The 253,977-nt window shown below is 41.2% G+C and overlaps 7 protein-coding genes and 1 long non-coding RNA gene across 10 annotated transcripts; 5 read left to right on the forward strand and 3 right to left on the reverse strand.

Moving 5' to 3' along the window:
• Positions 1–28,362: 28,362 nt before the first annotated feature.
• On the reverse strand, positions 28,363–92,919 carry LOC306968965 (rho-related GTP-binding protein RhoN-like). Its single transcript, XM_079564566.1, is given in 6 exon segments — positions 28,363–29,275; positions 37,363–37,497; positions 46,912–47,021; positions 91,582–91,669; positions 92,487–92,623; positions 92,626–92,919. Coding segments are annotated over 6 exon segments (996 nt in total). The 5' UTR covers positions 92,882–92,919; the 3' UTR covers positions 28,363–29,005.
• A 7,078-nt stretch (positions 92,920–99,997) lies between these two features.
• vat1 (vesicle amine transport 1) lies at positions 99,998–164,593 on the forward strand. The gene is made up of 6 exons (XM_079564500.1): positions 99,998–100,637; positions 111,067–111,274; positions 142,509–142,679; positions 145,216–145,305; positions 149,667–149,908; positions 160,894–164,593. The coding sequence occupies exons 1-6, from the start codon at positions 100,224–100,226 to the stop codon at positions 161,173–161,175; spliced, it is 1,407 nt and encodes a 468-aa protein (XP_079420626.1). The 5' UTR covers positions 99,998–100,223; the 3' UTR covers positions 161,176–164,593.
• Positions 164,594–165,598: 1,005 nt separating this feature from the next.
• LOC306969055 lies at positions 165,599–166,958 on the reverse strand. The gene is made up of 2 exons (XR_013793296.1): positions 166,910–166,958; positions 165,599–166,878 (listed from the first exon to the last, which is right to left on the reverse strand). It is a non-coding gene; the product is annotated as an uncharacterized lncRNA (long non-coding RNA).
• Positions 166,959–169,925: 2,967 nt separating this feature from the next.
• On the reverse strand, positions 169,926–171,775 carry LOC306969470 (putative E3 ubiquitin-protein ligase DTX3). Of its 2 annotated transcripts, none has more exons than XM_079565094.1 (3): positions 171,657–171,775; positions 171,239–171,438; positions 169,926–170,171 (listed from the first exon to the last, which is right to left on the reverse strand). In XM_079565094.1, the coding sequence occupies exons 1-3, from the start codon at positions 171,747–171,749 to the stop codon at positions 170,069–170,071; spliced, it is 396 nt and encodes a 131-aa protein (XP_079421220.1). In that variant the 5' UTR covers positions 171,750–171,775; the 3' UTR covers positions 169,926–170,068. The 2 variants fall into 2 exon arrangements, with proteins under 2 accessions (XP_079421220.1, XP_079421219.1); XM_079565093.1 differs by having other exon boundaries at positions 169,928–170,174.
• Positions 171,776–178,902: 7,127 nt separating this feature from the next.
• phb (prohibitin) lies at positions 178,903–184,411 on the forward strand. The gene is made up of 7 exons (XM_079564975.1): positions 178,903–179,002; positions 179,478–179,571; positions 180,391–180,552; positions 182,182–182,324; positions 182,422–182,538; positions 183,524–183,619; positions 183,694–184,411. Exons 1-7 carry the CDS (start codon positions 178,955–178,957, stop codon positions 183,904–183,906), a joined length of 873 nt encoding a protein of 290 aa, XP_079421101.1. The 5' UTR covers positions 178,903–178,954; the 3' UTR covers positions 183,907–184,411.
• Positions 184,412–184,778: 367 nt separating this feature from the next.
• On the forward strand, positions 184,779–205,402 carry znf652 (zinc finger protein 652). Its single transcript, XM_079564435.1, has 6 exons — positions 184,779–185,014; positions 190,434–191,875; positions 193,740–193,887; positions 195,657–195,772; positions 200,129–200,273; positions 203,958–205,402. Exons 2-6 carry the CDS (start codon positions 190,898–190,900, stop codon positions 204,539–204,541), a joined length of 1,971 nt encoding a protein of 656 aa, XP_079420561.1. The 5' UTR covers positions 184,779–185,014; positions 190,434–190,897; the 3' UTR covers positions 204,542–205,402.
• Positions 205,403–216,041: 10,639 nt separating this feature from the next.
• phospho1 (phosphoethanolamine/phosphocholine phosphatase 1) lies at positions 216,042–217,990 on the forward strand. Of its 2 annotated transcripts, none has more exons than XM_079565285.1 (2): positions 216,042–216,223; positions 216,761–217,990. In XM_079565285.1, the coding sequence occupies exon 2, from the start codon at positions 216,781–216,783 to the stop codon at positions 217,546–217,548; it is 768 nt and encodes a 255-aa protein (XP_079421411.1). In that variant the 5' UTR covers positions 216,042–216,223; positions 216,761–216,780; the 3' UTR covers positions 217,549–217,990. The 2 variants fall into 2 exon arrangements, with proteins under 2 accessions (XP_079421411.1, XP_079421410.1); XM_079565284.1 differs by having other exon boundaries at positions 216,043–216,229; positions 216,761–217,989.
• A 1,129-nt stretch (positions 217,991–219,119) lies between these two features.
• On the forward strand, positions 219,120–242,840 carry eftud2 (elongation factor Tu GTP binding domain containing 2). Its single transcript, XM_079564393.1, has 27 exons — positions 219,120–219,172; positions 219,537–219,652; positions 220,134–220,296; positions 220,546–220,624; positions 220,729–220,804; positions 220,892–220,957; positions 221,040–221,075; positions 221,159–221,332; positions 222,351–222,517; positions 223,262–223,386; positions 223,475–223,538; positions 223,610–223,700; positions 223,862–223,997; positions 224,122–224,249; positions 224,458–224,651; positions 225,300–225,411; positions 225,499–225,639; positions 227,026–227,127; positions 227,206–227,288; positions 227,517–227,603; positions 232,880–233,006; positions 234,366–234,453; positions 234,608–234,726; positions 234,996–235,090; positions 237,414–237,567; positions 241,263–241,370; positions 242,475–242,840. Exons 2-27 carry the CDS (start codon positions 219,548–219,550, stop codon positions 242,568–242,570), a joined length of 2,916 nt encoding a protein of 971 aa, XP_079420519.1. The 5' UTR covers positions 219,120–219,172; positions 219,537–219,547; the 3' UTR covers positions 242,571–242,840.
• Positions 242,841–253,977: the final 11,137 nt, after the last annotated feature.

The following is a 253,977-nucleotide window of genomic DNA, read 5'->3' on the forward strand; positions in this document are numbered from 1 at the left end:
TGCCCAGGGAGAAATGTATGCACCAGCACACAGCGCGAATAAACAAGAGGCCTGCGCAAAACACACAGGCAGGGAAAGACTCATTCACCGACTGAAAGAAAGTCAGTATAAGATTTTAGAGGTAATCTGAATCTACAAGTTTAAAAAAAGTGGACTTATGCATAATTGTGGCCCTTTGGAGCACTGCCAATGTGTTATTTTATACATATATATATACAGTATAACTTGAAACCAAATCTGTGCTGGATGGAAACTGTTTCACCAAGGGCAGCGTTGGTTTATATTTTAAAGTTTGGCTGGAGCGCCCAGAACTGGTACCATAGAGTTGCTTTTTCTTCCAAAACTTGTAGCCTAGTTAAGGGCGTCAGAGAACTTTTTGTTTATGGGTTAGGATGTGCAGTACATTTCTGTTTTTGCACATAAATCCCTGCTTCAAACAAGGCCTTTCTGAAACTTTTTGCTATTTTCCACAAAAAAAAAACACAAAATTGCTGCAGATCCACAAGTGTCTCCAACTCACAGATTAGATTGTCTCTCACAGGCTGATCTAATTACAGCATCATCCAATTACACTGTCACAGCCTTCCACAATCGGTGCCACCATTTTCATGCTCTTTTTGTTTTCGTAATGGCTGTGTGTCGCAATCAGAAAATAATATTCACAGCGTTTGGTCGAAACAAAACGAGCCAGTAGGGATTTGTACGGTTTTAAACTGATTGCCATTGTGAACTGTTGAATGCTGCTCTGGTTGAAACCACCCCAGGGATAAAAATGAGTCTGACAGTGTATTTTGGCTCACTAACCATGGCGACATTAATCTGGCAAGTGGAAAATGGGTATGAGCAATCGACAAAGTGATAAAAAGCCAAATTAGATTAAAAACTTTTATAGAACCGTGATATGGTGACTGATGCATCCCCACCAGGTATATACGTAAGTGCAATTCATTCACGTAATTCGTTCTCTGACGTCATCCACTTCCTGGTCCAGCCGGTCTGTCAGTGTGTTCCTCGCTCCTTTGAAGTACAAGAAGGTTTTAGATGTTAAACTTTGTCACTAGAACTGCAGGCTTTGTCATTTAGCTCCACGATTTAGACCCAGATGCTCCTTGCGCAGGGATGGTGTGCGTCTTGCTGTCATGGCCCCACACTTGTGTGTTGTGCCCAATGGCCGCTGGCTGCTCTGCTTTTTGGCCACAACACTAGGGGCCGCCATTGCTGTAGTACCTCCATATCGCCACTAGTGTCTCATTGAAAAGCATGTCACATTAAAAGCAACTTTAAAGCCTGGTCCCATTTTTTTTTTAACTATCTAGAGCTAGATATTCCTCCTGTGCTCGGTTGGTTACAATTAAGGGGACCAGGCTGGATTTCTTAAGAAGAATTTTAGAAATCTCGTACTTAAAGGAGCTATATCATGCTATTTTATTCCATTCCAAAGTTAAGTATAGGCATTTATATGATATATTGTACCTCTACCACTATGGAGCACTCATTTTTGTGATAAATATAAGTGTTTTCTGGAGGTATTTTTCGAACCCGGAAGACACAACGCTTCGATTCAGTTAACTCCGCCCCCTCTCTCCGCACATACAACTTTACCGTAATATAAATAAACAACAATAAGTGAAGTTACTTCACGATGCAGTTATACGGAGTTGACATCTGCAACACAGCTTCATAAATGGCTAACACACATGCTAATATGCTAACACACAAGCTAACCCGCGTTCGGACTGACTCACCGCTCTGGTCCATCGCTGTTTACAATGTGGGACTCGCGTTGATTACAAAAGTGAATCCACTTTGATTCTGGCGAAGGTTCCCCAAACATCCATCAGTGACAGTCACAGAAAAACAATATTTTGGTGATAGTCGCTGAATCCCGGAGAAAAAAACAGCTTCTGAGGAGTGGTCTCTTCTTGAAAAAGGTTGAATAAACTCCTCGTCCTCGTAGCCAAACGCGCTTCTTTTTCTCCGTGACATTATCGTTAGGTAAGAATAAGAACAGATGTGTCCAGAGTAGGTAACGAGCTCCATCTTCAGCGCAAACATGACTGATCTGTTCCGACGCAATGTGTTTGTTTTGGCCACAGCTGACCTGGAAGCACCTCGGGCACATCCTTTTTTATTTTTTTTATTTTTAATTTTTATTTTATTTTTTACTCTTTGTTTCTTTCTTACGACAGAAATAATGAAAACGCTGTTTTACAAATAAAAATCAGGCCTTAAGCATAGAATTAAGACATTACATTACAGACGTCGAGCACTTCCGTTCCGCTGTTACGACACAACTGAACACTCGTTCACCAGGAGAGGGAGGAGCAGCTGCTCAGAGCGTGAATGAAGCCACAAACCACTCTGGGGGTGTTTTTGATAAGGAAATAGCATAACAACATGGCTAAAAGCACCAAAAAGTCGATTTTGCATGATATAGGACCTTTAATGAGGGTTGGACTGTTAGCATTGGAGCAGCGCGAGCTACACGTCACGCAAGGGCCGAGTCTACAGTGAAGATCCCGCCCTTATGCCCTTTTTAGGAACATGCTTCGTGCTGGGGAGGGGGAGTCTGTAAATCCGCCATGATTTCCCCCTCGAGTGTGGTCATTATGGTAAACGGGGAGGAGTGAGGAGAAGCTGTCCATTATATATACAGTTTATGGTTGTGCCCTGCCTAGGTGGTATCTGGCCAAAGCCGATGCAATGACAGTGCTGACTGAAGATGTTGTTGCCTTGTCTTTTGGTTCACTACGTTGGGGCAGTCAGTCCAAAAGTCTCACCTCTTAATATGGCACGGTGGCTGAGTGGTTATCTCCCCCAACAAGACGGTCCCAGGCTCGATTCCCGGACCATGTGGGCCTTTCTATGGGGAGTTTTTTGCATGTTTCTCTACTCACTTCTGGATGGGTTTCCTTCGGGTGCTCCAGTTTCCCCCATCAACCAAAAACCTGCACAATAGGTGAATCCTCAAGTCAAGTGATACTATTGGCCTGGCTCCTCATCTGGAGATGGGTCTCCGGGTGCTGCAGTCGCCCACTGTTCCTGACAGGTTGTCCCAGCGGCATCGAAGGATGGATTAAATACAAAGGACAAATTTCTCTGTGGGGACAATAAAGTAATCTTAATAACCTTAAAGCGCTTATGGCCTCTTCCCCCTAGAGGCCATAAGCGCAACTGCAGGTGTCGTAGCTTATTAACTTATTAATTGTCTTGGAGAGTAAATACTACGCTGACAGGAAAGGCAAAGGGAGAGAGGGTTACTGTGGGTTATCCAATTATACAATGGAATTTTTTTTTCATTCAAACTTGGCTTAGCCCGCAGTTAGCTTTGCCCGTTAGCATGTTAGCTTCTTCTTCGTGATTCCATTAGTGTGTATTGCTTTCTCCGGACCGGTGGCAGTCAAGTTGCAAACATGGTTTTCTGTCCAGAGACACCAGGGGGAGATGAAAGACCCTCCAATCATCCCATAAACACTTGTGTTACCCCCACAGGGACTACAAAACGGATTTATTAAGGTAAACATGTTACTTAGTACTGCTTTAATGTGTAAGTATGAAAACGATGGCTACCAACTGATGATTTGTCGGATTTAGTACATTTCTCCATTGTCAGATCAATAAAGGCTATCTTATCTTAAAAATAATTAAAATATTAAAATTTGAACCAACGTCTTTTAACAACAAATGAAAGATTTAATACACCTTTGGTAATTATGGACTGGTTGCCTGTGAATCAAAGTGAACATATGTGCCTTCAAGGTCTGGAGCCTTCTCTCCGGTGGCGTTGTCCATTTGAGTTTAATCTTAGCCTTAATATTATTTTTGAAATATGCCATAAATACCACTCCAGCCTCCCACAGAAGCATTTCATTTGCTGTTTACCCCAAAACACACTCAAGGATTGCAGTAAATTACAAAACCACCCAGAAGGTTAGCAATAATCATAATGGCTTACTGTCACACAGTGCTTTACGGGTTCCTCAAACTGCTTCACTGCAGTCATTGTTCATTCACTTCAGTGGTGGTGAGCAGCCATTGTAGCCACCACTGCCCTGGTTAGAATGACGGAAGTAAGGGCTGCCAAACTGCATCATCAGCCCCTCGGGTCACCACCAAAGGGCAAATTTACAATCTCATCTTGTGTGTAGCCCGGGCTCCTCTGCACAAGGTGAACAAAAACATGCGTAAATAACTTGTGGTCATGAGCCATTACATTGTCCCCTTATTCCATGGGATGAAATTTCCAGCCAGCTTTTTTACTACTACCATTTAACTGCAACAGGCAACATAAAACAACCCCTCAACAGCAGCAGTGGAGCACATTACAGTGTTGCCATTCATTTTGTTGTTGCGGCTCCCGTCGGCGGCTGCCAACTTGGTGAAACGCCACGGAGAGAGCTGGCGAGAGGCGGTGCTAGTTTTGAAACGCGGCCAAGCGCTCCCCCCATGCTATAGAGCGGCTCGCGATGCTACACAGCTGTGCCCCCCGGTTCAACGTACACAGAGGGCAAGGCTCGAAGCGCCAGGACAAACAGCGATAAATCCACTCGCACAAAGCAAGTCTGAAGGCAAGAAGTTTGACGAGATTTTATGGATTCAATTCAGTCCTCGGCATTGTAAAGACAGACCACCAAGACCTCAACACTTGTCCTTGGCCTGAATAGATGAGTGAAACCAATTGGTTCTGGTGTGGATTTGATAAAGGAGACTGCAGGTGATTTAAGACGAGAGTGGATATGTCTTGATTTGTTTTTCTTTACAATTTTGTGGAGCAACAGTGGCTCAAATCCATCTCCAAACCCTTGTGTCCCACCTTGCCTTCAATATGGTGTGTGAGTGCTGGTGGTCTGATGAATGGCAACTTGTGCAAGCATTTTGAGAAAGCACAATTGATGGGAGAGTGTGACCACTGTGCAAAGCCTTGACCAGCACATCCCAAAGATTCACAATGGGGTTAAGATCTGGACTCTATGGCGGCCAATCCATGTGTGAAAATGATCTCCCTGAATCACTCTTTTACAGTGTGAGCCCGATGAATCCTGGCATTGTCATCTTCATGCTTCAGGGAAGAAGAAATCTATTGATGGAATAACCCGGTCATTCAGGATGTTCAGACAGTCGGCTCATCTCATTATTTGGACTCATTGTGTTGCTGAACCTAATCCTGACCAACTGCAGCAACCCCAGATCATAACAGTTGGTTAAATCCAGGTGGTGGCCTTTCTTTTGTTCGAGCCGAGTAATTTCTTCTCCCTTTGCCTCCTACGTTACAATATTCGCTTCACCTGCTGATTATTCATTTGGACATTTCATTTAAGAAATCATATTTGTGCCGTGTGAGGTAACCGCTGTTGCGACATTGATCTTTTTCATTTTAATTTAATGCGGTGCGTTGTGATGTTTACTGTTGAGGTCAATCGATGTGGTTTTTTCTAAGGTCGATGCTAATTTGGGGGGATTTTTATTGGCCGATGCCGTTATGCTTGGCTGATATTTTTGACCGATATTTTTGGCCGATATTTCCAAATGTCTGGCCTATAATCCTGCAGAAACACAAGTACTTTGCCGTTCCAGCAGTGGCTGATTTTATTTTATTACTTTAGGTGATTTGATTAGCTAATTAGCTGCCGTTAGCATTAGCATACTGTTGCTAGCCGCTGCATTTTGCGCAGCGATCAGAAATTCATGCAGCATGTCCATATTCACTTAGGTTTATTGAAACTATTAGTCATCAAACTTGTACCTAACCAATTCATAGAGTTCGGAAAATTCCACAGCTACCATGGAGATCCGCCATCTTTGCAGCTGTTCATCACCATTCATTTCCATTGACTAACATTAGCTAAAAACAGTATAAAAAGTGGAGAAATAAGCCGTGGAACAACCCCGTTAGCAGCTGAGTTACTGCTGGTAAATACACCTAACTCACTGTGGTGTCCAAGTGTTTTAATGTGAACAATAACTCCAGTATTTTAACTTTTGAAACCTCCATTAGTTTATTATTGCTGCTAATCCCATAATGCTTAGCGATATGACATCACATTCCCAAACTCTATTGTGATGTGTCTCTTTTCCCTTGAGACCTAGGAAGTTGTGGGAAGACTCATTTTAAAGCCCTGACTTCAGAAAGTCTCAATCACTTTCGGTGCTGGAGATGTCGTTTTTTTATCGGCACTAGATCCGTAGCCGATATTGTAAAATCCCCAAATATCAGCCTGATTTATCGGTCGACCTCTAGTTTAGTGTTTAATAATTTGTGAGAAAATGGGAAGACACATTACAAAATTAGAGTTGTGAGAGCTGCAGCACACGGCGCAGCTCATCCACACACTTTACTACAGTATTTGCTGTCAAATAAAGCCTAATTTCTGACGTTCCTCTGTCATTGGAGCCAATATTGTTTTCTTCTGCTCCACCTGCATGAACATTGAATACTATGGTGAGCATAACCAAGGTCCTCTGTAAACAACACCAGTGACCTTTTCTAATGCATGTCCAGAGCCGAGCGATGAAGTAGCAGGAGGTGGGCAGCGTTTGCGTCATGTTGGAGAGTGTGCTCAGGGCTACTGCAGGTCTGATTAGGCCGGTCTCGCTGGTTATTTCTGTGCCAATAAACCCCCCATCTTTGTTCACTTTACCCATGGCCTCTACCTTGTTTTCCTCCATCTGTGGCTCTTGCGTTTTTTTTCCTGTGGACATGTTGTACCAATTTTGTTTGTGCTTTTGCAGATGATTTGTTTTTTGGGGCAGGTAACTAATGCCGAGTCCAGGATGGCAAGCATAGCTGTTGTTAGTTCGTACGTGTTTTCAATTTGTAATGAAGGGACATCTATCACCTGTGGGGGACTGCATGTCAACAATTTATGGAGAATGAGCAGAGAAGACGAGATTTGGCTTGTTAAATTCAAGCCATTATTCATATTTTTTACATTGTCAGAACAGCATTCATTTAACCATATAACTGAATGCTGTGCAGACTCCTCCAATGACCCAAGTAAAAAAAACAAAAAACTAATGGCTTAAATTTGTATTCCGCTTTACAAGATGGACAAGTTTTCCAAAGAAGTGGGAACACTTTATCCATTCACTCTGACAGAAGCAAGGCAGCAATATTTTTTGAAGGGTCAATTTGAAACATCAACCTTTGGATCTGCTCGATACTCAGTCGGCTTAATTAATGAAAGTTCTGAACGAAAGGGGTCAGAATACTGTGTATTATATACAGTACTTACTATACAGTGCGTACTATTTATACACAGTATATATATTAAAGTGAAATTTGTAGCATGCGAGGATTTCAATTATAACATACTTGACCACATTGACACATTTATACAGTTTGTTGTAGCTCAGACTCATTCCTAACTTCCCACATTTCTCACCAAATTCTTCACACAACTCACAACATTTTCTGCTTGCTAGTTCATGATTATTAAAAAAGGCTTTGTAATTTCATGCACAGCACACATGTCTTTTTTCTCCACATCTGCTTTTAAAATGCACTGAATGACTAAACAAATTTTACTCCATGCTCAAAATAAATCAGGGCCTTTATTAAAGAGACTTGATGCAAGTTGGTCATTTTATGCTCACTACTGCCATCTCAGGTCATACGTGTAACTGCAGTCTCTGTATTAAGCTCGTGCATGACGGCACTTCGGACCTGAAGTAACAACTTTTCGAGTGACAGTGCAGGATTTTTAGAGGCAGTTGCGGACTTGCGAACATGTAGGGGGATGACAATACTTTGTTTTAACATTTTAAAACTCTGTGTAGTCCCTTTAAGCATATGATTGGTGCACAGTTCACTCTCATAAATAGCGAGTTTTAGTAAAGTTTTGCTAGTAAACTCAATGCTCCCGCCATCTACAACATCGCCTTTGGAATGTAACTTTTGTGTTGGAAACAAGAGATTTCAAGCTTTCAAACAAGTGCTCCCTGGTCCTTCTCCATCTCTGGGGAGCTGTGTAACATTGTGGGGAAGATTTGTAGATTTACATCAGAAGAGGAGGCTCCTCTAGTGAAACTGTGGTGCGCTTGATTCATGATCGCACAAAAAACAAAAACAACAAAGAATAGATCGATAATAATGATCATGATCATAATTGACTCTGTGCATAACTTCAAATCATAACAACGCCGCCCATGAAGTGACTTCCTGTTTCGATCCAGTACGTCAAAATAAAAGCACACAGCTCGTCTCATTGATAGGTTCAGCAGGTACTTGCAACATTACAAGAATACAATTAAAAACGCACATTTTAAGTGTTTTGTCTGTTAATAGTTATGCAGAAAGAAAGTTGAACTAATGAACTGCTGAAGTAATGAATAAGATGGTGCTTTTAGTTTGGTGTGCTGGCACGAAACAGGAAGTCACTTCTTGGGCGGCGTTGTTATGATTTGAAGTTATGCATAGTCTTAATTAAATAAGAGTAGGCTTTTCCCATATCCAAAGTGTCTATAAAGGGACTGGTGTAGCAAGAAATTAAATCCATGAAAAATAAGGAATGCCATTTGGTTGTGCCAACATGCCAAACAGGTTGTAGCCTAATAGTTATATCATAACAGGTTTTAAACAATTACAATTATGTTTCTTTTGTCATCTTCCCTGACCTGTTCTGCCCATGTCTGACTCTAGAATTTGCCCGTGTGGACATCAAGTACTTTTCGTGCCTCACTTTTCCACCCGACTGACGGACAACCTGTTCTCCAGCTGATTAACATGCACAATCGCCACTGCTGCCCCCGGTTGCCATGACGTCAGCATCTTTCTCTCTGGAAACTCATCCGGCTAATATAGGGTCACCTCCTCTGTCTGCCAGCATCATATTGTCATTCACACCATATCGCCACGCTACAGACTCATTTGTCGCACGTTTCTGTCTCTGTTTTTACATAGTTGCAGTAATTCACTGGAGGAAAAACATGTCTTTCCGTGATAAATCGCATCGCCTGGAGGAGCGCCTTATGGCTTCGAAAACGGCGCTGAAAGATGGATAAACACCTGAATGGCTTTCTAATGTGTGCCTAATTGTCCACACCGAAGCTCATTTTGTTCGCCGCCAGCCCGTGTGCCGAGAAGAAAGCGGGGATTTCGGGGCTGACAAAGCTGCTCGGTGCAAGCGGACATGGATTTTATTACGGTATAATCACCTCTCGTCAGTGAAGAGCCAGACACCTTCCTTTTGGGACAGCTGACGAGGGATGAGGGGCATCCAGCGTGTGGGTTTGTGGATTTGTGGCAGCTCGACCAAAATTGTCCACCAAGACAACATATACAAACATATAGACACAATCTTCAAAAGGTGTCAACTAAAACATGAACAGGAGCCAAATCCTCCACATAAATAATCCTGAAACACCTGGCTCAAGATGGATAAAGATCTCCATGCGTCACTGTAGTCCCACACTGCTTCTTACTGATAAAAGAGCTTAGATTACTTTTACACGTTTCATGCACTTTAAAGAAGGCCATTCCCTTTTTGTTCCTTCTTCAATGTAGCAATTTCAGTCCTGGACACAGCTGTTATTTTGAGCCAATAGCCTCTAAGACCCGGCACCACTCATACACCAATAACACCCGAGCTCATCTGATCATGGAGGCTATGTGGTTAGTCCCAAAATGGGAGACTGTGGGAATAGCTGGTGCTGCAAGCTTGTTTAAGTGGTGTGGGAGTGGTTGGAAGATTGGCAGCCTTGCTTTATTTATTTATTTAATATGGACATAGCAATAGCATTGGGGAACCAGTTTTGAAACGTTATAGCACAAAAGATAAAACACATCATTGAACAAGACAAGTACTTCCAGTATACCTGTCAGGGTTCATTTTGTCAGACACTAGGGTTAGAGATGTGGAATCTTTACCATCTCTAACCCTTGTGTCAGACAAAATGAACCCTGAAAGGTATACTGTAACACAAGTAGAGTCTACTTCCGTCAATCCACCCCAGAGCAGGGCAAATGAGGCTGCCTACATACAGTGCCTCTCGAAAGTATTCATACACCTTGAACTTTTGCACATTTTGTCATGTTTACAACCCTAAACATAAAGATTTTATTTAGATTTTTTAACTGAACGTTCACAGACAAGTAACAGACAACTGTGAAGTGAAAGCAAAATTATACATGATTCTGTTATTTTTCAAAAAATAGAAAAGTGAAAAGTGGGGCGTGCATAAGTATTCATACAGCATTTTCTAAGTGCATTAAATTGCCTTTATAACATTCCTAATGACTCCAGAATGTTCACTCCTTGGCCTAACCATTAAATAGAGGCCTGTGTGTAATCTACTCTCAGTATAATTTCAGCTGTTAGGCCCTCAGAGCTGTGGTCGGAGTGTATTGGTCACTAAACAACATCATGAAGGCCAAGGAGCACCAGAAAGGTCAGGGATAAAGCTGTGGAGAAGTTTAAAGGAGCGTTAAGTTACACAAAGATTTCCCAAGATTTAAACATCTCCCGGAGCACTGTTCAATCCATCATTCAGAAATGGAAAGAGTGTAGCACCACTGCCAACTTACCAAGACACGGTCGCCCATCTAAAATATTAGATCAAACAAGGAGGACACTGGTAAGATGTACAACCAAGTGCCCCAAGATAACTCTGGAGGAGCTGTGAAGTCCTGCCGCTGAGCTGGGGGAATCTGTACATGGGACAACTATAGTTGTGCTCTAAACAAATCTGGCCTTCATGGACGAGTGGAAGAAGAAAGCCGTTATTGAAAGGAGGCCATAAGAAATCCTGTTTGAAGTTTGCTAGAAGTCATATGGAGGACACAGCTCCATGTGGAAGAAGGAGCTTTGGTCAGATGAGACAAAAAAACTTTTTGGACCAAATGCAAAACGTTATGTATGGAGCAAACCTAACACTACTCATCGTCCTGAGTGCACCATCCCCAGTGTCAAATATACGGGGAGGACCCCAAGACTTGCTGCTGTTATTGAAGCAAAAGGGGGCTCCACAAAGTATTCATTCATGCTGTATGAATACTTATGCACGCCCCTCTTTTCAGTTTTCTATTTTTTGAAAAATAACAGAATCATGTACTATCATTTCACTTTCACTTCACAGTTGTCTGTTACTTGTGTGTGAACGTTCAGTAAAAAAATCAAAATAAAATCTTCATGTTTAGGGTTGTAAACATGAAAAATTGTGGAAAAGTTCAAGGTGTATAAATGCTTACGAGAGGCACTGTACAAACCAACACTGACTGTAGGGAGTGGATGAATAATGAATGAATTTGTAAAGCCACTTGGAAAAGCGCTAAGACTATTGCTGTTGCACAACACTAGCAAGGCGATGAACCACTAGCTTTTGTTACTTGAGCCGTATTTTGGATGGGTCCGTTTTGTTGTCCCGTAGGGAAATTTGTCGTCTGCATTTGACCTATCCTTCGATGCCGCTGGGGCAACCTGTTAGAAGCAGTGAGCAACGGCAGTGTCGCGCCCGCGGACCCATCTCCAGATGTGGACCCAGGCTGATGGTCAGAATCACCTGGCTGGAGGATTCACCGATTGCACATGTTTATAGTGGTAGGGTAAACCGTAGTAGGCGGTGGAAACCATCGCAGACACAGGGAGAACATGCAAACTCCACACAGAAAGGTGGGAATCGAATCCGGGACCTTCTGGCTTTGAAGCGGAGGTTCTAAATGCTGCGCTACCGTGCCGCCCCGTTGCAGTTCCTATCTTCCTTTTGTTCACTCCAGACTGACTGACTCCTATTAGTAAGGTCATATTTTGAAAATGAGTGTCGGTGTGTAAACATCTGTCTAAGCTAACACTCATAGTCATAGGCATCACAAGAATATTATTTTACAGCATCTGTCAACTATAAGAAGAAGAATCCATTACAGCACAGTGTTTGTGGCTTGTAGAACTCAAAGCAAATTATATGTTAGCGTTATGATTTCCTTTCTATAACTTGTCACAGGATCCAAAGTTCAGGTAAAGGTGGCACAAACTTTTTTTTCCCCTTATTACACAATTCGCTTCCATTACCCAGACAAGCCCCACTGTGTGCCGTGACATTAGGACCCAAACAAGCATCACACCTCGGAAATATATAGCAAGCCCTGCAGGCGCACGACGTGACAACATGTACAGAAAGCAACTTTACAATAGGAAAATAAACATATGCAGCTCATTACTCATTCTGGCATTTGTCATAATATCTTCTTCCTTTGTGTCTAGTTTGCAATTACTTTCAAATGCAACTTAATGTTATGCAAAATCCATCTTTAACCAACAACAAAGGGTTCCGCCAGATCCAAGCCTGCAGGAAAAGAAATGGAAAAAAGCATCATGCATAGAAATGAAATGTGTGTGAATGACTTAATTGAAAGATTTGTAGAAAAATAATGCCTTATGGATACAGTGGACTACTTTCCATTTATATGGAAACTTAGTGCTTTTGATCAACCCATCAGGAGAAGTGAGTAACCGTTTAAGGGAATAAAAGGAAGAAGGGAAACTAATCCAGTGCTTTTTAAAAACCTTTGAAACACATAAGAAAGAGATCTTGCACAGATTGACTTTGAGATATTGTCATCCAAATCCATACTGTTAATAATATGGTCAACTTTACTTCAACTGTACTTGTACTTACCTATCCATTTCCCCTGAAATATGAATGTTTAATATTGGGAAAGCATAATATAAGTGTCCCACTCCTCACGCTGTTTCAGCAGATGGACTTATCGACACTTGTAAATATTGAATGCAGTCCCTGTCCAGCAGCAGCTGGTGATGTGGCCTTTATGACAACCTCAAACTCATGTGCACTGGTCAAACAGTGAGCAGCTCACATTACAGAGGTGTCAGTGAGGAAATGGAGCATATCTTTTAAAAGTTTAGTACTTGTGTGTGTAAGTGTAGACTTTATTGTGACAAAAGTTTGTTTGATGTTTAATGTGGTGTCGGGATTGTGATCAGGACTATACCAAGCAGGAGGCTTTAGATTTAAGTCCATGGGAGTAACTAGAGCACCCAAAGGAAACCCATCCAGATGTGGAGAACACACAAAATCCTTACAGAAAGGACTATATTGCTTTAAATATCTTTACATCCATATCTAGGACTAACATCAGGGGCTGGTGGAGAAGGGTTAACAATGGCTTTACCTCCTGCGGTCCCTTAGGAAGGCTGCTTTGACAAAGAGTATACTCACCAACTTCTACTGTAGTGCTGTGTACTGTGGGAAATTGATGCTTTTAGCTAATGTTATATTCTATAATGCTATTGAATGTTTTTGATTTGAGTTTAATCTATGCGTTTTAAGTTTCAGTTGAAACCAATCTTTTCACACGCACATCGCCGTAACAATACCCCATTTCTTGCTCTTGCATTCTTTTGCCTAAACCTGTGGAGACGTTCGGTGCCCTCACCAGAGCTGTGAAAAATAACTCCAAATAAGGCAACAGGAAGACACTTCTAGTGTAAAACAGCTGAGAGAAAGGCTTGATGACCTTGGCCCGAGCTCCACTCATCTCCTCGTGAGCTCCACTCATCTCCTATTAGTGATGCGCGGGTTGCGGGTTCCACCGCGGGCCCCGCGGTCTGCCCGCGGTTCGGGTCGGGTCGGGTCGTGAAATTCTCCTTCGATCGCGGGGCGGGTTGGGGCGGGTCAAAAAATGCCGGTCGCGGGCACTCTATGCCTCCGTACGCGCATTCATTGAATTCATTCACAACTTATTCCGTCGTCTTTACAGCAGGTTTTTAGCGTAAATATACGTCGGATTTTCATAAAACAAGCAGCGTTTTGCAGCTTGTGATCCAGAGAACGCTTTTGTGGAGCTCATGTTTCCTATTTTCCACCGTATGTGCGACTGTGTGTGACTTCGCGTTAGGCCGACCTCTGCTCTCTTCCTCTCTCCCTCTTGCCCAGCGCTCTTCGGAGGGGGAGAGAGAGAGAGAGAGAGAGAGAGCGCGCGCGCGCGCGAGGGGCTGACACGCCGTTGCTGTTCATACGGATCATAGTTGTAACGCGTAATTTTTAATGGTTGCGGGTGCGGGTGCGGGTGCGGTGCGGGGCGGGGCGGGGCGGGCTGTAAAAATAGAACAACGTTGCGGGGCGGGCCGGGTCGGGTTAGAACCTGCTCCAAATGCGGGACCCGCGGGTTGAAAAAAACCCTGACCCGCGCATCACTATCTCCTATCTCCTCGTGAGCTCCACTCATCTCTTATCTCCTCGTGAACGTCACATTTTTTCTGAAATATATTTGTAAGAGCGCAGTTAGACGGTGCCGTTTTCTTGGGACTGCCCCATTCGAGCACCGTGCATATTGTTAGGGACTTAGCATTCAGATAAATCTGTGTTTAGAAATTGTAATTGTTATAGGGAATAAAATCTCCTTGACTAAAGCTACTGAATTATGGTGGTTTCTACTCGGACCTTGGGATCAACGAATATGCTGGCAAGACCTTTTTGATACTTTAATATTTTAAACTTAACTGTTTAAATGTGTTTAAATTGATCTGATGGAGTCAGACCTTATGTAAATTTAGTTTTAATATTTCCTGTGAAACTCGCCCACAGTAAGAAAGACCTGCCACGAGTAGTCAAGTCTGCATAGATGATTACCTTCTCCTACCTTCTCTTGAACAGATTTATTCCACCCGCCTCAAGAACAGGGCACGAAATATCTGCGCTGACAGCACTCACACTCCTTTATTGAAGCACTTCCCTCTGGCCATCTCAGGGTTCTCAAGGCCAGGAAGGAGAGACTGAGAAGGAGCTTCTTCCCCAGGCGGTGTTGGAAGTTCAATGGACACGTCATGAGGCCAGTTGTAAGTTGCAGGTGAGCACTGGAAATTACTTTTATGATATTTATACACATTTTTTCTTTATGTATTTCATGCTGCTGTGCAAGTGCTCCCCTCCTGGAACCGCCACCATAACATGGTGGAGGGGTTTGAGAACCCGAATGATCCTGGGAGCTCTGTTGTCGGGGGCTTCGTGCCCCTGGTAGGGTCTCCCATGGAGACTGTCCTCCAATAGAAAACGAGACAAGTGGTCGTTTGTCTTATTCCTGAATTACGACCATATAAGACGTCTACTAAAACAGCGCCCCCAAGCTCCCATTGAGGGTATGTACATTACATTCAACCCAATTCAGAAACGACTTTATTTTACGTAGTGTATCTGAACAACATTGACGACGATTCCAAAAGTCAAAGCAAAGAAATGAATCACAAACTTGCAAAATTAGCCCCAATTGCAATATATGTTATGGCAAATCGCAGTCCCAGGTCTTCAGCCCTGCCACACCTGTGGAAGAACTGAACGTCCAGCTGTGCCAAAGGCTCTCCAAGCGTGCACTGCGCCATAACGCATCACACCTCCCCAACCGCAGCAGCAGCCACAATTTACCGCTCTTATATATTATATTATATTATATGGGTAAACCCGGCGCGGATCCGAGGCTCGCTGCGGTCACCGGACAACCGGACGTACGGGTGACACGGATTCTGACAACACGAGGACGTTTGAGGACAGCGATGGAAGTGGACAGGAGAGCTATGGAGTTGGCAGTGACGCATATGGAGGAGAAGGACTCACGAAGACATCAATAGTAAGTAATGCTTTGGTGTCGCTGTTGTTGTGAGTAACCTAGCTTACCCATATAATATAATATAATATAATATAATATATAAGAGCGGTAAATTGTGGCTGCTGCTGCGGTTGGGGAGGTGTGATGCGTAATGGCGCAGTGCACGCTTGGAGAGCCTTTGGCACAGCTGGACGTTCAGTTCTTCCACAGGTGTGGCAGGGCTGAAGACCTGGGACTGCTATTTGCCCTCACATATATTGCAATTGGGGCTAATTTTTGCAAGTTTGTGATTCATTTCCTTGCATTTGACTTTTGGAATCGTCGTCAAAGTTGTTCAGATACACTACGTAAAATAAAGTTGTTTCTGAATTGGGTTGAATGTAATGTACATACCCTCAATGGGAGCTTGGGGGCGCTGTTTTAGTAGACGTCTTATATGGTCGTAATTCAGGGATAAGACAAACGACCACTTGTGTCGTATGGATTTGGAGGACTGGCAAACAGGTCCGAGGTGACGGGTCAGACGAAGAGCGGTTCAGAAGCCCCTTATGAGAGACCAACAGGCCCGGTTAGACCCATGAGGCCGTCCTTCTGTGGACCCACCACCTGCAGGAGGAGCCACAAGGGGCTGGTGCAATGTGATTTGGGCAGCTCCAACAGCAGTCCCCACGACCCGGAAACGGACAAGTGGAAGAAAATGGATGGATGGATGGATGGATGGATGGATGGATGTGCAAGTGCTCTCAAAGATAATTTCATTGTGATTAATTTTGCAAAGACAATAGAGACCTTTTCTACCTTTCTTTTTCTACATAGTCCAGAAATCAAACCCATGACCTTTATTTGTGGCGAGGCGAGCGCGCTAGCGGCTCAACCACAATGTCTTTATATTGCACTCTTTCTTCACACCAGCTGAAGCATGCACAACACTTCTGACAGAGGTCCTGGTTCAAGCTTTGGAAAAGGGGTCCCCACTGTGCCTGACAACCTGCTCACAATTTCTCCCCGGGGAGAGAAGTGCTCGCCTAACCTTCCAAAAAGTATGACTCATCTTTACTTTCAGGACGATCCGGCTGTAATCACTCACTCACTTGTCGTCTTTGTGAGAGCGTTTCTTGACTCATGTTGGGAAGCCATTCACTTGTGTTCACTGTAGTACATGTGGTCAACATTGCTCCAACAGTTTGCGCCAATTTGGGCAACACACGACTTTGGTGTGAGGAAATTTCAAACTTCTTAATAAACTTGAGCATCTGTTTCTGAAGGTGACAAAATTCCTCACCTGTTCTCGTCAGCTACAGCAGGTTTATTAATGAAACGCAGTCTTGCGCGTCCCGCTGCGTCTCTACAGGTTGTATTATTAGAGGTGTTACCGTTTCTACAGGAATGAGCTGACAGCTGTTTGGTCTGCCTGGCTAACCAAGAACACCCAAACCAGCATTAACATCTGCCTTGCGAGGTAAGGGAAGTTTTAATAAGATGATTTTGTCAGAATATTCTGCTCACTGTATAAATGGTGAGGAGCTTTACAGTCTTATCGTTGACAACAGGGAGCTTTTAAAATGTTGCCGATTATAGTCTGTCAACTATTAGAATGGTTCATAAAATTTACTTTGACCAGACATTGCCTTATTCCAATTGGTGTTCTCAACATCTGTACCAAATTCAAAGTCCATTGCTGGACTTTTAGGGGTGGTAACCTTTATCGCAATTTTGACACTGTTAACAAGAAGCCTGTTGTGATAATTACTTTATCGACTTATCGCTCGATTATTAAAGAGGATAACATTTTCAGACTTGATGAATACACAACATGTGAATACAGAAGAATGAACGCTATGAAAGAGTAAGCGCAGCATCCATCTGCCAGTCTATTTAGTCTCCCTGTGCGTAAAACCAGACTCCACAAAAAGAAGCTCAAAGGACTTGATGCCAAGTCTTTGTTCCGCAGTCTTTGAGCAGCACAACTATCTCTAGCCTCGTCACTTGCCGATCAGCCCACTTCTTAAAGGTTTTAGTGAAGGCCAGATTAATTTGCCTGGCCTACTGAACTTACTTATATTACTTATAGTACTTATATTATTTTAAAGAGACGAAAGAGCAGAGAAAAACATCTTTAGTATTTTGGAAGAGTGCGGTGACGGCTTGCGTCTCTTGATGCGATGAACTCCCATCTCTCGGAACGATATGGGTAAAATCGGGAAATTATTGGCTGCCAGCAGCTGCCCAGACGGTTCTTCTTTGAACAGAAAGGAGGAGCATCTGGCTGGCCAGGAGCAAAAATATTTTCCTAGGAAAGTTGGTAAACAGTGGACATTAATTATCCAATCCGAGACGTGTTTAGATTAGGCACCAGCACACTATCCTTAAGGCTAGGGCAGGGTGAGGGTTAAGCTGATTGGTTGATATATGTGTCACGTTTCACTTGTGACTGGTTGAAATACCAACTATCCTGGGAAAAATATTCTCGTAAATACCTGATGATGAGAGGTCCATTCTCACAGATGGGTATCTGAGAAAAAAAGGTTAATTCCTTGAAGGTCATCAACGAAAGCACTGAGAGGCATTGCTCTAATTAAAGCAGTACTAAGCTCCTGCCTCGAGAGGCCATAAGCGCAACTGCAGGTGTCGTAGCAAGTTGCGACTTTTTAACTTATTAATTGTCCGTGAGAGTAAATTCTACGCTGACAGAAAAGGCGAAGGGAGAGCAGGGTAAGGTACATCCAATTACACAATGTAAATATTTTTTTTCACTCAAACTTGGCTATAAATACTGTTTAAGTGGCGCTAGCCCACAGTTAGCTTTGCCTGCTAGCCTGTTAGCCTCTTCTTTGTGATTTGATTAGTGTGTATTGGTGGCTCCGGTCCGGTGGCAATCAAGTTGCAATTGTAGTTTTCTGGCCCGAGACACCAGGGGGAGATAAAAGACCCTCCGATCATCCCATTGTATTGTATTACCCCCAGAGGGACAACGAAAAGGATTTATTAAGGCAAACAGTTACGTAGGATTGCTTTAAATGCTTGCAGCAACTTTTGTTCTGCATTGTAGACTACACAGAGACAAAGTATGACCTGCATTGAAAATTGTGGAAAAAGTGTCATTGGCTACATTTTTCAGAAAGACGTTCAAAATCTCACTTTGGCCAAGGCAAATGCGATCTGGCTAAAGTTGAAAAACGTTTACTTATACCATCATATTGTGAACCACCATAAGTGGACATATTATTAGGGATAATTGAAGCATTGATAGTTTACGTTTTACACAATTTGTGATAATGTCTAAGTAAAGAAAAGACTTCTGTTCTTAGTATCATTATCATTGTATCATTTCATATAATTTCTGCTCGTCAATAGGATTCACTTGGCTTTTAGGTCTCCATTCATAGCAGCCCAAGGAGTCCACATTCCAATTTAAAAGACCTGCCAATTGATGGTGAAAAATTGCTGCCAAACCACTCAATCTATCCCTCTTATCAGATCGGGTGCACACAACTCGCTCGCTCTCTTTAATGCCTTTGGGAAATATGTGTCCATCCACCAGAGCCGCAGAGATAGAGTAAACATCACGGCAGAATATCATCCTGCGGCACCTATTAAATGCCGCGCAGTAGTTGTTGACAGGCGAGATCTCTTATCAGGGGTGTTTATGTGATTTCGTGAGAGAAAAATACAAACATGAATGGGGGGCGACGTTTATTGGCTCGGATTCTGGATTGAGAGACAGTCAGAGAGTCAGTCTTTACACACATGATGAGGTTTGTGTTGATATTAATTAATTGGCAGCACAAAGCATTAAAGCGTGTGGACTAATTATCCTCCACAGTCTGTGATACCACCTCCGGGACGGGCCCAGGGTGATCCCGTGTGCAGCCTGTCTCTGGATACGACGACAACAAAATACTCACGGCAGACTAAAATAAAACACGACATGTTTACGGGAAGAGTCGCTCATTTAAGGCGTGGATAGGGAAACTATTTTAAATTTGAGATATTAATTAGTAGCTTTTGCTGTAGATGACTGACGTGAATATGAGAAAAAAACACCTGGCTGGAGGATTAACCTATTGCTAAACTTTTACAAAAAATTCCACAAATGTCCCATATTTTCAGTGATGAAATCTGAATATTTTGGTTATCTCGTTTAGTTTCAACATAAGCTGTTTATTAGTAGAAAAATCTGTAAAAAAAAAAAAAAGATAATAATAATAATAATCTGGCCTTGTTTTTTGACATTCAAAAATCATATAGATGTTAAAAAAAATCCCTCGGAAAAAAACGTTTTATATTGTTCTTCTACCCTCAATGCTAGAGACAATGGAAATCCCCACATATTTTCTTTATATCTATTCTGTTTTGTTTTTACTGATATTATTGAAAATTAGTTTTAGTGAAAGGGGGACACATGGTGAAAAGTGTCACCATGTGAAAAAGTGGAGAAAAAATTATGAATAAGTAGAGGTAGATAAACAGTATAGGTTGATTATAGCTAGGGATTAGCTAGGACTTATTAAAATAGGGTACTCACAAACTAAATAATATAAAATGAAATGCATAAGGAAACATGAGAGAAAATTTTGTTTTTGAGAAATATGATGAAGAAAAAAATGTTTGTGTTTTTTTGTGTGAAATATACTGTATACATAAGCTATTGGCAGTTGATGGTTGATTTCAACAACTCAAATTTCCAATACAGCTGGTGGAGGATTGCCGGAGGAATGGATGGAGGGCAAACTGCCAGCCTGTAGAAGTTGGATGCAGGGGCTTTGCTGGGTGTTCCCTCGACAGAGCCTATACGGCTGGGCATGAGTGGGTCATTGAAGAAAAAAGCCATCAGAGCTGCAGCAGAAGCATCAGAAAGAGCTTCAAGATGGCTTTGGATAAAGAGGGGAGATCCGTGGACAACTGCTATACTGGGACGCAAGTCGGATACATCACTGGTGCACATGCCTCTTACAGGTAATGATTTAAATAACAATTGTTATCACTGTAAACTCTGATCAGAATGTGCACAGCTCGAACTCGAAGGAGAATTTACTCTGATGATCATTTTAAGATCACTAAAAACTCACTCCTCTCACTTGCTGCTGCTGTGTTCTACTCATCAGTCTCAGAACGGCCTCAGCAGAAGCTCAGGCTTAAGCTGTCTGTCCACACTTTAAACACTCTGGCCCCCACAGTTTAGGATTTTAGCGGAGTTTTCAACATGCATCACTCTAGAGGAGGAATTGATGAGGCAAATTGCGAGATATTCAATCTTGTTAAGTTTTGGCAATGAATCGCGCTTGAAGGAAACTTTCAGACATTTCAAAGTCATATGTTTAAATTATGCCCTGGTACGCCGACATGATAATACTTACTCGTACCGGTGCAGCCAAGCAAAAATGCTAGTCTGGAGCCCTGCTTGTTATTTTGAAGATGAGGTATTTGCTTTGTTTCCAGGTGAATGTTTATTTGTTAGAGGTTGTGTTCATGGGACCTCACAACATTCTAAAAATCCTATTATTTCAAACTGAGGTGGTGGGCTGCTGGTGACTGTCACAATGCATTTCTCCGTAATTGACTCTGTGCCTGACTTAAAATCATAACAACACCAACAAATAAAAGCACCATTTTATTCATCAGTTCAGCAGTTAGTTAGTTCAACTTTCTTTCTGCCTAACTATGAACAGACATAACACTTAAAATGTGTATATTTAGTTATATTCTTGTAATGTTGCAAGTACCGGTTGAACTAATAAATGAGGCGAGCTGTGTGCTTTTATTTTGGCGTGCTGGATCGAAACAGGAAGTCTTCTTCTTGGGCGGCATTGTTATGATTTAAAGTTATGCACCGAGTCAATTTACATGAAACTGAAAACTGTCACAAAGTTCAAAGTCCTCTCTTCCAGCTCATATGAACTATGCTCTAATTATATCCTCAAAAAGGCGTCCAAAAGTGGAGACAGTATTCCAAAACATGTGCGCGATTTTGACCAGTAGCCAAAATAATGTGGCAGGTTTGTGAATCCAATCACTAACATACAATGATCAGGAAAAAGATTTGGACATTTCTTTCAAAAGCTGTTTCTCTCCCATAGAGTTGTATCGGCACCTGCCCTCCAACTGAAATAGAAATCTTTAGGCTGTGTACTACAAAGGGACTTGTAGTTTATCCCGCACTTCTGGCATTCTTGGTCTGTATCACATCAGCGAGGCGTCATCCCACTTCCTCTCACATTTCTGAGGACACAACCCGGACTAAAGTGACCCAATTAGTCCGTCATCCGCTGATAGTTTTCCTCCTGTGTGACTCTGCTTCACGCTGGAACTGATAATAGTGGATCTAATTTCAGAAACTGCCACAGAGAAGCATTCACACTGACTCTCTTAACCTTGACCTTACTTAGCGGTCTTTGTGTCTTTAATTGAACAACTGGGAATAATTGGAAACGATGTCCCTCAATGACCACGGTAAAAAAAAAAATGGATAACCTCGACTAGATTTATCTGGATAAAACAAATGAATGAATTAGGTTGGAGTAAAGTTCATTGTCCCTGAAGGGAAATGTGTCCTCTGCAATTGACCCATCGTTCCCTGACCACTCAACCAATGTGCCATTTGAATACAGTACCATTCAATACAATCATAAAAGGTTCTTATAGCATTGTCAAGGCTGTTGTCGCTTAACTTCCCTGAATAATCTTGAAACACTAATTCATTGGTATGCACTTGACATTTTCCCTTACCTAACCTGACCTGCTCTTTCGCAATACCTTTCTCCTTACCTCCTCTTTACACTCCATGATATATTGGGATGGTTTTATTGTATCTGATAGTATTAATCCGCCCCAAACGAGAAAATCAATGACTTGCCAGCTACTTGAAATAGGATTAACTTTGAACAATGTCTGCTGTTTTCACACGCAAGCAATTTTCCACTCTCAAGAAGATAACAATGAACACACATCAGTTTCACATAGCAGAAAAAGGCCTATATTTCAGCTTTAAAGTTTCTTACGTCTGAGTGGCCTGTTACATATGTGCTTTAAATGTTTCGACATCAACAACACCTGCCGGGACACTCATAAAAATAACAATCCCTCCCGTTGCTGTTTTACTCGGGTTGTGAAGAAAGAAGCAGCTTTTCTTGTAAAGGCCTTTGGTTTCAGGTCTGAACGGACGGTTAAATTGTTCTGTGCGGATGAAAGCTCTCACGTCTCACGTCACCTGTCATCTTCAGAACACTTTAAACCAGTGTAAAGCCAGTCATTTAAAACACTACGGCAGTACTCCGCGCTGCAGTTCATTTTGGATCCAGGCAAGAGGCCCGTTCAGTGAGCGCTTGCCGTGATGGACTGACTTCTTCACAGATAGAACCAGCAGAAAGGATCACAAGAAACAGAACGGGCAAGTAATATGCGATACATCAGCCATGGTATCATAAAGCATAAAGGTCTCCAAATTCCTTACGACTCAGAATGTCCCCTGACACGTTATCGGTGTAATTTGGAAATGTTATGCTCACTCACTGTATAAAATGTAGCGATGTTCTCAATCTCAAATACAGTGGCGCAGCATTTTTGTCAACTCTGGAACTAAAGTATTGATTGATTTAATGTAGGACTTTCCAAGTACCACCCCAAATATGTTTAACATTTGTAGATATGTTATAGTGAACAATAAAAGGAAACTCGCGATGTATTATCATCTTGGCTTCTAACTGACCAGGCTGAGCTCCATTTTAGTTGCAAAGTTACACAAGTGTCATCATACAGTGAGTAGTTCTCTCCCATTTGTTTTAAGTGAATGTGCCTCGTGAACTAAAAAGGGTTGGCGACCCCCGATTTAGGCGTAGCACTTTAGAAATGAAACAGGGTTTCATTAAACAGGGTTTAATGCAAATACTTACATTGTATATATATTTTTTGTATTAGTATCCATTCCCTATCCATGCTGTTCTCTATTTCAATTCACCATCTATAACAGAAAACATATATTTTGACAATGAACTAATATAAGGATATGTGTGGGGTTTGCAGGTTCTCCCCTTGTCTGTGTAGGTTTCCTCCAGTTTCTCTAACCACAGAAAACACTTAATAGGATCCGCTCTGGGGCCAGGATTCCCCTAGAAATAACTGTATAAGTAAAGGTCAAATAAATAAAAATAATCCATCCAACCATCCATTTCTCTCGGCGGGTCGCGGGGGCAGCAGTCTCAGCAGAGATGCCCAGACTTCCCGATCCACACACACCCCCTCCAGCTGTTCTGGGGGGACACCAAGGCGACACCAGGCCATAGTCCCACCAGCGTGTCCTGGGCCTTCCACGAGGCCTCGTCCCAATAGGACATGCCTGGAACACCTCCCGCGGGAGGCGACCAGGAGGCTCCGAAAAACAGATGCCCTAGCCACCTCAGCTGGCTCCTTTCAAAGTGAAGGAGCAGCGACTCTACTCCGAGCTCCTCCCGGGTAACTGAGCTCCTCACCCGATCTCGAAGGGTGCGCCCAGCCACCCTGCGAAGGAAGCTCATTTTGGCCTTAGCTTATTTGACCTTTATTTAACCACTGAGATTAAGAATCTCTTTTTCGGGGGAGTCCTGGCCCCAGAGAATAGAATATTATAATAACTTCACTTATACTGCTCTACTATACTGCTGCTCTATGCCACTTTACAGGTTAACCAATATTGTGTGTTAGAGGATAATATTAAATCGCTATTTATCATACTGAGTCAAGCTGTAAAGTCGTACTATCTCTGTCATAGCCTTGACTGTGGTGCTCAGGTGCCACTAAATGTTTGCTTGCATATCAGTATGATGCTCGAGAGGGTATTCATCCCTTTCCTGTGGAAGCATAGACAAACTTGAATGGTAGGACTAGCGCAATGTCTCGAGTTCATGTCTCCGGGTCCCGCACCGATGGTAAATAAACTTCTCCTGTATAAGACATCCAGAGTCCAGACTGCTGCCTGTTCTTCATCTATCCTCTCGAACACCATTGTTAATTCTCTAACATTGTGGCTTAAGATCTTGAGAAAAATCGAATGCGTGTTGCAATCAAAGCTAAAGGTGGTCCAAACAAATAGAGCGAAATGTTAGAAAAAGAAGGAGAGAAAAAAACACCACCATTTCACCATTTTCAAGCCGGGTCTTTTATTTCAGACTTTTAGTGAAAATACAACAAAATAGTGCTAACATCTTACCATTTTATTCTTCACAAAGAAACATTTTGAACAGGAGCAGTCAGTGGGTCGAACTGACACATTTGCAAAGAATGGTGATAAACTAAACGCAAACTACTTTTGTTGTTGTTTCTTTGCTTCAAATGCACTTGCGGTAGCGCGCGCACACACACACACACACACACACACCTTTACAACATTCCCGTCACTGAATCTCAATCCCGGCTGTTTGGCCTGAGCCGTCGAACATCGGTCTCCCTTAGAATCCCTCACAGAAACTTTTACTGCAAAAACCCCAAAAAGTTACGTTCATGTGACGTGATAAAAAAATTCTCATAATATTGAAGTGGACGGGACAGAATTTAATGGCATCATTTGCTTTTTCACGGTTAAAATGTACATGCGTTGACACAGTTTTTAGTTTCTCTGTAATTACTGGGTCTCTTCACGTGAAACAAAGACCGGCAGAAAGTTTAATGTCTTCTACGTCAACACAAAAGAACTAAAGCGATCGCATTAACGTCTGTAATTGTTGCTGTCGGTTGAAAAGACTTTAAAGTGGACATTTCATGCATAATTGAGGCTTTGGAAACATTATTTTGGACTCCTCTTGATATTTTACATTTCATAATCTTGAATAATGTCGATGGGAAGAGGAGGCAGTAAGAAGTGAGTATGGACAGGACTTCAAAACACTCTGGAGCACCTTCTCCAGGTACTCGTGGGACTGACACGTTATAAACAGTGAAAACAACACTTTCAGCTAAGGGCACGCAAGCTAATCAGTGGTGCCATGAAGAACACACTTTGACTTCATGGGTTATCGCCTCTAAATGTGGAGGAACATTTTTGTTTCCATGCAACAAATCCAGAAGTTGTGACTTAAGTGAGTGGGTTTACACAAAACTGCGTGAATGAAGCAAAAATGATTCTCAAGTTGTGTTTTAGTTGAGGGAACAACGTGATATAAGTTGCATGATATGTCTACTTTAAGTCATACTAATGATTTCATGGTGGTGTTCTGCAATTTTCGATTTGCTGTTCTATGTATTTCAAAAACCTGCCCTCCATCTCACATTATGACATCAAACTCTACAATGTCGTGAACGCAACCAATACCCCACAAGAGGCGACCTCTGCCCTCGTCGCTGGGTGTTTCTCAGTTGCCAGGATCCTCAATGGCTGAACCACCTTTACCCAAATCGCTCACACCCTCCAGCGCGATCCCTTTGTTATGCTGCGTTTACACATAGGCACGATGCGTTACGAATGGCATTTTTTCGTCATTCGTGACGTTCGTAACATGACTTAACGCGTCTTAATGGGATTCTTAACAGAACGCATCAGTTCGTGACATTCGTGATGTTCGTGGAGAAAGTTTTTGTCTGTCAAAAAATCTTCCACGAATGTCACGAATCACCCTCTGTTCGTGGAGTTCGCAACGGAGCGCGTCCTTTCGTGATGCGTCGTGGCGCTTCGTAATTCAGCGTGAGGGCATTCGTAGAGCATTCGTAGAGCAGAATCACTGTTTTCACTCACAAAATTGATGTAAACACACGCTACGCCGAAAAGTACATTTTCGGACCTGCAGCAGCAAAAGGAAAGTCACACACACTCGGCCAGTCCGCGCTCCAGGCCCGGGACAGCACCTGCCGCCGCCGCTCCTCAGGTGCTTTTCCTCCTCCTGCGGTCGTTCCTCCTGATGTTTGGGAGCCAGTCCCTGCCACCCCTATTGCCCCCCCGCTGGAGAACCCCACTGTTATATATTTGTCCCGATTTTCCCCGCGTTTGTGGGGAAAAAAGGACAGTAAGAAGTGCCTTTCCCGCGGTCCCTGAATGCATCTCCCACGCTGCCTCCACTGACCAAAACAACAGCGCATGGTTCCAGCAGCTACACTACAGATAAGTTAAGGCTTATTTACAACCTTAGACGCGTAAAACAAGCGGCGGTGGGCGCGGGGCACGTGAAGACAGGCCTGTGTTGTGGATTATAAAGTTTTTCCAACTGGAGCTGAGGACTGACCAGACGAGTGAGAATCATTGGATAAAGAGGTTTAAGGGCAGCAAGTTCTACGACGGATCCTCAGAAGATCGAGTGCACAGTGAGTGTAGTGTTTTTATGCTTATTCTGTGGAGCAAAGTCAGCCCAAATTGTGCGGCTGTTGCACGGACTTATCTGACATGAAGCGCGTGCGTTTGTTGATGCGTTTGCCCGTGTTACGCATTGACAGGAGCGGGGTTGAACTGGTGTGACTGTCCCATAGACTGAAAAACTATTGCTATTCTTCAGTATATGGACAGGCCCGACGCTGGTGTATTTGCTTTTTGTTTAACCCGATTTGGCGCGAGCCCAACGAGTCAGGGGCGCACGCCGGAGCGAGACGTCCCTGCTCCGCCTCAAACCCGGTGTGCGCGGCAGCGATCTTGTCCACATTCGCCCAATTCTTGACAGATTTTTGACAGAACGCGACAATTCCCAATAACTCGCAGCAGCTCGCAGCAGAACGCAACAGAACGCAACAGAACGCAACAGAACGCAACAGCACGCAACAGCGCGCAGCAGTGCGGGACGCATATTCGTGACCGTGCGTAATAATTCGTGCCATTAATCGTAACACGCAGTAACAGGTCGCAACAGTTCGTGGCGGCGCGTGAAACCTCTGCCCCGAATCACCCACATTCGTGATCCTCGGCCACGAATGTGGATTCGTGGCATTCGTGACTTGTCGTCGTTATGTGTAAACGCAGCATTAGGCTAATTCACAGAAGACACACCTTTTTTTTTAACACAACTTTATTTAGCAACGAAACCACACCTAAATGATGTACAGTAGAGATGCGCAGGTCGGCTTTTTTTCTGACCCGCACCAACCCGACCCGCTGTAAATCAAACCCGACCCACACGACCCAAAGAAAAGTGTCTCAGTTTCCCGACCCGACCTGACCCGACCCTGCATACATTAAAAAACAGTGGCATGAGTCTCGCCTCAGCTGGCTATCACTCAAACGGGAGTTTACAGTGGAGAATTAGCAGTTGATGCTTTGTTTTGCTACTACGCCACTGAGGAACCTCTGAAATCGCTTATGGACTTATCAGGAAATGAGGAGCAGAAACTATCATGAGGCTTTACTTCTATCACGTCATGGACAACTCTTTCTTTCGGAGTTTGGACTAAAGTGGAGCAGCTTACCTGACGCTACAAGAAGTTGCTCTCCTATGGTTAGTAAGATGCTGTGTCTTTGTTATTTTAGTTTTACCTTGCTTCTTGTTGATGCATTATTTTCATCACATGTGCGTGTCATTATGTGCTTGGGCACTACTATTGTGCCACATTTGTAGCGGTGATCAAGTCATACAGAAGTGATAGGCCAGGTGACATCTAAACAAAACATGCTAAGGATATGTTTACTGCATAAAACTAAACATTCAACAATTCACAGCATTGTTGTAAGCCAACAATGTGAGAACAAAAAACCTGAACCTGACAGAATCCGACCCGCGCATCACTAACGTACAGTATGTCCTTACTGCATAAAATAATGTCTCACGTGTGAAAACAAAAAAATCAACAACAGAAGCGTTGCAAGTCAAGTAAATTGCCATTTTGAAAAAAAAGAAAAGAAAATGTAAGCCTGTAGCGTATTGTCAAGTTAAGGCTGCGTTATCATTAGCAATAAACAGGACCTACATTACATTTAAATCCTTGCCATTTTAGTTTTTTTATTCAAACCAAATTGCTCAAGCAAGAGGACACACAACCAAAACCAGTTTATAAACTTTCTATAAGCTTTCTGGACACATTTTACTCAGAAAAGTTGTTTTTGTTATATCGATATTTTATGATTTGACTGCGTGACAAGCGGCAGCCGCTCACTCGCTTGCTTTGCCTGTTTCAGAGAAGCCGACTCCCAAGGAAGGCAACAACGCTGGTCAAATGAGAAAGGATCCTGACAAATGAGAAACACCCAATAACTGTTCTTCAAAAGCAGAAGGCGGGTCCAAAATGGCACCTGGCTTTGTCTCTTAGTGAAGCAGCGCAGTGTCATCCTCTTTGTTTGACCAGTTTGGGAGAATAAATTCATCTTTTCTCATTTCCAAGAGGGCTCATCCATATCACCAAACAGCTTCAAAACGGCACAAACAGTACGTAAACGCCAACAAATCCAAAGCGTTCCTTACAGCAGTGCAAAAAACATAAAATATGAGGAGAAAACAAATTAAACAATAAATAGACCTCTTCCTCTGTTATATTCTGTGTTGTATATACAGTCCATTGAAATGAAAGCAGTCTCTACATCAGCACGCAGCTCTTAGCCCTGTCTTTCCTAATGGCAGGCGCTTGGTCCATTTGCTCAGTCCGTCCCGGCAGCGGGGCCAGGGGCAGCTGGGACACCCTTTTCAGGCCCCGACGTGAACTGCTGCGCTTCATCTGCGTTTTGTGGGGCCGCCGCACGGACGCCAGGGTGGTGATGTGAAACACGTCCCGTACGCTGTTCTCCGAAACCTTGGAGGTGCATTCCACGTAGGCCACGGCTCCCATCTGACGCGCTATTGTGCTGCCCTGCGACAAAGAGAGAAAAACACAGTGTGAGATTGACAATGTTGCTTTTGGTGGCCTGTTCGGTCTCTTTCAAGTCGAGTTGCACATCTGTATTTTGTTCCCCCCTTGTTTGTGTCTTATTGTTTTGTTGAAGCGCATCTAAAAATATCTCCAAGATGTCAGACAGACAAGCAGTGGTGAAACAGTATCTCCAACCTTTTTCACCCTGTCAGCCACGATGACACCGGGTCTTACTTGGAGTTCTGCAGTTTGTCGCTAAGATGATATTTCAGCACGGAGAGAAAGTTACTTGAGATTTCTACTTTTCATTTCACTGTTTTTTTCCTAAATGTTTGTGGATTAGGAACAAAGATGAATGCATTACATGTGAGTCATGTGTACAAATGTTTAAAGGAACAGGCCACCATGTTTACATACTGAGATATGTTCTTGCCTGAGCTTAGACGAGTGTGTACCTGTCTAGTCTTTGTGCGTGCCCTCGGTCATGCAAAATGACCAAAGATGTTGTTTGCATTTGGCCTCTCCCAGTGTATTCATATAGCTCCAATCGGAGGTGAAGTTGGAAGCTACTACGCTCTTCCACGGGCCCACACAAAGACCAGACAGGTACGTATGAACTCGTCTAAGCTCAGGTAAGAACATATCTCAGTATGGTAAAACGGTGGCCTGTTCATTCAAAAAGCCTTTGGTGGTACAGTTAGTTAAGCCTAGGCACCCACACCAGATCCAATCATCTCCCAGGATTCTGCATTTAACCCTTCTCCTTCACGGCCTCGTCCGCTTGCCAGAGAACCTACCTCCGCCCCATCACCGCCTCTGCCCATCCAGATGTTTCTGTCACTCATCCTTCTCCATCCTCACAATCCTCCACCAGTGTCCAGGCTCCCTACTGCTCATCGAACACCTATATCTTCTGCCATGGTCAGCGCCAAAACTTATATTCATGCCAATAACCTTCCCAATTGCTGCGTTTGTTTCTGTCTTTCAGTTTAGTCTAGAGATGAGTTTGCCAGACAATGTCCATGTTTTGGGACAGGACTGAGTTGGGGCAGTACCAGGCTGGGAGATTTGGATTGACGGCGAATCAGCTGGATATTGGAAGGGCAGATTTTCTACTGTGTTTTTGAGTGACTGAACGGACCAAATTTGCCTACTTCCCGCTTAAGGTTTACTTTATTGTCCCCGTAGGGAAGTTTCTCCTTTGCATTTGACCGCCATCTTTTGAAGCCACTGGGGAGACCCATAAGGAGCAGTAGGCGACCGCAGAGCAGCCCCTGGGGACCCATCTCCAACTGTAGAGCAAATGGTCAGAATCACCTGGCTGGAGGATTCACCCATTGTACGTGTTTTTACTGGTGGGGTAGCCTGCACAGACACAGGGAGAACATGTAAACTCCACACAGAAAGGCTCCGTCCAGGTGATTGAACCCAGGACCTTCTAGCTGTGAAGCACGAGCGCTAACTGCTTCGCAACAGTGTCAGGCACGCAACATATTGTCTTATCAACTAGCTGGATAAATGTCACTTAACACAAATAAAAAGATGCCGGGATTCTTTGAGAAAACAATCCACATGGCAGAGACGATACCACCACACGGCGACATTTTGCTTACAACTTACTGCTAGACGTACGGTACAAACATTTCACAGAGAGCCACAACATCATGCATGTGCGCTTTGGGGCTGTCGGGCTTGGTCTGCGGTTAAGGTCGCTTCAGTGTAGATGTTGCTCTGAGTGGGTGAGACGGGGGCAGACGAGAGGAAACCTGAGCTGAGCAGACAAATAGTCGCTCTGCCCCCCAAACAGCGACAGTGCGTCAGGTTGGTGTGAATCCAGCTCTAGTTTACCCCAGGGCACCTGTGGCTACACATGTCACTCAACACCACAGAGTACAGAGAACTATTGAAAAAAAATTGAAGGGGCTTTCAGTGTTGAATGTATTATTTTTTTTAATTAATAGTCTAATAAGTCGGCACGAGCCCTGTTAGGCAGTTTTACATCCACTGAATCTCAATCACCTGTCTAGAAACAAATGTTATGCATGATTAATGTAGCCTTCACCGTCTGCGGTCAGCCTTTGTCTACGCAGCTATTTACAGGCTTCAGACTTGCCAGCAGCACTCGCGCTCAGTGGGAGTAATGTTACAATATTCCTGCTAATTGAGCTTTAAATTGCTTTACTGACATTGAATCTAATACACCTAATACAATTTCAGATTCCCTTCCGCTTCCCTCTTTGCAAAGGCGCTTCTCTGGTTTCATGATTGAGACGCGCCAACACACATAAAGGTCACATCAGAAGAGACGAGACTGTGTTTCTTATGATCCCTTGCATATAATTGCTTTTTCATTTGGCCTCATTTGACAATTAACTCTTGTTCATACAGTATTAATAGTGGTAGAGACCTTATTATTGTAGTATATTAGTCTGTGCCGAGATGTCCAAAAGACTTTTACAAAGCGTAATATGGTATTTAAACAATCTGTGGTTACGGTTTGCGTAGTTCAATGGACAGAGCGTTTAATCTAATAATAAAGATTCACTAAACCTCGGTCAGATCAGATGAGACAAGGAGGCCGTATTTCCCATGAATCCCTTGCATGAAAGAACTTTTCATTCAAGCTGATTTTATCATAATTTTTTGGAGTCCTCATTAGTGTATTATTAGTCTGCAAGCAAAATAACATGTGTCTGGGATAATTGGTCTAGGAATTGGTGAAATAGAGTTAAATGCGTCAAAACTAGTGCTGTGTATGAAGCATCAATATCTGGGGTTTTGTTTTGTTGCAATGGTCATAGACTTTTTTTTAGCTGAAATGTATGAATAACAAAAGCAACTTTGCTTGTACTCTTGTTGTGGCATCTTAAAGGTGCACTATGCAATTTTTATGTGAAAAAAAAACAAATAAAAACCTTTGTGTAGAGTATTTTCCGGACAATAAGTTGCTCCGGAGCATAAGACGCACTGGGCAAAAAATGTGTAATGAATAAAATAACAACAGGCTGAACAGACGCACGGTATGCTAACGTAGCACATTGATGGCTAGCTACACGAAGCATAAACAACGAACTGAATAGGTGTCTGGTATGTTAAAGGAACAGGCCACCGCTTTTACATACTGAGATATGTTCTTACCTAACCTTAGATGAGTTAATATATACCCGTACCCCTAAAGACTTCCCCGCTCACTTCCGTCAATAACCTTTAGGAGTTACTGCGTGGACGTTGTGCTCCTCGTATCATTACGCCTCACAATATAGTACCCCTTTTTATCTGCTTATAAAATCGACATGTTACATTTCTGTGTAAATATACTTCACATGAAAACACGTGGAAGAGCTTGGTAGCTTCTATCGTGAGCTTTTTTGGAGCTATATGACATGTGGGAGAGGCTGCTTATGTGCTTCGTTTGCGTGACAGAGCGCACGGACAAAGACCAGACGGGTATATATTAACTCGTCTAAGGTTAGGTAAGAACATATCTCAGTATGTAAAAACGGTGGCCTATTCCTTTAATGTCACATAAACAGTTCAGATAACTATAGCATAAAGAACTTCCCATCTCACCCCAAATCACTAAATCCATTGAAATCGTCATCCTCGGTGTCACTTCTAGAAGAATCGCCATGGCAACTTCCTGGGCACGGAGGCATAACTACACCGTTGACCAGCCTCTCCCGTCAGCATGTTTTTCAAGCTCTCATTTGCAAACTCACTTCCTCTAGCTGTGGCCATCTAGCTTTTAGCCCACGATTAGCTTTGTTTTGTAACCTCCGCTTCTCCCTCACTCCAAACTTTCGTTCTGCTGCTCGATTAGCCTGCAGTGCCCTTTAGTGGCATGTGAAATTATATATTTGAATTTAAAAAAGGGGGGAAAAAACACATATTAGTTGCTCCGGAGTATAAGACCCCCTGCCAAATTATGAAAAAAAGTGTGACTTATAGCCCGGAAAATACAGTATATTTGACCTCTTAGTGACTCAGTGGGTGCAGCCTGGCATCTTTGCTTTCCCTCACAGTGGACTCTATGATGCTCCAGGATCAATTGTTTTTAGGGGTTCGTAACAGAAACTGTCCAGAAACCCCAAAACAATTGATTCTGGAGCATCATAAAGGCCATCATTGAGAGTTTTTTCCACATTAACAGTTACATAGTGCACCTTTAAAACGATGAGTGTGTGCACGTTACATACCCTGACAACATATTCAAATTATGTCTAAACCTATTTATATTTGTTTACCTGTCATTGTCAAGTCTGGTCAGCAGAAAACAAGGTCAAGGCTTGATTTAATCTTCCAGGACCACAAAGAACCTCTCATTCCCAGTAAGTTTTATCCCAAGCTCGTGTACGACAAGCCAAAAAAAATAAGTCCTTTTCAGATGGACTTGTGACGGTTGAGGTTTTGAGGACGAACGGAAAATCCTGATCAGATCTCAGACAGATTAGAGCGGAAACGTCTCAGGGTTCACAGAGTGGTCAGAGCTGAGGAGCTGGTATTCGATAAGGGATCAGAAACTTGATAACAGCACACGTGACACGGCTTAGCAAGGAATGACCTTTTTTTCTATTTCACCTTTACTGAACTAAAGAATGCATGCATGTTGGTTTTGTTTGAGACAGACACACTTCTTAACAATGTGATCAATCCATTTGTGCTTTAGTAATGCATTTAAGTCAGGGGTTTTCTAGTTTGTTTGCTTTGTTTACACCCAGTTTAGAAATGATAGTATTTCAATTAAGGCATTTTTTAAGACTCTTTAGATCAGGGCTGCCCAAATATTTTGTCTCCGAGGGCCAAAATGAAAAAGTGCCAGTGGTGTGCGGGCCAAACACGGCGATGTCAAGCATGAAACACATTTAACTGCAAATAATATTTTATTTTGGTGTACATTTGCATTTGATTCTATCTATGCAAATAACATGCTACATTAAAACAAATGTTAACTATGGCAAAATCCTACTTTCAGTTGAACAAAATCAGAAACATAGTGCAAAATGTAATCAACAACAGTTTTACAGTAGCCTACAAACAGTGACTTTGCCTCATCCTTTGCCAAAGTAAATGATACATTTGATCATTTTGAAAGTGTCAGTTCAGCATAAATTCTTTTATAGTCCATTTTTAACATGTACCTTTGTTGATGTCAACAACCTTTGCAATAAAAGTTGGAAAACTGAGAAAGTTGATGCTACAACGCTCTGTGACTGCTAAATACCAAGACACCACAACAGTGTTTCCTTAACTTTGCGAAAGGAGTGAAACAGCGCCCCCAATTTGACCCTGGTGGCCAAAAAGTGTACTGTATCCATATTTACCATTGAGGATGAATGGGAGAATTAATTATATGCAGCGCAAAAGTAGGTCACTCTCTGGCGGGCCAATGAACTCGTTCCAGCGAACCCCACTTTGGGCACCCCTGCTTTGCCCTCGTGGGACATAGGACGTCAAATATTAATCATACTGTTCTTGGAGAGAAAGATTTAAGAACTACTGATGTAATGTATTCATATTAAGCCATTTGATACCAGCAATTTCCCATAAAACAAAGGAGCAAATATGGGCTCATGCATCAATAATAACTTATAACAACTATCACATTGCAGTACATTATAGAAATAAGTTCCAAAGGTCAAACTTCGTGAGGAATAGAAACTTTTAGCTTCGTTTCTCAGCAACCTTGGCTCGACGGTGGAAGTATTCTCTGTAGATTACACTGAATGTAAATTTATTCAGCCTTCCAACCTTCACCCAAGTATAGTTTAGCCTCTGTTACCACCGCTCTTTGTCTCATTTTCTGAACTGCAGACGGGGAAAAGTATGAATTTAAGACCCTTAGCGGCACATGTTTTGTTGTGCCTTGAATGTTAATATGAAGAATCAATAAGATAACATAAGATAAACCTTTATTGATCTCACAAAGGAGAAATTCACTTGTTACAGTCGGCGTTACTTCACAGTCTTATTGTACAGTCTGACAGCCTGCAGTTTTATGTTCCTATACGACACTTTACATTTGTACAACAACCACTTCACCACAGCTACACTAATCATCTGCTTATATGTAGTGCATTGTTGCCTCCTCTATACCGTATTCAGACATTGCTCGGTGTACAGCCTCTCCTGTTCTATGGGCTTTTGTTGTGGAGTTCAAAACACACTTCACCTTTCAATGCCGTACATGGAGGAGCCCTGTATGAACACTTTCAGCGCTGATTAAAATTCACACGTTTTCACAACAGCTTTTCACGCCTTTCCTCGTCGACTCTCCTCGCTCCACTTGGCTGCGAGGCCAACGCACCACATGACGAAACGGCTCGGTCATTAATCAATGTCCAGTTTCCCCTTCATGCATTCTGTAACTATCTAAATCTACAGTAGCAACGGATTTGGCAAAAGTGAAATGCTTAGTCATGCGGGTCAAACTGCGGTGCTCAGGCTTTTACTATTAGCTGTTAAAGCATTTAGTTTAATCGGAAGTCAGTTTTAGTGGTTTATTCATAGTTTTTGCCTGGTTTTGACCGACTAGACAAAGGAAAAAAATGCCATTCAAAAATGAGCAGAAGCTTGTTGCTTTACTCATTGTGTGGCACTGTTTTCAAAGGCCAAATCAAATCTATTTTAGTGCAGCAAAAGTATTGATCTGTCCTTTGCCACAGAGACTGGTTTTACTGATAAAGCCTTGTATCTATAATAACTAAACAAATTCACTAACAATAAATAAACAACAACAGGTAAAGCTAAGGTAAAATTAACGATACCGTATTTTCCAGACTCTAAGTCTCACTTTTTTCATAGTTTGGCTCGGGGTGCGACTTATACTCAGGTGTGACTTATATATCAAAATATATTATTATTTAATTTCACAGGTTATTTTCGAACAGCAGAAAGAAAGTTTGGAGTGAGCGAGAAACTTGTGGTGAAAGGCGGAGGAACAGGTTCGCAAATGGGTGCTTGGGCAACGTGCTGCCGGGAGAGGCTTGTCAACGGTGCACCAGGGTGGCTGGTGCGACTTATACTCCGGAGCAACAAATTATAGTCTGGAGAATACATGTTACGAAGTCTCCTTGGGTTTAGTCTTAGCCTGGCCTTAGCCATCCATAAACTCCGGTCAATTATAATTTCCCTACATGTACGTCTGGGTCTGATCTCAGTGGCCGCGTTACATCGGTTGAATTTCAACCTACCATACAGTGAGCAGGCGAGGTGGGTGCTGTAGGTGACGTCAAGCATTTGCACCGCATTTGCTGGTTGTAGTTTGACGATGGCAGCGGACACGAAAGTAAAGGAAGCTCTTCAATCCGTTCTGGCTTGGCTCCCAAATATCCAGAAATTGAAATTGAAGCCTTGGAATGCGCAAGGAATGCTCCCAAGAGTTATAATAGCTTGGTTCACTCACTCGGGCGCATTACATACAATGCTATCAAACGCTAGGGAAAATCAGATCCAATCATTTCAAAGGAGTTCACCCCTCCCACCTGATAACGGAGCTCAATTGTTCCAGACCCTTGTACGAAATGAGTACGAGGGTCTGGTATGGACCAGGCTAGTTTAGTCCTAGATTAGTCTTGGTTTATGCTTATTTTAGCCACAGTTTTAGCTAAAATAATACAAGGATGTCATGCATGTTTGTAAAGGTCTAAGCAGCAGAATTAGCAGGTTTTACACAGAGAACGACACAATGGAGGAAAGATATCTTCTTGCTTGGACTGACTAAATTGTATTTCCGATTTGCTAATAGTTGCTCAGCCCTAAATCCAAGCATCTTTCTCAAAGTGAAAATTTTCCCCTTGCTGTTCCGCTTCCCCCCAGTTCTCATCATAAGCAAACTTACACAGCCTGTCAGCACATTCTGGTCAGAACGCCGACCCCAGCACGGCGCCCCAAAGGAATAACACTAGTGCTTGTTCTGGAGGTGCTTGATTGCTCCTCCTCTCGCGCCTCCTCCTCCGGGATCTCACTGTAACGGCACCGCTGACACGTGATGGGGAAAAGCGCACCGGACAGCTTTCTAATTTCCTTACAGTATGTGGGTTTTTTGGCTGCCCTGGGACGCGTGGACATATTGGCCCGGCTGTTCTCACCTGCTCGTGGGTGACGGGGATGAGGCGTTGCTTGGACAGTTCGCGGAGAGTGTTGACGTCCGTCCTCATATCCAGCTTGCAGCCGACCAGCACCACTTTGGCATTGGGGCAGAACTCCTGCGTCTCGCCCTGCCACTGCGGAAACAAAAACACCAGAAATAACAGTTTACTAACATTACTAACATGGCCTCCTATAACTACAATGAAATGCAATATTGAAGGCTTTACATCATTGTTCTTCAATCAATCAATCAAAGTTTATTTATATAGCACTTTACAGCAACACCAGGAGGACCAAAGTGCTTCACAGAAAGATAAAACACATTTAAAAACACCAAATAATTACAACCTAGACACAATTCAGTGCTCTAAGTAAGTTGTTAAAGTAGCACTCGCACTTGTCCTTCTGAACCAAGAACTGGACAGTGGCCTTAATATTATGTTCATTTGTCTATGGTGTCCCGGGTCAGGTTGACCTGGTACATGTTTAATTATCCAAAAGTGTCTGAAACCAAAAAAATCCTAACAAGCAATGTGAATATTTCATTATTTCATTACTAACTCCATTACTAATTATTATTTTAGGGGGTGTGCCTGTGTGTGTGATTGGGGGTGAAATCTGTCTCACAGTTACAAAGAAGGAAGTACACAGACATTTTTGACACCCTCTTACCTTCAGTTTGACTGCTGGGTCAAATTGACCCGAACAGTATCTGTGTGATATAAACATGCAGGGGGTGGTTGCAAATATGTGAGACGGACCATTTTCATATTATATGTAGATTACACTAAATAAGGCAAGAAGTTTCTTATTGAAAAAATACTTAAATATTTTTCCTAGATCTTCAAACTTTAAAATGGGTCAATTTGACCCGTAACACAACAGGATAAGTGTCTATATACCAGAGTAACACCTCATTTGAAAGCTAAGACCTACAGTACACAACAGACCGTAACTTTTTGTTGCGTTGTCACTGCCTTTTTGTCGCAGTTTGTAAGTGTTTCTGTCTGGTTTTCGTAGTTTATTTGTCATGCTTTTCGTGACTTTCTTGTTGATTTTTTGCTACTTTTTCATCACTCTTTAGTCGTGTCTTTGTTGCTTTTTTTCGGTTGTGTTATTGTTGCTTTTCTAGCACGTTTTTGTCACTCTTTTGCTGTGTTTTTGTCACATGGTGAAGTGTTTTTGTTGTGTTCTCGTCTTTTTAATCATTTTTTTGGACATGTTTTTGTCATTTTGTTGCTTTTTCATCACTCTTTAGTCGTGTTTTTGTTGCATTTTTCATTGTCTTATTGTTGCTTTTCCTTTTTTCGTCACTGTTTTGCTGTGTTATTGTCACATGTTGAAGAATTGCTTTTTTGTCATTTTTTGTGTGCTTTTTAAATTGCTTTTCCATTGCTTTTTTTTTTTTTTTTTGTCACTCTCGCTTTTTCATCACTCTTTATTCGTGTGTTATTGTCGCTTTTGTATCGTCTTATTGTTGCTTTTCCATCACATGTTTGTGCTCGGTTCATGTCAGGGTTAACTCACACAGATCTTACACATATTTTTTAAAAACTAGAAGGACTCAGCTTTCAAATGAGGCACCACACTAGCATATAAGCTGTACGCTCTGTTGTCATTACACTTTGAGATTTGAGCGTTTCCACAGTAACCGATGCCATAGAAACAAAGGTGCTTCGTTAATCCTCAGAACCTAATAAAACTGGAGAAATACATTTGATTTCATTTCATTTGAGCTCTTTTGTGCCTGTTTTGTGAAATCGTATTATGCTTTTGCCCATGGCCTTTTTATTACCACTTAGAATTGTGCTGCCAAAATGACCAATCAAGCAACCAAATTTATGAAGATATAAACCCTAAAGCAGCTGCGCTAAATTGAATAAAATGATAAAAATCTAAATCACATTTTTTAATATGCCGTTTATTAATTTGACATCACAATTATAGGCTATTGAATATAAATAAACCCTTATTCACTTGCTAATATTATCCTATTGACAAAACAGACATTAATCATTTGCTACTCTTTACGGAAAATACTTGTAATTTATTATATCTTATTACATGGCACCGACCTTTTTTTTTTTTTTTACCAACACTGCGGTAATATCAATGAACAGAATATATCAAGTGTTGTCAAATTATTCCGATATCTAACGTAAAATCACAGCATTACAGGATAATATCTGATCGTTTCTTGCCGTATCGTGAATCTGTCGAAATCATGATGGCGCATCTGTCAACAAATCTATTCTGGGGTGATGCTCAGGAAAAGGGCTGCGGCTCCTTCGTTCACATAAACCTCCCTCGGATTAAATGTCACTCCAGAAACTCAGCTGAACCAACAGAGAAGCGCCGCACTGAGAATGCTCCTCATACCGAACACACGGGAGGAGCATTCTTCGGGTTTAAGACCGATGACCTGTAACACTTGAGGCTCCGAGTTTATATAGGCTACTGTCTGAGTGTAAACATTATGACTGCCTTCAAGGAGAGGTGGCCTGGAGGTTTCTTATGTCTCTCCCTTCCAGAGTGGACGAGGGTGGTACACATCCACCTGGTTTTGTTGACAACTGTTCAGGTCTAGGTTAAACAATGTGCCCAAAGAATGAGATCAGCTCATCTCCCTGGACATCCTGAATGCCCAGGTTATTCCATCAATGGATTTCTTCTTCCCTGATGGCACGGATTCATTGCGCTCACATGATGAAAGAGTCGAGATCTAAACCCCATTGAGAATATTTGGGATGTGCTGGAGAAGGTTTTGTGCAGCGGTCACACTCTCCCATCATCAATACGTTTGTTAAAGACCCTACACCTGATTTTTTGATTGCCAACAATGAAACGGAGAGCCACTAAATTACAATAGTAGTTGTGGTCCAAACTCATTCGGAACTTTCCTAATGTATTTGTAGCATCCAAGTTCTTTACAGGGACAGGTTTATAGGCAAATTTCACAACTTGTAGGGTCACTTTTCAGGCTCACGTTCACAAAAATGCTACAAAAATAGCCTGAAAGTTCATGAAATTTATACAAATAATTTATCATTTGATACCCCTTTTTTTTTATAATCCCTACAAGGATTTGAGTTTGCAATATGCTTAAGGAGGATAAAATAATGTTCATTCCATTTCTAGAAGTAAAATCATGTATAGCGCCTTTAAGTGTGACATCACGACTTCCGATTTCGGGTACTAGCAGACCGGCAAATACGAGAAAAAAACATAAAAAACTCATCCACGATATTTCTGAAACGAGAGTTACTGAACCTACTCATTTCTCAGACTCATTAGCCAAAAATTCCGCACCTACTGCTTAAAAAAGTCATATTTACTTAAGTCACTACTTCCGGAGTTAGCGTAGCTGCTGCGCCATTAGCATCTATCGCCGCTAACCCGGATGTAGCGATTTTGGTAAATATTACTTTTTTAGCAGTAGGTACCGCATTTTTGGTTAATGGGCCTGATAAATAAGTATGTTCAGTAACTCTCCGCTGAAGTTCAGAAATATTGATTGTGGTATTAAAGAGTTTTTTGTAGTTTCTCGCACATCTCGAAACCCGGAAGTAGAGCTGTGACGTCACCACTTAACAAATGTATACAAGGTCTTGGTGAAATGAATGCTACACTGGATCTTTTGATTCCATTGGACCTTATTGAAACAATGCTACAGTGAATGCATGCTGTAATCAAAGCTAAATGCGGTCCAACGAAATATTACAGCGTGTGACCTTTTGTCTGATTAGGCAGTGTATTTGTTTTATGACTTTGTAAGGAGACGTCTCATTATAATTCACAAATAAACTATAGACATTGCAGGATGAATATCGGTGGCTGTTCAGAAGCCCTTACACATTTAGAGAGGGAAATTGTTTGCCCCTTTTGGCAGAAAGCAGTCTGTTTACAGTCGCATAAGTACACGATAAAATAATTCATGATTTAAGGTATTTTATCTGTTTTCACAATAGATTGAAAGACAAGGGGTGGACTGAGGCTGGAGTCAGTGCATCATGAGCCGCTACACACGAATCCTGGACATGGGCTTCAAATATCATATTCCTCTGGTTGAAGCATCCTGGTCTTCCATAACACCTCAGTAGTGCCACAGGCTGACAGCATCCATGCCAAGCAACCGCATGAAGGCAGTAATTAAAGTACAAGGGGCCCAAACCAAGTACAACTACTCTCTTTAAAATCTTCTTTTTTTATTGATTTCATATAATATTCTTATCTGCTTAACAGCTTTTACTCCCATGCAATCAAAGCACTGAATTCTGATTAGTGAATGAATGATGAATTAGTGTTTTTTCTCTAGCGGAGAATCTCATCCAATGAATTCCTCCATCTGTGAGATCAATAAAGTATCTATCTATCTTTTATCATTATGATTATTCATTTATGATTACTTTTATTTTTTTTTCTCTTGACTTGAGATCACTCTGGAGCTGCTTTTTTTTACATTTGTTGTGCATTTTTACAATGACAATAAAGGGATTCTGATTCTGAGATTGTGAATTTGGGTTTTTTATAAGCCGAAATCATCCAAATTAAAACAAACAAAGGCTTGACATACAGTGGGGAAAAAGTATTTGGTCAGTTTCCCATAGACTTTCTATTGGATTTTGGCCAAATACTTTTTCCCCACTGTATGTCATTTTGCATGTCATGAGTCTATATCACATATTAATTTCACATTTTAAGTTGAATTACAGAAATGAATGAACTAATTTTCGGAGTTTCACCTGTGTATGTTCAGCTTGTTGCTCGTTAGTTGCTGACGAAGCCCCTGATGGTGAAAGGCAAAACGTCTACAACAAGCGTCACTAAAACAAGCACACACGACGCCACAAGTATTTTTTTAATCTATTTGTTGTCTTCTATTGACCTCTGACCAAAAGTGTATTTAGCTTAACTGTTTAACCCACCTCTCCCCTCTGCAGTTGTCATGATCTGACCCCAGTCCGCAGCCCATCCGTGAGGTCAGCCCTCCGATTTGGTTTGGTGATTGTGCAACAGGTTTTCCATGTGGCCTCTCAAACCGAGCGACAGCCTGGTTCAAAGGTCACAACGGACCCCCGCCGAGGGAATCATGGGGGGGAAAACAAAAGCCTCGAGGCAGCTTTGGTTCCCCCTGTTGACCGAGCGCACTGAAGCTTGTGAGATTTCCGCATGGCTAAATAGAAAAGGTGTCTTAAAGGTTAGGTCTACAAAGTAAACGCAAGGGGCATTTTAGCGGCTAGCGTCAGAACCGCTAACACGTCAACAGGCTAGCCGTGGGAACTGTCCATTTGCCGGGAAATGAGTTCAGTTCAAAGGCCGACGCATCACACACGTGGCTTCAAGATGAGAGAGCGGTGAAAAGAAAAGCTGGTTTTACATGGCACATATGGCCCTATACAAGCCTGTAAAAGAAGGGCGGCTTCACAAAAGGTAATTCCCAGCATCTGCGGCGCACTCCCCGCAGAAGTGTTCACCACCAAAGCGGAGTCAAAGGCAATGTCACGGTATGAGAACAACAACAGGCCTGAGAAATGGAGCAATCACGGCAAACTGAAGTGCTGAATTTGACTTGTTTTAAATGACAAATTAATATTTCAGAATATGTTGTTTCTTTAGGGATACGGAAGGCAGCACACACTTTCTGCCTTAAAATGCCTTCTTGCTGAATCGGTAAACATCATAAGAGATAGTCCTTTTTACTTGAAATGTAATAATTCTACACAATTCTAACTAACTAATTGTGAGACTGAGCTGAATATGAAGATTTTAAGCATAAATAAAATGTATAGGGCACAATTAAAACCTCTGCCATTCAAAGGTTTCGCGGCACTGATCACCGATCTATGGCCCTTCACCCGGTGTACTCTTCAACATGCGGCCCCCCATGAAAAAAGTTTGGACACCCCTGCTTTAAGGGGTGAAGGAAGTGGCCTCAGTGCTGCAGAGTGAAGGCATAGTTTTTGACCGTGATTGTTTAAGTGTCAAAATAAGGGAATAAAGGATTCTTCATTTAACACAAGAGTAGTGGGCTCTTTCCACGCTTGCTCAACACCTTTTTACTTTGTCAGCCTTGTAGCCAGTGGTACAGGCCTGCTGGCCACTACAAAAGCACTAAATAAAAAACACAAATATTTTGTTGTATTGCCTTTAGCATTCGCTATGGCATCGTTGCAATAAGCTTCTGCAATGTCAAAAACATTAATTTTTCACAAAGCTCTTGTATTGATGATGTTGTGAGAGAGGGACCACTGCGCAAAGCCTTTTCCAGCACATCCCAAAGATTCTCAATGGGGTTAACATCTGGACTCTGTGGTGGCCAATCCATGTGTGAAAATGACGTCTCGTACTCCCTGAACCAGCCTTCCACAATGTGAGCCTGATGAATCCTGGCATTGCCATCTTGGAATATGTCCATGCCATCAGAAAAGAAGGAATCCATTGATGGAACAACCTGGTCATTCAGGATGTTCAGGTTCAGCTGATCCTATTCATTGACCTGACCAACTGCAGCAACCCCAGATCATAACAGTAAGTTGCGAAAACACATCTTAATATCTCATTGCTCACACTGATACAAAATAGTGTTTCAATATTCTGCCCCTCAGCATGGAGTAATTAGAAGAGTTTCTTGAAGCTTAAGGAATCACTAGCACTATCGACAAACTACAACTTGTCCAGTCTGTGAACACACTTAATTTGATTGATCGAGTTTATCGGAGTCAAAGCTGTAGGTGTTTCGTAGGTCAGTGCATTCCAATAAGCAGTGAAACAAGCAGAGGCTAATAAAACGCACCGGGACAGGGGGGGAGCATATGAGGATCGGGATGAGTTCATCTTGATAGTCCTGGCCAGATGGTGCACGGCTCAAAACTCTCATAACATCACAAGTTTCTCAAGAGGTCGGCAGAGTTTAAGAGTCTCTTTGGTTCAAGGGGTAAATCCGCAGAGAGTGACCCGGCATTAAAGCCAGTCGTTTCAAACTTAGAGGTTGAAAAACTGCCGGCTGAAGTTATTCACCCCATTGTTTTTGTAGAATCCGAGTCTAAGAAAGGGTTCGGCAAATACATGAAAACAGGACACACATGTAATTGTTTTCACGATAACTCAACCCAGTAAGAAGACTCTGAAAGCGTGTTTTATTTTTTGTTAAAAATATAGAAGCGGCGCCGCGAAATGCATTATCCCTTGTTGCCCCGAGTAACCATTTTATTTCCGTCTTATTACCAGGCTTCTATGTGCTGCAAGTAAAGTGCAACCAATTTCCTTACTCTCTGTTGGAAATGCCAACCTTTCAACATATGACCGAAAACCCAATCCATTTCCTTTTTCTACAGTTGATCTGTTGAAGATTATAACAGAGGCGGACAACATATGTAATTGTGAAAATACGGTTGAGAGATGACTGTAGTATGAACTGCTAAACTAACACACAAACCAGATGCATTTCACAGAGTTAGCAGGTTTCAAACATAAAAAGACCCCATGGAGACAGGGTATTTTGTTATTCGCCTATTGTACGGCCTCAAAACAGCAGCTTTCGCAATATGGTAATAGCAGCTGTTTGATCCAATTGCAGGGACTCGCCCCTCATAATCGCACAAATGCAATTTTTCAATTACTGTATAACCGCTTAAAGAAATACCTTCCTTTAACCTTCGAAATGTTAAGTACCCATTCTATTAATTCTCTCTCTCAGCCCCGACAGTCTCCAAACTGCTCTTTGATACAGCTGTGTGGCCTCTTAGCATTTCTGATAACCCACAGTGCACCAGAGCGTCTCCTCCATTCCCCGCTCTGACCCCGTATTCTTCCGGGGGCTCAGGGTCAAGTGTCTATGGACTTTGCAAAGCCATAAAAGGACCTGAGGGCGTGACCTTTACGCTGATATGAACTTTTGTTAAGCTAATTTAAAAACACAACCTCGCCTTCTGCTTCTGGGCATTAGCGATGCTGTGAGTGGGGCGGGTTCTTGCAGCCGAGGCAGAGGCTGTGCAAATAAAAATATTTCAGTTTGCAAAACAAGACTCATTTCAAACATGTCCAGGAGAGTTAAGAAGACTGAGATATGAACTGCGACACTATAATACAAGAATCACATACAGTGGATGTTTGTAGAGCTCCAAACTACAGGGTTTAAACATGATAAGATCCATGGAACCAGGACATTGTGTTATTTGCAAAGAATATTGTGCCGCAGTCTTTGCTCTAATTCAGGGGTGTCCACACTTTTTTCATGGGGGTCCGCATATTGAAGCGTACACGGGGTGTAAAGGCCATAGATCGGTGGTTAGTGCCGCGAAATCTTCGACTAGCAGAGGTTTAAATTGTGCCCCACACCTTTATTTATGCTCTAATTTAAACTAAGGATGCACGATATATTGCTAACTGATCATTATCCAATTATTTAGGTGATACAATGGTGACTTAAAAATCTAACAAACATCTGCAAAGTAAATTCTAACTGTAATTTCATTGGGGGGAAGTGCATCAATTTCAAGCTTGTTTTAGTCTGGATTTTGTATTTTTCAGGGGCGGAGCTAGAGGGGGCCTGAGGTGGCACAGGCCTCCGCTGGAAATTGAATGAATTTGAATTTGAATAGGCCACCCTAAGTGCCATCAAACCCATGGCTAAAAAACATACTGCTCATTATTGCTTGTAATTAAAGCTAGGGTACCTGATTTGTTGTTGTTGTTGTTGTTGTTGTTGTTGTTTTTGTTGTTGTAGAGTACATTTATTTTTGCCACCTCAGAGTATGTTGTAAACACAGCAAAATTCAGAACCTTGTTGCATTGCACCACTCAAAGCTCTATGCGGGTGTGAAACGTGAATATCATTAAATTATTTGAACAATTGGGATACATAGAAGAGCTTGTGAGAACTAGAAACAAGTTTGGGCCAAAACAAAAAATGCCACAGTTGAATCAGGAAAAATCTGGTACTCCAGAGGCTCAAGTGGCCACCCCATCTGAGGTAGCGCCTCCTGTTGGCCACCCCAGTGAAGAGATGTATGGCTCTGCCCCTGTTGCCTAACTTTTTCTTTTTTTTTTCTAATCATAATGGAATGCATTGTGCTGAAATGGTTTAACACAATTATATAGTTATGTTGTTATATTGCAAGACGGTGGTTGAATATATTATTTTTTTTTACCCCTCAGCACCCCTGTTTTTACAACCCAGTTCGATTGCGATTTAATGTGCAACCTTAAAGGAAGAGGCCACCGTTTTTCCATACTGAGATATGTTCTTACCTGAGCTTAGACTGTCTGGTCTTTGTGCGTGCCCTCAGTCACACAAAACGACCACAGCTGTTGTTAACATTTGTCCTCTCCCAATGTATTCCTATAGCACCAAACGGGTGAAGTTGGAAGCTGCCACGCTCTTCCATGGGCACAAAGACCAGAGAGGTGCGTATGAACTCATCCAAGCTCAGGTAAGAACATATCTCTGTATGGAAAACGGTGGCCTGTTCCTTTAAGATGAAGTATTACACAAGAACAGTTGCGTTTGCTTTGACTTTGAGAAAGAAAATGAAAAATAAAACGCTCACCTTTTTAATGACACTGTCCAGCGTCTCGGGACGACTGACATCGAAGCAGATGAGCACTGCGTCCGAGTCGGGGTAAGCGAGAGGTCGCACGTTGTCGTAATAGGACGAGCCTGTGGACAAAGAAATACTTGAAATAAGTTTGCAATAATTAACGCAGTTGTTTTAAACTCTTTTGTGAGATATAACTCAGCAGAGAACTCAAGACAGTCATACATAATAAAGGCCAAAGTAGTGAAAGTCCATCCCTTTCATTTTCTGTTCTACCTCTCAGACCTTGTTAAACATCGAATATTTTATTCCTGGACTTGCACTCGTTCGCTCTCGCACCTTGATCACATCTGACTGAAGGCAAAGTGACGCCCGGGTGATTTCACAGGCCTCTCGGTTACACGGCTCTGCTCTCATTAAGAGACTTGTAAAAACGACTGGGCTTTTCGAAGAAATGCTGTGGCTTTGGGCTCGCTGTCTAAGCACAATCCCACAGGACGAGGGACTGGCAGGAACTTGATACAATTTCACTTATTCCTTGTTTTTTAGAGTCTGCATAGAGATCCACATTTTAAAACAGTCATGCCCAGCCATACAAGTGTCAATTTGTAGACCCATATTAAGGGAAAAGTATCACATATCAACTTTATACTTTTATCTGACTGAAAATGTACTCATATTTCTACTTGCACTCAAAAAGGATAAATATTTTACATTGGAGTTACTTCAATATGAATACAAAATGTGAGTACTTCCATGCCGTCTTTCGTAATCTGTGAGTGACTATATCCCCCATTTCTCATGTCGCCTGCTCCGCGCCTGACGCCAGTCTCCGTACAATGGGCCAATCAGGCTGTTCAAGCACCACATGCCTCCGTATACTGCGCTCAATGAAGTCAGCACAAAAGCACCACAGCCTTTTTTCCAGCATCTGTACGTCCCTTTGTCAATGCAGCAATGGGCGAGTGACAATAGACCCACGCGGCCCCAAGCTCCGATCGCTCAGCTGCTGTTTTATCAATGACACTTCCCTCATTGACAAGTCACGAGCTGCCGGCAAGATGAATGTCTTTTCATACTCAAGGTTGTTTCTTGCACTTAAGCGACACATTAAGTTCAAGCATTATTCCTACTAAAGTGCACAGATAACTGCACCGTTAAAGGGAATAGCTATATCAGTTATTAAATTAAGTTTTAATAAAAAACAAGTCAAAAGTGCATAAAACAGGTCAGTAATGAATATGCATTACACAAAGCATCCCAGATACAAGCACTGAAAATGTATTTACTTTACAGCAGAGTGAGGAATCTTTTTCACATCAAGGGCCAAATCAATTTTTATAAAGTGCTCCAAGGGTCTTACAATATCAAATATACCTTCTAGAGCACATACCACACTGAGGTAGGACTGATAGAATGGCTGATCATTTCTATGCATGTCAGACTCACATAATGCGATGTCTGGAACTGTTGATCTTTGGCGAGGCGTCTGATGTCAGCTGGCAGTGATGATGAAGCTTCTCAAAGCTGGTTTTCCAAGCTCGGATCAGCCTTGAGCGGAGCTCAACAAGAGTGTTGCATGTTTCGAGGTGTAAAGGCGCTCGAGATTTGCCTTCTTCATCACTGCCAGCCCCTCGCCAGCCCATACTAGCCACACTGGCTTGGCTTTCACCTCAACAAAGTATAGGGCCCTCAGAGGCCGGACGTTCCCCACACCTGCTCTACAGGGTGGCTGGGCGCACCCATAGACTGTAAGAATGGACTGAGGGAGTGAAGCTTCCCCCATAGCGTTCAGTGCGGGCGAGCTGAAGCTCGTTCAAGCTAGCAATTTGGCTGGGTTTTTGGAGCCAGCTCCATTAGAACTGGGGTTCCCAAAGTGGGGGTCAGGGCCCCCTGGGGGATTGCGGGACACTGAAGTGGGGGTCGCAAAATAACTTTTGAGACAATATTTTTACATTTCTTTGATTCATTCAATTCATTGAATTTGATGTATTTTTGATTGAAAACAGTATATTTTAGTGAAATTAAAGCCAAATATTGAAATACAGTTTCCAAACTAACATCATTAGATTTTCAATCTTTTGCATCTTAAATGACTGAAAATGCTAATTAAATTCTATCGAAGGGTTAGTTGGAACCCAAGTTATTTTTTTATGTGACTTTGGGGGTCGAAGCCTGAAAGATTTGGGAACCCTTGAGCGATAATAAAAATAGTAAAAGGATAAAAGGAGGATAATGTTGTGCATGTTAAGACAAACACGTGGAGAATGACAAGCCAGCGTTCAAAAATGACTTAAAGAGGGGCATAAAAAGGTCATAGGAGTAAGCCACCATTTCCATAAGGTTACAGGATAAAGTCAACCACAATAAGTCACAAATTCTTAATTTACAGTAAAGTTCTTCTATGTTGAGAGGAGTTGTGGAGGTGTTCCAGATCCGTTGAGTTTAGACCCAGAGGAAGAGGGACCGTCTATGTCTCTATCTCTCTTGGCTGATCAGGGAACACCTTGAGATTCCCCTGGAGTTGGAGGAAGTGTGTGGGCAAAGGGAAGTCTGGGCATCTCTGCTGAGACTGCTGCCCCCACGACCCGGCCTCGGATAAAGTAGATAGTAGACGGTATAGTGTTTTGGTTTAGGCAGTGTTGCTCAGAAGAGGGACTGACTTTAGATTAAAACACAAAAGTTCAGAAATATAGTATCACCTTGTACCTTCTACTCATAAAGTACTGTAAATCACTGCCCACATCTAAAGGGTAGTAAACAAATATATGACAGTATCTCTCTATAATCAATATTACAGCGACAGCTTTACCTTTCCACCCAATGAACAGCAAACAACAAGCTGCACCATGATTGATGCCTTACGATACTCTTCAGTTCTCCCCCGCTTTTCCGACAGCTCCAACCTTGTAATTTAAGCTTAAAAACCATGTTTAGACGACTGCGCAGTTGTCCAACCCCTGCACAACTTAAGCGTTCTTCAAACATGATGCGCCGAGGACACTTACAAGTACTTGGGTTCAAGAACATGTTAAATATTAGGAATGAATTACGTGAGCCGAAGAAACAATTTTGCTAATGTAGAAGAAGGCCAAGGGAGGGCACAAAGATAATTTGTGGATTTAAGATAATAAAAAGGGGCAAAGCGTAGGGCAGACAAATGAGAACGAGTATGTTATTAAAAGAAAACGATAAGTGTAGTGTTACAGCTACATAATCAAAATATATTACACTTTCAGACAATTAATTTTCACTTAAAGCAACGCTGCAGAACATAATTGTAAAAAAAAAATATTATGGATGATCAGTATCTATGGTTTATGTCAGACAAATTGCAATGACATGTTTTCTTCCGAGGAAAGAGAAGCCCATGAAGACGAGAGAAGAGCTTCTACGGGCGTGTTTACGAGGACAGAGACTTGAGAGCAGATGAAAGTATTTACTTTGCTTATTTTTCGTTTCGTCTGGCTGATAAAGCAAAATCGCTTTTTAAGCACAAGTTCCTAAAACTGCTCCGTCACATTGAGCAAGTCCGGGAGTCAGCAGAGTAGTGAAAAGGCAGGTCGTGATTGGCCGGTCACACATGAGGGCCCGCCGCTGCTGGAGAAGTTAAAGTCTTTAGTATGTATCGCAGAGTAGCAGACCTGCCTGGAGAAGAAAGAGGAGAGGGCAGAGGGGGAGGAGAGGGAGGGCGAGGGGGGGGAGGAGAGGCTATCACGACTTTGCAAAAGGGTACATCTTACCAGCGGACGGTCAGAACAACCTGGGAATTATTGCGGAATTTAAATGAAGACAACAGTGGAGCTGAGGAATGAATCGAAACGTAATCGAAACCAAATCTCAATTATTGCCTTGGGGCTTCACAATCATTAGGTCTAACAGTACGTGGTTCGGAGTTTGGAGGAGCACTATGGAAGATTTTTGTGTGATGCACCAATCCCGCTTATATTTTTACCTTAGTCATACTTGGAGTTTGCATTCAGTTCCCAATGCCAACCGATAGACTTCCTTTAAAGCAGCACTAAGTAACTTGTTTACCTTAATAAATCCTTTTCGTAGTCCCTCTGGGGGTAATACAAGTGTTAATGATTGGGGGGTCTTTCATCTCTCCCTGGTGTTTCTGGCCAGAACACCACAATTGCATCTCTACCTCCTCCGGGTCAGGGGCCCCAATTCACAGTAATGCAGGGGTGCCCAAAGTAGGGCCCACAGGCCAAATTTGGCCGGCCGGAACAAGTATGTTGGCCTGCCCTACTTTTGCGTCGCGTATGGTTAATAAATGACTCTCCCATTCATTCTCAATTGTATATAAGGATGCAGTACATTTTTTGGCCACCAGCGTAAAATTGGGGGCGCTGTTTCACTCCTTTCACAAAGTTAAGGAAACACTGTTCTAATGTCTTGGTAATTATCAATCACACAGCATTGCAGCACATCAACTTTCCCATTTTTCCAACTTTTATTGCAAAGGTTGTTGAGATCAACAAAGGTTCATGTTAAAAATTGGCTTATAAAAGATTGTATGCTTTCAAAATGATCTAATGTGGCATTTTCTTTGAGTTAACAAATGAATGAGGTAAAGTCACTGTAGGAACTATACAGGTGTTGTTGTTAACATTTTGCACTATATTGCTACAATAGTTGATTTTGTTCTACTAAAACTAGGCTTTTGCCATAGTTAACATTTATTTTAATGTACGATGTTATTTCCATAGATAGAATCAAATGCAAACGTATAGGCCTACCGAAAAATAAAATCAAGTAACCATTATTATTTGAAGTTATACGTGTTTCACGTTTAACATCGGCGTGTTCGGCCCGCGAAACACAAAGGCACATTTTCATCTTGGCCCTCGGAGATGAAATGTTGGGGCACCCCTGCACTAATGGAATGAAGGAGAAGCTAACAGGCTAACGGGCAAAGCTAACTGTGCACTAGCGCCACTTAAAGTAGCCTAAAAAATAAACATTTGTTGATGCACATGGGTTCCATCAGTGTTTCCCAATTAGGGGTATTTATCTATCGGTTTATTTGGTATGGGACAGTGCATGTTAATAAACACATCACACAAGGATTGTAGACATGGGCTAATTTGCCTCCGTTGTCCCACAAGCGACAAAAAAGGTTGGGAACCACTGGGTTACATAAACAACTTTCAACATAATGTCATCTGATCATTAAACAATTTGTGCACAACAGATGTGCCGCGTCGGAAATTATGTAACAGCCTTTCATAAACTCTAATGCTAATGGAAGCGAGAAAGAGCAAAGTCAGAGAGGAGAGAAAAGGCTATCAAGAATTAGCAAAGGGTACGGCACACAAGCGGACCGTCAGAACCAGGGGGGAATTAGCACCGGATTCAAATGAAAGTAACACGAGCATAACGCGGAGCTTCCTCTGTGTGTGCCCGCAGTGTCAGTCATCCAAGTCCAATCTATATAAAAGATAATGAGGGAGCAGAGAGGTGGTCCCATTACGCCATTTTAGAGGGAGAAAATATGCCAAACCAAGGTCCGTGGTTTCACTCCAACGCATCATTAGAAAACCATTTAAAAGCCACAAAACAGACCTGAGGCGGAGACACTGCCACACACATACGGTTTATTCAGCTCAAACAAGCCAGGGTTACAAAAATACTGTATGTTGTAGGTGTAAACGTATACTCACGCTCTTACTTTTACTGTTCCGTGCATGAACAAAGAGATTGGACGACAAGTATTTTAGTTTTTATGGCCCCTTTTAGTTTACTTCTATCCATTTGATCTTTAACATTACTTGGTTTGTTTAGATCCTTGTTATTTTCACACCTCCTTGCTTATGCTGCTTATACTCCTTGCTTATATCTTTAAAGGGGCTAGATGCAAGTTAGCCATTTTATACTCACTACTGCCACCTCAGGTCATACGTGTAACTGCATCTTCTATATTAAGCTCGTGCATGACGGCACTTCGGACCCGAATTAACACCTTTTTTAGTGACAGTGCAGGATTTTAGAAGCAGTTGCAGGTCTGAGCTCATTCTACACATTAGGACATGGCTGGAGCATGTAGGGAGAGGAAAATACATAATTTTAACATTTTTAAACTCCGTATAGTCCCATTAAGTTTGCCTCATTATTCATTTTTGTTTCCATATGGCTATGTTTCTTGGGCGGCAAGGTTGCAAAGCGGTTTGCGCTTCACAGCTAGAAGGATCCGAGTTCGATTCCCACCTGGACGGGGCATTTCTGTGTGGAGTTTGCATGTTCTACCCGTGTCTGCATAGGTTTCCTCCAGGTACTCCGGTTTCCTCTACCACTAAAAATATGTATAATAGGCCAGGATGTTTGAGAGTGTGCATGGGTCCCTGGATTAGCCCATGGCTACAATCCGGTGTGGTTTGTTCATTAAAATGCACTGTCCCATCAAACAAAACTGCTTTAACTTTGCTACACTCTATGAATGGGATGTACTCTCCGCATTTGGTCACGTTCATTTCTCGTAGTGTTTTAATTTGTTGCCCCGCGGGATCTAACAAAGTATTGAATTAACTATGTTTGGAAGGAGTGGATCAGGGGAGTCTGTCTTGTTTGTAAGATTGTCTAGATTTGTGTTTTGTCCTATGTATGTACAGTATTGTAACCTGTTTATTGCAATCTCTGTTTAGTGTTTACGGCAATCTCAAGGGGCACTTTATTAATGAACTAAATAAATAAGTATGAAGTCAGGCTAAGTTACTGAAATCCCTAAAATCTGGTAACTACATTGAAAAAAGGCAGCACAAAATGCAATATTATCCATAACCAATTTGCTTTAACCGAATAATTAAAATGTTAATTCCACAGTTTCATCGAACCATCAACATGAAAGAGCTTGTCCTTATGCTTCGACCTCGACTTCTCCAGGGCGCCCCTTTAACTCAAAATCTAATCAAAGGCAAGTATACGGCTATTACAATCAATTTGTTAGTCCCCAAACGGTAACTCAAGATGACTGACAGCTCACGGCCACACGGGGCAGCATTCCGAACTCCAGACGTCGTGAGTGACGGCCGGCTAACGCTGCAGTTTGGAGAAAGTTGAGAGAAATAGAGCGAGAGGTCCTGAGAGGCGAGAGAGAGAGAGAGAAAAGAGGGGAAATGATGTGTTTAAAACAAGCAGAGAGCAAGTGCAGATAAAAGCCAATCCCCAAAATAATCGAGGAGCAATAGGAGCTGGTAATATTGCAAGATGAAATGCAATTGAATGAAGATAATGACTTAGATGGTCAAAATTACAAACACGCAAATACTGCTGTTATTTAGGACAGTACTGCTCTCAAGGTCATCTGCATTTCTCGACTTCAATCATTTCAATTAGAGCTCATTCATTATGTTTTAGTATTGCAATCAAAATAGTGGGAAGAAAAAGTATATGCACCGTTTGGAATTTCTCACATTTCTGCCTAAGTTAAGACTAATCCCACCCAAACATTTACATTTTATCATGTTTTTATTGTCCATAACATGCAAACATGCACAGGACAGTGTAGAATAAGTAAGTACACCGCCTGAATCTCGCTGACTGCAGTAGTTTTGTAAAGAGGAATGGTCCCAAATTCATCCTGATCGTTGGGAGCACAATTCATACAAGGCAATTCAAAGTGCTTCACAGTTGCATAAAATTACAAGAAAACAGATCAAATCAATAAAACATCAACATAAAATTCATCAATTACAGTAAAAGGCAAGAGTGCAGGTAAAACACTTTCACTCATATGCATGGGCAAAAAGAACTGTTTTCAGCCTGGATTTGAACATTGTCAGAGTTGAGACCTGTCTGACATCCTCATGAAACTGAAACGCAGCCTCACCGTGTTTATTATTGACTCTGGGAACCACCAGGAGGCCCCTCCCTGAAGTTCTCAGGGCCCGAGATGGTTCATATGGCTGTAACATGTCAGAGATGTGGTCCTAACCCTTACCCAAGCAGAGCTGTTTTAAATTCTATTCTCTGAGTGACCGGAAGCTAGTGCAGGGACCGGAGCACTGGACTAATATGGTCGTATTTCCTGGTTCTTGTCAGGAATCGAGCAGCAGCGTTCTGGATGTACTGCAGTTCTAACGGTGGAGACAAATGCATGGATAAGTCTCTCTAAGTCTGGTTTTGACACTTCCTCTGATCTTAGCAATGTTTTTCAGATGGTAAAAAGCTGCTGATGTTATTGCTTTGATGTGGCTGTTTAAATTCAGGTCTGAGTCCATGATTACTCCTCGATTTCGAACCAGATTTTTTTGGCAAAGCAGTCATTGCTACAAAAGAAGGGTCTTTCCGCAAAATATCTTGATAAACTTGTGAATTCATTTTTCCATTGATGGTAGCACGTTGTCCAGGCCCTCCACACCATGATTCTCCCTGCACCATGCTTAACATTGGGGAGAGAGAGTCATTTCACACCCAGTCCATACACAGTTTTGTACAATGTATGTCTAGTTTTGATACAGTTTAGTTCTGATTTAATCTAGACCTACACCTGGTGGTACTTGGAAGGTGAAATATTTTATGGGGTGGTACTTGGTGTGAAAAGTACAAGAAGCGCTGACTTGGGCAATATGATATTCTCTGCTGACCGACTAAGCCTATGGGGTTTAAACATGTCCTGAATGCCAAAAAGTGTGAACTTTCAGAAGCGGCAGATATATTTAGATGTCTCTTAAATTCAATATAAAGAGGAAAAGGGCACACGGAATGCAATGTTTTTTTTTTTCGATTATTTTTGTTTGCCGTATCACCTACTTATATATATATTATATTTCATTTTCGTAAATCTCTCAAAGGTTCCTGTTGAGCTTAAGGTTTATATAAAAAGACTATGTTTATGTTCAGGAATAAAAACAGCTTAATGTGGAAAAACTGTATTTGAAAATTGAAATCAACAAGATCAGCCCAGCTTTCACATTACACAAAATTGTTAACCCCAAAACCGCAGACGTTGTAAAATACTTCACCCTCCTCCACTACCCCGAATGCACTTCCCGCCAGCGCAGAGACAAGCCACGAGATGAAAAGAGGATGTAGCCGCGGAGCATAGGTAATGAAAGCAGCCAACTCAGCACGACAGATCAAATAAAAAGCAATAAGGAACAGAGGAATGAGCTGGATTTTGGCCCATTCACAACGAGCCGTGGAACAAAAGGTCAACAGATTACCAGACGCAGTCACACGCTGACGGATGGGGCAGGACAGGGACGGTGGGACAGGCTGGAACCACTAAAAAAAGTATACAGGGGTTAGACGAGCCCGAGGCAAGCACAACACGCACCAGCATGAAAGTAAAGGCAAAGTAGAGGTAGTGGAAAAAAGACACTCGCAGGCAACTCTGAAACATTTTTAAAAGATAATGATTATAAGCAGAGATAGATGATACGGCATGTTTTATTCATTTAGACTTTGAATACATTATATTAAGGTAGAGCAAAAGAAGATTATTGTTTAATCAATTCGTATCAAGTGAACAAAGTAAAGTTGATTTTTCAAATAACAATTGCAATATCGATTTAAGCAGCTAAATTATGCAAGCTGTTCATTTTTTCTGTGTGTTTTGGTACTTGAGCTTATCATTCAACCAGGAACACTTTGGGCTTCCAGATGCAATGGCTAAAACCAGTTTGCAAAAAGCCTAAAAGGAGCCTCTCTTACTCTTAAAATCCCAGCCCCAGTCCACAGTTAAATCCTACTCGATGGTCAGAGAGGGTCAGTGATATTAATAGAGCTAATGTGACTGAAAAAGGAGTAAAAAGTGCACATATAATACATTTGTGGGGCCATGGTCTTGACATATAGTCCACAAACTTGTGTCCATGTTGTGTCTATGATACGTAAGGGAAGGGCTGCTATATAAACATAAGCAATAGATACAGAGGGCATCTTTGGAATTACCCAAATATGGTCATTTCGAAGCTGCCAGAGGGAAAACAACGAAGAGGAAAAAAAAGTTTTTGTCAATTTCCCAATTACTTTAAAGGTGCATTATGCTTTTTATGTGCATTTATTTATTTATTTTTTATTATTTGTGTGTATTTGACCTTGTAGTACCTTGCTCCTGTATGAGTGGTCGGCATGGCATCCTGGAGCGTTGTAGAGACCACCCTTATTGAAGGTAAAGGTGCCATGCTGACCACTCATGCAGCCGCTAGGTACTACAAGATCAAATACACACAGATATAAAAAATAAAAGGATAAAAAGTTAAGTTTAATAAATGCTGAATTATGAATATATTTTTCTACTGAATAAAGATACAGAGACATGCCCATAAATACTTAAAAAGCGGACATTGCAAACCAGTAATCAAACGTTAGCTTCACGCATGACAAATTAAACAAAAAGGCCCTCAGTAACTTGTTGCACTGGTAACTTTGCAAAGGTGTAATGAGTCTAAGCCGGTTTCATCAGCCGCCGCTCCAGTGATGTGCAGAGGTGAGGGAGGAGAGGACTCAGTCTGCTCGGCGCGGCGGTCCAGCCCCATCAAAATGACAGAAATATCCCCTTCGGACGTCAGCGCGCACGGCAACTTAGTCAAGCTCTGATGTACAATATAATAAGGCTGCTGTTCCCCAGGGCGGGTCAATCAAAGGCACTGCGGCTCCGCTTCTCTGCTCGACAACTGACACCTTTTACAACAACTCACTCGCATCAAACTATTGAAATAAATACTGCCACGTAAGTGCTGAAGGAAGGAAAAAGATCAGATTACTTTTTCAGTTCAAGACTTTTTGATATTGTCTACTGACATTTTGGATAGTTCAAGATAGAAAACAATACGGCGGGAAGAGGTTTATTGAGGTATAAACTACAGCAGCATTTGGCAAACTAGTCAGAGATCAGGAAAACTAGGTTTACTGCATTATATTTGATCATATAACTGCCTTTTAGTATCAATGACAGAGCTTTGTACAAGTCCAGAAATATCATGAAATGGGGACTGAGAGAATATTCTTATAAGTTTGTGCCACTTTACTATTTACTAATATTATAATGTTTAGTGCTGAAAGAGCTTTTATCAGGGACCCTACACCCACAGAGTCTCCCCTTTGATTCACCCCTGGCCTGAAGCACTGTTCAGTGTCTGCAGTCTGACCTGACGGTTCAAAGGGATGTCACAATAATTACTATATCGACTTACTGTTCAATAAATGACAGATAAACAATACATGTTTGGGCTCAATAGTTATCGTCTGTACATTTATTTGCAATTTCCTTTTTTACTAATGTAATACTGTTTCATTGCATTTCATGTTTATTGTGAGATAGTTTAAGGTTAGGCACTTTTCGAACAGAGCCTACCTCATTTTTAAGCTTAAGAGTTAGTTTCTGTTGCATTATAAGGTCTTCAATAATATAATTTATCGTTTCCTATCTCAATATATCGAACTTTAGATTTTGTTATCATGACAAACCAAGTCACAATAACTATACAGTGGGGAAAAAAAGTATTTGGCCAAAATCCAATACAATGTCTATATGAAACTGACCAAATACTTTTTTTCCCCACTGTATATCAACTTATCACATCTTTGGGCTGAATATTTATTGTCTCTACATTTATTTACATATTATACCCAATTTTTCTAATGTAATACTTTATTTTTTAGCATCCGTAAATGATATATCTCTCTGCTGAGACTGCTGCCTCCGTGACCAGGCCCCTGGACAAAGCGGAAGAACCTGGAAGACGGATGGATGGATGGATGGATGGAGATGGTATATCATTGAATTTCACATTTTAATGGGACATTAAGTACTTTTCAAACAATGCTTTACGGTCATTTTTAAGCTTTAGGGTTAGTTTCTGTGCACTTAAAAGGTCGTTTATCGCAACATTTTCATGACTCAACATTTCGAGACAGGCCTAACTGTGCAGAGAAAGCACTAGTCTCCAGGCTGCGAAAAGTTTGCATACTATAATCAGACGGCAGGACGTCTGAGCCTCTGATTTATGTTGCATCTATACAACTGTGAAAGAAAAGGCATAGACTTTGCCATCTCAGAGCTACTACATTAGCAGGTTATAAGTAACGGAGACAGATTTTTTGATTTAGAACTAGAAGTACGATCCAGTCACCAGAAAATGTGTCCATATAGACAGACCCTCATAGTGCAGGTAAAATAAAATAAACATTATTGGTTAAACATTTCTTTCTTCTCAGTTGTTTATGATGCGGCTTCTTTTCTCCCAGCAGAAAATCCCCTTTTCTCTTTTTGTTTGTGGCACAATCAGCTTATTGCAAACGCAGCTAAAAAAGCAACCCATTATGAGTGAAAAGAAAGCAATGCCTTAAGCTTTTCTGATGCCTTTGCAAATATGGCAGCAGAAGTCAACAGCAACTACTGCCTCATTAGGCCCGAGACACTACGGGAAACGCCTGTGCACACAAATAACGGAAAACAAAACCTGCTTAAATGCCATCCAAAGGAATAAAACCAGGTTTAGCGCTACATGTGGACGTCTTTTTTCCCCTTCAAATCCACTTTCAAAGCGAAAAGGGCGAAAACATTTTGGATTGGGGTGGCCCAGTATCGTAGCAACCTGGATGGATGCAAATGGCTTCTTTGTGAGGGGCCTTGAAAGAAGCAAGAGAGAGAGAGAGAGAGCGAGGGAGAGTGTTCCTGAGGGAGTAGACAGGCTAATGACTCCATTGCATTGATGATTAGAGGTGACTGAAAGGAGACAAGAAGTGCTTCGTTCCTCAAGAGGTTGGGCGAGACATCTCGTTTCTGGAGGTCGGCTCATAGCGTTCAATCAGAGCTGCAGGCAAACACAGGGAAGTGCTGGCTCCATTAATACCGGGGTCTATTATGAGACTTAGCACACACATAGACGGTTCTTTGTGGCTTGCAAGAATGTAGATAAGAGTTTTGTGTGCAAACGTTGTGGCTCAGATGGTGGAGCATTTGTCCTTTCAACAAACCTTTCACTGTTCAATCTCTTTCATTGTGTCTTTATGTAGAGTAGGCGACAATATGCATAAAAGCACTATAAATGAAAATCAGTTCAGGGTGCTGGAAAAAGTAAATATCATGTGGGTTTGGTTTATAATAAAGTCCCCCAGCATTATTTTGTATCATCTTTGCATCAATGCCCCAAATCCCTTATTAATTATGTTGCCGTTTTCCACTTGTTCAGGAAAAACAAGTGTTTCTTAATAGACAACACATCCGCACTTTGAAGAACACTTCTGAGCCGCTTTGGTTTCTGTATCATTTATTAATGCAGGAGCCGGGAAGGTGATGTTACAAGTTTCATTTAAAGATTACATCATCGGAGCGTGAACGTGAGGCCAGACTCAGGGCATCCTGACGGAGAACAAGAAAACAGCAGCCATTAAAGCGTTCAATATGCTGATCACTGTATTAGGGAATTAATATATTCTTTTGTTGTTGCTATTTATATGGTTGAAGAAGCTGAGTATATATTAGCTAAACAGAACAAATTCAAAGATGGTAGGATTGTGCATCGTTCAGCTGAGGAGTGTTGCCAAAGAAATAAAAAATTCAGGACACCGGGTCGCTGAAACTCACCATGGTCCAAAAACAGCTCCAAGAATATTTTAAATCTCCATATTTCATGTGTCATCTCTTCTGGTAGCCCTGCGGTAATCGCTCTAACCACCAGAGGTCAGTAAATCATCAAACAAGCACTTTGGATGTAAAGCACAATGCTTAAAGTGAATGAAAAGGTCCACTCAACACAAATCTGTCCATTTTAATAGCCTTAATATCAGCTTTGAGATGGCTAAGCGATAGACTCTTTCACTTCACTTTCACTGCCACCTTCAGAAAATGTTATGTTCTGCTTAAATTCCTGATTTAGTATAGTGACTATAGACTTTCTAGGCTTACTGTATATGGCAGTCAAAAATGGGAAGTTATTGTGACATGGACAAGCCTACGCATTTCAACCCACAGAGCCACCCTACTAGCCTATGCCTTTCAGTCATGTGGCTTTTGTTGTTTTGGTGGCCATTTTGAATACCGGAGTGACAGCATCTCTACTCAGGATATAAATGAAAGACAACTCACTTTGATTGGCATTTTTATGTTCTCCTAATCATTGCTCAAGAAGATAACAGTTAAACACGCCCCCAGAGAGCACACATGTGAAGAAACCAGTGAGTCAGTGTTTAAGCTGCTCAAGACGTTAGCATGTTACCGGTTAGCATTTAGCTTCAACAGCTCAAGAGAAAGCCCTGAACCACAAACATCTAGCCTTGGATACAACACGGGACAGAGGTCAGAGCTGAGCTTTTTACCGTGTTGTAGGCATTGGCAGTTTGGTTGACAGTTGCTATCCAGTAGCATGCTAACGTCTTGAGCAGCTTAAACACTGACTCTGACTGAGACTGTTGACATGACAAGCTGTAAAAATCACAGATCCTCTTTAAAGGGTTAATTTAGTCTTAGGAGTGAAGCAGATCTTTCGTAAATCCTGCTGTAGCTCGACAGACAGCGCAACATCTGCCACATTTGCTGGTTATATCACATAAACGTTTAACTGTTACCTTCTTGAGCGATGATTACAAGTACATAAAAATGGCACTAACAATCAGTTATCATCCTGAGTAGAGATATTGTTGCATGTTGTAGTACTGCATAATTCTACTTCGGTTTTAAAAATGGCGGCCGGAACTATGCGTGATGTCACTGGAAGCGTATGTATATGGTTATTGTTATCTCCACATTGTTATGCCCTGTCCTGTCTTTGTGGCTTTATTAGACTCTTAATGTGCTCACCCTCACCTGTTTTTCCTTTTTAGTATGTTAAGTCTCTAGCCGAAGTAGAGATTTGTGTCAACGGGCCCCCATATTAAAGGCGCACCATGTCCTGCCACGATCTGCCCGTCAGAGATCAAACAACATGAGATGAAATGCCGGCTTGTTCACCAGCGGGATGTTGATTTTAAAAGCGGGCCACGGGTTGAAAAGCTGGATGTAAAGCTCATAACACGCGGCAGATAGACAGCAGTGGCTCAAAAGGTTGCTGTCATCTCGTAGCCTGTCCCACGTCTTCCAGAGCTTTGATCGGCCAGAGGTATTAAACTCCGGCGATGGCCCTCTCTTCCTCCTCAAGGCTAAGCAGAGACTGGCGTTTTTGATCGATGTCTCGGGTGTGAAGACTGCACACGGCAAGGTTAATGGCCTGTTAACCCCGTGTCACCTCCACCGTCCCGTCTGTGGCGTGACACAAAGCCAGAGACTAATGCAGCTCCACTGGGAATCAACAGCATCATCTTTGACAGTGTAGTGTATACACAATGCATCAAAAGCTCAATAACAGGCGTATCCAGTGATAGTGACTCAATGGGCAGTCCATTCATGCTTATACTATGTCTTTACGGCCTCTGGACTAGCAGTAATAGTAGATTGTCCAGCAGGTCACTTCCTTAGTACATTATGTTTGAGCTAAACAACGCTCTTTACTGTCAGATTAATTATGGTGCACCATAATTTGGTTTAAAAATGGGCCTTCATACTGTATTTTAAAGAGAAATGTGTTAGGAAGTTTTGTTGCACATGGATCATGATTGGGGCTCAGATCCCGGCGGAAGATTGCATTGACGATATGGAATATAGTGATTATGGATGATCCAGGGAAGAGATCTGGGCTGGGCAGACGGAGGAGGGACCGAGGAGGGTCGCAGCATGGAAAACGGTGATTGACCAGGGAGCTATAGAAAGGGGATCCTGGGAGAAGAATGGCTGAAGCAGGATGCGCAGGATTGGCTGACTTGGAGATGCGGCTCGAGATGGTGCCGTGATTGGATGATTGGATAATGAAGGCTGCAGGTAGGTCTTCCGGGTTGAATTTGCGCTCAAGCTTCATTTTACAAAACATGAACTGAATATAAACTGACGAGAACGCAGAGGCAAAATCCTCGACTACTTCATCCATGATTAGTTTTGGCTAATAACTAGAACATAGTGGCACAGCAAGTAACTTGGTCAATAGCTTTCGTTCACGTGACATCACAACATTCTTAAGAGCCCATAGTTTAAAACTGAGGTGGAGCAACTGACGCTAACTATGGTAACTGCAGTAACTGACAAAATGCATATTTTTATGTCTTTGTTTTTTGGCTCATATCTCAGTCATTACTGGAGGAATCCACATGAAACAAAAACTGTCCCAGTTCATTGTCTCCTCTGTCAGAACATCTGAACTAATGTCCAATTATTTTCTCAGAAAAACGTCAAAAAGTGGTGACAATATGAGAAAACATGACTGTGATGTTGTCCAATAGAAAGGACTTTCAGACATAAAAATAACATCACAGGTTTGTGAATCCAATCACTGTCAAATACTGATGAGGAAAAACATTTGTCAATTTTCGTTTTGGAGATTTCTTCCAAAAACTGCATTTCTCCCATAGAGTTGTATTGGCCCTGCCCTCCATCTGACATTATGACATCATCACGTTCTAAATCGTGAACGCCACCTATTCTTATTGAAGGTCGTGATTGGTTCCAATCAGTCACTTGTTTATTGTGTATGTCCAGACCCACCTTCTTTCGTACAGAAAAGAAGTGGGTGTGGTTTGCCAGGCTATGATGATTATGAGCTCAAATTGCATTAAATCTGATCTGATACGTACAAATCCTGTACGTATTTACCCAAATCAGATTTAATTTTTTGGTTAATTTTTTATTTTTTATTTTTTTGAGCGATGAAGCAATGTAAATGAAAATGCAAAAACAATGCTTCATCATCGTTATTGAGTAGGACCACACTTTGAGAACCATTGATTTAAAATTCTTACAGTGTACAGCGTTTTTTAAATCATTGAGAAAGGTTTGATGTGGGCTTTGTTTGTGTAAATTTTCAAACGTGTGTTTCCTTTAAAACAAAAAAAATAAATCATCATTTGGGTGATGTGGGCTAATGTATAACTCTGCCAATTATTCCATGAAAATTGATTTTTGTAAACGGGCCGAGCAGTGACTTGAATGTTATGAAGAGGCCACTGAACAAACTGCGGTGACTGTGCACATTTTCAAACGCTCTTTGAAGACACTTTGAGCTTTTTTGCCAATTTCAAAAACCACCCACTTCATTCCTCCAGCAATGAATGCCACATGACAATGAAGTCAAGAAAACACCCCAAATCGTATTTCCAAATTCCAGTCGCCTCATATTGATTTTTTTTTATTCATTCGTATTTTATTCATTTGGACCATAATACAGCTGAGATTATATTTTTTATTATTTCCATCCTCGTCTTCTTTGCTCCTTTAGAAACTTGAGGATTTTTCATTAAAACTTGTAATAGCATTGACTGCAGCTGCTCTGTCCACTGCTCCAGGATTTGAAAGGAAAACTAGAGAGAGAGAAAGAGACGACCACTGATATTAAACTTTAGGCTGGGATCAAAAAGTGAATGGAGCAACTTCCAAGTTTAATACGTGGCTCGTCTGAATCCTAAAAAACGAACGAAAAGGGGGTTTAACAATACACATACACCGGTTATAGTCTTTTGTACGCTGTGTATTTTCAAAACCTCCGTAGCAACAATAAGACAATGATTTAGCTTTTCTGTGATGTTCTTGAATGTGTTTTAGACCGACATTTTTGTATTTTTGAAGAACTTAAGCAGAAAAATATTTGAGATATGTCATTATTCTCCAATAAATTGAGATTTAATGCCAGTTTGAATCCATTTTAATGCATTTTCATGACTCTCCCCTGCATTCATCAAGTGCATTTTCTCTCTGATCCTTGTATCAGATTTACCCAAATCTAAAAGGTCACAGCCTATACATACAGACGGCATCTCGTCATAGAAGGGGATGTGGCTTCGCCGAGGGGAAAATAGAATCATTTAGGAAACACATTTTTTCACTCTTTTTAGCCTTTTTCTGGTGGAATATGAACTAATTTATCACATATAAATAAAGTCCAGTGTAAATCGGGCCCATTTGGATATTTTCTCTCAGCAGATTGTTCTGTAGAAGCGGGAAAAAAAGGAAGTTGTAGCAAGCGCTAGCTAACGGTTTGCATTAGCCCGATGCAAACATGACGCATTCTGTTAGCATTCTCCGTTATTTATGTATTTATGGGCTGCTGAACCACTTTGCTCCTCTCCATGTCTTTGTATCTTTATTTAATAGAAAACTATATTCATAATTCAGCATTTGTTAAAGTAGTTTTTGAATAATTAGGGAAAGTTTACATTTTTTCAAAATTGTTTACCCCATTAACTGTTTTCAAATATGACCATATATGGGCCAATGTAAATGAAAATGCAAAAACAATGCTTCAACATCATTATCGAGTAGGACCACACTTATCAGATACAGACGGCATCTCTGGAATCGCCCATATATGGTCATTTTTCATATAACATCTAATTATTCAAAAACTACTTTAACAAATGCTGAAATATGAACATAGTTTTCTACTAAATAATGATACAAAGACATGGGGAGGAGCAAAGTGGTTCAACAGCCCATAAATACATAAATAACGGAGAATGCTAACTTGATGCTACATGTTAGCATCGGGCTAATGCTAACGGTTAGCTAGCGCTTGCTACAACTGCCGTTTTTTCACTTCTACTGAACAATCTGCTGTGAGAAAATATCCATATGGGCCCGATTTACACTTGACTTTATTTGGGTGATAAATAAGTTAATATTCCACCAGAAAATGGCAAAAAAGAGTGGGAAATTGTGTTTCTCTAAAGATTCTATTTTCCCCGTCGGCGAAGCCACGCCCCCTTCTATGACGAGATGCCGTCTGTATCTATAGACCCTTTAACTGCTAACATCATCAGTGACATCATCTGGAGACAGGAAGTGATCAAGAGAAATAAGATTAAACTAAAACTAGTGATAATAAGTGTAAAACTACAACTAAATAATGTGGTCCTGTTGTGGCTGAAGGTGCAAGACCAAGAGAAATGACATTTGAGATGATAAAATAAGGTTTATTTGATATTTCCAAAAACAGTTAAACATTTGTTTATCGTTACCATGACAGCTCCAATGGAAATAGATAGGAATTTAACTTCCATCTAACGCCACATTTGAAAGCTAAGACTGACAAAACTAAACTAAATGGATCTTTTTGCACGCATTACTTTTTTGACTTTTCTGTCTCTCTGCGTGACTTTTTTTTGCTGTCTTTTCTTCACACATTTTGTCACTTTTTCATCACTTTTTTTTTGCCATTTTTCTGTTGTTCTTTTGTAGTTTTTTGTCACATTTTGTTTTAGTTTTGAGTAAAGCCAAACTGGAGAAAATGTGCTCGGTTCCGGTTGGGGTTAAGAGGTTAAGGCCGCACACAATCTATTGAATGACTTTCCAGACACTTTTAAGCCATAATTGTCAACATAGCACTTGTTTTGTCCTGATCTCTCCACTGTCTGGAGAACAGACAACAGACAAGACTATCAGATTTTTAACAACTGAGCCAGTACAAAAGGCAACAATGCATTCTTTGCCTCTACACCTTTAAAAGTCGAACCATTGAGACATATTGCTTTCACGGTGCCATGAATCCTCCGGTCCGCGCTCTTACCGCGCCCCAGGGGAGACCACCTCGAGAGCAGACCCACTTCCACAAAGGCAGCGGTGCGCTTTGTGTCTTGTTTATAAATAAAGTCATGTATAAATGATAGGACGGTGTCGAGGTGAGAGACGGACACTTCAGCTCGCATCCACTTACGCCTGAATACGTGATGCTCGGAAAGGGCTTTTGCTCAGTGTAGAGGTGGCGATGGCGGTGGGGGGGCCATGCTGTGTAAAACTATAAGCTATGGGGAAGGCGCAGCGTGATGTCATAGATGTGAAAAGGGTCTAAATCAGAACTTAGTAAGCAATGTGCAAACCTGGCTAAAAAAGACAAGCGCTGCACATTATATTTGACCACTCTCTTCAATATTTCAATAGTAATGGTATCGAGAGTGTTCACATGCACTTGAGTTTCCCTGTTATTATCTAGAGTTTTTAATATTCCGGGTCTGTCTTTACATATAAACACACAAACCTCCAAAAAGTTTCCCAGCTAATGAGAAACCTGGATCCTTGGAGTAACCGGGGTATAACGGGTTATACGCAACTTCCTATTTCCGTCCGGTTCACTATGTTTAGATTTCCACTGTTGTGGGATTTTCGTGGAGAGTAAGAAAACTATATATTTTTGGAAACCTTTTGGTAAAAGCAATGAGAAAAACAATGTTTCCATTTGCCCTTGTTTTTCCTCGGTGTTTTCTATGTGAAGCACTTGCCAACGCCAATGTGTTGTTGTAAAGTGCTATAGAAATAAACTTTGATTGATTGATTGTCATTTGGTAAAATTTTGCAATTATACCATTTTTCCATTAGGCTAAATGGGGAGTTCTGGTCATCGCTATGGCAACTCCATCAACTCCATGAAAAATATGAGAAGGGTTTCATTTACTTTTTTGATTGGAACGACCAGATGGAATTTTCTACCAAACTTTGTGAATTTACCCCAAACGACGTTTTTTACTCCCCATATAAATGTTATTATCACTATTATCACACCTTTCTTTTTCTTATCAGAGCAAATGGAAACATTGTTTTTTTCTGTTTTCTTACTTAATAAAGCATTAAAAAATGTATAGGTTTGATAGTCTCTACAAAAATCCGTCGAAATTACAGAGTGAACCGGACTATTTCTTGCATATCCCCCATTAATCGTAAACTCACATGATGTCGGCGAGTCCGAAGAGCTCCTATTTCTGGAGTCAAAAGGAGATTGAGTTCTGTTTTGTTTTGTAACCATGAAAGAACTAAAAGTAGTGAATATTTTAGATGGAAAGAGAAGTATGCTAATGCATATTTCTGTAAAACTGCTGCCGATCGTTTGAAGGCTGCTGGTTTTCCTACCGGCACTGTCGGACAGATGTGTTTGCGATGGAAAACCTTGAATAAACAATACAAGGCTATCGGTGAACTCCATCAGCACTACTCTCTCAGACCAGTCCTGACTTTGAACCTTCAGATCTGGAGATGGGTCAAAAGCAGAGAAGAAATGGCCCTATAATGGACGATAAAGGCAACAAACAAACAAAACACGGTGAGGTTTGGTTTCTGGCACATGTTGCTGCAGGGCTATGAGATGTGACAATAGGAATAACTCAAGAATATTGCCAAAAAAGAAAAGACAATGCTTTGAGAGGGATGCAAAGACCAGCTTGTTCAGCATGTTTGTTTCCTTACACAACAATAAACCTTCCTACGAAAGTACAAACAGAATGGAGAACAGAACAGAAAGCACCCAGTGGGGTCTAATCCTGTACGTATTTACCCAATTACACATTAACACACCGAACCTAACGCCTTTGTCCCTCTTTGTCTAAGCTGGACTAAAGGGCCTTTACTGTGCCTTTGCCTGCTTGTGTACATGTGTGTCGGCATGCGTGTGATTCCCCCCGTTAGTGTATGGGAATTCAAACAGCTTCGCCCTTTTGACCCGGGCTATTGTTGCTCAGCTGACCAGAGGCGCACCAGGGGCAGCGGGAGGGGGTCCTGGTGGTGTGTGTGGGTGTGGGGGGGTGATAATAGGACGGGATGGCTCACCAGCTGCTACGACGACCAATGGTACAAATAGACGAAGGGCACTGAGGGGGATCATGGATACTCTTACTTTAGTTTGGGTTGGAGTCCTGATTGTCATTGAAAGTATTAACGTATTAACAGAATGTTTACTTCTTCTTTTCTCACATCCTGTTGCCATTTTCAATAAGAATGTAAAAATAAACATGACCAAAAAAGTCAAATCTTTGTTATAGTTAGTGTAGTTTGTTATAGTCTTCAGTTTTTACTGATGTGGGATTTTTGTGGAGAGTATGAAAACTACATATTTTTGGAAACTTTACGGTACAAGCAATGAGAAAAACAATGTTTCTATTTGTCATTTGGTGAAATCGTGCAATCATACCATTTTTCCATTAGAGTAAATGGGGAGTTCTGGCCATCGCTATGGCATCTCCATGAAAAATATGACAAGGGTTTCATTGACTTTTTCGATTGGAACGTCCAAATGGAATTGTCTGCCCAATGTTGTCAATTTTCGCAACGTTTTTTATTCCCAATATAAAAATGTTTCTTAAAGGGGCTACATGCAAGCCATTGTCTACTCATTACTGCCACCTCAGGTCATATGTGTAACTGCACCTTCTATATGAAGCTCGTGCATGACGGCACTTGGGACCCGAATTAACACCTTTTTGAGTGACAGTGCAGGATTTTAGAGGCAGTTGTGGTGAGCAGGTCTGGGCTCATTCTACACATTAGGACATTGTTGGAACATGTAGGGGGAGGAAAATACTTAATTTTAACATTTTATGTATATTTTATTGTATAGTCCCTTTTAAATGTATTAATCCCTACCATGGCACCTTTTCTTTGGTTCTTTTTTGTTACATATCAGAGCAAATGGAAACATTGTTTTTCTGATGAAAAATAAAAATCCGGCAAATTTACATAGTGAACCTGTATGTTCACTATTCACTTTAAAGCCTGCTTTAGTGACCAAGTCCTAATTTTCACCTGATCCATGCTACTTTTGCCATGATTAAGTCCTGATTCAGAACTGGTTTAGTCCTGTTTATAAACCAACAAGTGCTTTTATTGTCTTTAGGGATGAGATATACGGCTCTTTACTGTGAGCCGAGTCTTTGGGATCCATTCATTTTAAAGAGCCTGGCTCATTTTAATGTACAATTTTAATAACGCCAGCCAGACAACTCACAATATCTAAGATGTAATCAATAAAAGGCACACATTAACATTTAAATCATCTAAAATTACAAAGGAACTGATTTTTCGCTCTGAAAAAACGTGTTAGTGAATATAATCTTGCGCCACAACTAATAAAAAGAGGCTGTAACTGTCTACAAAAAAAAGAAAATTATTTTTCGTGGATTAAGCTTTGACATTTAGTATGAGAAAGCTTTCACTTGCTCCACTGGGCTTATTCTTGTGTTCACATTCAGGGTAAAATTGACTGGGAAAAAAAACAACAAAAAAAAATTAAGAACCAGTTCAAACAGTTGACCACAAAGAGCCGTTCAAAAGAGCCGGTCGATTTAAAGCTTTATTATAAGGCCATACTTTTGTGTAAATCATATTAAATCATATTTGTCCTTATTTAACCTTGATTGAGACTTGGTTAAGTCCAGGTTTAGTTTATCCCTTGTTTATCCCTGCGAGACCTCATATAAATAACCCCGCTTAGTGCTACAAGTTGTAAACAGTTTGCAAAATCACTGACCTATGGCTTGTTATAAAGCAGCAAGTGTTCACCAAACCGGGACAGACGCGTACATCTGTGCTTTCTCACCCCCCTCCTCTCCTCCTCACCCCACCCGGCTGCCCCGCCAGGCTTTGTGCTGTCCCGGGAGCACCCTCGGGACCTGACCCAGTCCACTCCTCTGGGACCCCCGGCTCACACAAAGTCCCTACTGTGTCTGGGCGGGTTTCTATGCAAAAGCGGCTGCTCCCTGTGGCACATATGGACCGTGCGAGACAGTTGTCAGGCCTGTTTTAATGCAGTGGTGTGAACACAAAGAGGAAGTGTGGTCAATTGTGTCGAACCTGACCTCTGTCCATGAGCTGACCCACAGGAACATGATTTATGACTCCCAAAGACGATGGTGCGAACAGGCATTGACACAGCAGGAAGTCGTATTTCTTTTATTGAGTTTAGTTAAAGGTGCATAATGCAACTTTTAATGTGAAGAAAAAAAAACTTGATATGTGTGCATGTTTGACCTTTTAGTGATTCAGTGGCGTTACGGGTGCAGCGAGGCACCTTTGCTTTCCCTCACAGTGGACTTTATGACGCTCTAGGATCAATTGTTTTGAGGGGTTCGTACCAGAAACGGTCCCGGAACCCAAAAACAATTGATCCTGGAGCATCATAGAGGTTACTGTGAGGGAAAGCAAAGATGCCACGCTGCACCCATAATGCCACTGAGTCACTAAAAGGTAAAATATGCACGAATATCAAGGTTTTATTTTCACATTAAAAGTTAAAGTGCATCTTTAAAGAAACACGGGTGTAACAAAGGAGAAGGCATACAACGTTCAATTTGTAGGGATGAGCAATTGTTTAAAGGGATTTTGTGATTTAATTTGCAGTATGTGCTTTATTCAGATCATAAAATGCATTTTTAAACCTATAGATCAGACGGCATCTCTGGAATCGCCCATATATGGTCATGTTTGAAAACAGTTAAGGGGGAAAACAATTTGGAGAAAAAATCTAAACTTTCTTTAATTATTCAAAAACTACTTTAACAAATGCTGAATTATGAATATAGTTTTCTACCCAATAAAGATACAAAGACATGGAGAGGAGCAAAGTGGTTCAACAGCCCATAAATACATAAATAACGGAGAATTCTAACCTGATGCTACATGTTAGCATTGGGCTAATGCTAACGGTTAGCTAGCGCTAGCTACAACTTCCGTTTTTTCACTTCTACTGAACAATCTGCTGTGAGAAAATATCCATATGGGCCCGATTTACACTTGACTTTATTTATGTGTGATAAATAAGTTCATATTCCACTAGAAAATGGCTAAAAAGAGTGGAAAATTGTGTTTCTCTAAAGATTCTATTTTGCCCCTCGGTGAAGCCACGCCCCCTTCTATGACAAGATGCCGTCTGCATCTATACTAAAGACATAAAAAGAGAATTTTAACACTAATCAAAATACACCCATTGCAGAACTTGTTCAGAACTTGGGTCAACAGGTTTTATCCATAATCAGACACCAAGGAGACACTGCTTATGTTGTAAACAAAGGACAACCCAAAATAACAGCAGATATGCAAATTGCAACCATTAAAACCATGATTTAAATGTGTCTCTGATTGATATTGCAACCCACAGTTTGCAATAGTGAAAATATATTGACTCTTTTAATTAAATTTAATAAAAGAAGAAAACTTTGCTCCTCCTGTCTGTAGAAAAATCCAGTCAGTAATACTACTGGTTGCAGTAAATGGCACAGAGTAGTTTTAGTAGAATGATAATGGTCATAAAAGCAAAACATTACAGTAAACCAGATCGAACAGCATTTTGTGTTTTTGATTAGCAGTGATAAGCCAAAGGTTACAACACAAACAAACTAATTAATTTTGACGTTTAAAAAACATCTATTTAGAGCTTTGTCAACCCAATGTCACAATTACACTCTGATCCTTCTCTTCAGACGCTGCGGCGCTCAACTTTTATAGTTATAAAAAGGACTTAAAACGAGCGCATAAATGTTACTTTCAATCTGCCTGGTTAATGACTATACTTAAACCAAACAATCGAATGCACTTTCACAGATGTATAAAGTTGATATAGAAATAGCAGTGGACCGGCCATTTATTGCTTTTGCTTGAATCTAGCAGCTAAAGTGACAGAGCAGGAGCAGTGGAGAAGTGGAGATATATCTGTGGTCAAAGGCATTTAGTCAAAGGCGTTGAGTAAAAAAAAAAAAAGAACAGGGTTATGGTGCTGAATAGGGCTTATTATAAAGTAACTTGTGGATGGTTGTGTGGGGTCTGTGCTAGCGATGAATTAATTTGACTCATTCTTACAACAGTGAATTGGGTAATTCGTGATGCGTTTTCCGATACAGAGTTCACGATACAACACATATCGTGGTTCAAGGGCATCGCGGTAGAATGTTTATAACACAAGATATATTTCGAATTCTAAGAAAAAATATCTTATAGGTGCACAAAATGGAGGTTATTGGAGTAGTCAGAGTGCATGTTGTGATACTTTCTGAATAGAGAGTATCTGAAATGATACAGGTGGCTTAATGGGATACGCGTATTATCATGTACTCCGTATTGATACGATAAAGTGGGAGGAAAAAGTGAGTACACCCTTTGGAATTTCGTACATTTCTGCATAAATAGCTCATAGAATGTGGTCTGCTTAAACTATTACCACCCAAACATTTACATTTATCATATTTTTATTGGCCATAACATGTAAACATTCACGGGACAGCCTGGAATAAGTAAGTACACCGCCTGAAGCTCGCTGAACTGCAGCAGTTTGGAAGAGGTTGTGTCCCTTCCAAACTTGACCAAGAGCACTTGGATGCTCCACAAACCTACTGGCAAAATATGCTATGGACTGATTAAACCAAAGTTGAACAGTTTGGGAGGAACACACGTCGTCATTTGTGGAGGGAACAGCATCAACAACTACATCAACATCAAAACCCTATCCCCACTGTGAAGTCTGGGGCTGGGAGAATCATGGTGTGGGGCTGTTTTGTTGCCTCAGGGCCTGGACAACTTGCTATCATCAATATAAAAATGTATTCACAGGTTCATCCAGATATTTTGGTGAGATGAGAGACATTCACAACAGCGTGGAACAAGTGAGTGAACCCCTGTATTAAATAGCTGGGTTTTGACAGCAATAACTTCATGCAAACGTTTCCTATAGTTCAGGATGTATCTTGGACCATTCCTCTTTACAAAACTGCTGCAGTTCAGCCAGATTCAGGGGGTGTACTCACTTATGCCTCCCTGTCCTTGCCTGGCCTGCCAAACTACATGCTTTTTCATAGATATTTCAAAGACATATAGTCTGGGAGTAAGCATGATCTCAACGATTTCCCGGTGGGCGTGACTGACAGACGACATCAACCCATTAGAGCAACACTGGATACGTCGCATTAACAAGCGGCAGGAAAACTTCCAAAAACTTCCTTTTTTACGAGGAACGCTTCCAGTGCTGTTTCTTGCTCCTGTTTTATGACCAATTCAGGCAGAAATGTAAGAAATTCCAAACAATGTACTCACTTTTTGTTTAATGACTTAAAATAATGTTTATGTATGGAATAGATCATTTCCAAGTGAGGACTGTGCTGCCCAATTGGCCTGGAGCGCTCTCTGCAGGCAGCGGTGAAACCATAAATCAGCCAAACAGAAAATACAAGGATTCATTTTTAGTCAAAGGCACACAGCAGTGGACGAATGCGCTCAGCAGAAACGCTCAGAAGGGGTCCACTCCAGTCATGTTTTGCCAGCTTTGAAAATGTAGAGGACAGTTCTGGGCTCTATCTATTATGCAATACAGTGAAGGGCGTCGAAAACACATCGATTTCTGTCACTCGATGAATCAAAACTAAAACAGTTCCAGTATATCGTAATTAGTGATGCACGATAATGCCAATTTGAACCGATAACCGATAACCGATAATTCCGCATGTCCCGATACCGATAACCGATAATGACACCGATAATTATGTATATATATTTGCACTTTATTTTGTGACAAGAACTCGCTGTAACAGTTCACAGTTCTCCCCAAAATGTATTAACTCTACCAAGCAATATACAAGTGTATAAATATAAATCAAATAATGAGTTTTACTTTGGGTTTGGGTCTCCACCTTTTTCTAAAGCTCTGTTTTTTTTACAGTTCCATCATGAGCAGGTCTTACTCTGCTCATCTGTGTCACATCTTATTTAAAAAAAAAAAAATAATAATAATATTACTACTACTGCTTAATTCCTAGTATTTTTCTTTTTGTTGACATCATACTAATGAATTCTTATTTACAATGCTGGAATATAATCCTGCATTGGGCTCATTTATGCATTTGTGCCTCGTGTGGTAAAAAAAAAAAAAAAAACCCATAGCTGCGTGGCTCATTTCATCAATGTAAAACTCCTCTCGTTCATAGCGCTTTAATCGCGGGGCTGTCGTGTTTATTTCATCAGAAATGCTAAGATAATACATGGGTGTTCAGGCCCCGCTGTGTTCCAGTAATGCTCACTTACGTGAGCGGGTCCGCGGTTCGCATTTCCTCGTCTTTTTCTCATTTTGTTGCGGTGCTAATGTTGAAGTTACTTCGATGTAAAAAGTCGAAAAACTCTTCCTTCCCGGAGAGCGCCTGCACAGCGCTGTTTCGCTGGAATACTCGTCGCATTTTTCTGCTAAAACCGTGCACAAGTCGGCCGTGGAGAGCGTGTATCTGCTGCTGTAAATGTGCTGTCCTGAGTCTGCAGCAGCTCCGGGCTGCAGGACGGGCGGGGCGGCGCCGCCGAGAGAAAGGCAGCGAGCTGGAGCCGCAGATTCAATGTAATTTGAGCTTATAATTATCGGGCCTAATTATCGGCCGAATTTTTTTTTATCGGCTTTATCGGGGATGGCGCCAAAATGCCGATAAATGCCGATAATTATCGGCGGCCGATATTATCGTGCATCCCTAATCGTAATATGCACTTTTGCTTCATGTTTACTTTACTAAAAACATCATTAATATTTCACAAGAATCGTCTCCTTTACATCATCCCTTAAGGGCCTCCCAGAAGTGCATGTATTATCATTCATGGGTGACTGGACATGTAGGCTACTCGGAACACTATATGCATTATCTGCAACATAACAACGAAAGTAGTCAGAGGTAGTGCAGGTGCTCGGATAGTTTTCATGCCCATATATTCATCCCTAAGTGCAAGTAATCATTGAAGATGTTTAGAAACAGAAATGAAATCTGGATGAGTTTATTAGTTTATTAGCTAAAATAGAGGTTATGTGGTTATGTGAGGTTATGTGAACACTTTCTGAAGCCACTATGCATGCACGTATATGAGCAGAGTCTGTCTCATAGGAGAGCATGGGACTGAGATAATTACAGGCTGTGTGCTCCTGTCAGATCCACTGCCTCTCACTGCGCTGATGCCCACTCCCTGAGCCTGTGTCTGGGTGACCTCAACACAGCCACCCAGCTTGGACTAATGGGCCATCAGAAAAACGAAGCACAGAAGGAGAAGAGTGACAACGAGACGAGGAAAAAACTGAGCGATGGATTCAATCAGGACGAGGTTGGCCAGTGTGTTTTTATAATGGCTGTTGTGAAAGTTTTGAGATGGACCAAGAGGGTGTAGAACAACGAAAAGGCTGGAAACAGTAGTGGATCAGTGGATCTCTTACTGCAAAATGTAATCAGCAATGGTTTATAGAAGTTTCTTTGGCTCCAATTTTTGATATTTGGCTTAATTTCACACAAAAAAACGACGCTATGTTGTCTTGAAATGATCTCCCGACCCCCACCTCTGTGTCCTTCACTTCGAGAACCTCTGGTCAAGCTCCAGGGCCCAATTTTTTTCTCCCACTTTCAAACTGTGTCAGAGGGAGAAAGTTACATTTCGAACAGTCCAAACTCATTTCTAACTTTTTTAATGTATTTCAAACATCCCGATTCTTCACAGGGATGAGTTTATCAACCCATTTGACAACTTTGAGGGAGCAAAGTGGAGCAGTACCGTCATGTAATGCTAACAACAGTTATCTGGTGCACCAACAGTTCGCAATAATATTATACAAGTACAAAATGGCTGCTTTACCAGCAGAACAGAACCCAAAGACATAAACAGGATGAATCACCATTGAAAGCTTCTATTTTAGGTGTTCTTATAACCTTAGAGGTGACGCATTCTACAGACAAAATCATCCACCGGGGACGACTGGCCATGGTCTTGAGAAGCAGAAATAGGTAATTCTTTGTCAATAATGTAGCATTTTAATTTTATTTTCATGACAATTGTAAAACATACCGTATTTACCCAGGCGAGCTAAAGACCTCAGAATCATGAACAATACAAGGTTTCGAACAGGACTAAACCAGTTTGTGATCAGGACCGGAATAAAACACACACAAATGTTTCTAAGCCAACGCTAAAACTTGTTAAAAACCAAACTGAGTAACATATCATCTAATAATTGGACTAAAAGTAAAGGGGTGTTTTTTAAAAATGCACCTTAACTGTGAGCAGGCTGGCCTCTTCTCACATGTGAGCCATACAGATGTTTGGAGTTGGAGCATCACCATCTGGTCTCCATGGTGATACTGTGCTCTGCATTATGGTAAATGGTCTCAACTTATATAGCGCTTTTCCACCTACATTAGGCAGACTCTCATTCATACACCAATGCACGCAGACACTGGGTAAACATGTGGCTTAAACACATTAGCTCCTCTTCTAAACAGCATTGTACTTGATCATTCTGCAGTGTGGTTTTACACTTGAATAAAATAAAGTAAAATAAAAATGTGTACACACTTGACAAGAGGTTTAATTCTATTCTTGGAAAAGTACTCCATGCCCAAAACCAGTAAACCTCAGGTGGAGCATTCCTTACTTTTCAATGGGTTTTTTATGAGGATATAAACTGACCCTGACAGATGCGCCGCCATTAGATCTCCGTCTTGTTGACCTGGTCTGAAAATTATGCTTCGTAAAGTGCAGAGCTCCAGGGACGGAGGCACAGCTGCTCGCATCCTCACAAAACAGGCACGACTTGGTCCCAAAATGTCACCGCATGCTGCCCACTCAGAGGTCAGCCTGAGACGGACAGCACTGTGAACCATGGCACTGAGTTTTAAAAGACTTATTAGAAGTTTGGTCTCGGAGGGAAACTCTGGAAATGTCTTGGGTAATGTCTGCAATGTTAACACAAAAAAGCTCTTGCAGACGAGGTAGGCACTGAACGCTTTTTTAAGTAACTTTGGCCACTTTTAGACCTTAGATTTCACTATGTTTTAAAGTTACTTTGGCAGCCGAATGTCCAACAATAACCCACCGAGCAGATGTGGTAAAAGACGTAGGTCATCATCGCCAAGAGGAATGAATGAATAAATAGACAACAAACGCCCAACAGCTCTTATGCTAAATATTGTTTGATTCATGCATAAAGTTATGGAAACAGAAACTATATTGGGCTTGATAAACGCAGGTTGTAGACTACCTTGCCGCTGACGGGGGAGGGCGCTCTGAAATCTTCAGCTCCAGACTTAAAGCAGAACTAAGTAACTCATGCCCCTAGAGGCCATCAGCGCCACTGCACGTGTCATAGCACGTTGCGTTATTTTACTCATTAATTGTCCGTGAATACTTGTCAGTAATTGTCAGTAAATACTCCGCTGACAGAAAAGACAAAGGGAGAGAGGGATATTGTACATCCAATTACACTATGGAGTTCATTTTTTTCAGTCAAATTTGGCGCTAGCCCACAGTTAGCTTTGCCCGTTAGCCTGTTAGCTTCTTCTTCGTGATTCTATTAGTGCGTATTGCGCCTCCGACCCGGTGCAGGGAAAGTTGCAAGGGTGGTTTTCTGGCCAGAGACACCAGGGGGAGATGAAAGACCCACCAATAATCCCATTAACACTTGTATTACTCCAAGGGGGACTACGAAAAGGATTTATTAAGGTAAACAAGTTACTTAGTTCTTCTTTGGGGGGGGGTTGAACGGGGGCCGTACATGGGCTGGACAGACACTCACGGAAAATTACAATATGTGGTGTGGTGTTAGTGGTCCATCCCGAGCTTTTTCCTCCTACAGACTGTCCCAGACTTTAACGTTTTCTGTGGAGCGGAGGTGGCGGGGTAGACATACTGGAGTTTTGATCACGTTTCTGTCATGTGGAGATTTGCCCCGCACTCTTCAATACCAGCACCAGAGGCAAGCCAATTTTCTAAGCCACGCCCCCATTACTCTGGACATGCAAGCAGTGGCGCAGCATTTGTTTACATGCAAGATGTGACCCTCGTCTGCACTAATGCTGTTGTTGCGCCACGTGGAGATCGGGCCCATTATGTTCTAGCTTTCAATTAATGAAATGGGACAAAAGGTCAAACAAGAACGCTTTTCGAATGGAGCTTACAGAGTATCGGCCAGAGTAACTCCTTATTTGAAAGCGAAGACCGAGAAACACTTATGTTAGCAGATCTTTTTCCTCACGTTGTTGCCATGTCACTTTTTTCATCTCATTTTTGTCACTTTTTGGTTGCTTTTTTTGTGGGGGGTTTTTGTCATGTTTTTGCCTCATTTTCATCACTTTTTTGTCACATTTTTGTTGCTCCTTTGTGGCTTTTTTGTTGCATTTTCATCCTCTTTTTTCTTTTCATTTTTGTCGCTATTTTGACACTTTTTTTAAAGAAGCTTTTAGATTCGGCTAAAGTCAAACTGGAGACGTGCTTGGTTCAGGTGGGAGTTTAGAGGTTAAGCTGTATTTACTTTACAAGTCACCAAAAAGTGGGCACAAAACTACTTTTAAGAGCATATTTTCTTTAAACAGAGAAAATAGCAACCTACAGATGCATCAATATAAACTACTTAACCAAAATAAAGCATAAATAGACACAAAAAGATAATCAAGTGGTGCTTAAATAAATATTGACTGCAATTACACAGTGAATCGATGCCTTTGCTTTTGTTTGGCCCAAGCAGCCAATAATTGTGCTGTATTTTAATCTTCTGTTTTTTGTTTTTTTTTGTACCCAGAGTGAAGTGAACAGCCGTCCCTTCAGCCCGCGGTGTGTCAACAAACACAAGGCGGTTATGGCCCTGGGCTGCGTCGTACAAAGACAGTTTTTAAGTTTGGAGTTCGGAGCGCAGTGCATACATCGAGGCTTGTAAACAAGAGTAAAAGGGATGTCTTCACCTCCCTTAAGGACGGCGACAGAAATAAACAGAGAGGTGTATTTACAGAGTGTGGGCCGGAGTTTGCTTTTCCAACAGATTCCCACAAAATGAGAGCGAGAGGATAATGTCAATACCGGTGTTAAATAATTAAACTGACTGTGTTTTTAACATGTGGCCTAATCTGGCACAAGCAGTGTAACACTAACAGGTTTGTGGCTTTAAATTAGGAAGCAAAACTTAGAGACAAAACCGTTCGGGATTGTCATGTCGCAAAGCATTATAGGATTCACAGCAGACGTTTCCCATACTATTATTGTTCACATTAGCCTCTTAACCCTCGCCTTTACCTAAATCTAAAAGCTTCTTGAAAAGAGTGTTAGAATAGTGACAAAAACAAGACAAAAACAATGATGAAAATGCAACAAATGTGACAACAAAGTGACAAAAGGAGACAAAAACGTGATGAAAAAGCAATGAAAATGAGTGACAAAAATGCGATGAAAAAGTGACGCGAGGAAAAATACCCATTTAGATGAGTTTTGTTGGTCTTAACTTTGAAATAAGGCCTATAAACTTTTAGATTTGAGTAAAACTTAAGTGGAGAAAATGGACTTGTACATGTTCCAGCCATGTCCTAATGTGTAAAATGAGCCCTGACCTGTTCACCACAACTGCCTCTAAAATGAATAGATTTATATAGAACCTGCAGTAACATGTAAGACCTGAGGTGGCAGTAGTGAGTCAAAAAATGACCAAGGTGCATCTAGTCTCATTAAGAGGTTAAAACATTTGGATATTTGGCTATTGGAGTTGTTCTAAAGCTCTTCTCTTTAATACTGTTTTTAAACAATGTTAGTCTGTGGACAACGTTTGCTCGTACCCACAAACATGACCGATCTCCACGGTAACAGTGAATTTATAACATCCATCCTCTCTTACAGCAGTTGCAACATGTACAAGGGGAAACGTGCATGGACAGTTAGTTAATAGTAGAAATAGCGGTCGCAATGTGTTACATTTTTTTACCATATTTATTTTTACAATGTGTCCTCCCTCAGTAGATCGACTATGCAGTGGTTTGTGGAAAAAAAGCATTTTTATCTTTTTATCTTTATTTTATATGGGAGCGTGCAGGCATTACCTTGACCATGACTCTGAAAAGTGACCATGAAAGTTGTGAAACATGTTTATAAACTTATCTCAGTGAAGATTTGGGATATTTGGAGTTTAAGTCTCCAAAAGGTATTAGGTATTTATAGCAGTTTAAAGCTGGAGAATCATTTAACAAAGTAACACCACTAATGAGCTCAGTGACAGCCGTAACACGAGAAAATGAGTTGTAGCAGTAGCAACAGTCATAGTAGCCAGTGTTAATTTCGTCGACTAAAATATTTAGTCTTAATTTTAGTCAAAGTGTTATTTTTGACGACTAAAATTGGACTAAAACTAAATTAAAAGTTTCTCATGAGACTAAAACTATGACTAAAATGTCCAGATATTTTAGTCGACTAAAATAAGACTAAATAAAAATGAAAGGGCGAGACTAAAATCATCCAAACTTCTATTGACAGTCTGAAAGAGCCTCATATCATGTAAATCCTCTGCCAAAGGATCAGCTCTGAGCTTTGTTCATGTGGAGCAGCTCCATGAAGCAGAGAAACAAGATTAAATATGATTATAATGAATATTATCAATGCAAAGTCGACTAAATTTGTCTTAAATTTAGTCGACTAAAACTAGACTAAAATTGAAGATATTTTTTTGACTAAAACTAGACTAAAATCGAACTACATTTTCGTCAAAAGACCAAGACTAAAACTAAATTAAAATATGTTGTCAAAATTAACACTGATAGTAGCAATGATGTGGGTAGAAGTATTATTAGCGGTGATATTCAAAGTAGTTGTATCTGGACTGCAGTTGCCTGTTCCCCATCCTCAGAGTGCAGAGTGCAGTGGGGCTCTATTGACTTAACTCTTGCTCTGCTCACTCACTTCTCCATTAAAGATTAATCAAGCGTTACGTGTGAAATATCCCAGAGCCCGGCGGACAGTGAAGGCAGCGTGTTTCTACAGGCTTTGGGATGCTCCACTCGCTCCGCTGTGAACTCAGTGTAAAGAATTACACGCACGGAGCACCAGGAATGTAAAGACAGGGGGTATTCCTGGGAGCACTGGAGTGACTAAGCTGGGTTAGCTTCAGACCAGGGTTAAAACCCCAGAGCCAGATGTGGAAGAGCTAACTGTGTTCTCAATGTGTAGAATGGCTTTCACCGCAGGATGAAGATACGCTTCTTCCACGGTTTTGCAAAAATATCCAAAAAATATATTAAATTTACAATGAAATATGTATTCAGGCCCTACACACCCAACTCCTGACGTTGACAGCATATCTCTTCCATTTCAGTCTGGACCTTCACTAGAGCCCACACAGCTCATCTTTGCCAAATTACACAGATTGGAACAAAGCTGAAACACCTAACACAGCTAATATCCAACCAAAATGAGGCAACAGCGAAGGAGGCCCCTGGAAAGTGGTGCAAGTGTCTAATGGTGAGTATGTTTATACCCCATGCGTAGATGGAACAAAGTTACAGAAGGATACACATCACTGCACCATTTTACTGCGGCTCCTCTGTAGTTCTTACCTTTATTTAAAGACAATTTCATCAGTGTTTCTGTCCTCATTTAGGTTAGCCTTTGTTCAGATCTACTCTAATCCAATTTTACATCTGGTTTAGCTCTTTAGTCTTTGGTCCTGGTATAATTGCATTGGTTTAGTCCTGGTGGTACTTGGAGAGACACTTTTCTTTTTAGGCGGCGTGACAAGTTTGAGAATCAGTAGTTAAAGCAGTACTAAGTAACTTGCGCCCCTAGAGGCCATAAGCGCCACTGCAGGTGCTGTAGCATGTTGCGTTTTTTTACTCATAATTGTCCGTGAGAGTAAATACTACGCTGACAGAACAGACAAAGTGAGAGAGGGATATTGTACATCCAATTACACAATGGAGATATTTTTTTTCACCAAACTTGGCTGTAAATAATGTTTAAAGTGGCGCTAGCCCGCAGTTAGCTAAGCTCGTCTTCTTCGTGATTCCATTAGTGTCTATTGGTGATTCCGACCTGGTGGCGGTCAAGTTGCAAGCGTGGTTTTCTGGCCAGAGACACCGGGGGATGAAAGACCCCCCAATCATCCCATGAACACTTGTATTACCCCCAGAGGGACTACGAAAGGATTTATTATAAATAAACAAGTTACTTAGTATTGCTTTAAGTAGGTCAGTAGGAAGATACTTTATTGTCCAATACAAGGATCTGAAATTGTTTTGCAAAGTTCAGCAGCTCCGATATCTACACATACAAGACATTTTTGGAGTAAACTTAAAGTGAATGTTTGTTGGAGGCTCTTGGCGCTACTTCTGCTTCTGACTGGATGAGACACAGGCAGATATTTATGAAATTTTCAATGGACAAAACACTACAGACCCTTAACCCAGAACTTTAGAAACAAAGTAGGTTTATATAAAAAACTACTCAATTTTCATGTAATTTTTGCTCCATTTGAATCTGTGTTTACTAGGAAACGATTAATCGATTACTAAAATAGTTGTCGACTATTTCAATAATCGATTAGTTGTTTCAGCCCTTTGCTTACTTAAAGGGGCTAGATGCAAGTTAGCCATTTTATACTCACTACTGCCACCTCAGGTCATACGTGTAACTGCACCTTCAATATTAAGCTCGTGCATGACGGCAATTCGGACCCAAATTAACACCTTTCTGAGTGACAGTGCAGGATTTTAGAGGCAGTTGTGGTGAATCGGTCTGGGCTCATTCTACACATTAGGACATGGCTGGAACATGTAGGGGGAGGAAAATACATAATCTTTTATTTTTAATTTAATTTTTAAACTCTGTACAGTCCCTTTAACTGTATCCATAAAAAGGTTGACCACACATTCATGTAAAAAGCACAACTTCAAGCGTTTCTAACGACAACACAAGTGTTTTTTTAGCCTCAAAATCAATCTCCCCTCTCGCGGTGAAAACATGCGACAGCTTTGACGAGAGGAATGGTCCACAAAAGCCTTGAAGCAAAGCAGCAGAAAAACGCTTTCCAAATCCCATGTGGGCTCCAGTCACACGTCTGGGCCCCTTTACAAAAAAAATGCAATGTTTTCAAAGATTTTTTTTTTTTTTTCAAGCTGAGTTTGCCGTGCAGCCGCAGCCAGTCCGTAAACCTGTGTGTATTTGTTGTGGTGCACATGCAGAGCCAGGGAGGGTCCGCTCAAGCAAAAACAGCCCAAAACACAGCAAGCCAATGTGCTTCATGTTCTCAGCGGACAGCGGCTTTGTGTTTGAAGAAATATCAAATATACAGAGAGGAGGAACAGAAAAATACTCAACTAGATTTCACAGCCATGGGTTGATCAGAGAGAATGAAACACAGAAGTAAAATGCACCAAGCTACTGTTTAGCTCGTAAAAGGAAAAGTATAAGGGCACAATGCTGTTGTATCTTCAAGCAAGACAAAGTAAAAACCATAACTACTATTACTGTGTAACATTTACTGCCACAAACATTCACACAAAATGCACCCGCAAAAGGACATCCTCCGGGTAATATCAGGATTTTGGACCTTAACAACAGAGAGAAAAGTGAAGAACGGTCGAGTGGTGAAGCACACAGGGGTTTACAAAGAGCTCCCTCCTCTCACCAGCTGTTCCACAGATCATCGCTTTTTCTGGACAAACAACCGTCCGGCCCAAGCCGCGCTCAGCAGTAGGACCAACAGGGTATCTCCTCCGGGAGGGGACTGTGTACAAACAAGGAGCTCTTCATGCAAAAGCCGCCTGGGATCCGTCTGAACATGCATGTTTGTAAAGAGCTTATGCCTCTTGTGCGTTTAATGATCTGCAGGTTCTGAGTAATGACTTATATATTCATAGTTTGGCTGTGGGTGCGACTTGTACTCAAGTGCGATATATATGAAAATATATAATTTCACATGTTTGGTATTTTCACAGTCACACTGACCGCTGCTAGAGGGCGCTCTCAGCTCATGTACCTGTATCTGCTACACCTGTACCATTGAAGATTTAAAAAACGGGCGAGCAGAAAGAAAGTTTGGTGTTAGCGAGAAACTGCGAAACGCGAAGGTTACTCTTACTGCTATGAAGAAAACAAAATAAGCTAATCACAGGCTAAATAGATATTTCACAGACAAGTAGCCAGACTTCATGTCTTTGAAATATCTATTAAAAAGCAAGCATGATCTCAACGATAGATCCCGGTGGGTGTGATTGACAGACAGCATCAACCAATTAGAGCAACGCTGGATACATCACAGTAGCAAGCAGCAGGAAGCTTTTTCAAAAATATCCCTCCAAACCCTCCAAACGCTGTTTCTTGCTCCGGTTATAGGGATTTTATATTTATTTTCCAGCCGCCCAGACGGTTCTTCTTTTGAACAGAAAGGAGGAGTTTCTGTCAGGCCAGGCAAAAAAGCTAGATGGCCACAGCCAGAGGAACGAGTTTTCAAGTGGGTGCTTGAACAAAGTGCTGCCGGGAGAGGCTTGTCAACGCTACAGTTACGCGTCCATGCTGCCCAGGTAGTTTCCAAGGCTGGTGCGACTTATAGTCCAGAAAATACGATGCTCCAAATATATTGATCAGTTTTCTACAATGGCAAATGGCTGAGGGGCTAGCACTCGCCCTGTGCCTGGGTAGGTTTCCTTCACTGGACAAAAAATCAATAATTAGATTAGTATAAATGTGTCTTTGAATTTGAGTTGTTTCGACTTGTTATGATGGGGCGACAGTGGTGCAGATGGTAGAGGGGGTCGTCTCATGATCGGAAGGTCGGGGGTTCGAATCCCACCTCCTGAAAGTGCACACTGTCGTTGTGTCCTTGGGCAAGACACTTCACCCACATTGCCCCAGTGTCTGTGTACAGTGTCTGTGAGTGCCTAATGTTGGTGGAAAAGCGCTATATAAGTTGAGACCATTTAGCATGTAACTGGACATTTGACCCAGATTATTTCACTTGTTCTGAGATGTGTCTGACTCGTTTCAATACATCTTGTATTTCAGAATAATTTCTTTGCCAATGGGGTAAGAAAATTGCTCTTGTCCAATTACAGTTATACTTTCTTAGTTCAAGCAAGAAGACCTTAAAACTGGTCTGAAAAACAAGCAGTATTCTTGGTCCGATCAGGAAAAACGTCTAAATAAAAGAAACTTCTCCAAATAAAACAAAGTCGTTTAAACCCATGCTTGATAATCACTTTTTGTAGTCCTTGTGCTCTATAGTTTACCTCATCAACCCAGCCAACACTGGTAACAACAGGTAATCTTGCACAATAGCAAGATATGGATCCCCACTTTGGCAGCCCACCGACACTTCGCCCTGAGGCTCTGGTTAAAGGATGTGTCAAATACAGAGACAGTGACAAACGATATCGCATTTATCTCCATTATTGCTAACCCTATGCTTCTTCAACTGAGATGATAAAAAGATATAAAGTCCTCGAACCGCATAAAAAATACAACAAGTCTAAATCTTGAATGGACACCCCAGCGTGTCGAAGACTTCTCATGTGAATCAGTTTAAAAGTAACTGCGGACTAACAGCAAACGTGACCCAAATAAACTTTGTAGGGAAAACTTTGGGGAAGCCCAGCGCTGCAATCACTTTGACACTCGCATATTTCCACGCGGTGATGGTCTGGGGGCGAGGCTGAAGGCAGTCGTTCCCATGCGCTGCTTCTATATCAGGAGAACAGGAGGGGGGCCCAGCGCAAACCCAGACTGACTGACGACCGATCGGCCCTAAGAGCTTCAGCAGATAATCAGTATTGACCCTCATTGACTTCTGACTATTTAACAGCACAGAGTGGTCTTTAAAGCCAATTAGGGCGAGTATTTACATGAAACAACCGGACGCTGCAATCAGCCTCCTATAGTCTATTCTGCATAGGTTTTGGGGTCAACTTGAAAGGGAAAGCGCTCGACTCTAGCTCCAGTAATCTATGTTGTCTTTTCAATCAACACAACATTCAATAGCCACACAGTTAATCACAACAAAATAGAAATCGCATATTCATTTTAGGCGGGACAAATTACATATGCATGAGGCGCTGCAATAACTTCGAAAAACAGGTACAAACACCGTAATGAACATAAACTACTACTACAGCTAGTGCCAGGCAGGAGATTGAAGATCAGACCTGCCAAATATCGCTTTGAGCACGAACCGAAGCTCGACCACTTTCCCACAACCTTCACAGAGATAAGGAGGCAGCAGTGGCCCCTCAGGCTGAAGCGGCGGACCCCTGACTGACAGACTCAAGATGATTGACTTTTAAGCTCGAAAAAGAAACAACATGCTCGGGTTTCTCTGACTGTGCAGCCCTGAAATAACAAAAGAGCAGAAAGATGGGCTGATTAAAGCCAATTAATACAGTATATTTTAGGGAGTATTGTCTCTAAATGAATTCCAGACTGTTCTTTAGATGATTTCACATTCCTATTTATTTTCCACTGTTTGTTTATTTTGTTTATTCGCATTCTTAATATTGGAATCCCCAGTGTATTATGCCTTATTGCAGGGGCAGGCAACGTCAGGCCCGGGTGCCAAATCTGGCCCTCTAGCAAAAAACCTCTGGACCCCAGATGATTTTTAGAAATCTTATTATTATGCCAAATGGAGATTAAATACCTGTAAATAACTTTTTGCACTTGTACTTTAACAGGATTAGTTTTAGTTTGAGTTGTTTAGGCGAGATAAGATGTAGTTGGGCTTTTGACCCAGATCACTGAGGTTATTGATTAACTGTTCACTTGTTCTGGCATGTTTCTGACTTGTTTCAATACATTTAGTCTTTATTTCATGGGGTAAGAACATTGGTCATGTCCCATTGGCAGTTCTACTTTCTTATTTCAAGTGAGATTTACTTTAGAACTACAGTCTGAAATGTCCTAAAACTTGGTCAGAGCAGATAAAAAGTGAGTAAAAAAAAAGGCTCAAAACAAAACTTCCTCAATTGTCAAGTCATTTAAGCCAATGCTTGAAGACAATTACTTGTTGTAGTGTATTTCTTCTATCTCCTGTCAGAACATACCACAAGCTCTTATTTAATGTAATGTATTGGCATTTCAGAAAATGGTTCTTTACTTTGGGCTATAATGGTGAGGTTTGGCCCTTGGTGTTTTGGCCCTAAAAATCGGCCTCCACAACGCAAACTTGCCTACCCCTGCCTTATTGGTCGCGAGTCTTCCAGTTACAACATGGCAAAACATACTGTATATTGATACAATGCCAGCAGTACACATTACATAACATGTATAAATAGTGGTATAAATATGAAGTATATAGATTGTATATGGCACAAAATCAATAACATCCACAGTATAAATCCATCTGAGATCATAATACAGGCTCCTGCAACTCTTCACGTACGTTGTTCCAGAGATGAGTTCATTTAAACAAAACAAACTTGATATTGATGATATGAATGTGCTTCATCTACATTCATTCTTTGGTTTACCAGTTCAAGGCCAGTGTAGGCCTGTCACGATAACAATATTTGAAGTTCGATATATAGAGGCAGGGAAATATCGTGATAAATGATATTATGGAGGACAGCTTGATGCCACCAACTTTAAAAAATATTATTCTAAAATGTCCATTATAAAGTCTAAGAAAAACAGGTGTGTAATTCATTTAGCAGAAAATAGAGTAAAAACACCTCAACATTCGGTGGGCAGCCTTATGTTTTGGCCTACCTGAAGGAAGCCTGGCTGTGTTACGAGTAGCTGACGGAATTCCAAATGAGGCAAATTTAATTCAATCTTAGCCTTGTTTTGGTACTGGCATTGGTCTTGTTTTGACACAATTTGATTAAAAAGTGTAATTGCTTGTGATTTTCTTTGGATTTAATGGGATGCGCTTTATTGAAATAGCTTTAGCCATATTATTGTTGCCAGATAATTCAAGACTTTTATCCAGTTTTGCTCTTTTCCTTCTCATGCAGCCCTATTTCAGCCGATGTACACCCTGTTTCACATAAGGTGGAGGTAATCCAGCTCTCAGTCTTACAAAAGGAGGCCAGCGGTCGCCCCCTGGTCCTAACATGACGACATGCACAGTTTCAGCTCATGGCTCTGAATCCATCCAACCACACTGACCAGAGATGAAAGCGGAGAATGTCACCAATGCTATACTGCCGCATACCTGGCAGCCAAATCCATCCCGGAAAAAGGACAAGAATGTGCACTCAGGCTGATGTGGGCAAACCTATTATTGTCCAAACAAATACAGCCAGTCTTTTTGATGTGTGGCCAATGGGCTTTTGTGCATCTGCGACCCAGGATACAATCGCTGCCTTTGTGACATTGTAAGTAGAATATTTCCCAAAATGAAACATTCAAAAGCAACAAACCAAGCCAAGTTACATGAATTAAAATAAATGTTTGTTACGTTTTTTTTTTCTCTCTCTCCCTCAGGCTGGCGGCATGAGACAGAGACAGCTTCAACAAAGAGGGAAATTGCATGTTTTACATCAAAATGGCAATGCGGTTGTTTGTATTTCAGAGCTGCAACACAATGTCAGGCAAAAAGATGACAGAAAAAAATGAAATTGCAATGTTTTTTTTCTTGACTGCACTCAAAACTTCAATACCACGAATGAGGCAGGTATTCTGCGACAAAATAACCTAATGCTACGACTACAAGTACTACAGTATTTGACCACGAGTGGAGCTACATAGTATATTGCAAAATTGTTGTTATCGTAATATTGTTTTTAAGCTAGATCACGCTCCTCTCAGTGAACTGTGTTAGGCCACTGTGTTTACGGCTCAACAATGATCTGGACTGGGCCCCTTTGACCGGCTTTCCAGGGACAGAGCGGACAGGATCTCGATTGGACTGACGAGATCAAACTGACCAGATCAAACTGACTGAAGGACATTTACAGTGTTTCTCGTATTTTCCAGAATATTCCAAAACAAATGTCTGGCGCCCAATGTTAAGTAAACAGTTGCAACAATAAAAGGTCACACACTGCCATGTTTCCTAGGATCGCCTTCAGCTTCGATCACAGCACACATTCGCTGTGGCGTTATTTCAATAAGCTTCTGCAATGTCAAAAGATCCAGCGTTGCATTAATTTTTCACAAAGATCTTGTATTGATGATGGGAGAGTGTGACCACTGTGCAAAGCCTTCTCCAGCACATCCCAAAGATTCTCAATGGGGTTTAGATCTGGACTCTGTGGCCAATCCATGTGTGAAAACGATGTCTCGTGCTCCCTGAACCACTCTTTCACAATGTGAGCCCAATAAATCCTTGCATTGTCATCTTGGAATATGCCTGTGCCATCAGGGAAGAAGAAATCCATTACATTGTCCAAAACATTGTCAAAATCTGCTCTAAAATCATTGGAGTTAAACAAAGCGACCTATTCACCTCATTACGCCACGCCCACTTTTGACACTTTTTGCTTTGTCTCAGCACGTCCGTTGTCCAGACACTTCCGGTCGAGCGCGAAGCCCGTTCATTTAAACGGAGAACGAGGGAAAATATTCTCCGCTCAAATCTGATGTTTCGTAGATTGATTTGTGTAAAATGTCCAATGTTCATTTGCACCAACATGTCAACACAGCACCGTTTCTCTGTGCGGCCGGAAAAACGGCTTTGTTTTCGTGTAGTGACTGATTTTATGTGGACTTCTCCAGTCCCATTTTAAGACATAGGAGAAAAGGGGCGGGCACAATTAATGGCCGCGCCCATGGGAGCCTCCGGAATAAGGTGAATAGTCTCTATGGGAGGAGGAGGTGCTAAAGAAGGCTAATGTCTCTCTATGCTCTGTCCTCAAAGTTTTTTCTAATGCCTTTGGGACGTCATTTTTACGTACCTTTTTGGAACATTTTTCCAATTGTTTTGCCCCCTCACTGAACTGTTAAATCTGAATGGAGTGTGTTTACTAAGTAACATGTGCCCTATTTTTATTGTTATGAACTATTGCTCACTTGAGCCTCTACTATTGTCTGAACTGTTGGAAGTGACACACAGTGACTGTTTGTGATGTGTTTGTGCAATGTTCTGTTCTGAGGTTTACAACAAATTAATTACCCTTTGGGACCAATGAAGTTACCTGAATCTGAATCCATTGAACCTGGTCAGTCAGGATGGTCAGCTGATCTCACACATAGTGATCCACCCCGATCTTAACAGTTAGTCAAATCTGTTTTATGTTTTTCAGTCAAACTGTAATAAATCTGCATGTGTCTCGATGTGGTGCTTAAAACTGACATTTTAAAACAGCCACTGAAAGAACATTTGCGAAACAAATGAAGAAAAAAAAACACCAATAAAACCAGCTAACACCTTGATGAAACCTAAATTCACGGATTATAATATGAATCTGGCACAGTGCACTCAAATTGCATTAATAATTTTAAGTCCACACTCAGGATCACACTCAGACATCCATTTCCCCTGCAGCTTATCCTGCAGGGAGAGGAGCCTGTCCCGGCTGAGGCAGGGCTACACCCGAGTAATAAGCCTGTAATTGCTGGGCTGACGCTTTTAAAGACTGATCACTCTCACCTTTCGGCCCATGGGCGTTTTTGGGTCACTAATTTACCAAGAAATGCATGACTTGAGATGAAGACACACCTGGGAAGGCAAGAATGCAAACCAACCAGCCATATTCAAATAGGCTGTGGTATTATTTAAAAACTGAAATCGCTAGGATTTATTTGTTAAATATATAATGAGGATATTTATTTATCTCTCATAACCCCCCTCGCTCTCTCTGTGCTCCCATCCCACCACATTGTCACCTGACCCCAAGCAAGCCAGGGCATGGGAAGAGCCATCCACACATGGGACAGTAGAGAGACAAGGGGAGGTTGTGGAATGCAAACAGACATAAGCTGGCACTGCCGTCCCGAGCTAAAACAACAAGCCGGACATAGCAGCAGAAGTCAGTCTTAAAATACAGAAAAACTAACAGCAATCCATCAACAGGGGCTCGGGGTCATAGACATTCGTCAAGCGGGATGACTAGAGGAAAAAACTTTGGGAGCCAAAAGACAGACAGCGCATCCTCCCACGGTTATTGCAGAAGCTCAGGCAGGGACACACACCAGAGATCAACTTTGATTTTTTTTTTTTAAAGGCAGATTTTTGAACAGAGCGAAGCAGACAGATAGACAGGGCTCTGAAATAGTCTTACCTGACGTGTCCCACATATTGAGCTCGATGCGGTGCTTGTCTATCTCAAAACTGGCAGTGTAGTTTTCAAACACAGTGGGCACGTAGGTCTGCAAGAAAATACAGAGACTGAATAAGTGACGTAGGGTCAGTTATTGAAGGGCACAAAGGGGACCAAAACAAGATTGAATTTAGACTGAAGCGCAAAAAACAGGTCTGCCCAAAAAAATATAAGGTATTTATCAGGATTTCAACTATGAATCAGACCGAGATGTCGATGCCTGTGGTTCTTAAAGGGCTGGACCCGAAACTCTGAGACCATTTTGAATTAGTCGTTTAGTTTTTTGCCAAAAATGATGATTGTTTTGAGAGATAGTTTTATGATGCTTCAATTGACAGAATTAAGAATGTTGTATATTGCACAATGACAAATAACAATATATGTTTAATACAGAGGTACAAAGTAATTAAGAATATTTAGTCATGATGAGAAGAAATAAAAATATCAATTGGGAACTGCTGGTCTCCACTTAGTGCTAACGTTATAATAATACACGAACTATTGAGTAACTGCATCAAAACAATTAAAGTAAATAAATGAACATTTAAACCAACAACTACTGTACGCATCATCTGTGCCTGATACTTGCACCACAGTTTGAGAACCAGAATTGGATGCATAATATATAATAATATACTGTAGTAATAATGTAGCAAATTAACAAGCCTTTACAGTTTTATAGCAGTTTTGAACCAAGTGTCACACTCAAAAACTCAATTGGATCTGTACAGATTTGGAACACCTATCGCTCCACTCATGATGAACTTCAGCGCAGGTGGAAAAACGCAACATTTTGCATCGCTGTTATTAACTTACTCATCAAAACCGTAACCTTTGAGAGATTCACCGACTCATCAGTGCCTTACCTCTGGATAACAGTCCTTGGCAAAGACGTGCAGAAGCGCAGTTTTCCCACATTGCGTGTCCCCGACCACCACGATCTTACAGCGGCTAACTAAATTGTCCATGGTTAGCTCCTGCGCGCGTGCTGCGGTTGCTGTACGGTCTTGACACGGGGACCAACTGCACCCAGCATCCGACACGAGACGCGAATCAGGCGGCAGTGAACGGAACCGGAGATGCATGCGTCAAGAACCGCTCCGTAGCTGTGCGTAAAAGGTATCCAAATCACGCACCGGGCACTGATGCTCCACTCTCCACTCACTCGCGCTGACTGACTTGACTGGGTCCCGTGGCACAGGAGACACAAAGCTGTGGGAACTACCTTGATATTAGCCACGCCTCTCCAATGGGCACGCATGGAGCTCAGCAGGCAGCACCAGCGGTCACTGAGATTGTAGACATCGTTGGACATGTGGCAACCTCATGACGTTGTATGTAGCTAAGTGACGTCTTGCTCATTGGTAACTCTTTGCATTGTTTAAAGAAAAAATGCAAATACCGAATAGTCGCCATTCGTCATCGTTATAGCCCCCAAAAGTATTATTTTATTATTGTGTTCTGGCGTCTGTAACTCCTGCAAAAGTTGTGAGTTCATCACTTTCTCATAAGAAGCTAAATGCCTCTTGAAAATGTTACCTTTACGCAGTGCCAACAGTTTGACCTTTCATAGAGGATTCAATAAATTCCACTGCCAACAGATAGTTCCTCTCATTAAGTAGTTACAGACTGCTGCAGGAGCTGGGCTTGGGCGGGCTATATGGCTCTAATTGGCCGCGTTTACTTGATTTTACGCAGAGACGTCCTGCAGAGCGAGAGGGGGAGAGAGGGGAGGTGGAGGGAGATAAAGATGCTCATGTTTTTGTGAATGAGAAAATGAGATGACGCTGGATAGAGGAGCACGCTCCAGAGGTCTGTCGAGTCATGTTTGTGCGCGCACTCCAGTGAAGCGCAACACTGCCTCCTGCTGGATTACACCACCAACAACATTTGCATGAGGAAAATTGATAAAGTTCTCCACTGCGTAGTTTCTCCCCAGTCCTCGCACGACATCCACTCTCCTAGCCATTCTCTTATATCTGCACTATTGATAAAATCATAATAAAAAATACAGCCTTATGCACATAATAAAAATGGGTGGGCCATAGAGGACAGACTGAATGGTTTGCAAAATAAGAAGCAAAAACACTATTTTATGGAACCAAAGATGTAAGTTTAATGTCTTTCAGCCTTTTCAAATAGATAGATAGTAGAGAAAGGGCATACATTTATCCTTAAAATGATACATTTAAATCCTCTGGTTCATATACTTGGGATTACAATATATAAAACGTGCATAATTACAAAGTGATATTATAAGAGTACAGGCAAAGGTGTATCTTATAATCATGGTGTAAAGTCAGAAGCTTGATTTGTCATGCTATAATTGTATTCCCCAGTGAGAAACATATAGTTTGGTGTGATTTTCCTCTATATCTGTGTCTTTCTCAAGAGCTGAAACCACCTGTCCCTGACATTAGGTTGTGCTTCCTTTGTTGATGCCTTCACCGAACTCATTCTTGTCTTTGTAGAACTCTGATTGCCTTCTCTACAAGTCATTTTGTTGAACCAAAGCGCTATTTTTAGATGTGTTTGGGCTGTTGCTTGCTCAGAAATTAGGGCTGAATTACTTTTACCTGTATTCTATATAAAAATTACCTGGAGCATTTTTGTTATCAAACATGGTATACAAATGTAAAGGTGTCCAAAAGCGTGATACAAAGTCTGAATTAATTAAGCAGAGCAAGCACCTTTTATTTTCTTTTTTTTTTTACTGTTCACTGAAGTGGAACTCCTGCCTCAGGAGCTATAGGTTGTTCTGGGACCCCTCTCTGTAGTCCCCCCCCCCAAGTCTCCTGGGGAAAAAAAACTCGGCCCGGAGTATAACCATGGATACATCTAAATTGTCTCATTGTTATAACAAAGGACAACAGCAGGTGGCAGCATACACTAAAGTACAAAACTTACTCGATGTGATTCCCAACCTTGGAGTCAGGACTCCCAGTAGGTAGGTAGGTAGATAGGTAGGTAGGTAGATAGATATTTTTTCTATTACATCTTTGTTACGTTATCTGTGAAGTACTCATTTTCTGAGCCTGTGTTTAAGTGTTGTGAGTGTTTTAGTTACTTTTATTTGCACCTTATATGTGACCATTTGAGACTGTCCTTCAACAGAACCATGTAACCTTAATTGTTAAAACAGTGCATGTTAATGAACAAGCCACACCGGCATTGGTAGGATTTCTTAATATCCGGCACTTCCGTTATGTTTCGGTGGTGCATCCCTTGTAGGGGCTTGTCCTCCCATGACGGGACCTCCAGCACCTCATCTTCTGTTCCCCATTGTCTGAGACATTCACTGAGCATGTCATCTGTTGGAGCCTTGTCCTCGATGTACTTATGGGTCTTGGATGCTTCATCCTGGATAGTGCCTCTCACGCTCACTCGTCCTCGGCCTCCTTCCTTCCGGCTAGCGTACAGTCTCAGGGTGCTGGATCTGGACTTCACCCCAGGGCATTTACATAAAAATTAAACAATACATAGTTAAAACAAACATAAAACAGTATATGTGTAATACGATCCAACATGAAATTTTGTCCCAGCCCTAATGAATAGTCTGTTTACCTGAGCCGCAGAGGGATGAGACGCATGGAGTGGAGTGGTGCTTCCTGATTGACAGATTATTCCAGAAACTTGAATCTTATTGGCTAAAATAAAACGGCGGCCAAGTCTTTCTGTATTCCCCTTATTCTGGAAGTTCCCGTGGGCACCGCCATGAACTGAGCCCGCCCCTTCACTCCTAGTAGTTTATGGAACTGGAGAAGTCAAGAGAAAATCAGTTACTACACGGACACTGCACTGTTTTCAGGAGACAAAACAGTGCAGTGTTGATTTGTTGGTGCAAATGTTCATTGAACATTTTACACAAATCACAAATCAGTCTACTGTGCATCATAATACTGAATACAACGGAAGAATATTGATCTTGAATCACTGGTAGCAAGTATAGAACCAGACTATAATTGTGTAAGTTTGATACATTGATGCATAATCCGGACTGCAGCTTTAATAGTCATTTAAAGAATTGTGCCAAAATCAAAAAGTATTAAGCTGGATTCAAACTGGCAATAAATCAAAATCTCTTGACAATTATGATTGCTCCACATTTTCAAGTTCATCGGGCATGCCAAAAATGGTGGTCTAAATTAAAACATTTGTAGTTGCTTGTTTGTTATGTCCAATTCTCTTTCCTCGCTTCGATGAAGTTTGCAAATCATGGAAAATGAAATGATGAGTTTGTGGCATTAAAACATAGTATTTCTGCATTAAAATTGAATGAACTGAATAAGTTTAGACCTACACAACCAACATGTTCTGAAATGAATATGATTCTTGTATGAGTTTAGCTGTTTTTAATTGAATTTTCTCACAAATTATCAGCATCACAGCAAATCATATTCATAATCCGCATATAGAGGGATTATTAGAGAAAAGATACAGTATTTGTTTTGGGAGCTTCTGAAAGCTTCTTAAAATGCAGCACTGTTTGGAGAGTAAAATGAATCGTCGTAAAAACGTCTCTCTAATATAGAAAATGAGCCCTGAGAACATCTTGCCCTTGTGTGAGGAGTTGTATCATTTCTCATTGACCCTATGTGACGTGGAGAGGTCATATGTTGCGAGCTGTCTGCAGGGGGGAAGTTACAACAATACGGTGTGCGTGAGTTCACAGTTCCTGAAGGTCCTACTGTAGACCCGGGCCATAAACAGACACTTCCTTTACTCCCCTACTGTCCAGTAAGTCAGGCCTAACAAGGAGTTCAACACAGAAGCAACACACACATACAGCAGGGATGGGCAACGTCAGGCCCGGGGGACAAAATCCAGCACCTCAAGCACATACTGTATCTTCTGGCCCCCAAAATTATTTTCTAGATGATTTTGAGAAATACAATTTCGCACAAACAAACATCAAATATGTGTCAATGTACTCCAAAGATACCATAATATTGTCAGTTCCTATGACATTTTCCCTGAGAGAGGACCCCCAGACCTCCCTTTAAAGTACAACACTAGTTGAAAATGTTTTTTTAAGTTTGGTCACCATGAGGAGGCCATCTAATGACTTTGAAAAAAAAAAAGTCTTCCTTCTGTATCTCTATCTGATAGACAGTATAGATACAGACGGTAGCTCGTCATAGAAGGGGGCATGGCTTCTCCGAGGGGGGAAAATATAATCTTTTGGGAAACACAATTTTTCACTCTTTTTAGCCATTTTCTGGTGGAATATGAACTTATTTATCACACATGAATAAAGTCCAGTGTAAATCAGGTCCATATGGATGTTTATTCACGGCAGATTATTCTGGAGAAGTGAAAAAATGGCAGTCATAGCAAGCGCTAGCTACTGTTAGCATTAGCACGATCCTAAAATGTAGCACCATGTTAGCATAAAGTGTTTTTTGAATAATTGGAGAAAGACTAGATTTTTCTCAAAATTGTTTTCCCCCTTAACTGTTTTCAAACATGACCATATATGGGCGATTCCAGAAATACCGTCTGTATCTTTGCCACCAGAGTCATTCAGAAGTTTGAGTTGGGAGATAAAGAGAACATCATAAATACAGTAGACCAGAGATCTAGTTGAGTCGCAGCCCTGTGAGGCAACTTCTGTTGTGATATTGGGCTATACAAAACCATTGATTGATTGATTGATTGATTGATTGATTGATTGATTGATTGATTGATTGATTGATTGATTGATTGATTGATTGATTGATTGATTTTGAATTTTTTGAATTTTGGGAGTTTAAGTCGTCCTAAGTCCTTAAGTCCTCATGAATTACAGATGTTTTGACCAAGCCTCTTATATTTTAGTAATAGCTACTAACTGTTGCACTTTCTTAAATGAACTGTGTCAATTTGTAAAAGTGTTTTAAAGAGGGGTTACGCTTACTAAAAATTGATACGGCGAGCTAAGCAATTTGTACAAAACTAAATGTGTTGTTTTTGTCTTTTTCGTCTTTTCCCCTTATTGGCAGTGATAAGACCTTTGTTTGTGAATAATTAATCAAACTAATCCATTTTAATCGATCATGAACTACAGGTCAGTTGCTGTTAATAGCATTGCTGTTGCACCTTGAAAGTTGGGAAACATGTTTAGAAACTCATCTCTGTATCAGAAATGTGTGCAACTAACAATTTCAACATTTTTAACAACAGTACAATCTATTTCTAGCAAAATAATCAGCAAATTGTCCTTCAGTCGGGCAGATGTTTGGGTCACAGTTGCCCTTGGACTATTGAGCCAGAATGCTAGTTTATGATAGGGGAGACAGGGGCTTTTTGTCAGGCAGGATAATTTGTCACATTGCTTTTTATAGCCACACTAGAGGGCGCTGTACGCTGGTACTGATATATATTATGTGTATTGGTATTCCTCTTCTCTTCCAGTAATAGTTTTCTCATTTGGACTGAAGACATGAGGACAGGACACATTTTAAAAGTTTTTATGCTTTTTCCCAAACTTTAATGTTTGGGTTATTTCTCTAATGAGAGCTTTCCTTTAGTTAGTGCCTTAAACAAATGACACCAAGCTGAAAGACACAGATGTTAGCTTCGATTTGAGATTTTTTAGTGCTAAACCCGTTTGTTAGCTTATATTGTTGGTAAAGTGGACACTTGGGGCTATTTGTCAGAAAAACTGAGGGGTTATTTGTCACATTTTTTTCTTTTGTGTCTAATATGTTTTTATGATCACTTTCTTTTGACACTAGCTTTTATAGAGACTGTATGTTTGGGTCATTTTAGTGAATTTGCACATTTTAACAGTTTCAACAGTTTGTTCAAATCAGTATTATGAACACATCTGGCTTTGCATTAGAGACTGTTTTAAAACGTATGATGTCCTTTTATCTCAAAAAGTAAAAAAGTTACAAAGGTTTATCAACTCCATTAAAAACAATAGTGACAACCAACTCCAAGAAGCACTGTGACAACTTGGCCCGCACATGGGGCACATTGTCACAGTCAATTTTGTTCTGTTTGACGGTTAATAACTATTTATCGCAATATGGTAGAAGAAAGAGAGCGAGGTCCACTTCAAGTGAAGGGTTCAAGCTTTCATTTAAAGGGGTTAGATGCAACTTGGTCATTTTTATGCTCACTACTGCCACCTCAGGTCTTACCCGTAACTGCAATCTTTATATTAAGCTCGTGCATGACAGCACTTTGGACCCGAAGTAACACACTTTTGAGTGACAGAGCAGGATTATAGAGGCAGTTGTGGTGAATAGGTCTGGGCTCATTCTACACATTAGGACATTGTTGGAACATGTAGGGGGAGGAACTCTGTATAGTCCCTATGATGCAGGTCTGACTCTTGTGGGATTTTCTGTTGATGAGCTACAAACTCTAGGGAAAAATCTGACAAATAGCCCCTGTGAACTAAACTTCGAACTAAACCAGTCTATTCATATTGGAACAAAAGCAAGAGTGCACTCGCCTTTTCATTTTGACGCACTGATTAAGGGGAGACACTACAGGCAAAACTCAATTTTTTCAGTTTTCAGGTTTTGGGCCAAATTGGTCTCAGAACATATAAGCTTTCACCCAGAAACAGAAAATATACCTAATCTTCACAATAACATGTTTAAATATTGCGCCGATTCAATGTTCTCCCATAGACTTATATGGGACAATGCAATTTGAAGGGCCTTTTTCTCAAAACACATTTTTCTGACATTGTGGCGACACTATGTCCACGTCAGTCGGACCTAAAGACTTCAAATTTTCCAGCCTTGGACTGAACAACTGATTTTTTCAGAGGAATTTTTTATTATCTAATCCCTAAGCCCCATTTATGGAGTTTTGAATGTCAAAAAATAAGGCAAAAATTATTTTTTTTACAAAATTTTCCACTAAAAAACAGCTTATTTTAAAACTAAACAAGAAATCCCAAATCCCCTCTGAAAAAGTCTTGGCAACGCATTCATCAATAAATCGAACCATAAATTTGAATGTAGCTCTATCCATTATTCAGATTTTGTCGCCGAAAAGATGTGAAATTTGGGGCATTTTTAGGCATAAAACACCTTGTTCTTATATGAAAAGATAAAATGACAGAAAACTTGCAACGTATTTTTTCCTCACATGTATGCCAGTGATCGACAGCAACAGTTTCAAATTGATATCTGTAAAAAAAAATTTTTTCCCCTATTCACCTGCAGTGTCTCGCCTTAAGTTCAATGAGTCTGGGGATATATTTTTTTGCAATTCACTGCTTGATGCAACATTGGCTTATAGGTTTAACCACCACCCCGACAGAGCCAAGCCCTATAAGAGAAACCGCTCCATTCCGTCGATTGAACTACACTCCGGGTTTTCCATCCAGCCTCTGTCTCGTCCCACTCACACACTCACACACACACGCACACACACACACACAGGCAGAGCGCGGCGCTGACAGCCACTGGCCACTCAACAGCCCATTTCGTCGGGGTTTGCGTCTCCATGCAAGACTGCTGAAAACACGCTCCAACTCACAGTTCGCTCCAGCCCGTCCACGGCAGCAACACCGGTAGAAACTTTCAACAAGAACACCGACAAGAAAACACCTCAGAAGTTCTTTTTTTTGAGTCTTTTGTCTCATCTCGCACTGCACGATGTCTGGAGAGGACGCAGCACCTGCTCAAGAGCAAAACGCCGTGGACCAGAAACAGGAGACCAAACCTGCCGAGGAGCCCAAGTCCGAGCCCGCGAAGACCGAAGCCGCGGAGGCAGCGGCGACCCCGGCAGCCGCCACCGAGAAGGCCCCCGAGGAGGAGGCGTTCACGTACCGCGCGCTGGTGCTCACCGGGTACGGGGGCTACGATAAGGTGAAGCTGCAGGTGAAGAAAGGCAAGCCCGCGCTCAAAGCCGGGGAGGTCCAGGTGCGCGTGAAGACATGCGGGCTGAACTTCGCGGATCTGATGGCCAGGCAGGGGCTCTACGACCGGATGCCCTCCCCGCCTGTCACCCCCGGGATGGAGTGCGCCGGGGTCGTGGAGGCAGTTGGCGAGGAGGTTACCGACAGAAAAGTAAGCACACAAAGCACCCTCTTACATGAATAATCTATGGCATTTTTAATGTTAAGGGGGCTTGATATCATGAGATATTTTTGGATGAGCTGCTACAGTTGTTCACATGGACATGGGCGTGTCAAGCCGCTCAGACAGACAATGTAGCTACAGCGCTTTAAAGCTTGATAACTCATTTGAAATAGGCGATTTAATAGCCCTGCCCGTGTAATTCGCTGTTGCCTAATGCAAAAGTGATTAGAACAGCCCTAAATGCAGCTTGGTCAATGAGTATGGGCTGTATGGTTCCATTCATCCTCTCGCCTCATAGAGAAAGAGGACACTTGTTGGCACAATGAAATCAAATGGCACAGACTGAAATAATGTGTATAAGGACAGTTCAGTTTGTACATTTAAGATGAGGAGACGATTTCGTATTGAAGTGTCTTCGTGTCATAAATTTATCACAATGGCAATGGAGAACAGGCGTCGCCCCTCTCCCCTTGTTTTACACTGTGACGCTTTTACGCACAGCATTAACTTGGATCAGTTCATGCAAAGTCGTATCCAAGATCAAGTGCCTTCTCTGAAAGTGCGCAACACAGCGGCGTGTTGCAAGTTTCCATGTCTGAATAAACACATAAATCCGTGGGATGCGATCCACCCTCGCAGCGGCACTGAGCGCTGCACTTTGATGTGCGGTGCGTCAAGTCAGAGGGAGTTGGCCACAAGGCAACCGGAAATCTAAAAGCCTACCCCGTCTTCAGTGTTAAAGCCTCAGCCTCCTCATTCAGGCTAAACGAGCTCAGATTGTGTTATCTTGGCTAAAACTGCGTTGTATAAAGGGATTCTCTCACACAAATGGATGGATGGGCTCTTATGTAACGGTAACCATGGAAACGGTGTGGATAAAGTGGACAGAGATCCATTACGCTTCCCAAAGGAAATAATGGGCAAGAATAGAGCTTATTTTGAAAGTCCGCGCTTGGGCGCCTCTCGTGTCGGCGCAGCGCACTTGACACCGGTGACAAAGCGGAGTTACCGACTCCTTTTGTTACCGGGAGGAACAGCACTGCTCGCACGCGCGCGGCGGAAAGGGCGAGGCGCGGCGCTCTGACCGCGTGCTGAGAGCAGTGGGATAATTTGCGCTCTTTGTTGACAGATTTGGTCCGTCATGGTCAGAAAATGTCCAGACATCACAAAAAGCCACATCTTGGAGTGCTTTGGAGACATTTGTCCAAGTGAAACCAAACGCGTCCATAAAAAAAAATCAAACTATTGTTTGGTGTTGACCACGAGGAATGGTGTGGTCACTCAAGCTGTTTGTCCATTTCTGACGTGATGAGTCATGGAGGAGGTGCTGTCTGATGCTGCATGGCATCTCCATGGCAACGTCTCTACTAATTAAACTAATAATACACATGTACAAAGATGACTCACATCGCTTTAGAGCACTACATGTTCACACTTCTATACTATACCTCGGACTATACGTTGTTCGCGTTGTAAGCGTTCACAGAGTGAATAGGGCCCTGATGGGAGTGGCCCTCAGCTCATGAAGGCTAGATTTCACATTTCTGGGAAGGTGAAATTATGCCAGTTGACCATCACTGTCAAAACAGTGTTGTTAATTCAGGTGCGTAACCATTAACCAGTGCACATATGATTAATTAATCAGCACTTTGTCAGTAAATACAGAGGAATAGAAAGGTCAGACTCCACAGACAGGCCACACAGCACAGGGCATCACTCCCACATCCCCTCAGACCTCCATCCTGAGCTCCAACCTGCATAAGCTTATACCATTAAGAGCCAATCTCCCTAATGGGCGCAGATCTCCAAGATCTTTTGGCAGCCGCCTCGGAGCGAATGTGCTGACCCCGATGGCACAGGCTTTTCAAGAAGGCCAATCTCTCTCTGCCCAACGCACACTTGCATAAATAAGTTATGGGTGTGTCTAAAACTCAATACTCCCCGCTGATAACTATGAATGGCACTTAATTAGATAATGTAACATACACAGCAGTTGGTCAAATGTGATTGATAGTGATTTCATCATGATGACGTTTCACTGAACCTTCACAAAAGGACTGCGGCCTTTTGGGACAAGATTTGGACAATAATGGTGTGGGCAAAAGGAAAGTCTTAAAATCTCACAAACTATGTCCATCAATTGTGATGTTTTCCTATGGAGCCAAGGCCAGAGTATAACAAGAGAACTTGTGTTTGTCAAATGAGGAAATGCGACAAGAACTAACACTCTACACCTATTTATACTGTGTAGTTTCTTGTAGTATAATTGTTCATTTCAGGATCCATAATTTGTTCTTAATGTATGTCATGCAATTGCCGAATATTGTAAAGCTTTACGCTTATAATACAGTCATTTTCCTTTGAAGGGAAAATATTAACTTTGTCTTTTATTCATTTTTTATCTTAACATTATAGATTTATTGTGATTCCAAATAAGGCTTGGGTTTTGTTAAACGTCCATGAACTAAGCCTAAAATTGGCCTTTAATACAAACCTGCACTTTTCAAGCATCATGTTATGCAATGATGAGCCATGTTTAGTTTTTCCTTTCCCCAATTGTTGCACTAAAAATGTCAAACAGAAATAGTAAATCCATCAGTGTGGGGTGACCATTACAAGCCAAGCGTGACTCAACACTTTGGATCCATCGCTCGCAATTTTTGTTATTTATACTCATAATAACATCAAGACAAAAAAAAAGAAAAAGTAAAATCTTACATCATCCTCCATTACATAATTAAACTGTTCCCCTGAGACCCGGGAAAAACTGTTTTGTAGTCTGTCATTTTGAAGTTTCACTACGGTCCCTTAACCTGAAATGACCCCAGAGCAGCAGAGTATGGAGGGAGAGCGAGAGGGAGGGAGGGAGGGAGGGGGTTAGGGAGAGGAGATGGAAACCTCACACCAGTTTACCCCTGACGCCCACCATCAGCACTTTTCACACTGCAGACTTTCTCTTTTCATTTTTGTTTTTTTGTCCAGCACAGACAGCATTAGAGATGTGCCGCTCCATGACCCGCATATGTTCTCCATTACCTCCCCACGACCCGCTTTGTCAGTCTGGCATTTCCTTTATCCCCGCTTCCTCCCCTTTCTCATGCTCATCTTAAAGTCAAAACCCAATTATCATCGCATGATACTTAAAGGGGTTTACTGCTAGGGCTGTGCATTTAGTCAACTTTTAATCGATCGGAATGGTGTTTTCTGCAGCTAATCCTCTGACGATAACAGCTCATCATTATTTAAAGTGTAGTCTGGCCTTTGAGGAGTAAAATGGAAACTAATTATGATGAAAAAAAAAAAATGAATCTGTGTGTTATGTGCTCGGACCAGACTCAAAATCCCCTGTTCATACTGTATTTATTGGAAGATCTTGTCTGTCCGCATTAGCTGTCGGTGATGGATCTGTTCTGACGTGTGATCTGATAATTTACATAATTGGAGGTGCGGTCAAGTGCAGAAGTGCTGTTCCAGATTTAGATGTGAGGAGGCAGGGCGTGGCCATGGTGCTATACAACGTACAAATCGCGTTGGAAATCGTCCTTAGTGAAGTGGGTTAAGTATTATGTACTGCATAGTAAATTTAACACATAAAAACTAAACAAACAAAGTGTTAAAGTTGGCATGATACAATTCCCATTAATTTGTCATACATTATTTGGCTTAAAAATGAGCTTCCCAAATAGCTAAGTCAGCTTTCAAGATTCAAGATATGTTTATTTGTCAAACCATGTGAGTGATTTGAAATTATCTTTCTCTCATTCTTGATTGTGGGGCGGGGGGAGGGGAAGAGGGGTGGAGGGAGGTCAGGGAGTTCAGCTTCCCGATGGCCTTGTGTATGAAACTGTTCATCAGTCGACTGGAACTGGCCCGTAGATTCCGCAGTCTCCTCCTTGAAGGCATTTCCGTGAAGAGACTGTGTGATGGGTGCGTAGGGTCCCTGGTAATTTTCCAGCTAATATAAGTAGTAATATAGCTAGTAGTAGCAAATGCAGGCAACAATTGCGCAGGAAATGCCTTATTTTCATATAGAATAATTTCCCCCCATATTTATGCTCATAAGCAACTGCAAAAGTTTCAAATTGATCTTTCTAAATCAGGGATCTCCAACCAGTAGCTCTCCAGCCCTTTCCAAGTAGCTCACCAGAGACTGTCTATATTTCCTGCATATACGTACGCTTGATGAGTCACATTGTAGTTGCATTTTCTTTTTGTTCTGCATACTTCCAACACAATCTGGAGACTGTTAGGAAACTACAGTGTAGAGATTAAGAGTAAGCTCGAGAAAACTAAAGAATAATCAAGTAAATCCCGCTAAGTCACACAGTTACACAAGTGTCTTGGAAGCATAAGTAGCTCTGTGCGGCTCTTTTGATTCACATGCCTCTTGTTACCCATGACCCAGTGATGCTGCTTTTTCGGACATGTTCTTTGTTTCAGTTTTTTTCCCATTTGACTCACACCTTACGGGAAACCATTTATCAGAAATCTTCTCCCTGCTTCTGATATTTTTGCTGATGTCAGAAAAGCTTCGAGCCACTAAGCAGCTGACTCAAATGACCTCTTGCCCCGCAACTGAATCACCGTCCAATAAAGACTCTTCATTTGACTATGAAGCATTCTTAGTCAGCGGCGTCGGATTCCTACCACCTCTCGTGGAATGTTTATAGATAAGGGAAATGCAAGTGTCATTGTGTCACACTGCTGAGGAGATATTGCAACATTGGTGTCACGGGGCCGGCTGTCTGGCCTTGAATCGTCCGCTCTTGTAGCCCTGACATTAACTCGAGCGCTGAAACTACTTAAGGCATTGAAAAGTAGCTGCTGATGCATTAAAATTTTATATGAGTTACGGTGAGCGCTCCGCTAAAGGGATAAATCTGGTTTTAGAGAAGTGGATCATCATTCATTGCACAAAAGCATAAGTTACGTCAATGTCATGCTGGTAATGTTGTGTAAAGCATTAAAGGAAGTGCTTGATGTTTAAATGAGTACTTGTAGGAATACTTTTGAACTGTTGAACCAACCAAAACAGTTTCCCGAACCCAATAAACAGCATTATATAATTTCCTCTAAAATATAGTTTAAAAATGTTCTGGGGTCATTGAGAGACGAGAGATAAATCAAAATACTCACTGAACTGAACAAATGTGTTGCTAAACCCATTCAAATTTATTTATTATTTATTTTTATTCTACTTCTATTACTGTAGCTTCTAGCTAACACCGACTAACACACATTAGGCACAGAAACATCACGCTAGTCCCGGCTAACTTCCTGTGCTCGTAGCTGCTTCCTGCACTAGCTTTGTTGCTATTCGAAGTTAGCTGCGTCTCATCAAAATAAAAGTTTCCGAGGCAGACAACATATCGCTGGCAGATGATCACTTTTCATATAGTGTAAATGCTTAAAGAAGAACTACGTAACTTGTTTACCTTAATAAATCCTTTTCGTAGTCCCTCTGGGGGTAATACAAGTGTTAATGGGATGATTGAGGGGTCTTTCATCTCCCCCTGGTGTCTCTGGCCAGAAAACCACTCTTGCAGCTTTCCTGTCTCCGTGTCGGAGTCATCAACACAGACTAATGGAAACACAAAGAAGAAGCTAACAGGCTAACGGCCAAAGCTAACAAAGGCTAGCGTCACCTAAACAGTATTTACAGCCAAGTTTGAGTGAAAAAAATATCTCTAATGTGTAAATGGATGTACAATATCCCTCCCTCCCTTTGTCTTTTCTGTCAGCGTATATTTACTCTCAGAGACAATTAATGAGTAAAAAAACCCAAAATGCTATGGCATCTGCAGTGGCGCTTATTAACCCTAACCCTAAGTTACTTAATTCTGCTTTAGCCAGAGGGGTTTTGTTTTGTGTTTATTATGTTTTTTTTTGTCTTGAAGCTAAAGGCTAATGTTAATTTAATGCATAACTAATGTCAAAATGTGCCACAATCTGAACAAGATTCCCTATGACAGAAAAGAGAGATGTCAATCCAGACAATTTACTAGAGTAGCTACAGTTATAAACTCCAGCCCGGTATCGAATGGTGTTGGTCATGACTCTGATGGAAGAGAATGGACTTTTAGCCACTTTCAGACCATTACTGAGAGTCTGTTTCCAAGAGGACACAGCTTGTCTCCTGTTCAGCCATCAGGAAGGATGTCGCGGGGACTTTGATGAGAGCACAGCCTTGTCAGATTAAAAGATGGAGCCTTTGGTGTTGTGTTTTCGATGAAGGCGAGGGGAGATGATGGTTCACACTTGAGTGACAAAACAAGGGGCGTGAGAGCGATAAACGCATGAGTCACAACGCTCTGTGACAACAAAAATAATGATCAGAACTGGGGAAAGCTAAAATGAAGTTCAAAGTCTATCAATTTTACGATGTAATATGGCTGTGTGAGTGTAGTAGTACATATTTCATTCTAAAAGCAATCACTTAGGGTCTTTAACGACAGACTCTTGCGTGCCCCCCTTGCTTCTGTCTTTTAAACACATCATCTGGCCCAAACTGTCCACTTACTGCCAAATATTTCCCACCCACTGACAGGAACCATGACGAATCTGCGGCGTTCACTTCACCTGTCAGTTGTCATAATGTTTCGTCACGTAGAAGTTTGCTGAAAAGTTGTCTGGAGACCGGGAGACAGACAAGACAAGAGGGGCTGGAGGAAGGAAGACGCTCCATTTTGGGGAAAGCAGACAGGAAGTGAAAGAGAAAGAGGGGAAGAGGTGAAGTGTGTAGGCTGGATGGAGTTCGCGAGGGCTCTGCGACGCGGGTTCGGATAAGGCCGGGCAACAAAACAGGAAGTGGCTTATAATAATGCTTTCGTCCCTGTTTCCTGTGTCCCTCGAGTGGACGCTTCTGATTGGAGGACGGCAAGCGCAGAGGAAGTTTACCACTGGACAGCGACAGTGAAGAATCGCATAATACGGAATCAATAGGAAACCGTTTGGGACATCCATGGACAAATTTGGTTCCACGGAAGTGATTTGAAAACACATCAGGTATTGGTTTTTCTGTCAACAAAATTAAAATGTCAACTGATTAGCTTGAGTTGGTTAGTCCATATATATTGAAATATTCAAGTATTGAGCTGGCTGCTCCAGATTTGCTGCCTTGGGACCAAATGCAGCCCTCGGAGCAATCTTGACACTCAGGCTTCTTATTGAATTGGCACACAACTCTGGAGAAGTTTAATCACTCTACAGTGAGTGCTGTATGGATACACTTCAGTATACAGCCCCCAGTGAAAAAAGTTTGGACACCCCTGATTGAGAGGGCGGAGGTGATAAGAATCCACAATGCAAAGGAGGCATGAGGACAGATTATTGTTGCGAAATGCTAATCACTCTGGCTTGACTTTAAACCCGGCCCAAAAATTGTCTGAGATTCTCTCCTCCATTCTCTCCTCCATTTCACGCTGCTTGCATTCCGGTCTAATAAACCCTATAGGCAAAACATGAATAGAATAGACCAGGGTTTGAGGTCAGCAAACTTTACTTTCGTAACTTTCGACATATGTCCAGGGTCCGGACATGTGCAGTCATTGCTCTTAAAAATGTAAAACATGAGCACAGTTTGTCCATTAAATAATTGTTAAAGCAGTATTAAGTAACTTGTTTACCTTAATAAATTGTTTTCGAAGTCCCTCTGGGGGTGATACAAGTGTTAATGGGATGATTGGGGGGGTCTTTCATCTCCCCCTGGTGTCTCTGGCCAGAAAACCAATTTGCACTAATGGAATCACGAAGAAGAAGCTAACAGGCTAACGGGCAAAGCTAACTTCGGGCAACGCCACTTAAACAGAATTTACAGCCAAGTTTGAGTGAAAAAAGTTATTTCCATTGCGTAATTGGATGTATAATATCCCTCTTTCCCTTCGCCTTTTCTCTCAGCGTAGTATTTACTCTCACGGACAATCAATATGTAAAAAAAACTTTACTTGCTACGACACCTGCAGTTGCGTTTATGACCTCTAGGGGCATGAGATACTTAGTCCTGCTTCAATTTAGCCTGAGATTTTAAGTATATAGAGAGGATGTAAAGGCTTTGGGGTCCAGACTCAAGCCTCTCGAGGTCCGGATCTGGACCCAGGTCAGCCAGCCCCTGGAATAGACTTGATATTAACATTACAGTCAACCTTTGAGCGCTAAACACTGTGCCGCCACTCTGTAGGGAAATAAGCCCTCTGCATTTGAACCATCCTTCAATGCCGCTGATGCTTCTGACAGGTTAACCACTCCTTTGCCACCAACCTACAATACAAAGCTCAAACAAACTGCTTATCTCCCCCTTATTTCCTCCAGCAAATTGCTTGATAAACAAATAAAACTTTAACACAGTCAACATCTACCTTCCACAAACCAATGTTGATGCCTTAACCCTCCAGTAGAAAATTCCCTTAACTAAACCGTTTCTTTCCAGTGGGTTGGGGTATTGTACATTGAGCACCTAAATTCAACCCCTTTGCTCCTGCTACTCCCAGTCGTAGCACGGTTTCCTTTGTTGTGGCCTCTCTCTACAGGACTTTTCAGCGTGAAACATTCCCTCGGTGCGCCCTGACAAAAACAATTCCAATAGTAGCTGCTTGGTTAAATTGACCGCTTTATCCCTGACCTAATTCCTCAGCGGTTCAGTATTTTTCTTTTTAAAACCAGTGCTGCCTTGGTTACCAATTCGCGCTCGGCCCCTCGCTTCAATGCCTCGCTTGTTTTTGCTTGCACACTTCATTTATTTATTTCTTTTTTTGAGGGAGTGATGTGGCCAGTTGTTTGCATGTTCGCAATGTTGTAAGGAAACCACAAACCGCTTAGGCGTGCTATTCCTGTGCGAGCACATATCCATCGTTCTGGGCTGCAAATGCAGTGGGGCAGATGGCAGATCACACAATGAAGCCACACGGGGAATCGAAGCGCCAATGTCTTTTGTAGTAAGCGTGGTCCAGCACAACAACATGTAAGTCTTGTGGGTTTCATTTTTTTATTTTTATTTTGGATTGGCTTCATTTATTTATTTATCTTTACTCACACAGGGAAGGGAAAGTAAAACAGTGTTCTGAAGATATGCACACTTAAACCAATGAGTACATTAAAGATGAGGAACCAACACAAAAGACCGCAAACACTAATGGAATAAATTAGTACTACTAATGGACTACTAATGGAAAGCTGTGGAATATAATTACAGCCTTATCTTTCTAAGAACTGACCCTTTTAACTTATTGTAAAGGGAACTCTTTGAGAAACACATTAACCTAAACTTATCTCAAATATTCCCACATTTTGAGCTTCTTTCAGATGGTCTGTGAAAATATCTCTTAACCATTATCAAGAAAGCAAAATATAATTGAAATACACATTTTACGTCCACCAACTAGGGCTGTGCAATTAATCGAACTTCAATTACGATTTTGATTATTACACTAGACGATCACAAAAATAGCATAATCGAGAAAAAAAGATTTTTAAGGATGCCCTCCCGCTCGTCCATCCAAAGCGCAAAAAGTCCGTCCTGCGCGGTTTGTGTGAGCGCGTCTGATCACCTGAAATACCAGCGCAGTGTGATAGAACTGTAAATAATATCGTACTAATATTTTTTATACCTAACTATTGAGATAACGCCACTGTTCAGTGCTCACCTTGTGATGAAAGGAGAACAGTTGTTTAGAAGCCTCGATATCCTTAGCCCAGGCACTGCTTTTGTTTAGTAGAAAAGTCTAAAACTCTTCTTCAGGAGCAGATCTCAACGGAGCTCAAAGCAAATTCTTATTATTTCATACTGCTGAGATGATTGTTTTTGTTCCCTTCGTATTTCATGCTTTGGTCCAACATAAAAACATTAGCGCTGTATGATGATGTCATCAGGCCACGGCTCTGTTGGACAGGTGTGAGGGCTGACCAGCAGCGGGCAGGTCTATCTTATAGATTTAGTTTTTATTGTCCAAATAAATGTAGTCCATAGTTGTTGTTTTTTAAATAATAATACATTTAATAAGATTTTTTTTAAGGCAGCAAATAATCTTTTGAATAATCAGGATTATTATTATTTCTATAATCGAGCAGCCCTACCAACAACTGTCCCGACCATCCGTAAACTCTGGTCAATTATCATTTCCCTACATGTATGTCTGGGTCCGAGCTCAGTGGCTGTGTTACATCGGTTCTACCATTCAGCGAGCGGGAGAGGCGGGTGTTGTCGATGACGTCAAGCATTTGCGCCACATTTGCTGGTTGTAGTTTGGCAATGGCGGCGGATCCAATCGTTTCAAAGGAGTTCACCCCTCCCACCTGATAACAGAGCTCAATTGTGAAGGTCCAGACCTTTGTACGAAACGCAATGAGTACGAGGGTCTGGTAAAACCAGGCTAGTCCCGACCTGTACTTCCTCTTTCTTACCGTCTCCTCTCCGGTGTTGCAGGTCGGAGATCGGGTGATGGTCCTGAGCAGGTTCGGGCTGTGGCAGGAGGTGGTGGTTTCTCCGGTGAACCACACTTTCCTGATCCCCGACGGCATGAGTTTCGAGGAGGCCGCGGCGTTCCCCGTCAACTACATCACCGCCTACATGATGCTGTTCGACTTCGGGCACCTGAGGCCCAACCAGAACGTCCTCATCCACGCTGCTGCAGGTACGGCTCACACAGACACCACACTCTGCTTTCGAACAATGTGAATCACAATGTGAATGTTTGATCTGGTAATCTCCCCAAACAAAGTGCATAATCACATGAAGCAGATCAAATGAACACTGTAATCAATCTGGAATGGCTCTGATTGAAATTATTTGTGAAGAGGACTGTCTAGTAGCTGAGCATTTGCTGCTGTTTGGCTTGATCAAGTACAGACACCAAAGGCGATACAATCTTAAAAGTCTATAATATTTAGTAATTACACGGTCAAAACTATAAGCCTCAAGATCTCACAGTGGAAAAAAAGCTGTAACACTTTTACACATGTGCAATAAGTTGTACCTATGGGTTAGATACACAATGGAATAATAGGTATTTGTAGTTTGTAGGTACATAATGTAATAAGACATAATCCGAACTGTAACTCTAATCTTAAACCCTAACCGTGAGGGTCTTGTGTTCTATTACATTATGTACTTGTAAAGTACTAATACAAGTTATTCCATTGTGTACGTACTAAATAGGTACAAGTTATCATAGATTGTTACAGAGCACATTACGTGGGGGCAGGTAAAATTATTTAGTGTTTTAGGAGGTTTGTGGTGTCATACAAAGAGATCATGGACCCAGTCAATTATATTAATGATATTTTTTGTAATTCATACGTTTTCTATTTAGATATTACTCGTGAAAGTGTAATGCAATTAATAGGAAAAACTGGCTCCTGAGCAAATAAGTTATAATAAGAGGATAAAGATATCGTATGTACAATGAGATACCTGATATAGATACAGATGGCATCTCTGGAATTGCCCATATATGGTCATGTTTGAAGCAGTTGAGGAGGAAAACGAAGAGGAGAAAAATATAAACTTTCGCCAATTTTTCAAAAACTACTTTAACAAATGCTGAATCATCAACATACCAGTTGTTTTCTACTCAATAAAGATACAAAGACATGGAGAGCAGCAAAGTAGTTCAACAGCCCATGATAACATAAATAACAGAGAATGCTAACATCATGCTACAAGCTAACGCTAGCTACGACTGCCGTTTTCGAACAATCCGCTGTGAAATAGCATCCATATGGACCCGATTTAGGCTTGACTTTATTTGTGTGTGATAAGTATGTTCATATTCCACCATCTGTATCTATAGTGAGTTTGTGAACTACATTTTAACAAACAAAAATGGGGTACAACACTACTATACTTTTTAATAGTCTGAAGAAAAAGTTGTTTTTTTTCTCTCCTGCCCTCATCCCTCATCTGAGATTGTGACTCAATTCAGGTTCACCCAACTTTTTTTTCGATACGACATGTACACATTCACTTTCACCAATGAGGCTCAAACATTCACGAATCCATGCAATATTTCACTAATAGGACAGTTTGATCTAATTACACTAAAAGCTTCCTTCCACCAAACGACAGAATGCCCTCAGTATTTTGTTGGTTTACATACTTTATGTTGATAATGCTTCCTGGCAGGTTTAAAAGTCCTCCTGAATTGGCAGCCAGAATAGATGCAATTTGATATTACTGATAATCGGATACGGGCAGAGAATGCCTATTAGACTGCAGCTGGATGTCGATATTTACATAAATGAAGATGATTTCTACTTTTACTGAACGTACCCTTTGTTAATAAATGCTTTTTTGGTCACACTTTACTTTACAGCACAGTAATAAGATGCTAAAAGGATGGAAAGATGGTAATTTGAAACAATGGGGGGTAAAGCATTTTGCTGCAGCCCTGTTTAGAAAAAGAAAATGCTAGTTTCTAAGTAATAGACAGCTTTGGGGATAGCGCTCTGATCAGTAATCGAACTGTGTTTTCATGTCATTTCCTTAAAGAAAATAACTATTGCACTTTTAGTTTCAAAGCTATTCTAATTGTACATCTCTTCTTTGACTGTGTTATGTAATGTGCTTCCTCTTTGCACATAACAAATTCATTGCAATCACTTATTTGTAGATTTGCTCGACTACCACTTTCCATGTCCTGCTTTCTAAGAGGCATGTCGTCATTAAAGTGACCGAAGTAAAGTCCCCCTGAGCCTTTATTTCACGCGTCTTCCTAAAATGCCCCCAATCTGTCGTCATGTTACTGAGCTCTGTAATCCACTGGAATTAAACTCTGCAGTCTGACGACGCAATGGCCAAGTCACGCCCTTTTTGTTTTAATTACTTCTGCTCTTGAGACACAGTTTTTGAAGAAAAGAAAATCAAGCTGAACAAAACCTCAAGCTACTGTCCAATACGTTTTCAGTGTTTGGTGGAAAGTGGGCATTTAAAGTTCATATTTATTAAGTGGATTTCTTGATGGTTTTGCTTCTTTCTGTTGCTATGGCTGTTTATAGACGGATGTGTTCTGCTTTATCCTTTTAAGTGCAGAAATCGTATTTTTTTTAAGTATGTTCCAATAAAAGTGTGCAAATGACTGTGAATGTTTTGGGAGGTTTTGCCATTTTATAATTCTTGCCAATGTTGCTGTTATAAACACGATGTTAGCATATTAACAATATAACAATTTTTATTTTCACCTATTTAAGTGATCCATAAATATTATTTCCCTTCATCTTACTGGATTTGTTTTTTTTGTCATCTGACTACCCACTGTTTCACCAGGGAGTGCCACAGCTCATCACCAGCCACGTTGACTAGATTGGGAAATGGTATGCTTAGGGTTAGGCATCGTCAGGTCCGCCAGCATGCAAACTCAGACATCAAAGATGATTCTGAGCGGAGCCAATACTGGAAAATATACTATATTGGGTATATGCTACAAATATCTGACACTGAACCGATACCAGTTATGCTCTCACCGCTTAAAAACACAATTATCACCAACTAAATATAAGTGAATATGCATATGTCATTTTGAAGAGCAGAACTTGGAGAATTCACTGTCAAGATAGTCTCTTGGTATCAGTTAAAGGAACAGGCCGCTGTTTTTCCATACTGAGTTGATGCGTACCTGTCTGGTCTTTGTGCCCATGGAAGAGCTTGGTCACTTCTAACTTCACCCCGTTTGGAGCGTATATATAGGATATATCTATAGGAATATATTGGGAGAGGCCAAATGCTAACAACATCTTTGGTCGTTTCGCGTGACTGAGCGCACGCACAAAGACCAGACAGGTACGCATTAACTCGTCTAAGCTCAGGTAAGAACAGAACCCCAGTATCGGTATCGGAAGCAAAAAAGCTGGATATGTGCAGCTCTAATTCGGAGAACTAGTATCACCCAAATCAGAGATGAAATACCTGTTTGAGTACTGAAAATGCAAAAAAACACCGTCAATATCTTTAAAATTCCCTGTCAAAACACTCCATTTGGTAATTTATGATGCACAACACTCACTTTCCTTTGGGCTACAATTTGAGACTACAATTGGGAGGATTGGCCGTTGGCGATTTGGGGATGAAGAAAATCAACCCTCTATGACACAAACTTGCCAACCCCTGGACCTAGAGTCTCGACCAGTGGTTTTCAACTAGTGGGTCGCGAGCCTTTCCCAGGTGAAATCACTTTCAATATTTATACTGAAATAGAAAGGAAACACTAGTTGTACCTGTTAAAATGACTGTTATCGGGTTTATATCATTATTTCAACTTTGTAAAGACAGTCATTTGTGGGGAAAGTACAGAAATGCCATACCAGCTGTAATTGAGCGTATCGGTTTGAAGACAGTTATTGAACATTTCTACAGTGTGTGTTTTGTTGCCACTTTTGCCGCCTCCTCCCTGCATGATGTAACAGACCAAATTGAATCAATCCACAATATTTAATCTCTAAATGTGACCTTTTATTATTTGCGTAAGGAGGCACTTGAAGCACTTGACTAAATGTTTTGCTTTCTGCACCTCTAATTTACGAACACTTTCCCTGTAAAAGTTATGTTTCTTTGGACAAATTCCCTTTCTCTTCCACTGTACGAGCTACAGTTTGGGGATTTATCTACGGGCCTGTGTTGCTGCACCTGCCACCTGCACTGAAAGGTCAAGGGTCATGTTGAGTGGGAGTAAAAGAGGCATCTAGGGAGTGAACACACCTGTTTCAGGGCGTATATCGAGAGAGAATATAGTGCTTGATAAAAATGCATTGGAGCCAGATGTAGTCAAATGTAGCCGGTCTTCATTTTTGTTTTGGGGAAAGATATCCTCCTTTGGGGAATATGTGGAGGAGGAGAGGCAGATAATTGAATACTGGCTCCGAGTTCGCCTTTGGAGACGCAGTTGGACGCAAGCTCATAGCAATCAAAGGCGTGTGGAGCCAGTTGGACGAAAACAATGTTAAATGTGTATAGAGTAAAGGTTTGTAATGAGGGCATCCAGAGCAAATCAACCAGATCAAAGCAGATGGAAGCTGATATTTGTCATTTTCTCATTTGCAACCCTAAGTGAACAAAATTAAGGAAAAAAAGGGAGTTGAACTTGCCTCCACCTTGTTTACCTTAAAATCTAATCTTAGCTTGTGAAAATTAATGGCCTAATTGTTCTGCCTGGTGTGAGCATCCGGGCGGATCTGATGTTCCCATCAAAACAAAACAAAAAACAACCCAGTACAGTGTTTTGAGAGATCCTATGGTATTGGAAATGCATAATAAATGCACATTTTGTAGTGGTTTACAGACTGTAGTATTGTCACCTGCCGTGTGTCTAATGTGTGAGGGAGAGACACTGACCCAGGGACACTTTCCCTCGTCCTCCAGTTTATTTCGGGCGCAGTGCCAGCGTCGCTCCTCCAGCTGTAGAGACGTCTCCGCAATAAAAAACACAAGTCTGGATCCATGACATGAAACATTAAGTGTTCTGACAGTGGAGTTGTCTGCACTCTGTAACACTACATCTGTTTGCCATTATCTGTGGACACTACATGACAGCACCACTGAGGGATGATGAATTCACTAAAGGGCCGGGAGGCTCAAACTCTCGACTTCTCTGGAGATATTAGAGGATTGTGTGCAACTTAAATCATAAAATTAGGCCAGCACAATATATCGGCAAATTAATATCGCAGTATTCAGGGACGTAATATACTGTACATATCACAAGAAGTTACAATATGTATAAATAAAAGATTTCAATAATACTTTTTGACAGATATGAAATATTTTAATTTGTCTTGATTTAGTCCAGATTAGGGACATGTTTAGTCTTGGTTTAGTCTGGGGTACACTTTCATTTATTGTTGGTTCAATTCAAAGTTGATTCTTCTTTGTAGTTATGGTTCTTTGTAGTTCTAAGTCCTAATGACTTAACTCACAACTGAGTTTCAGTCTGAACGGCCCTAATCTCAGCTGATCACTGCTTCTTACCTGCATATTGACCAGTCCTGGGCTGAGTTTCAGCCTCATTAGCCTGACAGAGCCCTCCAGGCTTAGGCCGCAAGAGGTTACTGTACAGTGGAGACAAGTGGAATCTAAGTCCGCCATTCCTGTTCATGGATGGATTCTCCTTCTTCACAAAAATTGCTTCTTTGACTCTTCTGTATGTGCGCTGCAGGCTGAGCTGGAACTGTAGTGTGCACGAAGCCGTTTGCAGGAGAGGCGAAACGTTCAACACTTCAACTACAGAGTACAGAAGACGACTCAAGAACCTTCATTGAAGATGTTTAGAGTCTTGTTATGTAGTGGAGTCCTAGTCAGATTCTGTTTAAATCCTTGTTCAGAATCTCCACTTTTATTAGTTTAGTCCTGGTTTAGCCTGGCCAGCCAGACTACACGCTTTTCCAAACCTTTAGGAACCTGTGTAATCTGATTCTCGATTCTCTGTGAGTTCTTAATGGAGTAATTCAGAGGAGGATTAACCAATTAAACTTGCAAGAAATACTGCACTGAAAATAACCATCTTCTGCCAAATCGACAAGTGAACTAAACTATTTATATTACAGGTCAGAAAAGCTATAAAGTTGGTTCTGAATGACAGTTTTGAGCTCAATATCTCATCTAGGTTGAGGCATAGACCTAGTAAAAGACACTTTCTTAGCCCTGGTTTAAACCCAAACAGGCACATTTAAGTCCTGTTCCAGCCCTGTTTTAGCCCTGACATGCTGCTAAATTACATGCACCGGTTTGATGCCAACACTGTGAACATCTGTCGCTGGCTGGAAGCTGGGGCTCAGTGGATCCCCCGGTGGTGGGCTTCGTTAGGACGGTCCCACCCCTGGCTCTGTCCAAATATGAGCTGATTAAAGATCAAAGTCCTCTGCTGTGACAGGAGAGACGAGAGCGATTTCATATGTAAGACAGAGTGTTCTCGTAATCCTTTTGATATTAAAGACAGCCAGCACAGTCACTTTAGAAGAAGCATTCAGTCTGCAGTTTGACAATAAATTCCGGGTTGGTTTAGTAATTTTCTGTGTTTTATGTTTCTAAGAGTAGAGAGAGTGGAGTGTTGTGGATCTGTCCTTTTGGCTTGTAGACTATAATGTCTCTGAAAGGAGTCTGCATTTCCTCAAACGCAGCTTTCTGACATGTTACAAAGCTTCACTTTGAAAATTGTCCATGTAAACTTTGAATTAATCATTGTCTATTACTGTGCTTGTTTTTCTATGTCATCCTGGGTTTTTCCATCGAGAAGAGATTTACTGTAGATAGGCTGAGTTATATACAGTATATCAAGGAAGAAAGAAGAGAAATGTCCTCAACTCAATCAACCCAGTCCAGTTGACAATATTAGATTTTTTTACTATTATGCTCTACGTGAACCAAGCACATTTTCTCCAGTTTGGCATCACCCAAATCGAAAAGCAAAAAATGTGGCAAATGAGGGACAAAAATGTGCCACAATAACACAATGAAAAAAGTGACAAAAACACAAGACTAAAGAGTGATGAAAAAGCAACAAAATATCAACAAGAAAGCCACGTCAAAAAAAAAAAAAAAATGGGATGAAAAAGTGACCAAAACACAACAAAAAACTACGAAAACACAACAAAAAAGCGGCGACAACCCGTCATAAAGGTTACAATCAGTTTTGTAAGTCTTATGAGGCGTCACACTGCCTATACATGCCTTTCAGTCATGTGACTTTTGTTGTTATGGCGGCCATTTTGAATACCAAAGTAGAATTATGCAGTACTACAACATGTAACAATATCTCTACTCAGGAAATAAATGAAAGATTGACAGTGGTATTTTTATGTACTCGTAATCATTGCTCAAGAAGAAAACAGTAAAAACAAGGCCCCAGAGACGTTTATGTGAAGAAACCAGTCAGTGTTTAAGATGTTAGCATGCTACCAGTTAGCATTTAGCTTCAACAGCTCAGGTCTGACCTCTCCAAGAGAAAGCCCTGAACCACAAACATCTAGCTTTGGCTACAACATGTGACAGAGGTCAGAGCTGAGCTGTTACAGTAGTACTTCCTCAGTGTTCATAGATGTGAGCCACACATGTGTTTATCGTGTTGAAGCAGGTGCTAACCGGTAGCATGCTAACTTCTTGAGCAGCTTAAACACTGACTCAGACTGAGACTCTCTTGACATCTTCATGAGCAACGAGTACATAAAAATGCCACTGTCAATCAGCTGTCTTTCATTTTCATCCTGAGTAGAGATATTGTTACATGTTGTAGTACTGAATAATTTGACTTCGGTATTGAAAATGGCTATGCGTGATGTCATTGGAAAAGCATAGGCTTTAATCTCCAGTTGAGAAGCCTTTAGATTTGGGTAAAGGTGAACTGGAGAAAATGTGCTCGGTTAAGGGCGGGAGGTAGGAAGTTAACACTGTGACTAATGGGCAAAAAAATCAAAGCTCTATTTCCCAACCTAGATGCTTGGACAGTTTAATCTTTCATTAAACTGATAATAGCGAGTGTATAAGCCATAACATTTGACAATTTTACGATTAAAATGTTTGCAAAAGGAAGGATAAGCTTGTGGATTTGATTCACGTCAAGGCTCTCTGCCTCTCACATTATTAGCCAAATGATACACATTTGAAAGCACCAAAGTGGGTCGCGGAACAGTTTTCAGTGGGTCACGAGCCTTTCCTGGAAAGCATTTCTTTTAATCTCACCTATACTGAAAAAGTACAAAGTCACTACCGGAGTCTGTTAAATGTTTTTTATGTGGAAAAAAAACGTCACTTTCCATCACAGGCTTTTTTGCTCCGTAAAAAAAACAATAAAACAATTAATCCTGGAGCTTTGTAGAGGCTCAAGTGAGGCTCAAGAGATCAAAAGTAAAGGTGCCATGCTAATCTACTCAGCTATTGGGTCACAAAAAGGTCAATTATGCATAAATATCATATTGTTATCATGTTGTTTTTTTGCTCCATCGACACAGACGGCATCATAGAAGGGTTTGTCAAGCTGGAAAATAGAAAACACAATTTTCCACTCTTTTTTTAGCAAGTTTCTGGTGGAATATGAACTTATTTATCACATAAATCACGCAATAAAGTCAAGTGTAAATCGGGCCCATATGAATATTTTCTCACAGCAGATTAGAAGTGAAAAAACGGCAGTCATAGCTAGCACTAGCTAGCTGTTAGCATTAGCACGATACATCATGTTAGCATTATCTGTTATTTATGTATTTATGGGCTGTGGAACCATTTTGTTCCTCTCCATGTCTTTGTATCTTTATTTAGTAGAAAACTATATTCAGCATTGAGCATTTGTTAAAGTAGTTTTTGAATAATTAGAGAAAGTTTAGATTTTTCTCCAAATAGTTTTCCACCTCAAACATGACCATAATGGGCGATTCAAGAGATGCTGTCTGTATCTATAATGCACAATAAAAACTACAGTTATTGTTTTTTTTTTTTTTAATGATTACAGCTTTTTTGCTCATTCAACCATAATTTGTGAGGAAAATACAGTATTTTTCATTAAACATTACAAATTGTTTGGGTGGCGGCTTGTCATCGCAGGGTGTTGGTGGGTCCCGATGCCGAACCAGTTAAGAATCACTGATCTAAACAATAACAAACACGACCAAAAATGTCACAAATGTGTCACTTTTTATTGTCCCTCCTGTATTGCAACCCGTTGCCATAGTAACAACCAGGCAACATGACAATGTCACCTCAACCTTTAGCGTTTGATGCATTTCCCCACAAACGTACACATTATCCCTTTACACACATTGCTATTTACTGAGAGCGCGTTGCCCTTTCGAATACCGGACGCCGCTCTTGTAGATTATCAAGGAATGTCTATCTTTTTCTACGGCCTAATCTGAACCGCTCTGACATTTGGAGCGAGCGTCACACTTGGGGCTGTGGTTCGCCACAGTTTCATCAATTAAAATTCTCTACATCCCAATAACATTTTCCCAAAAAACAGATTGTTTTCACCAATTTAGTCCATCTAAATGTCAAATGATCATAAGAAATGTGCTTTGCACATGGATGTGTTTATGGAGTGGCCGACTGCATGTTGCTATGCTGTCAACATCTTTATTTGTTATTCTGTATTAAATACACTGGAGTTAGCATTTACATAACACTTGATCCTAGTCTCCAGCTTGTTCTTGCTGCAGCTAAACATTTGGAATTCTAACACCCAACTTTTTGCATTAGGAGCTTTTAACCTCTTAATGTGAAGGGTAAAAAATGCCACAGAAGACCAACAAAAAAGTGATGAAAACGCAACAAACAAGTGTTTAAAATGTGACAAAATAGTGATGGAAAAAGTGACGGGAACGAGCAATAAAGTGTGACAAAAAAGTGATGAAAACGCAATAAATACGGCATCAAAAAGTGACTAAAATGTGACAAAAAATATAGAAAAAGTGACAAGAAAAGTAGCAAAAGAGTGACAAAAATGTGACAATAGCTTATAGACTGTGAACTCCAGTCGAGAAGCTTTTAGATTTGGGTAAAGCTGAACTGGAGACAAAGGGGTTAAGAGGATAACCATGGCAATATAATGTTGTGTCCCTGACAAACCTGGGGTGGTATTTTGCTTCATTAATGCTGTCTTGAGTTATACTGTTCATGCTGATGCACTCCAGTGTATTCCTGTATTTTCTGAATCGCAAATGTACCATAGAGGGAACACAAAACATTCTTTAATGCCATAATCCATCACCTGATCCCTCCAAATGTGTTCACCACAGACCCATCAATATACTAGCATGCCGTTAGCTGAAAGTGAAAGCTTGTTTACTCTGGTGTCTTTCACACCACTGGCTGCAGAAATCTTGATCAGCCCCAGTTTCCCACATCTTTACTGTCTTTTCTTTTCATTAACATTATTTAATCTTTTAATGTGAATAACATCAATGCTCAGGGAACCAAAAATACTGTTGGTTAGCCTCAGTTATGCGTCTGTTCATTTCAAAGGAGGGGATTCAAACTGTTATGAATGATCAAGACTCATCTTGATAATGTTTCTGTCACAACATACAGTTAGCATTCTTCAAATAAAAGCATAAAATGACTTAGTACTGACATCTGTTCTCATCTTACTGCTGCTTTGTTTTGTGTTCGGAGCAATTATCTGTCCTGTCATGACCGAATCCATGATCGCCCATTTTACTGGCATGAGATCGATAAATCAGGTTTACATGAATAATCAGCCACATCATCACGTCTATATTTATAAACACTCTATCTTATTTGGCTCCTGGCAGATCCTGGTAAAAAGATCATTCATTTCGACGGACACTTTATTGGACATAATGGCGTTTGTGCAATGACATTATCTGCAGCAGATATTGATGCTTCTGTCAGGACGGTCGGCCTTTTGGCACGGCCATAAGCCGCTAACGGAGAGCGACAAACGCCGCGATGGGAAGGAAACTCAATGTATTGTGCCCAGGGATCGATGCAGCTAAATTGGACGCAGTAAAATTAAAGGAATGTGGCCTTAGGTGAAGTTCTTTTCATGAAAATCATTGAAATTCAAATGTGGAAATATGAATTTGCGTATCGTTGGAAAAATGCCTCTGGATACAAACGCTGAAATGATACAAAACTGATCAATACAAGAACTAGTACTCATTAATAACATACAGTATTTCTTCAGTGGAAAAACATAATTTCACCCTGGCTCCTTTCAACTTTGTGGTAGTTTTAGTTTCATTCATTGTTTTTTTTCTTTTTTTTTTCCAGTTTTTTAGCACATGTCAGCAGTGATCCATGACAAGAACCACAATAATCCTACAATAATTCTGCTTGTGGCATTTAAAATTGACGCCCTCTGTGAAAACATATGAATAATATTGATATTATAACAATTTAGTCATATGTATTTATATTGTATTCATATAGACTCTCAGACATACAGGAGTCGTCTTCTGTACTCTGTAGTTGAAGTGGCCGTATCGCCTTTGCTCCGCCCGATCCCGTCAGACCTTGAAAGCTAAGCAGGGAAGGGCCTGGTCAGGACTTGGATGGGAGACCGTTTGGGAACACCAGGAAGCCTGTGTGAATGTAGTGAGTGAGTGAGTGGTTGGTGGTCGGAGGGGCCGATGGCGCAGACTGGTTGCCTCGCTTCCGTCAGTCTACCCCAGGGCAGCTGTGGCTACAATAGTAGCTTACCACCACCAAGTATGGAGTGAATGAATAAAGCAATGTAAAGCTTCTTTGAGTGTCCAGAAAAGCGCTATATAAAACCGATGCATTATTATTATTATTATTATTGAAGTGTCGAACTTTTCGCCTCTCATCTAAAAGGCTTCATCAGCGACACTAACAGGAACAGGTGGACTTAGATTTCACCTTCCTTTCTGGACAAAAACTCGGCAGATAATTACTCTCTGCTGAGAGAAAGGCTGTTCAGCCTGAAACTCAGGTGTGAGTTAGGTCGTTAGGACTTAGCACTACAAAGATGTTTACCTAGAGGTGAGGGACTTAGCCAATGCTAAACTCCTCCCTGTGGTCTATATCTGGTCTGCGGGCTGAGCTGAAGCTTTAGCTTTTTTTCAGCAAATTCGGAATGCCTCAGCCCATCCTCATTTGCTTCAGTTTATGTTGTTATACAGTATTGCTGGGTTGCAGGTGACGTCACAGCGTTCTAAAGGCCTATAATATTATATAGAGGCAAAATTATTTTGTTTTTGAGGAATTTTTGGATCTTGTACAGAGAGATTATGGACCCAGTGACTGAATTAATGATCATTTTTGTAATTCATAAATTAATAATAATAATAGCTACGACTTGTGAAAGTGTAATGCTGTTAATAGGAAAAACTGGCTCCAGCCCCCCACTTGGTCCGGTGACATCATCACATTCTAGCACCTGCAATCCAGCAATTTGACGTCCATTCCCATCACCTTGGGACCCCCTGCTCAGTGCTCCCAACCCCTACTACTTTGGGAACCACTGGACCAGGGGGTAGGCGACATCAGGCCCGGTCACACATTGCAATTCAAAACAATGCAGAATTTAGCCAAAAAATGTACTGTATATTTCAGGAAAGCTGCTCTAAAACGTCTTCTAAAAGTCACTCAATATTCCCCATACTCCCTGTAACCTTTTTGTTGCGCACCATCTGACCAGTCCATGCCGCCTGCTGACCACTGGCCCGTGCTCTCTCTGTGCTCCCTGTGTGTCCCGCATGAAGTAAGCCCTGGTGAGTCGTCCTCAGCTGCCTCTCTCGTGGGTCCGGTCTGGTCCGGGCCCAAACAATAGCAGCTTGTATTTCCTCCCATCGGTCTGTGTCCACTCCACACATCTGCATCCTCTCTCTATCTCCTTCCCTCCTCCCTTTCTGCCAAAAAGGAATGTACACAACAGTTGAAATGAATATCAATTGTTTAGATTTATTCACTGGCTAAGGCTGCGCTAACCTTTTCCCCGGAGACATTTCAGATATTTTATTTGTATCGGAATTATTTGCAAGTGCTGTAAGATCCTTCCCCTCGTCTAAAGGCCTCAGGTTTGCGTGTTTCCTCATGTTTGGGTGGGTTTTCTTCTGTCCATATCAACCAAATAAATATGCAAATACCAGATAGTATTCCTGACAAAGATCATGGCCTAAATCATGCAAATGGATCCCCTGGTGTTTTACTGGAAAGTCCCATTGAAAAGCATCAAGGGTCTTGTCATACCAATACGATTATCTGCCATTTTGGAGTTTTTTGGTTTGTACAGTCGCCTTTGGACACAGGAGAAGATCGATCAAGCTACTTTTTGGTGACTGTGTTTCTCGACAGAACAGTGTTAATTCCATCATCATAATTTCAGTCAAAGTATTTCAGACTAAAACTACGACTGTGACTAAAATGTCCAGATATTTGAATTGAGTGAAATATGACTGAATTAAAATGAAGAGGAAGCACAGAACCTTGATTAAATATAATTATAATCAGGGTCGGTCCTGGGCATAGGCGACCCAGGGCGCCATCTGCTGGAGGGGGTGCTGAATTGCACTCTAATTTTTGAACCCCATGAGGTCCATGCTCCCGCACTCTACAGCATCAGCCATTTTCCGACATAACTTTGGAACTGAAAAGGCTCGAGACTGTGATGGAAACTAGAAATTTCAAGCTTTCAAACCCCTCTCCAGGGAGCATGTAGGACCAGAATTTAATGTACTTCAGAAGTGTAGAGGTTCCTCCTCCAATATAACTGCGCCGCATGTTTCATGATTGCATATGTTCAGATTTATTTCTTTTAATGAATAGATAATCATAATATAACAATGGAAATCATGATAAAACAAAACAAGCATTTTTCATATCCAAAGTGTGTCCAAAAGGATGATAGAAAAACACAGCAAAAAAATATATTTAAAAAAACTTTACAGGTAGAATGTTATTTACGGTTAGCCAAGAAAATTCAGAAAAAAGCTGTGCAATACATTAATATTATTAATGCTGTTTTCTGCCTAGGGCGGCAAATTGGTGAGGACTGGCCCTGGTTATAATAAACGTTATAAATGCAAAGTTGACTAAATTAATCTGAGATTTAAATTTACATGCAATTATAGTCGACAAAAACTAGACTAAAACTGAATAATTTAACTAAATCTTGACTAAAACAAAATATTTTTAGTCAAGATATTCTATCTTTGTCAAAAGACTAAGAGACTAGATGCAAGTTGGTCATTTTATGCTCACTACTGCCACCTCAGGTCTAACGTGTAACTGCAGCTTCTATATTAAGCCGGTGCATGACGGCACTTCGGACCCGAAGTAAAAAAAATTTGAGCGACAGTGCAGGATTTTAGAGGCAGTTGTGGTGAACAGGTCTGGGCTCATTCTACACATTAGGACATGGCTGGAACATGTAGGGGGAGGAAAACAAAAGCTAAAATATGTTGTGATATCAACCCTGCTACAGAAGGAGCACTCTGATTGGCCACCTGCTTCATTCACAATGTAATCAGGCCATACCGCCTTTGCTATGCCCAATCCCGTCAGATCTTGGAAGCTAAGCAGGGAAGGGCCTGGTCGGTACTTGGATGGGAGACCGTTTGGTAACACCAGGAAGCCTGGGGTGAATGTGGTGTGTGAGTGAGTGGTTGGTGGTGGTCGGAGGGGCCGATGGCGCAGACTGGTTGCCTCGCTTCCGTCAGTTTACCCCAGGGCAGCTGTGGCTACAACAGTAGCTTATCACCACCGAGTATGGAGTGAATGAATAATGACGACAATGTAGCGCTTTGAGAAACTTGTTAATACAGGCTTGTAAAGCGCATTACAAGTGTAAGGCATAATTATTATTATTATTAATCTGATTTTTATAGAACAACCATTGCTCTATGTTTCTTGTAAATGTGACAATCAGGTTAGCCTCGTGTCATGTGTAGATGAAACCATAACTGCCTCTCCTGAAAATGTGTTGAACCATGCAAACTGTGAAGCAAATAAATTTATATAGATAAATAACCCAGTGAGTAAATATGTCTAAAGTATTTAAAACTAATATCTCCTTTCGCCTTTCTTCTTCCATCTCTGTAACTCTCTCTCTGCTTCACATTAATAAACCCGCTTTACAATATCTGTATCTTCTTTCTAGTCTTTTTTTAAAGTAATTTATCGTTCCTTGGTGGCAGATCTTTGAGTATAGATCTCGTGAGTCTGCTCGTGCCAACTGTCCTTTACCCTGAACTCTCCGTGAACTGGCCTTTAGTTTTTGAACTCTGGCTGGCGTCCCCGCTGCCCCACCCGCTCCCAACATTCCTGCATAGATCTAGGTCTGCGCCGCTCCAACAATGACGTCCTCCTCTTTCCTTTTTATTTACCGGCCGACGCCGAGCGCATTGTGTCAAGTCCGTTTTGTTGCCGATAATGTATTTGAGTTATGACGCAGCGGTTGTGATTTATCTGGAGGTTTGGCCCCACTCCCTTCAAGACTGTGTAAGACGTTGGCATTGGTACAGGCGAGACATTTGACTTGCAGCCGTGGCAACAGCATCTTCTTAAAAACGAGTCAGGGTTAACATGATCAACTGAAGCACTGCATTCATCACACAGAGCACTTAAATCACACTTTTGTATAGTATAGTAACAGGGGTGATACGTTTGTGTCCATACTTTGAGCATTCCCCATCATTGCATTGTTGCTGTGTCCCTGAATAACCCCTTTGCCCCCATTGCCCGCTCCAGTCTCATTATTGTGGCTGGTTGAGACAGGAATTGCTTCCAGTGTAGAAAAGATGAGAGATAAGATGTAACGTTATGAGATTATTGTGCTAGAGGATTTGATAATTGTTTGAATAAGAAAAGTATCTCAATAGTGTAGGAACATGTAACAAAAGGGAAAATTGCGTCATGTACATCCCAATGTGAACATATCATGCATTATTTAGGCTCTAAAATACACTGTTTTGGTACCTCAGCGTCGATGTATACATTTTAGTTTTGTAAAAATGTCTATGAAAAGAAGAAGTGAGAGTGTGTTTGAGTGAGAGACTGTGGCCCACAGCGCCTTCTGCAAACAATACCGACACAAATGGTGAAAACAAGCGTCACTAAACCTCTGAACTGAGAGCATTTTTTTCCCCAGTTTGGCTTTACCCAAATGGAAAAGCTTCAACAGTGTAACGCTTCATTTGAAAGCTAAGGGCTATAAAAGTGATTGTAAAGTTTTTGTTGCGTTGTCGTAGAGCTAGGCATTTTTTTCCCCAAATAAATCTGCGATTTCTTTATAAAAAATAACTCGATTTACGATTCGATTCCCCCTCATTTAAAACAAAATAACTGCGAACTGTAAATATATGTTCAATATATATATTTGGTGTATTTAATTAAAGTGCATCAGCATAAACAAAATTGCAAAGGCAAACCCTTTCTCTAACTGAAAAGTCACTGTGCAACAAAGATTATTTATACTGTATTTGTATTGAATAAAACAACAAAAAATCCTGAGGTCGGCTCTGTTCTTCTTAGCATACGTGTACAGTAGGACCTTCTTCCTCTGAGGGCATACGTCATCTCATACGATGATACGATTGGCCATGGCTACGTGCAGACGCATGAGACTTTTTTTTTTTTTTTCGTATCGCCCAATAAACGAGTATGGACGATCGTAAACCACACCTCTCCTACGAGAAAATTAATTGGTGGTCCCCAGACTAAATATCACTTGTGATTTTAGTCTGGTGTTAGCCAGGCTACGTTGTTGCCACGTTTTGTCCCATTTTTGCTCTTTTGTTGCTTCTTTGTTGGGGTTTTGTCGCTCTTTTGTGACTTTTGTTGAAGCTGTCAGATATGGGTAAAGCCAAACTGGAGAAACGTGCTCGGTTCAGGTGGGGGTTTAGAGGTTAAAGCCAACGGCATGCCAGCAAATCAATGGTGGTGTGATGAACACATTTCGGTAATGAAACTGCTCAGAACGGGTCAGCACTTCTATGGCTGAGCTCCAGTTAGAAATTAAAATACTTTTCCATGTTTTACATTCGTAAACATATTTAAAAGGACTATACGGAGTTTAAAAATGTTAAAATTATGTATTTTCGCCCTACACGTTCCAGCAATGTCCTAATGTGTAGAATGAGCCCTTAATATAGAAGCTGCAGTTACACGTATGACCTGAGGTGGCAGTAGTGAGTATAAAATGGCAAAAAAAAAAATGGCAAAAATATAAAATACTAAAGAGTAAGATGACCAGGATTTGCCTACAGCACCGTCTACAGACAATACTGAGAATGACACAAATAGTGAAAACAAGCGTCACTTAAAGCCAACGGCATGCCAGCAAATCTATGGTGGCGTGATGAACACACAGCAGAACGGGTCCAGTTGTAGATTGTGAGCTTCTAAAATATCAAGGACTGTTTTGTGTTCCCTCTACGATACAACGAATTGTTCAAATGCTCAATAGGCTTAGTATTTATCTGCGAAATGACTGAGTTTGTGTTGTGAAAATAGTTGCTTTTATCTCCACTGCCGGCTTGTTGTAGACGCTGTGGTTTCCAAGTGGCCTCTGTTCCCTCCTCATAAAAGTTTTCCTAACAGTGAGTTTGACATGTCGGATCCCACTGTAATAGCAGCTGTATTAAAGCTCTCCAGCCGCCGTGACTGTGTTTGGCAGCTTCTGTAACGCTTCACTAGCAGCTCAAAGCGATCTGGTAATGCTCAACCTTAAGTGATGCAGAGGGTAATGTAAGACATCCTACAGCGATGACTGAGCAGTGATGGCCTTGTTGAATGTAGCCACGTGCGCCACTGTTTCTGGAAGCAATATTTCCCTCCAAGAAAGGATTACCGATCCAAAACAAAGCTTAAAAAAATCATGACTTAATAAGTTTTGGTTTGCACATTTTTACGCTGCCTGTGTTTTTGCTTTGTGTCAGTCAGATGGAGGAACTCAGTGATTTTGCAACATATTGTGGCATCATGTGGATATTGCATCATTATCCACATTATTGGTCATACTGTGTATATATATATATTGTGCATACTTAAAATAATTAGATACTGAATTTATAATAGTGTAAGTAAGTAAGAGTAAATCCTAAAATAGCTACTGCTGGATTATATAGAAGTGGTTTCCATGGTAATTTGCTTGACTGAAGTTTTGGGAATCAATTTTTGCATAATACTGCCACCTAGTGTAGCACTTACCAGTGTTTGTTACTTACCTCTTCTTGTTCTTGAGTCTCAATTTTGAAAGTGTGTAGTGCTTCACAATGGAACCAAGCTATGCATCCTAATTTAGTACTTTGATTTAAGTACTTGCCGATACCAAATACCGATACGACTACAAGGCATTTTCTTCAACATACTGACTTTTTCACAGCAGATTGGTTTGTAATTAGTTAATTTACTCATTTACATTTCCTTAAGTAAAGTAGGCCACACTTATAAGAGAAGTCATATCAAAATTGCACAGATGCCATTTAATGTATTTATTTTTTATTCAATATAATATTATTTTTTTTATTGCACTGCCCATCATAGACAGAACAGCCCATGTCCAAAAGCTCCGCAATGCCTGTGCTTTATTCATTTATGTATTGTTATTTAACAAAAGTATATTATTACGGCAGCTAAAGGGTCTCTTTTCGAATTTACTTAAGCTCCATCTGGATTTTCTCATGTGTTTATAGTAACTTATCCTGTAGCTACAGCATTTTGTTTGTTTTGCTGTGGCTCATTTTTGCTCAATATGGACATGCTGTATGTCTTCAATTTAATCGCTGGGTTAGTTTTTCAGATGAATAAGCCCCTGGTATTGTATCGGTGCACCCCTACTAATTTAGTTCCATGTTATCCAATTGTTTTGATCATGATTTAGTCATTTTCAAGCCTCGTTTCGGCACATTTCAAGTTCTTAGGATATGCTTTAAATCAGGGGTGTCAAACGTACGGCCTCGCGGGCCGGATGATTTAATCCGGCCCATGCCCTGTAGAGCATAAAGTCCAGCATATGTTAAAAAAAAAAAAAAGTAAGTCTCTAGCCCAGTCCTGTCCGGAGTTATGAATTTTTAAAGAATAATCAGAATGCTCATTCTCGCCACTAGGGGGCCTTAAATGTAAAAAAAACGTGTCCAGCAGAGGGCACTGACATCACAAGAGCTCAGGATATGAACACCACATTACATAGCCACGTGGTAAATGGTCAGTCTGCCCCAGGACGGCTGTGGCTTTAAAAACAGCTTACCACCACTGAGTGTGGAGTGAATGAATAATGACTACTACTTTGAGGAACTTGTGACACAGGCTTGTAAAGTGCAATACAAGTGTAAGTGTACAAGTGTATTAATGAATCTACAGTCAAGTTGAGGCTTTGACCAAATCACAGCTTATTATTATTCATTTATTGGGAAAATGTTCTCTATTATATGCGGCCCATGACCCGCCGTGGGAGCTGAATATCGGCCCGCGACCCAAAATGAGTTTGACACCCCTGCTTTAAATGCAACAGAAACTGCATTGGTTTCATAAAATATCACGTAATCCAAGAATTTAACAGCAACAAAAATCTCATATATATTGCGTAGCCCTAAGGATTTCTTTATTAATTTCTGTCACATTTTTGGCCGGTCTGAACGTCCTCATATCACGCTGTAAGTTCCCCTGTTTCGCAGGTGGCCGTGAGTCTGTTGGGGCTTTCTGAATGAGCGCTCCTTCCTGCCGTAGATCTTCATGTATTCTGTCAGCGCTTGAGGCCAACCCTGCGGCGAGTTAACCCTGAGCTCACAGCTGAATACAGAGGGGAAAAATGAAATGTTAAACGCGCCAGTGTGTTTAATGGGAGATGTAAAAGCATCTGTTTGTGTGAACGATTGGCTTGGAGATGATTGTCCTCATGAATTATTAAGGAGCTTACAAAGGCCTTTGCTTGTATTACACGCTGTCGCATCATACATTTACTTATCAATCTGCTTTCAAGGAAATTGGTTGCTTAAGACTTGTTCTATCAATTATAAATGATCTGATGAAAGACATTAGCTTCTATTGTGTGTATTTACATCATCATAGGCGTCATCAAGGCACCGGAAATCCTATTTTTGCAGTAGGTTATAGAAATGAATTCAAACCTCATGTTTGGCTACTTGCAGTCAAACCAAAGCAGTAACATCTCCATCTTGACAAGCTAGTGATGTCCCACTCCCAGCAAAGCTATGAGTCATGCATAGACTGTAGAATAGCGACTAAGTGAGGGTGGTGGCCATAGCGTTTTAAGTGGGCTAACAGGAGCTTGTTCATGCTGGCAATTTGGCTGGGTTTTTCAAGCTGGATCCATTATTCAGAATAGAGGGTGTGCACATTTTATATCTTTACAGAAATAGATCCTTCAACAGCAGCAAATTGAGTTGACTTTCCACTCAATTTGCTGCTGTTGCCGTGATACAATCAGGACGTAATGCTGACTGCCATGCTGTTGCTATGACATCGCATGTACATCCTCTGTACCAGCCCTTCCCAAAGTCCAGCACATGGTGGCCCCCTTTATTGATTGAAAGGTGCTTCAGGGCCCCACCAACAGTTTGAATTCACACTTTCTTTTCAAAGATTATTTAATGTTTTTCATCATAAATGTTATTGTTATAAATGTTATCTTATTATTGAACAAAACAATTTGCAAACACCAGTCATTACAAGCTGTTGACTTACTATACTTAAAGAAATACATATAAAGATCATTTCAACCCATTTATTTGATAAACTTAGGAGGCCCCCCGAATGCTTCCTACTTTGGGAATGGCTGCTCTATACGTGTGTTAAGTGATGATGTCATCGCTCCACTTCCAACGGAACTTTAGCCGTGTTCACTATTATGGGATTTAGCTGATTTTAACCCTCTATAGAGCTGACTACAGACTCTTTTTAAACAACTGATCACACAGAAATATTACTGTTACTCTGGATTTTCTTTAGTAATGTTTTTCTTGCATTAATTATAAAAAAAAATCCATCCACAATGAAGGCTTATTTTAAATATCAAAATATATTTGATTTGCCTGGAGAAATGGTGAGATATATTATTCTAATTAGGTGTAAAACAGTTTTTGGCCTTTAATCTGTTGTTATTTAAGCAGGAGATTCAGATAAAGTTGTGTATTTTGCTGTGTTTGTCTATGGAACTCTCAACAGTTTGGACCCGGAAGTAGCTATTTATTGTAAGCGATGTCACAGTTAACAAACCTATAGGGTGAAAATAAAAGTAAAAAAGGACAAAAACAAGAAAAGAATGACGAGGCTGTGTTCAATAATGACTTAAAGAGGAGCTAAATTGTTTCAATGGAAAGTCCATGAAAAACATTTCCGGAGCCGGCTCCCATTTCCATGTTTTTCAGTCTATGGACGAGAGGCGAGCCCGCCCATAAAAATGACGCATGTTTATTTTTCACCAGTGCAGATAGATAAATACATTTCCCAAAGCCGTCGCACTGATCTCGCACCGTGAGAGTCCACCTCTCCTCTTGTGGAGGGCGGCCGCTGAGGAGGTCCTTTGCCCCTGTGTTCATAGTGAATGCTAATGCGCTCTGACCGGGGGAGCAGGAGTCTGTGGCAGAAGCTGGGCTGAACCGGCTTTGTGTTCCCGCGGCCTGGCATCGCCCACGGCAACATCAGCCCCGCCGAAACCAGGGCAACCTCCTCCTCCGACCGACCCCGTCCGCCAATCAGAGCGCTCCTTTAGCAGGTCTCCTCTGCAGCCGTTGACAGATAACCCCCACCATTCGCCTCCATGTAACCACAGAGCTTAGAGGCAGGTGCAGGGGAAGAAGGGGCACCTGGGTATTTGTAAACATCGGTGTCATCGCTTGATCTGTCGGGTTGCGTTTGGGGTTATGTCTGTGATAGTCGGGGAATCAATGGGTTCACTTCTCACATATAGGCAGAGAATTACAGTTGCAGAAATTGTCCTTTAGTTTATCGTCTACCACTGGTTTATCGATTTCTTTTTTTGTGTTGTCTTATAAAGGTCTCTCATATTCCTATTACAAAGTTCCTGTGGCGTTTTGTGTAGATTTTCTTTTCAAAAAATGTTGAGCAATCACAACTGACTGGCCTAAATCTACGCTTCCTCCTCTTTACTCAATAAAAAGAGAGAGGCTCGTTCTCGCTCCAAACCCACAGTCTCGGGTTATGTAACACTCGGTAAGACCTCAAAACTTCCAAAAAAACTCCTCTCACCATTTACACGGCTTGTATCGGAGCTGCAGTGGCAATGAAACATCCATTTATTTGGCTTGGCCTCGATGTTGGAGCCGGTGTGAGGAGAGAGATTCTTTAGCCCACTTTAAGTATCCTCCTTGTCAGCCACCAGTGCCACAAGATAATCATAGGCTTGGAGAGACGGCCTGTTGAGGAAGTGTAGAAATAAATCGAGAACAGGATCTCTGCTTAAAGAGACACAGAGAATATCGAATGCCATATGTTCTTACAGAGAAGCTTTAGCGTTTATTAAGTTTTCATGTACTGTATGTATTTTTTATTGGGTTGATACTTCATATGACGAAACATGACATGCTTCACTTAGCTCTGAACTGCACTGAAATTTGCTTGTTAAAGGAACAGGCCAATGTTTTTCCATATTGAGATATGAGATACCTGAGCTTAGACGAGTTCATACGTACCTGTCTGGTCTTGTGTGTGCCCGTGGAAGAGTGTGGTAGCTTCCAACTTCACCCCGTTTGGGGCCATAGGAATACATTGGGACAGGCCAAATGCTAACAAGTGCTGTGTGATTTAACTAACTAAAGACTGCAATACTGTGGGTCGCTATAAGGTACCAGTCCTGTGTTATTTTTGGCAGCTCTCTTTAGTTTTAGTCTTAGCCATTTGGACAAAAATGCTATTTAGTTTTAGTCAGTTTCATAATAAAAACACTTCTTAACAAATTGAGTGCCAAACAACGGAAAACATGCAGGTTTTTTTTCTTTACCTTATGTGTGATTTTGGTAGCTCTGTGATGAACAAAACTTAAATAAATGACGATCAAAAACTTCTGAAAAGTCACGATCTGGATATTTCATACATTATTGTGTTTTTTTAGTCCAAGGGAGGGAGCGTGGTGTTGCGTAGCGAACAGCTGTAAAGCTGACACTTCTCTCTTTCTCTCTGGAGCGAGTTTGCGAAAGCAGAGCGACTTCCCATGGACAAAATTGATCCAAGGACGGCTGAGAAACATCCTGATAAAGTCTTAAATCCGAGAAACAGGCTATTTAAATGCACATGCGATGAAAAAGTGATTGATCTGTGGCAACACGTGGTGTTTCAAAACGTGTCAATTTTGATCCAAACTAGCCTCCGCTTAGCTTTGGATTTCTACAAATATCATGAAAAATGGTCTGAATTGTTGGCACTCAACAGCTAAATCTCAAAAACAGCGCGGCGCTCAATGTGTTTAGTATTAGTAGGCTGATTAGGTTAATAAGTAATGAAAAAAAGTACTGGAAATTGACGTTGACAGGCTTTTGACAGACAGATTACACCACAATAGGCAGAAGTGCTCTCATTGCGAACATGGCTTTTCCCAAAAGTGTCCGCTCTCTTCATCCTTTAACCATGGCTTCAAGATTTTTTATTTACAGCACCGTCTGCGCACTACACTACTGTATTAAAGTGTGGAAAAAACTGTCCTGAGAAAAGATGAAGTCCCTGTACCATTGCAGTCAGTCGCACTCAGACCATGGACCTATAGGCGCAGACTCTAGCACGGGGAGAGAGAGAGAGGGGCTCAGCCTAATGTATGTGAGGCCATGTGTCATGTTTAGTCACCTAGCATCATTAAAAAAAGGTGCATCAACAAAAACAACAGTCCCCAGCCTGGTTAAATGGAGCCACCTCTAAGCCTTTAGAAAAATGCTAGCTGATTTCTCTGTGATGATCTCGAGCTGGAGCCCTATATGTTGTTTCATGCAGTGATCCGTAAATGTAGACTTTACACACGTTTTAATTGATGGGAGAATAATAACTCTCCATTGTCTATCTAATCTATATCCTCCCCGTTGCGCTGAGGGCGTGGGCCAGTCCCAGCGACCCTTGTGTCAGCCTGGATTCCTTTTTGTTTTGGGGAAAATTCCTCTTCGCTCCTGCTATAACAGTCGCATTATTTCAGCCAAGTCCTGCTCTGTGCCAAAAAGCGAGTCTGCGAGACACAAGGCTCCTCTGTGTGCTCATCTGGACAGAGTGGAAAACAAACTGCTCAAGGTGGATGCCTTTTGACGGATCTCCAAGTGTAAACAATTCAATTGGATCTTGTGGGCAACGAATGAAATTAGAGGCAAGAATTTGCTTAAGCTGCTGTCTTGTTAAGTGTTTATTGTTATGTTGTGGTCAGGGCAGTACAGGGGCAATATATCTGCACTTCTCCCTCATTTGGATCATTCTGAAACTTTGAATTGAATTTCACCTTTGAATCTTTTTAAACATACAAAGTTTACACTAAGCCACACTCTTGTTCCAAGCACTTCCCAGTCGCATGGAAATAGTTTGAATCTGTGCATATTTGCAGAGATTAGCAGCAATACGTGAGGTGTGCAGCCCAATGTGATGCAAGTTGACGTGAGGCACTGAGAAGGGTCCTGGCTCAGCTCCACGGTCTCATGACTCAAGATCAGGAGGTATTTTCTGAGATTTAGAGGCAGGTAAATTTATCTGACTCACTGCATCAGCTACCACCACCAGGACCCATGCAGGGTTATTAAAATGCATACTTTACTCCACAGTCATCTGTCAAACAGGCAGCCAGGAGCAGATTTAGAAACTAGAAAAAAGGGACCCCTTACTTCTTGCTAAATAGGTTTCCCCGCCTCATAAAGCATAAGTGATATTCCTTTACTTATTAAATGTTGCATGTTTTTTTTTCTCGCAGCTTAGCGCCTATAAGAGGTGACAGGAGACTATTTTAACAAGTCTGTCCGGGAATACATTTTTACACTACTACTAACAATACGTTTTAGCATAGCGTGACTGAATATAGAACCGTATGGATACAGACATCGCGTCATAGAAGGGGGCGTGGCCTCGCCGAGGGGGAAAACAGGTTATTTTGGGTAATACACTTTTTCACTAATTTATCACATACAAATAAAGTCAAGTCTAAATTGGGTCCAAATGGATGTTTATTCACAGCAGATTGTTCAGTTGAAGTGAAAAAACGGCAGCCGTAGCTCGCGCTAGCTAGCTTTAGCACAATACTAATATGAAGCAGTTAGCATTCTCTCTATTCATGTGAACCACTTTGCCCCTCTCCATGTCTTTGCATCTTTATTTAGTGGAAAACTATATTCATAATTGTGTTAAATTAGAGAAAGTTTAGATTTTTCTCAATTGTTTTCCCCCTTAACTATTTTCAAACATGACCTTATATATCTGATCTATACTGCAACCTTTGATCATTTTGTGCAATAACTTTATGTTGTAGCTTTAAAGTGTTCCTAATAAGCCCAGGCTGTGTCAGTATGCACTCAAGCTTTGTCACTATACATCTTGAAAAGTTGTGAGCATTGGCTGGTCAAGCCACAATGCATTACAAGAGTTTGAAACGAACAACAGGTCTTTGAACTGGACACAGCGCTGAGTGAAAACAGTCAAACATGCTATTTTACAGGCCTGTTGTATTGAGATTATAAATCCATCACTGTTAAATTATGTGTTACAGTGAAAAGTATTTAAAGTTTGTTGCTTATGAGCTGCGTACCTTTGAACTCAAGCTGTTAAATGATCGGTCGCCTCCTCCTTAGGCAATTGTAATTATCCAGTCTGTTTCCTTCATTAACATGAAATCCACATTAAATAAAAGTTATTTGACAAATATTTATCCATACATACTGAACCAGAGTTTAGCTAAATCGCTTGATCTGATGAGAAAGTGGTGAGCTGTGTGTCCGTACACTCTGCTAGTGTGGCAGGGTGGACATTCGGACACAGTTCCATGCTGAATTCTGCAGATCGGATCCATGGAGATTTTTTTGGGCCTCTGGAACAATCCCTCTGACATAGCTTTTGGAACAAAATGCCCACATTTCCTGTTACTGCATGGGTAGGCAAAGCCTGGCGCGGATGCCTCTGTTGGCACTCGGAGCGATCGTGATTGGCACTAAGAGCTGATAATGACGAAGAGCGTGTCACTTGATAGAATTATTTATTATAAGCGGACTCTCACAGTGGCCTAAGGCTTTAACTGGGCTGCTTTTTATTATACTGTAGTTGAGACATGACATGAATAAAGATACATATTCCCATAAATATCTATCAAATTAATGACTGAGGCATTTAAATCAAGAACTTTAAGTCATTTGTAATGTGTGATAGGCCTACTTGCCGGGAGTAAAGAGTAATCAGTGTTTACAATTAGTCAAATCAATTATATGCAAAAGTACAATACATGCATTCTTCATTCCTCAGGAGTCATTGTTGTTGTTGTTTCCTCTCTTCACCTGCAGTGGCTGGTTGAATGAACACACATGAAGTTGTGATAACCATCTGACGACTCATATTTGCCCAAAGCAAAGAGCAGTCAATGAAACAAAATGGCCGCCTTTGCTCAGTCATCGCTGGTGATTTGGCCCATGTTTCCGTGGCAACACAAAGTTGGTTTCTCAGCACGGATCAAAGCGACGAAACAACAGTCTGACGAACCGACAGAAGCAGGCTGTTTTTGGCTCTCACTGTCACTGTCAGCTTCAGACGCCTCGAATGGCCTGTTATCTCTCCGCTAAGACTTCACGAAGATGAAACAATTTAAGAGTTACAGCCTGCACTGAGTACTATGGTTTCTACATAAACAAATGTGTCCTTGCTTTACCTCATAACTTACTCTCTGCCACTGAAGCAACCAATATGTGACCAGCATTTCTAACATTACTTTAAAACATGTCTACTTAAAGCAATACTAAGTAACTTGTTTACCTTAATAAATCCTTTCCGTAGTCCCTCTGGGGGTGATACAAGTGTTAATGGGATGACTGGAGGGTCTTTCATCTCCCCCTGGTGTCCCTGGCCAGAAAACCACAATTGCAACTTGACTGCCACCGGACCGCAGCAACCAATGCACACTAATGGAATCACGAAGAAGAAGCTAACAGGCTAGCGGGCAAAGCTAACTGCGGGCTAGCACCACTTTAAACAGTATCTACAGCCAAGTTTGAGTGGGAAAAATGATTTCCATTGTGTTATTGGATGTACAATATCCCTCTCTCCCTTCGTCTTTTCTGTCAGCATAGTATTTACTCTCACGGACAATTAATAAGTTAAAAAATCACAACATGCTACAACACCTGCAGTTGCGCTTATGGCCTCTAGGGGCATGAGTTACTTCTTTATTTTTGGGGGACTGCGCATATTAATGAGCACACGTGAGACGCCACACTGCATTGTAGCCATGGGGAAATTTCCAAACAAAAAACCTGCGACTTTCTTGCTGTGGGGCACCAGCGCTATAATACTGAGCGCAGTCACTGCTCTTTACACTCATACCTGGCAGCCTGACTTCTCACGCACCCCCAGACTTCCTGCCTTTGTGGTTGTCTCAAGTGCTTATGCTTGAGTTGGAGGTGATATTTGTCAGTGAAAGTTGACCTCTTTACCCCCACCTGAACCGAGCACTTTTTCTCCAGTTTGGCTTTACCCAGACCTAAAATTCTTCTTGAAAAAAGCGTCAAAACAGCAGCGAAAACAAGAGTGAAAAATGCGACACAGAAGCAAACAGAAGAAGCAACAGAAATGTGCCGGTAAAGCAACAATAACAATGTGACAAAAACACGACACAAACGTGACAGATGAGCGTCAAAACAGCGACAAAAACAAGGATGAAAATACAAAAAAAAGCACACAAAATTTTTTTGTTAAAGCAAAAAGCAGAGCCACAAATAAGCGACAAAAGAGCAACAAAAACATGCGAGAGAAGCAACAATAACGCAATAAAAAAGCAACTAAAACATGACAAAAAAGTGTCCAAAAAATAAGGAAAAAATATGATGAAGAAAGCAACAAAAGCATAACTTAAACACAGTGACAATGCAGCAAAGCAGTAGGTCTTAGCTTTCAAATGAGGCGTATACCCTGGCCTAGAGGCTGTAAGCTCAAGTCGAGAAGCTTTTAGATTTGGGTAAAACTGAACTAGAGAAAATGTGTTGGTTCAGGGGTTTGATAAGAGGTTAAGTCTCCATGAATTCATAAGAAGCTCAATAGTCCACCTTTCCGGACTACACAACTAATCAAATCAAAATTTCACCAGCCACAATTGAATCCTGACCACCGTCACTACTGAGAATGTGTGGTTCTAATATTGTGCTGTCAAACCCAGCCTTTGTGTCCCTGTGTTCTCATCTATCAGATAAGCCGTTCTGTTTATTTGCCCAGGCGTGAGTGACCTTTATGGACGACTCACCGTTTCGAGTCCTCAAGCAAAAGCTGCGCTTCAAACAAGCCACTGCTTATCAGTAACCTATTACTCCTGCTCCGGCTGCTTCTGCAAACACCGTCTCTGGCCTCACCACAGATATGTACACAGTAACCAATATGGCAGCCGCCGCAAACACAGTCATCTCAAACATCTACTGAAGAACGCGCAGGCCCCACAGTGCTCTTGAAAAAAATTCCAAATCTACTTTTTTTTTTAGCTTTTGATCATGTTATAATGTTTTATTCTCGTCAAAAATATACTAGTGATGTATTATTTTATTCCCACGTTTAAAGGGACTATAGAGAGGTTAAAAATGTAAAAATTAAGTATTTTCCTCCCCCTACATGTTCCAACAATGTCCTAAGGCAGTGGTTAGCAGTTAGTTTTAAGTATGTTTTTCAGGTTTGATTTTGAGAGTATTTTTGCTTAATTTTGAACACAACACACTGTTAAATACTGTATAATATTAATTTAGTTGGTCACTTTGTAATAATATAGGCAAAATCCTCAAGGTAGGGGGTACTCAGAGTATAAATCCACGACTCAAGGGGTACGCGAGGCAAAAAAGGTTGGAAACCACTGTTCTAAGGTGTAGAATGAGCCCAGACCTATTCACCTCAACTGCCTCTAAAATCCTGCACTGTATAGAAGCTGCAGTTACATGTATGGCCTGAGGTGGCAGTAGTGAGCATAAAGTGGCTAAGTTGCATCTAGCCCCTTTAAGTTATCCTGCATATTTAGTCTGTATTCCTTTACTGCTCTCAAAATGGCAGCCCCACACTCCAAAATACGTCTCATCCGATCCATGAAGTTCTCTGAGTTTCATGATAATTTATAATAGTTTTAAAACTTGTTCTGATCGTGTCTACAGTGGAACAGCATTTGGCCAATTTCCATTTGTATTTCTTCAATTTGAACCACTCCCCTCCCATCACCGTGGCTTAGCTGGTTGAGCGGGTTGTCATGTAGTCAGGAGGTTGGCGGTTCAGATCCTGGCGCCTGTTAGCACAAACTGTCGATGCTCTGTGTGACCCAGCTGGCAGGCACTAGTGAGAGAGCAGGCTCTGCTTCAGCGACCCATGTGTGAAAACAGATTGGCCTGAACGTAGGCCAGCACTTGACTGTTGTAGGAAATCTTTGGTCGTTTGACATCGTCATGTGAAAAGAAAACCTGTGACACTGTAACAGTCTGGGAGTAAGTCCCGTGATTTACCAAGTGAGCTAAATGAACACATTAAGTCAGTGGCCTTGTTGTACGTCTCCCAGTGGATTACGGGGCCAGACTCAATCCATCCCTGCCTGCTTTTGGTGGTGGTTGGAGGGGCCTGACAGCGTAGACCTCACTCCTGTCAGTCTTGCCCAGGGCAGCTGTGGCTACAATAATAGCGTACAATCACTAAATGCGGTGTGACTTAACAATAGTGTAGCACTTTGAGAAGTTTGTAAAGTGCAATACAGGTGTGTACCATTATTATTAAAAAAAAACATGTCTCGGAAGCTGACTAGTTATTTTTCTTTTGTTTTCTTCTTTTTTTAAATATATGTGCACCTCTTATCTTTTGTCAATTCTGTGAGTTGTGCAAACGAACTGTGAAGTTCCTCAGACTGTTCAATTAAACTTCTTTATTTATAAAACCTCTGTGGTATTTGTGAAAACACATTATTTCTCGCATCATGGTCGATACAAAAGCTACTTTCTCCGGCGCTGGGCATGTTCTTGTGTGTTGCGTGGCCTTAAGCAGGTATAATGAGCCTAATGTAATTGTGTAGCTCCTTCATAAACAGCTGCTGTTATGAGTGTCATCTCAGGGACATTTGATTATGGAGATCTTATTTAGGCCTATACCTGCACAGAGGGGACGTGTAGGACGGGATTCTTGGCTGCAGCACAAGACTGAAACTAGATTAGGTCACTTACGGGGCTGGTGTTTTTCCTTTCTTTCACAGATCAGGAGCATAGGGTCAGGTTATCTGCTTTATTGTTGTATCAGGCTGGTATTGACAAATTATTCAGTGTATTATTCAGTGTGAGGTTTAATTAGCACATTCTGCATAAGGCTGCAGATAAAAAGTGGTAGCTCAATCTGCCACTAGCTATTGATACCAATGTAAGTGATTCATTTTAAACTAAATATATCTTTGTTGAATACAGCATATGTCCAAAGTACTTAACATTGCATTCCTCACTCCTCATTCAGTGATGATAAGCAAACCACCAAGAATCAAATGATCACATTAACACATTTGTACAGGCAACTTCTCCTTTCACTTCCTCCTTTGCAGCTGAGGTCAAATCTTGAGTCAGTTTCTAAAATAAAAGTCAGTTTTAGGAAGGCGTTTAGGCCACTTAAAGATGCATTATGCAACTTTTTATGCAAGAAAAAGGTTGATGTTTGTGCATAATTGAACTTGTAGTGACCCAGTGGCTGTATGAGTGGTCTGCATGGTGCCTTTACTTTCCATCACAGTGGTCTCTAGGACACTCCAGAATCAATTGTTTTGTAGGTTTCCTGATGAGAGGGTCCGTCAGCAGTGAAAACCTTCCAAACAATTCATCCTGGAGCATCTTAGAGACCGCTGTGATGGAAAGTAAAGGCACCATGCTAACCACTCATACAGCCACTGGGTCACTACAGAGTCAAATATGCACAAATATAAACATATTTTTTCTACATAAAACGTTGCATAATGCACATTTAAGTTGAAAACCTTATGCTGCATGCTTTTGCCATTGGTATTGTTCTTAAGACTATATAAAACCCGTCTTAACTTATCTTACACTCATGTTTTCATGAAATCCCTCTACAACAATGGCTTACATTTGCATTACGTTTTAAATGCATTTCCAAGTGTTTTGTTATGCATGTAGCCATTCCCTCGTCTCGCTCAAGGACATAATGACAAAATTAATTGGCCACAGCAGGATGCAAACTGTCAACCTTCTGCGTATAGTACGACCACTCAAATGATTGTCTCTGTAAGTATTGAAATGTTCACAAACTGCCCTTGTTTCTCTCCTCAGGTGGTGTAGGCACTGCAGCCACACAGCTCTGTAAAACAGTGAACGACGTGACTGTGTTCGGGACAGCGTCGGCCGCCAAACATGAAGCCCTGACTGAGTCCGGAGTCACACACCCCATCGACTACCGCTCCAAGGACTATGTGGAGGAGGTCCGCAAGATCAGCCCAAAAGGTAACGCGAACGGCGGATTTTCTATGAAGGGCAGGTGTGATATAGCATCATAAATGGCATTGGCGTTATAGTTTGTCTTTAAATACCCGACGTGGCAAGTTTAAGAATCACCCAAAGTGTTTTCAGTCAAAGGATTTCATCTTAAAATATTCCCACTTCATCAGAATCTCCTCTTGAACTGCAGTTTTCTTCTCTCCCCTGGAAACAATTCTTTGCGAGTTTTCTGGCGTGGACCACAGTCTGTCAGCATGTAGTCGAGCCATTTCCCAAAGACAGCAAACTCATTCCACTCAGTAGCCCTTCATCGCTATTAATAATGTGTCTCCCCGGCGTCTATAGATAAGGCTTTTTTTTTTGGGCTAAATTACCCATTCGTTTCCTGTTTTTTTCCTCAATTGCCTACTGCTGTGCTCCTCGCCAGCCTAGAGAGAGAAGGCCTATTATGCCAGAGGGTCATGGTGTTCTCAATGAGGCACACAGACAGATAGCAAGTTAGAAGGATTCGACACGCCGCTTCGAATGTATCTAATTAGAAGTGAGGATCAATGGCTTTCTACCTTGTGCCTTTCCGTGCTTGGCTTTTGGTCAATCCATGTGTGCCGTGGTCAAAGCGGAGTCCTGCTGAGGGATCCGTAAGATCAATGGGCGCAGAGCTTAACAAGGAGAAGTGAAGAGGGGTGTCCAATTTAAAGTCTGGCACAAAAGTATCTCATTAGGGGCTACACATTGATACATACTCGGCCTGGCCACTGAAAAAAAGTTGCCACTTGGACCCGGGGTTAGTCAGGTCCCGGTTCAAAACATTCAGTTGTAAGTTGTGGCAGTGGAAGTTGCTAGCTTTATGGCTCATTCTAAAAATTGGTAGAATCAGCTAATACTATTTCCGCTATTGGACTGTTTCCGCTACTACTGGACTCATAGAAATCTTAGAAATGTCTTTAGCTATGCCTCTCTGAGCTTGTTCCTAAAACATGTGCACATTTTGTTCTCTCTCCTCTTAAATTGAGTGTTTTATCCCTGTACAAATGAATGGTAAAGCCAGGCACAATACTAAAGTATGGGGAGGTGTGTTTTGTCCTTTTCGTTGCATTTATATAATTTCTGTGGTTTCTTTATCGTTAACATATTACAAGATGATGTTTAGTGGCCATTGGATGTGTATCAGACTCCACAAAAAGCAGAAACTTAACTGAATTCGAGTTAGCATTTAGCTCAGAGGACACTTTTAGAAGCTAATTAGTATTTAAAGTTAAATCTCAAAAGGTCTGTACATTCATTAATGATTTCTAACAAGGCTTTGACCTCATCTAAACGTGGTCAATGGGTTGACAACACCTGAAAACATCTGGATCGTTCATAATTTGCAACGTTTGATGGCTAATGCTAACGGCTATAGGAAAATTAAAACCAATGTATAGCAGCTGATCTCCGTGGTAACGCAGAACAGTCAGTGCCATATTGGGGGATAACAGACAGCTTCCCATGGACTTGAAGTTGGCAGAAACTGACCAATATCTATCTCTAACAGTTTGAAATGACATAGTTAAACCAAACTGCCTTTTCCATCTTTCAGTCGCCAGAAGACATTTTATATTGCATCATGTTAGACCTGTAAGAAAATCATTCATTAGCATGGTACTTTGTGATACACGCTTTAAGATGTTGCTGTATTTTGTGCAGTACCCCGTGGTTGTAGTAATTGCCTCTCTGTGACAGTACAACAGTGAGAAAGATGAGCCTTTAGTTGCTTTGTGATTTCAATTCAGGTACAGTTTGCCATTATTTGCATTTGAAAACAATTATCTGATATGGCGGCACCTGGTGTTTTTGTTACGTGACTCACAAAAAGCGATTGCATTAATCCTCCCTGGACAATTCTCCCTTGACAAGAAAACATGTTGAAGATGGCACTGGTTAGCGGCTTCCTTTTCCGAGCTTGTTGCACTTTGTTAATATTCTGGAGCATATAGTTTCTTCAGCCATGTGTTCTGACTATTTTAGGGGAGTTTGTTTGGCGACAACTCTCAACGCAAACTAGTGCTTCCACGATTGTAAGACAAAGAGATTGCCTATTGACATGATAACTATTGCTTTAAATCAGAAATTGTGTCCTAAAGTGTTCCAGATCCTTAGTGTGACCTGAAGAATTATTTTTTGTGAACAGCGTGTCTTCTTCTGACCGTACATCTTTCCATTTAAGGTTTGGATAAACATTGGGAAAGCTATTTTATTTCTCTGGACTTATCAGTGACAAGAGCAAAACATAAAACAAGTGGGGACTTTCTACAGGTGTCCTCCCATGAAATGATTGAAACAAAACACAACTTCAGCATGGTTGTTCCTCTAGAAAGTTAATTTCGCAGAATATTGGCCATGTTTGCCCTTTTTTCACAGTGCATTGGTATGTAGTGGGTGTGAAGCTGGTGGGACTTGGCTGCTCTTCTCTTTTCAGTTCAAAACACTGATAATGAAAATATATCAATGACATATGGAATGAAAATAATAATAATGGTGCTTTTTTTTGTTTTCTTCCCAGGGTGTGATATCGTCCTCGATCCTTTGGGGGGATCAGACACCCACAAGGGCTACAACCTGCTCAAGCCAATGGGCAAACTCATCACTTATGGTAAGTCCACATAAGTGTTTATGGGGGACACGCCAATAGGTTTAGCTAGCTGCTGATTAAAGCTGTGGTCATCAGATTTTTTCTTGTAGAGTAAACTTCATTTGGCACGCCATTGCGATTGACTGCGGAATTGCGGGAAGCGAATGCAGAAATTGCATAAACTGTTCAAATTGCATAATTTGCTTAATTTGCATAATCTAATTTGCATAAACTGGTAAAATGCATAAAATGTCATGTTGCATAAACTGTAGAAACTGCATAAAATGGTAAAATGCATGAATGGGTTAATTTGCATAAATTATGTAAATTGCATAAACTCTTTAAAATTCATAAATCCTAAATGGCATAAACTCTTAAGTTGCATAAACGGTTTAAAATGCATAAAGTGGTTACTTTGCATAAATTATTAATATTGCATAAACTTTTATATTCCATAAACTGGTCAAACTGTTGAAAGTGCTTGATTGGCAGAAGCTGCACAAATGGCTGAAAGGCCTGGAGTCTCCCCATTGGCTGGATTCACCCCATACACACCAATGCAAAAATTTCAAACTCTCGTATAAAAAAACTGGAAAACTGCAGAAGGCCAATTTTTTTCTCAAAACCCACAAGTTGCAGAAGCTGAACATGCACAAAGTGCAGAAATTGCATAAAATGCAGAAAAAAGTGCAGAAAAGCATGGATTTGCGGCAGCCCCATTATAAGTCAATGGGAAAAATCTCCGACATTTTGGCCGATGGCGGAAAAACCGTAAGTTGCAGAAGTCCCAAAAGTAATAGCACCCTTCTCCTCAACATGCGGAACGTTTTGATGCATAACTTGCATAAATTGCACAAAGCATGAAGGTGCTGAAAGCTCTAGAAAATCGGGAAAAAGATGGAAGAGGAATAATAATAAAGAACATGAAAACCAATAATTGACTGCGGAAGAATTCCGCAGTCAATCAATAATGGTTTGCATTTACCGTATTTATGAACTATAAGTCGTTCCGGAGTATAAGACACACCGGCCAAAATATGCCTAATGAAGAAAAAACAACAGGCTGAATAGGCATACGGTATGCTAGCACAACACATTAATGGTTAGCTAAATTAAGCATAAACAACGAGCTAGGTGCAGAGGCGTAACTGCACTGTTGACAAACCTCTTCCAACAGCATGTTTTTCAAGCTCTCATTTGCGAACTCGTTCCTCTAGCTGTGGCCATCTAGCTTTTAGCCCGTGATTAGCTTTGTTTTGTTTTCTTCATTGTGGGTAAGAGTAACCTACACTTTCTTTCTGCTGGGCGATTAGCCAACAGTGCCCTCTAGCGGTATGTGAAAAAGTGCAGGATGTAAGATCGACGATGTTCTCAAAGCACAACAATGTAGTCACTATTCAGTCACTCTCCTCACCTGATAGTAGTAAGCTTCAAGTCACTGCTACCATGGAAATACACCATGTTTGTGGGTACTAGCAAACGTTGTCCATAGACTAACATTAGCTAAAACAGTAAAAGGCGGGGTCAAGTCACTTCTGGTAAATAAATCCTCCACACAAAAGAGTTCCAGTCAGATCAAGAGTTTGAACTGACGACCTTTGGATCAGAAGACAAATGCTCAAACCTCTGAGCCTCTGGCGCCCGTATTATATAGTCTATCCTCTTTCCATCCCATTGCCATTCTATATCTGGGCTGTAAAATGATTTACTACACCTATTACTTGTAAGAAGCAGGGCTACCACTATCCACAATGTGCAGAAATCAATGAGAGTGCAGAGAAATCGACTTCAAAACTTGGATTCCGTAAAAGAAGGCATAAACGGTTTCCTCTAAATGTCCATAATCTGTTAAAAACGCGTGATCGCTGAAACAAACCTAAAGACATCTCAGTAATGGAAATATTTGCGGCTTGTGCTGTCAGTATTCCTTGGCCATTTTCATGCAGTGTTCATCTCCGAATTTAGTTTCCAAAAACTTGTACCAAGAACTTAAGCATGTGAGGTTTGGACTCGGATCAACAGCAGCCTATTTATTACAATTTCTGCCTTCACAAAGTCCGATAACTTGACAGTTTATTGAAAAATGGCTCCAATCTACTTGACCCCAGTGCAATTGTGCAAATGGAGACAGCTCGTAAAATGGTCAATAGTTCCCACATCGGCTACATGCAGCGTGGAGGAGCTTCCTGGTGGGCTGCGTGACCTCGGATCGCTCCAAGCCCCTCAGACTCCCTCTTGTTTGCGATGCCAATCTCGTAGGAGTTTACACGCTACAGTGGGCAGTGCCGGCATCCGCATGAACAGGGGCCACAGTCTGCATTTAGCTCCAGAAGCAGCCCTCACCCAAGCCCTCATTCAACCTTCAACCCCTCTGCATCCTGGGACATCTCTCTCTCCCTCTTATCACAAGTATGCGTAGTGAACAATGGGAGTCCTATGCAGCAGAACCAGGAATGTGTCTGTATTCTGTATGTGTTCTGTATGAGTTCAGGCCAGTTCGTCCTCTTTATACCCCCAGAGAGCAAGAAGAAGAGGTTCTGGTAGTGATTGTAGAAGTAAGTGAGGATGCAGGAGGTAGAGATGGGGCAGCACGATATGAGAAAAAAAAATGAACTGTCTTGATTATTGCAATAATTACAGATGAATTTTTCTTTAAATTGTCTCCAAACAAGATCTAGACAAAAATAAGCCTAAAATGGAATCAAATTAGAAAAACTCATGGGTTGAGAAGAACTTTTGCACATTCTTAAGTTGTGGTGCATATTTTTTAAAGACTTCAAATGAAGGACCTCAGGGATTTTGCGATAAATCCTGCTTCTTCTGAGTGGTATATATCACCTATTGTTCTTAATATATTGTGTGGCCCAAGAGCTGAAAAGAGTTGAAGCCAAAGAGAAAAAATATTGTATAGTGGTTATAAAATTCATCAGGTAGTTGTGGAGATACAACTGCAGAAAGTCCATATGGGTCAGTAATAGCTATAGAAGAAGTGGGAACTTTTATGTACATGGAAGGTTAAGGGCCTGCTGGAGGAGAGTTGCGGAGATGTTGCAACTGGGATTGATTGCGCCTATACAGAGGGCATAGCTCACCGGCCTTGAGACTCGGTGGAGACTCGAGTTGCTGCTGGTCACGGAGATGTCTCTGAGACGTCCCCTGGAGATAAGGCAAGTTCTCAGTGAAAAGGACCGGGTTTGATTTCAGCGGAGACTTTTTCAAGTCAAGTCAATGATCTCCGATGATCTCATGCTGTTGGTCTTAACAGCTTGAGACCAACAGCATGGTCTTAAGCTGTTGTGGCAACACTGCGTACACTATTCATTGTCCTCAACCTGTGACGTTTCTGTGACGTTCTGCAATGTCTCCATGCAGTTTCAGCTGAAATCAAACCTGTTTGTTTTTACCGAGCCTACCTGGAGACTCGTCTTATCTCCAGGAGACATTTTGGAGACATCTCCGTGACCAGCAACAACTTGGCTTTCCAACTAATCTCCAGGCTGGTGAGACAGGCCCTTCAGTGAACTTCCTACAACACCTTTTCCATTTACTTTTTGAAAAATAATGGATTTCCAGAAACCATTTGCAATGAACAGAATGTGTTGTTTTTTATTTGCTCCTGTTAGTACTCATTGAATTAGGAAAATGAGCAATAGTTTTATCAGTGGAAAAGGCACCAGGAATCGGGTGCTGCTATGTTTCATGGAAGCGGAGGAGGAGGGATGTGAGGAAGTGGTGACAGTGGGAGCTGAGGTGCTGAAGAGGGTTTCAGAGTGTGAACTGGAGGTGAGAGCCTGAGAAAAGAGAGGCTGAACAAATAGAAGACTGTACTGTAACAATCCTCCTAGTTAACTCTCTTTGCCAAAAGCTTTCATTTTCAAAAAGGTAACAAAACTCTTAGATATGTTTTCACATTTTTTTCAAGGTCTCAGAGTTTTGTATAGTTAAGTTTGTATAATGAATCCCTTTCCAACCTTTAAATGTTTCTTGTTAGTAGGTTTTATGGCACTTATAGCCTTTTGACATTAGTAATACATATAATTTGTCATATTCATTTCGAGTAATAGTTCAAGTTATCTTTATTGTCAATGTAAAACTAAAACTAAATATATAGGATTATAATGTATTTTTTGGGGGAAGGGAGGGCAGAGAAAGGAGAGAGTTCAGCTTTCTGACAGCACAATGGATGCATGGATACACTCAGGTCACTATGACTGTGCTTGCCATAGTGACCTGAGGGATTTGCAGGTGAGACAGGTGCAAAAGTGCTGAATGGAGAAGAGTGTGACACAGGTGATCTTCTCAGCTGCTCTCACTATGTTGTGTACCACAACTCATTTGTGTAGTTATACATCAACTGAGAACGCTCTTGAATTCTCTCGCAGGTGCGGCGAACATGTTGGCGGGTCAGAAGAAGAACCTGATCGCGGTGGCTAAGAACTGGTACCACCAGTTCTCCATCCACACGCTGAGCCTGATCCAGGGGAACAAGTCCGTGTGCGGGTACCACCTGGGATACCTGGACGGAGAGACGGAGCTCATCACCCAAACCATGAACACTCTCCTGGACCTCTACAAACAGGGCAAGGTCAAGCCCCGCATCGACTCCACCTGGCATCTCGAACAGGTACGTCTTAAAACTGTCTGAAAATAATATCGCGTTTTGCGCACAGTTGTCCCAAGGTGAAAGACTCAGAAACGCTGGTCAAAATCTGCTGCTTAACTTTACTTGCTGATACCACAATGCATATTAGAACCATCCATCTTTTATCTATAGCCACTGTGTGCTCATTAGGGTAGTTCTATAGACCCTTTAATTGTTTATAAACATTCCTGGTTTAGCTGTTGTCATAGTAACAATAAACAAATGTCTAACTGTTGTTGGAAATATCAGATAAAACTTATTTTATCGTCTTAAATGACATGTAGTTTCACACTTCATAATAATCGCTAGTTTTAGTTTAATCTTTCCCTTGATCACTTTCTACCTCCAGCTGAGGCAGGAAGTGACTGATGATGTAAGTCCCGCCTACTTCCAGTCCTTGCCGGGTGGTGGAAGTAAAAATCCCATTCATATTTTGCATCAGATATACAATATTACACTCTTTACTCCGGTCTTAACTGAGCACATTTTCTCCAGTTCGGCCTTACCCAAATCTAAAAGCTTCTGGCAAAATTGCATTGAAATTGAGATGAAAGATGAAATGCAGCAAAAAGAGTCAAAAATATGCCAAAAATAGAAACAAAAACGTGACAAAAAAGTGACAAAATGATTAAAAAATGTGTCCAAAAAGTGACAAAAAAAGACAAAAAAGTGACAAAACGTGACAAAAAATCTACAAAAAAGTGACGGCAACAATGCAAGGAACAAATCTTAGATCAGTTTTGTAGGTCTGCACTTTCAAATGAGGCGTTACTGTAGCCTGTAGGTTGTAAGCACCAGTCACGAAGCATTTAGATTTGGGTAAAGCCAAACTAATCAGCTATGAGCAGTTAGTCAAGTCGCTCTGGTCTGGAAATAATGTTGTGTTATATATTCCTAGATTACTCCAAGTTGAAAGACACACATTTGCAACATTTGACCTCGGTAGCCTTTTTGCATGAGCTCTTTTACAAAACATTTCTTCTAATATAAAATTTGTTTTTATCAAAGTAACCTGAGTGCAAAAGGAAATCGAGACCTGCTTTGACAAGGCATGTTTCTCTCTGGGTTTGCCTGTTGGGGCTCCTGATTTTCCAGAAGTCAAGACTTGAGGATCACGAGAAGCACCACAAAGTTTATACATATTAAGCTGTATAATTATTGACTCATTTTAAATTCCTTTGTTGACACCGTTTTGCAAGTTTGAGCATTTAGAGATGTTTTTTGTTTGTCTGCGTCTAGTTTAGTAAACCCCAGAAGGTGTTTTGATTTTGAGCAGGTTTAATGAACATTATAGCTCACATTACAAAGCCGATCCGCCCCAGCGCACTGTGGTGTTGTTATGGAAAATGGCATCCTCAGTGAAAAACAACCTGGCCCATAAATCCATTTGCCGACTGAATTACATGGCAAGTATGTGATAAAAAAAACATGTGTTGGGCGGTTCTTGTTTTGTTGATATACAGTGTAATGATAAGGACTAGATGTACCATACATTTTGTTAGCGAGGCGTATACTCTTAAAGCTTATTACTGTCAATACATCACAGCATGTTGCTCCAGTGCGGACTTTATTGTGTAAATTGTGTTGAAATATCCAGCATTGTTCTGCTGTTCAAGTTCAATAAAGGTTTTAGAAGTTCAATAGAGCAGCGTTATTGTACTCTGGAGGCTATTTTGAAAAGGGTTGTGCTGTAAATAAAAGGCCAACACCCAAGAGAGGTAACAATTTTTGAGAGAACTATTGCCTTTTGTACTAATAACTACTGGTTAAAACTATTGTGTCTTTTAGAAAACCTGTTCTCTGATGTCTTACAGTGTATTGGACTTGATTTAGTATATTTTGAAGCCTTCTTTTAACACAATTTGCTGAGAAACAAGCTATTTTTGTTGTTGTTTTGTTTAAATTTAATGTATGGTTTAGTAGATCTACTCTCCCCACCCTCACCTATGGTCATGAGATTTGGGTAATGACCGAAAGGGCAAGATTGCGAATACAAGCGGCCGAATTGAGTTCGTTCGCAGGGTTGCTGGGCGCACCCTTCGAGACCGGGTGAGGAGCTCAGTTACCCAGGAGGAGCTCGGAGTAGAGTCGCTGCTCCTTCACCTCGAAAGGAGCCAGCTGAGGTGGCTAGAGCATCTGTTTCGGATGCCTCCTGGTCGTCTCCCACAGGAGATGTTCCAGGCATTTCCTATTGGGAGGAGGCCTCTAGGAAGCCCCAGGACACGGTGGTGGGACTATGTCTCCGAGCTGGCCTGGTGTCACCTCGGGGTCGTAGCACCCGCGACCCGGATAAAGCGGAAGAAAATGGATGGATGGTTTAGTAGAATTGCAATACAATCACCACAATATTCAACACAGTTATCATATGTCACTTTTTGTCATATACAGCAGGGAAAAAAGTATTTGGCCAAAATCCAATAGAAAGTCTATGAGGAACTGACCAAATACATTTTTTCCCCACTGTAGTGCAACCCTAGGCACTATAATGATAATACTAGTAGTGGTAAAAGTAAAATGATAACAGAAGCTGTACCTGTGCTAGCGGTAACAGTTGAAGTCATGGTCATAGTATCACTATGAGCCTGTCACTTACTTCACACTCAGTACTGTTATTTTCCAGTTTTGTTGAGTGCTTTTACGTCCTCTTGTTCCGCTCTCTCGCCAGTCTCTCACTCCAACCCAAAAATAGAAAAACAAAATTGGCCAAGACTGTTTTCTGCAACCACTGTTTCATGAGAAAAATCTGAAATAACTAGAGCAACCAAAGCTTTTGTCGTTTTGTCTAACAATGACAATTATTTTCTCTCCGTTTCACTGACATTTTTGTTCAAATTCCCGAGTTAGCGGCTGATATCCCGTTTGCTAAAACACATCCACAAAGCTTCATATGAGCGGAAGCGTCCCATGTCTGCACAGTTCAGCAGATTGTATGATTTACGACAACATTTTCAGCTTATTCCGTATGATTCATTTCACATGGGTGCATTTGTACTTACAGCTGTGCCTTCCCCCGTTTGCAGATGAATACCAGGTGCTGTAGTGTCTGCTTAAAACCGGGCGTGGCTCTTGCTCTGTGAGACTGAGCGTGTAACTGTCCAGCTTTTTATTTGCTCAAGCCCCCGTTTGTCCCTGGGGGCGACACAAAATGATCTGCAAAAACTGTGTGCAAGTATCGAGCTGCATTGTGTGAAGGTCTTTTCACTAACAGGGACTTACCGTTTCCCATTACAGAGCTCTACAGTGAAAATGCTCTGACTCAAAATTGGGATCTCGAACCAGTCACTCGGGAGCTACCAAACTCTCTCGCTCCCAAAAGGCTTTTTACATTTCGTCCTTGATGATTCACTCTTCAGATGCATCTTCTTTTTGTTCTGAGCATGTTGAACACAGCCTGCCAACCTTTATGTATAGTAAAAGAGGAAAGTCTTTTTCTTTATTAAGTGGGAATGTCACCTCTGCTGCTCTCCGCCATGAACTCTTTCTCCACTTAAGTTGCATAGAGACACAAGTATCATAGCTCTCTGCCCTTCTTTTTAGATAAAAGTAGCTGCAGAGTAAAAAAAAGGTTGGAGACTAAAGGCTTAGAATGCAGAAACGGTCTTATTATTATCCAAATTTAGCCGTGCTCTGAATCAGAATCAGAATTGTTTTTATTGCCATTGTCAATTGTGCAACATGAAACATAAAACATGAAACTTGGTTGAGAAAATGATACTTTAAAAGTATAAGGTGCGCTTTCGAACTGAAAAAAGGCACGGTTTACCATATGTTCTGAAGACTTCTTGATAGGCCTATGTATATAGAAAATAACATGTATAATTTCCTGATGATATCTTTACATTTAAAGCAGTACTCGTTAACTTGTTTACCTTAATAAATCCTTGTCGTTGTCCCTCTGGGGGTAATACAAGTGTTAATGGGATGATTGGGGGGTCTTTCATCTCCCCCTGGTGTCTCTGGCCAGAAAACGACAATTGCAACTTTCCCTGCCACCGAGGCAGAGCACCAATACACACTAATGGAATCACAAAGAAGAAGCTAACAGGCTAACGGGCAAAGCTAACTATGGGCTAGCGCCACTTTAGCAGTATATTTACAGCCATGTTTGAGTGAAAAAAAAAAAATGTCCATTGTGTAATTGGACGTACAATATCCAACTTTCCCTTTGTTTTTTCTGTCAGTGTAGTATTTACTACAATTAATGAGTAAAAAACTGTAACATGCTACGACACCTGCATTGGCACTTATGGCCTCTAGGGGCATGAGTTACTTAGTTCTGCTTTAACGCCTTTTGCGCTTACTTCCTCTAAATCAGTGGTTCTAAACTGGTGGGTCGGGACCCAAAAGTGTGTTTTACGGAATCACAATAGGTTGCAAGCCTTTTCTTGAAATATGTTCCGCCTGAAACAGCATAGAAACACTGCCAGAGTTAGATTAGATTTAGACTTTTTTTCTCATATGCAGGTCAACACATAGTCAACAGTACAATGAAATGTACTTGGATGAGACGAACCTGTCAACTCACATATATGATCAAAAATATTAAAACAGTATAATACACACAATCTTCATTCAGCCACACTCACATATTGAAAAGTGCAAAAATAGACAGGAGGAGGGAAACATATTGCACAAACAATCCTTTGACTCCTAGTGTGTACTTGTTTTGTACTATTTAACTTGACATAATGACATTTTAATTACGGTCGCAGCTTTTCATCCCAAGGTAAATTGTAGGTCCCAAAGCAATACCAGTTGAAAACCGCTTTAGCGCTTCCTTCCTCTAAATAATCCATACTCATTTTGTCATTGCCATCTTCACCATATTGAGAGCTAAACCCAAACAAACCATAGGTACCCTCCTTGGCCCACAGGTTGCACCGCAGATAACATCCCTACCTCTGCCTTCATCTTTCCATATTTTCTTTAAGCTTATTGACTTCCTCACCGTCTCGTTTCCTCCCGTCTTGTTTCTATGGAGACATGCTGTGGCCGCTGCGTGCGTCTGTCTCTGGGAGGGGCCTGATGTATAAAAAGACAAGGAAGACTCAACAAGAGCGTCATAAAAGCTGTTTTATTATTATGGATATTAACTTGGATAGGTGCGAACAATAAAGGGCCTTTCCTGTTGTAAATGAAAGAGCAGGGTGGCCATAATAACGAACGGAGCCTGATAAACACGGTGCTGATGCCACGCCCTGACCCCATTCATCAGACGGCATCCTGCTCCAAAGGCCACAGTGTCCGCCACTAATCAATTACACGTGCTCGTCGGCCGGGGATTTCAATTAGAGAAACATCTTCAAAAAGTCTTAGGCAGCACCGATCTCCTCCAAGGCACTGCTTTTAGCAAGCGAGAGTGAACATACAGTGCTCAGACATTCTCTCACTTTACAAGGCTTTTAAGAGTCTTTCATTGACGTTTCTCACACTGTTTCTTTGAATGCCTGCAGCTTTGAATGCAGCACACATTCACTGAGGAATTGTTTCAATAAGCATCTGCAATGTAAAAATTATACTTTATATGCATTTGTAGCATTTATACGTGTACAAAGATTTTTCTGAAATTTCTGGACTCAAAAGACATACTATATTTTTAGAGGCTATGATTATGGAAAGTTATATTATGATTATTATAGTTGGTGATAATCATTTATTCATTTTTCTTATTTTTGTTTGTTTTCTTTTTTTGTTTTGGAAAATTAACAATCATAAAACCTGTGACAGTTTTGTTGCCTCCACTTCTGATGTAAATTTACAACTATTCACCGCGATGTTGCACTGCTCCACGGGGGCGTAGAAGGAGGACCAGGGAGAGCTGGTTTGAAAGCTTAAAATCTCAGAAGGCCACAAGTTTTAACTTCTTTCTGTTCAAAAGTTATGTCTAACTTTGGCGATGTTGAAGATGGCGGGGCACTCGCATAGACATATTATTAATAGACTGTCATTCCTCACTAATCCCCGTTTACCACAATGACCACGTTCGAAGGGGAAATCATGGCGGATTTACAGACTCCTCCTCCCCAGCTCTGATGAAGCATGTTCCTAAAAAGGGCAAAAGGGCGGGATCTTCACTGTAGACTCGGCCCTTGCGTGACGTGCAGTTCGCGCAGTTTCAATGCCAACAGTCCAAACCTCATTAGTACGAGATTCAAAAATGTTCTCACGAAGACCAGCCTGGTTTATTTAATTGTAACTAACCCAGCGTTATCACAGGAGGAATATCTAGTTGTAGAAAATTTTGGAAAATTAGAAACCAGGCTTTAAAGTTGTTTTTAACGTATCAAGTGCAATGCATTCCAATGGGAGACTAGCGGCTAGGGCGGTACTACAGCAATGGCGGAGCAATGGCGGCCCCAAGTGTCGTCCCCACAAAGCGGAGCAGCCAGCAGCCATTGGGCACTCTCCTGGGAGTGTGACCACTGTGCAAAGCCTTCTCCAGCACATCTCAAAGATTCTCAATGTGGTTACATTTTAGACTCTGTGGCGGCCAATCCATGTGTGAAAATAATGTCTCCTGCTCCCTAAATCACTCTTTCACCATGTGAGCTCGATGAATCCTGGCATTGTCATCTTGGAATATGCCCGTGCTATCAAGGAAGAAGAAATGCATTGATGGAATAACCTGGTCATTCAAGATGTTCAGCTGATCTTGTTGTTTGGGCACATAGTGTTGTTGAACCTAGACCAGACCAACTGCCACAACCCCATAACAGTTAAATCCAGGTGGTGACTTTTTTGTTTGTCAGAGGGTGTATTATCTCTGTTGCTTGGGCATGAGCGGTTTTGGAAAAATATCTTTGTGATTACACTTTGATTGTTTACGCCCTTTGAAGATTTTCTAGAACACATTTCATTACCAAACTGGAGCAATGTTTCTTTCAGCTTTACGAGTTGCTTTACGTTGCAAGCCTCTCTCTCTCCCTCCCTCTCTCTCCATCTCTCTCTTGTTGCTGCGTACCAAAGTCGTCAGGGCCACGTTTTCAGGCTTGACGTTGCTAAGAGATGGCCCTGTTGCCTTGGCGTTGGTCGTTAGGTGGTCCGTTCGACTCAAGGAGGAAGAAGAGATGGAGACAGGAGCAGATAGCAGGCAGAGAGAAGTGGTCAGAAGGCGTGGCCGAGGGGTGATTATAGCATTACGGAAATTTCCCTCGCTCTAAGGTTAAACTCAGGATATCCGGCTAGAATTTGGACATTTTGCCGTGATCTAGAGCCAGTTTTAAGGCCTTCATCTCCCAAATGACCAGACAAATGACCGTAACCCCCCATGGAAAATGTGTTTTATATCATTTCAAGCAGCAAAACATCAACACTGTGTTGGATTATATGTGTGTCAAATATCATGCTGTTCCTCTCAGTAAAAATATATATATTAAATAAATAAGTAAGTAAGTAAGTAAGTGTTTTATTGCCATTGTACAAGCGTGCTACAAAATAGTGTTCAGGGGTCAGTCCAGTGTCCAATTCTTATATACACTGTCTCATGGTTCAAACCGGGCCTGACAACATAGCTCCTGGATCATTCTGGCTCTCAAACCCCTCCACCACGTTAAGGTGGCGATTCCAGGAGGGGGGGCGGCCAATCCATGTGAGAAAATTTTGTGTCATTGAACCACTCTTTCACAACCTAATGAATCCTGGAATTGTCATCTCGGAATGCCATGAGGGAAGAAGAAATCCATTGATGGAATATCCTGGTCATGTTCAGGTAGTCCGTTGATCTCATTCTTTGGGCCCATAGTGTTCCTGCTGAACTTACAACTGACCAACTGCAGCAACCCCAGATCATAAGTTAGTTAAATCTATGTGGTGACTTAAAAAATGCTAATAAAGAAATTTGAAGAGAAGAAACCACACACACAAACAAAAAAAAATCTATGTGGTGACAGCGCATCATGCTGTCTTTATTCATTATCTTCAAATCATCCTGGGACCTTCAGCTTAGTGCTTTGCAACTATTCACTATTCAGTCCTGACACACCTCTCTTTGCAAACTTCAACAATCTTCTTTCATTGAATACCGCACTGAATAGATTGAACAATGTCTTTAGGGCAAGGGTCTCCAACCTTTTGACTCCTCAGTTCTGCAAAATGAAAACAGGACAGAGCAACTTCAGAATACTTACCCACAGTAAATAAACGAAATGTTGGCAGATTGTGTTCAACGTATTCATAACTCAATCATTTGGTGCAAGAACTGAAAATTCACTGTAAAAATGTGTTGGTGCATGAATTGTTTTGCAACACCAGTAATCAAATTTGACTCAATAAACCTTTTGGCCGAACTGGAGAAAGCCTTTGGGGGGCTTCTTGGAAAGGGCTGAAGAACTCTTGGGCTACATTTTAGGAATGAGGGAGACCAGTCAAGACTTTCCTCTTACTGTAAATAACAAAATATAGAAATGGAAATTTTGTTATCGTCCTGCTTGCACTTACTTTCTTTATTGGGCTGCACAATATGAGAAAACATTGCAAACATCAATAACTGTCTTCAATCAAATCTTACGCGACTTGTTTTTTCATCAAATTGTGGGTTGTGGATCGAAAAAAAGGCTAAAGTGGAACTAAATCGAGACAATCAAGAAAAAATGTCTAATTCAGATGGAAGACCCCAGTGATTTTGTGGCTTCTTGCGATATGGATATTGCGATCACAATTATGATATGATATACTGTGCATCCTTGTTCCTTTACATACAGTAGTGTTGGGCCTCATACAAAACCTTGTAAAGTCCCATTCGTTTAAGCTTCTACCTCGTCTTGTTTTGGTCTACGAAGTTATGTTCCACACGCCTTTTTCGCTGCTGCACTTTCATTTCCTTTCAAAGATTATAACTGTCTCCACCGACAATGCGATTTCTCATACACTGCACATTAGGCAAGAGCACGGGCCACGTAATTTGTTTTACTGTGAGAAAGCAGTGGGAACAGCGTCATCCCAGAGAGCAGCCTGCATATGGTTTTAAGATTATGTTGGAGGAATGCTACAGCTGCTACTACAGAATGTAATAAGTGCATTTGCCTTTTGGACGCAATGTTCAATTTCTGTCCTTACTCAGCATTCAACTCAGAACTTTCACAAACACAGGTGATCAAGGAAACCAGACGCAGTATTGGAGATTGCATTACACATTTACATCTATGTACACAAACAATCCAAAGCATAATAATCCCCTTCTGCCATGGTAACATTTCACCAACGAAAGCCAAGTAACACCTGCCGAAGCTTGTAAAGTGTTCCATTTCTGTAAAGTTACAGTATGTGACTGAAATGTTAAAATCCAAAGTTTTACAAGACAAAAACCTGAGCCCTTTGAAAGCACTTTAAATCACAGTCCTTAACAGAGCTGCTGCCACTGTTTTGGCAGTTCATCAAAGTTAGGATCTTGTTGCCGTGAGACAACGGTGCCACCCACAACGTGATTCTTTCTAACACATTCACACATTTATGTATTTTTTTTATTGCATTTAGGAATTCATGAAATGGTTCCGGAGCTCCTACAATCCACCTCTTATCCACTGTAAGCTGATTCTATGGGGTTTAAAAAACTTGTCTTTTGCATTTGATCCATTCCTTCTTAGTTAAGTTATATACCTTTTTTTTTTTTATTCCTAACATTCCTAATGCCTTTCTAACATCACAATTCTTCACAGGAATGAGTTTACAAGCATGTTTCAAAACTTTCAAGGTCACTTTATCAGGATCACTGTCACAATAATACTTACAACAGTGTTCTACTTTCACAATTCACTTTTAATTCCACTACCTGGGGAAAATATCAGGTAAAGGGGCTTTAAGTGTCACTATGAGGTTTATCCATCCATGGATGGAGCTGTTGTCCTTGAGAAATATGCCATTTAAAGCTTTTATTATAGAGTTCGGGATGGAATGTTCTAAATTCACTGTTACCATAGAGATCTTCCATGTTTGTGGGTTCTAGCAAACATCAGTTAAAAATGATCCATTAGTGACCGAGTAACTACTGGTAAATACATCTTATACACTGTACTGTCCATTTGTTTTAAAGTCTCAACCCCCACCTTAACCAAGCTCATTTTCTCTAGTTCACCTTTACCCAAATCTAAAAGCTTCTCGACTGAAGAGCCACAGTGCAATGCCTAATTTGAAAGCTGAGATCTGCAAAAGTGATCGTAACTTTTTTGTCACATTTTTGAAGTATTTTTGTCTTGTTTTTTGTTGCTTTTTCATCACGTTTTTGTCACTTTTTGGTGTATTTTATGTTGCTTCTCCGGCACGTTTTTTGATGCTATTTTTTTGCTTTTTCATCCTGGTTTTGTCACTTTTTGTCACGTTTTTGTCACATTTTTGTCACATTTTCCTCTCTATTTTGTTGCTTTTTTTAAGCTTTCAGATTTGGGTAATGCCAAACTGGAGAAAATGTGCTCGGTTAAGGCTAATGTTAATGTAATCAACTCCAGTACTATACCTTTTATAATCTCCATTAGTTTATTATGGAATAAGCTCCAATGCTGCTTAGCGATTTGACATCATGATCCTGAACTCTACACAGAAAACTGTATCACATGACATATCCGAGGCAAACAGGGCAGTTCTTTCTGAGAGAGAGAAGGTGGATGGGTTCATATCATAGGATGGGTGTAGTGAAAACCTGGAAAAGACATTTTAAAATTCAACCACGCCATATGTCTGGTCGATTTGGGTGCTTTTTTTTTTTTTTTCAAAGACACATTGGCTGTAGCTGTTGATACCTGGCAACCGTGGTTTAGCCAATTAAAATGTGCAAACAAAACTGTAACTGTAGAATTGCACACTCTATTGAAGAAAATGATTCCTTCTTGGATGATGCAAAGTATAAAATTTTGTGACCAAATGGTAAAGAGACGCTCACTTGGCCGGGGCTCGCTGGCTGCTTCTATCGTTGCATACATTTTATTGCTTTATTGTTGCCTTTTGTGTCTCTCATTCCTTTGCTTCTGCGTTTCTAGGTTGGCGACGCCATGAGGAAGATGCAGGAGCGGAACAACGTTGGCAAAATCATCCTCACCACGGAGCCAATGCCCGAGGAGGAGAAGAAGGAGGAGACCAAAAAGGAGGACAAGAAAGAGGACAAGAAGAAAGAAGACAAGAAGAAAGATGACAAGAAGAAGGACGATGCCAAGAAAAAGGAGGAAAAGAAAGAGGAGAAAAAGGAGGAGAAGAAGGAGGAGAAGAAAGAGGAGAAAAAGGAGGAAAAAAAGGAGGAGGAGCCTAAGAAAGAGGAGAAATGAAGGACTGTGGGTAGTGGAGTTTCTGTCCTGGGAACGGGGGGCGTGGTCTGGTGTGGTGTGGGGGAGGCAGGGTGCATTTCCCGGAGGTTCTTTACGGAATATTTTAGGATTCACTGTTACCTATACAATGTTTTGCCCATAAAGTTGGAATAATATTTTGAGACTGAATGTTATTTTGCCTAAAAAATCCACCATGTCTTCATTCACGTAGTTTTGAGTGATCCCTTTTACTTTAGTCGTTTGTTCTTCTACTGCTGAAGCGCTGGACTTTGCTTGCGTTATAGATCTGGAATCTGGAAGTTTCCTCCGCATTTTCAAAGACCATAAACCATCTTCAAACCCGCTCTGCGTTCAAACTACATCTACTGATTTGTTAGCATGCCATTGACTAATATTGGAGGTTCGTACGTTGTTCTTAGCCGTGTTTACTTCGCCCTGCTGCCAGCGGAGGGCGCTCCAAGGATACGTCTAAGATAAGTTTCATGAAGTTTTCTGCTCCTAGTGTGCACTACCAACCAAGCTAAACTGCAAGACGTTATTGTTTGACAGCAGTGATTATTGTTTTCACGACCAAATGCATTACTTATCGCGCTGTGTTTCACAACGCAAAAAATATTATTCCAATTTTGTGCGCAACAGTGTATTTTACATCCAAATGACCACTGTCCTCCTCTGTCATATCAACTCCTGTGCTGATTTCCCAATGCAAAGTGTAGCCTCTTTTAGACGGCGCCAAACGTTTTCTCATCTTTCAGATCGAGAAGCAGAATCAAGCGTACACATCAACGTCCACGCATCCATATCAGTAATTAACACTACAGCAGTATTTGGAAACACACTATTGGATTATACTGTGAATAAAGTGCCGTCTAAAAGGGGCTATGTGTTCCTTGGGCCTGGTTTTACCCCCCCTAACGCAAATTTGTATGCACATTCACATTTACTGACATTTACAACATAGGGTTTATTTCAAATTAATGACAAACGTCGATTTCTCATTGCCCGTTTCAGACGTGGAGCTTTAAGAATATGCAAGTCAGATAGGGCTTTTGCTCCGATTTCTTACAATTATACGTATGCAAAACCTGTATGCAAGCCATTCACCTGTAGACGCCACGCCTTATTGGTTGAAACGGGACCCAACTTGCGCAAAGGCAATCTCTAATGCTCAATTTGACTGGTAGGAAATTAGGTGGGATTTTTTACTAACAAGATGCTGTTAAAGCTAAATAGACTGCCACATGTCTGGTCAGAAAGGTACATGTTTTTGTATTAGGGCTGCATTATCATAACGAAAAGGCAACGATGCTAAAATGAAACTAAATTAGAAAAAAAACATAACTGGAATGGACATTTTGCACATTTTTAAGGTATCACATGTCTGTCAGTTTGGGCTGTGTTGGCAAAAATGTGTAAATATCCAAAGTACTATTGCGATTCCAACAATTTGGCGATATATTGTGCAGCCCCGATAAATACAAACGACTTACAAACCCAATAACTGCAAATACCAGTGAATAATCTGCATGTAAATTTAGTGGTGAAGTTTCAAAAAGTCCAGGCCTTAACAAAAACCACATATTCCCTTGACGACACCGGTCCATGCCTGCTCCATAGCCCCGCCCACTCCTCCCCTCCCCTCCCCTTCTGCGCCTCACCTCCGACTGTGCTAAATCGGCTCGCTCAGATTTCTACCTGTCTCACTCCTCTCTCTCCCTCACTGGTTTCACCCCAAATCCCTCTCCTTTTTAACCCCCTCCCACACATACAGTACTCCCAAACCCCTTCTACAGCACCGGACCCATAGACGAGAACGGAGACGAGCGATTCGACCAAACCCCGTCCCGCGCTTACAACCGTCGAAAAGCATTAGCATCCACGGGCTAATAGGCGAATCTTGTCGAACTTACTCTGTTTTTTTTTTTTTTAAAGGTCTTTTTAATGCACGAGCTGCCTTTGAATGCTGCTAAACCTAATAGAGCCACTGCCTGCGCTTGCTTGAATATGAATTATTTCCCTTATAATGAGCCTTTCTTTGCCGCCTTGAATGGGGAGGGAGAAATCATTGCTCAGCTACTTCCCCCATAGTTACGGCTTTTTTTTTTTCCCTTTCTCGCCGACCAACTGTTGGCAACGAGCAACCGGTCCCAATTAAAAGAGAAGTTTGTCTCTGGATTACACTCTTGTACAGTCAATGTAATGAAAGAGGGAGCTGTGGGGATGCAGTAGTCACACATTCTCGCTAAAAAAACCCATAGCATTCCTGAATGAATTTAATATACAGTATGTACTTCTTCAGAACAATGATTTGCATATTGTTCTGCAGCACTACTCAGATGCCTCGTAATTTATTCAAACTTGGCTCCGGCGAAAAGTACATTGCCTCGTGGCCTTATGCGATAAAAGATTGTTGTTGTTTTTTTAAATGGCATTTCAATTGATGACATTGCACCACATGTTCATCATCTACGACATTACGTTAGATGCCATTCCCGACGCTACCCTACCCCTATTCGGGACTGGCACTGGCGCTGTAACGTTGGCATTCGATTCACTGATATTGTAAATATTTTACCAACACTTTCACGAGACTTGGAGTAACACCGCTTCAATCTCCCAAAAAAAAAAACACAAAACACAATGACACACACTTTTCGGTCAAGAGGAAGAGTTTATTTTCAGCTTTTTTTCACGCCGTCTTGTCGATGCGCCTGACCTGCGAGTAGAGCGTCGGTTCTCTCTCTCTCTCTCTCTCTCTCTCTCTCTCCTCTCTTCATTTGGTCGGCATAGCAACAGGCGTCAGAGATGGCACTGTGCTCTTTTCTCTCTCCCCTTGCGCTCCTCCCGCCTGCCTGTGTTCAGTCCTTTTTATCGTTACAGGCATTTTAGGGTACTTTTAGGACAAAAAAAAAAAAGATGAAGTTAACTTTCATTCGACAATGTATGCTACAACCACACTAGCACACTGCTCCCCTTACAAAAATCTTCTGTCGGCTAACACCTATAGCATGTTGCTGTATGTTTGAAATGTGATCTGCCCTTTCCTGACTCCTCCCCATTCATACACATCTGGAACTAGCATCAAAATTAAGCTGATATGTCCATAAAACATTATCTTTCGTGTCATTCCCCACTTTTGATGAGCCAAACCGTCACTGTAATCTCTTGTCCATACCTGTAAAAGCCTACAATGCATTTTAGCACATTGTTAGCATAGCATACGTTCTTGTGTCCAAAACAAATCAAGTCAAAAGTTACCTATAGAAAAAACGCTTTCTCCAGGACCAAATAAAAGCATCGATGACGAGACACCTTTACACCTCGCCTTGTCTGCTCTCTCGTCTATGTGTCCGGGGTCTCAGATGGTGACTAGTGACTTTGTACAAAACTAAAAGTAAAAAAGTGTTTAAAAAAAAAATGAATAAAAAAAAAGTTGTTGTGTTTGTTTAGCATGAGTGGCCTCCCTCATGTGCCGCGTGGTGTGCCATTGTGCGTGTGCGTGTGTGTGTCCTCAGGTTGTTAAAATGGGGTTTTAAAAAGCACCTATATCCGGCCTTTCCTTTCACTTGACCTACACTTCGCTACAGTACGACGACGTAGCATTTACCCCCTTATCCCTCTCACTTCTCTCACTCCTCCCCCTCCCCCCCCATGTCTGACAAGTGGCTTATGTTATGTATTGAGGACAGTCGGTATTTTTGCACTCTGCTCGCTGATTTAATGCACTCACAAGCTCGGCATCCGCACTCCGGTCCCCGTATGGCTTCAACAATTCCTTCGTATTGTTTGAAATATGGCAACAACAACAAAAAAAGCATCATACTTACGTGCGCTCTCAGTCGTCCAACAGCTTTCCAAACACAAATGCATCTCATTTTCACCGATGAGTACAGGAGCCAAAATGTATACTCGAGAAACGTTATCCAAGATCTGTAATTGGGTTTATAAACTTGGAACTAAAACACTCTGTTTGCATTGACTCTCAGTCGTACAGGAGATTTCCATTGCAGAGAAGGGTTGAGCAAGTCGTAATCTGCGCTGGGTTGTTTGTCCTTACGAAGATTGACCCAAAAAACATTTCGACTGGACATTTTTACATAGTTGGCCGACGTTTCGAGAGTCATCCAACTCTCTTCTTCAAAGGGCAACTATGTAAAAACGTGCTGTTGAAATGTTTTCATAACTTTTGGTGCAGTCTGACAAGTTGTTGTGAAAGGCGAAAACAAACTTCACTAAGCAACCAACCCGGTACAGATGATGGCTTGGAACGACTCCTGAGCGACTGAGAACCGACACAACGACATTGTGACCAAGTTTAGACAATTAACAGCTTATCTTTCAAGTTTCTCTCCACATGAATTATTTGCCAGTTCAGTAGTTGATTTGTTATCACTAACTAAAATTATTTCAAGTGCAATTCTCCTACCTAGCTAGCATAGATTTGCTAGCATAAATGAGCATAAACCAGAAATATGTGGACTAATGGACAAATCTGGACCCGAATGAGCTCAAAACTTACCAAGAATGAAGATTAATGCTCCTATTTCAAGTCAGGTAATAAAGATACTCCCTTTCCCCCCCACTAGTGTTCTCTTGTGTGGCAGACAAAACCCAAAACGCGCTCGCTCCGACCGTCCTCTTTAGCGGTGGTGGTAAAAACGCGGAGTGGATTTCCCGTCGGACCGGATCGGAGTGCGAATGCCACGCGACGCTGGTGTGTGGGGAGCGACTGTGTAATGTCGGCCTATGGTTAGTGTTGTTCTAATCTGCTGGACTCCCTTTGTGAACCTGTGGATGGTGCCATCGCTTCAAAAGATAAAAAGAAGAGTATGTTTTACTGAAATATGTTGCTTTATTTTACATTTCTATGATTTGTTTCTTTGTTCGTTTTCTGTTTCCCGAGGGTTTAAAAGTTGAAAGCTCATGAAAAATCTAATGTCCAGGGACCTGTCAAAAAAACAACAACGTGCACTCCTTATTTTTATCTTTTTCTTCTTGAAATGTAATCTGTTGGTCCAAACAAAAAAAGAAAAAAGAAAAACAACCATGTGTGCCAAATTGTATGTATGTACTTTCTCCTCTGTCAATGCTTTGGATATTAACAGTGCATAAAAAAAATATTAAGACAATTCTGTTTTTTTGGATGCATTCTCAGTCAGCAAAAGTGTGTCTAATTTGTGTCCCAAATACAGGTGCTTTTTTTGCAATTTATCAAATGACTGGTGCAGATCATTCGGGTGTTGACTGACTTAATGGTTTTACATCAAAGCAAATCAACGCATTTCTCAAACTTTCACTGTGGTAACTCAGCATTTGCACCGGGCAGGGTTTCCTGAAGGCCAGGGATATGAAGATTGACAAAATTACATTTATTATAAAGCTTATTGAACGCTTATTGAAAGACAGTTGGATCTCTTTAGGGAATATAATTTATGTCATAATTATAGTAGTAGTACAGCTGCCCATAAATTATCCAAAATCATACCATACCATATTTATTGTAATATTTAACAATAGTATTAGTCTGGATAAAGTTATGCTGCATTATACTACAACACTAGAAAAACAACACTAGAAAAAATGCTATGTTGTCTTGGATAGAAATGACTTAAAGTGCTTGAAATATTGGGATTGTGCTGTATTTGAGCAAATTGTTTTTTTCTTACACTGTAAAAGGTTTATCGTAGATTTTACAGTAACCTACTGGCAACGGGGTTCCAGTATATTACTGTACTGCCAATTACACTAGTGATACTGTGTATTATTACTACAGTAACACTGTACCATAGTGATACTGTAATGTGAACTACACTTCGTTCCTGCAACAGTATTACTATTGTAATATGAAGTAAGTTACAGTTTTGTCTCATTTCATGTGTTTTTGTCTTGTGCACAAGTTAATTTCTCTGGTTTTAAGCAAAAACAATGCTGGCAATCTTATTTCAAGACAGTCCAATCCTACTCCAAATCAGCATAAATTGTCTTAATTCAAGCACTTTTTAAGCATTTAATCAAAGATAAGATGGTCATTTTCAAGTCAAGGAGCTATAAGCAGTGACATGACCTTGATAAAGTGTCTTTGTTTTTAATATACTTCACATACTCCTCACTGATGCGTCGAGTTACAAAATCATTTGAGATCAACTATAGGCCAACCAATGTTAACTACAGTAGTTTCTTTGTCAATATAATGTGAAAAGCTTGAAGATTAGTTCTGCTAAATGTGTTTTAACAAAAGCATCCCATACTTGGTGTTCTTCTCAGTCCCATTCATATTCTAATAACTGCTTCTAAATAGGTTGTACAGTGCAGATGTTTTCACACTGTTACTGTCCCACACCTGCACAAACCCCATCGGTGTTCTATAATGGCCCCTCTCCCCTCGGCCCGGGCCAATCCCAGACGTGACATTTCCGCTTTGCATCCGATCCCTGTTCTCTAAAATCGGATCCAGTGCAGTCCCAACTCCCAACTCCCAACAGCAGCACCGGGGCCCACACCGCGCTCCAGTCTGTGCGTATAAAACACAGCACTGACATCTGGAATCCTCAGTCCATTAACATGTGGAAAAACGATTGTGATCTCAAGGCTCCGATATTCGTCTCTGTGTTGTTTTAGCCGAGGTGCCTTTGAGATGAAGTCAATCAATTACTCTGGATCGGAGCCGGTTTGAAGTTTGAACTCGAAAGTTAATCTACAGTAAAGTTTATTCGCCGAGTCATTCCAGATATGCAAGTGCTTCAAAAAGGCTTTCAAATAGAAGAAGGTATTCAAACATAGCATTATGAATCTGCATTACCAGCAGTGTGTTCACAAACTAGTTTTATGTGACAGGTCTGGACAAGGGGCTGGAAAACTTTTGGGATAAAAGGGGCAATTCTTCCCCTCAACCGTTTAATCTGTCAAAAGCCACAACCAATTTGAATGTTTAGTCCCAGCTTTGCTCTAGTTTAGACCGAACTTAATACTGGTTCAGAACTAGTTTATTTCTGGTTTATACCTGAATCTTAAAGGAGGGACATACTTTAATGTATATCAAAGAAAAAAACGTAGCGTAACTTAAGACATTTTGTTTCAGATAAGATAAGATAATCCTTTGTTATTTCCATCGGAAGGTTTCATTATACTTGGGAAAACATCATTGGGTATTTAAGTTGTGCTTAATAACACATAGACCTATTGTAACTCTACTTGGTAAAATCTTGGATTTAAAAAGGTAAAAAAGAGACATTTTCATGATGTAGGTGAATTTTTCATTAAAGGAACAGGCCACCGTTTTTCCATACTGTGATATGTTCTTACCCGAGCTTAGACGAGTTGATATGTACCTGTCTGGTCTTTTTGATCCCTGTTGAAGAGCTTAGTCGCTTCTAACTTCACCCCGTGTGGAGCTATAGGAATACATTGGAAGAGGCCAAATGCTAACAACATCTTTGGTCGTTTGGCGTGACTGAGGGCACGCACAAAGACCAGACATATCAACTCATCTAAGCTCAAGTAAGAACATATATCAGTATGGAAAAACGGTGGCCTGTTCCTTTAATTGTTGCTAACTCCATTTGCTCTGTCCAGTCTGCCAGGGCACGCCTGGAGGCACGTTACGCCCAGAGGCGTTCCTGATATCACCAAGTAATTAAGAGTCCAGGATCAATGTTAAAGTTGTTTGCCCAACCCAATGTTAGGGTTAGGCTGATTTGCTGGCTGTAACATTTGTCCTGGGCAAATAACTTTACATTGATCCTGGATTACCTAATTACTTGGTGATATTAGACCTCGCCCAAAATATTTACTGAAGTACAATAACATTACTTTTAAATAATTTTAATTTAATTAGACATAAAAGTAGTAACAAAGAACTCTAACTACTGAGTAACTGAGCATAAAAGTCTAATTTATGTTTTCGTAGAGACATAAAGAAGAGAGAATGCCATATAAATATACAAAAGGAAAACATTCTGAAGGACAAACTACACATAAACGATATCAGTTTTATGCATCGGCATAAAGCATTTGCTACTTACAGCAAGAGGAGTAACTTTATTTTACTCAAGATTCAAAAAAGTGAACAGATACTCCTTTATAATACTACTCATTTAGAAGTGAAAAGTACCGCATGATAAAACTACTCAAAGAAGTGCTTTATTCGGGTAAATGTAACTGAATACTACCCCTCTCTGGTTATTTCTATAGCATGTTGTGTACAGATCTCCGTTGCGGCTCATTAACCATTTTCTTAGGGAATAAGCCGCTCTTCCAGTCGTCTCAAATTGCCAGGTTTCTGCCAATCCACTGCCCTGTTTGTGCCACGCCTGCCCTACTGCCCTATTGCCTTCTGCCTGGTGGGCACCGTCACGCCGTAGCTGGTATTTCTCAACCTATCTCTGGGATTATGCTTGAAAACCCAGCATTGTTTCCTTTTTTTTTTGTTATAAATTTACAAAACAAACAAAATCATTTTCCTCAAGCTACTCCTACCCCGTCCACTTCCTGTCGTGAATTGTTTTGTCAATTTTCCTGGTCGACATTGTTCTTTAAATAAACCCTTTCAACTGATGCTGCTTTTGTGCTTGAGTTTGGTGCCAAGATGTCCACGAGGCACTCTACGGCTTGTAACGCTTCAGTGTGTAATGTTACCATATGCCTTACATGTTTTCCAGGACTAATAAAAAAGCATAACGAAAAAAAGTGTCTGGAAATCTGGTCTTTATTTCCAGAAAATTAAAATACAAAAGAATGGAAAATGTACATATCTATATAAAACTGTGTCAAGTAGAAAATATATTGATGAAAGTGGAAAGATCTGTATTAAAAAAAATGTAAAGTTGATTCATAGTAACAATAATGTAAAGCTTGAATAACGACTTTGACAAGTAGAACAATATACTTCATTAGATTACACAAATGGAACGGATTTTGAAGTTGCGGCTGGTGACTGGATCCCCAAGGACTTCAAGATGTCCGACAAGCGATTCAGGTAAGAAGAGTCTGGGTACCCACTTCTGAAAAGCACAGAAAACGAGATTCAAAAAAATCCCTACACAGTTCATTTATACTTCCTGGTTTGAGTGATGTGGCTAAAGACTAAACAGAACAGGTGGTCAGTAACAAAGTACATTTACTTAAGTACTTTGTTTTTGAGGGTCTGCTCTAGAGTAGTGTGCTGAGAATGTATTACTTTTATTCCACTATATTTGAAAGATCAATATAATATGTTCTACTCTACATTCTACGACGACTCCACAGTAAACAGTGAATGTGTTTTGTTTAAAGGCCTGTCACGATGACAAAATCTAAAGTTTGATATATTGAGGAAGGAAACTATCGCAATAAACGATATTATTGAAGACAATGATGCCAGAGCAGCTAACTCTGAAGATTAAAAATGTACTTAATCTTAAAATATCCCAGAATGAACATGAAGACAAAATTTACTTTGGGTAAAAACCAAAGTATTACATTAGAAAAATTAGGAAAAAATGTATATAAGTGTACTGACAATAAATATTGAGGCCAGAAATGTTCACAGCCCTATTTATTTATTTTAAAAGCCTCATGTACACTCTATGAACAGTAGGTGGCGCTGTGTAGATGTACAGTCAATATCACTGACTCTTAATAAGGAAGAAGGTTTGTCCCCGTCGGAAGGAGTCAGAGGATGTATTCAGGAGCAATTTTGTGAAGCCCATATTATTTTTCCTAACACTTATTTTAAAGGATTTGTACTTGTTTGAATATTTAAGCAGTATCTACATCAAATACTTAAGTCGGTCCACTTAAGATGACTGAGCAACTTTTACTTTTATTGGAGTAATATTTGACTAATATTATCTGTTTTTTATACTCTAGTAACGAAATCAAGTACTTTGACCACTGCTGGATATTGTGATAAAGTTGAAGGAATTTGGAATCCAAAGGGTTTAGATTCATTGACATCTAAACCCTCTAGTGTAATAATCGTAATCGAATTTCGATTAATTGCACAGCCCTAATATTATATCATGCAACAAATGTAGGACTTAATAAACCGCCCAGCCATGGACCGAAAAGAATATCAGTTACTTACGCCGACTTGCCCCCTTGCAGACTGGTCTTGTGTGGAATGATGTCCCAGTTGACCGCCGCGTCCGCGGTCACAGTGAAGGTGTGGCCCTTCTTGAAGGCGCTCTCCAGCTGGGGCAGCAGCCTCCTGGACTGCTCACAATCCGGCAAATAAGCCTCAAATGTACCGCCCTTAAAAGGCTTTCCTGGAGACGGATGGTTCTCCTGTGGGACAGACAGGGGAAGGACAAACTACTGGTTAAATGTTCAGGACCAGAACTTAGTTTGATTATGACTATTACATCACTGGTGATACTAGCAGCAAGTAGCTCATCAACTTTTGAAGCCTAAAACCCAACGTTCAAAACATTTTATAGTTTCATTATATGAAGGTCATATGAAAAACTTTATATTTTAATTAAGATAAATTTAGCAGCTCTCACCCCTTGAATGCCGTCCGGAATGGAATAGATGATCTTGATGGTGGGATCCTTGATGTGCCCTGGGAGACTCATGGATAGGGTCGTGTAGGTCATCTTCCCCCGTATGCCCCAGGTCCCAGCCTCCTGACATTTGGAACATAAGGCCTCTCCACATAGGGTCTTTTTCACTGTTTCCCCGGCTCTCTCACATACCCCACACACTAGGCCTCCTGCAGCTGCTGTCGTCTGCTGTCTTTTAGTTTTATCCACACGAGATGTCACCGATCCATTGACACTGGCTTTTAAGACTGATTCTTGAGCATTTTGAGCATAATTTTCCACCTTCACTTTCTCCTTAATAACTGCATCTTTCCGTGGTGAAACGCCATTAATTTGGGCTCTTCGTGAACCGTGAGATCCGTCTGACGTTGAAGGGCGCGAGTAGTCTTGCTGTACGGAAGAAAGTTGAGGACCAGAGAAAACTTCACAGAGCAATTTGAAAACTTGAGAACACAGCTCTTCTGGACCTAAGAGATGCAAGGTTTTCTCCGTGATTTCTACAGATATTTTCTTGTACCGGCTGTGGATTTCAGCACAACATGCCTGTAATATGTCATTAGTGCTATCAGTCACTCCAAGATCTGACAATGATATTGATTTCAAAGTAAAATCAACGCTGACTGTATCGATTAGCCTTTGTAAACCTTCCTGACACTCTATGACCTTTGATGAATTTGTCCCTGTTAAAAGAAATGTAATATCTTTACTTCTCTCTGAACGCTGTTCAGTCATTTGGATCTCAGACGTTAACTCTGCTATCCTGGGTTTGTAAGCTTTTTTCAGATGGAGCCAGAGAATAACGTTAACACTAATCTGGACACTGTGTTCTTGCTTTGAGCCGCTGAAACTGGACGACCTCCCTCTTCCTTTCCCTGTTTCCGTGTCGCTTTTCGGAGAGACTTCTTCCTGCCTTTTTGATGTCACTCCCGCAAAACTACTCGATCGTCTCAGGCTTGATCCAGAGGCGTTCTGAGGTGAGGGTGTAGCCAAACTATCAGACTGAATCGGGCTCATGGTTGTCGTTTTGGGCTTTGTGTCCATCGTTGTGTCCCTGCTTTTAAACAAAACATCCCCACCGGTGCTTTGCGCATTCGAAGAGACGCTTCCTTTGGTGTCAGAGAGCACGTCGTAGCCGAATACTGGGCCTTGGTGAGTTCTGGTCTTCGAAGGTGGGTGCGCTCTCACTGCGAAATTGCTTGTTTTACTTCCAATCGGAGCCAAACGTGAATCTTTAGGAAACTGCGCGGCTAGTTTAACCTTAGTAGATCCATCTAACCTGCTCTCATTCTCCACGTGATCTAAACCATTGCTTTCCAAACTGCCAAGACTTGCAACTGGGGCTTTGACTTCACTGACCGGCAACGAGTCTTGAAACCTCCTCGGGCTGGTTACATCTGTTTTGTCCTCTCGGTTGTGTTTGAGAAGTAGCATAAATGTCTTTGCTTCGCTGACGTCCTCCCTACTTCCGATAAAGTAAATATTCCGCTTGTCTTCGCTGAGAAGAAGCTTCGCAAATTTGCAGCTCAGTTTTTCCATCGCTTGTTTGAGGCCCATTCCTTCCGGGAGGGTCGCCTTCGAAAGCTTTTCTCTGCACACACTGGCCTGGTTTGCCTCGTACAGACGGCTTATTTCGTCCTTGGCCTTCCATATGCACGCTTGCTTGCGTTCGCCATCCCCAGACGTGACTTGCAATAACAGAGTGGTCAAGCCTTCGTGCGTGTAGTCCATCACCGCCACGCCATGCCGCCTTAGGATTTGGTGGTACTCTTCGGTGCAAGATTTCTGCAAGTACTGAAACATGTCTGCATCCACTATTAGGGAAAAGTCTTCTGCAAACCCAGGGGGGCTCGCTGCTGCACCCTGACCCTCCCATTCATATCCACCGGGCGTGATATCTCTTTGCGAACTTGAAGTGTGCTTTTCCACGAGCGGCTTCTCCTTTTCATCCGTAGGAGCTCTACTTTGGTCATGTAACACCTGCGTAATAGGTAATGGCGGTGCGTGATTTGGCTCGCTGTCATTGCTGGTCTTTAGGTCCTTGTTGTGTGATGTCTGTGGGTGTTCGTTTTGGCCAAGCAGCTGTGCTAAAGCCGCCTGGACTGTGGAGTAGCTGCCACTTAAATTGCAAAGTCCCTGCGCTGAATTGTGGCTAATTTGGACATCAGGGTGATTCTTATTGAGGGCTTTCAGCGTCTTCCTTGCCGCAGAGAGCTGGCTACAGTCGACAGTAGCGGAGAGGTTTATGATAATCTTAAAAACAAAAGAGAAAAACAGATCAATGAAGTTGGTGAGTAGAAGTGTTGGGAAACGTGGGGTTTACAGACATTAGTGGATTATTTTGATAACCCATAACATGAACGCTTGGTATTGCTGTTTAAGAGTTCTTGTTGTGACAAAGACCAATGTTGTGTGGCTTCAATAATAAAATTTTCATTGGTGGTGTCGGATCTTTCATTTCATTTCACATGTTGCGTGACCCGAGTTTTGCATAAAGCGTACCTTATCTTGGTGGAGATCTGCATGATGGTCCTTCACAGTCAGGTTAAACCTCTCGCCATCCACCTCGAGAATGTGCTGGTTCTGCTGAATGACCCTCTGTGCCACTGAGAGAGAGAGAGAGCGAGGGGTCAGCGGAGCCAAATGAATCTCAGTATGTGAGGCGTCCTGACTAAGCACTTAGCTAAAGCAAGGGCTGTTCTATTGGGTCACACGCCAACATTCCCGCTGCTTAAATCACTGGTGACAGCCAACACAATGCCTCACTATGGCCTAGGAATAGCAGAGATGCCAAAAGAATAGTTTTAACCTTTAGGGAAACAATCCTATAGCTCAGCTGATTCAGTGCAACTCAATCAACGAAGGACCATACCGTATGACCGTAATGGAATCAACCACAATCTTATTACTATTTCCAGATACTTGGAATATTGTAACATTTTTTAAAATGTGCACTCGGGTTTTTTTTTATTTGACAATTATCTAACTGGGGTCGACTGAAACTGGGATGAGGATCCGCACCTCCAAATCCGAAGTCATGGTTCTCCACTGGATAAAGCTGCTTCCCCTCTCCAGGTCGGTGGAGTGGAAGAGTTCAAGTATCTCGGGGTCTAGTTCACGAGTGAGGGATTGATGGAGCGTGAGATCGACAGACTGTTGTGGTGAATCGGTCGATCTATGTTCCTACACTCACCTATGGTCATGAGATTTGGGTAATGACCAAAAGGACAAGATCGCAGATACAGGTGGACAAAAATGAGTTTCCCTCGCAGGATGACTGGGCGCACCCTTAGAGATAGGGGAGCTCTGCCATCCGAATGGACTCGGATTAGAGTTGCTGCTCCTTTACATCGAGAGGAGCCAGCTGAGAGAGGAGCATCTGTTCTGGATGCCTCTGGGCTGCATCCCTGGGGAGGTGTTCCAGGCATGTCTCATTGAGAGGACGCCCCCGGGAAAGACACCCCCAGAAGAGTTGGAGACAGTGCGTGGACAGGGAAGTCTGGGCATCTCTGCTCAAACCGCTCCCTCCGCAACCAGGCCCCAAATAAAGCAGAAGAAAATGGATGGATGGATATTATTTACTTTGGAAAGTCCACTGAGAGTAGAAGCTCTTTTTCAGATGAGTCCTAGCTCCATATGGAAACGTACTGTATGTTTTAATCAACAGTGATTAAAATTCGTACTCTTTAATGCATAATTAATAGGTCTTCTATGTTTTTTTCTCCAGTGGAATAAAATTTGTGTTATCCTTTAGTAAATTGTAAAAGCAAAAATTAGTTTGTGCACCGTGCATCTAATTATAAAGCCTTTTTAACGTGAACTAGATGGCAGGAGTTGTCGTTTTTTTGTGTGAAGTTGTGAAACCGATTTTTTAATCCATCTCTGTGATTGGGGTGTTAGAAATGTGTTATAGAGCTTTCGGAATGAGTTTGGACCACAGCTAAGAAAGTAAAATAATGCAATCCCACTTTAACTGTTTATATACACATATATATGTGGTTTATTCAAGGGGACATAGTGCAGTGGACTGACCTCTGCTGTCCTCAAAAGTGATGAGGGCAAAGTCCGGCGATGTTTTGACTGTGGATACTGAGGCCACCTCTCCTCCTCCATTGCTGCCTCTCTGGAAGTGGATGCACAGTTTGTCTTCCAGTCTCTCCTTCTGGATTTCTGAGGGCAGCCCCGTCACCCGCACTGTCCTGCCCTGCTCTGCCATCTGCTGGGAGGACACACAGGGGAAAAAAAGAAAGAAATTGACCTCGGATAGACAACAATAGATCAATAGAAATGACAACTTCAAATGACTTTAAATGTTTATATTTAAGAAGTAAGATTTTTAATGCAACCATTTCATGTTTCAAATAATCTGAAAACTTAATAACGGGTGGATTACATTTATACTACGCTTTTTTCAGACTGCCAAACTTGTACCTGTGAGTTTCAGAATTCTTCATTACATTTTTATCAGGGAAAAAATGATGGCATTGGAAGACCCCACCCTTAAATCAGAAGCGAGAGTGAGATGTGTGGTTATATGACACCCTCTATTGGAGGTTACTAGGACACTACATCAACAACAAAGAGAAAGTCCGTTTCAGAGCAGCATCGAGATTTTTTGTTTTAATTCAGTCTAACTAAACCAATAACAGTGTAAATCTGTGGTCTGCTCTTTCAAATGTGTATAATTGTTTACAAATACAATATACAGTACATTACAAATAAATCATAGCCTTATTGGGGATCAGGGCTGAATACACAAGATGTGATTGATAAATATTGTGTTGCCGCCTCGGTGTTGTAGTTAAGGATATTCTAGCCATATCTGTATGCAACACTGAGGTCACATAACCAGGCCTGAAGAAGGGGGTATGACTAAACTGGCACTGAACCAGTCCACACAAGAACAAAACCTTGGAAACGGGGATAAAGAACAAGGACTTAAAAAGGTCAAAAAATAGGTCTCAATAGGCCTGAGTACCAGGGCCAAATCAGTCCAATAGTGGAATTAAACAAGATTAAACTGAAGTATGAACAAAGCCAGACTTAACCAGGTCTAAACAAGAACAAAACCAGGACAAGGGGATAGAAATGTAGTGTATTCTAGACCAGTGTGACCCCAGGGGGTACGCGATCACAAGGAAATGTTTTGGCTCTGAAATGAAACAGTAGCCTTCTATTTCAATACAACAATGATCATTTGCCATAAAAGGTGAGAGTCTTTTTGCTTTATTTTTTAACACAATACACAGCTAATTACCAGTATACATCTGAGTTGTGCTATCATTTTCTAAGTAATTGGCTGCACTTTAGATTTTAGGGGTACTTTTGAGTAGCAATGAAAGACTCAACAGGTACACGAGACAAAACAAAAGGTTGGTCTAGACTCCACAGCCCTGATTTGAGCCATTGTTTTGCTGCAGCCTCTGACTGGTCTCGTTACACCGGTATTACCCAGGAGGAGAAGCAGCAGGTACAGTATCATGAAGGCAAACCCCACGCAGACTTTACATAATGCAAAGGTGACAGGTGTAACCAAACCGTCCAGATTCATAGGTTCTGCATAAGCAAATCAGGCTAAAGGCTATAAACTTTACCTGGACGTGCATTGCGCATCGTCCATTTACTGCTCGAGTAGCAGCATACGCGCTTCCTGTTGACAATCAGGCCCGAAACCGATTCAAAAAGCTAAGTGTGCAGATGGCCCGTCACGAAAACACGGGGGAAACACAGTCAAGGAAGTGCGATCTGCATCTAAAACCGCCTCTCGCTTTGTTATAAAAAGTTGCAAAACACAGTGATTCGGCAACAATTCTATAAGTGCCTAAGAACATCGTCGTTACCCGCAATGTTTAGTGATTACCAACCTTGCTTAATTCGTGGCGTTTTCTCGACTCATACCGAACAGCTTCAGTCTTTACGAGCGTTGACAGAAAGTGAAACTATGACATGGTGGAGGTTTGTTACGCGCGCGCTAGAGGGCGCCCGAGAGCTAATTTCACATCTAAGTACTGTAAGGCAACTGAGGTCAAGCACTCACTTTTTAGTTTATTGGTTGATAGGAGTAAAATGTAGACACACAAATCGACAGGTAAACCCTTTGTTTGATGAAGAAGAACTTTATTTCTGGCTATGACATTCATCAACAACTGATGCTGAGCTATTGCTGGGTTGCAGATTCTAGAATGTGATGATGTCATCGGACCCAGCGGGGGGCAGGGGCCAGTTTTTCCTATTAACAGCATTACACTTTCACAAGTCGTAGCTCAAAAGAAAATATACGAATAAAAAAAAATATCATGAATATCAGTCACTGGGTCCATGATCTCTCTGTACAAGACCAAAAATGTCCTCAAAAACAAAATAATTTTTCCTCTATATAATAGTATAGGCCTTTAGAACGCTGTGATGTCACCTGCAACCCAGCAATAGCAGCAACAAACAAACAAACAAACAAGCAAGATCACAACTTTTTAAATTATAAAGCTATAATGAACAGATTTGCAATGAAAACACTTATATTTCAAATTGTTTGATTTCCCACTGCAAAATAGACCTTTCTGTGTCAAGCTTCTTTTGCTTTTTAAGTGTAAGTTTTACTCACAGATCTTATATATATTTCAGAAACTCCAAGGTCTTAGCTTTCAAATGAGGCATTGCACTGGCCGATAGGCTGTAAACAAAAATGCAACAAAAACACGCCAAAAAAGTGTCAAAAACACGACAACAAAAGGCAACAAAACATGTTTTTAAAAAAAGTGACAAAAATGCAACAAAAACATGATATAAATGCAGCGACAATGCGACAAAAACATAAGATCACTTTTGCAGCTTAGCTTTCAAATTGGCCTATATAGGGTGAGATCTCCAGTCAAGAAGCTTTTAGTTTTGGGTAATGTCGAGCAGGATAAGACGGGCTTGGTTAAGGTGGGGGGTTAACAGGTTAAGGGCAACTGAGTAAATCTTACCCTGTGCAATGAGTTATGAATGCTAGTTTGTTTTCAGTATATTTTATTGTGTATATTTTGCTTTTCATGGGAGCCAACCTTCCTGCTCTGTTTTTAGTGTACATTATCTACCCAGCATCTAATAATGATTACATGTTCATTTGTTTATTTTTGAATCTACAGGTGAACGTGTGCAAAGCCTGGCCAGAAGAGGGCGCACCGTGATCGTGTTTTCAGGGCTTTGTAGAAGAAGAACCTTCGTCCAATCAGAGCTCACGTAGCACTTCCGATACGCATGCGCAGTAGAGCACTTGCTTCATGTGTAGTCCGTCTGGTGGAGGTCACACGCATCAAACAGAATTACCGGTGAGTTACAGCGTTTTAGTTCAAACTGTTCTAAATTCTGACATGTTTTTAATGTGAAAGATACCGACAAAGCTGACATCACGTTTTCGTTGTGCATGAAATCAATTAAAAGCTTTCAATGGGGGTACAGTGCTTTAGCCTGATGTAACATGTGAGCGTAATTCCGGTGTGTGTGTGTCCTGCACGCTGTCCTCTTACTCTACAAAGGTTTCATACATTTATAGTGCTGTTTTTTTTACATTTATCCTCAATATGCCAAGTATCGCGAGTCTTGCGTTTAGTGGGATGCTTGCACTCATGTTAGTTAATAAGCTACTGCTAGTGGCTATGCTAACTTAATCAATCTTGGCACACTTCACATTTGTTCAAGGCCGTAGACAGGCTGGTACTAAGAAGGATTTGACCTGTCTTTGAACCGACACAAGGACAACTAAACATCAACACACTGTTTTAGTAAACGTTTTGTATGTTGCAGGTTGCTGAAATGGCCAAGCTGTTCGAGAGTATTGGGAAATTGGGGTTGGCCTTGGCCGTCGGTGGAGGCGTTGTGAACTCTGCCTTGTATAATGGTAAGTGTTCCAGAGTTTGTTTGGGATTTTTTATTCCAATTATTCTGGTGTTTACATTCGCTGTGCCGATTTAGTTTTGCCGACAGTTGTCTTGAGAAAAAGCCTATTTGATCAGTGGTTCCCAAAGTGGAGGTCACGCTTGAGTGGGGGTCGCAAGATGATTTTGAGACCAGATATTTGATCTTAATGACATTCAATTTGATGTATTTTGATTTGTAAATATATTTTTGTGAAAGTAAACCAATTATCAATACAGTACCCAAACTAACAATTAAACCAGAATTAAACCTTGAATTATCATAAATGCTAATCACATTTGACAGAAGGGGGTCCCCAAGTTGTGTGTTGAGTGATTTTGGGGGTCGCGGCCTGAAAAGTTTCAAAACCCTGCATATAACACAATGGTCCAACTAGGGCTGGCGTATATATCTGTCTATTTGAAGTCTTATTAAATTTAGTTTGAACGGAACGCCACTTTCAGGGGAGTCTATTAGCGATTACTTTACTGCATTTGTAGATAAGTTATTCAGACGCTGAATTATTTTTTGTGACATATTACTTTTACAATAAAAAATAATCTTAGTCTAAACTGAAAAGGTCCTCTGCTTTTGGCCGCCTCACTCAAATGCAGTATATGGTACTTTTTGAATGTTCCACCTAGATTTCAGAGGAGACCCAAATGTGCATGTGTTTAGTGGCAGTGAAAACCTGTGCACCGAGTGGTACCGTGATACTGCAGACTGCAGTTATCTTGTTTTGTTTCTTAATTTGTGCTCATTCTGAAACCTTTTGTAATGGCTGCATTATTTTTTCTTTCAGTTGATGCTGGACACCGAGCGGTAATATTTGACAGATTTAGAGGGGTGCAAGACATCGTGGTTGGAGAAGGAACCCACTTCCTTATCCCATGGGTTCAGAAGCCGGTCGTCTTTGACTGCCGTTCCCGTCCACGCAATGTTCCCGTCATCACCGGCAGTAAAGGTAAGGCCCCAAATACACTGCTCACGTTTTTGCTGGTGATTTTATCACTGTGTGTGAACAGCGGCAAGGCTCACTTCAATTTCTGCCCTGTTGTGCAGATAGAAATGCGGCAGTATTTGGAGACTGTTTCCACTTTCCAACATAAAATCAAACTCGAGTGCATTTTTCTTATCTGCTCTCGTAGTAAAGTAGAACTCAGCCAAAATATGTAGAGACTACTTTTTTGTTTTGAAGTGTGCATCACCAGTACATGCACCTTGTGTCTTTTTTAAACATAAAACGTCCTGCCAGCAGAGCAGCTTCTCTATAGAGAGACATTGAGGCAGGGCAGCAGTCTTTTCTCCTCACTAGCTGACTGTGCAGGCATATCGCTCACCACTAGGAAGCATAGCTACTTGGCCTGTTTCTCAGCAAGAGGCTTGACAGCAATGACGACCTCAACCTTTTCAGCTCTGGGGCGCCCCTACATGCGCTTCCCACAGTCCGCGGCACCCCTACATATTGTTTTGTTATATTTGCACTATAACACTATAACCCTCATGTCTTATGCTATAATGTGTCTCACATCAAGAGCTCATTTAATTCCGCAACATTGATAGGATGATGCTGGTTATATTTGCCACAATAACCTTTTAAAACCAAAAGTCCTTATTTAATAATCCATGTGAGGCTTTATTCTAGTCAAGTGCCAGATTCTATTCTATTTATCTCCTTATTTTAGCCCACACGTGCGTGCTTCCACGTGCACGTCAGCGTGAGCCTGTGTTGACCCACTGGACACGAGCTGAATGTCACGAGGGGAAAACTGTGGCTGTAGTTCATTATTATTATATTTTAAGTTTTCATTTAGGCTCAGTCCCAGAGCTACAGTGAAATCTACCCAACAGCCTGTGATTAACAAAACACGTATGGGACTTAATCCTTTATTTACTAGGCCTATGCTAGTTAGATAACCTCGACTAGCCTCTATCTGATTTCAAAGTACTGATAAGAGTACCGTTAAAGTACTGGATTGATGAGGAGTATCGATAATAGTAGAAGTATCGATAAATCCTCAATGATACCATCCCTTCTCTCTACAGCTGATTGCTGCGTACCGCCACACCCCCTCAGACTAAACACTTTATTATAAAATTCATCTTTTAATAATTAATAATTGGTTTCGTTATTCATAACGAAACCAAGTTAAACAAGTATCATTGGGTTACAAGTGAATTTTAACAATTACATTTGATTTAGCCCCATTTGTGATATAAATCATACATGTTCCCACGGCGCCTCCGGACTTGCGTTGCGGCACACCGGCTGAAAACGACTGGAATAGAAAACAATTTAATGTACATGTCCTCTCTGTGTTACCAATGAGTTGTCTTACACTCCAAACCTCTAGTGTACTGGTGTGTGTCCATGTAAACTTACTTTATGAAGCACTGTCTACCTTTTTTGTTTTTTACTTGTTTTTATTTGATCAATTAAATCTTGAAAGTATATTAGAAATAATAATAAAGCCATGCTAATCAGTCAGCCAAATCAGCAAATGCCACTGTCACTTTTAATCAAGTAAAAGCAGTTTATGTGTTGCTGTAATGAAGAGCATTCATTCAACTTATTTTTGACTCTCTCCTGTAGATCTGCAAAATGTAAACATCACGTTGCGTATCCTTTTCCGGCCAATTACCACGCAGCTCCCACGCATCTTCACAAGCATCGGAGAAGACTATGACGAGAGGGTACTGCCTTCCATCACCACAGAGGTCTTAAAGGCTGTAGTGGTAAGACAATGTGCTTATTTGTGTATGTGTGTGTGTATTCATCAAGTCAGGCAAATATATATGGATGAGCAATACATGTTTTGTCTGTTTCATGAAGGCCCGGTTTGATGCTGGCGAGCTCATTACCCAGAGAGAGTTGGTGTCTCGACAGGTCAGCGAGGACCTCACAGAAAGAGCCGCCACTTTTGGACTCATATTGGATGATGTCTCATTGGTATGGAGTTATAGTTACATGTTGTTTTCCGCTTCAATTTTGTAGCAAGTTAAGAAGTACCTTGACTCGGGATTCGCGGTTTTTTGCTATCCTATCAAAATTAATCAGCAAATTGCAGACTACAGTTTTAATAGTAAAGAAACGGATGAAAGAAAGTGTGTCAATAGTAAGCCTTGATGTGGAGCCTCAAGAAAATCACATGACCAAAGCTTTGGTTTCTGTACAGCCTTTTTATAAATATGCTGCATTTTAACATGGGCAATGCTGAAAAACTTAAAAGGGTTATTATAAATTGTAATACACTCAGATCAACAGCAGATGGCAGTATGAACCAAAGCTTCAGTTGGTCCACCGTTGGGTGGCGCAATATGCTGTTAAACCCCGCTGATTCCACCATATAGTATAGTATAGTATAGTATCATGTCCACAGTCCCGTGTATAAGACCTGCAATTCAAGCATAGTCTGAAATGCAAGTGATTCTTGTCTCAGTTTAGCAGTTCATAATTTAGTCTTTTACTTTTGATTTCTATTTTAGGTCTTTTAAAAAATATATAATATTGATTAAAGGTGCATTATGCAACTTTTTATGCGGGAAAAAGAAGTTGATATCTCTGTATTTGACCTTGTAGTGACCCAGCAGCCGTCAGCATGGCCCCTTTACTTTTGATCACGGTGGTCTCTACAACGCTCCAGGATCAACTGTCTTGTAGGTTTTCTGGTGAGAGCTCTGAAAACCTTAACAATTGATCCTGGATCGCCCTAGTGACCACTGTGTCGGAAAGTAAAGGCGCCGTGCTGACCACTCATACTGCCATGGGGTCACGTCAAGGTCATATACCTACAAATATCAACTTTTTTTCTACATAAAAGTTGCATAATGCACCTTTTAAAAATAAGTCACTAATCAAATATAAATCTCTCCTTGTTTACATGTTGTCTGAAACTGGGGAAATGTAATAATTATTGTATCCTTTTTATATATAGACACATCTGACTTTCGGCAAAGAGTTTACAGAGGCTGTTGAAATGAAGCAAGTGGCCCAACAAGAAGCTGAGAGGGCTCGTTTTGTAGTGGAGAAGGTAAAACCATTGAATGCATACAATGTCTACACAAGCTCATTACGTCTATTCTAATCTTCTGATCATCCTTCCAGGCTGAGCAACAGAAGCAGGCTGCTATCATCTCTGCTGAGGGAGATTCTCAGGCTGCCCTGCTCATCGCAAACTCCCTGATGGACGCTGGAGATGGTCTGGTCGAGCTGCGAAAACTGGAGGCCGCGGAGGAAATTGCCCTCCAGATGTCCCGCTCCCGAAATGTCACCTACCTTCCTTCAGGTCAAAGCACGCTACTCCAGCTGCCCCAGTGATGACCTCTCGCCTCAAACTATCATTAACCTGGGCCATTGACTGTCCAAACTTCATCTGTCCCTCGCACTCTGTCTCAAACCAGTTCTGGACTATGCATTGCTTCATGGCATCGGCGTCATTGGAGGGAGTGCGAGGAGTACTGTAGTGGTCTTGTGTTTGAGGAAGTGAAGAAAATATATATATAATGTAACCCATGTGTAACGCTTACATTTGCAGCCTTTGCAAAACCTCTCCTTTATTCAAATTGATTAAAGACGATGACAATGTGGAATACTGACTCCTGAAATGGCATGTCGCTGTGATCAGTGCTTTTTTTTTGTTTTTTTGTCCTTGCGCCACATTTTATTCAAATTGTTTCATTTGTTCTTCAAATTGGGTTCACTGATTTCAGCCTTACAATCTCTCTGGCACTTATCCAACTATGATCTATAAGATATTTGCCATCCAGTTCACATGAAGGTGTTTGCTGTTCTAAAAGTACAAATAAACTGAAGAGTGTTTTCACATGTGCCTCAGGAAATTTACTGTATTTTTTACAATTATTATGAATTGTATTTGCCACAAAGGGGGGTATGCCTATTGTCTTCCACTAAAACTAGACTCATTATACCATATAACCAGAGAAGTACGTGATTGCTGTTTCCTCAACACTGGCAACATTCAACGTTGCTGCTATGGTAAATTAATAAAAAAAATAATATATATAATCAATCTAATTGTTTGGAGGAAATAAAGCCCACTAATGAAATGGGATAATTGTGTGCTCTTTGATAAAAACACAAATGGAGTTTCTTGAACTATTATTTTCTCCATCAATGACCTCCGTGCGCGCGCGTCCTGTGTGTCTGGAGCTGCAGACGCTGCGCCTGCCCAGACAGCGGCCTGAGCGCGGGACGGCGGGGGACCAGGACCCTCACAGGGCCACGTAGGACGAGGCTGAGGACTCCGCTTTGTGGATATAAAATAATGCACTGCGCTTTGCACAAAGGAAACTGGCAGAAGACTACTCATCTGACTGCACATCCGCAAATGTAGATAAAGTGCGTGTGCAGACCTGAATCTGTGCAACTCTGCACTGACGCCGGAGGGAGGTCGCTACAGACTGAGGTAAGCCAACAGACCACCACCAAAACAATGCTAAATGACTAAAATGTATTCATACACTCGTGATACACGTCAGGCACAATGAAACTGTATGTTAGTGATCAAACCAGAGACGAGACTTGTCTGCGTTCGTTTAGCTCCACTTTGTTACTGTCGAGTGGGTTTGCCACTGAAGCAGTCTGGGGTTTGTTTAGAGACGGCGGTTTCTCCTAAAACTGTCAGAATGGTTTCTATTTACAATTCATTTCGGTTGCAGTTGAATCCACAAACTGTCAAGTTAAAACAACTGATGCTGCATAAACTTTCATTAATGGTAATAGCTGACGTCTGTGCTAGCAGTAAGCTAACTGGTTAGCCCAAAATCTGGGCGGTTTTTGGCTGAAAAGTGCAAGTGTGCCATGAGTCGGTGCGTAATGCATTTGGACAAACTCCAGACGCTGGCTGCGAGGGCCCTGTGCACGATGTTTGAGTGTCATCCAGGTTGTGGCACGTCTGCTGGACTAAAATAATGAAATGGCTGCGCCTTTAGCTAATGTAGCCAAGTTAGCCCATCATGTGTGCGCAGGTTAGTTGGCTACCTACAGATGCTAACGCTGAGTAGCCCAAGTTGGCCAGGCCTGTACTATGCTTCACCTCGTATAATGTTGCCTTTTTGTTTAACCCCTTCTGAGCTTTCACAACATGGGCCTAAAACTTGTACTAACCTAATCTATCACTGGAGACAATGGGAGAAAGAAGCGTTTGGACACATACATTTAATATTGGGACAAAATATCCATTGTGATCATTATAAATATCACAACATAGTAATATTATCTTCTGCAACTTTACATAGTGTGTAATAGTGTAATCTCTCATGTCAATGTTTTATGTAAGCTCTGAGCCTTTATGTTCATTGTAAGGATGAGTCCAGCAGACAAAGGAGCTAAAAGTTGTGGTGAGGATGACAGTGTTTGCATAGATGTAAAATTACACTCTCTTCTTGAAGCATCAGATTGAAGTGAAAACCCCAGAACTTCTCCATGACCTGATTATGGGCTTCGGGGCCAAAAAAGCTGTGAGGACTGGGTCACCCCCGCAGTGCACCACACAGTGAGCTGGTTAAGGTCTTACGAGTGTGGACGGACTCAGGAATGTGAACCCTGCCTGCACAGTGCTCACAGGCTGCAAGAGGGAAAGCTCATTAAGTCTAGACTGGAGAGAGGTTTGGATTTGAATAGCATCGATGCACTACGTTACAGCTGAACATGTTCTCACGTCTCAGTCCTGCCACCTCGATATGCACCCATGGTTTAGGAGTTAACGCCTTAAAAGTTATGCTCTCATCCTGCAGCCACCAAATCTCAAGCCACTACCTATCCGGTGTTTGGGGCTTTGTGGGTTTCACTTCATGAAACAAGTGTATGCTTTACTGACCTCTCTCAGGAAAAATTATAACATAGATTATTTTTTTTTCCTTTTTTCCCATCATTTATCTCCTCGCAATCGCCTCTAAATTGCGATTTGCATGGGATTCTTATATTGAGTTGGAGTTTTAGTCCTCTCTTACAGGATGATGCTTCTGCAAGTTTGCACAGAAGAGAACTTTCTATTCGATTTCGAAGTCGTGCAGTGGCTCAGCATCATAATGGATTGATAGTATTATTACATTTCATGCGTTTTAATGTTTAATGTTGAGGTTAAAAGTTCATCGTTCAAATCTACCCGGTGAAGGGAAAAAAAAGGGGGACGATCCGAAACTATCAACTTCTGCATGTTTTGACCTCCAAATCCGCCAGGCATGAGATCGCGTTGACTAATTGCGAGATATATTGAGAAGTCACTTGCCACATCAAAGCCCTACTTGTTGTGAATGAAAGCCCGAAATGACTCACGCTCAATATCAGTTACATAACCGCACACTCGCTTCATTTATTTCTATCGGCACGTTATGGCGGCTAATTTAGCGCTTGTAACACATTTGACAAACGCTGCTTTTTATATCCTCTTAACGCTAAAAAAAAAACGCTGTCAGCTGAAATCCCATGCGAAGTTTTTCCAAATGTGCTTCCCCATGTGATTTATATTACTCTGTCATTTTAGACTGGGTTAATCTATTCGGCTTTGTATCCGAGCGCCGGCCCTCCCCTGCTCTCCTAAAGCTGTCCAATTCTCCGAAGGATCAGCGCCGGCCTGTGCAAGACAGGTGTGAACAGTTTGCAAGCACTGCCAAAATTTGAGGCAAACCTCCCCATATTGGCTCCTATTAAATATCACAGGTTTGTAATACAGGATGTGGGGTGTTGACTGACTCCAGCCAAGAAGTTGTCAAGAAATTAAATTGGGAAACATTGAATTAGATGTGCTATGTCCTGTTGAAAAGCGAATGGTGACGCTGAATGGCCTGTTAGGAGCATATATGGTTTTGCTGTGTTTGCCTGTGCTGTTTGTCCACAGATCCAAAGGTCGGCAGTTTAAATCAACCTCTGCATACCGTCGATGTGTCCTTGGGCAAGACACTTCACCCTCTGTGTCAATGTATACATGTGGTTTGTGAGTGAGTGTGATTGAAGAGGGACTGATGGTGCTGGTCAGCTACAGATACGTGGTTTACCACTGAGTATGGAGAGTGAAATATAAAGGTTCCTTGTGATCAGCGCTGTCGATCCCTCTACGCTCATAACGAACTGTGCGTCGGGCATCAAGTGCTCTGAGGCCAATGTGATCGAATGGCATTATTATTATTATATATTACATTATTGTGCATTATATGTAAATGGACAGCTTCTGCTCACTCCTCCCCGTTTACCATAATGACTACGGTCGTGGGGGAAGTCATGGCGGATTAACAGACTCCCCCTCCCCAGCTCTGACGAAGCATGTTCCTAAAAAGGGCATATGGGCGGGATCTTTACTGTAGACTCAGCCCTTGCGTGAGGTGTAGCTCGCGCTGCTCCAATGCTAACAGTCCGGCCCTCATTAAGTACGAGATTTCTAAAATTCTTCTTACGAAAAACCGGAGGAAACCTACGCAGACATGAGGAGAACATGCAAACTCCGCACAGAAAGGCCTCGTCCCTGGTGGGAACGAATTCGAACCTTCTAGCTGTGAAGCACGAGCTCTAACCGCTGTGCCACCGTGATACAACGCAAGTACAGGTGAAACTCGGAAAATATCGTGGAAAAGTTCATTTATTTCTGTAATTGAACATAAGACGTGAAACGAAACTAACTAATATTATATGAATTATGGCATTCTGTCCATATTCAAAATATTCAAATTTTCTGAGATTTAATTTGGGTTTTTTACAAGCTGTGAGCCATAATAATCAAAATTATCATAATATTTTCACAGTTTAAGTTTAATAACAGAAATAAATGCACTCTCCCCCGCCCCTTTAAAACAAAAATAATAACTGCAGACTGTAAATCTATTTTCATAATATATATTTATTGTTTTTAGTTAAATCAAACCTTGAACAACTTTGGGCAATGACTGTAAAAAAAAAAAATATGAAAAGGCAGTGTGCAGTTGGTAAAGATTTTTAAACATCAAAAATTATATATGAATACTGTTTTTGGACTTTATGTAAAGTGACAAAAATGCCTCTCAGTTGTAACATTTAAAATACTGAAATACACTGAAATATACTGAAAATACAGTTTTTAAATCAAATCCATGTTTTGTCCAGTCCTACCGTTCAAACAAACATCATAAATTTGCTACAAACTCAAGATGTCCTGACAAAAGATTTGCATCATGTCGTGTTCTCTGGTGACCTGCTCGCAGCGACAAGTGAGAAAGGAAAGAGGGGAAGGCCTGCAGCTGCCCTGCTCATGATGTGCTTTGTGACTTTGCTGTATCATTAACTCCTTCCCTGTCAACTTTGCAAGAAATTAAATGTTTTGCCAATTGTACGGGGTTTTGTTTGTTTCCCAGAACAGTCCTTACCTTTGTGTTCTCCCTGTGCCTGCAGTTTTACCACTGATTTGTATGATGACCACACCTCTCTGAGCAGTCCAATGTATTTAAGGAAAAATGTAGGGCTGTGCAATTCATCGAAATTCGACTACAATTTCGATTATTACACTAAACGGTTACAAAATTAGCATAATCGAAAGAAAAAAAACTATTTATTTTTTGTATTTATTTTTTTGTACTTTAAAAAAAAAAAATTTGCAAAGCAGACTTGCATTATTTCATGGCGCTGGGATTATTTTCCCTTCGCATTTCACGTGCCGCGGCTCATGCTTTTGCCTGACATAAAAGCAAATGGTTCTGTGTGATGATTTCATCAGGCCGCACTGCTCAGTTTACTTGCGCAGGTGTGAGGGCTGGCCAGCAGGGGGCAGGTGTGAAACAGAGACCTCTCCTTAATCGAGGCATGCTTGAAATCATTTGTACTTTTATGACTGTTCAGAAAACAGAAAATGTTCTGCATAGTTTTTTTTTATTAATTCATATATAAATAAAATAAAGCCTTTTTTTTTAAGGCAACAAAAATAATCGTTGTTATTATTTTTTCAATAATCAAGCAGCCCTAGAAGAATGTATGATATAGAACAAAAGAACAATGAAGAAATTCCAGTTTTACTTTCAATTTAAGATGCCAGTCCTGTCTGAATTACCCTTTACTTGATTTTTTTTTTGCCCTGTTCGGGTTTAAACGTATTATTCCATATCTGAATTTCACCAAAGAAAATCTCAGTTTGACCTATTGTGAATCTGCTTTTTTACTTTGAGTCATCATCATTGTTCAATATGTGAGACACTATTGTTGTCTCCAAGCGACACCTGTTTTTGTTTGCTCCTCAGTGGTTTGTGTAGCGCATAAAACCACTGGTGCTGCTCGTTCGAGTGAGAAGGGCGTTTGAGGTCAACCAGATGTTTCACCTCTGCCACACGCATATAAACGCCACTCGCTAAAAAAGCAAAGCAAATACATATAATCCCACGAAACCAAGTAAAGAGTCAATATGATCCAATAAATAGGACATTTCAAAGCGCTAGGTGACTGTGTTGCTGACTGTTGCGCTGCATATGTTTCGTTGAAGTACAGTTTCCTGTGGTTGTGTTAACTCGAAATCGCTGAGCTGCGGTTACGCTCTGCTCGCATCAATGGGTGGTGTGTGTGCAAGTTAGTATCGCTTTCAAAGACCTAATCAGTGCCATGTCTTTGCTCTTCGGAGGTGCGTATGTCTAAATTGTTGGTCTTAAGTTGCCTTCATACTTAGATGTCTAAAATAATGCTGCTTCGTGATGCTAAATTGATGCAATCGAATCATGGATGAAGCTTTAACGTACATTTTGCAGATTCCTTGTTATGCCGTGTGTGGTTAAGTGTGAAGCTTTGTTAAAACTAGGGCTGAACGAAATGAGAACCTTCCCTGATCTAATCTGCATCTTTTTTTTTTTTTCCTCCCCTCATTGTCTCATTCCCAGGCGCTGCGCCGTAAATGGCTGTCCAGGCAAGACTCGCAGCTTCTTTGAACACGTCCCGGGCCGGCGCTCGGCTTGTCTTTACCTGTTTTCCAGCCTGAGAGGGAGAGACGAGACGTTGGCACCCCGCCGCGCATCAACCTTTGCCTGGGCCGACCCTGGGAACAGCCTCCAGCTCTCAAAACAACTCAAGACGGATCACTTTCACACAACCCCATGGACAAAACTTGGGAAATAATTGTATGGCTTTACAATTTATTAGTAGGAGCAGCATGGACGCGCTTTTTGAGTCAGGTTGACTGTTCGCCACCTCATCCCCTTCTCCTAGGTTCTCGGTAGAAGGAGGGTGGGGGGGTTGGTGCGGCATTTCTGTGCCCCTCACCGTTGCTTAGACTAGTTTTTCTAAGCACCGTAATAAGTACCGTCCTATCTGCTCATTGTCCCTGTGGCTTAAACTCTTCTTATTCATGAAATCTTGCCAAAGCATCAAAGAAGAGGTTTCTGTCCCGAGCCTTAGCGGGATGTCCCAAGAGGAAGGGCAAAGGGCGCAGGTGTCCGGATCCTATTTCCCAAATTCCGACTTGGACCTCACAGGCAAAGTTTATAAGTGTGAAGTGGGCGGGGCACCGTACTCGGTGTTGGTGGACAGCAAGATGGCGGGAAAGGCTTCCATGGGAGATCAAAATGTTGGTCAAGTTACCCCACAGCAGTATTTCAGGGAGGGAGGGGCGGGGGAGGGGGGCGCCGGGACGCAGGCCGGGGATAACGGGACGTCCGAAGAAACGGACGACGAGGAGGAGGACGGGGAGGAGGAAGACGTCGGAGAGGAGAGCGGCTTCAAGCGCGAGCAGATAATCGTGGAGGTTAATCTGAACAACCAAACGCTGCACGTTTCCAAAGGGGACAATAAAATGGCAGCGGAGGACTTGGAGATGGCGGGAAGTGATGACGATAATGAGGAGGAAGAAGAAGAGGAGGATGAAGAGGAAGATGATGAGGAAGAGAGCGAGGAAACTGAGGAAGAGGATGACGAAGATGAGCTGCAAAGTCGTAGACGGTCAAAAAGAGCTCGCCAAGGGGCCGACATCTCCACCAGCCCGCGGAGGAAAAGCCTACGGACTGCCACCTCCGCCACTGGAGGGATGACCACCAGGGGGAGCCGCAGGCACACGGACGCCCCGAAGGGCAAGCGGAGATCGGGCAGGTCCGGCCCTCAGTCCACTGGGGCAGCAGGGGGCGCTGCGGGAGGGAAGGCGGAGGCGGAGGAGAAGGAGATGCTGGCGTGCGAGAAGTGTCCGCGGGTCTTCAACACGCGCTGGTATCTGGAGAAGCACATGAACGTCACGCACAGGCGCATGCAGATCTGCGACAAGTGCGGGAAGAAGTTCGTCCTGGAGAGTGAGCTGGCGCTGCACCAGCAGACGGACTGTGAGAAGAACATACAGGTAAGTCATCAACAATGAAAACAATGTAGCGCTGTGTAGTCAAATCATTTAGCTTTGTCCATGCAGCTTATCAGAACCTCCCCAAAGGATGTGTTTGGCTTCCCCCATAACGTTCAGTGCGGTTTAAAGCTCTTTCATGCTAACTGTCTGGGTGGGTTTTTAAAGCCGGCCCCATTACATAGAAAAAAGGCGAATTTGCGCATGTTAAAGCAGTACTAAGTATCTTGTTGACCTTAATAAATCCTTTTCATTGTCCCTCTGGGAGTAACGCAAGTGTTAATGGCAGTCTGGTGTCTCTGGCCTGAAAACCACAATTGCAACTTCGCTGCCACTGGGTCGGAGTCCAATACACACTAATGGAATCACAAAAAAGAAGCTAACAGGGTTACGGACAAAGCTAACTGCGGGCTAGCGCCACTTAAACAGTATTTACAGCAGGGGTAGGCAAGTTTGTGTCATGGAGGGCCGATTTTCTCCATTTCCAAAACGCCAAGGGCCGAAACTCACAATTGTAGCTCAAAGCAAATCACCTTTTTCAACAGCTATACGTTTTGCAGATAATATATGATCTAATGCGGTGTTTTGCTGGGAAATGTGAAAATATTGACAGTATTTTTCACATTCTGCAGTCCTTTTCTCGTATTTGGTATCTGATTTATGAAATGTTTCTTTAAATTCTCTTGGGGGCCAAAGGTTTTATGCTGGAGGGCCGAATTAGGCCCCAGGACCTGACGTTGCCAACCCCTGATTTACAGCCAAGTTTGAGTGAAAAGCATTGTCTCCATTGTGTAATTGGATGTACAATATCCCTCTCTCCCTTTGTCTTTTCTATCAGCGTAGTATTTACTCTCATGGACAATTGATGAGTAAAAGACAGCATCATGCTAAGACGCCTGCAGTGGCGCTTATGACCCCTAGTGGCATGAGTTACTTAGTACTGCTTTAAGACAAACACGTGGAGGAAAGAATGACACGCCATAACTAAATCATGTCTTAAAAAGGGCGCATCAAAGTTTAAATTGAAAGTCTATTAGAGCGAGGAACATCTGGAGCCTGCGACCACTTCCTTGTTGCTTCCGGAAGAAGGGGGCCACAATTTGTCCATTGATATACAGTCTATGGGCTTTCTGCATTACTACCTGAGCTTGATCTGTGAAACAACCGTATGTTTATTTCAAGTCCTCCCTCTGCCTTTTACAGTCTGCACCCAGTTTGAATCATTGTAAGAAAATTACATTCTTTCTGTAGGTTTACTTTTCAGGAGATTATATAGAATTTCCCTGGATTGGCTGACATTCTCTGCTGTAATGAGGCAGATTTCAAGGAATTAACTTGATTTTGCAAACACACGCTCTGGAATATGCTGTGTTTACTCGATCCCAGAACTACTGTAATGATGAATAAGTTGCCAACAGAAATGTCAGCTTTTGTGGATTTATTTATTTATTTGATGACTTGAAAAGCAGTGTCCAAATAATTCAGCCTCCAGTGCTTCAAACTGACAGACCCCACAGAATTGTAACTAACTATATTTAAGTCTTATGACCGGTTTGTGCAAGTTTTTCTGATTAGGATAATGCCTGTGGTAAGCATTGAGTGTAGTTTGCACCATTATATGAAGAAAAGTTGCAAAAGAAATATTCTAAAATGTAGGTTTGCAAATTGTAATCTTTATAATGATTTAAATGTTTCACACTGTTTTCTAATCCAAAGCATAAAAAGAATGAGAGCGCTAGTTGGGGTAGTTTTTGTTTTGTCCAGCAGAGGGAGATATAGCACAAAGTTAAACCTGAGCCTTAGCACTGTTATCGATGCCTTTAAGTGTATAAAGTGAAACATACTAATAAATAATGTTGTTTTCCAGTGTGTCTCCTGTAACAAGTCTTTTAAGAAGCTGTGGTCCCTTCACGAACACATAAAGATTGTCCACGGATACGCAGAGAAGAAGTTCTCCTGTGAAATCTGTGAGAAGAAGTTTTACACAATGGCCCATGTTCGAAAGCACATGGTCGGTGAGTGTGACTAAGACCACCCTTTGCCTTTTGTTATTACTTTCATATTTTCACTCTCAGAATATGTTCTATATTTCATACACTATTATTATCATACAGAAATAGATGAAATGTAAAAATTAATCTCTTAACCCTCACTTAAACAGAGCCCTTTTTTTTTCCAGTTTGGCGTTACCGATAATGTAAAAGCTTCTTGAACTGAAGTGTCAAATAGTGATGAAAATGAGGATGAAAATACAACAAAACAGTGACAAAAAAGCAATAGACAAGCAACAAAAACAGGATTAAAAAGTGATGAAAAAGCAACAAAAACAAGAGCCACAAAAACAAGACGAAAACAAAAAAAAGTCATGATCAGTTCTGTAGGTCTTAGCTTCAGGTGAGAAGCTTTTAGATTTGGGTGAAGTTGAACTGGAGAGAATGTGCTTGATTTTTTAAATGTATTATTATTATTACAAACGATGAAGAGGAAGCCACTAAATAGATATGTTAGTTATGGTTCAAACTCATTCCTGACTTTTCTAACATATTTGTAAAATCCCAAGGGTCACTTTTCAGGGTCATTTTCACAGAAATGCTGGAAAACTAGCCTGAGAGTTCCTGAAATTGATAGTGCTTTGTAATTTGATGGACAGTGTTTTTCCCACAGATGTCTTAAGTTTAGTCAGGAGGATTTAACTAAATTTGTTCCACTACTAGAAAAAAAAGAGGTATAGTGCCTTTAAGTGCTTGGACATCAGTCAATATTGCATCATGTTTTTTTTCCCACTTAGAATTCAGTGCATTACATGATAAATTAAAGTAACAGCTACTGACCTACTGTTGTGTGTTTTTCGATGTATCCGGACAAGGGTTATCAATAAATAGACCCAGATGAGCCAATCAATCCTTAAGCTGATATCTAGTAGATACTTGTTTGAGCAGGAATATCGAGAGAGGTTCATGAGCCAATCAGCTCTGAAAATTATCTAATCATTGAGATGTTTTTGCTGTACTTGTTATCAAAAATGGTCCAAAGTGTAAGCTTCAAGTTTCCATTTTAGTATAGTGACGACACTAACACGCTTCTTACTTTGAATTCCCTTAAGACGAGACATGGAAAACATTGATTTTTCACACAGGGGTCAGTTTTTGAGATATTTCGCTAGTTTTCTCATCTTAGTTTTAAAATCCCTTCTAACTAAAACCATACATTTATACCATGGTCTATCCATTATTTTGGCAATTGTTTTGCATTACATTTCTATTATGAGAAGATAAAATGGCAGAAAACCTGCAATACATATTTAAATCATTAATGTCCAGCAAAAGTTTCAAACAGTATTGTATTTTAATGATTTATTGTGCTCTACTTTCTGGCTGTGTAATACTTCAACTCATGAAAGAAGTAGACCCTGCGGTAATCATTTGTTGCAGTAAATATTTGATGAAGATATTGTGCGTAAAGCGGCTCCGGGAGCCACTGTAGCCCAAGACTCGAGCTCATTTCCCCTCCAGCACAATAAAGTTTACCTTATCTTACCTTTTATAACAACCTGTGCAAGAAAATAATATATGACTCGGCTTGAGTAAATGGAAAAATAATAAGTGATTTGTAATTTGTGTCAAAACAAGACATACAATTGTTAATCTGGACCAAAGCAAATTAGGAAAATCGTGACTAAAACTTGACTCTTTCACATTTTTAAGCTTGAATATGATAAACCTGTGAGTGTTTTTCTGTCAGCATGTTTCCTGCCTGTGAGTGACTGCTGTTGTCTGCTCCTCAGCCCACACGAAGGACATGCCGTTCACCTGCGAGACCTGCGGGAAGTCCTTCAAACGCAGCATGTCTCTCAAAGTCCACTCTCTGCAGCACTCGGGCGAGAAGCCTTTTCGATGCGAGGTAATGATGATAGACTCTCGGCTCGTGCTAAAATAAGCCACTGCACTCCATATTCCATGCCTTTTTTCTTTTCTTTTTTTCTTATGCCCTTTCCAAATGATGAAAGTGTAGTGTTTTTTTTAAAGAAACATGTGAAATGTCAAGTAAAATGTAAAAATGTGTTATAACGTTGTTCCCTGGTCAAAAGTAGCGAAGTGTTTTGTTTCAGTCACACAGTTTTGAGTCACTTTGTTGCGCTTTATCAGTAGAAGAAGAAATTACCAATCAATATTTCTTGGATTTCTTAACCCGCGCCTTTATCCAAGTACATTTGGTCAATTTTTCATACAATTTTCATCATACATTTTTATAATTTCATCAGTTTTGTGTTTTTTTTTTTCAGTTTTTTTCGTCCTCGTTTTTGGCTCATTTTTATTGCTATTTCGACACTTTTTTTCAAGAAGATTTTTAAAGCCGCACTTAGTAACTTGTTTACCTTAATAAATCCTTTCCGTAGTCCCTCTGGGGTAATATAAGTGTAAATGGGATGATTGGGGGGTCTTTCATCTCCCCCTGGTGTCTGGCCAGAAAACCACAATTGCAACTTCCCTGCAACGGGTTGGAGCCAGCAATACAAACTAATAGAATCACGAAGAAGAAGCTAAAGGGCTAACGGGCAAAGCTAACTGCGGGCTAGCGCTACTTAAACAGTATTTACAGCCAACTTTGAGTGAAAAGAATAATTTCCATTGTGTAACTGGATGTACAATATCCCTCTCTCCCTTTGTCTTTTCTGTCAGCGTCGTATTTACTCTTACGGACAATTAATGAGTAAAAAAACGGAGCATGCTAAGACACCTGCAGTGGCACATTTGGCCTCTAGGGGCATGAGTTACTTTGTGCTGCTTTAAGTAAGAGTAACGTTACTTTGATTTAATTTTGCCCAAGTTGAAGTACGAAATAATGACCCAAATAATTACTCAAGTTAGAGTAAAAAAAGCACCTGGAGAAAATGCTACTCACGTGTGTAGGTACTTAGTACTGTTCGAGCATAAAAGTTTGATTTATGTTTCCGTAAAGACATAAATTATGAGAAACAAACCATAAAAGTGAAATTATTTATAATTTAAAAAAGAAAAGCCGTAAAATATGTATAGAAATTAGAAGAATAAGGCACACGAAACACAAAGCAATATCAATATCAATATGAAGTTTTTGCAATGTTAAGGATTTACTCAGAGTTTCTATTTCTTTTTACTCAAGTAAAATACTTCAATGTAATATCACTCAAGTAGAAGTAAAAAGTACCATGTGATTAAACTACTCTAAGAAGTAAAGTTCCTTCAAAATGTTAAGCCTTCATTATACATAACATGTCCACTTTAAAAACATATAGATAAGGAAAAACTCTCTAGAATATTAAATGCCAGTGTGTATTTGTTTTGGTAGTAGTTTCTTTTCCAGTAATTTGTTCCTCTATCAATTATAAGCTTGATTAAAACTATTATTGACATTCATCAGCTGAACTAGACCTTCGAGCTTATTGTGATTAAGGGAAAGTCAGTTTGCTTCTCACTAATTTACACTTTTGTTTTGTGTGTAGAAGTCCATAGAAATCGGGTCAGAGCGTTCAAACAAAACGTGACCTGTAGCCTTGTTGGAGCAGCATCTTGTTCAAACATGGCTGACCCCAAACGCCAAACACGTGAAGCTCCCATCCAGATGTACAGTATTTGTCCAAATTCCTCAGGCCAAGTGTTTTTCCTGCCTTATGCACTTGATATTGACGCACATTTGCCCATATTTTAGGACATACTCACCATTACGGCCTTGACGGAAAGACACAAACCACTTTTTAAACTCCTGGTGGTTCCTAATCCAAATATTTTTCTCAGTTTTCTCTTTCTTATGATCGTCCTACTATGTCATGAAGTTCAGTAAAGTCCGTCACTCAGCAGTCTGGGTTCACAATAGAATTTGAGGATGTCAAATCTTGTATGAATCTTTATGGTCAAGTGACTGATTTTTCCGCTTCTGGGTGGTTCTGGCAAAAGGAATAATAAAGTTAAGTTTGTGTCGGAGACGAGAGTTTGATTTAAATGAGAAAAGTGTTTGTACAGTTTGAGGCAACAAATGGTGTCTTGCCTTATACATTATTGTGAGTGTTTGGACTTTTAAAAGGTCGGGTACCTTTAATTTTGGATGTTATGAATAATTGCTTTCTTATTGCTTTCTTTTGTAATGTTAGCACAGGCTTCAATGTGTTTGCATACATATTTCCCCAAACTTCCAAACAATAAGAAAGACAAGGCAGTATTAATGTAAAGTGTAATAGCCTCAAAACTGTATAACAGAAGGATGGTCACACTAAGAATCTAATTTCTTCTACCCTTTCAATGTTTATTCCATCTTAACACAACTGAATATTTATATTTTGATGGTACATAACATAAATTTAGTTTTGTTCACATTTAGAGATCAATTGTTTACCTTAAAGGGACTACAGTGAGGAAATAAGTATTTGGTCAGTTTCCCATAAACTTTCTATTGGATTTTGGCCAAATTTATACTCACTACTGCCACCTCAGGTCTTACGCGTAACTGCAGTCTCTATATTAAGCTCGTGCATGAAGGAATAAGTGAATAGGTCTGAGCTCATTCTACACATTAGGACATTACTGGAACATGTAGGGGGAGGAAAATACTTCAAATTAACCTTTTTAAACTCCATATAGTCCCTTTTTAAACCAATTTATTTTTATCATCAATTACATCCTCTATATTGTCAACTGACAAAAGAAAGTTGGTGTCATCGGCAAATAACACAGATTGTAATATGTCTGATGCTTTACACAAATCATTGATGTATAAAATAAAGAGATGTGGAATTCCCCAAGGTTGCATTATTGGACCACAGATTAATCTTTAATTTTTCTGAGGTATTGAGAGTAAACTGTACAAATTGTTGTCTGTTCAGTAAATAACTTATAATCTAATCTAACACTCCCCCTATAATTCCATAACGCTGTAGTTTCTGAAATAAATACTGTGGTCTATGGTGTCGCCTTTTTGAGGTCCATAAATACCCCAGTACTACTTTGTTTTGAAAGAAATGTCCACACAGATCATCCAGTAAGTAATACGTAGAGTAGAATCTTCTCTGTATTTATAAGCGTTACTGTAAGTCTGTTTTCATCCTTAGGTTTAAATTTAACTTCCTCTGTTGTAGGTCTTTGCCACTTGGGGAAGCTTAGCTAAACCAATAAGTGATGTTCTTTAGCTTCAAGGCCTTTTTGTGGATGGCACAGAGAACATGTGCAGGGTGGAGCAGTCCCACCAAAATATTTAAGGTTATCCTATACTGCAACATGTAATCACCTTAAGTGCCTAATATAAAGAATGGGTTTTCGCTAAAGACCAGCTACAGTATATTTAGTCAGGTGTCTGAGGATATATAGTGTATCTATTTTTGGAGGAATACACAGTCAAAGCGCAGATAGAGTGGTTTTGTAGGTCACTACATTATACAGTGCGGTACATAACAGAACTGTGCTAACCGACTTTTCCCCATACAATGAATTCCTAAAAGCTAGTTTCATCTTTTATGGCAATCCAATGTCTGAAAATGCAGTTACATTTATTTTATATAACACTTCGACTATGCTAATTCAGTGATTTACTTTTGATCTCTCTGCCTACAATGTCCTAATAAATGTTTCTCAGAATTTACAGGATACATTTGTATTATGCCGCTTTGATAAGATAAGATAAGCCTTTATTGATCTCACAATGGAGAAATTTCCTTGTCACATGCAGCTCTTAGAAACACTCAGGGTGTGCAAATAGGCAGAAAATGTGAGAAAATAAACAAAAAACGATTAAATAGTAAAATAGTGGTATCTTATGTACAATGACTACCAAGGACTTACTACATTTCAGTTCCATACTTATGTTTTGTGGGGGATTTTTGTTCATGGCATTTGCTGTACTATCACTCAAGTAATGTAGTTGTATATCATAATAGATTTCACCTCGTTCTTTATTGCTTATGAACAACCTTTTCATACCTCTCCAAGGGCAGCTCTGGCTCCACACTTAACCTGTCGCCCCTGATTGTACAGGACACAAAAAGATGTCCTTTGTGAAGAGCTTTGTGTGATTTTGTGTCCTTCCCTTCTCATCCATACATCACTTCCCATATGTCATGTTTGACCTTGATTTACCCAAGAAAGTCCCACTGAGACTCAGGATCTCAGTCAAATATAGGCCCATGTGAAAGTGAAGTTTTTCTTTTTCACATTGGATATGGGTTATAACAATAGTTTGTAAGTACAGTCTTGAGGCATATTTCTCTAAAATTGTTCCTTTTTTGTGCAGAACTGCGACGAGCGTTTCCAGTACAAATACCAGCTGCGCTCTCACATGAGCATCCACATCGGCCACAAGCAGTTCATGTGCCAATGGTGCGGCAAGGACTTCAACATGAAGCAGTACTTCGACGAGCACATGAAGACACACACAGGTACTTTTTACTGAAGCACAGCCAACCGGTGCTCGCTATATAGTAAATTATGTTGAAAACCTTAGGCCCAAGTGACTCACAGTACTTTTAATATCCTTTAAGGAACAGGCCACCGTTTTTCCATACTGTGATATGTTCTTACCTGAGCTTAGACGAGTTGATGCGTACCTGTCTGATCTTTTTGCGTGCCCGTGTAAGAGCTTGGTAGCTTCTAACTTCACCCCGTTTGGAGCTATAGGAATACATTGGGAGAGGCCAAATGCTAACAACATCTTTGGTCGTTTTGCGCAACTGAGCGCACACACAAAGACAAGACAGGTACGCATCAACTTGTCTAAGCTCAGGCAAGAACATATTTCAGTATGGAAAAATGGTGGCCTGTTCCTTTATAAAGGTTTAAAGTTATGTAAGACCTTTTGCAAATATTTGACAAATATAACCTGTTGGTGTCCCCAAGTAAGAGGCATAGGTATAAATATTCAAATACTGGTTTTACGATTAACCACAAGCAGAAAGCATGAATGTGTCCCACACTTGGTGTTGCAGGTACTATGGCTAAAACCAGTTTTAAAATAAACATAAAGGAATGCTCTTCCACATACACAAATACAGCTCCTTCCCCTAATTGTAAGCCTTTTCCACTGGCAATTCCTACCCAGACCAGTGCCAGGTCTACCCGTGTAGCCGAGTGTCTCCACGGGCCAGACCAGGGTCAAACGGGGCAGCCAGGCTCAAGTTTTGGGACCGAGCTCAGCCCAGCTCCAAAGTGCACTAAACTGACACTAACGTGACATGAACAAACTACTGGCCATCATAAAATATAAAATCTTTAATATTTCACAACGTCATACTTGATTAAGGTAAGTTCAGTTGTAGTTATGCCTGTTTTTAACCACAAAGAGAGCATCCTGTAAACATTTAGCAATTAAATAAAAGTATATTAGGATTAGGGTTCAAAACTGTTACATGCTGCAGTAATGTAAAGTATGTTTTTCTAAATATATTCCTTGTGATAATATTTAACTTTTAGTCTTTGTCACAGGAGGTTCTGCCCTGGGACGTGCCTGTTTGTTAAATAAGTACCTGCTGTTGTAACCTCTGTCACGTCACATGAACAGACCGGTTTTACCATTTTGTTTTTGAGCGTTCTAAGAATGCAGCTTTAAATGCCGTTCATTCAGACTTTGAGTGCAGTGTGATGTGAACAAGGACAAATTATGCTTTGCCTTGATTTTTAATGGTCCACTCACTCCATGTGGCGCTTGTGGCCACATTTCCTTCTCCAGACGTTTTAGCTTACCTTGATCTTGTGACACATCATGCCGATTATCAGAAATACTTTTAAGGATAAAGGATCGTTTTAGGATTAAACTAGGACCATCCATCCATTTTCTTCCGCTTGTCCGGGGCAGGGTCGCAGAGGCAGCAGTCTAAGCAGAGACTTAAACTAGGACTAACATTATTTATTTGGAAACAAAGATTAAAACAGTTTAGCTAAACATTTCATTTTCAGCAGCCAGTTTGAATGTGGATTACATACAGAGTTTCCGCGGAGCATTAAAAAGCATTAGAAGTCATTCAATGAATTGTGCCAAAATGAAGGCCTTAAAAGTCATTAAAAAGCATTCAATTAGATTCAAACTGACGGTGAATCTAAATTTCTTTATTCTGGTCTAAAACAAATTCAGCGGCCTCAATCTTCATCTCAAAAGTTGCCAAACATTGTTAAACAATGTTTACAACTCTCACGAATTGAAATATGGCAGTATTTTATGCATTTGTGCTGTTGAGAAACTTCACTATATACAGTAGTAGCCCCAGAGAGACTGACAAAGAAGGGGTGTGTGTTGAAGGTCATCAGTACAGGGAATAATAACTTATGTCCACTTCTATTAAACTCTGCGCTCTCTGCATGTGTCCAGATGTCGTCATCTACATGCATTATTATAAAGATAATAATGCATTGGCTTTATATAGCGCTTTTCTGGACACTCAAAGATGCTTTACATTGCACTATTCGTTCACTCCATACTCGGTGGTGGTAAGCTACTATTGTAGCCACAACTGCCCTGGGGTAGACTGACGGAAGCGAGGCACCCAGTTTGCGCCATCGGCCCCTCCGACCACCACCAACCACTCACGCACTACATTTGCTAGGCTTCCTGGTGTTACCAAACGGTCTCCCATCCAAGTCCTGCCAGGCCCTTCCCTGCTTAGCTTCCAAGGTCTGACGGGATTGGGCAGAGCAAAGGCGGTTTGCCAACCATATTTTACTGAATATGGTTGGCAAACCTAAGACAGCGGCAAACTTGGATATAGTATTTAGGCATTAAAAGGCATTAAATTTGACTTGCAGCAAAACCCTGACGGAACACAGCCCTACTGTAATGGGATATCAGCTATGCCAGTTTTCTTAAGTTATGTGATATCTGAGCAACTGTTACATTTAATTTTACTGTAGGGACTTGTGCCTAGATTTATGTTTTTAAAACCTGGATTCAGTCCATTGTGCACATTCTGAACAGGACCAGGACCAGGAGCAGTAACATTTGAGAGAAGATCGCTGAACTAACGCAATAATTATTTGTGTTTTTTTTGTTTGCAAAGAATAATGTTCTACAAACATTCAAAACTGAATTTGATTGCAATGATAAAGTAGGCCAACGTTTAATCTGGCTGCTGTGATACAAGCATTCATTCAGTCAAAAACATTCCAATTTCTGCTGATTGCTACGCCTAAATACAAAAATGCTTGTAGCTGCAAAAAGGTATGTTCACTGCTCATGCTTGCAGTCAGCCGGGCTCCAAGGACTGCCTAAAAAAGGAAAAGCAACCCACAGTGAACATTACAGTAAAACGCACTCGCAGACTTCGCCCAGTTTCGTAATGAGAGGGAGGAGCTGCTTCAAAGAACGGCTTTGCATATATTGTGGTTCGTAATGAATAGCCAGACACATGTTTCCTCCTCACTCTCTGATTTTCTGTCCCGCTGCGTTGCTATTTCCAAGACCAAACCGGGCTCTGTATCCTGTGTGTCTTTCACTGTATTTCTATGGCGGCTGTGGGTGGATGCGCGGCTCACTATTCTATTTGTGATATGTAATTACGCTGCCCTCTCTTTTCCCCACAGCTGGCCGCTAATTTAGCCCCAAGTTGGACCAGAGACACACCCAGACGCTTGTTTAACTCCTAGAGGCATGTCTGCGTACTACTGTCCAGACTTTCCAAGAGGCTAACATAACAGAAGCAGCAGATTAGCACATTAGCTGTCACCTTTTTGATAGCGGATGAGTTCACGCGTCATATGCCAGAGAGAGGCGTTTGGAGAGCCCTTGAGCAGCGTGTTAATAGCAGGCTGTGTGGGTGGGAGCAGCACATTGGAAGGCTCCATGGAGGGAGGTTAATGAGAGCGGCAAATCCAACTGAGCTACTGTTGTTCATTTTCACATCTCCACTCCTCCGAGTGTGAATCGTAATGGTCTCCTGCCGAGTGGGTGGGCTGGCAGCAGAGACCTCCAAATCAAGATGGCAGCGCATGTTTAAAAGAACTGTTTGGAAGTGAAATGCAGAAGTCGAACTCTAAATTGCTGCTTGTAAAGTGGTTTTGTTTCACACTGACGCTGATGCATGCCATTGTTTGGGCTCTATTTTTGGATACCTGATGTATTGTTGTGCTGTTTGCAGGAGAGAAGCCGTTCATCTGTGAGATCTGTGGGAAGAGCTTCACCAGTCGACCCAACATGAAACGGCACAGACGGACCCACACGGGGGAGAAGCCGTACCCCTGTGAGGTGTGCGGCCAGCGCTTTCGCTTCTCCAACATGCTCAAAGCTCACAAGGAGAAGTGCTTTAGAGTCACCAGCCCTGTGGTGCTGCAGAGCGGCCCCTCTGTCCCAGTGAGAGTCTTTGCCAGCACCTTCACCGCGGGCCCAGGCCCGGGACCATCCGTCCCTGCCCCTGTCTCAACCTCTGCCCCGTTGGGCCTCAACCCCTCAGCTGCCCCCTTGCCTCAGAGAGCACCCACGGGACACGCATACACCCATGTACAGCTCCCATCTGTCCCCTCTCACCATCTCACTCACGCCCCCAACACCCAGCAGCACCTCGCCAATGCCCCGCCCCACCACCTGACTGTCCCACCAGGGCCACACCTTCCCTCTCCCCCAGCTCTGTTCAAGAGCGAGGCTCTGAACCACTGCGGACATGAGGACAGTTACCTACATCACATGAGCGCCACAGAGAAGGGCCCTGCCCCCCAGCACCACTGAGCTCCCCCCGTCCCGGCCCACGCCTTTCCCTCACCTTGTGTGGGGGTGCAGTTCATAGGACATAGGAATACAAACCTCTCAGTGCATAACCTCTAGTTTAATTTTATAGAGTGAAATGTTTTTTACAGAAACCCTCTGTAGTTCTCTCTCAGTCCTCCATGGTGTAAAGTCTCTGTTTGATCCAAAGCTGCTGACGTCGACCTAACGGACTCCATGGATTATTACTGTCAGTTCTCTTCATGTTGAGGTGACCTTCTGTTGCACATTGGTCAGAGCGTGACTTTGAGTATGTCGTCTTTCAGCAATACTCTGCCTGTTCATACTGCAGGACTTAGGCATGAACAGAAAGTTTAATGAATGTTTTACCTGAACCTCCTGTGTCCCGGAGCAGGCTTTTCCTCAGTGGGACAGCAGCGGGACACGAGGCGCTGCGCCGTACAGTGGGAAGGAAAGGATATAAACCATTTTGTAATTGTTCAGTGAATCTGGACCAAATAGAGATTCACAAGTTTATGGTGCTGGTCATTCCACTTTTCTTTCCCTTTTCTTTCATTTCCTGTGCTAACACGTGTCGTCAGTCGTACGAGGATGTCTTGCCAGCTGGGTTTTTGTAAACATTTTGAGATTTCAGATATTATTACTCAATCCACGTTCTGCAGGATTCGCCCCAAGGCACTCACACCTCAACAGTTACTCAAGCACACCGGGACAGTACTGCCACTGGTTTTAGCGGGGCAGATTTGGCAAAACATTGTTCAGTTTGTGACACGGGCGTCAAATTTGGTTGGAATGCACCGAGTCCTTCTCTTTCAGAAAAGCTTGTTCGTTTCAAAAAGGAAACAAATATTTTCAAAGGGTGTGGAATACGGCGTCCATATTGATGTTTTGGGGGGTGGCTAATGGGCTTTTCTGAAACACAAGATCCTCATCAACATTTATACCAAATTTGGCTCAATCTGCTCCACTATTTTGGTTAGTGCAACCTCAACTTTTCTTATTCTGTCGGTCAACAAAGCTTCTGTAACAGGACACTATACTGCCACTGTGAGGGGCTAAACACAAGCCTCCCTTTGCTGCTGTTCAACGATACGGGTTTCAATTTCAAATGCCATTCACACCTGTACAAACCTGGGACCTCCATTAGGGCTGCACAATATGAAAAAAAAGTGGCCATCTTTCAGTGCATGTTGCTTGAATCTGCTCCTGGACTTCAGAGTTTTGATTTATTATTTATTTATATTTTAGTTTGGGTTGTGGCTTGTCAGTAAGGGAAATTCACAAGACAAAAAGAAAGAAAATCTACATAGAACTGAAACAAGAGTAGAATCATATGAAAATCTCAAAGTTTATGACTAAAAATGACCTTTTCATCATTTCAAGCCACAATGTGTAACATTTCACCCAATAAATAGAATAAAATACAATTGTTTACTTCATTACAGTGTTATAGATACAGACGGCATCTCGTCATAGAAGGGGGCGTGGCTTCGCTGAGGGGAAATAGAATCTTTAGAGAAACATAATTTTTCACTCTTTTTAGCCATTTTCTGGTGGAATATGAACTTATTTATCACATAGAAGTAAAGTCAAGTGTAAATCTGGCCCATATGGATATTTTCTCACAGCAGATTGTTCAGTAGAAGTGAAACAACGGCAGTTGTAGCTAGCGCTAGCTAACCGTTAGCATTAGCCCGATGCTAACATGTAGCATCAGGTTAGCATTCTCCGTTATTTATGTATTTATGGGCTGTTGAACCACTTTGCTCCTCTCCATGTCTTTGAATCTTTATTTAGTAGAAAACCATATTCATAATTCAGCATTCGTTTAAGTAGTTGTTGAATAATTAAAGTTTAGATTTTTCTCCAAATTGTTTTCCCCCTCAACTGTTTTTAAACATGACCATATATGGGCGATTCCAGAGATTCCGTCTGTATCTATAGTTGAAAAATACCTGGAAAAAAAAGAAATAACAAGACTTTCCTGGGTGCGGGTCATCTCCAGCTCATCTCCATGGCGATGTTGACTAAAGGCAACCAAATACGAGATTTAAATAGGTCAGGTCCTCATCCGTCCAAATACGTTCTTTTACTCACAGCAAAAATAGCATTTCCTTACCTAACTGGTAATTAGGAGCATGTTTTGTATTGCTGGCAAAAGTTTGATCCAAAATGTGTGCCTTTTAAGTTTCCGCATTTTCATTTGTAACACTGTAAAGAACAAAGATTAGTTCATCAGTGATCTATTGTGCAGCCCTATCCACCATCACAACAGGCTTATTCCACAATGTTACTCCCTGTTATCTCGAACTCCCCCTCGGATCCACACGAGCAACTGCGCGTCTAAACCCATTAAGTGTTGCCTACGCAGAATGACAGCTGATGAGTCATAGTGTTATGTTCTCCTAGTTTAGCTGCTGTTACTAGCTATAATACACTTAGCTTAGGAAATAGTAGGGCAAGACGCAGTAACACATTTTTTTCTAGCTAAGGAAACCGCGTGATCTCGCAAAGATTACATGAAATATTAATGTAACAGCAGATGGCGTGAATGTTTGATTCGTTGCTGTTGGCCGAGATTTTGGCAGCGAAGAGGAGCGTGTGCATGCGTTTATCTGTTTGTCGCAACTTGCCCGTGCACCAAAAGCTGCTTTCTACAATGTGCTCCATTAGATGTGCTACATTTGGGGATATCGAATGATTGATAGCGGTAAAGTACACTTTATTGTTCCCTGTAGGGAAATGGCCATTCATCATCTTTTCTCAAATGTGAATGCTCCTGGACATGTTGCTACATAGTGAAGTGAATTTTCACTTTTAGAGGCTCTATACCGTTGTTACTTTTAGCAAGAGAGAACATAAACATTTTTCCTAATACAGGTAAGTTCTCTATATCCCAATTCTTCCCAGGTTCACGATTGATAAAAAGAAAAAAGATATTTTATTTGTGGACAGCGCAATCTCATCACAACTGCAATAGAAGTCAGAAATGTAGCTGTTGGATTAGGGCTGGACCATACGGGGAAATATTGATCAATCTCGATTTTATAATAATAATAAATACATGCAGCTGATTCCTGAACTTGCATTGATAAACTTAAACCTAATGCTTTCCTTCAGTTTCATTTAAGGCACAGAAATGTTCCATTGTCTCGTCCAAACTCAGGCCAAAGAAACGGCTGTAAACCTGACGATTTAAAAGTCCCATGACGATTACTGTGATTGACCAAAGTCTTGACGGCAATTTCGATTAAATTCCAATGAATTGCCCAGACAAATGTTGGATATTTGTCCCAAATAGCACAGCCCCACCATCGACCCGTCTTCTTTAAAGGCTTTGTCAGGTGCTGAGTAAAGAGTATTCGCTTATTGCGCATGTTTTAGGTTTGATGGGGTAACTTTAACTCCACCGTATTGCAGCGACAGTATTACTATTCAGCCTTGATCGGCTAATCACTATAGTTTAGCCTGTCCCCATTTTGAATCCAAGCCCTATAATCACCCTTCCACGTCAGAGGGTATTTGATCTGCTCCCCCGGGTTCACTGCTGTGCTTTAGCGAACGTTTTGCCAGATAGTTTGTCTTGTATATAATTTTGAAAAGCCTTTTTTTTTATATATTATATTATTATTTGCGTGTATTCTCTGCACTTTACTGCTGCGTGGGTGAGGCGCAGGGAAGGGAGGGACTGACAGTGCATTGTGGAGCCAAGTGCAGTTGCTTGAGGGGGGAGAAAGGTTGAAAGTGGTGACGTTTCGAGTTGACTTATTTTCAAGGCGAAGAAAGGAGGAGAAAGCTGAGTTTCGGAGGATGATGGTGCGGACGGGACCATAGCAAAATATGGACGCTGTTCAAGCAAAATATTACGAACACCTGCTTAAAAACGTTATGTAATAATCCCTCGTCAAGTAGTATTTTGCTACATTCACGTGGTTTATACCTGTTCTCTTTGCTCCTCTTCTACCACTGAAGCGCTCTGATCTGGGTTTCCTGGATTTATCGCCTCAATGAGGAAACTTTCCTCCACAATTTTAAAACCATTAACCCATCACTGGACCTGTTCTATGCTCAAAAGCGTGTTCTAGACATGATTTCAAATCATAAAAATGTATAGTATTAATTAGAAGTCGACCGATATGGGTTTTTCTAAGGCTGATGCCGATTTTTGGGGGATGTTTTTATTGGCCGTTGTCAATATGCTAGCCGATATTTTTGACCAATGTTTTTGGACAGTTTTTCCAATTGTCTGTTCTATAATACATAGGCTACTTGGCTGCTCCAGCAGTGGCCGATTTTACTTTGTTACTTTAGGTCAGGGATCTCCAACCAGTAGCTCGGGAGCTAACAGTAGCTCGCCAAAGACTTTCTACATCTCTACATGCTTGAGAACTCAAATTTTAGATGCATTTTCTGTTTGATCTGAACATGCCGAACACAATCTGCAGTTGCAGTTTGGTCAATATTGTAAAGTATAAGGACTAAACTCAAGTCATTTTCTTTGAAAAACTAATTCTCCAGGGTGAAGTCCACTTAAGTCACATTTTGCACAAGTAGCTCTCCAACATTCTTGTGTAAAAGTAGCTCGCCGGATAAAAAAGGTTGGAGACCCCTGCTTTAGGTGATTCAATCATAGCCGTGGCATTTTGCGCGGCGATCAAAAGTACAATTTTGGGAGTTAGAACTAACTCAACAATTGAATTCTCCATGTCTTGTGCTTCAAAAGGGCGTGCAGCATGTCTATATTGACGGACGTTTAGAGAAACTTGTAGCTAACCAATTTTCATCGTGATGTTTCTCTGTTCCCCTGAGGCCTGGGGAGTCGTTTTAAAGCCCAGACTTTGCTCTTTCCAATGCAAGAAAACGGGAAGTCTCTGTCTATGATTTTGGGTCCCAGAGAATATTGGCTTTTTTTGGCGCTAGATCAGCCGATCCCTGATGTTGTGAAACCCCCAAATATCGGCCCGATATATCAGTCGAACTCTAGTATCAATGATGAGGCACCTAAAATAATGTGTTTTAAGCCTCAATTCTGTGTAATATGTCCACTTAAATAAAGGCCCGCATAATGTCGAATGTATATTGCCCCATGAGCATCTTAAAAGAACCAGCATTGGAGAACTAAGCACTTTTATTGATGGACCGGCCGTCATTCATGTCGCCCAAACATTTCAGGCCATAACCGCACAAAGACTTAAGTGTACACCTGCCTCCCTGCGATTAAATGTAATTGTAATTGTTGTCATTTCAACCACGGTCAGAAATGCAGTTGCAAATTGTTACACAAAGGAACTAATGTCTCTGTCCACATTGAGACCGTTGCAAATTTAAAACGTACACAATGTCCTCTTTGCTTTGGCTTCCCGGAACAATCCCTCCACATGTCTGTCTAATACACATTGTCGGTCTTTTTTTTTTGTGTCAATATGCCTACAGTACTCCTCCTTTCTTTGTTCTCTAGAATGCACTTTTTACTAAAAATCCTTGGCTAGTTAAGAAAAATAACATTGTATATTCTTTAAAGATGTTTAAAAAAAAAAATCAATATGCTTTTTCCCCTTTGTATTTTTAACCACTTTAATGTAGCATTGAGTATTTTATTATTGTATCTGGTACAAATTGTGCAGCTTTATAATGTCCCGAGTTTGTCTTTTTTGTATGTTTCAGGAGTTGGAGGAGAAATTGAAACAAGTGGGCCTTTTTTTGATAATGTACAATAACTGACTGCTAACTTTGAGAAGTAAACAAGTAGCCATTATTATCATAACTCTGTGTGAGTCTCGTCTCTCAGCACCGACAACACACACAGGGCACAGTGTATAGGTTTTGACAACACTGCCAGTTTTCAGTTTTTGTTCCAGATTGGTCTCTAAATATGTGAGCTTTAACCCGTCATCAAAGAAATGGCTTGTATTACACATTTAGCCTATTTATTGTTTCACTGAAGAAACCTATTTAGATTTTGTTCGTGGTATAAGGAAAGCATAGTCAAGTAGCACCTGCAGACACCCATTTATTTCATTCCAAATATCCAAATCTTTGCGTGACTTTTTACTGAGCATTTAAAGGAACAGGCCACCGTTTTTCCATACTGTGATATGTTCTTACCTGAGCTTAGACGAGTTGATACGTACCTGTCTGGTCTTTGTGCCGGTGGAAGAGCGTGGTAGCTTCAAACTTCACCCCATTTGGAGCCATAGGAATATACTGGAAGAGGCCAATTGCTAGCAACATCTTTGGTCATTTTGTGTGACTGAGGGCACGCACAAAGACCAGACGGGTACGCATTAACTCGTCTATGCTCAGGTAAGAACGTGTCAGTATGTAAAAACGGCGGCTTGTTCCTTTAAAGTGATGGTCTGTAAGTTTGCAAAGTGAGGAAAGATGGCGTGAAATTTGAAAGTAAGCTATCAAATTCCACCCCTCTTTAACCAATAAGCCCTTCTTTGTTTGTAAAATGAGGAGAGCAGGAACAGAATGATCAAAAGTAAACTATCACGCTCCTCCCTCACCTCTCCTGATTGGTCCTGACAGGCTGGTGCACAGGAAAAGCTCGTCTCATTGGTCAACACGGGAGGATACTTGACTCTGATTAGTTGCTGAGATCTGGGAAGGAGGGACTTTATAAAAAATAACATATGTATCATTACTTACTTAACATCAAAATGCAAGACCAGGTGATCAATTTTGCACATTTTATGAAATTTGTAATACATTTAGACTTCCAGACTATCACTTTAATCCCCCGAGAAGCAAAGTATCTGGAATGTCAACAATATTAACCCATAAATGTATTACCTGACCACACGACTGTCCATAAATCTGATTGTGTCCCTTGAAATAGGTATTTGTGGCATTTTTTTAAATAAATATAGGAGTCATTTATCAATTGTGTGTTCATGTGCAAAACAAGTCTTTTCCACGTGTTTTACTCCTGCAACATTCTCTCATTCAATGTCAGATTTGGGGCCCTACATCATTTCAAATGGTGAATTAGGTGCAAAATGTCCACACAATCACTATGCTATTTTCTAGCTTCACTCGCAATTTCAATCATCACCAAACATTAAAGTGGTAAAACAATAACTGATGTATTGTCCAAACAAACTAGTGTCCAGGCAAATACAACCTCCATCATCAGTAGATACAAATGCAGCGAGAAAACACAAAGAAAATCTAGTGTGAGAAAAGAGAAACCTCAGGGAGGACCACAAGAAGATCCACTCCCATGATTTAGCACCTCTCTTGATCATTTTTTTCCCAATCCAAAGTGTTTCAAATATGACTTGATCCTCTTGCAAACACCAGAGACTATCATCTTTGGGCTCTGATTAAAAAGGAAGAAATGAAATACAAATGGTTTGATAAAGCTTGGATCCTGTCCATATTGCTAATTTTTCTCAGTGATGATATCTGGAAATAATGTGTTATAATTCAAATCATTATTTGTTTTGTTTTTCAAAAATAGCACTGTGACAAAAATCTATTGGCAATATCAACAGCGATGAAGTGAAAATGGGTCAGACTGGATATGGGTCAGTGTGTCCGAGTTCAAGCCACTTGTGCAGTGTGTCTCATTAGACTCGGGCTGCAGGCCGCCTTAGTATTTACAACTATCAGGTCACTGCGTTCTTGGCGATTTGTCAAAAATAAACGGACTTGCTCAGCAGCTGACCTCACTGTTTTGGCTCCACAACAGCATAGATCTCCCTTTTCCCCCCCCTTTTTGTGAAGTGATAGCCCACTGTGTTTTCTATAGCAGAGATCTCCAACTCTTTCTAGGTATAGCTCGCCAAACAGATTCTACTTTTCTACATAAGCTTGATGACTCACATTTTCGATGCGTTTTCTGTTAGTTCTGAAAATGCTGAACATAATCTGCAAACATTTGGATAGTAGAGCGTAAGGACAAAACTCAAAGCAGCAGTTTTGACCCTTCAGAAACCCTGCTTACAGAAGATGATTGATAGTAACTGCAGGGTATTGGAGCAGTAAACTTGACGCCAAATTTAGCATGTTTAGGTCGTAGCTGGGAGAACATGCTCTAAACAAACAGGTTATGTATGGAATGTGGGGCTGGGTTTTGAGCATAGTAGTGTGAACCATCTCCAAAATGTAGTGCCATTTGGTTATTTTTAATGCTTTCATTCCCTTTCCCTCTGGCAAGAGCATAGGCTACAACTCATTACCCAAACATTTCCATCAAGCAGATGTGCAGGTTTATTTACTGATTTTTTGTTGTTGATTAATGATGTTTATGTTTTGGCTTTACAACACGTGACAGTTTGAGCATAGATCCCCTTTTTTCCCTTTTTGTGGTGTGATGCATTGCGATATAGTGATTCTATTCCCTATCAGGGTTTCCGCTGGGCATTGAAAAGCCTTAAAAGAAATGAATAAGAGGCCAAAAATAAGGCCTTAAAGGTAAAAAAAAAAAGCATTGAATATGATTCAAACTGGCATTAAATCTAAATATCTTAGAAAGACATTGTTTCCTTGGAGACAGTTGCGCGGATCTGTTTTTTCACTGTACACTGGTTTAGAACAGTGCATGTGCGTGTCTTTCCTCTAAATCCCAGAACCTGCTCAATGACATTGCTCAACTATTTTAACTGCGTGCATTCGTCAAAAGTATAAAAACATTGGTCGAAAACAAACTCAGCTGCAGTTTTGACTCAAATTTCACATAATCTTTTGCTCAAAAGTTGCCCAATTTGGTTTTGAACGTCAAAGTTTCCCTTAATTCCTGTTTGAATGAACAATCTTACAAAAGAAAACATGCCAGACACCCTGGGCTGGAGGGTGTCCTGTTTGGGAGCCTCAGGATCTCATCTCTGCTGTTTGCAGCTGCTCTGGGGCGGTTTGCAGGCCATGGTTCTCCACTGGAAAAAGGTGCTTCCCCTCTTCAGTTCGGTGGGGAGTCCTTGCCTCAAGTGGCGTTCAAGCATCTCGGGGTTTTGTTCACAAGTGAGGGATGGAGCGTGAGATCGACAGACGTATCGGTGTGGCGTCAGCAGTGATGCGGCCGCTGTATCGGACTGTTGTGGTGAAGAGGGAGCTGAGTCGGGGGGCAAAGCTCTCGATTTACCGATCGATCTACGTTCCACAAATCTCATGATGGTCATGGTTTGGGTAATGACCGAAAAGGACAAGATCACAAATACAAACGGCCAAAATTAGCTTCCTTCGCAGGATGGCTGGGCGCACCCTTCGAGATCGGGTGAGGAGCTCAGTTACCCGGGATGAGCTCGGAGTAGAGTCGCTGCTCCTTCGCGTCGAAAGGAGCCAGCTGAGGTGGCTAGAGCATCTGTTCCGGATGCCTCCTGGTCGCCTCCCGCGTGAGGTGTTCCAGGCATTTCCTATTGGGACAACGCCTTGTGGAAGATCCAGGACACGCTGGTGGGACTATGTCTCTGAGCTGGCCTGGTGTCGCCTCAGGGTCCCCCCAGAACAGCTGGAGGTGTGCGTGGATCGGAAAGTCTGGGCATCTCTGCTGAGACTGCTGCCCCCGCGACCCGGATAAAGCAGAAGAAAATAGATGGATGGATTTTTTTTTTTTTTTTACATTTGTGGCATTAAACATAAAGTATTTAGGCTTGCTACCACCAACCCTGCTCATACAGAAGATGATTGATACTAACCACAATGTATAGGAGCAGCAAACTTGACGCCAGAATTAGTATGTTTAAGTTGTAGTTGGGAAAGAATGCTCAAAACCAATATGGGTTCTGCATGGAGCAACATTTTTGCCATTACAATCTAAAATATGGGTTTGGGTGCTGAGCATAGTAATTGTGTGATCCCCTCCAAAATGTAGTGCCATTTGGTTCTTTTAAATGTTGTCATTCCCTTTCCCTCTGGCAAGAGCAGACAACTCATTACGTACAAACAAGATTCATGAAGCAGATGTGCAGGTTTATTCTTCATACATTCTTTTTTACAGATTTGTTTTTTACTGATGGATGCTGTATTCTTTCCCTTGACCCACTGGCCCATAAGGAGACTTGTTTTGAAGTCAGTCGGGGTCAGTCGCCGTATACAGAGACATGAGCATCTCCCATAATTTTGCCTCTATATGACTATAGGACCATCTCCACCACGCGCCACTAGACAATGCTGTTACGTGTTTAACTGCACCGATGACTCACGTAGGCTGTATCTTATGCATAAGGTGAACTTGGATGCACGACTATGACGGTTTTTGCAAGAGGTGGTCGTGATTCAGTGTTGAGTGGGTGGCCAGGTACCCTCTCTCTCTTCTCTTCTCTCTCTCTCTCTCTCTTTCACATCTCCGTTCCCATTTGGGCTTGAAAATAGTCTGCCGCCCCAGCTGTTAGTCATTACGCCCGTGGTGGAGAGGAGCGGGAGGCACAGCATCTGTCAGCGTGCAGATAAGCAGAGGAAGAGGGGCCTGGTGTTTTTCAGCCGTGTCTGCTCACCCTCGCACTGCTCGCTTCATTAATCTGTGTGTTTGTTGTACGCCTTCATTGCCACTGCCTGTCTTGCGCAGAACAATATCAACTCCCTTCCCTGGAGTTTCCGGCTGTGGTTATTAAATGGAAACACAGGCTCATTGCTTTTTGCTTTCAATCTCAGGGCTAGTGTATTCAACTTTTGCACCTGACTCGAGGAGAGATGCAAACTCCACACAGCAAGATCCGGAAATCAAACTGAGGACTTTCTTGCTGTGAGAGCGATAACTGCAGCCACCGTATATTACATCTCTAAACTATCAATGAGGAGATATGGAGTTAATTAAATGTATACAAGAGTGCTGAAATGTAACTGTTTCATTCACAATTCAAGTCATGATGAACCAGTGCCATCCTAGAATAACAAATGTCCCCTTGAGGCCATCCGAAAGAAAACATTTAGACACATGCCTGTTTAAAGAAACATGTTCACAGAGGGAATGGAAGGGATATCACAGCATAACACCGTGACAGGAAACATGAGGGTTTTGTTTAGAATGACAGTATGTCCCAAAACTGCCATATAATGTTCTGCCTTTCTTTTTTGCAATACAGGACCATGGCCATACCATTTGAGATGTGAAAGTGTGCATCTGCCACTAAACCCTCAGATAAAAGTCAATCACAGTTTTGTCACTGGTTAGCTTTTAATTGATCTTCTGGTTTTAGAACGAGTAACATTGATATTCACTCTCTCTTATCTTGTCTTGTGCTTTAAGAAACTACAATTCATCTCCTTCACATCCCTGCATCTTATCAAACACATTACTTGTTTTTCTTCTTCTTTTGTAACCTGCATTTGAACCTTTTTGCTCTCATTTCAACTGGAACCATAAGCCAAAATAAGATGTCAGCCTGATGTTTGGATTTGTTAATGTAATCTCTCCAAAAAATAAAGCTGTCCACGCTTTTCAACCAATCGCCATTGTAAGCACTGAAAAACTATTCAGTAAGAGCAGCTTCATGTTGCGGAGTGTTCCCAAAGAGTTTGCACTAACACTTCTCAGTGCCTTTCCTTCATTGCTGCCTTCACCGTGTGCGCGCACGGTAGGTACGCTGTTATTAAAGGGGCGGACTCGTAGGCGCGGTCATGTCACCAGCAGCGACAGTGGGCTTGACTACTGTCACATAAAAGTGCTGCTCCGCTCTTTCCACCCGCGGAAATCTCTCGGAAACTCGAGCTGAGGCGCGCTGGGAAACCGGACCAAGGCAGTGGGTAAATGTGACTATTTTTTCTCTTTCACAAAGAATATCAAATGGCTATATAGAATAGTAGGACGCTTCATAAGAGAGCGCTCACTTGCTTCACTGCTGATGTAGAGAGTCAAGTTCTGCGGTGCAGGTGAGTGGCTGATAATCGACAGCCCGTTGCCAATACCTCAGACCTCCACTGAATAGAAGTAAATGTCATTATGTAGGCTGCTGGTTCTTTAGCTTATTGTAAACCCAATTGAAGGACACACTGCGTATTTACCCTTTACGCACCATTAAAACTTTACGCACAATGCCTATTCTATGTTGTGCGTCTTGTTTCCAGACTTACAGACTAACCTCAGAACCTGAGGCTGACGTCTTCCTGTCGCAGTCACCTGAGTCTAATGGCAAAGGCAATATGTAAAACACATTCAAACCCTCGTTCACATTAGGCTGCTGCATGTTTTGCGCTTGAAGACGATATCTATTTTTGTGGCACAATCCTGCGTAATTCGTGGAGGAAATAAGCATCACTCATGTTTCCTCTCCTCTTTTTCAGCCACCAGACGCGCGCGCACCATGACTTCACAAGGGCCACACATCCCCTCGGACAAGCGCTTCCTAATCTTCTTTGACTTTGATGAGACGATTGTGGACGAGACCAGCGATGACCAGGTGGTGCAGACGGTCCCGGGGCAGTTCCTTCCGACCTGGCTCAAGGACACGTACCATCCAGGCCGATATAATGAGTACATGCAGCGCGTGCTCGGTTACCTGGCGGAGCAGGGTGTGACCGAGAGCGACATCCGCGCGGTGATGGAGAAGATCCCCGCCACACCGGGCATGCTCACGCTCTTCCAGTTCCTACGCACGCGCCCGCAGACCGACTTTGAGGTGGTCCTCTTGTCCGACGCCAATTCCTTCTTCATTGAGTCGTGGCTGCGGCGCACTGGAGCGCGCGCGCTCTTCCACCGCATCTTCACCAACCCCGCCACCTTCAACAAGGATGGCCGTCTCGTGCTGCGCCCCTTCCACTCACACGACTGCCCGCGTTGCCCTGTCAACATGTGCAAACAGGTGGTCCTGCGTGATTACATCATGCGCCGGACGCAGGAGCGTGGCCGACCATATCAAAGGGTGTTCTATGTTGGCGATGGGGCCAACGACTTCTGCCCCGCTGCCTCTCTGGGTCCTCGCGACGTGGCGTTTGCGCGTAGAGACTTCCCCATGCACCGCCTCATCATCGAGACGCACGAGTCCATGCCCGGACAGTTCAAGGCGGTGACGGTGCCATGGGTGAGCGCAGAGGAGGTGGTGGAACGGCTGCGGAAACACGTGGCAGAATAACATAAAAACAAAAACATAAAGGACAGTTATCCTATCTCTTATTCTCAGGTGAAAGTAGCAGAGTTCAAGGCAGTTATCACTGTGGTGCCAAGTCCGAACGTGCTTCAGCCACGAGCTCACGTTTTTAGCAAAAACATTGGCCTGATATCATCAGGTTAATCATTATGGGTTTTTGCTTATTCTGATAAAGGTCATGGGTCTCGACTTTTTGTTTTTTAAGCCTGGCCTATCTGGGCATTATAAGTTATACTTTTGTTTCTTGTTTTGATATATTATTATATTATTATTTAATAACCTACTTGGAATAGTTTTATCTAGCCTATCACAAGGCAAAACTTAAAAGGCAATAATGACCTGACACCAAAGATGTATTTGTTTTGCTGTTCATGTAAAGTCTTATCGTTGTGTTTCTTTACCTGTCAGTCTGTCTGTCTGTCTGTGCTGTGCTGAAATGTATATAAAAACCAGCAGGAATAAAGCCATACCTGAAGCCCTGTTTCTCAGTGTGAATTTATTAGTAAGTTACCAACCTCTTTGTATCTATAAGCTACCTTTTTTACAATGGAAAAATCACAACACAACACAAACATGTCCCAAAATTGAAATATAATAATTATTTTTTACTGTTTATATAATAAACAGTAAAAATAAAAATAAAATAATAATAATGATATATATGTAAGTATATATACACATACAGTACACACACGCATGCACGCACGCACGCACGCGCACGCACGCACGCACGCACGCACGCACACACACACACACACATATAAATACGTATATATTATTTATTTATATATATATATATACACATATATTTATTTATTTTGTTGTCTTTGTCACAGTTTAAATATTATCTTCGTATGCCCTTATAGTCTTATAATTTTAAGTTTTTATAGTTTATTATTTAGCTGAGTTATATTTTATAGTATGTTTTGAGATAAGATAAGATGGTACTTTATTGATCTCACAGATGGAGAAATTGCATTCGATGAGAGAGCATCTGGCAGCAGCACCCATTCAGTGCGCACCACTCTTTTTTTTTTTTTTGGGTGAAAGATCGTTGTGTCGCGGCCGCCATCTTCACTGTTTTGGTCACAGGAGGAGCACTGGTTGATGGGACCATGTTTCATGTTTATGTTTCATGTTGCACGACTGAAGCAAAAAAAAAAAAAACCTAGTTGTTCAGCCTGTTCACTAACAATGACCAATTCTGATAAATGGGTCAAGCTTTGTCCCTTTTTATGCAATCCAGTCAGTGCTGACATGGGAGTAGGCGTAAAATGGCCATCAAAAGGTCAAACTATACTATCCCAATCATTAACTGTAAAAAAAAATAATTCAATTAATTGAATTAAATTGCGACCTCTAGTGGGAAAGTGGCAAAGATTAACTATCAATCTAAAACACGAAGCTGTCATACGAAAAACACTCGACAGGGGCGCTGTGGAGTAAAATCTAATGTTTCGCTTCTTCACTGTGACTCCCACGAAGAAGAAAACACCGGAAGCGACTGTTGTTTCGTGCGCATGGCGGTATTTGGGGAATTATCTGTCTAAAAATCCAAACTTTAGACATTTTTTCAGAGTATACACCCGTTTTGCAGACTCGAGTGCTGGTACGTTATATTCTGCCGAGTGTGGCATAGTTTTCTGCTATGTGAGGTGGCGCTAAGCCCATCCGTTTTACAAAAACGTAACAGTAACGTCGGCTCCTCATTCATTTCTCTGCACGTTAGCAGTTAGCATGCTACATCAGGTTCAATAAGTAGTGTTTATTAATGTTACTCCAAGCACATTTAATGCTACTTGGAGATTACATATCAATAGAAATTAAATATTGTATGAATCGGGTCTTTTGTTCTCTCTCTCTTTATTTCAGTATTTTAACAAACAAAGCTAAAGAAACCAGTCTTATACAACTGTGCGATCGACTTCATTTAATGACCTTAGTCTTAAAGTGTGTGTGTTAATGTGTTTCAGCTCGCTTGAAGATGGAGGCTGATCTTTATGATGAGTTTGGAAACTACATCGGTCCTGAGCTCGACTCTGACGATGATGACGATGATCTGGAGGCAGAGGACAGAGACATGGATGAGGTACACAGTACACAACAAACTACAGTTAATGTGCTGTTTGATTTCGCCAGTGCTCCTCACTAATGCAGTCTGTAACCATGTGAAATATAGGTAATGTTTGTGTTGGATTGTTGATTGATTATTTTTTTGTGGAAGTTATTATTTTGAGCAGCTTAAATAGGAATAGTGTGAATTAATTTGAGCCAGGCACTTAATCAATGCAGAAAAGAAACTTCCTCTGCTTTCTGATGACAAGAGTTCTCATGATACATTACAGGAATTCATTTGCTCAAACGTATGAATACTTGTGCCGTCTTTGTGTGCTTTAAGTAACAGTACTAGCTGTAATGGTCATAAAATAAATATAAAGTGTCACTGATTTATTAAACGGTACTAGTCTAACCAAATACCAGTGCAAGTCTGACAAATACTGTGTTTTTTTCTTAGATCCTGCGAATGCTTTTCTGAACATTTCTGATTGATTTTTCTTAACCCGTGCCAGGGCGATGATGATGAAGATGACGAGCCGGCCGATGCAGATGACGATGTCCCGGGGATGGAAGTGGTTTTACACGAAGACAAGAAATACTACCCCACGGCAGAGGAGGTTTACGGGCCTGAGGTGGAGACCATTGTACAAGAGGAGGACACACAGCCTCTGACAGGTCAGAGACAACACAGATGATGTCAGAAACTAGTTGTTTATTTGGACTTATTTGGACTTGCTATGGACTATAATCTGGCATATTTACCTCTATTTTAGTTGTTTCACGGCAGATGTTCATTGATATGCATTGTCCTTATTGTGTATTGTGCGACACTTTTTAAGCTGTTTATCGCATATTGCATATCATCTGGTAATTTGTGACTCCCAGTAATACTTATTAATACTAATTGTTGTTCATTAATTTCAGAGCCCATCATCAAACCAGTAAAACACAGAAAGTTTACGCTAATGGAGCAGGAGCTGCCGGCCACGGTCTATGATATGGAGTATGTTTCCTCATTTGTTTTGTGTACAAAGATCTATAAATGCTTGTATACATTGTTTTGTTAGTAATTACTTAGTTTAACTTCTAAATTTCTTTGCTGTTCAGATTTCTTGCTGATCTCATGGACAGTCCTGAGCTGATTCGTAACATTACCTTGTGTGGACATCTTCATCACGGCAAGGTCAGGCGCTTGTAGTTACTACCATTCAAAAATAATTCATAAACATTGAATGTAGTGAGACTCACAGTACATTTCTGTCCATTTTAGACCTGTTTTGTGGATTGCCTCATTGAACAAACCCATCCAGAAATCAGGAAGAGAGACGATTTAGATGTGAGTTCTGCTTTTAATGTAGAATTTAGCATTTTCTATATTTATTTGCATCTAGCTTTATCTGTCTTTGTTGTTGTTTTAGCTCCGGTACACAGACATACTTTTTACAGAACAAGAGGTATGTTTTTATCTTTTTTTTAAATCAAATTACTCCGTGTCTGTAAATACCGGTGCTAATGTTATATTGCTTTGAATTTCTAGAGAGGCGTTGGTATCAAAAGTACCCCTGTCACAATGGTGCTGCCAGACTCGAGGGGGAAATCTTACCTTTTCAACATCATGGACACTCCGGGACACGTGAACTTCTCCGACGAGGTCACGTCCAGTATAAGGCTTTCTGACGGCATCGTCCTGTTCATAGATGCAGCAGAAGGAGTGAGTTTTTTTCTTTAAATACAGTAACTTTTTTTATTTCTTCATATAATTTTGGAATGTACAATTGGCTAGTCAATAAGATGAGCTTGTTCTGGCTTGGTTTGTTGCCTTCTGGTTTCCTGTCCTGTAGAGTATTAATATGGGGTATGATCTTTTAGCTAAAGACAAAATGCCTAAATTTACACACAAAAGAGTCTCCTTACGCCGGGCTGGGTACGGGGTAAATTTTTTCCAATTCTGGTACTTTAACGATACTTGGTTTTCAATACCGATGCCTGAATGATTCTTTTTCCAATACCTATACTAAAATATTTGTCGTCTAGAACAAGAAAACAAAACAATAATGTGTGGAAGATGTTAAGTAATGTGAGAAAAATGGGGAATTATTTGGGGGGGAAATTAGGAGAAATAGGAAAAATTTGTGACAAAAGCAAGGACAAAATGTGTTTAAAAAACATTTATTAAAGCTGAAACAACCACGTTCCTTTTTATTCTGTTCCTAGACCACCAGCATAATTTTTTTTTTTCAGTACTTTCGATACTTTTCTTTTTACGATACCGATACAGCCCTATCCTTACGTGCAGTCAGTGAAACCATCTTCTTTTTCATGTCACAACATTTTCCTTCTTTCTTGGTTGAGATTTTTATTTATAGCAACTAGAAGAAATTTGTCTTTCAAATCAATAAAGGGATTCTGATTCTTTTCATCCATCAATAACTCTCTGTCCCCTATGTAATCTTATGTATTTATTTGAGATGGACTTGGCTACCTCTCATCAGAATGAAATGAAACACAGACTACTGTAGCACCCTTAAATCAATGTCGTCTAAACTAGCTTGGTTTTTCATGTTTTGACTTAAAAGAATATATTACAAACTGGCCTCCCTCCACTGGCTGCCCTGTAGTTTAGTTCTCTACAGACATTTGGACATGCTCGTTGTGTTACTACAGAAAATAACATTTCAGTCTTCTCGAGTTTTGGCTCTCTAATATCCTCCATCTTTTTTGCTGTGCAGGTGATGTTGAACACTGAGCGTCTCATCAAACACGCCGTCCAGGAGCGAATGGCCATCACCATCTGCATCAACAAAGTGGACCGGCTCATCCTGGAGCTGAAGCTGCCTCCCACAGACGCCTACTATAAACTCAGGCACATTGTGGATGAAGTCAACGGTTTACTCAGGTAATGTTTCACTCACTTGACCTCTTACGCCTGAACCAGCCATATTTTTACCAGTTTGGCGTCACCCAAATTGAATTGATTTAAGCTTTATCGTCCCACTAGGGGAAATTTGCTCTGGGCACGTAGGCCAGATACAGCTGATAACATACAGGTAACAATTAAATCTAAAAGCTTCTTGGAAAGAAAAATGTGACCAAAAAGTAACAAAAATGTTACAAATGTGACAAAAAACTGACAGTTACAATATGTGACAAAAAAGTAACAAATAAGTGACAGAAATTGACAAAAAAGTGACAAATATGTGACAAAAAAGTAGCAGAAAAGTGACAAATTGACAAAAAAAGTAACAAAAATGGACAAATATGTGACAAAAATTGACAAAAAAATAACAAAAAAGTGACAAAAAGCCACAAATATGTGACTAAAAAGTAGCAAAACAGTGACCAAAATTGACCAAAAAAAGTGACAAATGTGACAAAAAAGCACAAAAAAAAGTGACAAAAAAATCAACAAAATAGTGATAATAAAAAACGTTTAAGACAAGATCCATTTAGATCCAGCTTTCAGATAAGGCGTTACTCTGACCTATAGACTGTAAGCTTCTAGATTTGTGTAAAGCTGAACTGGAGAATATGCGCTGGTTAAGACTGATCTTAAGAGGCTAATATTTGACCCTCACAGCTTAAAGCCACACTGCGTAACATTCCAGGTTGATTCCAATGCGATTTCCCCTTTTCCTTTCAGCACTTATTCCACCGATGAGAACGTGGTGGTGTCTCCACTGCTTGGAAACGTTTGCTTTGCCAGCTCTCAGTACAGCATCTGCTTCACTCTGGGCTCCTTTGCAAAGATCTACTCAGACACTTATGGTAAAGTGTCTTTTTTTTAATCTTGCTCTGTTGTGTATATGTCCACATTCATTCATCCTGTGATGTATTTCTTTTATACTATTTACAGGTGACATTAACTACACAGAGTTTGCCCAGAGACTTTGGGGGGACATTTATTTCAACCCCAAAACGTAACTTTCTTCTATTGTATAATGAATTCAATATTCTTTCTTTACTCTAAATTTTGTTTTTTTCTGTCCAGCCGCAAGTTCACAAAGAAAGCTCCTACCAGTAACTCTCAGCGCAGTTTTGTTGAATTTGTGTTGGAGCCTTTGTACAAGATTCTCTCACAGGTTTGTCCTTCTTTAACTTATCTGATACAATTTAACGGCCAATATGTTGGTCAGGATAACTAGGAAGAAGTGTCAAGTATTTCGGTGTTTTTCTTTAACAATTTCAGTAAAGAATAAGAAATAATGAGAAAATATATTTACTGATGTTAAATCTTTTGTAGGTGGTTGGAGACGTGGACACCTCTCTCCCTCGAGTTCTGGATGAACTGGGGATCCATTTGAGCAAAGAAGAACTGAAGCTGAACATTAGACCTTTACTGAGGCTGGTCTGTAACCGCTTCTTTGGAGAGTTCACAGGTAATCAATGGATTTAAGTTAGTCTAGTCCAGTATAACATTTGCCTTCCTGCTACAATCTACATTTACCTTGTTAAAACTTTAATAATGTAACTCCTTATTGATGCACATCTTGTGTATTTCAGGCCTTGTGGACATGTGTGTGCAGCACGTCCCCTCACCACAAGATGGCGCCAAGATCAAGATAGAGCACACGTACACTGGAGGCCTGGACTCAGACCTTGGGGAGACCATGGCAGAGTGTGACCCCGATGTAAGTACTTTATAAAAAAACAGGAAGAAAAAAAGGGTCAAGAGGTCAAAGTCAGTCTATGGTGTTGAATAAGAAATAAGTTTTGTTTTTATAGTTACAAAGTAGAATATTTAACACCCCAAGTTATATTAATATAATATTCTAGCATCTTATACCAGTCTTTGTCTTCTTCTCCTGTTCATTATTTCCCTCTGTCTTCGTCGCCCAGGGCCCTCTCATGTGCCACACCACAAAGATGTACAGCACTGAGGACGGGGTGCAGTTCCATGCTTTTGGGCGGGTGCTGAGCGGGACCATCCAAGCGGGACAGCCCGTGAAGGTGCTCGGAGAGAACTACACTCTGGACGATGAGGAGGACTCGCAGGTCTGCACCGTGGGACGCCTCTGGATCTCTGTCGCCAGGTTCGAGATTTCTGTTCGGTCTTTTGGGGCAACACATACAAATCCAGTGTTTATGTTGGAGAGAAAACTTACACAGACGTTTTTATTTTATTTGCCCAGAATTTGATTTATGATGCACCTGGATTGCTGGATCATTGTACTTGATGATCATACATAATGTTTTATTCTTTATAAGTCAATGGTAATTTTTTATATGGCCAATATTGGTTTTCTCTCTTTATATTAATGTATAAATGTTTTATTTTGTGTGATTTTTGTTGATGTTTTCCATGTGAAATGTTAATTCTTGATAAAAGTCCTCTTTTTCAATGACAAAACATCAAATCTAAGTCCATCAGTGCTGCTTTTTCTATGAGAGAGAAAGAAGGGATGTAGTTGTATCACCATCGGAGCACAGTGGGTTTTTAATTTATTAAAAATCCCAGCCGCGCCAAATGTACTCGGGTTTTGGGCAAGTTTGGCTGCAGATACTTGGCAACCCTGGCACTTGAAGACCCGGTTCATTGGCATTGAGTTCCCTTGTGTATGAAATGCATGGTATAAATTAACATGCCATGGTACCAAATAGTGCCCAGGGAGTAAAATTCTAAGATGCAACTTTTGCACGGCCCAAACATGTCTTTGTAATTTCTACTTCTGTGTGTTCAGATACCAAATCGAAGTGAACCGAGTCCCTGCTGGAAACTGGGTTCTCATTGAAGGATGTGACCAGTCGATAGTGAAGACCTCCACCATCACAGAGCCCAGAGGCAATGAGGATGTGAGCAAACAAAACCTACTTTTATACTTTTTGTTTACAGATGTGAAAAAAATAAAATAATTAAATGTGTGTGTTTCTTAATTTTAGGCACAAATTTTCAGGCCACTCAAGTTCAACACGGCGTCGGTCATTAAGATCGCTGTGGAGCCGGTTAATCCTTCAGAACTGCCAAAGATGTTGGACGGCCTGAGGAAAGTGAACAAGAGCTATCCATCCCTCACCACAAAAGTAAGCTGACGTTAGGATTTACTTCAGTAGTAATTGGAAAATTTTATCTTAAATGTAGGTAACACAATTTGGTTTAACGAGACAATAAATCATTTTCCTTTAAGTGCCTGTGATATACGTGCGGTGATGTTAATACGTCATGTTTCTTTAAACATTATGGACATTTACGAGCCATCTATAGACATTTACTATCCTGTAAACCGCACTAAGATGGCTAGAACCTTTACAGCTAAAATGGGGATTAGGGCTGCACAACGTCTTTAAATTATTATCTTATGACATTGCTTTGCTGGACGACACTAAAACTAACCATGTGTTTTTAATGGTCATATGGATAGTGTTCAAAAGTACAAGATTTTCCCGATTTAGTTGAAATATCTAAGTCAATAGGCCCTTTAATTGTTTGTAAACATTCTGGGCTTAGTTGGAGGCGGGAAGCTAGATTCCTGTCTATTTCCATTGTAGCTGTTGTCATAGTTGCACCTTAAGCCACAACAGGACCACATTTAGTTTAGTTGTAGTTTTATACTTATAATGGCTAGTTTTAGTTAAATCTTTTTTCTCTTAATCACTTCCTGGCTCCAGCTGATGTCATTGACGATGTAAGCAGCAAAAGGGTCTATACGTTTGTTAAGTGGTGACATCACAGCTCTACTTCCAGGTTCGCAGATGTGCGAGAAACTACAAAAAATCAAAATACCACAATCAATATTTCTGAAACTCAACAGAGAAAATGTACCTACTGCTATAAAAGTAATATTTACCAAAATCGCTACATCTGGATTAAGCGGAGAAAAATGCTAACGACGCACAGCTACGCTAACCCCGGAAGTAGTGACTAGAGTAAATATTACTTTTTTAGCAGTAGGTGCGGCAATTTTGGCTAATGAGTCTGAGAAATAAGTAGGTTCAGTAACTCTCCGTTGAGTTTCAGAAATATTGTGGTTGTTTTTAAGACTTTTTATGGGGGGTTTTCTTGCATATTTGCCGGTCTGCTAGTACTCGGAAGCATAGATACAGATGGCACCGCGTCAGTATCTATCGAAAAAAACGGCAGTCGTAGCTAGCGTTAGCATTAACACAATGCTAACATGAAGCATCATGTTAGCATTCTCCGCTATTTATGCATTTATGGGCTGTTGAACCACTTTTCTCCTCTCCATGTCTATCTTTATTTAGTAGAAAACTATATTTATAATTCAGCATTTGTTATGGTAGTTTTTGAATAACTTTCTCCAACTTTCCTCCTTAACTGTTTTCAAACATGACCATATATGGGCGATTCCAAAGATGCCGTCCTTATCTATACATTTTCCAATTCTTCTCTCATGTTGTGCAGCCCAGTTGTATTGAAGTAACACATTGTAATTATTATTTTCCTTTTAGGTGGAGGAGTCTGGAGAGCATGTGATCTTGGGAACTGGGGAGCTTTATCTGGACTGTGTGATGCACGACCTCCGAAAGATGTACTCCGAGATCGACATCAAAGTACGTACAGATCGTTTTGTGTATATTCTAAAGTTAAACAACACTTTTTTATTCAAACGTTGTTTTTTTCCCCTGCAGGTGGCTGATCCGGTCGTAACGTTCTGTGAGACGGTTGTGGAGACGTCCTCGCTCAAGTGTTTTGCTGAAACGCCAAACAAAAAGTTCGTACACAAGTTCATATACAGTGAATTGCTACTGCAGTCAAAACAAGGACACATTTTACTTGCATAATCGACAAATCACAAGCCTTTCCCTTCATGACATCATTCTCTTGCTTTGTTCTTGACGTCGTTTGGGAGTGTGCCCGAGTGAATGCAGGCTGTGTTTTCTTGTATAGATTTTTCTAATCACATATCGAGTCGCTCACAGCTGTCCTGTTTTATTGACAGGAATAAGATCACGATGATTGCGGAGCCTCTGGAGAAGGGTCTGGCTGAGGACATCGAGAACGAAGTGGTGCAGATCACGTGGAACAGGTACGATACATGCAACAAGAAAACACTTAGAGTATAACGCAATGGCATCACATTCTGAGCATTGGTAATATCAATGGGTGTCGATGGAAATTAGGGACTGTTGCTAACTTGCTATAGCCATTAACAATTAGAAACCAATGTCCAGAAATCCTTAACTTGGCTCCTACAACAGGAAAAAGTAACATGAATGTGAACACTCGATGTGCTTCAACTTGTAATATAAGCACCAGTGTATTGTCTGTTGCACCATCACTCCTTATTAAAGTCACTATTCCCGTTTTTTTCTTCTTTTACTATATTGTAAACTCAGACATTTGTGAGAAAAGCACATTTGTGTAAATTGTATGAACGCTCAGGCTAGTTTTCTTGCATTTCTGTGATGGTGACCCTGAAAAGTGACCCTGCAAGTTGTGAAATGTGGCTATAAACTTGTTCCTGTGAAGAATTGGGATGCTACAAATATGTTAGGAAAGTTAGGCATGACTTGGGACCATTAATTTAGTGGCTTCCTCTTTCAAAGTCCAATTTAGGGCCATTGATGTACTTGCCTGTTGCCTTTTCATTTCCATTAGCCTTTTGAGTCTTGGATTATTATTAGTAGATATTGATCACTGCAGATCTAGTGCAAACTTAAGCTGTGATTCAGAACATTTTACAAGAGGTACTTATTAAAGACTGGTAAATTTTCTATCGGCATCTAGATTATTCCTTTTTTACTCACTCAAATCTTTACATTTATCTTTTATTTACCTGTAAAACAAAATGTCCGTTGCTCCGTTGCATGTTCCTCTTCCCAACAGGTGCCATGATAAAGAGATCAGTTATTCACTTCAGCTGTCCATGGTCATAAAGATGACTGTATCTCTAAAGACACAATGCCCTTCTCATGTTTGACCTGCCTTTTACATTTGTTCCTATGGGTTTTTGTTTCGTTATTAAATCCATAATATTCCAGAAGAGCCATTAATTTCCATTTATCGCTCAGTTAGCAGAGAGAAATGGTCTGCCATGTTAAGAATGATGATTGCTTTTTTAATTAAACGCTGTCATTGGCGGAGCCAGAGGAATATAGAAATACCGTGGCTTTAAATGTAAAACGTGCTCATAGGGATTTTCACCCAGGTAATGCGTGTTATCATAGAGCCAGGCACGCAGTTCACATGTTACGGTTTTAAAGTAGAAAAGTAGTTGTCAATCATGGGAATTTCTCTCGATTCTTTATTGAAGTTCGTCAAAGGAAAAAGCGGTTATAGTTTTAATTAAAACTACACCGCGGAACATTCCTGGTAATATGTTGCTGAATTGCTGCCAAATGTTGATTTGAAAAACATATTAGCAGCACCAATTGGGCCGCGAAACCCAATATAGGAACTGCTGATGTTCACGAATCCGACAAGGCATGTTTTCTATTCAAACCACATAGGAAATTTACCTGCCATATCATTTGGCGACCTCGTGAAATGATCTCCACACTGAGCCACACTGCCGAACGTGTCACCCAATGAATAGAATCAAATACATTGGGGGAAAAAATATCTCAAAAACATGATTTACCGTGAGTTGGCTCGCCTCTCCTCAGACCTGACTCGTAGCTCTGCTGGGAGTGGGAAATCCCCAGCTCGTTTCCATGGAGATGTTGCGTCCTCTTCCAAATGCTTTGATAACAAATAACATAGTATGCCTTGATAAATTAGTTATCAAGAAGACATAATGATTGTAATAAAAGAAAAAAAAGAAGTAGTATGCCTCTACTTGATCATTAGGACCATCTGTCACTAGGGCATTATTTCATGGCGCTGGGATTATTTTCCCTTCCCTGTCTTTTGCCTGACATAAAAATAAACGGCTCTGTGTGATGATGTCATCAGGCCGCGCTGCTCAGTTTACTTGCGCAGGTGTGAGGGCTGACCAGCAGGGGGCAGGTGTGAAACAGAGACCTCTCCTTAATCGAGGCATATAATACTTGATTTGTACCTTTGTGACTGTTCAGAAAATATTCAGCATAGTTTTTTTAATTAATAAATATAGAAATAAAATAAAGACTTTTTTTAAAGGCAAGAAATAATCGTTTGAATAATCGTGATTTCAATTATGACAATAATAATCGTGATTATTATTTTATCAATAATCGAGCAGCCCCATCTGTCACGATTAGTGATGCACGATAATGCCAATTTGAACCGATAACCGATAATTCCGCATGTCCCGATACCGATAACCGATAATGACACCGATAATTATGTATATATATTTGCACTTTATTTTGTGACAAGAACTCGCTGTAACAGTTCACAGTTCTCCCCAAAATGTATTAACTCTACCAAGCAATATACAAGTGTATAAATAAAAATCAAATAATGAGTTTTACTTTGGGTTTGGGTCTCCACCTTTTTCTAAAGCTCTGTTTTTTTACAGTTCCATCATGAGCAGGTCTGACTCTGCTCATCTGTGTCACATCTTATTTAAAATAATAATAATAATAATAATAATAATAATAATAATAATAATACTGCTTAATTCCTAGTATTTTTCTTTTTGTGGACATCATACTAATGAATTCTTATTTACAATGCTGGAATATAATCCTGCATTGGGCTCATTTATGCATTTGTGCCTCGTGTGGTAAAAAAACAACAACCCATAGCTGCGTGGCTCATTTCATCAATGTAAAACTCCTCTCGTTCATAGCGCTTTAATCGCGGGGCTGTCGTGTTTATTTGATCAGAAATGCTAAGATAATACACGTGTGTTCAGGCCCCTCTCTGTTCCAGTAACTCACGTGAGCGGGTCAGAGGTTCGCATTTCCTCGTCTTTTTCTCATTTTGTTGCGGTGCTAATGTTGACGTTACTTCGATGTAAAAAGTCGAAAAACTCTTTCTTCACGGAGAGCGCCTGACAGCGCTGTTTCGCTGGAATACCCGTCGTATTTTTCTGCTAAAACCGTGCAAAAGTCGGCCGTGGAGAGCGTGTATCTGCTGCTGTAAATGTGCTGTCCTGAGTCTGCAGCAGCTCCGGGCTGCAGGACGCACGGGCGGCGCCGCAGAGAGAAAGGTAGCGAGCTGGAGCCGCAGATTCAATGTAATTTGAGCTTATAATTATCGGGCCTAATTATCGGCCGAATTTTTGTTTATCGGCTTTATCGGGGATGGCGCCTAAATGCCGATAATTATCGGCGGCCGATATTATCGTGCATCCCTAGTCACGATAATTACTATATCGACTTATCGTTCAATAAATAACAGATAAACAATTTGTTTTTGGGCTCAATATTTGTCGTTGATGCATTTATTAGCTTTTTCCCACTGTTTTTTCTTTGTAAAACATTGATTTCTAACTGAAGCAAATTAAGTTACATTATATTTCATGTATATTGCAGCTTTTGTGGTAATTTAGGATATGATGATTTTGACTTTTAGAACAAAGGTTTACTGTCATTATATGCCTGAGAGTTGACAGTATCCAGTATCGATAGAGTCAATAATATCATTTATCGCGATACTTTCCTACCTCAATATATCGAACTTCAATTTGTTATGGTGACAGACCTTAAATGCAGTACTTTGGCAAACATCCAGCGGATCATGAACCCCCTTTCCCTGTGACGAAACCCAGAAATCTGAGATAAATGTTTAATCACAATGGTGCTTAAGTGATGTTGCGTAGATCTATAGTTTCTGCCCTCGTGCCAGCTCTTACTACCCCCCTTACATAAACCACCTCCTGGCTCACGTGCGCGGCGTTTTCGGCGTGCAGCTGGAGGACACGGGTGTAACTTGTGACTTGTGTGACATGCGGCTCATTAAAAACGCTCCTTGCTTTATCGATCCGCTCACTTACCGTAATTGAATCATGCGGTAAAAGCCTGTATGAAATCTGCCGTCACCGTGCGATGACGCTGCGCACGAGTGACTCCGCGCGGGCCGCCGTCCGTCCGTCCCGCCACCGCCCCCTCATCTGTGAGTCCATCTGGCCCGAAACGCTGCTGTGCTTCGAATGGGACATGCTTCACACACCATTAAACTAAACCTTCGCCCTGTAGTCCTCCTCGTCCATTAACCTCTTCACCCTTGATCAACCAATCTTTTTAATGCCCCTCTTCAACTGGTGGCCGTCCTGTTTTAGAGGCAGATAAATACTTTCAGTTTAGTAACTTTTTGCAGTTACTGTACACTCAGTAGTAGAGTAGAGTAGTAGTATTTTTGAGTAAGGGAACACTTGATTAAAACAATTGGTTTCTCTTTCCACGGTAAGTGACAAAAGCTTAATGTGGAGATTATTTAAAGTTTAAATAGTTAATCTCCAATTTTCTTGTATCTTAATAAAGTAGAAAATAATCAGTAGAGAGAGAGAAAGGGAGAAATTTGGAAAGTAAACAATCAAGCCCCCCCTCCCCTCATGTTTGATCCTGAAAGCTACTCCTAGTTAGCACTTGAGGTGAGAAAAACATTTTTAAAGTAAACTATCAAGCTCCATCGCCCTTCCAGCCCCCTGACTGGACTGGTTCACAGGAAAGCTCGTCTCATTGGTCAAAATTATGGCTCTGGAGATTTGGATTAGTTGCTGAAATTAGCAAAGGGAGCGACTTAGAGGAGAAAAATAACAAAAATAGCAGGCCCAGGCGGTCAATTATATGCATTTTTTTTTTTTCATTTGTGAAACTTTAAAACTGGCAGACTCAAACGGTTACTCAGCACTAAAGTAGTTTTCACAAAGGACCTTTTTTCCCCCTTTATTTAACTACTTAGTCCACACAGCCTTTTCTCTGTGCACTGTTAAAGGTGATGCTGCTCCACTAACAGAATTATAAAGTTCTTTTCTATCTATCTCTTCTATTACTGTTTTTTACTTACATTATTTGGCAGGGACTGTACAAGAAAGCATTTCCATTAATGAAATGGCCGATGTTATGTACCTGAGGTGTACATAACATCTCCTCAGGTACATAACTAGATAACTGTCTGGGTGAAGAGAAGGTGAATTCGAGACCTCATGATAAGCATTGAAAAACTTTGAACTGTTTCGTTTCCCTGCTTGGCACACTTTATAATAAAGAATAGCTTGTTCTGCTGGTGGTCTGCAGAACATTGTCTCGGTTCAAAGGAAGGAGTGAACTGAGGCCTCGTTTGCAGCAACAAACACTCCCGCTTCATAAGATAATCAAGATAAATACAAGTTGAGCAGAACAACCTTTTTTACTTGTCTTTGAGTAAAATTATTCCCTTGCTCTTATTCGAGTAAATAAATCTTCCCATCTCTGTCCTGTTTGCTTTCCACAGGAAGAAGTTGGGTGAGTTCTTCCAGACCAAGTACGACTGGGATCTGCTGGCGGCTCGGTCCATCTGGGCCTTTGGACCCGACACAACGGGACCCAACATCCTGGTGGACGACACGCTGCCTTCTGAGGTGAGACGGACAGGAACTTGGCAGCGGAGCGAGGATGGCAGAAACACAGCCCCGTGCTTGGATGGACGCCTTGGCGATTTATTACACAATACTTTTTAAGTCTGGAATGTTCAGCCCTATTATAGACTAATAAACACTGATCTTCCCAAAACGTATGAGCGGATCAGACACAAACACACACAAATCCTATTATTATCATTGCATATTACTATATTGCTGGGTTGCAGGTGACATCACAGGATTCTATAGGCCAATACTATTATATGACTTGTGAAAGTGTAATGCTGTTAATAGGAAAAGTGGCTCCTGCCCCCTGCTGGGTCTGGTGACATCATCACATTCTAGAACCTGAAACCCAGCAATTAAAGCAGACGTTTCACTTTTTTTGACCTTCCTCCTCAAAGAAGCAGCCAGTTTTTATCATACTCTAAAACCCTGCCTGAACCGAGCACATTTTCTCCAATTCAGCCATACCCAAATCTAAAAGCTTCTCGATTGAATGGCAACAATGCCTTCTTTGAAAGCTAAGGCCTACTGAAGTGATCATAGCTTTTTTGTTGTGTTGTTGCCGCATTTTTGTCGCTCTTTTGCTGGGTTTTTTGTAGTATTCTTGCTGTTCTGGCACGTTTTTGTCACTTGTTTACTACTTCTTTGTTGCTTTTTTTGTCATGTTTTGGTTGCTCTTTTCTCACTTTTTTAGTTGCTTCCTCATTGTTTTTTCCGTTGCTTTTTGTCTTGATTAGCCACATTGTTGTCACTCCTTTTGTGGCTCTTTAATCATCTTCTTCTTTGTGGCTTTTTTGTCACTTTTTGTGGCCCTTTGTACGTTGCATTTTTGCTCCGTTTTTGACGCTCTTTTGTCACGTTTCATCCTCGTTTTCGTTGCTATATTTTGACACTTTTTTTCCAAGAAGCTTTTAGATTTGGATAAAGCTGAACTTGAGGAAATGTGCTCGGTTCAGGTCGGGTTAAGAGGTTAATCCAATCATCAGAACTTGAAAGTGTGAATACTCCAAGACCTCTGCACTTTTAGTCCTAATTTATTTGCTTTTGCTTTCATATCGTTTCCTGGTTCACACCCCAGGTTTCCGCCCTCTGTTCCTGGTCCTGTCCCGTAACAAACAAAGAGAAAATCTTCACGTTCTCACTGTTATTGTGAAGTTTGCTTTCACTGCATCTGGAGCAGAGTCGTTCTTTTATGCTTCTCTTTTGTCGGCTGATGTAAAGCCAACAAGTTTGAAGTCGTGCCAAGCGCTCTAAACCTTTTTTATTTCGCTGTAAATTAGCGTGTACTCACTGTCAGTTTCCAGATACTTTAATTAACCTCAGTAAAAGCATCTCTAAAATGATTGTGTGTAGGTGGACAAGGCGCTGCTGGGCTCGGTCAAAGACAGCATCGTCCAGGGTTTCCAGTGGGGCACCAGGGAGGGCCCTCTCTGCGACGAGCGTGAGTAGTTTTTTTTTTTCTTTATATATTCAACACAAACAGCTCACTCTGCCGCTCTAGGCCCTTCCTCAGACTCCGGTTTGGCCGCTTTTACTCAGCGTTTTTAATGAAGGTCAGCGCAATCTCCCTCATATGGCTCTCCTTTGCCCCACAGCCATCCGAAATGTCAAGTTTAAGATCCTGGATGCCGTCATCGCTCAGGAGCCGCTGCACCGAGGAGGGGGCCAGGTCATCCCGACGGCCCGGAGAGTGGTGTACTCCGCTTTCCTCATGGTGAGACCCCCCCCCCCCCCACTCCTCGTCCCTACCCCCTCCACGCACTCTCTATAAGCTTCCATTACGCTGATTACGCCTTGGGATTTTTTTCTGCTGACGTGCCGCCTTTTTAATTGCAGCGCGATAACATTGCTCTTCCTCAAGTTTGGCTCCTCTCCTTGCCTGCTTTTGGCCCCCTCTGCGGCCGCTATCATAAATCCCCCGGCTACACGAGATGGCCGTGGACCCTTTGTCGTCACTAATGTGCGCTCCCTCTCTGTTCGCAGGCCACTCCAAGGCTGATGGAGCCGTATTACTTCGTGGAGGTGCAGGCCCCGGCAGATTGCGTGTCGGCTGTGTACACTGTGTTGGCTCGAAGGAGGTCAGTGCGATGGTTCTATTCACGATGCTTATGTGCAAGCGGGCCATTAAAGTTGAGCCCGGGCTGCAACAATGGGGAGTTTACAGCAGCCGGGAAAAACATGATGCCCCTGGGTTGGTCCTGACCTCAAAACACAGTTGTAGGAAGTAATCCAGGGCATTGCCAAAAGTTGTTAAGTGGAGTGTGAGGATACAGACAGCAAATTGACAACCGGGCTTTTATTTTGAGTGAAGCTTTTCAATAAATGTTGCAACAAATAGAAACTGGAAAACAAAGCTGTCACTTAATCTGCTGTCGATGTGATTTATACAACCTATTGGTATAGGCTTTTACATGAGCCTTTTTGGTTACCTAGGCTTAGGAATAATGTTAATATTAACAATATTACACATTACATGTGACTGGTGTGATGCTTTTCAGAAAGACTCAATGATGCTTTACAACAGTGGTTCCCAACGTTTATTCTCTTTTGTACCCCTTGGGCCTTTCAGTGGTCAACTGTGTACCCCCTAACATCAAGGGTGTTGCAGTTTATTTAGAAAGAAATTACTTAAAAGTGGTATTTGTAAATAAAATGCTCCCAAAGCAACACATTTTACTGAAAAATATACCTTTTCCTGTAAAAATGGTGTTACATTTTCCCTTTTTTTTCAATCTGAAATTGTTCCAAGTACCCCCTGCTAGGTCCTCGAGTACCCCCAGGGGTCCCCGTACCCCTGGTTGGGAAACACTGCTTTACAAAACATGAGCAAAAACAAAGACGTACAGGACCGATGGGAAAAGATGATGTGGCTAAATGCATACTGTATCCTCTTAACCCCACCTTCACTGAGGGCATTTTCTCCTGTACGGCTTTGCCCAAATCTAAAAGCTTCTTGATAAAAGTGTCAAAATAGTGACAAAAAGATTAAAACGAGGATAAAAAAAAAAATATGAAAAAATGATGAAAAAAATTACAATCTGACACAAAAGTGACGAAAAAGTAACAAAAAGGTCTTGTCTTTCACATAAGGCGTTGCTCTGGCCTGTTGGCTGTCAGCTTTCGGATCGAGAAGCTTTTAGATTTGGGTACAGCCGAACCGGCGAAAATGCGCTCAGTTAAGAGGTTAACAAGTAGGTTCTGAGGGATTTTTTCTTCTTTTCTTTATTAGGATCCCCATTAGCTTTCACAAAGTGGCTGCTGCGGTTTTGAAGTAAAATCAAATTGCATTTACAAAACAGAAAAAAAAGAGTGAAACATCTTGAATTGAGAAATGAATCATGCATAAATCTCACATAAATCATACAACCATAGGAAGCAAAGGAAGTGGATGCCATCACTCACACACTGAGCTTATTGTCCTTTTATTTTCTGCTTCAGATTTACTTTTATTGTTTCTCATATTAAAAGGAAGTGAGTTCCAAGCCTGTGCTCATCTGAACAGAAAGTATTATGTTTCATCCAATTTTCTGATACTGAGGGGGATTGAATTAAGAGGTTGTAACTCTCTGTCCCCCAAGGTCTAGCGAAAGGAGCGCACAAAAGATCAAAACCAGTACAGTAGGAAACAAATCTCCGATAAAGTATATTATGAACTCTGACAATCCTGTTGATGGTCAATACTTTAGTATCACATGCAAAAGTAGAGCAGCAGCACAGCATTTGTGCATTTTATTTTACTCGCGCTGCATTTTCTTGTTTACATTTCACTTGTAGCATCACGTGTATATAATATTTTTCCTCTTGCACCCACTATTAAACACCTCTTGATAAAAGACCATAGACCCATAGTGTCTACTGAATAATGTTGAATCAAGTGTCATGATAAGCACTGGCCTTAAGGTTACTCAAGGCTACTCAAATATAATATAAGCAGAGTGTCTATAGTGTTTCGTCCCCAAGATTTATAAGGTTCTCCCTGTTATTAATAGTTCTGAGATGTTTAAGTTTGAAGGTGTGACCACTCATAGACCGAAATAGAAAGGGGTATAATGTTTTTGCTCATAAAAAGCTCAAAAAGGCACCAGAATCTACAAGCTGGCCCAGGGACAATGATATAGACCTTTTATAATTCTAAGGAGATGATTTATAGAAAGATGCACCGTCTTTCTGACACGCAGTCGACCACATACGGACAAGGTCACCATTAACAACACGTGCATCAGTCACATTCTGTATCTTTATATTTTACTGAGTGCTTTGCTGTCACTGAAGCGCGACCTTTTCATTAAATTCCTTCCTCTTCTCGCAGATATTATAAATCCACAGTGAAATGCATGTAAACGTGATTGATGTCTGCAGTCGTGGAGGGACTGTATTTTTTATCGGTTATTTTTTTTACAGAGGCCACGTGACCCAGGACGCCCCGATCCCCGGCTCCCCTCTGTACACCATCAAAGCCTTCATCCCGGCCATTGACTCGTTCGGCTTCGAGACTGACCTCAGGACGCACACGCAGGGCCAGGCCTTCGCTCTGTCCGTGTTTCACCACTGGCAGGTCAGATTCATGAACGCATTTCTTCTGTTCCTTTGACACCACTGCAGCAAAGTCACATCAATTCAACTCTTATAAAATACAGCACATGTCATTGTGTCTTAAGGGCGCATTGACTCAGGTCACTGTTGTAGTAAATGTCTGTTCTTTGCCAAACTGCAGATATTTCCAAGGACAACAGAATCAGTAATTGTTTAATTAGTTGCAAAAAGACCAAACACTTTAACTTTTCCTTTCACAGCTCTAAGCTCAAACACGGGCCGTCCACTTTTCACAAAATACTTCTCCAATGGGTCGGACCCCAGCACGCCGAGTGACAGGTGGATTTAAAGCAGTACTAAGTACTAAGCCCCTAGAGGCCATAAGCGCCACTGCAGGTGTTGTAGTATGTTGCTTGTTGTTACTCATTAATTGTCCTTGAGAGTAAATACTACACTGACAGAAAAGACAAAGGGAGAGAGGGATATTGTACATCCAATTACACAATGGAGATCATTTTTTCCACTGAAACGTGGCTGTAAATACTGCTTAAGTGGCGCTAGCCCACAGTTAGCTTTGCCTGTTAGCTTCTTCGTGATTCCATTAGTGTGTATTGGGGCCTCCTACCCGTAGGCAGGGAAGTTGCAATTGTGGTTTTCTGGCCAGAAACACCAGGGGGAGATGAAAGACCCTCCAATCTTCCTATTAACACTTGTATTACCCCCAGAGCGACTATGAAAAGGATTTATTGTGGTAAACAAGTTACTTAGTACTGCTTTAACCAATCACAGTGAAGTGTAAACCAATCAGAAGACGCAACCTAACGGTACTAATTGATGTAACTCAAGCCCTGATTCGATTCGATTTTTGATTGTATGTTCCCCATTTCATGACTCATTTTATAACCAAAAGGTGTTTCTTTTATATCTGCATTTTTGTCCTTGTAACAAACTAACTGTTGTCTCAGTAAGAGAGCTTTACAAAAAAGTACAAGACATGAATTGTTTTTTTTGGTCAATTTTTTAACATCTGCATATTTGTCTTTCATTCTTGTATCGGACTGTAACGATTATTTTATTTTGTACATCGATTCACATTTTAAGCAGTTTAAAACGATTGTTAAACCGATTTTAAATGCATTTTCGATCAAGGGTTAATCATTACATCCCCCGTTATTATTAGGTGCCACTATATCAAACTGGTAATGCTTCACTTATCCATATACAGTAAGTTCGGTGTTTGTTTGTTTTTGTGGTTAAAATGTGGTTTTCACCCAGTTTAGACATAACTTAGGTCTTTTTCTGACCCTTTTAGATCCGGTTTATTCCTGATTTGATCTTCAGCTAGTTCTTGTAGCTAGAAGCTCATATATTTTTTGAAGCGCTTCTTGGTGTGAGAATTATGAGAACCTAGAGGATATTTGTAACCCATTTCAAGTGGCTTTTTGAATTTGTAAAGTATTCATTGGTTGGTGGTGGTTTTCCCAAACATTTCTGCTAAGCCCGCTAGTAGATATAACATTCACAAAACTACGCAAATTGACAACTTGCAAATGCAAATCTGAGACGCTGGCGAACTTGTTGGTGATTACAGCTTTAACTTCAAAAGGAACCGTCCACTGAAGGCCCGTTGTGACGGCCGTGAAGCCCTAATCCTTTTTAAATGCGGCTAATTTTCCCTGACGTGGCTCTGCAGAGTGTGGACACAAACACAGCGGACATGACAGGCAGCGCACACACAGCCACATTATACTTAAACCTAATGACTCAACACTGTGCGCTGGCCACATCAGGAGCAGTTTGTCCGGACGTCTGCGCCGCGACGGTCACTATAAGGTTTGGTGAGAGAGAGAGAGTGCAGAGAAAGGCCAGGACTGGCTATTTATAGGCTCAAGTCACATTAGGTCGACTTCTTAACCGCATTTTGGCCAGATTCACCATAGAGATTGGTTCAGGGCGTCTGGAGGTTCACTGTGGAGGTTTTGACAATAGACTAAAACTACATGCAGAAAACTAGACACATTTCAGACTAAAGTAGAGAAGACCTCCTTCATCCATAATAAGATAAGAGATCTTTATTGTCTGACCCAATCGAGGCAGAAATTCATCTTTGACACGGTTTAAAAGGCATTAAAAAAAAGCAAACAGACCAATTTACACACAATGCAAATACATACAAATATAGGCTGCTGTACTAATGCTGATGGGATGCGTGATTTTTTGTGAGTGTTATTATTTGCTGGTGGGAATAGGGCTGTCAAGATAATTACTATATCAACTTTTCGTTCATTGAATAACAGATAAACGATTATTTTTTTGGGCACGATATCTATCGCAGTTACAGTTATTAGCACACCCCCAACCATTTTTTGTTTGTAAAACTTTGAAATCTAGATGAACAAAAAACAATAAAAAAAAATAAGAAAAAGTTAATTTGGGTCCGAAGTGCCGTCATGCACGAGCTTGAAGTAGAAGCTGCAGTTGTGCATAAGACCTGAGGTGACAGTAGTGAGCATAAAATGACCAACTTGCATCTAGTCTCTTTAAGGTTTATCAACTGAACAATATGTTAAGCTTCCCAGCGCTACATACACACAGGAACGATGGGTTAAGTGTCCTGCCCAAAGACACAACACAATGCACTGTTCTACCTCCCTCCAGTCTCCTCCAGCGCTCAGTATACGTGCATGTGTAAAGATTTCCTTCCCAGTGAGCTTGTTAAATTCTCCCATACATGGAAACAAAATCAATCACATGTCAAATTATGCCTCTACTAGAGCTGCACCTGAACCCATCAGCACGTCCATGTTCGCTGCTCCTCAAGGCTTTGTCAGAAATCATCCTCCATCCCACATCGATTTAGCTGCCACAGAAAATAGGAATAACATTGCTTTCCCTGAGCTGTGGCATTTGCCTTGTTTAACCGTAGAGACATGTCTCTCATTAGCGGAAGATGTGCTTCTGCGATTGGCCCTCAGCCGCCTCAGTGTTGAATATCTCAGTTAGCGTCTCTATCCATCTGTTGATTAGTCCACAGCCGCTCATTGATTAGCTTTTCCTGCCTTTTCCCGACGTCAGTCTAACCCCGAAGCTGGGAATGCCTCGTTTAGTCGCTCAAGATTCAGATCGATCCAATTACGCTTCACAATTACGCTCCGAGAAAGGCGTTTCTGTTCCTACTCCTTGCCTGGGTATGATTTCAGGAAATACTTGGAAAAGAGCAGAGGAATATCACTTGCGTCAGAAAATAATCATTAGATGTTTTTCAAGAGTTGCTCAGCCCAAATGGGAACACATCATCCATTATTTTATTGGTTTATAGGTTGCTTTGCATGAAACGTCCCCTTTTAAGTCAGTCTCCCTTTGTTTTTTGTGCTCAGATGCGCTGAAATGCCTCACACGCTGAGAAGGTCACAGTCTTTAACATAATGGACTTAGTGAATCATTCTAAAAGCCCCGGCTCTCCCTCGGCCGCTCCCGTGATGCTGTGTTTATCGTGGACTGAGGAAGTGACAGCTGTGACATGTGGCGGTTTCTATCACGTTGATGGATGCTCCTCTGACTCAGGAACAAGTGGACAGATTTGCAAATGAATCAAACATTTAGTGAAGGCTTCAGCACTCCGCACAAGCGTCACGTGTCGCTCCTGTCAGATTAGCCGGAGTGGGTTTTTTGCAGCCCTAATCATGTTTTTTATGACGTTGTTATGTAACGTTGCAGATTGTTCCCGGTGATCCGCTGGATAAGAGCATCGTGATCCGGCCCCTGGAGCCGCAGCCGGCGCCGCACTTGGCCCGAGAGTTCATGATCAAGACACGGAGACGCAAGGTGAGTGTCGAGAAAGAATTAAAACTTACATGAAACAAGGAAGAAAAATTAAACATTTATATCTCAATTCATGACTACTATATAAAGGTAGGGTATGTGAGTTGTTTTCTTTTCTGTAAATATTTCATAAACATGATGATGTTTTGGTTCTCAAGACAATTATCCGATCAGAAGACAGAATGAGCTCCACATTTGGGTTTCAGATCCGATGGAGATGGAAAAAGACTCTCTCCGACTTCCACAATCCCCATTCATGTGTTAATCAGCGCTAGTGCAGCCTCCGGTAGTTAAAGCTCAGTGACTGAACGCTGGACGTTCTAGGCTTTCAAATTAAGAATGTTCACATATAGTGACACTAAAACATGTACAATAGGTCAGGATGTTTGAGAGTACGCATGGGGGACGAAGGATAGAAATTAGCCTAAGGCTACAATCCGGTGTGGCTTGTTTACATTAACGTGCACTGTCCCAACCAAATAAACCAATAAATAAATTTAAAAAAAATTAAAAACTTGTGTGCGTGTCCACATCAGCAGCTTGCGGCAACACAAGTTCATTTGTACTTCTAGCGCCTTTTTAAACCACTGAGAGCATAAACCTACAAACGTTGCCTTTTATTACAATGGACATTGTTTATTGTTTCACTTCACTTTCACAAGTTTTATAGTTTCACTTCCTGATTGGACACTGACAGGAAGTGACATAGACAGAGGCAAACAATTTTAAAATGTTGCTGTGCCAACCATGTTAAGTCAATGGGAAATGAGCCCAAATGCTATGGAACTTTGTCTCTATCTATGTCACTTCCTGTCGGCAGTCAAACAAAAATAATAACATTCCTTACAGCAGATGCTATCCTCTAAATAAGTCATATTTTCAAAAGCATAACAAACATGTTTAGTATAATGTATTATGAAAAAATATGATCAGAGATGGATTTTTCCTCAGAGGAGCAAAGAATGAAGGTCGTCTCAGTACTTGCAGTATTTAAAGTAGTTAATGAGCCGATCGGACAGACTTCATTTTTCAACAGAACCTAGATTAGCTCTTGGGTAAGAAATGTGGCTAATAATCAGGCTAATCACTCTTTTCTTCTCGCTGCAGGGTTTGAGCGAGGACGTCAGTATCAGCAAGTTCTTCGACGATCCTATGTTGTTGGAGCTGGCCAAACAGGACGTGGTGCTCAACTATCCCATGTGAGACCGAAACCAATCCTGAAACTGACTTTAGCAGTAACCGCAGCTGTCGATCACTGGCAGTTCTCATTTCTCTGAAGAGGGACGATATTGGACCACAGGAAACATGCTATAAACGAAAGCCATTGGTTTGGTTCAGTATCAATGTGAAAGCCTGTCTTTGTGTTGTATTCTTATTTTTATATGTAAAAACAAACAAAAAAAGATCAGTGTGTTTTGTAGAACATTTTTAAATAATACTGTCATTGAATGCATCCCTGACGAAATAAAGTCACTCGAATACATTGTGATATCCTTAACTTGTCCTTTGTGTGCAGTGTAAGACTTATCAAGCATTAATTTGAGCAATTATTTAGTCAAAAAGGTCATGTAGTCACTGTAGTCGAAAAATGAGGGAGGCTGTATTTGATTTGATTTCATCTCCACCTCGTGTTAGATGACACCTGAACCGAGCACATTTCCTCCTTTGGCTTAACCCAAATCTAAAAGCTTTTTTGGTTTGGGTTAAGAAAAATGTCAAAACAGTGACACAAGAGAAACACAAAAGTGACAAGAATGTGTGACAAAAACGGAAAAAGCCCCTCTAACATGAGTTTTGTGAGTCTTTGCTTTCAAATGAGACGTTACACTGGCCTATAGGCTGTGACCTTCTAGATTTGGATAAAGCTGAACTGGAGACAATGCACTCGGTTAGGGCAGGGGTTAAGAGGTTAAAGCTGCAGTTCTCCATCAAGCCTCAACATCCAATATAAAATGTATGTGCTTGGAATAAGACAATGGAGCCACAAAAGCCCCTAAAAAGTAAAAAGAAAAAACTTGTTGAGCACACATGTTTTTCCCTCTCCTTTTCTCCATGGACAAACTGCCAGTAAGAGAGAGAAAAAACATAATGGCTTACACTTGTATAGCGCTTTTCAAGCCTGTGTTCCCAAGTTTCCCAAAGCGGCACACCATTGTTATTATTCATTCACTCCATACTCTGTAGCCACAGCCACCTCTGGGGTAGACTAACGGGAGCAAGGCTGACAATCTGCGCCTTCAGCCCTCCAACTGGGACTGCCAGAGTTAGCATCGTAGCTAACTCTGGCATATTTGCATGTGGACTTCGAGGACTCATGTTAATTAATATGCATTGTCTGATTTTAAAGCTGCCTTAAGTGATGTCTTTTTAAATTTTTTTCATCAGTAGGTCGAGTAGTGAACACTGCTCTGCTCCACCACCACCCCCCCTCCCCTCACCTGGCTTTCCCCCGTCATTTACACCCCTCATTCCCCTCCACACTTAACAAGCTCCTCTGATTGCATTCAGTGAGATACGGAAATCTCATTAATCTTGCGTGAAACACACATTTATCAGCATAAATAAGACATTTTCAGACTTATTTGCTAAACTGCAACCTTCATGAAAGTCTCTGTTTTTTTTGGCATTGAGAACAGCTCAGTTCACAGTGCAGAACTTTTTTTCCCTGCAACCCTTGAATGCCTCAGGCTCTCCTCAGGTGCTGCTTTGCTTTGTGATCATACGACCTGACAGCTCCTGTAGATATTGGATTAATAAACAAACTGACATTTCATGAGGATTTCAGCTGCATCAGAGCAGGTCGGTCAGATGTTTGTCAGGTCACGATCTTTTTGTAAACTTTTATCATAATGCTAAACTGTTAGCCGCTAACTGTTGTTGTGTCTTCATTTAGTGGTAGAGGAAACTGGAGAACTCGGAGGAAACCTACGCAGACACGGGGAGAACATGCAATGTAACTCCGGCCTCTGTATACTCTGCAAAAATATTTTTCCTAGGATAGTTGGTAAACTGTGGACATTCATCATCCAATCAGAGACGTATTAAGATTAGGCACCAGCCCACTATCCTTAAGGTTAGTGGCCAGGGCAGGGTCAGGGTTGAGCTGATTGGTTGATTTATGTATGACGTTTCACTCTCATGACTTGTGACTGGTTAATCTACCAACTATCCTAGGAAAAATATTGTCACGGCCGGGGATCGAACCCGGAAGTTTGTAGCTGTGAAGTACAAGCTCTAACCGCTCCTCCACCATGGATATGAAAAATATGAGCAAGGACGAAATTAACACCTTTGTATACTCTGCCGGTCAATTAGAGCAGGAAACCAAAGCCCAGTATGGAGTTAATTCCTCAAAATACAACTAACTTTATTTATACCGTGACCGTATCACAGCGCTGAGAAGAGGTTACTGTATGTGCTCTGAAATCTGGGGGCGGCAGGTTTCGCTGCTTTTGCCGCTGTTGTGAAAGATTGGCGTGTCTGTTCAGCCTCTGTGTGGGCTGTGAGTGATGGACGCGCCGCGGTATGGGAGGAGGCAGGAGCACGTCCAGATGAGGTCACATGATTAAATAAAATAAAAGGGGAGTGATGGGGCAGATCAAAGGTCACCAAGTCACTGAATCTACTGTATGTACTGTATGTACTGTATGTACTATATATATATAAGTACACATCAGCTAAAAGTGTATCTATTTGTGACTTGCGAATATAAGTTGGGACGGATGCAGGTACTGAATGTTACACAGTGCGGCTTTAATTATTATACCAGCAACTTACTACAACCTTCATTTTTCAGGTCTGAGCCTTTATTTTGAAATCCATACCAAAATATAATTCAATAGCTTCTACAGTTTTCAATGTAGTGACACTGAATTTACACCAGTTACCAATAGTCATACTAGAAACTTACTACAACCTTTACTTTTTGGATCTGGACATTTATTTTGAAAATTATGTCAAAATATAGCAATTTATGGACATTAATCTTCAATAGCTTCTATAGTGTTCACTGTAGTTACACTAAATGTACGCCAGTTACCAATTATTATACTAGAAACTTACTACAACCTTTATTTTTAAGGTCTACACCTTTACACAATTTTCAAATATGACAATGTATGGATAATCTTCAATACCTTCTACATTTTTTACTCTAGTGGCACCAAATTCACACTAGATTTTTCAGATCTGAGCCTTTATTTTGAAATCCATACAAAAAATATAACAATTTATGGATATTACTCTTCAATAGCTTCTACAGTTTTCAATGTAGTGACACTAAATTTACTATTTTAAGGTCTGGACCTTTATTTTGAAATGTATGCAGAAACATGACCATTCATGGATAAACTTCAATACCTTCTACAGCTTTTAGTGGCACTAAAGTGGCACCATTTAGATTAGAAACTTACTACAACCTTTATTTTTTGGATCTGGACATTTATTTAGAAAATGTACTGTATGGATAATCTTCAATAACTTCTACATTTATTTACCATAGTGGCACCAAGTTTACACTAGTTACCAATTATCATTCTAGCAACTTACTACAACCTTTATTGTTTTTGATCTGGACATTTACATCTGGAAATGTATGTCAATATATGAACATTTGTTAACTTCTACAATTGCAACTGTATTTGCTATAATTGGCACGGGTTATTAATACACCGGCTAATTCTACCACCAGCTTTGTCATGGTGTAGAGGCTGCACTAGTTTCATTATGAGTTTGATGAGCTAAACATTTTAGGAAGGAAATTGACGAAGGAGCAATTTTGTATTTGCCGGTAAATACTGTTTGGGTCAGAAGTCATTTCCCTGAACATACCTTTTATTGTGAAAGGAGGTTGTTGTGTTTTATGAGGAAAACGGCAAAGGTCAAAACAATTTTATTTATAGCTCAATATTGTAGATGCCTCCAATGGTTTACTCCTGCTTGTACACAATGATTAACAACCGATGTCAACGAGAGACAAACAGTGGCCCATAAAATATGCCTTATACAAACATTGGCCCTATATCATAATACGTGAAAATCAATATTGCACTTTTATGTTTTTGATGGCTCCGATGTTACATAAAGAAAAGGTGAACCTGCCATCAGTTCCAGTGTTAGATAAATTGAAGCCTAACACTGCATAAGAAGATTAATACAAGCATTTACTTCCTTGCAGGTGTTTTTGTTGGTGAAAAATATCTCCAAGCATATTTGTCTTTACTCTTGGGTGGGCCGGTCTCTCCCCAGACCTGACTCGTAACTTTGCCGGGAGTGAAACATCACCAGCTCGTCTCCAAGGCAACGCTGGAGAAGCAGGCGCTGAAAGTATCAGAGAGGAGTACATGTCTCTGCAAAAAGTTCCTCGTCTTGTGTTGTGGTCTTATTTGTATCTCCAAAAACGTTTCCCAGGAGACTTTTTCACTCCATATACTCGGTGGTGGTAAGTTACTTTTGTCGCCACTGCAGCCCCGGGGGAGGCAGACAGGAGCACACCTGCACATGCTGTATCAGCACCAATGGACCCTCTGGCCACTGCAGAACACTGCCACCACTCACCCTATAAGCACCGAGCCTGTCAAGTCCAGAATAATCTCTGTATTGTTTGTACACTGGGACAGTCTGGACTGGAAAAATGACCAAAAACGCATCAACAGTCAGTGGGTTTTGTGATTTATAATCCTGTTTGAATATTAACACCAAACCACTAGTAACACCGCATTGACACACTTTTTGCTTGGCCACCGTTTTTCCATACTGAGATATGTTCTTTCCTGAGCTTAGACGAGTTGATATGTACCTGTCTGGTCTTTGTGCCCGTGGAAGAGCGCGGGACCTTCCAACTTCACCCCTGTTTGGAGCTATATGAATATACTGGGAGAGGCCAAGGCCAGGTCGTTTTGCGTGACTTAGGGCACACAGTTCTTCTATACTGTGATATGTTCTTACCTGAGCTTAGACGAATTGATACGTACCTGAAAATCGCTATATAAGTTGAGACCATTTACCATAATATCTCTGTAATGGCTGGACATACAGTGTAACCGCATTCAACAAAGACTGTCACAATGTCTAATGTTCTCTCTCAGCACATGAAGTAAGCTCAAATGACTGTCTAAAAAGGTGTCTTAAAGGGGCTAGACGCAAGTTAGCCATTTTATACTCACTACTGCCACCCCAGGTCATATGTGTAACTGCACCTTCTATAATAAGCTTGTGCATGACGACAATTCGGACCCGAAGTAACACCGTTTTTAGTGACAGTGCAGGTCTGGGCTCATTCTACACAATAGGACATTGTTGGAACATGTAGGGGGAGGAAAATACTTAATTTTGACATTTTTAAACTCTGTATAGTGACTTTAACAGGGGTGACAAAATTCAAAATGATCTGCTTGATGTTGGTAAGAAGAAAGAGCTTTCATAAGATGAATGTTTGTGAATCCATAACGATCAAGTTCAACATTTGTAGATGTTCTGTTTCTAGATTTATTATCCCTCCCGCTCCAACTGAAATTATGACACGACGTCTCCCTTCCAGCTACTTACCAGGCCTATCCCAGCTTACCTTGGGGTCTGTGTGACTTTACCTGGAGGCGCCGGCGGATGTTTTCTTCAAATGTCCTGAAACATGCATTATCTGCCATCTTGTGGAGGATCTGACTCCTATTTCTGCTACAGTTGGCGAATTCTGCAAAGAACAAATCTCTCTTCCACAACTGCGACAAACAGTCTCAGTCAACATTGTCTTTCATCTCATGTTACTGCCATGTGCGCCCCTCAGTGCGGGACCGTCCCTCCAGTGACACAGGTCTGAAGTGTCCGGGAGCAGCGGAGCAGGCATGGCTCCGACCACTCTGACATTTGGACGTAATGTCAGCTCTGTCCTGTAAGACTGGAGTTTGTTTTTTTCTCTAAGCGGCCGGGGGTGGACAGAGGTGAGAAAGAGCGCCCTTTTTCAGACGCTCGTGGGAAGGAGAGCGACATGAAGACGGTGGGAAACTGTAAACAATGATCGGACAAGACACTGGAACTATTAATGTTTTCACCAGCGAAGTGACGCAGGTTAGGAGAGTGTGACGAAGTGAATGTCTTTGTGTAGCTCAGTTTGCAAAGGTCATGTGTACCTCTTCTCCTTCTTCCTCTCCCTCTTCTTCTTCTTCCTCCTCTTCTTTTTCTTCTTCCTCTCCCTTTTCTTCTTCCTTTTCTTCTTCCTCTCCCACTTCTTCTTTTTCCTCCTCTTCTTCCTCTCCTTCTTCCCCTCCCTCTTCTTCTTCCTCTTCTTCTTTTTCCTCCTCTTCTTTTTCTTCTTCCTCTCCCTCTTCTCCTTCCTCTCCCACTTCTTTTCCTCCTGTTCTTCCTCTCCTTCTTCTCCTTCTTCCTCTCCCTCTTCTCCCTCTCCCTCTTCTTTTTCCTGTTCTTCTTCTCCCTCTCCCTCTTCTTCTTCCTACCTCTTCTCCTTCTTCTTCCTCTTCTTCTCCCTCTTCTTCTTCCTCTCCCTCTTATTTTCTTCTTCCTTTCCTCCTTCTTTTTCCTCTCCATCTTCCTCCTCTCCTACTTCCTCTTCTTCTTCTTCTTCTTCTACTTTTTCTTTCTCTTCTTCCTCTCCCTCTTCTTCTTTTTCCTGTTCTTCTCCTCCCTCTCCCTCTTCTCCCTCTTCTTCTTCCTCTCCATCTTCTTCTTCCTCTTCTTCTCCCTCTTCTTCTTCCTCTCCATCTTCTTCTTCCTCTTCTTCTCCCTCTTCTTCTTCCTCTCCCTCTTATTTTCTTCTTCCTTTCCTCCTTCTTCTTCCTCTCCATCTTCCTCCTCTCCTACTTCCTCTTCTTGTACTTTTTCTTTCTCTTCTTCTTCCTCTCTTACTTCTCCTTCTTCCTCTCCCTCTTCTGCTTTTTCCTGTTTTTCTTCTCCCTCTCCCTCTTCTCCCTCTTCTTCTTCCTCTCCATCTTCTTCTTCCTCTTCTTCTCCCTCTTCTTCTTCCTCTCCCTCTTATTTTCTTCTTCCCCTCCTCCTTCTTCTTCCTCTCCATCTCCCCCCTCTCCTACTTCCTCTTCTTCTTCTTCTACTACTTCTTTTTCTTTCTCTTCTTCGTCCTTTTCTTCTTCCCGCATGTTTCGTACACAAGGCAAGTCAAAGCGCTTAATGTATTATTTCTTAGTAAACTACGAGAAATAACAATGTGAACAACTAAAAGAAAATGCCATTCAAAACGAAAATTACCCTTTAACTTATCGGGTTAGTACAAATTATATTTCACAGTGGGGGTCACCAGTTGTTCACATCGATATTTTGGGGGTCTCGACCTGAAAAGTTTAGGAACCACTGCTTTAAGGGGACAACATTTTGACAATAGTGTTTAAAAAACAACTATTTGCTATTCATAATCAATAAAATGCTTCAAATCAATCATTAGAGCACAGAGCATAAAGTTGTTTGTTTTTAATTATACTGAAATACATTCTGCCTTTTTATTATCCAATAACAAGCCCTGGGGGAGTTGAGGCTACAATAGAAAATAAACTCGTAAACTAAGGCTGGTAAAGCGAAAAAAAGCCAGAAACATAAAATCTCATTAGGGAAAACAAGAAGTACAACCTTCATTACTAAGAGTTACTACTGTATCTAGAAGTACATAACTTATAATTCTCACTATAGTATCCTTTAAGTACCACAATACGTACCTAGAATTACCACTGTAATTACTACCATAAGTACCATTGTAAGTACCACTATAAGTACCAAGGACTTACCGGCCCGTAATGTAATGTGTTACCAAAAAGGGTGCAAACCATTGTTGTTTTCTATCTATTTTGACCTAGTATTTTGAGTCCAAATGTGCAAATTCTCATACCCCATGCTTATTTAGTTGTTGTATGCAAACCTCTGTGATAATAACAAGCATGTGTGAGTGTGTATGTGTGTGTGTGCATGTGTGCGTGCGTCAGGCTGTAATGGGAGGAGATGCATGTGTTTAGTGAATCACTGTGCCTTGCGTTTTGTCCCGGGGCACTGAGACGGATGGCAGTCTGAACACGGAGCCCCCCAGCCTTTATGACAATCTGTGCTCCCACTGCTAAATATAGAGCCAGGCTGACTCTGGGCTCGCTACGTGTTTGTGTGTGTGTGGTCAAACTACGAGGGCACTTTCGCTTCCTGCAAAATATGGCCTTAACCTTTGACACCGCGGCTCCATCTCCCACTGAACCGCCCCATAAATCAGCTTTTCAACCTGCGCCTTCCCTGCTTCTCTGAGTTATGTTATGTGCGGGAATGTGTAAAAGTCAGGTAGGAATTAAGACTATGAAGAAAAGACGGGGTATCAAGGTAAAATGTATCAGTGAATAAAAAGAGAAAGAATGAAAACCAACACACCCCCAGTCAAAAAGGAGCGAGAATCCCCAAACATCCAGGTAGATATTACTTACAAAACGGTAAATATTTTAGGACCAGGTCTTGAGACAGGTCCTATATCTCACAACAGTAGAGACATCCTCTATTTCAAGGGGAAATTTATTGCATTCCACTCACTGAGGCACAAAGCTCTCATATCTTACAACAGTAAAGATGGATCTGTATAGAATCTTTGGTATGTGTCTATAAATGCTGAAAATATGGAGCCTTGTACAGTATTTTACATCAGGGTCACATAGTTCCTCAAAATGTACATACTTTTCAGTAAATAACTTATTTTCTTCTTCTAAAAGAGGTGCTGGAGTGACTTGTTTGCGTGGCAGCACATACAGTTTAGTGCTGATGTGGGTTTTGAGTACAGATAATTTGTAATAATTTGGCAAATGTCTCTCCCTGATTAAGAATCACTAAACAGTGTTTCTCCACGTGGCGCACACAGGTACTTTTGAATTACTCATGAAGAATGTACTTTCATTGTTTCAAACTGAACCATTGAAGCACATACTCATTTGTCTCTGCAATGGTAAAACCTTAATGATAAGAAAGTGATAATAAAAAAAGTAAAGTACCCAGGTACCCAAAGGTTGGATCCCGAATCCCACCAGTGCATTCTGTCATTGTTTTTGCTCCAGTGTCCGTGAACATGCATGTTAATGTTAGTGGATTGTGCGCTTTGAATGCACATTGGATTTAAAAAATTGAAATAATTTACATTTACTAGATTCATCTGTTAAAACTGGCTTTTTATACCTAGAACGCACTGAAGGGCGCGCTTATGTCTAGGATGTAATAATATTCTGTTTCCATATTTGTTTTCTCTTTCGGTGAAGCACTTTGGTCTTCCTGGTGTTGTTGTAAAGTGCTATATAAATAAACTTTGGTGACACTTTAGATACAGTTACAGCTCACAAGTTCTACGAGTAGGTACAGGGAACAAGAAAGTAATTATAAGGGTAACTATGGTGTACAAGGTGCAACTACGGTGTGTAGTTATGCCTTGTACACCTTAGTTACGACTTGTACCCTGTAGTTACGCCTTGTACACTTTAGTTAGGCCTTGAACTCCATAGTTACGCCTTGTACTCCATAGTTACGCCTTGTACTCCGTAGTTACGCCTTGTACCCCGTAGTTACGCCTTGTACCCCGTAGTTACGCCTTGTACCCCGTAGTTACGCCTTGTACCCCGTAGTTACGCCTTGTACCCCGTAGTTGCGCCCTTTGCACCTTAGTTACGCCTTGTACACCTTAGTTACACCTTGAACACCATAGTTACGCCTTGTACTCTGTAGTTACGCCTTGAACACTGTAGTTACAAAACAATAATCAGCTCATTCTGTAAAATTTCAACAATTTGTTTATTATTTTATTCCATTTTGAGCATAATATTTGTTTGTTTTGTTTGTTTGTTTGTACACTTTATTGTCCCTTTTTAATGAATCTCTTTTTCAGGGGAGTCTTGGTCCCGGAGCAGACCCTATTAAACATATTTTTTAGTGGTGGGGGGAAAACTATGCAGACACTGAGAACATGTGAACTCCGCGCAGGAGATCCCACTTGGCCCTGGAGCCAAACCCAGAAGGCACTAACAGCTTGACCAGCATTTTGCCCAAAACATATAAGTCAATTTGTGCAATAAACTGACAGAAGGAGTCAGGACAAAGGGGTCACTCAGTTACACATACATTGTCTCATGCAAATAATTTCACCCTGAAAGCCGTCTTGCATAACAGCATCACGGTGTGTCAGTAAGTTAAAAAAACAACACTTGTACAGGACTGAATCCATCATGGCACATATACGCACCTCCTTATTGCCCTGTCATGGCTCTATCACACTTGTCCATTCCCACTAACGTCACACAGATCTCCACAACCCAAAGAATTAGCCACTATAGACCGTGAGGGCCCTCTCAGAGCGACACCGTGCTCCTTTGACACTTCATACATCAAATAACCCCTACCCCACACTTAGAGCACCGATGGAAACGGTGAAGGTTGTGTCAGCGTTTAGCCAAAGTCACGAGAGCTGTAGCGTGTTCTCAGCTATAGGTGGAGTTCCAACGCCGTAGTCCTATTTCACTTGCATTGAGGATAATCTACAGTTCTGGGCTGATGATGAGCTTTGAGAACAAGGTATTTTGGAGCCCGCCCAAATGGAACTTACTGATGATTTCTACAGCTCCAATTCAGTTTTGTTGGGCCAGCGATTTAATGCTCCAGACAGCTTCACTGGCTCATTCAGAATCACCTCAGCCCTCACTTTGCCTACACTAAAAAGCACGCCTTGGTAATTGCTGCTAATATATCCGCTATGCTCGTAGCCATTTTGAAAGTGTTTTTTTCCCCTTCTTCCCTCTGTGCCGGTAGAAGATGAGTCAAAGTGTCCAGGTGCGCAGATTCTAGTTACATGAATACCAGTGCTGAGGTTGCAAAAATAAACGACGTATTTTTCAGGCACTTCAATCAATGAGAGCATCACGAGGGAGCAGCCGAAAGGCCACAAAGAAATCCAGACAATATGACTAATCCTGTAATGGATGACAGCGTTTTACCGCGTAAGTAGCAATTCAACTGTCTTACTTTTAATGGAAACAAGTGCATCCTCTTAACCATCTTCATTGTTTCGGCCATATTTCATCTGTTGATTTGATTTGTCAAAAATACCCGCTCTTACCCGTTGTGAGCACACTGGACATGAAAAGTGGCTATCGAAAAATGACTTGAGTTGTTGACCAAAAACAAGGTTAGAGTCACACAAAGTCCACAAAGATTCCATGTTTTTTTCACCAAGATCTTGTATTTATGATGTGTGAGTGTGATCATGGGCAAAGCCTTCTCCAGCACATACCAAATATTCCCAATGGGATTAAACCAGAACTAAGTAACTTATTTACCTTAATAAATCCTTTTCGTAGTTCCTCTGGGGGAAATACAAGTGTTAATGGAACAATTGGGGGGTCTTTCATCTCCACCTGGTGTCTCTGGCCACAAAACCACAATTGCAACTTCCCTGCACCGGGTCAGAGTCCCCAATACACACACATACAAGCTAGCAGGCTAACAGGGGAAAGCTAACTGTGGGCTAGCACAACTTAAACCGTATTTACAGCCAAGTTTGAGTGACAAAAAAAGATCTCCATTGTGTAGTTGGATGTACAATATCCCTCTGTCCCTTTGTCTTTTCTGTCAGTGTAGTATTTACTCT

The sequence above is a fragment of the Gobius niger genome (genome assembly GCF_951799975.1).
Source record: "Gobius niger genome assembly, chromosome: 10".
In the NCBI taxonomy this organism is placed as follows: Eukaryota; Metazoa; Chordata; class Actinopteri; order Gobiiformes; family Gobiidae; genus Gobius; species Gobius niger.

Excerpts from the sequence above, each read along its gene's own strand:
- vat1 (XM_079564500.1), top strand. The coding sequence starts at position 100,224 with ATGTCTGGAGAGGACGCAGCACCTGCTCAAGAGCAAAACGCCGTGGAC. Across the intron at positions 145,306-149,666 it reads GGGCAAACTCATCACTTATG|GTGCGGCGAACATGTTGGCG; the intron begins GTAAGTCCACAT and ends ATTCTCTCGCAG. Across the intron at positions 149,909-160,893 it reads CCACCTGGCATCTCGAACAG|GTTGGCGACGCCATGAGGAA; the intron begins GTACGTCTTAAA and ends CTGCGTTTCTAG.
- phospho1 (XM_079565285.1), top strand. The coding sequence starts at position 216,781 with ATGACTTCACAAGGGCCACACATCCCCTCGGACAAGCGCTTCCTAATC.
- phb (XM_079564975.1), top strand. The coding sequence starts at position 178,955 with ATGTGTAGTCCGTCTGGTGGAGGTCACACGCATCAAACAGAATTACCG. Across the intron at positions 179,572-180,390 it reads GAACTCTGCCTTGTATAATG|TTGATGCTGGACACCGAGCG; the intron begins GTAAGTGTTCCA and ends TTTTTCTTTCAG. Across the intron at positions 182,325-182,421 it reads AGGTCTTAAAGGCTGTAGTG|GCCCGGTTTGATGCTGGCGA; the intron begins GTAAGACAATGT and ends TGTTTCATGAAG.
- LOC306969470 (XM_079565093.1), bottom strand. The coding sequence starts at position 171,749 with ATGACCTACACGACCCTATCCATGAGTCTCCCAGGGCACATCAAGGAT. Across the intron at positions 171,439-171,656 it reads TTCCGGACGGCATTCAAGGG|GAGAACCATCCGTCTCCAGG; the intron begins GTGAGAGCTGCT and ends TCTGTCCCACAG. Across the intron at positions 170,175-171,238 it reads CTGCAAGGGGGCAAGTCGGC|AAGTGGGTACCCAGACTCTT; the intron begins GTAAGTAACTGA and ends TGTGCTTTTCAG.
- eftud2 (XM_079564393.1), top strand. The coding sequence starts at position 219,548 with ATGGAGGCTGATCTTTATGATGAGTTTGGAAACTACATCGGTCCTGAG. Across the intron at positions 224,250-224,457 it reads TGGCAGAGTGTGACCCCGAT|GGCCCTCTCATGTGCCACAC; the intron begins GTAAGTACTTTA and ends TTCGTCGCCCAG. Across the intron at positions 233,007-234,365 it reads ACGACACGCTGCCTTCTGAG|GTGGACAAGGCGCTGCTGGG; the intron begins GTGAGACGGACA and ends GATTGTGTGTAG.
- znf652 (XM_079564435.1), top strand. The coding sequence starts at position 190,898 with ATGAAATCTTGCCAAAGCATCAAAGAAGAGGTTTCTGTCCCGAGCCTT. Across the intron at positions 191,876-193,739 it reads ACTGTGAGAAGAACATACAG|TGTGTCTCCTGTAACAAGTC; the intron begins GTAAGTCATCAA and ends GTTGTTTTCCAG. Across the intron at positions 200,274-203,957 it reads GCACATGAAGACACACACAG|GAGAGAAGCCGTTCATCTGT; the intron begins GTACTTTTTACT and ends TGCTGTTTGCAG.